The sequence below is a fragment of the Pogona vitticeps genome, chromosome 3 (genome assembly GCF_051106095.1).
Source record: "Pogona vitticeps strain Pit_001003342236 chromosome 3, PviZW2.1, whole genome shotgun sequence".
Classification (NCBI taxonomy): domain Eukaryota; kingdom Metazoa; phylum Chordata; class Lepidosauria; order Squamata; family Agamidae; genus Pogona; species Pogona vitticeps.
The window spans coordinates 217,094,765-217,378,544 of NC_135785.1; the positions used below are offsets into that span (position 1 = coordinate 217,094,765).

Here is a 283,780-nt window from a genome sequence, read left to right on the forward strand (position 1 = left end):
TTGGATAACATCATGTTGGGGGAACATGGATTTAAGATATAGCAAGAGGATAGTTAGGAGCATTTTCAAACTAGCTATTAATCTGTCTGATGACGATGAATTAGATGCAATAGAGACAAAATAGAAGAAACTCAGTGATGATTACTTAGCTAGTAAATAGTTTTTAGGCAGAAGTAGTTAGATTTCATTATTTTATGGAGAAAGCTTTCATGGAACTTATTGAACTATCTGAATATGCACTGCTTATTGCTTTTGCATATATGCATATCCAAAATGCCTATTTTGGAAATGTACAACAACCTTTTTGAACTCTATACTTTTTCATAATTTTAAGAAACCTTTTTATATTTTTACCCAAGTGTGATCCTTGAGGGAAAAGGGGGTTTGAGTGTCTAAAGAAGGTGCCTTGGTCAAGAGGCTACATTTACTACTCTCATTATTTTGCGTGGTATTCCTTGACTGGTTGGTGTGCTGAGTACAAAGTACACAGTCAGGAAAGAGTTCTGTCTTGAATAACAAGACAGGTGAAAACTAGGTTAGAAGCTTGTTCTTAGTGCTAATTCACACATCCTCTGGGTCTCACCCAGCTTGGGGTTCATAGGGTGGTGAGTATAGTTCTACAGAAGCTCCTTTGTCTAGTGGAATGCATTTAGGGGGTTCCTTACATATCCCAGTCTTATAGTCATTTACCCAAAAACAAATCATGCAGACCATAACACTATTAGATGATCTGTACATATGCAGCTAACTGCAGCTAATTGACAAGATGTTGGTTGTGTCCTGGTAACATGACCAGACAACCAACCAACATGCGACTGGCAGCTTGCCAGTTAGACACAACAACTTCCTCTTCTGCTAGTTTGATTTTGGCCATTGAGTTCAGAAATTCTTACTCTCACATGCATTGGATCACAGCCTTAACCTTCATTAATATTGCTATCATTGTAAAATGTTCCAGTAAAATATCCTTGGGGCATTTTTAGAAATGACAGCAAGAGCACATTTTATTCTGCAGTGAGTCATTTCTGAGTATTTTTAATGAGTGACAGATAGTGAAGCATTTTCATTTCTAAATCAGTTGTGTGTGGTGGTCGATGTGGCTTTCCTTTGATTTACAAATGAAGTAAAACAAAATATAGCACTCTTTGTTTCATTCTGAAAAATGCTACAGTTGTGATTTTATATCCATGATAAATTCAGGACCTGACAAACATAGTACCTGATAATTAAATCTTAATTCTGTCCATTTTATCAATTGGAGAGGTTTTTGCTGGTAAGATTTGTCGTGGGCATTTTCAATTGTTGCATTTTAAAAATCATTTGATGTGATTTATAAGCCTCTTTGATTTCTTCTTCTTTTTTAAACTTGCATCCAGGACATTAAAAGTTTGCACTCAATGACGTCTGAGTTATTTTCTGATCCCCACGAGACTTCTGCTTCACTAAAAGCTAGCAAAAAGGTTAGGCTTCAGGTTAGCAGAATGACTGGGATTAAGGTTAGCACTATCTTCAGACAAAACTGTAAGAATGAACTGAGTCATAAGCCCACTATGGGGTGAAGCACAGAGCCCAAAGGCATTAACACAAATGACAGCACATGCACAGATTCTTTGACATAAATCCCCCCATTCACATGTTCATGTTATGGTAGGCAAAGAGAAAGAAAAACATGGGAAGAAGACGAAGAACATGCTTTTTACCCTAGGAATGAACTTTCCTTGCTGTTCCGGCTGCAAAATCATTGATTTAATTATCAGTCTTGTGCATGCAGCACCTGAATTTCAGATGCAGGGAATAGAAAGGCCAAGGGCAAGCAGAATGGGTGGAAAGTGTAGAAGAATCAGTTCCTTGCATTGCCCTTTTAAAAAGGAATTAATTAATTCCCTTAATTAATCCTTTTTCAGATGCTACCTTAGGAAGCTGCCTGGAAAAAAAAGAAAGGGAAAAATAAAACAGAACATCCAGTTCTGCAAATACTACTGCTCTTCTGTTCTGCTTGCATAATTCAATGAATTAGTTGGCCTTCGTTATGTACCATGAAGCCACTTCTGATTTATGACCCCATGAATTAGTGACCTCCAGAAAGTTCCAGCACCATCACCCCTGCTCAGCTATTAGAAACTGAAGGCCATGGCTTCCTGTATTGAGCCAATCCATCTTGGTTTTCAGTTTTCCTATAGCCTTCAATCTTTCCCAGCATTATTTCTTTTCCAGTGAGTCTTGTGTGCCCATCATGTGCCTAAAGTATGGCAGGCTTTATTTTATAATTTTTGCCTTTAAGGAGAGTTCTAGTTTGATTTGATCTAGAATCCACTTACTTGTCTCTCTGGCAGTCCATAGCCGGCCCTATTGTTTCCATTTTCCCACTTGCAGAATGTAGTCTTCAAGGAAAGCAGCATGTAAATAAATACTTTTATAGGCCTGGACAAGGTCTGAAAAAGCAGAGGACCAATAGGCCATAACCTGTGCACCTTTATTGCCAAAAAGGATGACAGACATCACCAGAAAGGAGAATATGAAGGATAAAGAGCATAAAAATGGATATTTTTCCACAAAAAAGAGGGCATGTTTGCTCTAAATTTGCATGTATTAATTTAAACTGATATATGCCAATATCATCACAGACATTATTGGTATAATTTCAGTGGAAATATACAGATAAAGATGGGATACGCATCAAATAAATAAAGAAGGCATGTTAGGTAAATAGAACTAACAAATTACGTCTTATTTTTTGGCTCCAAATTAAATATATCCAAAAGGACCAAGGAATATCTATGGATAAGTTCACTGCACCCATTCCTCTTCAAATGAATAATTTTTAATTGTCTAGAATCCAGATAAGCTCATTTCCACCTCAGGAGAAGTCTTCTGAATATCTTTCATAAATGTTTCATAAATCCACACCTTTTCTGGAAAGAGAATAAATTGAATAACAGGCAAGCTGATGATACTGTATATTTTTCTTTTTTATTATTGACCGAGCTTATATGTTATGTACAGGATAAAAATCATTCCAAGAGTATAATCTTAAAAAAATTCCAAAGATAACCAAGAGTATTACAACTGCATTTATTACTTAGAACATATGTATTCCTTTTTTAGCATAAACTTAGTGTATGATATAAAAATATCACATAAAAATATCACATAAAAGAAATGCAACATACTATAGTATTGTTATAGTATAAAATATCTTTCTCTTATCAAATTATCAAATAGCCAGCCAGTGAGTGAGTGATTGGTGTTGCTCATGACATCATTTCTTCTGTTTCTGAACCTCATCAGCATTTGCCTTATCTGCATTTCCAATGCCTCTTCTGCATTTTCCTCCAGTCATAAAAAAACTGAACTTACCTCTTCTTCAACCAATGGTATCTTACAAATACTTGGATAAGGTTTTATCTACTTGCACCAAACAGTTTCAACAATACATATGAGCTCTTTAGTACTCTCTATATGCAACAATTACCAATTAATTTTTAGTTACATTCTTCTCTAGTCTATCTTCCATTTACCTAAAAAAAGTTCAAAGGATCTTATCTAGTCTCCTTTACTAACTTTAAGTGTCCATCTATGTCCTTGCCAAGTTGATCTTAGCATTCATTGATAGGTGTGATAGTTGTTCTCATTTGTCAAATTTAATTAGCTTTTGACATTTATTTTATCTGTTCCGAGCTTTTTGCCATCTCATTGATACAGGCAGAACCAGTTAATCTTTCCTTTTTACCTGTGGTCTTTAACTGTTTCCATTAGATATGTTTTGTAGTTCGTACTCTGACAAAACTCAACATGGCCTCTTGATAAATTGATCACAAGTTCAAGTAGTCCTCTTCAAAGACTTCTGACAATTTATGGATTAAAATTCCTAGATAATCAAGCCAGGAACAATTTTTATATCATTTTGCTTGGTTGCCAACTGTCTAAGAAACACACTTAACAAGCTTTTGCTAGTTTTGTATCATTGCCAAAAATTCTTGTACAATTGCCAAGAATTCTTTATTAGGTCACCCTGTAATGTTCAAAGTCATTGAGCAATTTTATTCCTCTTTAGCAAAAACATACCTTTTTTTCTTTTGCCAAGGCATATATTCATGACAATTACAGTCAAATTATCAAATAGCTAAGGTTAGGGTTAGGGTTAGGGTTAGGGTTAGGCTTAGGGTTAGGCTTAGGGTTAGGGTTAGGCTTAGGCTTAGGCTTAGGCTTAGGCTTAGGCTTAGGCTATTTCATTCCTTATTTGACAAACCTAGTTTTTAATAACTCTTTGAAACGCTGTGCTCTGTGCTTTGTATGTTCTGCAATTTACTAAAAGGAAAATATATGGGGAGGGGCAGAGATTACTGTAGTTTTATCAAAATGCCTAGCTAGGCAATGATCAGATTTTTTTAAAAAATGGTTCAAATAGTACTTTCAGAATATCTCCTGCTGGATTGAACCTCACATCTGAAATTCATACAGAATTCACATGACATTCCATATCCTTCCTGCTATGCATCAGCAATTACATCAGTATGTGTGGTTTGCTTTTTTCTTACAAAATGAACCCCCCAACTATTTTACTTAAAATATAACAGAGGACTGATTAGACATTTTTGCCAACAAAGCCTCTACTACACACAAATATCTAACTTCATAAATTCAATGTCTGCCTTTTGATTACAAGAGTTAACAGGGCTGTGTGCTATTACTAGAATAGTCATCTGCATTCTCAGTTCTTTGGACAGTGAACATGGCAGTCTGGAACCATAATCCTTCTGGTTTTGACTAAACATTAACAAAAACCACCATGTATTGATAATAGGCTTCCCTGCTTCTGGATTAGTATAGCATTCAAGAGTTCAAACCCATATAGAAGTCAATGGTTGTAGCTCATATGGGCAATGGATTATTTAGTGGCTAATATTCATGGTCCCACTTCATGACCCAAGAAGTCTGAATATACATGGAGCCAAACTTATGAACAGGTCTTGACTTTACTCAGAAGTAAGCAACATTCAGAGATATGGGACCCTTTGCCCACCCAGTCCCCGAATAAAGACTCAAGACAATGATATGGATTAAATACAGGCCACACTTTATTAAATCAGATCAAATTGTATATCGCCAGCATTGTCAAAGGAGAGGCCTGCTGTAGTATGAAAACAGATAAAGGCAGGGTATCTAAATACCCCTTGATCAATCAATGGGCGAGTTCCCAGCCCAAGGTTCCAGTGGTCTTAAAGACAGCAGGAACCTGGCTGGCTGCTAATAAACACCCCAGACCTCAAGACATCTTTAATTGATGACTGTTGGTCCTGAAGTGGCCCAGCGCATCTTCCCACCAACGGCCCTGTAATAGCACAGAGCTGGGACGTCGGATGTGCTGTTGGCTTACCTGAATTACAAATGGGACACACTGAGACTACCTGTTTTTCTGCACTACCCACCACAGCATAGGGACTAACCTGGCTAAGTCCCATGCCCACCACAGAGCACTCCAAGCTGAGAAAGCAGGCCCCCTTTGATGTCTTCTAGAAATATGTCCAAATCTGCACATTAGGTAGAGGTCTAATGTACCTTTGATAGCTAGTTGAAGACCAACGCCCCAACTGCTTAATTTGGATGTTATAACTTAGGGCTGCTGCCATCAATGCTGCTCCTATTCTAAAGGAATGTGTGCCAAATCTGTGAGTAAATAGAATCTTTTATTATTTCTCTTACCAAACTCTGAGTTACTGAGATAGCAAGTGTCAGTTGATAAGGAGAAAAAAATACAATAAGAGATGGTCTACTAAGGGCAGCCTTGATGCTAATTCTTCTCTGTACTTATTCCTCTGTGTAATTAGAGACTTTTTAAGGCACAAATTTCCACACTTTGCCAAGAGAAACATGGGGTAGATTGGAGTTCAGAGGAATTACCAGAGTTTAGAGTCTGCATTTCGTCCATTTGTAACTTCTGAATATACAGAATATATGTGTAGAGTCTTAGAGCAAATAGATCAATGGAGGATGCTGTAGCTACAGTTGTTCATACTGCATTGTCACATGTGGAGCAGCAGGGGAACTATGTACAGCTGCTTTTTGTGGACTTTAGCTTGGCATTTAATACCATCCTTCCCCAGAGGCTGGTGGTTAAACTAAGGGACTTGAGACTTCCATATTCCACTTGTAGACAGTTTTTTTTTTTGTCTGAACACAGTCAGAGGGTTAGGGTAGTCAATATACATCTATGGTTCTCAGCCTTAATATTGGTTCACCAAAAGGCTGTGTGCTGAGTCCCCTGCTCTATACCTTCTATACATATGATTGTATTTCTACTTATAACAGCAATGCCATCGTTAATTTCACAGAATAAACCATAGTAGTGGGGCTCATCTCAGAGGAGAATGAGTCTGCTTATAGGGACAAAGTGGAAAGATTGGTAAAATGGTGTAGTGAGAATAACCTGCTTGTAAATATTTCAAAAATTAAGAAGCTTGTAATAGATTATAGGAAGAAGGGGGTGGATAGTCCACCATTATTCATCAGTGGAGACTGGGTAGAAAGGGTGAGGGTTTTTTGTTTTTTGGGTGTCCATATTGAGGAGAACATGACATGGAACGTAAATACCTCAGAGGTATTGAAAACGGCTCAACAGAGATTGTACTTTCTAAGGATGCTTGGGAAGAATAACATCACTCAGAGACTGTTAGTGTCATTTTATTGATGATAAAGTGTATTGTCATACTGCATGTGCACGTGGTACACGGGTTGTACAGTGTCCCAGAGAAAATCAGTCCAGAGGGTGATTAATACAGCACAGAAGATGGTTGGGTGTCCCCTCTCCCCCTTGGAAGAACTGTACAGATCCCGCTGTCTTATACAAGCACAAAATATTATAAAGGATACTTCCCACCCCGGATACTTTTTGTTTGAACTACTGCCATCAGGAAGACAATATAGATCTATTAAAACAGGGACAAATAGATTTAAAAACAGTTTTTATCTAAGGGCGACAACTTTGCTAAATTCAGTTAAGGTTTAATCTGATCTGGTGGCGCTGTAGTTTAAACCACAGAAGACTCTGTGTTGCAAGGTCAGAAGACCAGCACTCGTAAGATCGAATCCATGTGATGGAGTGAGCTCTCATCATTTGTCCCAGCTCCTGCCAACCTAGCAGTCTGAAAGCATGCAAATACGAGTACATAAATAGGTACCACCACGGTGGGAAGGTAACGCCATTCTGTGTCTAGTTGCACTGGCCACGTGACCACGGAAACTGTTTTCAGACAAATGCTGGCTCTACGGCTTGGAAATGGGGTTGAGCAGTGCCCCCTAGAGTTGGACACAACTGGACTAAATGTCAAGGGGAACCTTCACCTTTACCTTTATTATAGAATTACATGTGAATGTATTTGTTGTCATTTTATTATGTTGGAATTTTATAAGGAGTTTATATGGAGTTTTAGTTGAATGAGTGATGCACTGTCTGGATAGCACTCTGGTGATTTCCTTGCACATGCAGTGACAATAAAGTGTTATTCTATTCTATTATGTTATTCTATTCTATGAAATAGCAGCTTCTTCCTCCCTCCCTTCATATTCTTACTTAACCTTTACTGCTAAGAAGCACACTGTGCTTTTTCATCCCTTTCTCTTCCTTTTTGTTCTCCTACACCTTTTTCCTTCCTGGCCTAAGGTTCTCCTTGTGGTCTGAACTCTGAATGTTACGTTAGGAAGAACAGACAAACAGGTGAGTGTGATGCCTAATCCACTACACCAGTATGAGTACTAAAGCACTGTGAAGTTTTGGTTCAATTAGCAATTTCCCCTCCATGGAATCTGTAAACTGAAATAAAATAGTTGTTGATGATCAAAATAAGCATATAGTTAGAGAGTTTGTGTCAGATTATACAGCACCTGTTTCTTGCATCTGGCTCCAAGAGGAGTGATTTAATCCCTTATTTTAATGAGTACTCCACAAAACTCTTTGTCTTTTTACAATGCATTTAGAAAATGTACCATATTATAAAATAAAGTAAACATCCCATAAAGGCTACTCAATAACCAATCGACCGTAAAAGAATTGTTTTGACAAGTAAAAAGAAATGAAAAATGTATGTTGTAAAAAAAAAATATTTCAGAAATACCCTTTCCTCCTAAAAACAAAGAACACTTAAAAACAGACTCAACTGTTCCTCAGGTGGAGTAGTAAAATTCTGTCAAAAGCCTTGCATATACAATTGAGTATTATTACCACTACCTTCGCATCAAACCTCCCAAAGTATAAATAACCTACTTTAAAATATTAATTTCTCTTCTGTAAGTAATGAATTGAATACTAGGAGAGAAGAGAGAGAAAAGACCACCATTTCCCAAAACAACCCCACACGTTGGAGCTGGGGCAGGGAAAGACAGGCCCAAGGGTAGGAACTGGGACAAATGGGTTTCTCACCTTGATAAGAGAAGAGTCTGAATATTTGAAAATTTTGTTATTTGTAGTTGTATATTTGATGTCCTGAATAATCTCCAAAAGAGTAGGAGCTAGAAACATGACTTTTTAAAAAAAGAATTAGATACAGCTGAAGTCCCACATTAAATAACTGGATGAACTGTATGTCAGTGGGACATGCCGCCCAGGGAATCCTAGAGAATGCAGTCCTGTCACTGAAATGGTATTAAAGTATATCACAGTTTAATACAATTAAAAATCACTATGAAAACCATTCAGAAGCATTAAAACAGCAGATCTGAACATATCCTTGCATAACACAATGCCTGAGTAAATAAGTTTATCTTAATTAGTTGTCTGTTCTGACAGTTGGAAGACACAGGTTGGTACAAGGACTTACAGTGGTAATGCTAAAAGTGACCCTCTATGAACTTTTTAAATGTGTTATGTTGTCAAATGTAATGATAACATGATAAGGTAGCATAGAACTCTTATGTACTGCTAGACAGAAGGTAACTGCCAGATCTATGTCAATATCACTTAAATTTAGACATAACTACACATTGCAATCCTACATATGTTTCCTCAAATTTCAGTCCCACTGAATTCAGTGAAGCTTGCTCCACAGTAAGCTGGTAAAGCAAGGAGGGCAAAGTGCAACCCTTTCCGTATTGTTGTACTTCAGCTCCTGGCCTTCCTCACCATTGGTTATGCTGCAAAGGGCTACCCATGGGAATGTAGTTCAACAAAAAGCTGCATGGCCACACTTTGCTCACCTACAGAATATATTTACAGGCTTCACTATGTTATGATACCATTCTCCTCTTCATTGTTATAGCTAGAAGAGCACAGGAAAATCACCACACTCTCTAAAGATTTTTTTTTCATAGTTGACTGCAAGGATTAGACTGAATCTTCATTGATAATAGAGATCTGTTGGTGAGCAGGGTCAGCTAACCGACAGGTTCTGTTTTATAAACATTAAAATATAGTTGGCATGTTGATAGAAAAAGACACTAGCCTGTATCTTTTTCACTGTGTTCTCCTTCATGAACCATTTTTATTGACTAGTAGCTAGTAATGCTTGTTGTTACTTCTTCCCTGGGATAACTTGCTGAAAATTTAACTTAGTTTGGTTCAGTATAATGTTCTGAAAGAGTAAAAATGTTATTGGAAGAAACTACAGTGTGAAATAACTGAACAAAGAACAGAACAGAATCAGATAGCAAAAGTATCCTGTGCTGAAACACAATTTTTTACTGTTGTTTTGACAATCAGAATTTCATCTGTCAGAGAGAAACCATTTGTAAGGCAGGGATAGATTGTCTGGAAAGACAGAAAAGTAAGATCAGTGATAGAGTCAATAAAATGATGGCCAGAGAATACCAGCTGGATTAGTATTATAGTGGTTTCTGAACTGCAAGGTATGTAAGGAGAAGAAAAATACAATATTTTACAATATCAAAAATAAAATAAAATAAAATAAAAAAGCCCACTAAAGACTAACAAAAATGAAAAAATCAGGAGCCAAAGAGAGATTACTAGCATCAGGCTCTATAATAACAGGCACGTAATAGCTGCCAAATTGAACTCACTTTTTCATGAGTGCATTCATTATACTAGAGTTTTATTACTGTTATTTGTGGGAAAGCAAAGGTGTCATGACAAACCATACTTAAATGGGTTTACAAGATATGCTAGATCAGCTGACCAGAGTAGATGCAGAGGAAAGGCACTCCTAAATGTACAGCATGAGCAAGAGAGCAGGACAGGCCGTCACAGGCAACAGCAGCTGTAGTAAAGGTAGACAGCAAAGGACAGGTGGCAGATAAGAGAATTACATCTGTAACAGCTGCATGGTACTAGGGAAGTATAACATTATCCTCTCCATTCTTGAAGCAGCTGTACTTGCTGGATTTTGTTTATGCAGATGGATGAGAATTTTGTATGGTTTACATATGACAAAAATGTACTAGCAGATTTCTTTACAAATTCAGTGTAAAGAACTTGAGAATGTATTTATTTTTTTAAAGTGGGAGAAATCAGTATTTCATGCCTAAAATAAGCAAAACATATTCATTGTTTCAGTTTCAGTTTTGACTTTAAGATCTGCATGTTTCACAATATAAGAAACAGATAAGTAAATTATGTGAAAATCAAAAGTGCTTCACTAATTTGGTCTGTTTCCTAGATGGTACTTTAATTGTTAAGAGACATTAAAGAGTCTCATGAAATCTAATTTTAGAGTGAATTTCATCTGGGGTTAAAGTCAGAATGGACAACAGACTCAAATTCTTGCATATTACACAGATCCTTTGGATATCTGGAGGCTAATTTATCATGCAGGCTACCATCATTTACTCAGCTAACTGGAATCTTGTCACTTCCTCAACAGTTACAATTTAAAACAGGAGTCAGAGGTTGCTACTGCTTCAGTCAGTTTCAGGCATCAGTCCTTGTCACTATCTCATTACAATAGTGTTTAAACTCTGCACCTTTTCATAGTGCATACTCACTCTCTTTCCATCCAAATATAGCTGCCCATTTTTCCATGCTTATATCACCTTGAAATCCTTCTTTTGGTAGGAAGAATGACTAAGATGTGTCAAGTTTCCTTGTCAATCTGGCATGGCTCATGGACCTGGAGAGGGGAGACATCCCACCCTCAAATGTAGGGAAGATGTACTCTCCTGCACCAGTCAGGAGCTGCCTTCATTGCCAACATGCCTATAGCCATTTCCTGGCAATATTCTCAGGTGGGGGGAACAATATTATGTTTATATTATATATTGTTCCTTAGGACACTTTTGTTGGTCTTGTAATCTTGGACAGACTTCATATGGCTCCTTGTACTTCAGGAGAGTCATTGTTAGGGTCAAAGGTGTGATACTTGAACAAAGCCTCAGAGAACTATAAAATCTTGTACTGTAATATCCCTTGGTAGTTTGGGTTGGCAGTTGTCCATCACAGCTGGCATTTATCCCAAAAGGGTTAATTCCAGTGTAAACCAGATAATCATGGTAATCATATCAAAGCTCATCTGGGTATCAGGGTATAATCTGCTTCATTGTTGGAATGATTCCAGCTCATCTGTTTCTACAGACTTTATTCATCTACATTGCTTCTGACAAAGTTGTTAAAAGATGTCACTTTTTGAGAAGACACAGTCATGTTACAATATCTTACAAATAGCTTACAGCTATGAGAAGACTGAGGCAGAAATGCTTAAAATTATTTGAAGATTGGACTAAAATTGCACGCAAATGCTTAAGTCAGAAAAATAGATTTCATTATAATAGTTTAAGTATAGATGTCACAGACAATAACGTATTTTTCAAAACAAAAATATAGGAGCTTATAGTCTGAAAAGGTGCATCTTGTAAAAAAGAACTCTTAAAAATATAGAAATAAATTTCTTAGCCTTTTAGAATATTCAGACACACAAGAAAAATACTGAACAATGTTCTCAACCATCTATGTGCCACTTTACATCTATGCAGGGAAAGTCATGATGTCTTTATCTGTGCGTGTTGCTAACTTCTGGAAATGGAGCCTGCTGATGTGTCGTTGACTTCTGCTCTTCTATGTTTGGTGCCCAGTACCTGGTATTTGGTGTGTGTATGTGTGACTATGTCTTGCTTCCCCATATTTATATTTTCCTTCAACTGTCAGCAATCACAGGCTATGAAATACATCTTTTGAAATTCCTATGGGAATTTACATTGCATTTGCCAACCCAGTAAACCACTAGGAACTTGGACTGTTTTGGGAGCAAACTGCCAAGAGCTCAAATTGCTAGTGAATAAATTTCATGAGGTGCCAATTTGCTATACTTGCATTACAGTACTCTAAGATTAGTTTCATGGCCTAGGAATTGTTGTATTGTCTTACCATTTGTTTATATGTCCATGCTCAAGTGTTATCTTGCTAGGAGTGGGAAAATGTTATTTTTCATTGACCTTGCTTTCTCTGTGATGGCTTGGGTGGAGAGTTAGCTGATGGGTTTGCAGTGACCTTTGGTATTTTGCTGTGCATATTTCATTGTCCCCTTACCCCAGAACGATGCGAGACTTGAAATTATGGATTAAACACGGGCCAAATTTTATTGAAATAATCAATCTTGCCAATCCTTTGGCAAAAGGGGGGGGGTCATGCCATAGTGTGGAATCAGGTTTAAACACAGAGGTCTGAATGGACCCTTAAACAAATGGACGAGTCTCTGGCCCAAGTTGTTGCAGCCATGAAGATAGTGAGAAACGCAGCCGGCCCAAATTTGACCACCCCTGGACCTCAAGCCGCCCTCTCCTTGTTGACTGTAGGTCCAGGTGTGGCCCCAGCGGATCTTCCCACCCCCCCAAGCACTGTAATTGCATGATCCGCAACACTGAGAGTTCTGATGAGCTATAAATTACCTGATATTGCTATGGGACTCACCAAAAGACCTGTTTAATCCACACTACCTGCCACTGCATAGGGACTAGCCATGCTAAGACCCATGCCCACCATCAAGCTCACCAAGCTCCAACAGGAGCCCCCCCCTGATGTCTTTAAGGAAGACGTCCAAACCTTGTTTGGATAGATGTACACTATGTGAATGAAAAAACTCTGGCCTATCAATGCTGAGTTTTTTTTCCCCTGGGCTTTTTTTGTCTCCTGACCACATGCCCTGGGGGTGGGGCCTAGGGGTGGGACTTCCTGCTTTAAAAGAATGTGTCTCAAATTTTGTATCTGGCCTTAATATGGTAAATAGAAAAGCCAATTAGATTTGCATAAGCCGGGGAGTTAGGAAAGTTTTAAGGATCAGATCATACTTTTGCAGTATTAAAGAGCAGGCCGGGTAGGTGGGTCTCATCAGCCGTGGAAGGCAGCCCATCTAGGAGAAGGAAAACTCCGATTTCAAACCTCCACTGCCTTGTGGCTATATCCACCAATGGAAAAGGCTTTAGGAGTTAACCTCGAGGCAAAATCCGGAGCTGGACTCCCGAAGGCAGCTCGTGTCGTTCTGCCAACTCCTGCGACATTGCTGGAACCAGTCGTATTGGCTCTTGCCTTTCCATTGGACCATTTCAGCAATGTGGAGAGGGGGGATCTGCTGCTTGGGTAACAGCCTATCCTCCATATTACCTTACCCGGGCTTCATGCTCTGGAGAGGACACTCCTCGATTCACAGCATGTTACCATATTCTCTCGAGACTGAAGGATGCCTATGATGGCCTATCAATGTGGATCCTCTGGTAACTAATCACCGATCCAAGGCTGCTGCAAACAGCTCTGCAGACTTCCCTATTAACACTCCTTCAGCAGTATTTACAGGCAAAAAAATCCCTCCATACCAGCCTAGGGACAATGGCTGACCAAACAATATTCATAGATGGGTACATGGCCCTCAATCAAGTGAGGTCACGAATCACTTCAATGATCAAGGCCTTTCCACAGTGCCTGGTCAGATCATTACCACCCAGATGTATTACCAACACCTCTGGGGGAGGGTGACTGAAGGCAGCCGCACAGTAAAGCTGGATCCACAACATTCCCTGGTGCCCTCTCCATTCAATATGGGTCTGCGCTTGGGGGAAGGCGGAGCTTTGTCACAGCATGGCCAGCAACCCCGGGAAAGCTCCCGGGAAAGCTGCAACCACCTGGTCTGGGACCCCTCTAAAAATGGGGGGGGGGTCGAAGGAGAGATCAGGAGAGGTCTCTCTGAAGAGCTGGTGAGCATAAGAAAGAAGGAAAATTGGGCAGCAACCTGGTATTTCTTCCTCTGGAAAGTCACCTGAGCACAGATCAGCACAGGAACTATTTTGGCAGAATAGCTGTGAGCATCTCGATTCACACACACACACACCCCGAGGAAAGGAGAACAAATAACCTGGCATTGGAAACATACAGTAATAAAATAAGTGGAAACCTCTGAACTATGAATAAATACTATTAAGATTAAGAGAAATTAGTGGCCGAAAGAAGAAAAGTAGCAGCGAGCTTTACTTACCAGCTTGCTTTATCGAAAGCGAAACGGTTTCTTAATTAGCAAGCTGGCTTATGGCCAAAAGAGACACTGAGATGAGAAAATCTCGTTTCTGGAAAAAATCCCAAAATGAAATATTACTGGGCAGGCTTTTAGACACGGAAGGTGGTGAATATTGTTTAACCTGGAATTTACTTCTTGGATTGACGGAGACTTTGAGAGTAAAAAACTTTTGGGAGTAAGAAAATGGACAGTGATTTTGCAGTGAGACGAAACAGAGGACTGGAGTCTGAAGGATCATAAGAATATTTATCAGAGAGACTGTTTTTTCTTGTGTTTGCTGTTATATTTGAACTCTTTTCTGGCTGGAATACCCCTTACTCTGTTTCTTAGTTTGAATTTTCAACTTAGGGATGGACAAGACTTGGTAATTGTTGGGGTTTGGCGAAGGAACAATAAGCTTTTGGAAGCAAAAAAAAAAAAAGGACTGTGAGCCATCAACGAGAGACTAAATCAAGACAGAGGAGCTAATAAAATCAGGACTGGAGCTGGACAGATTATAAGGATTCTATTGAAGAGATTGATCCCTCGTGTGTGCTGTTTAATGTGGACTCCTTTTTGTTGGATTGTGAGAGACTCTGACAAGTTTGCCATGGTTATCATTTAAACTGTGGGGCTTAAAATTGATTTATAGACTATAATACCTGTGTAAGGATGGGAGGAAGTATTTAGAGGAAGTTTATGATTGGGGGATCACTTCGTTGATAAAATAGTGGAAATTGAAAGATTGAAATGATTTCTGAAAACTTAAAATATAAAAAGTTGAGGACCTTGTCTGTCCAAACCCAAAATATGGGAACAGGGGAAAAAAAATTCTGATATAGAATGGAAGGTTAACATGCAAAAGATAATAACAGGATTCCAGCAGGTAAATGAACATCTCAGCCAGCTGGAAGATCTGATGAAAGAGGAATCATGTCAGATTTTGGAAAGGGACAGATTTCAGCCAAATAATTGTTTTCCAGTCTGTTTTTAGGTTTAAGGAGGAGTGCATGTGATATGTCTGAAATGTGAACTAACAGATTTTCACCCAAGCCTAGTAGCAACTCAGTGCTAATAGTGACTGTTACATACAGCACTGATGTTACCTGTCTGTCATGGGTTTGGAGGGAAAGTTCCATCCTATGGGGAGTGGAAGGCGGGACATCAGGAGGAGGGGCTGTACTGTATATATATGTGGAGCTTGTGTGAAGAAGTAGCAGAGCTGAGGAGAAGCTGAGAAGAAGAAGCTGGTGTGGGAGTCTGTGTGTCAGACAGGGTACTACTGTGTGTCAGTCAGTACCAACCTGATAGGTTCAGGTGTCTGTATGGGAAGCCAGAACTGATAGGTTCAGGGTCTGTGCTTTATTTGAAAGGTGTTCTGTGTGAACCAAACTGGTGTATGTATGATTGAGACTAAGCCACGTTACTGTATCTTATTCACTTGATCATTTTATTTTCCCTGTGTGTCATTTAAATAAACCTTATTCCTTTGTTTGTTAAAAATCCATTCCTGGTCTGTGTGACTCCTTACAGGGAATGGTTGGTGGCAGCTTAGTGAAACTGTGGCACATCCCAGTAGGTCTGGGGTTGTCACATTGATTGGTGTCCAGCGTGTGGGATACGACTGGTCCAGTTGTCCAGTGGTCCAGCAAAGCCTTGGCAAGTGTGCCCAGAGCAAGGGGGGTCTAGTCAGGGACAATCTGAGAGCGCGTAGGTAATCTTCTAGGCTTACCTCACGGGGAGGTAGGCTAGTGGAAGAACGTGTAACCTCAGATTGGGGACTAGATTAGGGAGCTCTGAGGCAACCTGTTTTGGCGGGAAAAAAGCTGAGGCAAAGCTGAGTGAAGTAGCAGTGATCTAGCCTGTCTGCTGAGAGGCCTAGCAGAGGGGGGTGGACTCTGGCTGGCAACAGTTGCAAGTTAGTGCTGAAAGAACAGCAGCAATCTATAGAAGGCTGGTTCTGAGGCAAAAGAAAAAAAAAGTGGTCGCTTTATTCTGCGGCTTGACTTTTGAAAGCAGCCTGTTCTGGGGGGGGATTATGCCCTTGACTCGAAGCCAAATGGCAGAAATGGGTGAAGTGAAAGACCCACAGGTGGACCAAGGTTCTGAGGAGGAATTTGGCTCAGTGCAGGATGAGAGCACGGGAGAACAGAACCCAGAACTCAGAAAAATGGTCCTAGCCCAACAGCATGAACTGAGGATGAGGCAATTTGAAATGGAGGAAAGAATGCAGGAAAGAGAGAGGCAAAGACAATTTGAATTAGAGAGAGAGAGAATGGAAAGAGAAGAAAGATTGGAGAGAGAGAAAATGGCGTTTGAGTTAAGAAAATTGGAACTGATGAACCAGAACAATAATAACAATAGGGATTCTGAGGGGGGCCAATTGTCTAAAACTGACCTGAAGAAATTCCCTGTATACCACAAGGGAGATTGCCCTGAGGTGTTCTTTTCCCTCGTGGAAAGAGCGTTTGTGGACTTCTCAGTAAGGGAAACTGAGAAGATGACCATTATGCGATCTTTAATCAGTGGCAGCCTGGCAGAAGTCTATGCAGAGATGCCAGAGGAACTGCTAAAAGATTTCGCAGAGTTTAAAAAACTGGTGTTTGCCAGACATGGGATAAATGCGGAACAGCTGAGGCAAAGATTCAGGTCACTCACCAAGAAACCAGAGCAGACTTTTACCCAAGTGGGGGCCCAACTGGTGAGGTTGCTAGAGAAATGGCTATCTCAGGAGGGAACAGAGACCTACCAGCAGCTCAAAGACCTGATAGCGCTGGAACAGTTTTATTCAGTCCTGCATGGGGAACTGAAGTTCCAGGTGAGGGAAAGGAAACCGAAATCTGTGGCAGAAGCGGCCGAGATCGCAGATTTTATTTCCCAAATAAGAAAGCCCTTAGGTGAGGGGAAATCTATAAGCAAACCCAAAGAAACCTACAGCAAGTACTCTCAGGGACCAGGGAGGGACCAGCAAAGGGGAGGGACCCATGGTGAAGGGAAGCCCTCAGACATGAAACCAAGACCTCAGATTTTGGAGGGAAAACCAAAACAAGATGAGAAAGACTCCAAGTACAGCAGAAAATGTTATTTCTGTCAAGGAAAGGGCCATCTAATCTCAGAGTGTGAGAAATTAAAGCAGCTAAAAGGAAATGTGCCTCATGATGTGAGTGGAACCAAGCCAGAAAGAGCAAAGCTCCTTGTCACTGAGGGAGCCGGTTGCCATGGCTACTCAATCTGGAACAGTTACATCTGCTGATCAGGCTGAGGAAAATGGTCCTCTTGTGGAGGTCAAGCGCTGCTTACTAGTGAGAACAGATTCGCAGTTGTTTGAAACCGCAGGGGTGGACGTAGGAATACTTGACCATCAGTATAGGGGGCTAAGGGATACTTGTTCCCAGGTGACCCTGTGCCATCCAGATATTATTCCTAGGGAGTATATAATCCCAAATGAGAGCCTAAAGGTGGCAGGGATTGAGGGACAGGTGATCTCGCTGCCAGTAGCTGAGGTACCTGTGAACTTTCAAGGCTGGAGGGGAGTTTGGCGGCTAGCGATTTCATCAACTCTGCCAGCAGCCGTGCTCGTGGGAAATGACCTGGCTGAACATGTGAAACGGGTGCTAGTGATTACACGTTCACAAGCCACCACGGGGACAGTTCAGGGGGGTACTGTCGAGCCCGAGACGGAAGCAGGTGGGGGGAGTTCCGAGGCTGTGGTGGAAACCTTAACCACAGACAGCCGATTCGGCCAAGAGCAAAAGGCAGACGCCACTCTCCAAAAGTGTTTTGAACAGGTGACAGACGCCCAGCTAACACCTGAAACCCCAGTGAGATTTTGTGAGAAAAAGGGGATTTTATATAGGGAGACCCTGAGGAATATCTCAAAAGGGGGAGATGGGATCAGAAGTCAGCTAGTGGTACCTGGAAAGTATCGCCCCATGATCTTACAAAGGGGTCACTCTGACATGTTTGCTGCACACTTAGGGGTGAACAAAACACAGCAGAGAATCACACAGAATTTTTACTGGCCTGAAATAGGGAAGCAGATCAAGGAGTTCTGTAAACAATGTGATGTGTGTCAGAGGCAGGGGAATAACCGTGACAGGACCAAAGCAAAGTTGTGCCCTTTGCCTGTGATTGACACTCCGTTCAAATGTATAGGGGTGGATATTGTGGGACCTTTGCCCAAGGCCACAAAGAGGGGGAACAGGTTCATTCTCACCATTGTGGACCATGCCACGAGGTACCCTGAAGCCATTCCCTTGACTAACATTGAAACCAACACAGTGGCAGATGCCTTGGTGGGGTATATGTCCAGGATGGGATTTGCCTCAGAAATAATCACAGATTTGGGCGCATCGTTTACATCGAAGCTCATGAAATGGTTATGGCAAATCTGTGGAATTAAGCCCAAGGAAACCACTGCCTATCACCCTGAAAGTAATGGGTTAACGGAGAAGTTCAATGGGACTTTGATGCGCATGATTAGGGCTTACTTGGCGGAGAATCCAAACAATTGGGACCAGAAGCTGCAATCCCTTTTGTTTGCTTATCGATCAGTGCCACAAGCCAGTACCGGGTTCAGTCCGTTTGAACTTTTGTTTGGGAGAAGGGTGAAAGGTCCACTTGATTTAATCAAACAAAATTGGGAGCAGATCACCCAGGATGACCCACAAGACGTTGTGACATATATAGACACCTTGATGAATGACCTAAAGAGAAACCTAGAGCTAGCAGCAGAAAACCTGCAAGCTCAGAAGGTCAGACAGAAAACCTGGTATGACCACAAAGCCAGGGAGAGGCACTTTGACCCAGGGGAGGAAGTGCTTTGGCTTAGGCCCTGCAGAGAGAACAAACTGCAGCTCAAATGGGCAGGACCATACAGGGTCATTTCCAAGATGTCAGACCTGAACTACCTTATAGAGCAGGAGGAGAACCAAGCAAGGAGGGTGGTACATGTGAATGCCCTAAAACCCTACTACAGAGGGGAACAGAGGGTTTTGTTTGCAATAAAAGCAGCTGAGAGTGAGGAAGCTGAATTACCCTTCTGGGAGGGTAGAGGGGAAGTAAAATACAACCCAGATGAGGTAAAGATCAGTCCTGCACTCACCCAAGACCAGCAGCAAGAACTAAAAATGCTGCTCATCAAATATCAAAAGGTGTTTTCCAATAAGCCGGGGATAGTGAAGGGAGTGATGCATCGGATCCACACAGGGGATGCACCCCCGCAAGCAGTATCCCCATACCGAGTAACGGGACCCTATAGGGACAAGGTGCGGAAGGAGCTGGACGAGATGCTTAGGGAAAACATAATCGTCCCCTCTTCTAGTCCTTGGTCCTCTCCGATAGTCCTAGTGGACAAGCCTGATGGGAGCATTAGGTTTTGTGTAGATTACAGGAAATTAAACCGCGTAACCACCCCTGATGCCTACCCAATGCCCAGGCTAGACAACCTGATTGAAACCATAGGGGGTTGTCGGTTCATTTCATCATTGGACCTAGTAAAGGGATATTGGCAATTAAGAATTGATCCCAGGGATCAAGAAAAGACCGCCTTTTGCAGCCCTTTTGGTCTCTATGAGTTTAGAGTCCTGAGTTTTGGTCTCAGAAATGCACCAGCCACATTCCAAAGGCTGATGGACCAGACCTTAGCAGGGCTCAGTGACTTTACTGTGGCCTACATTGACGATATAGGGATCTTCAGCAATACCTGGGAAGATCACCTGAAACACCTGGAGTTAGTGCTGCAGAGGTTAAGTGCAGCAGGGCTAACAGTAAAGGCGAGCAAGTGTCAGCTGGGTAGCCCAGAAATAAAATACTTGGGTCACATAGTAGGGGGAGGAGTGAGAAAACCCCTAGAGGCCAAGATAGAAGCAGTTCGTGATTGGCCTAGACCCAACACCAAGAAAAAAGTCAAATCATTTCTTGGGTTGGTGGGCTACTACAGAAAGTTCATCCCGAGGTTTAGCGAGATGGCGACACCGCTGACCGATCTGACGCGGAAGAAGACTGATGACCGCATCCCGTGGACCAGTGACTGTGAGGAGGCGTTCCAGAGGTTGAAGGAGGCCCTCATCAACTATCCAGTGCTGCGTGCTCCAGACTTCGACCGGGAGTTCATCATCTACACCGATGCGTCTAACAGTGGGGTAGGAGCAGTTCTTTGCCAGGAGGATGAAAATGGTGACCAGCATCCAGTGTCCTACCTGAGTAGGAAACTCCAGAAAGGTGAAAGACATTTGGCAACCGTGGAAAAGGAGTGCCTGGCCATAGTCTACGCGATCCAGAAGGCCAAGCCTTACATCTGGGGAAGACATTTTATTCTGTGCACTGACCATTCACCACTGCAATGGTTAAAGACAATGAAAACCCACAATAGTAAACTTATGAGGTGGGCTTTAAACCTGCAAGACTATGACTTTGAAGTGAAGGTAGTCAGAGGGTCAGTGAACTGTGTTGCTGACGCCTTGTCAAGAAGACCCGAAGAATGAAGACTGCGAAAGAAACATGGACTATGTATATATTTTGGTGACCAAAGGTTAAATGTACTTGTTTATTAAACATGCTTGGTTTGTATGAATAAAAGTAACTTGATGTATTGTAAATGGTAAATGTTTAAATGCCTAATTGATATGTTTATCCTAGAGTAAGTATGGTATTGTATGTTAATGTATAACTGTTTTTGTATGTTTTGGATCCAGGTTGTTTTTTGGAGAAAAGCACTTTAGCTTTCCCCCTACAAAACAACTTATAAAGAGGGGAGGTGTTACATACAGCACTGATGTTACCTGTCTGTCATGGGTTTGGAGGGAAAGTTCCATCCTATGGGGAGTGGAAGGCGGGACATCAGGAGGAGGGGCTGTACTGTATATATATGTGGAGCTTGTGTGAAGAAGTAGCAGAGCTGAGGAGAAGCTGAGAAGAAGAAGCTGGTGTGGGAGTCTGTGTGTCAGACAGGGTACTACTGTGTGTCAGTCAGTACCAACCTGATAGGTTCAGGTGTCTGTATGGGAAGCCAGAACTGATAGGTTCAGGGTCTGTGCTTTATTTGAAAGGTGTTCTGTGTGAACCAAACTGGTGTATGTATGATTGAGACTAAGCCACGTTACTGTATCTTATTCACCTGATCATTTTATTTTCCCTGTGTGTTACTTAAATAAACCTTATTCCTTTGTTTGTTAAAAATCCATTCCTGGTCTGTGTGACTCCTTACAGGGAATGGTTGGTGGCAGCTTAGTGAAAGTGTGACATCCTCCAGTAGGTCTGGGGTTTGTCACAGTGACAACAATATAAATCGTACATCACAGGGCTGGTACGAGGTCCATGAAGTTGGTATGGATAGTGGACAACCTTTCCTGTGTGAACTTTGTCTAAACCTAAGCTTAGTTGTGTTGGAGGAATACATATTATAAGTAATTTATTTATTAATACAATAATAATAATAATGTACCATTAAATCAATTCTAATTTTATGGCAAATTAATTCTAATTTATGGCAGCCTTTTCCAGGATTTCATACAGTACTCAGAAGTGGTTTACTGCTCCCTTCTACAGAGAGTGTTTTGGGACTGAGCAACTTAAACAGGGGAGGCCTTCCTCTAGGTTCCATTTCCCTCACAGGGGCATTTAGTAGGGACATGGGAGAGGGCCTTCTCTGCTCCCCCTCTAAGACTCTGGAACTCCCTCCCACAAGAGGCCAGGGTGGCCCCATCTTTGCTGTTGTTCTGCAAACAGACAAAGACCTTTCTCTTCAGTGACTGGCTGAGATAGTTTTTAAAAATGGATTGTTGTGCCTTATTGCTTTTAAATTTCTTTTTAGTCTTAATTTTATTTACCGGTTTTAATATATTTGTTTAATTATTTTATACTATGTTTTATACTATTGTTTTTAGCTTTTAAATATTATCTTTTATTGATGTCAGCCATTTTGGGTCCTTTTTAAGGAGAAAGATGCAGTAAAATATTTTAAATAAATAATAATCAATGCATGATGCTCTTCCTCCTCACTTTTGGGAAGCAGATCAGGCAGAGATAAAGACTGTCCCAAGGCCTTTTCCTTGAGTTTCATGGCCTTAGCAGAACCTTAAATCTGAATATCCCAGGTCCCAGTTCAACAAGCTTCACAATTACACTGCTCCATTGGTTGTCATGTTACAACAATATCAGAGCCAACTACTTTTTGTACTTTCTTCCAGCTAAATGAGATTTTATAGCATTAGGCTTTTTAGTCTGTACATCATTCTAGTGCACACAGAGAACAAATCTAGGGGAATAGCATTGCTTCTAAAATCAACTGTTTCAGCCATTCCCATGGCAAGCACAATAAAGATGTGTCTTTATGTTACTAAGAAGGTCAGTGTGAAGAGAATATTAAGTTAAAATTGTGTGTCTGTATGAAATCAAATGAAGAAGAAAAAACTGCAGACATAATTATTTCTAAGGAAAATGGAAATACTTCTGCTCAGGAGTTAAAATGAAAGAAAGAAAAAAGGGGGAAACATTTATTTCTTCATTTCCTACCTATTTGAAGTACACTCAATTTAAGAGTCCTTTGTTCTGTCTGTCACAGATTTAATAATAACATCCATTACAGAACACATTTCATACTCAAGTATTCCAGAAGATAAAGACATATAAAAAATCTTCTTCAAAACATACACACAGAAAACTATTTCAGCAAATGTGTTAAGGCCCTGATCCTGATAATTTAAAGAATGTGGAAAGTTCCTTAAAGTGAGAAAGAACAGATAATGAGTTTACACAACAAAAGTTCTTCATGGTCAGATCTCTTTCCCGTGAAATATTAAATTGCACATTGAGTGAAAGAAGGATAATGGTCTAGATTTAGGATCTGCTTTTAATGAATGGAAGAACCCTGCTTAGAGAAGGTGTGTCTGTACAGGAGGAGTGTGTCTTTTCCCTGCACTGTATTTGGCCAATTTCTTCAGATGTCTGTATAGTATTTTCAGGAAGCTGGATGGGCTGCTGTGGGGAAAAGAGGTCAGGAAAATCCTCTTCAGTTAGCTCATTTACATTTGCCAAAATCTGGATCTAAACCATGTTATTAAGTTTGAAGGAAAACAAAAGACCTGTTTTTAGCATTTGCCTTATTAAATTCATAATCACATTGAAAAGAAGATGTCACATTATTGTCAATGCTTTCACCATTGGATGGAAACATCTTCAGAAGAACAAGCTCTACATACATGCAGCATGAACTTGTCTGTATCCCATTCAGTGTGTGGATGGAGGTGGAGCAAAGCTGATGGAGACACACCAGTGAAGGTAGGACCATCAGATGTGGATATACTTTCCCCAAAAGGAACACCTGCACAAGGTGCACTTATATAGCAGAAAGTATACTTAGTCAACTTGGAGCTGAAAACTAGCATTAATTTTCAAAAAATATATATGGAGCATATAATTAAACAGACAGTTTGTTATTACATAGAAAGCAACGCCGTCATGGCTAAAAGTCAACACAGGTTTCCCCAAAACAAGTCATGCCAGATTAATCTGATATCATTTTTTGATAAAGGTTAAAGGCTCGATAGATGAAGGGTACACTGTGGATGTAGCATATCTTGATCTCAGTAAGGCATTTGACAAAGTTACCCATGATATTTTTGCAAGAAAGCTAGTAAAATGTGGGCTAGACAATGATACTGTTTGGTGGATTTGTAACTAGTTGACTGACTGAACCCAAAGGGTGCTCACCAATGGCTTCTCTTCATCCTGGAGAGAGGTAACTAGTAGGGTATCTCAGGGTTTTGTCCTGGGCTCTGTGCTATTCAACATCTTTATCAATGACATGGATGAAGGAATAGAGAGTGTGCTGATTAAATTTGCAGATGATACCAAATTGGGAGGGGTTGCTAATTCCCCAGAGGATAGGATTAAAATTCAAAATGACCTTGACATTCTCAGCCAAAACTAACAAAATGAATTTCAACAGGGAGAAATGTAAGGTCCTACAGCGAGGCAGAAAAAAATGAACTGCACAGATATAGGATGGAAGACACCTGGCTAGACAACAGTACCTATGAAAGGGATCTAGGAGTCTTGGTAGACCACAAACTGAACATGAGTCAGCAGTGTGATGCGGTTGCCAAGAAAGCCAATGCAATTCTTGGTTGCATCAATAGGAGTATAGTGTTTAGATCGAGGGAAGTGATAGTACCACTCTATTCTGCTTTGGTCAGACCTCACCTGGAGTATTGTGTCCAGTTTTGGGCACCTGAATTCAAGAAGGATGTTGACAACCTGGAATGTGTACAGAGGAGGGCAACCAAAATGGTCAAAGGTTTGGAAGCCATGTACTAAGAGAAGTGGCTTAGGGATCTGGGAATCTTTAGCCTTTCAAAAAGAAGGTTAAGAGGGGACATGACAGCCATGTTTAAATATTTGAAGGGATGTCATGTCGAGGAAGGGACAGGTTTGTTTTCCATGGCTCCAGAGACTATGACAAAAGCAATGGTTTCAAATGACAGGAAACGAGATTCCACCTGAATCTCAGGAAGAACTTCCTGACAGTCACAGCTGGTCAGCAGTGGAACATGCTGCCTTGGAGTGTAGTGGAGTCTCCTTCTTTGGAGGTTTTTAAGCAGAGGCTGGATGGCCATCTGTCAGGAGTGCTTTGATGGAGTTCCTGCATGGCAGGGGGTTGGATTTAATGGCCCCTGTGGTCTCTTCGAACTTTGTGATTCTATGATTCTATGATCTCTCCCCTCCATCACATGCATTCATTATAAAAGGAGATAATGCTTTGTGCTTCAACATTGTACCAAACTTAGGTGATTTAAGAATGGATCATTTTTATTGAAACTATCGCATTCTTTTTGAGAACTTTGAGAAATCTGTTATCTACTACCTTACTTGTTTGTTTTCTTTTGTAGATAGACAATGAATTAATTTCTTTCAGTAAATAAGCATCGCGTGGGTTTTAATGGATTTTTCTCTGTAAATGCAAGTAATTATATTGAAATATTTTTTTCCATGGATTTTTACAATGTTTACAATAAGTATGTAGGCATATTGGGGATCTAGTAGGACTTCCAAGATACGTGAGATATTTAAGGAAGTTTTTACCAGTGCCGCTCCCCAGTGAGCATACATGGCTGAGTAGGGATTTGAATCGACGTCTCCTGAGACCCAATCTATCATTCTCTTCACTATACCACACTGCCTATACTAATGTGTTATAACTGCACTTTACATACAACTTATCATCATCTTCATCATCACTGTGTGTTGCCCAGTCAATTTTGACTTGCAGCAACCCTTTTCAGGGTTTTCTAAGCTGTTTTCTGAAGTGGCTTACCACACGTTCTCTTTTTTAATAATAAAACAGTTGTGATTTTCTAGTATTTTGGTTGTGTTTTTTTCTGCTTGTTTTTCTTCCTAGTCACTCAAATAGCCACCTTCTTCCCCCATGCAGAAGTGACAGGCATTCCCCATCACTGATCAAACAGGAGAAAGTAGCAACAAAGGCAGTAGGCTCTGTGCCTACTGGATGAAATAGAAGGGGAGAAGGCAGGCACTGTCACCTCCCCAAGACAGAGATTGAGGATGGGTGGGAGGGAGGAGAAAGTGATGATCAGCCCCCTGGCCAGCAACAACAGTGGCAATAATAACAATGAAGAAACCCTGGAGGGGAAGAGGAGGAAGATGAAAAGAGAGAGGTTCCTTTACAGCATATGCCTCCCAGCAGAACTGGCTATTTCTTAAATCAACACTTAGAAAATTTCCTGCCATAATGCTTTAATTCTGGGCTCCAGAGATTTATACCAACCTCCTCCTCTTCCTCATCTCGTTTTTTCTTGGTGTTGGGCATCATGACTGCTATCATTGTGATACTGCTACAAGGACACTCATCATTGCCATATCCCATCTTTTTCTTAGGTCACAAGAGAGATAGTGCTGGAGACGGTGCTGCCTCCATAGTTGGAGGTAGCAATTGGAGTCCAAGGCAGCGGCCATCATTCTAGGGCAAGTCATGAATGAGAGAAGAGGCAAATTTACTGTGCCCAGTGTTCCACCACCTAAGGCAACTGCCTCACTTAGTTTTATGACAGGGTCAGCTGTATGTAGCAATGGACTCCACAATTTTATCTGCATGCTGTTCAGCAAAGAGTTCGAGCCTTGAAAGTGTCAAGCAGCTGACTCCTTTCAGCCTGAGAGAGACTGGGGTGTGCATAAAAGTGCAGACATTAATACTTTCCTTCCTTTTTAGTATCAAACTTTTACACAATTTAAAATTTTATTTATTTATTTATTTATTTATTTATTTATTTATTTGTTTGTTTGTTTGTTTGTTTGTTTGTTTGTTTGTTTGTTTGTTTGTTTATATCCCTCCTATCTGGTCAGTTACAACCACTCTAGGCGGAATATAAACATATTTAGACATATATGAAATGAAGGTAAAATTACAACAAATTAAAAAGTTGCTATAATTAGATTATTATTATATTTTTACCAAAACACAAGCATTAGCATTATCAATAGCATTATCTTGGCCCTTTGCTATATCTTCTTTTGTACACGTGGTGGAGCATCAATTGCATGCACTTAAGTGCTGCATTGATTTAATTTCTCCACAGTCACAGAAAATTTGCCCTGCATCCAAGTAGTCCAATTTTACTTGATTATTCTTCAGTATTTCTACTTTGCTTTGAAATCTGTGCTGCAGCTAGAGTCCTGTCCTGGTGAGAGGTATGGTTACAAATGTTCTCCTCTGAGGTTTTAATGAGCACTTGGGGACAGATTGCCTCCAGGCCATTGCTTCCTGCACATACTCAGTCACCACACATGTCTTGTCTCATCAGGGGTACAGATCAAGTTCTCCAGCTTGGTCTAATTCTTTCATACCAACTATCTGTTCTCCTTAGTACCCCCCCACACACATACACACACTAATACCTTTCCATCTGCTAAACAACAATGAAAGCCTTCTGAAGTACGGATGGGAGAATGTGTCAAGTGAAATGTTATCTCCTCCTTTGACAAGAGGTATTTATTGCTGCTTTATAGACAGAAATTGTAAAGAGGTATGTGCAGAAAGGGAGGAACCTAGTAATTGTAACTGGTCACAAATTACATCTGTTTGAATTCAAAAGAACTAACACTGCAGCAAAGAAAACGGCAGGCCACTTTTTTTTTTCTCTCGTTCCACTTTTCTTTGATTGCAAAGCTTCAAAAATATACTATTACTTTGGACAGTTAAATGTAGCTCTTGATTACTTGTGGGGCTAAATTGAAGGGTGGGGGTTCAGTTGTTGCCTGGAGTGCATTAAATAAACCTTAGTTTATTTCCTCTAAATGAACTTGATATATTATTAAAGTGACAATCACATTAGGCAGTGTGCATGCATGCCCCCAAGTTCTTTGCGGGAAGAGGGTATCAAAAGGTTCCACTTGCCCAGACATAAAGGCAAAATCTAATGTTATGAACCAAGATAACTTTATTTAACAAACAAGCAACAAATCAGCATAACTCTGTCTTCTAATGGCTGGACTGTGGACCAAAAAAGTAGGAGCAGTTGCTTCATCTTCCCCTGGGTCTATAACGTTAGTCCAGATTCTCAGTTCTGTCCATGTTCTGCCTGCAGCCTACAGCTAGATGTGCAAATCCCTGTATGGCCAAGACATCTGCCCCCAAACAGTGGAGACACTCAAACTTCCTGTGTTTTCTCCAATGGTGCAGCTACATGGATGTTGGAGTTGTACGAGCAGGATGTGGGGAGGTTGTTGCATCTCCTATGGGCCAACTTGTATCCCATCTCAGACAGCCTGAACAGCCTTAGTGATAGTCCCCTGGGTTGCAGGTACTGTTGTTGAATCCCAAGTCAGTGAAAGAACATCAACCATCCAAGACCTGATAATGCATGAATATACTGACCTGGCTGGTATTACAGAGAACTGGCTGGATAAGGTTAGAGGAGTTGATCTTTCTCAGCTCTGCCGACCTGAGTATTCTGTGCAGTATCAAACAACACCTGGAGGCAGGGAGGCAGGATTGCAGTGATCTGCCATGATACAATGCCCCTCACCAAATGCCCTGTCCCAGAGCCTTCTGGGTTTGTGTGTGCATACTTTAAAGTGAGTGTCCAGGGATTCTCTTGGTGTACTATCTACCCTGGTACTCAATAGTCTGCCTTTCCAAGCAAGCTGTGCTGGTCTCAGAGGTGATGATGGAGTACTCTAAGCTCCTTCAACATCCATACCAAAGCCACTTTTTCAGGAGTGGCCCAGGAATGTATGTCCTCCATGATGACCATGTGTCTACTCTGAGTGTGGAGCAGCTTTCTATAGTTCTAATGTCATGGAGAGATCAGTACCTGGTAGGATGTGTGTGTGTGTGTGTGTGTTTTAATTCATTTACACTCTGCCTTTCTCCTTTAAAGGATCCAGACTCACCAGAACTCAAACTTTCCACAGGAGTTGGGGTCTGGTTCAGATGGAATGCTCCCATGGATGATGGCTCATGGGAAGTTTCCTGTCTCATTGGTAAGTGATGCTATTGAAGCCCTGGTTGACTTCTGGAGTGGGGAAATGGCAAGGGCCACAGACACAATTACTTCTAAGATTCCTCTCTCACTAAATGGAGCCAAATAAGCCCCCTGGTTTACTAGAGAGAAGGTGGTGATAAAACTGAGCCTAGAAGAATGTTGTTGAAAATCTCAAAGTTAATCCAACCAAACACAAGCTAGAGCTCATTTAAAGGCCTACTCTGGGCACTGGCTGCTGCCATTGCATTTCGAGGTCACAGGGAGCATATAACTCTCCTGTTGTAGCCCTTTCACTGGCTGCTGTTCTGTTTCCAGGCCCAATTCAGGTGCTGGTTATGACCTGCAAAGCCCTATATGATCTGGATCCAGGCTGAAAGACTGGGTCTCCCTGTATGAGCCTTCTTGGTTCTTAAAATCTTCAGGAGAGCCCTTCTCTTGGTCCCACCACCTCCACAGACTTCTCTGGTGGGAACACAAGAGAGGATTTTCTCTGTAGCTCCTCCCAGGTTGTGGAATGCTGTCCCTCAGGAGGCTAGGTCTCCTTCCTTCTCTCCTTCTTATAACAGGTGAAAACCATCTTGTTTAGACAGGCTTTTAACTAACTGGAAAATTTTTGGTCTTGTGTGTTGGACACTATTTTCATTGTATGCCTTTTTGAGAGGTTTTTAAGAATTTGAACAAATCATTTTAATACTATTACATGTTTAATTGTTTTTAATGTTATAACTGATTATGGTTTTATTTGGTTTGTATTTTAATAACTTATGAGCCACCCTGGGCCCCTTAATAGGAGAAAGATGGTATACAAAAAGAAAACCAATCAATCAATCGGAAACAGGAGGCTTGTAGGGCTTCCTTGGATGGGTCTGGCTGAGGACACCCTGGTGCCAGTGCCCAAACATCACCCTGTTGGACATCTCCTACCTCCTGTTTCTCCAGTCTCTACCACCTTAATCATTATCTCCTGTCAGACACCTACAGTATGCTGCTCCTACCCCCCTCAAGTGCTCCTCTCCTTCTCTCTTTCTACCCTCATCAATTCCTCCTTTCTAAACCCTGCATGTTCCTATGCTTCTTCTGGTCCAGCCCCATCCTGACCCTCCCCTATCCATATTGTTCCTGAAGGTTCTCTGGCTTAGGACTTCCAGGTGCAACATCTTCTATTTTGTGGTTGTTGACCTCTCTTGGCAAGCCTAGAATCTGTGTCCCCAGTGCTATCAGCTCCAAAGGAATCTTCTATGGATAAGGATTAACCCTGAGATGCACTGGTATTGAAGGTACAGGGCTAGGCCGAACCCTAGGGCCCACTGGGACCCATTCTCAGGCAGTTGCCAGTATAACCCATGAGTTCTACATTTTCTGCTACAACATGGAATTTTCATCCAGAGTTGTTCTATAGAGCAGCTAGCTTCATTACGAAATAATGCCTCTTTTGAAGTCTAATGCAGCCTAATCGCCTGTTTTGTCCAGAGATGGGAAACATTGGTAAACTCCCAGTATCCTATAAACAACAAGGTGAGTATCACATTAGCTGGGTGATTCTAGGACTTGAACATTAACATCTCTGATCTTTAATTCTGCCATATCTTTGTAATCTGTAAAATTGTATTCTGATGTTTCATTTATAGTTCCATCCTACATACTACAAAACAGCTCAACATATTACCTTAATGTACTATACCTTGACGTTCACCCAAGACAAGACAGACAATTACATGTTGGCTTGCTTGCTTGCTTTCAAAGCCACTTCACTGTACATTTCCGTTGACCATGTCTGCTCCAGCTGACCTACAGCTAGTCCCTGGTGGCACACACTTTACATTCCAGGAGTTCTTAGTTCCATTTGAATACTTAAGCCACCAACACAAGACAGGGAGGTGAGCATACACACTAAACAATGAAATGTTATGTGAGTCTCCATGGATGCACATTACCTTCCATTCACATCAATATATTCTTAGGATTCTTAGGATGGCTTTATTCAATCTATTTACAAATGACCCTTCCTGCTATATGACCAAGAAAAAGGCACAGTTTGCTTTTAATGGAAGGCCTTCATCTGACTGAACTTTCCTTTCGTCAGGCAAGGATGCTTTTATAACTCAGGAAAAGGTCGGAGGTGTCCCTTTGAAAATTGATTGCATTTCCTCTTTAAGGGTCACTCCACAGCAATACTCTGTACATGCTACCTGAGCATTAGTTTACTTTAACGATGATTTGAAAAAGTCATCATCATGATGAGCTACTCCTGATTTTTCTGAGGACAGGCTCTTTTAGTATTCACAGAGAACAAAAACGCCATGCTCATAACATAGCAACCATTCCTCTGGTGGCCCCACAGACATAAATACAAGATTATTCAAATATAAACCTGCATGCTTGCCTTCAAGAAATAGACAGAGGCAAAAACAGATGGAGTTGCATCATATTGTGAGTCCCTACCTGCTGTGGATCAAAGCAGCAAAATCTTTTTAATTGTGGAAACTAAAATCAGTCATGTATTTACTACATACAGTAATTCTGATTTCAAGATGTTTCCTTGAGCTGCATTCTCTCTGTGCCTAAGAGTTACTATCAACATTAATTCAGTCCTTTATATGCATTTCATTCCTGTTTCTTAGATTCATTAGGAATGCTCATTTATTGTTAACTTAATTACTTTTTATTAATCAAAGCAATAAATCAAAGCAGCCATTTATTTCACAGTTATTTTCATGTCTGATTAACATAAGAGTTTCTTTATGATCTCATCACCATTTCAGAGAATGGGAGAAATAGTAATTTCATTCCATATAATAATAGTCCCATTAAAGGGTATGTAAATAATCTGCTGATGTTCAGACTGTCAGGGCACAACAGCCAAGATGGAGCAAGGCCTGGAGAACAACAAATGCAAAATCTGCAGATACAGCTGTTTAACACCAATAATCACCACTTACCAAAGCGATTATGTGAAAGCAATGCAAACCATTCATTGGGAAGCAAAATCTGCCAAGTGCTGCATCATTATAGTAAGCAAGCAAATCAAGTCCAAACCATACTCATGTCCACTTACTTTATGTTAGTGAAGAGAATAATGATAATAAAACATTCTGACATCTGATATGACCATAGCTCTCTTATGAGTACGACACACTTGACCCTTTAACCTTCCTGTCCTTCAGTCAAACTGCCAGCCACGACTCTGTATTGTTGCTCTCTCCTGAGGCACTCTCAGGTATAATCAACCACTTCGCTATAAATTTCTTCTGGGACATGTTTTAGGTTTGATTTAAATATTATGGAAATTATTTCCCCATAAAGTCTTCCTTGTCTTATATAGTGCTTAAATTTGAAATTTTAGCTCCCAGGATTGATGCATTTCTGTATGTAGGCAAGGGATGTCTTTTCAATAGGTGAGGGTTTTACCAGTCACCATATGGCTTCTTTTAGAGTTTGCATTGGTTTCTATGGATGTCCAGTATGCTTCACACAAACAAAGCCTTGACTAAGGGTATGGCCACACTGGAAATCTGATATACAGCCTGCATTACATTTTAAATTTCAACAGTGCTCACACATGGGCTTTCCATCATTTCTTTCCTTCTTTCCTCTGGTCCCACTTCTGTTGATTCTTCTATGGTTTGCTGTGAAGCAACTTTCTCATTTAAAGCTTCAGACTACTCGTCTTCTAGTCGTTTAGTCGTGTCCAACTCTTACTACATTTCTTAAAAACCTTTCTATAGAAAAATAACATGGAAAAATACTTAACAGTCTAAGAATACAGAATATCAAATATTTGAACTGTAATTAGCAAAATGCATCATAATTCTCATGGCAGAATAATTCCATAACAGGGATCACCATCTTCCCCTTCTCAGCCATTACTCTTTGCTCTTCTCACAGTTTATCATGCCAATCATTTAAAACCAGATTTGAACAGATGAGGTAATTATTGCAATGTGTTATTTGAAAGTAAAGGAAAATAGTAATGGGAGGGAAAGTGAAGGTGATTTTAATAACATTTTCAGACGTCAGTTAAGTAACTAACAGCACTAAGCTTTTGCTTCACAACAAAAGGGCCTTCCCACACGATCTGACAGGGTTCAGGACTAGCACCCACTTCCCCACATAAAAATCACAGTGCTTTGCTTTTGCATGTTCTCCCTCCCTGGGTATAAATATCATGTCCCAACTGTGTACATCAATGAAACACAACCTACGGATATACCTTCCACCTTTACAATAACATATTATAACTAACTGCATGAAAAGCGCCTTCTCATGGTAGGATGTGTAGGTGATGACTAAACCCACAGGTCTTTGTACTAATTCTTTTTTGGGTAACATGTCACGGGGATAGACATCATATAACATCCCTCAGCTTTGAATGCAGGATTCAGGTTATCTGCAAAGTGCCCCAAAATTGATGCCATAATGCTTAAAGTTAAAGGGGCTTTTATTGGAAAGACAATTGAAGTCATTATTATAAACTAGGCCTATAACCATCTGTTGAAGCAGTTGTCTCCAAAACAGGTTCTCCTGATTGATTGCTGACTTGGCTTTCTCTTTGAATACTAAACACTTTCATACACATACAATCCACAGGGTACTTGATATTATAAGTGAGCCGATCTTCATCATGTCCCAGACACAATACAGAGGCCACTCTCACTTTTTTTTTACAAACAGGGAAGCTGATAAGATTTGTCTACCTGCATAGGGTAAACAAATTTTGTTAATTAAGCAGAAAGCATTCTAATTGCACATAACTTTAATTGTCACATCAATCCCATTTCATAACAAGTTTTCTTGAAAAAAAAAAAAAACAGATCAGCATGGAGATGCCCATCAAGTCTACCTTGAAACTTTCAGATGTTAGGGTTGCTTTTTGAATAAAGCCTTGATTGTTCCTCTCCAGATCAGTTGATCAATGTTGTTCAGCTGTATCTTTATAGAACAGCCCTGCAGAGAATTGTGTTGACAGACTGTCTTCACTATAGTTCAGCACAGAATCTATGAAAGCACCATAAGTAGTAATTATTACTCTGGCTAACAAGTCTCCCAGAGTTGCATCTATGTAACTGAGTAAAAAAATAGTAGCTATGGGGTAATTCACCAAACGCACTTCATCCACTCATGTCTCACCTGCAGTCTTGAAGCACACATACAGCATCGTGTTATTTAAATCTGTATAATCCTCACCATTTCACATTAGGAAAAGTTGCAGAGATGCAGAATCTGTTAGGGCTGTGAGGAGTCACACCTAGATAAATAAGGTTCTCTCAATACTCATCTGTGTGAGGCCTATGTGGAACATGTCTAGTTCAGACTTAGTGCATTCTTCAGAGTATGTCTGGACCTGCAAAGCCTTAATCTTGCCCACTCTCCTCTGTGCATGCCTGGGCATGTAAAAGGACCACCTATTTTCAAGATGAAGCCATAAAACCTCTTCCTATTGATCTACATAGCTGTGACCAGACCAATAACTCCAAGGGGCTAATCTGAGGGCTCTTGTGAGGATACAGGATACCTAAAACCTCTGCCAATAGGTCCATGGTGACCTCACAACCTCTTTGAACACAGCAATGCCCACCCTGCCCTCCAATTTTCGCCTGGGGGGACATGAGTCAATAAATAATCCTTGACAGGAGCTACATAAGTTTACTATTCCCACAGTTTTTGAACATGTATTCATACTCTTAGAAATAACAGTCTGATGATATGTCATGCTCCACTGTAAGTATTCCACGTGATCTATTAATATTCTGATCACTTAACCAGAGTCAGGATTTGCTGCTGCTGTTGTTTTCTTTCATTCTGGTATTTTTATTTTTCTACCCTCTTTCCCAAACCATATTCTGGCCTTACATAATTATGCCAGGCACATGCACTTACAGCATGCTTAATAATGAAAAAAAAAAAAAACCTTTACAGCAGTCAGTAATTGACTTGTGTTGTGTGCAATTGCTGTAAGGGTATCTAAAAGCTTCTTTAAATGGGATCCATATTCAATAGGTGAAGCAGCCCAGACTTCAGAATTATAATAGTCTGCACAGCATAGATCCAAATCAATACCAAGCTTGTCATTGAAGGCAGGAAAGGGTAGCTATTCAAACAAACATTTTAGCTCACTTTCCTGTCTTTGAATTATCTGCAAAAGAGCTTTGATTGTTATTTTACAGATTCATTCATCATTCATCATTTGACAGTTGGCTTCTAGAAACCATTTTGCCATATGCAATATTTACCTCTTGTGCAGAGGTCTGGAGTAGCACTTACCTTCCCTGCAACTCCCAGCCATGGCTTTTTTGGAACATAAGTGCTTTATACCCTTTGGGGACTTGTTGCTTCAACAATTTGCTCATAATGCTTTCAGTATAAGAGTTGAAGAAACACAGACAAGAATATTTGTACTTCAGTCATGGTATTCATTTTCCCATGAAGAAGAAGTAGATTTGAAGAAGAAATAGATTTCTGCATAATGTGGTCTACTGTTGTTGGGTTTTGGAGACAGGAATATGGAGCCTATGGGTCAAATGCTTCAGTGGATCTGCCTCCCTGCTGTTTCTGCCTCCAAACACTTCCCCATATCTTCTAGATCAGTGGTTCTTGGACAAACTCCCAGAAGCCTTCACCATCAACTGTGATGGCCTGGGTTTCTGGGAGCTGTAGTCCAAGACCATCTGGGGAACCAACGTTGGGAAGCACTGCTCTGCATAAAGGTAGGTGGATTCAAGTTGTCTGCTGAGGCAGCAAGTGTTTGGAAAGCATGCTTTTTCAAACTCTCTCTCTCTTTCGCTTTATGTGTGTATGTATATACAGTGATGCCCCGCAAGACGGGCGCTCCGTTTGACGACGAAATTACATCACGACGAACTTTTTGCGATCGCAAAATGATGTTCCCTATGGGGGAATTTCGCTTTGCAATGATCGGTTCCCTGCTTCGGGAACCGATCATCGCAAAGCAATTATTTTTTAACAGCTGATCGGCGGTTTCAAAATGGCCACCAGATAAACAAAATGGCCGCCCGCTGTGTTTTCACACGGATTCCTCACTGCACAGGCAGTGAAAATAGCCACACTATGGAGGATCTTCGCTGGACAGTGAGTTTGAAGCCCCTAGGCACGCATTAATCTGGTTTTAATGCATTTCTATGGGCTTTTAAAAATCGCATCACAACGTTTTCGTTCTACAGCGATTTCACTGGAACGACTTAATGTCGTGATGCGAGGCACCACTGTATGTGTGTGTGTGTGTGTGTGTGTGTGTGTGTGTGTGTGTGTGTGTGTGTATGCACATGATGTGCTGTCAAGTTGGAATTGACATAAAGCAAACCTAACAATGTAGTGGAATTAAGGAGCAGTTTTACCAGTTCCATAGCCTACCAAGAAATGGACCCTAGTTTTTCAGAGTCCAAGTCAATCTACTTTATCATGCTGGGTATTCTGGAATACAACACTCCAGATCTCTCAACCATGATGACTACTAGTCAAGCAGCAGTTATGGTGAGGACATCACATTTCCCACTGCCACTTAGAAGAAGAAACAACTAAATGATACATACTGTTAAGAATTCCAAAGGAACCCTGACATGACAACTTAGCCTTCATTTATGGCCCAAGAGTTATAAAAGCAGTGGGGGTATTAAAGTGTCAGGAAGACACAGAAAATAGTTTAGGGAATGATAGCCACAGAAACAGATAGAGGAGCCTTTGGGAAATTAGAGAAGTTGGAGATAAGGACTGGACATTTAGTGAATTTGTCTGGTTATTCAGGGGAAAGAGAATACAGTGGTGCCCTGCATAGCGATGATAATCCGTGCCGAAAAAATCGTCACTATCCGGATTCGTTGCTATGTGGGTGAAAAACCCCACAGGAACGCATTAAAACACGTTTAATGCGTTCCTATGGGGAAAAAACTCACCGCAGAAATCCTCCATCCGGCCGCCATTTTCGCTGCCCAGTAAGTGAGGAAAGGGCATGAAAACACTGTGGGTGGCCATTTTTTTCCAGCGGCCATTTTGGAATAGCTGATCAGCTGTTTTTAAAACATCGCTATGTGAACATTGGTAAGCTAAACACTTACCGATTATCGCAAAGCGATTTTTGGCCATATAAAACATCACAATGCAATCGCTTTTGTGATCGCAAAAACCTCATCGCTATGCGGATTTGTCGTTAAACGGGGCGCTCGTTAAGCAAGGCACCACTGTACATTATTGACCCCATGTTTCCAGAAGATTCATTAAAATTTTTCAATTTGATTGGCCAAAAGAAATCAGCTATGACATTCTTTGCAGCTGTAAAGTTAGTTGTTCCAATAAATAAAGTGTTATCTTTGTTTTAAGAGATTCTTGTTTGAGATGTTTGTTCTCTCCAGCTGTGGGTAAAATCTCTGCACATACTCAGAAACTTTACTAGATTACTTAGTGTTTGTAGTGAACAGCCAGGCCCTCACCTGTCCATCACTGCAGAACCTTGAAGAAGGAGCCAATGAGTGGACGGCAGGTGGAGCCAAGGGGGGAGGGGGCTGGATATATAGACTGGTGTATGGAGTCTGAGTGAGATTCTAGTAGAGAGAGACTGTGTGAAACTTAAAAGTGAACTAAGAGTGACTTAGAGATCTGTAAGACCGATGAAAGGAACAGAGAGTTAAAAGAATTTTAAAGTTATAGCAGAATTGATTCAGATACAAGTGATTAGCAGCCTGTGATTTTTCTCTTGAATATTAATCATATATTAACTTCCTTAATCTAATAAATGACTTAAGTCTTAAAAGCACACATGTCTCCATGATTAAATGGTGTCAAAGCAGTAATACCTGGTGGCAGCGAAGAAGGAAGAAGAGCGAGAACCTCGTGAAGGTCTGGGGAGACAGGGGCTTCAGGGGAGATCGTCACAGTGTTAGGATAGGATAAGATAGCATTCCTATTTTCTAATTTGGGTGATCTTTGTACCAATTTTGCTTTACTTAAATTTGGAGTTTATAAATCAATTCATGTTCACTCTTTTCTAATCTGATTCACTCTTTCTTTTGTTTCTGTTCTTTTTGATGAAATATAAAAACTCCATTTGGTGTGATTCTTGGTTAAGCGGTAAGGAGCTTAGTTCTCAATTCAGTAACCCTTAGATTGAGGAACTAGCTATACTAGTATTTCCAATAATTTTTGTTCTTTGGGTTGATCTATCTTGTATGATTGGCATTTATCTCATATGAACAAAGTTACTGGATTTGTAACCCCTGGAGTAAGGGACACAACTGCTAGTAATCTGCATGGCTTCTGAGTCTCAGTGGAATTGGGCTGGGAGCTCACAGAGCAAGTGAAGGGGCTCAAGAGAAAGGGGCTTTTGATGTGTCTTGGAGCTCCATTCTAGCGGCAGCACACCTGACTCCAGAAACTTGCAGAATTGGGGCTGACCTTTGTCTTGCTGTCCCATCCCCACTTGGGAAATTTATGAAAGATACTGCCTGATTTCTTCTCCATCTCAAGAATGGGAAAAGTTATGCTGTCTGAGGAAGTCTGGAATCTGAGTCATTTCCAAAGTAGTAGCTGTGTTAATCTGTTTTTGCATGTTGGCAAAATTAAAAGGGGGGGGAGGGGGAGAGAGAGAGAGAAAAGGAACCAAAATATAGGGGAAATACCAAATATTATGGCAACTTAATGACTAACAAATATATGGTGGTTGGGGCAAGTAGATATGATCACATCACCCCCCAGTTCCAGCTTGACTCCACTGATTACCCGGGGAGTCCCGGTTCCGATTCAAGGTTTTGACTCTCCTGTACAAAGTTATCCACAGTTTGGGCCTATGTTACTTGTCAGAGTGTTTTGCCCCAATCTTAATTTCCTGATCCACCAGGTCATCACATGAATTCTTTCTTGTGGATTAAGACCCACTTAAAATTCTCATGCTGAGGTGTGGGAGTGAATAAATAGAACAACAAGAAGCAGCAGTAGCCACATTTGGCTTCCACAGGGAAGGGAAACTCAGTCAATTTCAGCTATGTTTTGTTTCTGTCCCCCCCACACACACACACCTTAAATGCATTTTGTCCCATTTCTGCATTTACTTTTATACTGAACAAATATGTTATTGTGCACCTTTCTCCTAAAGTATTGATTTTGGCAAGTGGTTTTCCCTAAGTAGTTTTTAAACATTACTTCACTAAAGTTAATGTTATACAGGTATATAGTTATATAGTTAATGTACACCTTGCTATCTGCAGATATGAATTTTTCTGCACATTTTTCAAATGGAGACCTGCATCATAACATTCGGGAAGGTGTGGCTATGAAATGCAGTTGTGCTTCAGTACACATAATAGTTCAGGAAGTATAGATTTGGGAAGTTCACATTAAAAGGCAACCCAAATACATTTCTCCATCACGCCTAGTGTGGGCTGAATCCTTCTATTGCCCAGAGTTAGAGAACAGAAAGTGAGTAGCTAGTGCTGGTGCTGTTGTACTTTGTGTCTTCCAGCTTTTGGAAACATGTAGAGGGGGAAAGGAGATAAGGAGCATGGGGGGCATGGAGGAGGCAGAACTAGATTTTTTTTAATTTTGTCCACCTACTAAAATTTAATCCACTTTTATTCCACATCTTCTCTTCCCCAACTGCTGAAGAAGCCTGGCTTAAATTACTCCTCTAAGGATTAAAGGTTATAAACTGAGATTGACTTGGACAAGTCACATCTTCGTAACAGTACAGTCACTACATGGCTTCCCCTCCATGACTGAGGAAGCCCAGTGAGAGAGGCATCCATCTTTATGGACATAGGAAGAGCCATTCTGGATCAGACCAAATGTCAATCTAGTCCAGTTTATACAATGGCAAACCAGATGTCACTGGTAAGTCTAAAGCAGGACACAAAGATGCTCTCTCATACCTTGGCATCTAGTATAACAGCATACTACCTCCTTGGTTGATAAGCACTTCAAGGGAAGATGACATGACAGGCAGCTATAGAAATGATGATTTGCTAGTGAGCATGTGTCAACACATAGATCAGGATTTTGTATTTAATTAAAAGAAAAACAGCCAGATTAAACTCGAAGGGGACACCACCTAAGAGAATGAGATATCCCCCAGGACAGGGAAGTTTCACCAATAATTCCCCTTAGAGATTATAAGGAGGAAACAAGGTTAGAAACATTAGTCTCTTTTTGCCTGCCTCATCCCACAGATGGCATTGCTGGGCAAATAACGGCTTCATGGGAAATGAACTTTTATAGGAAAACAACAGAAGACATGGCAGACAAAAAATGTTTGGTAGTACAAAGAGGAGAATTTGGCACTGCACCAAAGTTAGTAAAAGGATTATTAATTTAATCACAGTTTCATGTTACTGACAGGGTTTGATGTTGCTTGTCAAATAGTAGTGGTTGGTTACTTTCTGATATTTTTAATAGTTCAAAGATCCACATCTTTATTCTAGCTTCTGCCTTCTCCTTACCTGCTGCTATAACATCTGTAGCTCTGCACTGTGAGCCTAGAAATCTGACAAGTGGCTCTTTTCCAGAACCTGCTGCCAAAATAAATAAATACATACCATAAGAGGCACATCTAATGATACAAGTGTTAAGTCCTGAGAGAAAATGAAGAAGCAAAGCAGAATCGTTCTGGCTCTCATACAACAAATAAGAAGATGTTCTAATATCACTAACCTTAATTAACTTTCAAATATTCTACTTTTCCACTGACTAACTGTTGTCTGTGGGTCAGTCAGTAACAATGTTTACAGGTAAACTGTAAAAGAATTAACTAGAACAACCTCCCATAACTATTTGATTAGTCAATGGAACTCATATTTAATGCAGTTTATATTAATTTATAATTAGTATAATTTAATATAAAAAATGCCACCACAAGAGCTACATAATCACTGTTACTCCAGACATTCTCAACCCATGATATGAAGTCAATTCATGCATTGTATTTTCATCAACACTTCCATCCTACTATTGAATCTTTCCATGGAAAAATTCAACCTCAATTAAGCTAATAAAAAGAAATACTAAATATGAATTACAAAATCTTTTTCCCCATTTCCACCTTTATATTTTGAATAATAGGAACTGCAGGGGTCCTGGTTTGGGTAGTCTGTGATGTTTATTGTGAGGAAATAGTGTAGTATGCACAAAGAGGAGCTCTTATCCTGCCTATTGAGACCTGAACACCAATGTTTATACTAAGTATTATGAATGGGATTAAGAGCCAGAGTGTTAAACCTGTAGTGTGGAAGCCTCTATTATGTCAACAAGGTAAAAAGTAAAATGAGTCATGCAGGCACTAGCCAAATGTCTATTTGCTGAGCATTCTGTTTCCACTGTGGGACGCTGGCTGACTATGGGAAGCCCAAAAGGACACAGTATCAAGAGAAGGCATATCACAGTTTTCCATGCATAAAATGACACTTTTTCCTTAAATAATGTGAGAAAAAATAAAGGGTTGTTTTATATACGGACGGCAGCTCTTTACCACTGTCTTTTGCGAAGCAAGGGGCTTAGCAAAAAGGAAGGGGAGATTCTCCTTTCCTTTCTGCTAAGCTCCGTGCCTTCTCAAAAGGCATGGAAAAGTGGCAGTCACTTTGACAGCCGCTTTCCTTTCCTTTTGCCAAGGCACAAAGCTTAGCAAAAAAGGAGCCCTTTGATCCCTGCTTTTTCTAATTTGGGGTTAGAAAAGGGAGGGAGTCGTCTTATAGATTGGCTCATCTTATCAACGCATGGAAAAGTATGGTACAGTACTTATTGTTCAGTTGGACAGATTTCAGATGATAGAACATCTTCTAACAGATGCATCAGAAGAACCTGGCATATATTACAGTAGAAACCAACTCAAACCCCACTCTATTAAGACTCAGATATGTGCCTTTCATCTGAGAAACACAAGGTATCTTAGAGACTTCAGGTTATCTGGAAGGACATCCAACTAGATTACAGTCTTGCACCCAAATATTTAGCTGATACTTTGGATCATACAGTTAACATATTTAAAAAACTCTACCTAAATACAAAGATCTCCATAAGGAACAATATCTTTCAAAAGCTGTTTGGAACCATTTAGGATACACAGCCACTCTATGCAAGTCCACAGGAGAATACGTCATCCCCGTGAGGTGTAGTTCAACCCATATAAAACAGGTAGACTCAGCACCCAATGAAAGTTGCAGAATAGATGTCTGAAGTCAACTTTTATTGACCAAATCAATTATCAAGCAGGCATTGCACCCAGTTACAAGACTATCAATGGCTGCTAGACACATTATTGTCAGAAACACTACAGTAAAATTCAAAAATATATGATATAGTATTTGTCCAGTACCAGGCAACATCAAAAGCATTTGGAGCAACTAATTTCAAATCTTCCCTGGCATATGTTGAGGGGCAGAGTACACTGGCATAGGAAGGAACCAGCTAGTAGTGAAACAATCAAAACATCTATATCAAACATTCATTTATTCACCTTTCAGCTACTATCTTATCCTTCTGGATTAAAATCAAGGAGAAATTATTTCATAAACAATGAATCTTGAAGAAACAGCAGAGAATGTCAGAAGTAGGATTATAATGTGAAAAGAAAGAACCAACTGCCTTTTGAAATGGATGGAAGCCTTTAAAAGTCTAGCCTTCAATCGCAAGGTGAACCTAAGAAAACTTTTTTGTTTGTTTGTTTGTTTGTTTGTTTTCCCCTGGCACATTCCTTTGTGAGTGTGGAGGAGAACCTATGCCAGTGTACTCTGCCCTCAACATATGCCATGGAAGATTTGAAATTAATTCCTCCAAATGCTTTTGATGTCATCTGGTACTGGACAAATACTATCACATATATTTTTGAACTGTACTGTAGTGTTTCTGGCATTAATGTATCTAGCAGCCATTGATAGTCTTGTCCTCATAAATCTATCTAATTCCCTTATGGAAAAAAATGATCATGTGGTTCCGATAGTATTATAAGGAATGTATATACTGCATATTCCACAAGTGAGATGGCATTAGATATACTCCCCAAAACTCAGCAGCAGCACCTAAAAGTTCTAAAAACTTCTGAAATTAAGGAAGATTTTCTGTGCAAATTCTTTGATTTATCAGGAGAAGGCAGAAGGGCATTTCAAATATTTGACTTCCTTCAGCTGCTTCTTCCCCTCTGTCTAGCCCCCTGGTTCCACTCATAATTGGCTGTTCACTTTCCTGCTTACCAGAAAGGGACAGCATGTCCCCAAACACAAGGAAAACCAGCTCCATGTCATGTGGAGACTAAGACCAGAAAAAAAAATCAATATTAAGTTGTAGAGGGAGGTTGGTGCGGAAAAGCCCTTCCCTGTAATCATGGGGAAAATAACTACAGCTAATTGTTGAATGGAAAAGGGAAAGCATTCTGCATATGTTAAGAGGTTTTTGTTTGTTTGTTTTATTATCTCTTATTTCCTATCAGGATTTTGGTTATTAAGCCCAGACATAATGCATATGCAGATCCTTGTCTGCATGTATTAACCTGTAAGAATGACATGCTCCAGTTCTTGTGTTTAGAGACCTCTGTAAACATTGGCCCTCAGCCCATAATTTCATATTGAATATTGACATACACAGTCAAATTCAGCTCCAAGTAGATTGGTTAAGCTCTCATAAACTGGACAGCTCTATGCCAAGGCAACGTTCCAAGTGCATGGGCATTAGGTGATGTTAAGGTTTGGGCCCAGGACCACAATAATCATTCACACACAAACATACAGAAAAATCATGCAGGATATTCATATCTAGAGAATGGTGTTCCAAAAAGATTGACAGCAGAATAGAAGATGAATTCAGGAATTAAATCAAGTTTATGTACTTGTCCAGATTTCGGAAAGCTCCTATAGAGGGTATAGAATGCTTACTGAACAGTTTGTCTGAAACTTCCTTTAAGAGGTGAATATTTTAAAGTTTTTCATAATATTAGAAATTGAACAAGAGCCTAAACAGAGTAGAGCTGTTGTCCTTTACAGTGAGATGAGCTTTCCCCTTGGATGTATTTCCAAAATAGACCCCCGATGAGTGTTTTCTAATTTATCATTCATCATACCCTAAGGGAGCATCTGTCAATGATGCCATCCATCTTGAATTCTATTCTATCCGTTACAATTCATTTGATCCAGCAGCATGTGTGATTAGATGTTGTCAACCTGCGGTCATGTTTCCACAATATGATACAGTGTCCCAACTTTTGTCTTCCTCCTGAGCCTGATGGATTTATTGTTTCTGGGTGCTCATTTCAACTCATGTCTCATTATGATAAAGTATTGCTTACAGGCATGATCTGGTTTCCATAAGTGTTTGGGACATCCAACACATGGTTTGGGTGGATCTTAGACAGATGTGCATGGCACATTTTCACTCTGTCATTATTTGAATGAGTTGTCATTGTCATCATCATCATTGTCATCATCATCATCCAGAAAAGAAATAAGTAGTGGGGACTAAAGGTACATGATATGCATACATTTAAGTGAATTATATGTATATTTTTAGCAGACAGCCCTATGGCTCCTCTAAAGACTTAATGGGCATGACACTTCCTCAACTTCTGGAAAGTGGTTAAGGGATATGTATAGTGCTTTGAAAGTGCCCAGTACTGGGTGGCTAAATCTGTCTACATCCAGTCTACATCACACTTTGAGTTCCTTCATAAGTCTGCCTTGTTTTCACTTTCCTGTGAAATTTTTCAAAAAGCAAACTGCAACAATTAATATTAAAATGCACATTTAAATGTGCAATTTGGGCAATATTTTCTCAAAAAATAGGCATTTTAAAATTATTTTCTTCTCTTAAAACAACTTTTTTTTTTTTTAAAAAAAGACTCACTTTTAAAAATAAGAATGACCTTCTAAAATATAGGGACATTCAAGATCTGGAGGATAACTATGTCTCTACAAATTAGGCCTGTATTGGTTCAGCTTCCACTGCAATTCATGAAGACTGCATTGGTACTTGATTTGCATTGCTTCTTGGGGGAAAGAAAAATCTTGTAGAGTTAGGGCTCATCTGTTCATCTGGCACTAACTTTTAGCATAGAGTAATTTTGCGGGGATATTAGACTTAGTTGCAGATGATGTTCAGATTCATTGTACCACTGCAAGCAGCTCTGGGTTGAGGATCATTATTAGTGGATGTTTCAAAGCTTCAACTCCAATTTGGTCTAATTTTGAAATTGCCACATTTCATACCTTCTTTGATTCCTTTTTCCCATTATAATTGCTGTTTATGTAGTGAGTGAATCATTGTCTGTCCGATTCTGGTGTGATAATCAGGCTCTTTTTCAAATAAACAATTCACAATCCACTAGCTCAGACATTTGTTTTGTGAAGGAGATGCTGAAGTTTCTATGGAGAATCACCTAACAATGCAGTTCTGGAGCATAGCCATACTTGCAGTACTTGGATTTAATATCCTTTTCAGTCCACTTGTTATCTGATTCATAGGCTTAATCCCAAACTAATGAGTCAATGAGCATTTTGTGATGGTGTTCAATAGGAAGCAGGATCTGTATGATCTCTGTGGAGTTGAGAAAAGAGCAGTGCATTGAAATAGCATTGATTATCACAGCGTATTTTTATATGCAGATGTCTTATATGGAGAAAAAATGAAGAAACTCAAATTTATTACTCTAAAACAGATAAGCTACAAAGCATGATTATACTGTTCTTTGCAGTGAAAATATATTCCCCACATCCCCACCCTGGCTGCTGACACACAATTAATCTCCTGGTTGATTTGTTGGAAATTTACTTAAAGTACCAAATAAACAAATGTCTTAAAATGCCAAACAAATAAATCGAGCATATAAGCTATTCAGCTATTCCCTTGTTGCCACCCCAAAACAATCTCTACATTGAGGCACAACTGATGCATCAGGATATGTGGACTGTGGCCCACGAAAGCTTACCTGAAAGAAAAAAAACATATTAATCATTTAGATGCCTCAGTCAGGACACCTTTTTTCCTGTAATGGACTTTGGTGGCCCATCCTTCCCTTTTGTCAGGGTGAGGACACCAAACTTTGTACAGCATTAACTGTAGACTCATTTTTACTTCACCTATGCTTGAAATATGTCTAGCCTCAAAATGTTATAATAGTCACTTTCATTGTCAAAATCAATTTTATGTTGTGTTCTGGCACTATATTCTTTGTATATAACAGTGACTGTCACAGAAAAATATAATTTAAAAGTCAGCTTGAAGGTTCAATTCTACAGCCTGGAGAGAAGGAGAGGAATAGGTGCCTATATAGGATACAACACATTGATTTCAACACTTGGGTGCAAAAAGAAATTCAGGCTGTCTCCAGAGTTCTAATATAATATAATTACTCTGGGTATCCATGCTAAGTGGTAGGACTCTCTAACCATTTATTTTTCAAGCTGATGTGTGCTGCATTACAATAAGGCCTCCAGAAACGACAGGCATGTGTATGTGCCCAAACCTGGCAAACGCTGTTTAGATGGGAAAACAACAGTGTCTTGTGGCACTTTGAGTAACTTAATGACAGAATTTCCAGCCTTTAGAATGCCACAAGATTCTTAGGTAATGGTGGTGGGATGTGTGTGCAAAAGATTGTAGGCTAAAACAACTACCATGCTAAAATTGTCTTGAATGAGAAAGGTGGCATTATATTTCACCACTATCAGCACTGATTTATTAAACCCCTTTTCATGTTTGTTGATTTATTTGTCTAGTTTTGCTTTTCTTTTTACCTCCACAAAGACTCTGAATAAAGCAAACAAATAAATGACAAAAGAACCAACACCCATAGTAAAAGTAAACTGGGCAGTGGTGGTGGGGAAACTAATAATGTAGCACAACCAAATATTGGTTTAAATGTCTGAGAAAAAACACAAAAGCAGTCTGTATCTAAAATTTTAGAGTGAAGTGCCAAGCTAGGCTTCCTTTGCACTGTTGTCTCCAGACTGTAGGAAATCCTACTCTTGATTTTATGTCTTGTGAAGAATCTGAAGCAGCAAGGCTCTTCACCAAATTGTGTGTGGATTTGGTTTGCCTTGTAGCAGCAATATTAAGGACTGCTGAGACCACACAGCTCCCTCAGATCTAGAGCTTATGAGGGCAGGGAGTCTTCAAAGCCTACAAAGTAGGGATGTGCCATTTTGGAAAGGGGAACATGCCATCTGCCACAGCCAGTATCTCCTCTGAGAAAGGGGAGGAATAAGAGAGAGCCACTGGGTGGCTGCCATCACCTAAATAATGAAAGTACTGAGCTAAACTTAGAACTTATCCACCTTACAGATGACTATTTGAAAGATAGACAATGTTTTGGCTTCTATTGGTAGCCCTCAGCTAATTGTGAATTGTGGATCCTGCTTTATTTCAGATATAATAGTACCTAGCACTTTAAACTGGCTTCATGGTATGTGAAGCCAGTATATGTAAGTTAATATGCATTTAACTCATTTCATTTATGAAGCCAATTCCTCTTTGGCCAGTTTCTGGAATAACAACATTATTGTATTCTGGACAAGCTTGGAGCTTTTGCATCATTTTCAGGACATGGCTCATGGATAAAACCACATAAAGTGCAAAGTTACATCAGCAAATCAAGATTTTTTTTAAAAAAAATCTATGGATCACTTGAAAAAAAGAGCTATATCTCCATGCCCTGTAGTGGCCACTGAAGGCATGAACTTCTAGAGTACTGGCAGAAATGGAATTACATTATATAGCACAAAAGTATGAAGTTTACCTTGTTTATGAGTGGGAGGTCAAATGAAGAAGCTGACATTCAATCTGATACCATTTTCTTATCAGCTAAAATAACATGAGTACAGTGGTGCCTCGCATAACGATTTTAATTGGTTCCAAAAAAAACGTTATGTGAAACATCGTTATGCGAAACACCATTTTCCATAGGAATGCATTGGAAACCGGTTAATCCGTTCCAATAGGCACGGATTGCCGTCCTTAAGCAAAAAAACCCATAGGAAACATTGTTAAACGATACAATGTTTCCTCCATTGGAATATATTGAAGCTGACTCAATACATTTCAATGGCTTTGCGAAGTCAATTTTTGCAAAATTAAGTGTGTCATAAAAGGGTCAAAAATGGTTTTAAATGCTTGGATTAGCTTCTGCACCCTCTAAAACGGATGCAAAAGTTAATTTGGCTTTGATCTGACTTTTCATTAATTTATGGTGAATTTCCCCCCCCCTAACTTTTGACAGCTCCATTATTTCCTATGGGGGAAGAAAAAATTCACAAAAAATCAATGAAGACTTAGCAACTGTTCTAAATGCTTGGATTCATTAGAGGACCCCCTAAGTCGTGTGCAAACCTGATTTGGCTTTGATCTGAACTTTCGTTAATTTATGGCGAATTGTTTTCTCCCCCATAGGAAAGCATGGAGCTGTCAGATTTTGACAGGTCCATTGGTTCCTATGGGCCGAAAAAAAAAATTAACCATAAATTAACAAAAAGTCAGATCAAAGCCAAATCAGGTTTGCACATGACTTAGGGGGTCCTCTAACGAATCCAAGCATTTAGAACCGTTTTTGACCCTTCTAAGACACTTTTTTAATTGAAAAAAGAAACATCGTTAAGTGAAGCAGGGGACCTAAAATCGCATTCATTATGCAAAGCATGGTCCCAAACTTCGCTAAGCGAAAATCGCCCATAGGAAACATCGTTATACGGTGCATATTATTTTCTAAAAAAACACATCGTTATGCGAATTCATCGCTAAACGAGGCAATCGTTAAGCGAGGCACCACTGTATTCAACAGATTTGACTCTCGGCAGAGGGTTTGACTATTTAGTTCATAAAATTCTGAGATGGAATTTCTATGTGTTCATCTATGTTTGTAGTGCTGAATTTGTGTTGCAAACTCTTTCCAGGACACCTTCCCCCTTTTCAGTAGTCCCACAGCACACTTGTACAACTTGGTCCTAAAATCAACTGTGACTATTAGATCTGGTGATTTTCTAAATAATATTTTACCACAATTCATAAATTTCTTCATAAATGGGAAGGAAAGAAGTTAGGAGACCATACAGCATATGTTCTTCACCTTCCCATTGTATGAAGCAGTGTGAAAAGAGACTATATAGATAGATTCCCAGGATGTTCGGAGGGAAATAGGCTTGAGTTCCTTCTCTCGGATGTTGATGTGCAGATCACCTGTCAGGTTGCGAGGTTCTGTGTAGCAATACTTTGATTGTGGAAGTTAAATAGCAATTAGATTGCAGTTCCCAGTTGTATGTATGTCAACATGTTCTAATGGAATATTGAAAGTTAGAAATTTTAAGGTTTTATAAGGCTTTATACTTATGTGACTGGTCTAAGGACTGTAAATGAACTATTATTGTTGTTATTAAGTCAGGAGTGTTTTTAAAAGCATATGGAAGTAAAAGAAATGGGGGGGATCTCACTGCTTCCTATCTTGTACTATTTTTATGTAAAGTTATTTAACATCTAGAAGTGTGAGGGAGAAACAGACAATGAATCAGCACAATCATTTTATTACAACAGTAGATTTGGATTTATCTGGGAATATCCAGATATAATGCAAGAGATGTAGATAGATTTCTAAGGAAAATATTGGAAATATTAGAAATATGAACTGATGGTTTAAAATTTAAAAGAGGGCTCAGATCTTATGAATGACTTTGATGGCATGGCCTTTATCCTTCAAATCCATTCTTGTCCCTGACCTGCATTACAGTCATGAAGATGTAATTTACACAAAGCTTTTCTAAAGCTCAATTCTATTCAATTGAGATATTCCAAATTTGGAAGATAATTAATCCATTTCAAATACTCACACCTCTCCCTAATCCAATTGAAATAATTTCCCATGAGGAATTAAATTAACCCTCATTATTATGAAGAATTTACTATCTGTAAATTAACCCTTCCATTTGCTAATTACATTCTGCTCATTTAGGAAATGGCTGCATAGATTTTAGCAGTTGCAAAGAATAGCAAAGAGGTGTTTAAGAGTTTGTATTGCTGGTGATTCTGTTGTTGCTGCTGTTGCAGTTGCTGTTGCTGTAATGTACCAAACATTAATACAAGAAATTAAAAGATTATTCGAGCATGATCAGATGATACTCCTTCCTGTACATATTTCAGCAACCAGAGTCTTTCCTGAATCTTTGGTTACTAGTTCGGTTACTAGCTTGGACACATTGTGAGAATGGCTGATGGTTGGATTCTAAAAGATGGCTTGTATGGAGAATTAGTGCAGGGAAATCGCCCCAGAGGGAGACCACAACTGTGACACAAGGATATCTGCAAGGTATGGATCTGAAGGCCTTAGGAATGGACCTCAACAGATGGGAAACCTTGACATCTGAGTATTCAGCCTGGAGGTAGGTGGTCGTCACGGCCTCTCCCATTTTGAAGAGACCCTTGTCCAGCAGGCTGAGGCAAAGAGGCAGTCCCAAAAGCAGCAAAATCAGGGAGCTGGACAGAGGACAGATTGTATTTGCCTTCAGTGTGGAAGGGTCTGTCACTCTCGAATTGGCCTACTCAGCCACACTAGATGCTGTTCCAAGTCCTCCATAGTTACGTTACCATAGTCTCTCAAGACTGAAGGATGCATAATCTGGTTACTAGTTTAAACCAAATGCCAATAGTTACTAATCTGCTTCCTGAAATTCTGAAAAACTGTGATCTTGCAAACATGGCATCTCACCTGCAAATGTTTTGGACTTGATTTTGAATGTTTAGGCTTCATCTTTTGGTCTGCCCCCAAGCACCAGCAATGCTCAGATACATGAAGTACAATGATAATAAAGAGAAGTATTGAGAATTATTTCAGAAAGGATTTAAGTTTGGGCATCAATACAATGAATGAATGAGCAATAGTAAAGGTAAATGTTCCCCATGACATTTATTCCAGTCCTGTCCCACTCTAGGGTGCGGTGCTCATCCCCAATAAGATAAACACAAAATTACTACCAAAGCATGATAGAATTTTTCAAAAACTTAAACAAGTGCTAGAGGAATTCTTACCCAGTCCACATTAAAAGCTAGAAGGTGGAGGGAATGGTTAAGGAAAATGTCTCATTCAATAAACAGATTTCTGTGCAAACATATAGATTGAGAAGACAAAAAATATGTTAGGCTAGATTAGAAAATGAAAAGTATTGAAGTGAAAAATTATATAAACCCTATTCACTCATTAGCTAAACTTGTTGGAACACAATTTCCCATGTGTTGTCACTTTCAACATGTGAAAGCAACAGTCTGAAGAGGTGGAGGTTGCTCTCTTCAGATATCCCAGGGACATAGATTCATCATGACTATCAGCAACCAAAACACTCATTGAAGTCTTTTCAGTGATCTGCTACTAACATCCTCCTGGGGAGGCTCGCCGAGTTGGGGATAGGTGGCCGGGCCTTTGCTTGGCTCCGTTCCTTCTTGGAGGACCGTCCCCAGAGAGTACAGCTTGGGGAGAATGTTTCGGCCCCGTGGTGCCTTAATTGTGGGGTCCCACAGGGGTCGATCATCTCCCCAATGCTGTTTAATATCTACATGAGGCCGCTGGGAGGGGTCATCAGGAGGTGTGGAGCGCAGTGCCATCAATATGCGGATGACACACAGCTCTACATCTCCTTTTTTCCAACTGCAGGAGATGCCGTTCTGTCCCTTCAGCGTTGCCTGGAGGCTGTACAGGAATGGATGCAGGAGAACGGGCTGAGGCTGAACCCGGACAAGACAGAGGTACTGAGGGTGGGTGCCCCCACACCTGGGGACATGGGAAACTCCCTCATTTTTTGGGGGGTGACCCTGCCCGCCAGGGATGGGGTCCGTAGCTTGGGTGTCCATCTTGACCCGGCGCTCACCATGGAGACCCAGGTGGCGTCCGTGGTCCGTTCCGCTTTTTTCCATCTCAGGCGGATAGCCCAGCTGCGGCCCTACCTTGATGTGGGGTCTCTCACCACTCTGGTGCATGCGCTTGTAGTCTCGAGATTAGACCACTGTAATGCGCTCTACGTGGGGCTACCTTTGAGATTGCTGCGGAAACTACAGGTGGTGCAGAATGCGGCGGCCAGACTACTCAGTGGGCTGAGAAGATACCAACATATCTCCCCCACTCTGGCCGCATTGCATTGGCTGCCAATCCGATTCCGCATTGATTTCAAAGTGTTAACGCTTACTTACAAAGCCCTAAACAGTTTAGGACCTCGATACTTGGCGGAACGCCTTCTCCCATCTAGATCTACCCGTGTCACTCGCGCGAGCCAGGAGATAAGGCTGAGGAGCCTAACGCCGAGAGAGGCCCGAAAGGAAAAGACCAGAATCCGGGCCTTCTCGGCGGTGGCTCCTCGCCTTTGGAACAACTTGCCCCCTGAGATTCGCGCGGCTCCCTCGCTGGGCATTTTTAAGAAACAACTAAAAACATTGATGTATATGCGGGCCTTCCCAACAGAAAACCCTTGACGATCTTTTTTCTTATTCTGTTCTTTATTATTATTATTTTTTATTTAAGTTTCTGCTGTAAAGTTTTAAAATTACATTGTTGTTTTTACTGTAAGCCGCCTAGAGTGGTCTAATATGATCAGATAGGCGGGATAGAAATAAAATAAATAAATAAAATAAATAAATAAATAAAACAAACCAAAAGAACTAAGTCTTGCTTGAAAGAATAGAGTGTGTACATTTGGTAACATAACACAGCCACTCCCTGAAAGCACTGTGATTAGGAAGTGCTGATAAAATTCTTGACTGAGATTAAGCCAGAGTATCAAAGAGTAAATTCAATCTCCCCACCCTTTTCCTCCCCATCATACTATCCTTTCTGTATATTGCTCCTTTATGCAATATTTTAAGACACTCTTTATTAATGATTGAATAGTTGAATTAGTCCAAAGTGATTTGGATCAATCTGGATCCAATTTAGATCCAACTGAAATCCAAGTCCAGTTTGCTTCAGATTTGATTCCTTTCAGACTAAATCAACCAAATATAGTTCAGATTTGTTGAATTGGTTATACACCCCTATGTAGCATTAAAATTAAATGGCAAATAATAGCAAAATGCCCCTTATTCACTGTTCTAGGAAAAAGTAATTCTTGAAGTGCATAGGAGAAATAAAATTTAACGAGTGTAATCCTACTCAGAAGTAAATCTGAGTTCAATTGAATATACTCCCAGATTAGTGTGCAGATGTCAACCTGAACTATGTTACCCATCACAGCCATATTATTAAAGATATGAGTCCTGCCTCTCTACCTCTCTAGAAGCAAATTTTACTGAGGTTAGAGGTTTTAAGGCATTGTTAAATTCATTATTTGTCTCAAAATGGAAAGCTTTAATGTAAAAATTAATAGCTATCAATCCCGCAGAGATACTGCTCCTTTTAAAAGATCTGCCACATCAATTCAGGGAATAGTTAAATGTTCAAGCTTATAATTGAACATTTCAGAAACAGAACTTTGAAATGAATTACACTCTTTAAGTACTCCGAGGACATTTCAATAGTACTCGAAGGTACAAACAATATACTTATAGGTTGTTTAATACAGCTTAAGATCATGATGGAAGATTCACGTGGCTTCATTTGTAAAGGAGAACAAAGATGCTTTAATTTTTTTAAAAAAAGATAAATACAGTGTTCAGATTCCATCTGATGTGAGCTATGTGCAAGCAAAGTAAAAGTTACGTTTGGAAAGATCTATTAAAATCCACATAGAGATATTTATTCTATAAAAAATTAAGCAGGTATAAAATACAAGCATAAGAGTTTTCTTCTTACTCATTATTGAATTATCAGCTAGCCCATAACATAGGTCAAAAGAGGGCAAAGGTAGGTGCAGTGATTCCAGAAGCAGGCAAACCTAAATATTAAAGAGGAACAGGACATCAGGTCCTAATCCTGAACAGAAGCAGGTAAATCCAAATATGGAAGATAGTAGAAGTGGAAGATAAGATGTAACTATATGTTATGCCTGAAGTTGTTTAATGAAAATCCATTACGTTTTTTTAATCCATATTGGGCAAAATCTTATTGTGTAACTTTACACCAGCGTTAACTGGCCCAGGGCAATGGAAATAATTAATTTAAATCATCCTATCCTTATGTTTCACCTTCCTAGGCTTCCTAAGACTCTCTTTTGCTTTGGGGAGTCATGGAATGGGGTGGGGTGCTTTTAATATTTTTTAAAAATGCCACTGGTTCACCATCAGCTGTCCTGATCCCCATGACTGTGATCTGGCAGTGATGTTCAAATATTAAAAGCTCCCCTCCCCAACATCATAAAGTTCCCAAAAGTTTCCCAAAGGCAAAAGGGAGGAAGCCTCATAAGCAAAATGGAGGTGGGGGTGGGGAGTGGAAATAGGAAGCTGTAAATTTATTTAATTATTTCCACCACCTCAGTCTATTTTATACTGGCAGAATTGAGCCAACAGGCTTATGCCCATGGGGTCTTAGAAGAGAAAAGACATGCTTCCATAGAAAAATATTGGACAACAATACATAACGGATATGCACCATTGCAATCATGCTGAAATCCTGAAGAAAGACAGTACTGATTTCAAAACATACTGTGAACTGAGTTAAACATATCATCTCCAGAGCCCATGGGGAAAAATAAGACTAGAGTCCAGGGATGTAGAACCGTGCCTATGTGGCGTTTGTCATTCTTTCAGGCTTACTATGCATATGCAACACATATCAAGCAGCAAGAAACAAGAAACTCAAACAAAGGATTCTGAAGAAACTGAAGGGCACTTATTAATCCACCATTGTTTGTGTACCACAGGGTTGTATTCAGTAGGGGTAAAAGAATACAGAAATGTTTGATCAGCATTGACTTATGGTCCTAATACAGTGGCTCTAGTCATCATAAATTTCAAGAGCAATTCCCATGTTTCCCCCCCCACAGAAATAAAATTGTAAGAACTGCACCATTTTCTTCTTTTTACTATGGTATATTATTGAGGCTGCAGTTCTGCCTCTCTATCCTGGCATGTTTTGACAGTCAGAAATGTGTTGTTATAACTTAATGTCCAAGTGTACAACAGTGTTGTGGCTTTCTAACCGTCACTTGTCTTGAGCAGGACTGGTTTTGGTGGAACCTATGTCGTCCTGGAATGCATTTTCTGGAGAAAAACCTTAAGCAGAATATCAACTCCCAGTGGAAGGGTAAGTGTAATGCCTTCCAATATGCAGGACCTGCCTCTTTAAGACACAGACTTAAGTGGAAACTCTCCCCACTTTGTGAGTGATGGTGTGATCACATAGGCTGGACTGGAGTGATTCCCTGAAAGACAGAAGGATCAATTTAAGTGACGTTGCTTCCTGACCATTTCCAGTGTGATCAGACCCACACCTTTCTCACTGTTTGACTGTAGCTTGAGAATGGCTTCCTAAAAAAGCAAGCTAGAATTGGTAGGGAGAAGTTAGTCTGCTTATAAAGTGTTCTATTTCTAATGACTGCTTTCTTTGTTTATTTATATGAATTTTTAATACCCTTTTGCTTATCTTTCCATTAAAGTCAGAATCCCTTTTTCTAGCACCAATGCCTATACATTCCTTCATTTGAAGCACCAGGGGATTTTCTGAAAGAAAAAAAATAAACATTTTTTTCTGAAAGAAAAAAAAGTTTTGTTTTAAAACAAAACATTTAATTAAAGATAAAATCCCAAAGTTAGTAAACTCAAATTACAGGTCACCTTCCACCTTTCTTATTTATTTATTTATTTATTTATTTATTTATTTATTTATTTATTTATTTATTTATTTATTTATTTATTTATTTAATTATTTATTTATTTATTTATTTATTTATTTATTTATTTATTTATTTATTTATATGCTGCCCATCTAGACATAGTCTACTCTGGGCGGTGGCTCACAACAGAAGGCCCAATTTCTTTATTTTCTCCTTGTGGGCCTCCCTCGGCGTCAGATCCCTCAGCTGTCCCTGCTGGCTGTGTCAGGTGATTTGGGTAGATCTGGGTGGGAGGAGACGATCTGCCTATATTGAGGTCCCAAACCGTTTAGGGCTTTATATGTAATCATTAACACTTTGAAGTCAACGCGGAAATGGACTGGCAACCAGTGCAAAGCAGCCAGAGTGGGGGAGATATGTTGGTGTTTTCTCACCCCACTAAGAAGCCTGGCTGCTGCATTCTGGACCATCTGAAGTTTCCGCGTCAGCCTCAGGTAGCCCCACGTAGAGTGTGTTACAATGGTCTAATCTTGAGATTACCAGCACGTGGACTAGAGTAGTGAGGGCCCCCCATCAAGATAGGGTCGCAGCTGGGCAATCAGCCATAGATGGAAATAGGCGGAGCGGGCCACAGATGCCACCTGGAGTTCCATGGTAAGCGCCAGGTCCAGATGTACTCCCAAGCTGCGGACCTCACTCTTTGCGGCAAGGGTCTACCCCCCAAAAGAAAGGGAGTTGCCTATACCACTGGTGGAAGGACACCCACCCTCAAGACTTCTGTCTTGTCCAGGTTCAGCCTCAACCCATTCGACTGCATCCATTCCAATACAGTCTCCAGGCAGCGCTGAAGGGACAGTACGGCATCCACTGAGGTAGATGAAAAGGAGATGTAGAGCTGTGTGTCATCAGCATACTGGTGACACGATGCCCCACACCCCCGATGACCCCACCTAGCGGCCTCATATAGATGTTAAACAGCATTGTAGAGATGATCAACCCCTGTGGAACCCCACAGTTGAGGCTCCACGGGGCTGAGACACTCTCCCCAAGCTGAACTCTCTGGGGCCAGTCCTCCAAGAAGGAACGGAGCCAGGCAAGTGCCAGGCCACCAATTCCCAGCTCAGAGAGCCTCCCCAGGAGGATACTGTGGTTGACGGTATCAAAGGCTGCCGAGATGTCAAGGAGGACCAACAAGGACATATTGCCCCCATCGGCCTCCTCAGCAGGTCATCCATCAGTGTGACCAGTGCCATCTCTGTACCATAGTGCGGCCTGAAGCCCGACTGGAATGGGTCCAGGGCACTGTTTTCATCCAAGAACGCCTGGAGCTGATCTGCCACCACCCTCTCAACCACTTTGCTAAGGAAAGAAACATTGGCAACGGGCCTATTCTTGCTTCTTTTGCCTTAACTTGCACTCTAAGTAAAGACCACAATATGTTCTGACTATTTTCCACCACTCCTTGTGAAGTGTATAACTAATGTTTTGGCAAAGCTGGGGGGGGGGGCAACATATAAACTACAGATCTGTCTACAGTTACATAATCTTTGCTATTCCAGTCCATTTTCTCTGTATTTAGGGAAAGGAAATGTCACTAATGGACTTAGTCCTAGCTAAAGGAATTAAAGAGTGCACTACTTGAGCTTTTTTTAAAAAATTGGGAATTGCTTTTCACACACAGAGGAATAAATGAATGCAGAACTAGTGCTGACCTCATGTCGGATGCCAAAGAATGGAGGAAGTGCACGCTTCTCAGCACTGTTGGAATAATCATCTAGTGTTCTCAGCCAGCTAGTCTATTAACTGAAATTCGCAGGGCAGTACATGTAGCAAGAGAAAGGTTGAAGAGAGAGGCAGGAAAGCAGAAAGTCTTCAGAGTGCATCATAAAAAGAGAGAAATGAACTGGATTAGATTATAGATTTGTCTAGTTCAGCATTCAGTTTTCTACCATAGACTCTGGATGTCCATGAAAAGGACTGAAGGCAATAGCCTTTTCCTGCCATTGTTCCCTTGCAAATGGTATTCAGAGGCATGATTCATCTGGAAATGGAAGTTGTTTCAAGCATTGCTGGAAGAAAAGGTGGAAATCCAGAAACAGCTAGCAAAAGAGTAAGAGCTCTTCATCATGATAAGCCTTTGCAAATGGACTGGCTTTGCTTTAATGTAAATGAATGAGAGGGTTCAATTTATCTGGGTGTGTACCTCATTAAAGTGGCAGCCAAGCACTCAATGTCTTATTATACACAGAGATGGCCCTGCTATACAAAGGTGGCTCAACACAAAGGAATTAAATGCAAAGGGTTTCTGCAACTGTAAGCCATACAGATACCAGCACCAGTGTTCCATATGCTGGGGCGATCATAGTTCCACATCATGCTTCAAAGGTCGCCCAGGGGCTGGCGGCAGTAGGGACAGTGGTGGGCCAAAGAGACCTGCAGCAGGAGCAGCTAACTCTCCAAAACACCCCCAGTCCAATTAATTTAGTGGTACTAGCAGTTTTTTGCTGCAATACCCGGACAAAGAGGTGGCAGTCTATTTGTTGATTGGTTTTAAGGAGGGTTTTAGGATTCCATTTCAGGGTATTAAATGTGCCACTTCAGCATCCAATTTAAAATCTGTCAAGGGTATGAAAGAGGTAGTTAGGAGGAAGATTCAGAAGGAAGTAGCTGAAGGGAGAGTAGACAGACCTTTTGCAGAACTTCCTGTGCCAACTTTGCACATTTCTCCTTTGGGTGTGGTCCCGAAAAAGTCACCAGGGGAATTTTGGCTTATACACCAGCTATCTTACTCTGCTGGTGAATCTGTAAATGACATGATTCCCTAAGAGCTGTGTACAGTTATGTACACTTCTTTTGATGCCGCAATCCGGATGGTAAGATCCTGTGACACTGGGGCTGAGCTGGTGAAGGCTGACATTAAGTCGGCTTTCTGTTTGCTGCCAGTTCACCCAGATGATTTTGAGCTCTTGGGTTTTCAATTTGAAGGTTGTTTCTATATGGACAACGCGATGCCCATGGGGTGCTTGGTGTCCTATGTGACCTTTGAGTGCTTTAGCTCATTTTTGGAATGGGCACTAAAGCGAAGGGCAGAGCATTCCCATGTCATCCATTATTTGGATGATTTTGTGGGAAACCTGGATCTGGACAGTGTCGGTTCATCATTAGAGCATTCCAAACCCTCACGAGGGACCTAGGTGTTCTTTTGACAGAGGAAAAATTGGAGGGCCCATCCACATCTCTCACTTTTCTGGGGATTGAACTGGATACTGTCCAGAAATCCAGTAGGTTGCCAGATAGCAAGCTTTCTGATCTATGGATTTGAATCCAGAACCTGTTGCAGCAGCAATGCATTACATTGAGAGAGATTCAGGAGTTGGTGGGTCATCTCAATGTTGCATGTAAAGTCATTGCCCCAGGCAGGGCTTTTTTGAGAAGGCTTTGTGGAGCCATGAGTGGCTTAAAGAAGCCACATCACTGGAGAAAAATCTCAGCGGACATGAGAGATGATTTGCATGCCTGGTTGCAATTCCTGGACAGGTTCAATGGCATTCCATTTTGGAGAGACAAGCAGTGGCTCGGAGCTGGGCTCCAGGTGCACACTGATGCAGCAGGGTCATTTGGATATGGTATTTATTTCAGAGTCCGATGATGCACTGGTCGATGGCTGGCAGCTTGGTGTGACTCCGAAGTCACCTGAGATCTTATGTCTTTCACATTTTTCCTGATTCTTGGGACATTATGGCTGTGGGCAGACATTTGGGCCAACTCAGCAGTCACCTTTTGGTGTGACAACATGGCTGTGGTCCACGTAGTGAATAACCTCACATCTATATCTGTGCAAGTTATGAGACTCATAAGAGCCTTCCCACTACGCTGTTTGGAATACAATATTGTGTTCCAGGCTTGTCATATTCCTGGTATTGAGAACAAGCTGGTTCACGCCCTGTCCCATCAACAGATCGACAGGTTCAGGGAGCTGGCCCCTGAAGCTTGAGTTCATCCAGACATATTGCCTCAGGAGGTACAGAGCATTGGAGGATTGAAGCCAACAGAGCGATAAGTTTGGCAATTGCTCCTAGTGCCAGGTGCAGCTATGCAACAACGTGTGAAGAATTTTTTGCATTCTGCAAACGTGAAGGCATGGTAGGCCATGGCCTATAACGGTGGACCATGTGCAGCAATTTGCAGTTCACCTTCATTTTAAAGGTTTGCCCCCCCCCCGCACCATTCAAGGTAGATTGTCGGTATCAACATTCTATGCTATGGCAGATCTGGCCATGGGTGCCCAGGTCTGGCTGGCGACTTCCAAGTCAAAAAAAAAAAATGATAGCGGGGTGGAGCAAAGAAAGGGGTAAGCAATCAGATATGCATACCCCTATATCCCCCAGGTTTCTAGCCCAGTTGAGTTAAGTTTGGGAAGCTGTCGGTATTGATCAATATGAGGTTAAGTTATTTAGGGCAGCTACACTTTCTGCATTTTTCAGGGTTTTCTGTATTAGTGAACTGGTTAGAGCATCCAAAAGTGATGATCCTTGGACAGCATTGCAGATGGATGACCTTTTTGTCTCTGAAGACAGGGTTTTGTTTCATCTCCGCAGTTCTAAAACAGATCAGTTAGAGAGGGAGCAGGTTATAAGCTTGGGGACTTGTTCTGTAAAAGAACTCTGCCCGGTAAAAGTCCTGTCTGAGTTTGTGCTGCTGAGAGGGGATGTTGGAGGAGATTTATTTTGCCACAAGGATGGTTTACCCCTTACACAATACCAATTTTGGACAGTAACGTCTCGAGGGCTTAAGAAAGCAGGCATTGTAAGATGGAAATTTGGAACAGGTTCTTTTCATATCGGTGCAGCTTCCACAGTGGTGGCTTTGGGTTATGGTGAGGATCAAATAAAGAAATTAGGAAGGTGGTCATCTTATAGGTTTAAGGCGTATGTTTGTTTGTTCCTTCCCTCAATAGGAGTGATGCTGTTTCTTTCTTTTTCAGAACCCAGGGCTGCTTCTTCGCGGCTGATAGTGGCTGTTTATGGGCACAACTGTATTCACTGGGCAGTGAAACATGCTGTGCAGTCTGGATGGAGGTGTAATTTAGGTTTGCAGGCTTCAGCTGCCCTTGAATGGAAGGTAAAAAGGGGTATGCTGTGGCACAAGCTCTTGGAGCTTGCAGCCCCAGATATTTTTGTTGTTCATTTGGGAGGTAACAATCTGATGAAACGAACAGGCATGTCTTTGATTTTGCAGGTCATCCAGGACTTTCAGGTCTTGAAGGATATGTTTCCTTCAATGAAGCTGGTTTGGTCCAATATAATCCCACGTAGGGCTTGGCGAGCTGACTGTAAATCTGGTAAAATACACAGGGCATGGCGTGGTGTGAATCGAGATGTTTGCTGTGCAATGAGAGCAGGGTTGGGGTTGGTGATCTCACATCCTGAGATTGTGAGTCACCGGCCTGAACTGTATAGGAGCGACGGTGTTCACTTATCGGAGTTGGGCATGGGCCTCTTCCTTAAGGACCTACAAGGGGGCCTTCGAGCCGAAATTTTCAGCTTGGGTGGCGGGCTCGCCCTGCTCTAGGAAGCGTCCGGAGATCTAGGATTATCTGGACATAAAAGGAACTCACACTACAGTAGGCTCCCTTGTACTGTGGGGCCTCTACTTACGAACGGCCCTGGTTACAAACATTTCAAGTTACTAACCCAATCTCATAGAAAAGAGCAGGCCCTACTTACGAACATGTGTCCAAGTTACAAACCCGATCAATAGGAACAGTGGGCCCTACTTACGAACCTGTGGTTCGAGTTATGAACAAAAAAAACAGTGAGGGAGGCGGGGAAAGAGCGAAATTTGAACTTTCAGTTAACCGTTGGCCAGCGAAGAGGGTGGTTGTCTGCTTCCTCGCTCTTCCCAGCATTTACAGACTGGATAGAGAGACAGTCTTCAGACTGCCAGGTACTGCCTGGTACTGGCACAGTGCTGTACAGACAGGATGGGACAGTATTCTAATTTTTTTGGCTTTTTAAAAAAATTTGGATTTTTTATTTTTGACATTCTTTTTTTAAGCAGAGAGATTGCCTGTTCTGGGTGAGTACACTATGTTTTTACTTTACTGTACAGGGTTTTTGTACAGCTAGTTGGTGGGGGGGTAGGGCTAGGTGGGGGGGTTCTGAGCTCTGATGAGTTCTGCTGGATAGATTTTACAGTTTTAAAATAGCTGCATGCTTGCTGGAATCTTTCCTTGCTGTGCGTTTCTGTGGGAGGTGTGTGTGTTCTGAATCTGTCTGGTTAAATGTGGACCCAGAGGGCATTTTTGCAATGGAGGCATGGGTCTTCCTGGGTAGATTTTACAGTTTTGCTTGCTGGAATCTTGCTAGAAGCAGGGTAAAAATGGAGTTCAGAGCCATGTCTCTCTTTGTGCTGAGGAATTCTGCTAGGAAGAAAGCTTGCTTGCAAGCAGGTTAAAAATGGAGTTCAGAGCCATGTGTCTCTCTTTGTGCTGAGGACTGTTTTTCAAGGTGTTCTGTTGTCTGAAAGGTGCTTGTTCCCTTTCTCATTTGCTGTCCCTTCCCCCCCCCAAAAAAAAGGTGCTTGTCTTGACTGAAAATGTGCTTTTCAAGGTGTTCTGTTGAAAAGGTGTCTGTTCTCTTCTTCCCTCCCTCTTTTCTTTCCTTTTTTTAAAAAACCTAAGTCATCTTAGGTTAAAAGGAAAAAAAGAAAAAAATTCTGCCCCTATTGGTAGGAACGGATTAAGCAGCTTTGCATTAGTTCCTATGGGAACTAATGATTCGAGTTACAAACCGCTGCTCGACTTAAGAACCAGAAACAGCCGGAACGGATTAAATGGTTTTCAGTGCATTCCTATGGGAAATGCTAATTTGACCTACAAACTTTTCGATTTACAAACTTCCTTCTGGAACGGATTAAGTTCGTAAGTAGAGGGCCCGCTGTATTTTGGGGGATATAATTTAAATAGTTAATAAAGTTGTGGCCCAAGTTTTAACCCAACACTCTGTGTAGTGCCTCATTATTTCCAGGCTGGGAGGGCAAAGTGACACCAAGCAAGAGAAAAATCCTGAAGCTCACTCCTTTTTTCATCAATTAATCAGTCCTTGCCCAGACACCAAGCAGTTGTCACTGTTGTTTTTCAGCAAATGTGAATGGTAGTGAGCACAAGAGCAGATAGTTCAAGATCTATCCAGAATACCTACTAGTATTTCATCTGACCAATTTGCAGCATTTTTGAATTCTAAAGTGGAAGCCATCTGCCAGGAGCTCTCTCTTTTTTTTGAACACAGTAGATCAAGCAGAGATGTCCAGCGCTCCACCATGCCCGATGGGACTTGATCTCTTTCAGCCTGTGATGCCAGATATGGTGGACAAAGTGCTTGACCTCTGTCATGCCACCAAGTCCTCCCTTGACCCTTGCCCAGCCAGGTTAATCAAAGCAGCTAGGCCTACAACAACCGAATGGGCCACGACAATAATTAATGGGTATCTCCAGGAGACACTCATTAGGCCCATAAGGAAGAAACCAAGTTTGGCAGTGGACAATATTGGCAATTATAGGCCCATCACCAATGTTTCTTTCCTCAGCAAAGTGGTAGAGAGGGGGTGGCTGACCAGCTCCAGGCTCTTTTGGATGAAACCAATGCTCTGGATCCATTCCAGTCAGGATTCAGGGCGCACCACAGTACGGAAACAGCATTGGTCACCCTGATTGGTAACCTGTTGAGGGAGGCAGACAGGGGCAAAATGCCCTTGTTAGTCCTTCTTGATATCTCAGCCACCTTTGATACCGTCGACCACGGTATCCTCCTGGGGAGGCTCTCTGAGCTGGGAATCAGTGGTCTGGCACTTGCCTGGCTCTGATCCTTCTTGGAGGACAGTCCTCAGAGATTACAGCTTGGGGAGTGTGTTTCAGCCCCACGGAGCCTCAATTGTGGGGTTCCGCAGGGCTCGATTTTCTCCCCAATGCCATTTAAAATCTACATGAGGCCACTTGGTGGGTGTGGGGCTTCGTGCCATCAGTACACTTATGACAACCAGCCCTACATCTCCTTTTCTCCAATCACAGTAGGTGCCATTTTGTCCCTTCAGCGCTGCTTGGAGGCTGCAATGGATGCAGGAGAATAGAATGAGGTTGAACCAGGACAAGACAGAGGTCCCGAGGGTGGGTGGCCCCTGCATTGGTGGTTTGGGAAACTCCCTCTCTTTTGGGGAGTGACTCTCCACGAAGAATGAGGTTTGCAGCTTGGGGGTCCATCTGGAACTCACCATGGAAGCCCAGGTGGCGTCAGTGGTCCACTCCGCCTATTTCCATCTCTGGTGGATTGCCCAGCTGTGTCCCTATCTTGATGTTGAGGCACTAACTACTCTGGTCCATGTGCTTGTAGTCTCAAAATTAGACCACTGTAATGCACTTTACGTGGGGCTACCTTTGAGATTGATGCAGAAGATTCAAATAGTACTGAATGCGGCGGCCAGACTTCTCAGTGGGATGAGAAGATATCAGCATATTTCCCCTACTCTGGCTGCCTTGCATTGGCTGCCCGTTTGTTCCCGCATTGATTTCAAAATGTTAATGATGACATATAAAGTCCTGAACTGTTTAGGATCTCGATAGCTAGTGGAACGCCTCCTCCCACCTAAATCTACCCAAATGTGAATTTCGTTGTATGGGTATACTGTGTATATACTTACAATGACAATAAATTATTATTATTAAATCACTCATTCTGGCCAGGAGGGGTGACTGAGGGGCCTAACACCAAGGGAGGCCTAGAGAGAAAGAACAATAAACCGGGCCTTCTCGGCAGTGGCCCCTCTCCTTTGGAACAGTCTGCCCCCAGAGAGCTGTCTGGCTCCCTCGCTGGGTGTTTTTAAGAGCAAACTTAAGACCTGGCTCTTTAGGCAGGCTTTCCCTCCTGTCATCATTTGAATATTTTTCCCCATCTTGAACTATGTTACTATTGTTGTTTTTTATTTTATTATATATTTTATTATATTTTTTATTTTATTTTTTATTGCTAACTGCCCAGAGTAGACTTCAGTCTAGATGGGCGGGGTATAAATTTAATAAATGAAATAAAATAAATAAAATAAATGTGGTGATGATCCAAAGTCCAGTTTCAAAGTTATACATTTTGTTTGGGCTGTCATCATTTTTATGCCTAGAAGAAAGAAAAAGATTATACAAATAGAAGGGCAAATTCTACAGATTGTCTCTAACACATTCCAGTCTCAGTGAAGATGACAATAGTTTGAATAGGATATTGAAGAGGATAAAAAGGTGGTCACTTGCTTCCTTGGCTAAGAACTACTGATAGTGTTACTGAGATCTTTTACCCAGACATAATTGTGGAAAATGAAATAAATGTTTCATTCCCCCAGAAAGACCCTGGGAGAAGCTAAGACCTTATAGCCCATGTATTTAATAAACATTCTTTGACAAAATCAAAGTAAGACTTTGGAAAAATTAGTTCCAATCATTAGAAAACCAATGAGTACCAAATGATCTGTGGTCTAATGTTCTATTGCAGTATCCTTCTGAATCTTTTATTATGGGTCATGATTCTTGAACCTCTGAGGGAATTCCCTCTGTATTTCCAAAAGCATATTTTTCATGTACTCACTCAGATTTCTGCAACCTGAGCAGGACTGAAACTGAAGATTTTCTGTTTAGTCTTCTGAAGACCTGTGAGTCTGAACCAGTTCAATACGAGCTGGTGTACTGAAAGCTATCAGGGGAGCCTATTTAGTGCTAACAAAGCCGAGCAGAATACAGCAGTTATATTTGTATGCAAGATTCAGTGCAAACTCTGCAAAATGGACAGCACAACCAGAAAAAAAAATACAAAGTAGTACAGTAGTTCAGGGCTCACCATTTGTTCTATTGCAAGGTCATTTCTCCCCTTCTTACTTTTAAAACTTTTTTTTACTGTTGTTTGAGCAGATGGTGAATTTTTCCTAACTCATAGCATTTGAGGCATGCAAGGCCAATCCTGTGGAACTGTAGTCTCTGCATAGACAAAAGTGGGAGATCATAATCTTGTGGGTAAAATAAATATGTTTCTCCAAAAGCAAAGAAAACAGACTTTGTAGATGGCTTGTAATTAGAGAAGAAAGCATGAACATGTTTCATGGAGGTGATTAAGGGAGGCTTACCCTGTTTCTAACATCAGACTTCAGTGGTCCCATGCTTAATTCCTGAAGATAATTCACAAAGCAAGCTAATTTGCATAGTCCCAGAATTGGGAAAAAATCCTGTCATGAGATTCAAATTTGTTTCTCAATTTCTTCCTCTAGTCATTGGCTGCATGTCATGCCTGTTTCTGGACTGTGCCACAAGCAGGCTGTTCCCATCCTGGGCACAGAATGCAGCTGCTTCAAGGCCCCGCTGGCCTTCACAGTTTGTATCTAATGGGCAAAGGTAGGAATGGGTAAATGTATTCATTTCAGTTTCATCAGTTTCTCATTTTCTGAACTGTAAGTTTATTTGGGCCGATATTCAGTTATGCCTATGGGTATATTCTAGTGTGATTTATTATGCTAAGCAACAGGATTTTGGCTGCTGAACATATGTTCCATCTCTATTAATAGATGAGTACAGTTTTGTTAGCACCCAATTTTGGTTCCAATTCTCCGGCAGGGAATAACAGATAAAGACAGTGCATCGATTCAGTCTATATGTAAGTCAAATTTTAGTCAAACACATATAGCCGGGCCCCGTCCCTAAAGGCAGATCGGGAGCCCCCATCATACATTGGTAAAGCATTTTACAAGTTTCTTACAAAGGACAATAAAGCACAGCATCCCCTTATTGGTCTCCTGAACCCTATGGGTACCTGTTGGGTTATCGTATTGGCCGTGATAGATGTAAGAAAAATATCCAAATTGTATCCCAGGGTTAGTGGCTGTCAAGTTTGTGAATTTGTGTGAACCATTGTGCAGCTTATCTTTAAATATGTTAATGACGGATTATGGGCCATCTGAGTTATGGTACTGTATGTTACAGTCTTTGCCTGAAGCGCTGTGAGTTGGCCTTGAATGGGGGGGGGGTTTCCTCACAAAGCTGTGTGATAATGTAGGAATGTTTCTGTGAGTGCCAAGCAGGAGGAGTCAGGAGTACCAAGAGAGATTCATGTGATGAAATGAGGATACAAAATACATTGACTATAGAAAATGCATATAAGGTACAGATACAAAAATGCATATAGAATATCATTATAGTAAGGAAATAGTAGGAAATCATATTTCAATTACAGGTACAAGGTATGATTACTTGTGTAAAATGCTGATTATGAATGTTAAGTACATGTGAATCAAATAGCATGTGTTGTCTTAAATTGTAAAGTTCAGAACCTCATCCTTGCCCCCTATCAGTTTGGCCACTATTTATGTCACAATTCATTGAAAAACATTCATACCAGCTGATAATATTTACAGCTGCAAGGCTGATCTGGGCCCAAAAGTGGACAAAACTGGAAAATTTGAAGAAAGAGGAGTTACTTAAAAATTATTAGATATTGCAGAAATGGACAGATTGTCAGAGACATTACGTGAAAACCTGAGAACGTATGTTAAAGAAAGCTGGAAAATGTTTTATGACTGGGCCCAGATATATGTAGATATGAGCAGAGAATATTAGGTTATGGATTTTAGTATTGGAGTCAAGAGTATATTAGATATTGTATGAATGCAAATACTTCCCTGTGTCTATGTTCTGTTTTGTTTTGTGTTACCCCCTTTTTTTCTCCCTGTAGCTGTATCCTTTTGATAGTTGTCTGTGTATTATAAAAAGGAAAAATATTTTTTATTTTTATATAAATTATATAAAATATATTTTATATAGTATATAAAAACAATAACGCCAAAGCAAATGAAGAAAAATGAACAAAAAACTAATTATTATTTTTAAATACAGAGCTGTATCCACCATTCACATTTGTCAAACAACAACAACAACAACAAAACCCAGCTCTCATCATTGCTTTATGTTTCGGTGAGAAGAGTTTAATTGATGACACTTCTAGGATTTTCCATTTCTTCGTGTCACTTTGTGAATGATAGTGAGCACAACAGGGTATCCTGTAGACCAGTGGTCCCTAACCTTGGGTGACCATATGTGCTTGGACTGCAACTCCCAGAAATTCTGGCCAGCAGATGTGGTGGTGAAGGCTTCTGGGAGTTGTAGTCCAAGAACATCTGGAGGCCCAAGTTTGTAGAGTATTTTTTACTGTTGCCATTGGTGTTGTCAACATTGGTGTTGTCAACATTGTCAGCAGAGAAAAGGATGTAAAGTGTGGCATCCTTTCCCTGCCATCAATGTGAGCACAATATTGTGCAGCAATTGGGCCATTTCTGGATGCATTGAATCATGGATACAGAAGCACAATATTGCAAATTCATTAATCAGAAGTGTTTTTTTTTTTAATATTGAATTTAATTAAATGGGGCAACCAGTCTACTGTTTTGATCAGAGGTGTTCAAACTTATAGAACAGAACAGTGTGCACTCACTACTTTAAATATGAGCAAGCCCCTGCCCCCATCATTCCTTGTTTGGTCAACCGTTAACACTGAAATAATGAGGTAATCCATGCTATACTCCACAGAAGCTACAAGGAGACCATATTTGTTTTCTTTTTATGGGGAGATGAGCAATTTTCTTCATTAAGTTGACCAGCTGTGAACACCAGGGAGGATGACCTCCAGGATATTGCTAGATCTAACAATTCTTCGACAGAAATATATCCTGCTACTTTTCCTTGTGAAGCATTTGTACAGTCTACATATGTTTCCTTTGAGCAGATGCATCAGTTGGGACTGGAATTGTGAAGAAAATGATTTTAAAATGTACTCTGCCCATTTGATTATAATTAGCTGGGCACATGTAGAGAATGAAACACAATGCATATGGCTCAGCATCTCTACTCCCACGTGCAAGCCAATGATAGTAGTCAACCTCCACAGAATATTCATGTGATCAAGTAGAGCAGCTGTCAGATGTTCCATAATTTAGTTAACTGCAGTATCGTAAGATCAAGGCAAGGAAGACAGGAATAGTGCAAAACCTCCTAATATTGCATGACTATTCCACTTGAATGCTGACATGCTAATTCTTTACTTGTTGCTGTTCTTTCAGTTCACAAAAACTTATGTCAAACTGTAAGGGAATGGCTTGAGTTAAAAATAATGAGGTGTTTATCGTGGTTGTCTCCCCATCATCATCATCATACTGCATTGCTGGGAGGACCCTGTAGATCATTAAGTCCAGCCCCTGTCAGGGAAGCAGTGTGGGGAATTGAACTTGTACTATTGTGTTTATAGTATACTATAATTTTTTGATGTTGATTTTAATGATGATTTGGTGTGTTGTGAACCACATAATGAGTGTTCACACTAATGGAGAAATAAACAAACAGACAAACAAATCCGTAGGATTTACACTTAAACACCGAAGTACACATTGCCATCCACATCAAATCCACATCCTAGTGAAAACCATCACTTTGAAAATTTTCTATTCAGTTTCTCAAGTTGGAACTATTGTCACTTGAGAAGCTGTCAGCTGGAAGTCCTCCAAATTAGTCATTATTATCATCAGTTTTAATGATCCTTCTTACAATATTTTGATTTGAGCATTTGTCAATCAACTGTGATATTAGTGTTAAGTTTTCTTCAAATCTATTAGTAGAAAAAACATTGACGCTGTGTAATATTAAGTGAAAATACTGTAAGATGTTTAAGTGAAATTTCCAATAGGTTGTTGAGGATTTGATAATAAATGGATAGATAGGTTTGAGGTTACCAGCCACTAAAACAGGCCAAACAAAGTGTCTGATACAAAAGACGATATACAGTAGTGCTCTACAAGCCTATGTACTAGAGGGGGTACAGGCTCTGCTACTTTTCCCTTGGTCACATACATAAATAACTGTAATAGGAAAGGAAATACAACATTGAAGATTCCATTGATTTGGCAACCAAACCTGCCTAGTGCAATTCACTACGTAAAGCAAATAACATTTCACACTGTAGAACTTCTATATTTATGAACACATCAACCATGCTAATAAGGAAAAAAAATAAGGCACACCATTAAAAGAAATCAAGAACTAAATAAATTTGAATTATGTTTTAACAGTATGGGGAAATAGATAATAGTCTATCAGCAAAGGAAAAAAATTAATAGTCAAATCTTTTGAATGTTAAAAATATATAATTCAGCAATAAAAATGGACTTTTGGCAGCTAAATAACATTCCTTTGACAGGGATAAAAAAGCAAGCACACAATAAGGGATATATGTCTTTTATGGTTATTATGCATGTTTCTCCACATATCGTTGGTACAGATATCACAGAATCTGAGTCAAATTAAGTGGAAGTTTAATGTTGGCCAGACACAGCACTAAAACCAACTATAGAGGACCATGATACAGAATATTGCTTTTTCATTATGACTAAACTCTTGGTTAGTTTGATGTTCATACTGAGAAAAAATCCTGAGATCTCCTTTCTGGTTAGGTACAGCCAGATCAGATGCCAGCTATATATAATATAATCTCCAGTCATATAGGTGAGCAGTGATTACAATCTGTGTTTCATCCATTCAAGCTAAATATACTAGCTGCTGCAGAGAGCGTCCTCTGATTCTTTTACTCCACCTTAGATAATGAGAAGGCCATAGTTCAGCTACTCTGGCTGGCTTAACTTTTTAAACAGTAACTTCAAGTGCTCAGCTAGCGTGGATCATAGCCGTATAAACAATTTCAGCAAGGGCAAAACAATTTCAGCAAAGGGTATCAAAGGGCATATCTGTATGCTTTTGATCAGTTATGAAACCCTGGACTGTGGGTACTTTTTAGAAGGCTCACCCTGTAGTAAGTAATTGGAAGAGAGCATTAATTGTAGAGGTGCCACTGGGCTTGTAGATTGGGATCATGGTCTTCAAAGAATAAATGGGCTAAGGATGATTGCCTTTAAGCAAATTATTCCCTGCTGCTTAAAATAGGGTCTATGAGTTTCCTTCTGAATTGGAGGAATTCTAAGTAAACTGCATAAATCACGCAACTTAGTGGAAAAGAGAATCTCTTTCAGCCGAATTAATGCTTTGCTGTTTTCCTGCCCTGAGCACCGTCTTAGCTCTAAATCACGTTGCAGCTGCTTACTCTCCAAATAAATTATTTATCAAAAATTGTTAGGGAAAAGGTTTTGTCAAGTCTCTCAAATTAGCATTTTACTGAAGGTATAAATTTTATCTCAGAACATCTGGATGAAGTCCAACTGAAAGTAGCATCTAACGATGAACAGAAATTATTATTGTCTCACATGAATGGGTGAGTAGAAAAATGCAGGTTTCTGATTTTTTGGTTTAAAAAAACATCAGCTTAGTTTTGTTAGGAAAATAATGCACTTCTGGTAGGGAGCTGTTGAAATTCCCAGCTGTGAGGGATATTGCCTTGTTTTCAAACAGTATTGTTTCCACGCTGGAGACTTTCAAGCAATAGGGGGGGAACTATGGATGATTATAAAAAATTTTGTGGCATATTAAAGATTCATAAGTTTTATTTTGCATCACCTTTTGTAGACTGTTTTCTTTTCCATTACATTTTATAGACTGTGCGATGATGATGATGATGATGATAATGATGACGATGATGGTGGTGGTGGTGGTGGTGGTGAAGTCATAAAGCTGCGATAAGCCTCATCATTTCTGTAGCAATGCTCCATTGGTCATTGGTTGGAGTGGTATTTGCAAAATGAAAATCTATTCTGATTTTTCAAAAACAGGTTGACAAACAGAAGAAGCTAGGACAGAAAAAAATGGAAGTCTATAACTGAACTACACCACTTTAGCCTAAAAGTTCCAGTCTGCTTTTCTAGAAATTCTAACTTGTTTGGTAAGTGATTTTTTTTGTAGAATAGATTAAATTTATACCCACCATTTTACATGCTCATAGGGCATTGAGGAACATGGTAAGCCTAGCTAAATATGAGCTGGGCAGAATGAAGTGAGACAGAACTGGTCCTTCCATGTGTGCTGAGGAAAGTCATACCAAGGTTAGCTAGTGAGGGAAGAGAACAAGTTATTGGCACACAGCATTGCTGCTCTGGATGCTAGGCCTCTTGCTGGGCCCCCAGAGGCTCTGGCTGACTCTCTCATGCTCCTTGAGCTGTCAAATAAAGGCAAACCTGGAAAGCAGGGACCTGGAGATTATGCAGGATGGGTTAACTGTATATTCACAGATTTTTATGACATCTGCTTGGTTTATATTTTTATGCATATGTACTTATGCTCTTGATCACAGCATCCATTATTAATTATGCACCAAATGATCTGACAATTCTGAAGTTATCCACTGCACAAATTGTTTTGCATAGTTCAAGTAGTGCACTTCCATCTCAGTAGAACTACTTAGAAAACAAATAAATGCCCAGGTATCAAACCAATGATGAAGTGCACCTCAGGATGTATGCATTATGCATTATTTCACTGCCAAGTTAGCTAGCTGTAGTGAAGGAGACAACCATAAAGCAAGTGTTGTTTCTTTCTTCCCTCAGGTAAGTTTTTAAAGGTTTTCTCTAATGGTTTTTGGTTCGTATGCTCTTGTAAATATTTCATTAGTATATAGCATATGAATTCCATTTTTGCCATACACTTTAAAATATGATAATGACAAATGCATTGTGAAATTAGAATTGGGGTTTCATACATATCCATTTGTTTTATACACTGCCTTTTTTGTTTTTTTGTTTGTTTGTTTGTTTGTTTGGCCTTAGTCTCTGGGCTTTGTTTTCCAGAATGTAAATGATGTTCATAATACTGACCTTTTTAAAAATCTGGCTGCTGCTGAAACTTTCTTGTTGAACAGGTACAGTAAATGAGGTGAATACCACTATATTGTGATGACCAATTTCCCCTAAAGTTTGCTGACTGCTCTCACAAAACAGGATCATTTGAGAATGCCAGTGTATTCTAGATGCAAATATGTCTGAAGCCATCCATCCTATAATATCAATGGTTTAGGCCAAAACTGCATACATTGATTTTATTTAGTTCTTGTATATTCACTTTAAGGAAGGATTTCTGAACTCTGTGGGTGGGGTGCTCCAAATGTCAAGGAAGAAACATATATCCATGCCCTCAAGTCATGTCTTAACACTGTTGGCATCTTTTAAATAATAGTACCAGGTTTCTGAGCTAATCCAAAAGCCACTGTTTGCCTCTCTGATGCTTAAATCTTGGTTGATACACATTCTGACAGCTGAAGATGGAATAGTGTCCACATAACCATGCCCCTTTATGCAGCTAGGCAGAATAAGGATTCTCTCAGGTCATAGGGTCAAAAATGCATATCTGCATTGCTCTTAGTGGAGTTTCATTTACCTCAAGGCCAGAAGTGCACATATGCATGGATGCAGACATATAAAAAGTGTAGAGTCAACTAGTACTCTGACAATCATGTTGCAGACTTTTTTTTAGTTTCTGCTTTTACAGCAAATAATATCACATGAGCCATATGTGATTGGTTACAGTTGGTTTTCAGATATTGAATATCACATCTTTCTAATCATTTGAATTGACTGAATAAATCTGGTAAGAACTCTTCTATCTAGTCCAAGTCAACTTCAATCAAGAGAATAATCATGTCAAGCCCTTTCTTCAAAATGTAAAAAAAAAAAAAGATTGAAACACAGGATCCTGTTAATGACTTCAGTTGCTCCACTCTAATCAAACTTACCTTGGATACACACATACAGGTTCAGAGGAAGTTGTACACCATCTTCACTCATACAAGTGTGATAATTGATCCAACCAACTGAAGTTGCCATGATCCAAAACAACTGAAGCCATAGAAGGAAATAAGAGAGGACGTATTTAATTATTTTTACGTTTTGAAACAAAATGTAAGGCCATGCAGAATGGAAATTTACCCCTGACTTCTCCATTAATTATTTGGAAGGGGTGCCTGGTCTATAACCTGTGACAGTCAATTCTGGCATACTTCCTATTTACTAAATAAATCATTTTTCTTGACATACCTCCAAAACAAGACATAAACATATAACACCTCTTCTATGCTACATATTTTGAGACACAGCTACGCCCATTCGTGTTCTTCAAACAGCAAACTTTTCTTATCATGGTGGAACTCATTCCTACCTTCATTGTTGCTTTTCTTCTTTGTAAATCTGCAACTTGAAATGTCAGATCTTCTGTAACTCCTGAATAGGAGTAGAGTAGATGGATGTTTACACTGAAATCCAGTAGTATGTTGCAACTAAAGTAGATCCACTAAATCAGTGGTGACTTGACGAGGCACCTGCCTGAATTCCATTGATTCAATGGGCCTACTCAAGTTGTGAATTTCAACCATAGACCCAGAAAGATGCTGTTTAATCTGCTTGCTTCTCCAGTGCTATATTTTTCCCTTCGTAGACAGCTAGAAGCAACATCATGCCCACCATCAGCAAAGTGGACAGAGAAAAGCATCTAGACCTACCTCATTCCTCTTCCATGCAACCAAGGATAAGTCTAAAAGGGAGACATTCCTGATTGCATGTAAGCTCTACATGTGAGGAAAAATCCTGGAAACTCTGGTTCATAGTAGCATGTAAAGTCTATATATGAGCAAGAACCTCTGATTAGACTTGCCTCTGCTTGCATACAGAAAACAAAGAGATGGGACTACCCATTTCTGCATTGATAACATTGGAACACACAAAGACTGAACAGGGCTATTATAAAAAGCAGAGCTAGACGTACAAATATTACAAATATGAGCATAGGTAAAGGTAAAGGTTCCCCTTGAAAATTTGTCCAGTCGTGTCTGACTCTAGGGGGCGGTGCTCATCTCCGTTTCCAACCCACAGAGCTAGCATTTTGTCCAAAGTCAATCTTCTGTGGTCACGTGGCCAGTGCAACTAGACACAGAACGCCGTTACCTTCCCACCGAGGTGGTCCCTATTTATCTACTTGCATTTGCATGCTTTTGAACTGTTAGGTTGGCAGGAGCTGGGACTAGCAACAGGCGCTCACTCCGTCATGTGGATTCAATCTTACGACTGCATGGTCTTCTGACCTTGCAGCACAGAGGCTTCTGCAGTTTAACCCACAGTGCCAGAAAAAATATTTTCATGTTGTTTCAAGAAAATCTCCTCCCCTTATTTTCAGATGTTAGATAACTGCAGTTTTAAACTCACTGTGATGGTAAAGGCATTCTAGGAAACATCTGAAATGGATATGCTGCGAATTGAAAACAAGAGAAGCATTTGCAGAAATATAGGGGCAGGTACAGGAAATTCTGACTTCTTGTAAAAGAAATAGATCCATCCCCGCTTGCAATTTTATTCATAAGACTTCTACAGGCCTTTCACTTGAGTAAAATTATAGTGGAGAAAGCCAGAAAATGTCCCTCTAAGCACCCAATAGTTCATAGAAGGGATGAGTTGATACTGAAGAACTCATGCTTAAAAGTTTAAAAAAGAGAGAGAGAAAGCCTACCTCAGAGTTCATTTTTGCAGAACACTGAATATAAATTTTCAGTCTAGGTTTACCCATGACACTGAGGTTACAATCCTGTCACTTGGGCAGAGCTGGAAATTGCCTTGTTATCTTGAATTACTACCCATGGCTACTTCAGTTCTTTAAGTGTGGATAATACAGACATGTTCCATACTTGAGCGATGACACTGTTTATCAAACAAAAGGCTGCATTTTACGAGAATCTCCGAACTGCCACACTTGTAAATATCCTTACAGATTGCCAGTTTAAAGCATACAGAATGCCATTTTCATTACTTTCACAGGATTGTGATGTCGTCCTAGGTGACTTTAGAAAAATATAAAATAGTTCAGATAACACAGGCAGATAATATAAGTAGTTAAAATAAAATCAGTGCTGTGGGCCTTTGAGGAGAAGTGAAATTGAAAGGGAATTTTAACTTGATAGGATCTGAAGTATTCAAGGCTTAAAATCCAGCAATTCAGGGAAAGTGTTCAGCGGTTTAAGGGACTTAGCACTCAGTGCAAAGCCCAAATTCATGTTTCTCAAGAACAAGCAAAGAATAGAGGTAGTAATATACCCAGTATGGAGCCTGACAAATACAGTTTCTGATCCCCTCTTATTAAGAACTATGGTACTATTTAACACACTAGGATTTAATTTAAAATAGAATCTGCAAAAAGGGATTACTGTCCCACTGTTCCTGCCACAGATTCTTAATGGTAGTTCCAGCTAGCCTTCCAATTTTAGTTCAGAAAAAAGGACCCAAAGAGCAACTTGATGAATATTACAGTCCATTCGGCTGCAGCCTCATGTTTTTCATTTCAAGCTATTTCAATATAAGAACAGATGAAACATTATGGACCACAATATTAATGCAGCTTTGAATGTATGCTTCCAAAATTGCCTTTTTGTTGGCAAGATATGTGAAAAGAATGCTATTACTTCATAGTATATATTTATACATATCCCAGTGGAGGAAATAAGTGGCAAATTTATGTAAAGCTGCCAGAGATATACAAATATCTCTGTCCTGAAAAAGTTAAACTCATAGTATAGTTGTATCATCCAATGAAGGTCACTGCCTATAAGATAATAATCAAATGGAAACAGCAGGAGCTTGATATGTCATTTTTCCATTGGCTACCTTTGCATATGTCAAGATGAAAACATCAAGATTTTTTATTATACAGTATTTCTTATTGAATGGAGAAATATAGTTCAGATACACAAGATACATAATGCATTGTGTTTGACAGTATTCCTGATATGCCTGCTAAAAAGGGGGCATTTTGTTAGATCTTTAGGCAGGTGTGGGATAGTTTGCAACCCTTTATAGGTGCTGCCAAACCATGGCCAAAATCTTCTTGTGTGGCTATGCTATCACAACACTAAAAGTGCAAATTTTTGAGGTGAATTGACTCAGTGCACAACTGAGCATGTTTACAGCAATTTCTTAATTTGGAGCATTTCACCTCCCAAAGTGATGCTGTTATTGTTATGCCAGCCTAACTACACAAGAGTAGTTGTATACTGTACTTGCAAGCAAATGTAAGAAGGCTATTTCCCAAGCGGCTGACAACTATTGTAAAAGAGAACACAGGAGGCAGGAACCAAGAAAGGGGGCACTTTGCAACTACATGGATTACAACTACAGGGGCTGCAGAAGTGATTTCCATGTGAAGGGAAGGAGTGATCTAATCAAACCTCCCAGTTCCAACCCATCCCAAAGCAACCTGAATTAGATCATTCTGTGTCAATAATGTAGCTATACCCTTACTTTCTCTTGAATGCCTCTAGTGTTGGAGAGCTCACCACCTACGATTTATCTGTTCTACATGGCCTGAACTCTACCACACCGGGCTGGTGTATTCACATGCAGAACTGCATAGAACCAAGGGTTCTTACTGCTGGTTCCTGATAGCTTCTAAAGAACACTGTTCCTTGTAGAAACCTTCTATTTTGTGTTTTGGAAGTGTTTTTTTTTTTAATAACCACACTTTTTGTTGACTGTAACAGTCATTGACATCACTTTTGGGGTATGAAGTAAGGATGTAAAAATGCTTCTGTTTAGAATTTATTACTGCATTTTTCTGTGTATGACACTACTTTTTCCTAAAATCATTACACTGAAAACTGAGTGTCTTTTACAAGGAAGTAAACTGAGATAGCTGAGGAGATGACAAAATCACACATACCTTGCTTCTGTACATAGGCGTCCTTCAGTCACAAGGCTTAGGTTCCTACAGTCAGGAAACGTAGCTTCCTCCAATCACGAGCCTTCTGGAATTGACATCAGCTGATGCTGAACAGACCAATTGGAACACAGCTCCTTGGAGGTGGAGTCCGTAGGCTCATTCTTGTAATGTTCGATGTTCTGAGCCCAGAGGCTGAATACTCAAAGCTAAGTTTTCTTAATTTTTGGGTTAGAAATGGGGACATGTTATAAATTGAAAAATACAGTATATTTCTCCAAATTCCAAATACAACTTTTTCTTATCATTTTGTTCTGGGTTACAAGAATTTAAGTTTTTCCCCAGAATACAAATTATTTTGTATCAACTGTATTTGCACATTGTATCTAACATGCAAATTTTATCTATTCAGTAAAATGAATTTGTGCATTGTTTGCATTATATGCATTTTACCCATTCACATTCTGCCAGCACTTTTATGCATACATTATTTCCTGAAATACTTATAAATTGGTTGTTGTGGGTTTTTCAGGCTCTTTGGCCGTGTTCTGAAGGTTGCTCTTCCTAACATTTCACCTGTCTCTGTGGTCGGCTTCTTCATAGGACAACACTCTGTGCTCTGGTACAGTTTGTTTGGGTTGAGTATTTATGGCTGTGAGATCAGCTTTTGTCCTTTTCAGGAGATGGGTGATTAGTATGTCTTGTTGTGATAAGGAGAGATTATCTGTCACTGTGATTGATGGATGTCATTAGCTGGTGTTTTGTGTGTATTTATCCCCGGTCCTTGTGGCTGGGTAGAGTTTGTTGACCTTTTGCATGCTGTATTTTTCAGAGCTGGGAGCCAAGTTTTGTTGAGTTTCAAACTTTCCTCTTTTTTGTTGAAGTTCTCATGGTGCTGGTATGTCAGGGGCCTCCTACCAACTCTGCTCAGACTGAAGAAGCTACTTGAATGAGTAGATAAACGTTTCAGCCTACTAAGAAAGAGATCCACTTGCCATGACTCAACTTCCAGTTAATTGTAACACATTTTTTGTATCTAGAGTGCAGCTGGTCCATTAAAAGAAAAGACTTTTTTTAAAAAAAAAAATCCCAATTTCTTTGCATAATTTTGAAAGGCTCATCTATGAAAATTGGATCATGGACATTAGTATTTTTATTTATTTTTCATTTTAAAGGTAGGCAAATTGCTACTTCTTTGTAAGGTTGGAAAGCATGGCCTGGAAGTCACCTGTAAGGATTGGATATCTGGATTGTTTTTGACTACAAATACCATAATTCCCAATTTTGGGAGTTCTGTCTATGTGCATGGCACCTTACAAACACTTCAGTTTGATGTAGCTGGGACAAAGGCCCAAATTGGAAAGCTTTAAGGCTCACCTAGGTCAAGCTCCATCCAAGTTTCCTGCTCAGAAACAAAGGCTCCAGATAGTGCTGAGGCAGGGACAGAAAGCTTAGCAGAGCTTGGCCTAGCTAAGACTCAGAGCCTTTCAGTTTGGCACTTTCTTCCAGATGCATCATATCCAGGTGTTTGTGAGGTATCTACTGTATAAGATATGTAGAACTCCCAGAATGGATAATGAAGGTTTTTATACTTCTGAAAATCCCATATTTAGTGGTATACTCCTGAACTGCCATTCTTGGGGAATTGTTAGAATCTTGGCCTATAGGATATGTTAGTGGTTCCCAAACTGTGCACCATGGTGCTGCCAGGGGTGCTGTGAGATCTTTGCATCCTTCACTGCCAATTCGCTCTCCCTCTCCTTGGTTAGTGGTGCTCCCATGCCAGGATCCTGCTTAACACTCTGCCTGTGAGCCACACCCCTGTCCCTGAACATTCATTTGCACAGAAGGAGAACAGGCACACGCAGTGGTGGCGGCAGTGTCCTTTTTGTGCCAGGGAGGCTCTGGGACATAGTCTAGAAAGTTGTGGCTCAAACAAGTTTGGGAACCCGTGGGTTGTGTACACCTTTGGTCTTAACCAGGAGCGCTGTTGATACTTTTCTATGCATCCTGCATGTTCAGTCAAAGACACAGGATAGGACCTGAAATGGAATTCATTTGGACATTACTGGGGAAAAATATTAGGCTTCCCAGAGTACTCACTCACAATGACCTTCAGATATATTTTTGCTATGTGCCTTCAAGTCTAAACTGACTTATAGGGCTTTCAAGGTATGTTTGATATTTAAGGAGTGACTTTACCAGCTCCACAACCTCAGTGGGTTTCCATGGCTAACTGGGATTTAAATCAAGGCCTCCTAAGTCCTAGTCCATTACTCTATCCGCTACACCACACTGGATTCTTCAGATGTGGGGCATCATAATGTTACACACACACACACACACACGCACGCACGCACGCACGCACACACACACACACACATCTTATACATTGATCTGAATACTGCAAATGTCATATTTACATACTTATTCTGGAGGACAATGTTCCATGAAATATTATCATAGATATTCTTCAACTCTCATAAAGTTTTTTTTACCACAGCAACTTACCACTTCCTTTGTCCAATGAATGTTAGACAGGGAATGAGCAAAGATTTCTTATTTCGAGCAGAAATGATAGAAAAATGAAGAAATGTCTGGCTTCTTATAAGAGGAACATTTTTTTCTACTTGTAATCTAAAATAGCTTGCTTCTCATGGTACCCTGGATTTTATGCATTGTTGTGTCTGTTAATGCTCTATTCATATTTTTAAGATTAGCATGCAGGCCTGTATATGATGCAAAATAAAAAAACAAAAAAACCAAAAAACCAGCATGATAGAAAATGTTAAATAGGGAGGATGGCTACATAGTCTTTCCCAACAGAGTTAAGAATCTCTGGATGACATTTCTGTCATTTATCTTTCATGGTACATTAATATTTTGATCAAAACCTGCCATATCATGGAGATTTAGTGTTCATAATTCTGTAGGATAATAAAGTTAATGAAAGTGGGACCATCCAGATTGAAAGCTGAATAGATAGCAGAAATTTGACTTAATGATGGGATTAGATGTGACTTTTATTTAGGGATCAAGTTTCATTATAATTTCATGAACAGACTGATAAATATTTCTCACATGGATAAGGTCATAATCATTTTTCGCTTTTGTGTGTGTTCATCTTCAGTTGTTCTCTCCCAAAGATACAGTCGAAATAAAACAGATGTATAGGAAAACAGGAAGCCATTGCTTTGTTTCCTTTCTTTTCCCTTCTGACATATTCTGAAGGTTTTCGTTGAAAAGGGAGAATTGTAAAGTAATTTTTTTAAAAATATAATAGTTATTATTTTAAGGAAATAATTTGACCATTTCTAAATCAGATAGGAAGAAAACTTTCATTCTCTGTGTGAAATGTGAACTATAATATCATAGTCAAAGTTAAAGAAGGGGTTTTGAATCAGAACATACTTTTTTTCAAAGTTCTTAGACACAATGAATCATAAAAGGCAGCAGGACAACATACAGTCAGAGGGTTATTAGAAGATCTAAAGAATCTTGCTGACTAAACTTCCATAGAACTATTAATATAGACATCTCTGTGGGTTAAATGTATGGAAGATTAAAAAAAGATCAATAGAGAAAGGAAAATGTATTCTATTTCCAGATCCTGCAAAGTATATTGTACCAATGTTAACAGAACAACAGTGTTAGAGAATAATACTGTAGCTAATGATTTTAATGACAGAAAATGACGAGTTTGAGCTGGTACAACAAATACAAGCATTCCCAACCAAGGGTGCCCTGGCCATAATAATACATGCTGTCATAAACCCAAGCCTGGAGACTAATAAACCCCTTTATGTTGGTCTTCCTTTGAGATCAATTCAGAAACTGCAGACAATGGGCAATGATGGTAACTTTATGTCATGAATGTATGACACTTGAATTGAATGCTCTGTTCTTGATGCCCTTAAGCTACCAAGCAATGTCCAAAACCCATCGCTGCTCAAGATCACATCATCAAAGAAACTATTTTCTTGCATATAAATGGCCCAAATTTTTATGTTTGTAAGATGAGCCTTGCTTTACTGTGCCGGCAACTATTGATTTTCATTTGGCTAGAATTTAGATGTTGGTTCCCCCCCCTTCAATTTGCTTGGCTTTGCCTAGTTTAGCTGTATTTTCTCATATACAGCTCAGATTAGGCAGAATCCTAGTGGGAAATTCAAGCTGACTGGTTAGCTCAGGGAGTTAGGTGTCTGGTTGCAGAACCAGAGGTTAGGAATTCAATTTCTCACTGTGCATCAGAAAGGAGCCAGACGGTGTGGCCTTGGGCAAGGTGCACAGTCCCAGGATGCCACCAGAAGAAGGGAATGATAAACCACACACACACACACAATGTATCGTATGTATGTATGTATGTATGTATGTATGTATGTATGTATGTATGTATGTATGTATGTATGTATGTATGTATGTATGTATATAAGTATATGTATATATGTGTGTGTGTGTGTATGTATGTATGTACGTATGTATGTATGTATGTATATGTATATATGTTTATACATGTGTGTGTGTATAGATAGATAGAGAGAGAGAGAGAGAGGGAGAGAGAGAGAGAGATTTCATAAATTTAATTAAATAATGTGGCTAATTGCCACAGATTAAGATGCTAGAGTAAGCACTTCCTATTGCACACAATAGAAAATGCCTTCAATGCACACAATAGAAAATGAGTTCTTAACTAATGACACCTCTAACCAACCCCACACGACCCTCTAACTGAACCCAAGCAGAAATGTTTGGAAACAGAACGAAGATGATGGAAGGAGGGCAATCTGCACCAGCCAGCTCCAAAAAGGACCAATGTACATAGTCCATTATAAACCTTATCATAAATAGAGAAAAACAAAATTACTTTCAGTTACACAGGGTTATTATTTCTGCGGTGGCTTGGGCACCTTGATCACAAAGCAGCCAAAACAGAAGATAATGTCCTTCATTTCTTCCAGTGAAGAGTGGCTGGAAGCTTTTTGGCCTTCAAGGTCAAGGCACTCATTACATCTCAGTTCATCTAAGTACACCCAAAGATGCAATGACAAGCTCTCCATGAGAAGCTCACCATCATTGGTAGCTTATTCCACCACTTTTTCTGGCAGATTATTTATTTATTTATTTATTTATTTATTTATTTATTTATTTATTTATTTATTTATTTATTTATTTATTTATTTAATTTATACCCCACCCATCTAGACCGAAGTCTACTCAGAGAAGACTGGCATGTGACTATTTCCATATCTCAGATGCCTTGAAGCTTTGACTGTATGCATTTTCTTACATGATAAACTACCACGCATATTCAAAAAGCAAGTTATATTTTAATTAAACATTTTAATTTTTTTCTTTAAAAAAGCAGAAAAGATATCAGAATGTGTTTGCCTGTCCTCCTCAAATAAGGTCTCAAAAAGAGTAATAATCTGTATAGCCAAGAGATGAAGGAGTTTTAGACAAAGAGATAGAGATAAATATGATAGAGACAGAGTTAATGATAGAGATAAATACAGTAGATAGAGAGAGATGATTATGGGGAAGAGCTCATACTGTATATATGAGATCTTGGGTTTTTTAGTCATTCACTGCTAACAAACTTCATCTGCTGAATTCATTCATATATGAAGCATCCATAATATTGGACATATGGACAATCATGAGAATTAGACATTCTGATTAGTTTTATAACATTTTTCCTTTTATTTATAATTAAATTGATTGACATGCCTTGACTAATTTACAGTTTCAATCAACATCTGATAAATCTTTAATTAGTATCACTAATTTAAAGGGGTTAAATATTTTAAAAACATTTTTCTTTGGCTGAAAGTGGAATAAATCTCCAATTTCTGGAAGATTGCCCTTCAAGATTCAGGCCTACACCTGAAGTTTCAGCAGACAGAGGAGCGAATGAGGGCTGAGATAGGATGGTTTTTTACTTTCATAGTTTTTTCTATGCCTACTCCAAGCATGTTCAAGAAACAAAAATGACAATGAGAGACAGATTGAGACAGAGAAGAAGGCAGTAGGTAAAACAGAAATTTGGTTCCTAATCCAGCTAACTCTGAAAAATCAAATGCCCATAAAGGTACAGTAATAGATTTTAGCACAAATGTATAAAAGGGAATAAATAGTGGCATGCTGAAACTTGAGATCAACTGAAAATATATGCAGCTGAAATTCTGATAAGGGCTAATGCCCACTTTCAAACACACGAGTGAACTGGAATCCAGTTGTCCTTCAATAACATACTGTTTCAGACTTTTGTAATGCAGTTCCCCAAAAATGATCCCTGAGATTAGGGAAGGTGTGAATTAAAGATGTGCAGACACAACACAGCATTGTAGAAAGAATAAATGGTTAGAAAATGGGAGAAAATGCAGAAACCATTGAAAGCTTTAGGTTAAAATTCAAAATGTATTTATTAGGAGAAATAAGCATGCAGATAAATAAAATTCCATGTGGATTTTTGTGTTAAAATCAAAAACTGATGTAGAAACAGGGTGGAATGATCTGAAGATGGAAGAAAACAGAAACAAAAATGGATAAATTTGTCCATCCCTAGCCAGAACTAGTTGATCTTAAAACTAATGTTCATTTTCAGTGTTTTCCTGCTTACAGACAAAACAAACAGAAAATAAACTATGATACACATTTCAAATGATAGAAGGAAAAGACTGTATGCTACCTTTGGAAAATTACTGCAGAAAAGAGGGGAGAAGAACATATAGACATAAAGATTTTGTAACTGCCACATTTTATGCATATTGTTGGACTTAATCTAAATGTGGAACAAAACCGGAGATAGCATTTTGTTTCCAATGCCTGCAACATCACAAGGAAACAGTAACTCAGTTCCCTTCAGCTGCTAAACAACAAACAGGGTTGGTATGATTCTTCTTGGCACAACGTAAATTATGTCTCACTTGTCAGAAGAGACTTCTAATCCCCTCTTCGCTGGCTAACATGAAAATTTACATTTTAATTCCCTCTCTCATTGGATGCAAGTGTCCAAATAAGAATTTCCAATTTACATGCAATGTAGAATGAGGTGGAACTGTAACACAGGACTAACAACAGCAGAGACACCTTTCCAAAGTGTGATGCAAGGCAGTCATCGTTAAAACAATATGTATGGTGCTGTGCGGAAGTGTTTGGAAACAGGGTGGATCCACTGATTTACTTATGGAGATGATGGAAGGTGAACAGTCCTCTTTCTTTTCACAGATAGAATAGCTCTACCTCAGCCTCGAGGCTGTTTCTTATTTTATATTTTGTGTCTGAGTGCTATGTTTGGATCCTGGAATACAAAATGCATGCATATCTCATTAGCTAGGAATGGAGTGGATTTTATTCATTCATGCGTGCTTGCTTGCACAGACACACATATAATTTTTTTTTGTCTCCTGGCAAAATATATGAAAGCAATGGCTTGTTTCTCCACAAGTAAAGCTTTATTTAGTCCTCCCAACATGAAATTTATCGTCTGTTTTACCAATCTCAGTTGATAATAGTAAGCGTCCAGATCTCAGTGATCACATGCATGATAGGCCCACTAAGATTTAAGTCTAACGCCAATTGCTAGCACCAGTAAGAAAAGACCACTGCATCAACGTGATTTACAAATGCTGATTTATTAAATACTTGATTCAATGGGTCTGTTCTAAATGGCATTTAACCTTTTCATTTTTGCCATTTCCCTTGAAATGACTTCAAATACCTGAGTTAGGAATTACTGCCTATTTTGATCATGGGAAGCTGCTGCTCTTCAGGGTAGATGGAGTCAACAATATGAATCCTTTTACTCAGGGGTAGCTTGTAGACTGAGAGAGGGCATTGTTGGCTTTCATTTGAAATATACCTCTACCATCCACAAAATAAGGATATATATGCATTGCTTTTCTACCGGGAAAGGAGGGGTGTTGCCAAAAACCCACTTACACATTAATTCCCTTCAGCAAATTTTGCTCCCTGCCCCAATGTCCAGGGACAGCTAAAAAGCGATGGGAAAATCCTTTGACAATCTAGGGGGTGTTTTGTTAGAGCATCTAAATAGTTCAAAAGGCAATATGTGATGTTTCTTGTTTTGAGAGAACTAGCTCTTCACTTTTGAGTCTATACAAAACAAGTGAAAGGAAACACATACAAAGCTGACAGTGCAACAAAATAAGTTAATGCACAAGTGAGCCATGAAACCCGTTTGCATCATTATTTTAGTTACAGATCCCAGTGATGAGAGTACTATAATTTGGGAAGGGGATTTTGGTAACAATATTCTGTTGGAAGGTTTGAACACTTGAGAAAGCAAGTTGGGGCAAAGTTGTGTTCTTGTTTAAACAGAACTTAGAAGAGGTATTATTCTGCTTTTTGATCTTTTTTGACTTTCATGTATTTTGGAAATATCACAATACTGCAAATCCATGGATAAAACTTTCAGCAGTGTGGCTTTAGTTAAACGAATCCTGCTGGGGAAATAGAACTGGGTGTTGAAGAGGAAAGTAGCAGAAACTGAATATGTCTTTGTTCTAGAAAGTGCCTGAGTTGTGCATTTTCCACCTCTTTTTTCCAGTTAGAGGAAAGAAAGGCTACATTGTCTTAATCGGTCAGGGACCAATCTTCAGAGAGCTGCTTGGTCCCTGATTTGGGATTGGTTATAGATATTTTACATGCTTCTATGTGAGGACTTCCTATACTTTGCCTGGACAGTACCTAATGTGGCCTTGGTTGTTTAGGTTTTCTCTTCCTCCTCCTTTTGCTGCATTGGATGCAATTTCTTTCTTTCCCTTTTTCCCTGCCATCCTTGCACATCCTGGTTGTGACCTCCTTCCATGGACGTTTTAGCTCTGTTTCCATCCAGTGAACTTTTCCCAGTGAATCTGGGACTACAGTGAATAATCATCTGAGTTTCTGGTACTCCTCAAGTTCTTGGTACAGCAGCTGCCTTCCCCAATACCTTCTGTCAGTGTTTTGGTTCACATGAGAGGTATGTGAATACCAGATGTTTTGATTTTGCCTGAATTATTTGTCTTGCAAATCACAACCGATCAGCTTCTTGCTGGTTTGTAGCCCGCTTTCTTTGTACCTGAATATTCTGAAGCATTTGTACTGTATGTACTTGCATATGTCTAGATAATGAAAAACAATGAAAATAGTGGAAATAAAGGGCTCTAAGAGCACAGAGTGCTATCCTCTGAAGATGACGGCCACAGAGACTGGTGAAACATTAGGAAGAACAACCTTCAGAAGAGGCCAAAGAGCCCGAAAAACCCACAACAACCAAAGGGCTCTATCTTGGAAGGAAGTGAAATTTAGTGCCAAAAAAACTGCTGGGCCTTCAGTATGCAAGTGAAGCTCTCACAATCATCTTTCCTTCATCCCCTTCCACTGGAGGCATGCAATATATCTTAGATCCTATTGTCATTCTACTGTGACCTGCTCTGCTCAAATCCTGCATGATGGCAAAATTGCATTTATATCCTGAAGGTGCGAAAACAATATTTAGGGCAGTGATGGTGAACCTTTTTGAGCCCGAGTGCCCAAACTGGAACACAAAATCAACTTATTTATTTCAAAGTGCTAATACTGCAATTAAAACCCGAATGCTGAGGTTTTAGTTTGGAAAAAAAAATGACTGCTCCTGCACTGCAAGGGTTAAAAGCTTGGGGTTTTTTCGTATGGGAGGTATTAGCAAATAAATACTTACTAATCCTCAAATCCCCCAGTAGGCTAGACCGGTAATGGTCGCCACTGCACCCCTCCGCTGGACCACTGCACCAGTATAGGGGAGTCTCAAAATCTGGGATTGGAGGACAGGTAAAGTATTTCCCTATGGCTCATGTGCCCACAGAGAGGGCTCTGTGTGCCAGCTGTGGCACGCGTGCCATAGGTTCGCCATCATTGATTTAGGGCTTCAGAGAACTCTGCTTTGCTTTAAGCACTACTTCAGGTTCCTTTGGTTCACGTCAGATCACTTTGGAAATGGACACATCCCCCTGACTTGGATTGGAATACAAATAAATTATAAACCTGGAGCGCATGTTTAATTCAAATTACTTTCCAAGAAAACCACTGTGAGTTTTTTCCTGATTCCGTTGGCTGAATATGCTCTCTGTGTATCAAACTACTTAGGACAGAGTGACATGTTGCAGTTTCACTGGGAAATGAAAGCATTGCATTGGTGTGTTCAGCCTGAAACATACATTGTATTTGCGAAGGCTTTCACGGCTGGGATCTAATGGTTGTTGTGTGTTTTTTGGGCTCTTCAGAACATGGCCAAAGAGCCCGAAAAACCCACAACAACCATGAAACATGCATTGTCTGAAAGTGGTGGTGCTGTGGGCTAAACCACAGAAGCCTCTGTGCTGCAGGGTCACAAGACCAGCAGTCATAAGATCGAATCCATGCGATGGAGTGAACTTCCGTCGCTTTGTCCCAGCTCCTCACCAACCTAGCAATTTGAAAGCATGCAAATGGAAGTAGATAAATAGGTACCACCACGGTGGGAAGGTAAAATGGCATTCCCTAGTCACACTGACCATGTGACAATGGAAACTGTCTTTGGACAAGCGCTGGCTCTATGGCTTGAAAATGGGATGCACACCACCCCCTAGAGTTGGACACGACTGGGCTAAGAATGTCAAGCAGAGCCTTTACCTTACTAATGCATCTATGTATAGATATGTTAAATGTGGCACAACAGGTTTCCTAGGTGCTATCTGCATTCTTGAGAGATATTTATCTGCCAGCATTAAAACTGATTTCCAACTGCTCTAGGTTAGGAAATAGAAATGCAAAATGGTGGAAAACAGTGCTCTGTTTCACCAGTGTTTGTGATGATATGCTGGCACAGCAGCTTTGCAACCAACCTATTATATTTACTGGCAGGAAAATGAGCTTAGAAGATCAGTTTCACATGGAGCTCTTTTATTTCAAACCTTCTTTTGTCCTATCAAAGGTTTCAGAAGCTATTATCAACTGTAAATACAAGATCCATCTTTCCTGGCAAAATCAATCTTGCCATCAACTTTTGGACTTTAAGTTCTCTACACTGGTACACACCTGATGAAGTGGCCCTGATTCACAAAAGCTTGCATATTATGTGACTATTTTTTTCAGTGGTCTATAACAGTATTGCCTACTCTTGCATTTGTATTTTATACTGACCACACAGCTCCCTTTTAATTCAGTGGAATTATGAGGATATCAAGAAAGAACTGCCATCCTCTGTACAACAAGAAGACTCTCAACAACAGCAGAATAGGACTACAACCACTAGGAAATATTATTTTGATTTTAACTTGACCCCAATTGGGCTAAACCTAGTGAGTTTACTAAGTTCTCACCCCAATTCCCAGGTGGAGGTCTTGGGTTTTCTGTGTCACCCCCCACCCTTTCTAGCGACACAGAGCAGAGACATGCCTGTTTCAAAGAAAGGTCAAGTGGGAAAGGGTGTGTGCGCTTGGCCTATACTTCTTTATCTAAAGAACCGAGGTGTGACATCCAGTCCACAGCTGTCTCAACTGTAACTTAACAACATTTCTAAAGCAGCCTGCATCTTTCCTGACTTACCTCTAAGAAATACTGGCCTGGCAAAATCCATCTTGCCATGAACTTTTGTACTTTAAGTTCTTCACACTGGCACACATCTGACGAAGTGGTCCTGATCATCAAAATATTGTATGATGGCTTTTTTTTATCACCTACTCTTGCATTTGTATTTTGTATTGACCACATAGCTCCCCTTTTTAATCGTATATCAAATATATTTTATATCCAGTGTTTTCTTTGCTGGAAAAGACTTCAGTAATATCTCTCACACACAGTCCAACACTTACGTTGTCGAATATAAACTGTTGAGCATAAGTCTGCTCACTTCAGGTTAAGCAGGGCTCCCCCTCACCTTCTCACTCCCATGAATAAAATATGTTCATTCCCCCCCCCCATTGTAATGGTAAAAGAAAGATGATCAGATTTTGTTTCCTGGGCACACTCCTGGAATGTTCATAACAATTTTGCAAAGCTGAACAATTCCATACAAACATCTAGCCTGAACTATACAAATGCTTCTGAAAATAAAACATATCAGCTTATCCCAGTGCTTTTAAGGCACAAATATTTTGATAAATTGTGAATGTAACAATGGTGGCATACCGTATTTTTCGCTCCATAAGACGCACCTTTCCATAAGACGCACCAAATTTTTAGGAGAAGAAAACAGGAAAAAATTATCTGCTTTCTTCTCCTAAAATTTGGTGAGCCTTATGGAGAGGTCCATCTTATGGAACACACCCTAGGGTCCTAGGGTGTGTTCCAGGACCCTTTGGAGCCTCCCCCTGCCTCCCTCGGGGGCGAGAGGGGGTGAAATCGCCACCTTCTGGGGCTCTTCTGAAGTTTCCCAAGCCTCAGAAGAGCCCCCAAAGGTGGTGATTTCATCCCCTCTGGCCCCCAGGGGAGGCAGGGTCAGTCTCCAAAGAGTCCTAGAACACACCCTAGGACCCTTTGGAGACTCACCCTGCCTCCCCCGGGCGATAGAGGGGGCAAAATAGGCAGCTTCCAGGATCTTTTCTGAGCCTTTCCAGGCTCAGAAAAGGTCCTGGAAGCTCCCGATTTTGCCCCCGCTGTCCCCGTGGGGGTGGGTGGCTGGGAGCCTGGCAAGGGTCCAAGGGAGCCTCCCACCCCCCCATGGGACCAGGGGGGGTAAAATCGCCAGCTCCCGATTTTACCCCCCCTGGCCACGTGGGGGTGGGTGGGGGGAGGGTGGCATGGGTCCAAGGGAGGGTCCCTTGGACCCTTGCCACCCTCCACCCACCCACCCCCACGTGGCCGGGGGGGGGGGGGTAAAATTGCCAGGTTCTGGGAGTGTTTGGAGGCTCCCCAAGCCTCCAAACACTCCCAGAAGCTGGCGATTTTAACCTCCCTAGCCATGTGGGGGTGGGTGGGGGGAGGGTGGCATGGGTCCAAGGGAGGGTCCCTTGGACCCTTGCCACCCTCCACCCACCCACCCCCACGGAGCGGGGGGGTTTTAAAATCGCCAGCTTCTGAGTGTGTTTGGAGGCTTATCAAGCTTCCAAACACTCCCAGAACCTGGCGATTTCGCCAGGGCTGGCCCCGTGGGGGGGGGGAGGGTGGCAAGGGTCCTGGGAGGCTCCCTTGGACCCTTGCCACCCTCCACCCACCCCCCCATGGGACCGGGGGGGGTAAAATCGCCAGGTTCTGGGAGTGTTTTGAGGCTTGCGAAGCCTCAAAACACTCCCAGAACTTGGCGATTTCGCCAGGGCTGGCCCCGCGGGGGGGTGGGGGGCGGGTGGCAAGGGTCCTGGAAGGCTCCCTTGGACCCTTGCCACCCTCCACCCACCCCCCCATGGGACCAGGGTGGGTAAAATCGCCAGGTTCTGGGAGTGTTTTGAGGCTTGGGAAGCCTCAAAACACTCCCAGAACTTGGCGATTTCGCCAGGGCTGGCCCCGCGGGGGGTGGGGTGGGGGGAGGGTGGCAAGGGTCGTGGAAGGCTCCCTTGGACCCTTGCCACCTCCACCCACCCCCCCATGGGACCAGGGGGGGTAAAATCGCCAGGTTCTGGGAGTGTTTTGAGGCTTGGGAAGCCTCAAAACACTCCCAGAAGCTGGCGATTTTGCCAGTCCTGGCCGGTGCGTGGGTGGGAGGAGCGTCGCAAGGATCTGAGTGAGCTCCCAGGACCCTTGCGACGTTCCCCCCACCTGGAAGCTGGCGATTTCGCCGGTGCTGGCCCCGTGGGGGCGTGGGGGAGCCTCGCAAGGGTCCTGGAAGGCTCACCCGGACCCTTGCGACGCTCCCCCCCATGGGGCCAGCAGCGACGAAATTGCTGCATTCACACCATTAGACGCACTGACTTCCCCACCCACATTTTGGAGGGGGGAAAGTGCGTCTTATGGTGCAAAAAATACGGTAGTCCCTCCCCTGTTGGCATGCTTCTCTTGATAATATGGTAATAGCCACTGCTTTACCATGAAATGCTGGGATCCTTCATTCCTTTGCTTTGAAGGTTTAAAGCTATAGTAGCATCATTATACTCACACAGTGCTATCACCAGTGCTGCTATTAGCACTGGTGGAAATATTTTTTAAAATATTTCCACAGTACTAATTACTGATGTACGAGATAGTTGGATTGATTAAAGCCCACACATGTATTAGTAGTATTCCTTTGCTGCCCTTTGGAATGTAATTGTTAATACGGGGACTCAGTGTCAGATTTATCTTAAGTGTGCAACATAAACAAGATGTTTAGCACTCAGCCTTTTACATAATTACACAGGAGTAAGTCCCATTTAATTTAATTTAGTGACACTTATTTTTGAGCAGAATAAACATTGTATAGGATTGCATCGTAAGTTAATATAGATAAAATTAAAAACAAAGATAAATATAAAGACTATTTTTTACCAGAAGTGGACTACTTCAATAGCATTATCTTGACCATTTGCTAGATTTGTTAGTGTACACATGGTGGGGCATAAATTGCATGCATGTAAGAGCTGCATTGGGATGTGGTGGTGCTGCAGGTTAAACCGCAGAAGCGTCTGTGCTGTAAGGTCTATTGATCTGCAGCTGTAAAATCAAATCCACGTGGCGGAGTGAGCACCCATCGCTTGTCCCAGCTCCCGCCAACCTAGCAGTTCAAAAGCATGCAAATGCGAGTAGATAAATAGGGACCACCTCGGTGGGAAGGTAACACCGTTCTGTGTCTAAGTCACACTGGCCATGTGATCACAGAAGATTGTCTTCGGACAAACACTGGCTCTATGGCTTGGAAACGGGGATGAACACCCTAGAGTCAAACACAACTGGACAAATTGTCAAGGGGAACCTTTACCTAAGAGCTGCATTGATTGAATTTCTCCACAGTCACAGAAAAAGGGTCCTGTATTCAAGTAGTCCCATTTTACTTGATTATTCTTTGATCTTCCTACTTCACTTTGGAATCCATAAAGTGTTTTCTAAGTGGTTCAGCTAGAGTCTTAAACTTCTAGAAGTGTTGCACTATAAGTTAGTTGAAGAAGGAGACTATGCTCTTCAAGAATGGATGCCTATGGAATGACAGTTAAGAGTAAATTATTACAGTTTGAAAACTTTATTTTTGGGGGGACTATAGCTCCCATAACATCCTGGATCACATGGACATATGCCAGGGTTTCTAAGGGCTTTATGCCTTTTTAAAATCAAAAGTAATATTCTCAAGTGACAAGACATTTAAAAAGACACCTTTAAAACATTTTCTTTGGAACCAGTGTCAATATTGTGCAACAGTATTGGCAAACAATGTGGGAATTTGATTCCACTCATAAAAGGAAGACCTGGCATTTAGTCTCATTTCATACATTTACTTGCAATTGCCACCCAAATAATAGGGAGGATGTTTACTATTAGCCCCTCCTCTAAGCAAATATCTAATTGGGAGCTGGAGATTCAGTATGGCTGGCAACAAACAATCATAGAACCATTCAGACATTTAAAATGCAAATATTTTAAAAGTGCAACATGTTTGGTTTAAAACTCCACTAATAAATATCACTGCTTGGCTGCCATTTTTAGAGTTTTTTCTTCATTATATTTCTTCAGCTGATCAAAAATTCCATAAGTATATTGTATAAGTATACAGCAGGACAGCTACTCCAAAATGTCCCTCTGCCTACCCCCCCCCAGCTGATATCGCTAGATAATTCTTTTTCTGCCTTTACATATTTTTATATTTAGTAACATTATGTTGACTGGACATAACATATATGCAGGTTTTATATCTCATCTATTTTTCATTTAATTATGTTAGCAAATGTCATTATACACCCACACTCAAATATTCTATGTTCCTGTGGCTTCTGCCCAGGTCATGAATATTCATATGATATCTGCATAGACCAATGGGAGTGCTGGAGGGGTGGAGTCACGAGATATAAGAGATTCAGCAGGAGGAGGGGGAGTTTAGGTAGGGAGTTAGGGGGTTGAAGAGCTCAGTTGAGGAAGTTTAGGAGTTTGGTGTGGTTCTGGAATTTGGGCAGTAGAGTGATGGTTGAGACTAAATAAAGGTGAAAGAGACGTAGTGTGAGCTCTTAGTTTGGCGAAACAAGCAAGGGCCACATGGGGATTGGGCCCTATTTGCCTTTATCCTGTAAACTAGAAGAAGCTGGTAATTATTCACAGGTTAACTCAGTAGACACTGAAGTACAGAAAAACCAGAGGCAGCTTGCCTCAAGAACATATTCACTACATATAATTATCATGCTTTAGTAGATTTCTTTTGGTTCAAGGGCTATTTAAGCATTATGAATCCATAGATAGTTAGCAAGGATATAGGGGAAAGACTTTGTCCCTTGATTTTCAGTTCATTCTCTTTCTTCACATGGAGAGTGACAAGTCTCACAGGAATCCTCCACCATCTGTCTCCACAGAAGTCAGGACCCTGATTTTTTCATATTCATACTCCTCACACTCTATGTTTAGGAGGGTGATGCAGTCAGAAAGAATGAGGTACACAGTTAAAGTATGTCCCAGATTTTTCCTCATTTATGAATATATACACCATGATAAATGTTCATAAATTTGTACTGTGTGTGAACAGACTTTGTGTACAAACCTATTCCTATAGTTGAGCAGCAAGTGTAATGTAGTGGATTGAATATTAAACTAGGACTCCAGAAATTTGGGATGAAATCCCTGCTTGGCCATGGATCTGGCACTGATAAAGCCATTCTTTAAACATCTCTCATAACTTGAAAAGCCATAGAGTTGCCATACGTTGGATACACTTTGAAGGCACATAAAAAAACAAACATTCCTGTAGTTATACCTATGACAGAAAAACATGTGAAGACTTTGAACAAAACTTTATACTGTAAATTAAAGAAAATGGAAGACTATTATTGAATGTCTTTCCAAGTTGGTACCATAACTTTAAATTAACTGATATACACTATACTTCTATTTTTCTCTTTGACAGATAATACAATGAATGTCATTCTTTGGAAGAATGTAGCAACTCTTTAAGATAAAATGACCCCTTTTTCTGGCAACTTAATTTAAGCATCCCAACTTGTTGAAGAAGATTCATTAGAAACAATGTACTAAACCAGCAAACACTGAACAATGTACTGAACAGGGAGGAAGGGGCTCAGGGGTAAATCTTCCATATTCATAGCTGATGCACATCTCTCTCCATGATATTCATCCATGCAGATCCTGCTGAAATGGCTGTGTGACTCATGTAATGCAAAGGTGGATGTTCAACCCTTTTCAGTGCCACCAGTAGTTATTTGTGACAGGTGTTCTGCATGGGAGTTGGACTGTAATGAAGTGTGTGGGGAAATCCAAATATTATTTCTTAGAATACTGTACGTGCCAAAGCCGAACTCTGCCCCTTGTCTCCTGCCACTGTCGATTATAAATACTGAGCTACTGAAATATATCCGCATCTACAAAGCTAGCAGGAACTAGCTCGGAATTTTGTGTGGGGCGGGCCTTTAGACTTATTAAAAATTATGCAAATGTGTCATATTTCATCTTTGTAGCATAACTAGGATTTAAGGCTATCATGATGTTAGTGAGAAACATTTGTTATATATTTACAGAACTTCCAGAGAGGATATAATTAGGCAGTTAAGCTGCTGGAGTCCTGAATCACCTGTGTCAGGTCATTATTTGTGCCACATCAGTGGAGAAAGAGTGGGGGGTGGGGTGGGGAAGGAAGATGCTATTTAGAAAGTCTCCATGGGGGTTGATTAAGAAACAATAACAACATCCTATCCAATTTATAGATGAGTGCTTGAAACTAAGGGCCTCACAGTGTATTTTTCTGTCTGCAAAAGAAACAGGGTGGAGCAAAGAGCCAAAGGGATGCTTATGAAGTAGAATGACACCGCTCACAAAAATTTATGTGAAATCTGACAAGCATCAGGTTATTTTTTTAAAAAACAAAAATAAAAAAGCAACCCAATTAGAAGCAGGGGGGAAATGGAAGTATTGGTACCTTACAGGGAAGACACAGAGACAATGCCAAACAAGGAAGAGAGAGACAGCTTTACCCTCCAGCAAAACTCAAGACATCTACATCATGCTTCAGTAACTGAGGCACTGTAGTTGGTCTGAGAGTGGGGTCACCAGGTGCCGCAGTTACCCTCTGCTTTAAAAAAATAGTTGTCAGGCAAAGACAGAGACTTCTGTCAGTTTTGCATTTTGCCCTGATTTCTCTCTCCCCACCTTTAAAAAAAAAAACTTAGCACAACAAAGACTCTCTCTGTCCTATTTGCATGCTCATGCATGTAGATACATTGCTACATTCTTGTGGTTCAGTGAGAACTTCTCTTTAATTGAAGAGACTTCTGTTAAACTTCTCTCTTTCCTCTTTGGTTTCTCTTTTCTAAATGATATGGTAACCAAAGGTTCTTCATTTTCTTTTATTCTCTGGGCAGGATGTAATCATGCATTGCTCCTTCATTCCTTGCCATAACTAGTTTGCATTTTCCATTCTCTTGTAAGGTTTTTTTCTTGATGTGCATAAATACTGTAAATATTGTGTCAGAGACAAAGTACAGGATTGGGTTGAGGATCTCCAAAAGGCTACAGAGTAAGTCAAACACACTTTTCTGTGTAGCCTTATTTGGGCAAAAACTGGTACATCCATATTTTAAAATAATACTTGTATAATTGAATCAGGGCAATACTTTGCTCACCCAATCCCAGAAATTAGGAAACAAGACATAGGTGATGGGTTTAACTAGGGCCACAACTTTATTAACTCTTAACTTGCAACCTCCCACCTCTCGTAGTGTGGACACCTGGACCAGGAGCCAGGAGTCCCTGCAAACACCAGCACCTGACCCCCAATGGTGAAGTCCCAAATCCTAGGTCCATGCTGTATTAGTAAACAATATCTCAATAAGTATCTTGTTACTCAGGCAAGCCCAGCTATGTTTGTATAGACTCTGGGCATGCCTCCAAAGAGGCAGTTAGAAGAAGAAGAAGAAGAAGAAGAAGAAGAAGAAGAAGAAGAAGAAGAAGAAGAAGAAGAAGAAGAAGAAGAAGAAGAAGAAGAAGAAGAAGAAAGCCCACAGAAATACTTAAGTGTGTTGTTGGAGCCAAATTTGCTCATTTACAATTGTGTTGCCCTAATAAAGGAGCCTGTTTCTGGAAACTCCACGTCATAATGAAGGGCAGTGCTGGTGCCATTCACAGACACCTTAAAGACTAACTGCTAGATGTCACAACATTTTTGTCTTTTTGTCTTTTATTTTTGTTTTATTTTTGCCTGCTATGCTAGCACATGCTAACATAGCTACCTCTTCTAAAACTACCACTAGTTTGGGATGATAGGTGGATGTGGAAATGGCCCTTCAAATATACTCATGCAATCTTTCATAGACCCAGTTCACTACAGAGTGAAACCCATTTGTGCACACTTTGCACCAGCAAAAACAGGATAATGTTTACTGCCTGGTGCTAAACATACATGGTGTCATCCAGAAAACTGCTTTGTTCTCAGAATAAGTATCAAGTATGCAGCCTCTTCTCTTTTAACAGAACAACAGTATGGCACTGTATATAGCAGCCGATTTTGCATTGCCATTACTAAAATGTGTCTCTATAAATGCTCTAACTTGTCAGAAGGAAAATTAATAGATGACTGCTAGTGGTCTTGTTTTAGATCTATTCAGATTCCCCTCAGGCCCAGCCAAAACAATTTGTTCATCTATTTCATGAACAAAGTCACTGTCTCTGCTGCAATTGTATATTTGTTCATTTATTTTCATTCTGAGTAGAGAAATGAATGTATTATGAACACACACAGAATCCACAGAAAAAACAATAGATATTTACACAGAAGTTCTAAAAGAAGCTAAGTTTAGTGATCCGGATTCAGACAGCAAAAAGAGAAATACTTCTCTAACTTTGTAAAGGGTGAAAATAATGTTGGGATAAGAGTATAAACGACAAACTAAATAGTTGGTACTTTTATCTGTGATGAAAATAAGCATCTGTCTAAAATGGAGGGGGCAAGTGTATTAAGACAACACACAACGGTTTTGTAATAAATTGGACAGTTCCATAGAAACACAAAATGCAACATGATGCCAAAAATTAGTGGTGAACAGATTTATATGCACCATAATTCTGTCAAAGTTGGGCACTTTTTAATCCTTTCAGCTTATAACATTCTTACCTTCATACTTTTCAGAGTGCATACTGATAGAACTCCCTGAACTCAGTAACTGTATTTTGTCATCACTCTCCATAGACTACAATTATTTATGCATCTATTATTCAAACATGCATTGTAACTTTTGGTCCATGATGACCCAGATAGATAACAACAGTGAAATACAGTTGTATTTTATAAATATCATAAAATACAACTATGGCCAGAATCCTCTTGCTTAGAGTAAACCAAGTTGTAACCTTCAGTCCATTGCTCTCCTGTAGGGAGAATGGAGACATGTGGCACAGTGGTTAAACTACTGTACTGCAGTGAAAACTCCAGTCACAGCCTGGTTTGATCCCAGCAGATTCAGGTAGCCAACTCAAGGCTGATTCAGCCTTGCATCCTTCCAAGGTCAGTAAATTGAGTACTCAGCTTGCAGAGGAGGCAATGTGCAGCCTGCATAATTAAATTGTAAACCTCCCAGAGAGTGCTTTAAGCACTACGGGGAGGTATATCAGCAGAAAACATTGCTTTGCTGAAAATAAAGTATCCCAGCTGTAATTCTCAGGGTGTTCAAGCACATACACGGAATCTGTAGGGCATGCAGCCCTAAGAATTAAAGCAGGAATGGTTTGTTTTACTACGAAGGAATGAACCAAAAGTTATTGTTTGGCTTAAACTAAACAATAGGATTTCAGTCTGTGCAAAAGTCTATGTTAGATAATACTTTAGTTGGATCCCTGAAAATTTGCAAACAGTGAGCTTTTGGCTGAGTCATGGCTGAGCCCTCAGGCCCAGCCAAAACAATTTATTCATCTATTTCATGAACAAAGTCACTGTCACTACTGCAATTGTATATTTGTTCATTTATTTTCATTATTTTCATCGCGTGACCAATCCAGTGGGAGAAGGTGGAACGTTAAGTTATTTAAAGGCTGTTCCTCCCTCTCATTTTCCTCTTCCTTCACTGGCACAGTGCAGGATAGAGTACAGCTTCTAGACATTGCTCAAGCTGCTTTTCTGATTGGCGGTCTTTGCATTGTGAGTTTGGGATTGGGAGGGTAGCATCGGCTCCCTCCCATTGTTTGAATGACCTTATTCTTTGATTATTTTAAGCTGCTTTAGTTCCTGAATAAATTTAATAGGACTTGTTTTAACTTTAATCAATTCGACTGGGAATCAGCCTGAGAGGAGCTGCCACATGAGCCACGCGGGCCATGCGCCCGTGCAATCAGAATTTTTACTCTTTTATTTTAGTGTCTCTGGATTGGTGCTATTGGATAGAGTGATTGTTATAATTGTTAAATACAAACAAGGGGTTTAATAATAATAATAATATTGAGTAATCAGGTGTTGGGCAATAAACTGAGCCAGTTTAATAATGACCTGTTGATGGGGGCTGTTTCGTTAAGGGGCAGCTTACAACTTAGCTGCTTGGTTTTTCAGCGGCTTGGTGCTTCACTCCCCCCCATTTCTACTTCGGACAGTGGGAGCTTTCAGCTCCAGATGGCAATCAGAATTTTGAATCTCACCACGTGATTGGCCATTAGGGCCAGGACGCATAGATACGGAGGTGTCCATTTTGTATGTCAGCAGCCACTCCCATTAAATTGTTAATATACTGGTTGAACTTTTTAGATTTAAGGCTTCTCTTAATAATTAATTGATAAATTTTGAGTTAATTGGTTATGCTTTCTTCAGATTTGATTGCACATAATTAGAACTCCATTTGATTAAATAATAATTTAATTATTAATTAGTTTGTAGGTATCAGTGCATAAATGAATTTAGTATTACTTATAATCTCATATTAAGTTATTGTGTTTTAGCGGTCTACTGGGAGGATTGCATCATTGTAGTTGCTTGATTAATTAAAGTACTTGCATAAATTAATTCATTTTAATATTAATAAATAAATAATTTTAATATATTTGAATAAATTAGTCCATTGCTACAAATTCCTGTTTTTAGCTTGCATAATCAAGTGTGGTAAGGGTACAACTTGACCAAACTCCGGGAGGCAGTGGAAGACAGGAGGGCCTGGCGAGCTCTGGTCCATGGGATAACAAAGAGTTGGACACGACTTAATGACTAAACAACAGCAAAGGGTACAACAGTGGTTGCTGCTGGAATGGTGGATAGCGTTTCCGCTGCTTTTTCTTATTTAACCAGAGGTGCTTTTTAGGATAAAAAATTGCCTTGAGGAAGGGTCAAGACAATAAAAAGGGGAAACAGCTGGCCAAAAAACGGCCAGCACCTCAGGTGTCACCGCCTCAGTCTTCATCAGACGAAGAATCTTGGCCCATATGGCAACAGTTCCAGGATACAATTGCGGCTTTAGAAGCCGAAAGAGCATCTAGAAAAGTCCCTCAGTCCAGTGGGACTCAACCGTGCCAATCAGCTAGGGAATCTAAGGGGCATTGCAGGGCTAAGCTCAAGGTTGATAATCTCATGTCTCGGTTTGCTGCCCTTGAGGCAGAGCAGCAAGCAGAAGGGATGTCCAGGAAAGATGCAGATGGGGTGGCAGTAATGGCATTGCAGCAAGGAACCGATATAGGGACATCAGCTCTGATTATGGCAGGATCAGCACTTCCACAGTGAGCAGGCAGGATGCAATGGAGGAGGTTGGCCCAAACACCATTTACACAGGGGAGGCAACTGTTGCAACACCTGTGTCTGTTCCCAAAGCCAGGCAGTGGACTGACCACAAATTCAGATACAACTACACTGTTCCCTGCATGGCCTTGGCCAGGCAGTGGACAAGCAACTGCACCTGGTACCTCCTCACAGTTGACTGTGTAGCCTTGGCCAGGTGGTGGGCAATTTAATTTATTACATTATACACCATATAATACTCAGAGCTTCAGAGATCCGAGTTCTTCATGACTTTGTATGAGTGCCCAGTATAGCAGTTGGGCCACGCCATGCACACAAGCTACATTTCCAGCCCTGGTAACTCCAGCTGCTGGTGTAGGCATTTGGCCGTACCCTTCAGTTCCAGATACTGGATATAATACCGTGTTATTGCAAGCATTGCCATTTGGAAATCGTGCAATGCCCCTGGGGGATGACCTAACCCCAGCTATGAAAGAAAAAATATGGAAAGATAATTATGTTGATTTATTTGAGCTAATGAAGAAGGAGCTGGACAAGGGGGAAGAGAAGGATAAAGAGAGGCTCAGAAGGTAGAGACCTGACAGGATTTGGGCTAATTGGCTGCCTGGAGTTTTAATATACATTGGGGTGATGGTAAAGGCCCAACCTTGGCAGGCTCAATCATTATTTCAATACTTGGATCTCATCTATAGGGCATATGTGGACTTTGCAGGGCAAGAATGGCTTTCCTATGATGAATCATTCCATATGAGGAGTGCAATTCACCCAAAGTTACGCTGGGATGAGCCTCTGCCAGGGTTCTGGCTTCAGATTATGACTCCAACCAGACACGATCTAGGCAACAGGACTGATAGTGGGCACCTTATTCAGAAGGCTGCCTTGAATTTGACTCCCCATGTTGGTATGGGGCAGGTGGTTCAACCCCGCTTGATCTGTTGGGAATACAATTCCAGGGGTATGTGCTCCAAGAAACCTTGTAGGTTTAGACACAAGTGTACAGTGGGCAGTGGGCAACACCCCAGTACCACATGCTTCAGGGCTGGTGCCTCGAGACAGAGTAATGGGCCCGGAATTGGGAAGAAGCCCAATGGTGGCAGGGGTACCACTGGTAAAGAGACACAGCCCGATTAAGTTTCAAGTACTAGAAGCATGGTTATGTGATTATCCCTGTAGGGAAGAAGCTGTTTATTTACTGGAAGGTTTCAAGGAAGGCTTTAGGATACCGACGGTTGGAAAATGCACAGCATTCTTTGCCAAAAACCTTAAATCGGTTTATGGAATGGAGGTTATAGTTTGGGAGAAAAAGTACAGGAAGGCAGAGTGTTGGAATCTTTTGCAACAGCTCCTTTGGAGATCTTCTGGGTTTCACCTTTGAAAATAGTACCAAAGAAGGCACAAGGTGAGTTTAGGCTAAACCATCATCTGTCTTACCCCAAGGGGGCCTTGGTGAACAATGCCATCCATCAGGAACTTTGTACCGTGCGATGCACCTTCTTTGATGAGGCAGTTAACATGGTCCGTAGGTGCGGAGTAGGGGCAGAGTTGGAAAAATGTGACATAAAATCAGCATTTTGGATGTTGCCAGTTCACCCACAGGATTTTGGCCTTTTAAGGTTTTACTTTCAATGGTTTTTCTATATAGATAGGGCTCTGCCTATGGGCTGCTCTGTTTCATGCACAGCATTCGAATGTTTTAGTTCATTTTTGGAGTGGAAGCTTAGGAGCAGAGTGGACTGTAAAAATATGGCCCGTTATTTAGATTATTTAGATGATTATCTTTTTTGTGGTGAAAGAAAAATGGGAAGGTGTACGTTTATACTAGTTACCTTTCGTTTAATGGCAGATGAACTAGGTTTACCTTTGGCTGAAGAAAAAATTGAGGGACCAACCACATTCCCGACATTTTTAGGCATTGAATTAGACAACGTATGGCAAACGCCCAGGCTGCCAGCCATCATGCCGGTATCACCAGAGATCTAATGTTCTTGGAATTTTTTCCAATAGTTGTAGCTCTATGGCTTTGGGCTGGTGAATGAGCTAACTCTGTGGTACATTTCTGGTGTGATAATCAGGCGGTGGTTTATATCATAAACAACCTCACATCACATTCAGAACAGGTCATGGCATTGGTTAGGGCATTCACATAACGTGTTCTAAAATTGTATATTTTGGTGCAGGCTAGGCACGTTCCAGGTATAGATAATAGCTTAGCCGATGCATTATCACACCAACAGATTGAGCGGTTCAGAGAGTTAGATCCATGAGCCAATGATCTCCCAGAGACTGGGACCCCAGAGGCCTGGCAAATTGGCGTGACAATGTGGAAAGGGCAATAGGCCTGGCCCTAGCACCAAGGACACAGAAAAGGTACTTGGCAGTCAGTATAGAGTTTCAGGAGTTTAGGAACTTAGTTAACTTCGAACCACAGTGGCCTGCCCCAGTGGAACATCTTCAGCAGTTTATAGTGTATTTAAATAAGAAAGGTTTATCACCAGGATCTATACAGGGTAGGTTATCGGAATTGGCTTTCTATGCAAGAATTAATGAGTATCAGGACTATTCATCAGATTACTGCATTAGGAAAATGATTGAAGGTTGGTCTAAAGAAAGGGGCAGAGTTAAAGACACAAGAGCACCCATATCACTAGAGCTTTTAGGAAGCAATTGTAAACAATGGCAAGCTCTATGAAGGGATGATTATGAAGTAGTTTTGTTTCAAGCAAAACATTTTTTGCTTAACATTCTTTGGCGCCTTCAGGATTAGTGAAGTGGTCGCCTCTGGAAAAGGGAACAAGTCCAAGGTAGCTCTACAGTGGCAGGATGTTAAGGTAGTAGATGAGATGGTGCAGATTCACATTAGGTGATCCAATGCCAATCAGTGGGGCAAACGAGCATGTGTTACTTGGACACACTGTCACATAAAAGCACTTTGCCCAGTAAAGTCCATAGAGACATATTTAAAATGCAGGGGACCTGGAAGAGAGTATTTCTTCATACACGGCAATAGTTCTCCTTTAACGAAGTACCCGTTTTGGAAGCTGACTGATTTAGCACTGCACAGGGTGGGAGTCCAAGGATTGAGATTAGGTACACACTCCTTTAGAATTGGTGCAGTGTCTATGGCAGCAACTCTAGGCTACCGTCCAGAGGATATCAAACGGATAGGACAGTGGGCTTCTACCTATTGTAGGTACATCAGGACACTTCCTAATGTCTAGGCAGGGGCCTAGTTTCTTTTGTCTTGCAGGTGCTATGGTTATGGTGTGGAGAAGACATATCATGATTGTGGGTCACAGCTATGTGTTTTGGGCAGCGAAGTACGCTGCCATGTCCCCATGGGGGAGTAATCTCAGATTTGACACACAGGCGCGTATTGAATGGAGAGGGCGTTGGGGAATGTGTGACGGCCTTCAGTCACCATCCCCCAGATGTATTGGTAGTACACTTGGGCAGTAATGATCTGACCAGGCACTGTGGAAAGGCTTTGATCATTGATGTGATTTGTGACCTCACTTGGTTGAGAGCCACATACCCTACTATGCATGTTGTCTGGTCAGCCATTGTCCCTCAGCTGACACGGAGGGATGTGAGAAATTTTTTTCCCATAAACACTGCCTGGAGGAGTGTTAACAGGGAAGTCTGCAGAGCTGTTTGCAGCGGCCTTGGATCAGTGATGGTCACCAAAGGACCTGCATGGATAGGCCAGAGTTTTTCTGGTCAGATAGCATACATCTTTCTGAACGAGGTTTGGACAACATCAAGGGGGGCCTGCTTATGAAGCTTGGTAAGCTTGATGGCGAGCAGTGCAGAATAAACAGGTCTTTGGTGGGTAGTGCAGTGGTGGGTAGTGCAGAATAAACAGGTCTTTTGGTGAGTCCCATAGCTATTGCAGGTAAGGTATAGCTCATATGAACTCCCAGCGCTGCGGATCGTGTGATTACAGTGCTTGGGAGCAGGAAGATAAATTAGGGCTACACCTGAACCAACAAGGAAAAGGTGGCTTGAGGTCCAGGGGTGGTCATATGTGGGCCGGCTGGGTTTCTTGCAGTCTTCATCGCTGTGAACACTTGGGCCAGGGACTCGCCCAGTAGTTTTTGTTAAAGGGTCCATTCAGACCTATGTATTTAAACCTGATTCCACACTATGGCAGGACCCCCCTTTGCCAAAGGATTGGCAACATTTATTATTCAATAAAGTGTGGCCCGTGTTTAATCCATAATTTTGGGCTCGCATCATTATTCCAGGATAGGAAGGCAATGGGTGAGCCGTAGCTGAGCCTGCTTCAGCAGTCTTTGCCTCCTTCCCCAGAGGCAGTGAGACCTTATAGTCTTGCATGAGCAATCCAGTGGGAGAGGGGGGAATGTTAAGTTATTTAAGGGTCATTTCCCCCTCTCATCTTCTTCTTCCTTCACTGGCACCCACCCACCCTCCCTATATTCTAGTGTGAGTTTATCTGATCACCTTTGGGGCCAGATAGGAATTTTTGGCCCATATCCTGATTGGACTTTGGATATAGGGATTTTATGCCTATAAAACATGCATAGCCATGTTTTATGGTGGAATTTCAGTCACATAGGTGGGTAGTGCAGAAGATGAGTTGGTGCCACACCCGGACCAACAGTCAACAAGGAAAGAGTGGCTTGAGGTCTGGGGGATTTGGGCCGGTCAGATTTCTCGCTGTCTTCATGGCTACGAAGACTTGAGCCAGGGACTCGCCCAGTTGCTTTTGTTAAAGGGTCCATTCAGACCTATGTGTTTAAACCTGATTCCACACTACAGCAGGACATCCCTCCACCAAAGGATTGGCAACATTTATTATTCAATAAAGTGTGGCTCGTGTTTAATCTATAATTCTGGTCTCGCATCATTATTCCGGGGTAGGGGCGCAATGAATCATCTTTTGAATTCTCTAGAACTATTTTTAGGATTTGTGGGTAAGGGAAGGAACAAAAGTTCCCAACATGTAAAAAACCCCATTTGGCTAGATGTAAAAGCTGTTGTCTTGATAGCAGACTGCTAGCAAAACAAAATGTAGACCCAGCACAAAGCAAGATATCAAAGTCATTGCTCTGCCCTAGACTTTCCCCCTTCCCATAGTCAAAAGCCCTTCTAAGCCTCCTGTGGATTTTTTCCATTGCCTTGGCAACCCTTTTTGCTTTAGTGTTGAAGAAATGGGAACAACAGAGTAAGTTTTATATCCACTAAGCAGAAGATTCTGTCTAATTTTCTGACTAACTTAAAAAAATCAATTGGAAGGCAAACTGGCAGTCAGACCTAGTGAATGGCTAGACACCTATGCTGATGTGAAAAAGAGTATAATATAAGAAGAAATAATCTCATGTATTTATTAACGAAAATGTGTAATTCCATAAGAAATTATTTTAGATGAGAGTCTACTGTCTTCATAATTTAGGAATTGATTTTTGTGTTGTGTTCATGTCTCCTTGTATTTAAAGAAAAACTGTCACTTCATAAGAGAGTTTTCTCAAAATCTTGTCTTGAAAGTTTATCCACATGCTACGGATTCACAAATTTGTTCACTGCAGTAAGCATCATTCTCCCACTGCAAGCTCACCTCCTATCAACTTTGAGCTGGTAACAGAGAGAGCAAAGGACTGTCCTTTAAATTATACTGTCTTTGGAAGCATTCTGAACACCTCTGAATCACAGTGAAACAGAGATAAGGTCCTGCTCTACTGAACTTGGAAATGGCAAATTTTCACCCCTGATTTCTCAATGCATGTATGAAATATTTTGAACACCTCTCATTCCCAACGTAAGAGATAAGAAACACTCTTCCCATGAAGGGTGGGCTCAACAAAGCTATAAATTTTGGCTGATCATGGGGACCTGTGAACCTCTAAGAAACTATGAAGCTCTTTCATGAATTCTTTCAAATGTACAACTAAAATGGGGGAAGAAACCCAAAGTAAAAATTGTATAACGTATAGTCAGACTTAGAGGCTACATGGTAAAGAAACATATCTATAAATTAGTACTCAGGTTGTTATTTAATTAATTCTGCCCACATCATTTGATACTTTATGCTAGACTGCAAGCTAGACTCCACTATTCTGGAGCAAGCAGAATTTGGATACAACACTCTTCAGGTTGATCTCTGGGCCATTAAAAATAAATTATTAAGGGCCATCTCTGTTTTCCTTCATGCTGGTTGGTGAACTTCAGGGTTCAAGTAAAAATCAAAATATACTCTGTAACCCCTAGCACCTTCCACCCTGATCCTTTTGGCACAGTGTGACTTTGATATCCATACTGCCTTTGACTTAAATAGTGATATAACACTTGGATGGTACTTGTAAAGCAGCCAATGAGAACACAATAGGATCAGAATATACAATGTAGTGGATGCTTGAAGGCCATTCCTTACTCATGACTTTCAGAGGGAATGGAAAATAAAGATAGCCATGCTGGCCATAAATGGGAATGAAATTGTTAAATCTTTTTCAGGGGAGCATATAAGCGAAAGGTGATGCATAAACTCTTTCTTCCTCCTTAAGTAAACCACTCTCAAACTCTATTCACAATTTTTAACACAGAAACAATACTAGCCTGCATAAATTCATTCATATGTAATGGAGATTGCCTTTGCATGTGACACTTCTGGTTTCAACAGCACTTCTCAATAACATGATTGTAAGATAAACCAATTCAAACTGTAAGATGACATCCATGTGGTAAGATGTGAGGTATACTACTTCTGGGGAATATTCATTGCCCTCTCACCAGAAGAGGAGAGACAAGATGGGGATTATAAAGAGAGTCAAGACATGGTTATAAATAGACACAAATATCCAAAGTTGCCCAACCTGGATCAGGGAGCATTAGTATGGAACCTGTCAAGCAGCATGGGCAGCCTGTTCCTCAGCTCAGCCAAGGAATATGCTTTCAGGATTAACCTTTAAGAGGACCAACACACCATGTTTAAAGGAAAAGTTAAAGCTTTTACTTCAACATGTGCAATCATGTCTCAGAAAGGCCACAAGGAGCCATTCAGCAGTTAAGGCCCATGAATTGTTGACACATCAAAGACACTTTTGCTAATTGTCTCTGATGGTAGATGAGTACACCCTTCATAGATGTGGTGTCCCCATCAATGAACCCTAAAGTACTATTCATCATGCCCCTGGAAATGCCTATTGTGAAATACTTTAAGGGGAAAAAATCTAAAATAACTCAGTCTTAAGTGTGATCCCCAATTGAGCGATAGATAAAAGAGAATATTTAGCAAATGCAGAATGTACCCCCAAATCCTACTCAGCTTCCCCCCCCCCCCACAAATGGCAAACATGTGTCTCTCCTCTGCCAAGGAAAAGCAGTTATCTCTTTGAATGACTCAACTGTGCTACTAATCATGACAGCCAAGGAAAGCCTTGACAGAGTGTGTGGCTGGCCCTTACTGAACAGGAGAAATTGCAAATTAACCTCCATCCTTTCCCAGATACAGAGAGAAGGCCAAAAAAAAAAAAAAAAAAAAAGCCTCCATGGTGTGCTGTGAGGCAGAAGTGAGGGGGATGAATGCCTTTCAAGATGTGGTAGATATATTTCACATGAACAAACATTTAGAATGTTTGGAGCAGAAAATCATGAAATGCTCCTGCAGTGGTTTGTAGTACAGCATTGCTGCTAATCTAGAACAAGTGTGGACAGAGTACAGCCCTGGGGTTGCCTTCCCCACACTTTTTGGTGTAAAAGAAAGTAGGTTCACCTTTGACGTAGGTCACCATCCTCAAGCACAATTTAACACCTCCATTTTACCCACTTTCTAAAACTGGAAATGGATTCATAGCCACTTGAAATTTCTCTTCCTCCTTATTTTTAAGTGTGTAAGTTCCCAGACTCACCAAAGTAGTGCTACACCTCTCACTGCTCACCTTTTGTCTCTAACTTGTCCGTCTTTGAAACATCCTGTGCTGCCTCTCTTTACCTTGATGTTGTTGACAGCTATTCATGTTCATTGCATGGAACCCCCAGACTGAAAATGAGTACTGCTGCAAGTGTGTTTCTTCTCTCTGTGTTTCCCCAGCAATGATAATCCAACAGAGCTTCTTTTTAATAAGTGGCATTCATATCAAAGCTGGATTAATTCCAGAGTCCTTTTTTTTTTGTCAGCAAAACTCAACATTCCTAGTCTTAAAGCCTTTTTCTGCATCTGGCATGCCAGCTTCATAGATTTCCCATGCAGGTGCCACAAGGACATTTTCAAAAAGGTAAGCATTTTAAACCTGAAAACATAAAGCAGCTTGATGTGATTGTGAGTCAGAATCAGATGTAGATTGAATAACTATGTTGCCCTGTCTTCTGCAACAGGAAATGAAGAGAATATGAATGTATTGATTTGAGTGATTTCAGTCCACCTCTCAGTTAAGGTGGCAAAGAACTTTCTGAGGCAGAGAAAGCTCATAAAGAATGAATGGGCACAAGGCAGAGTTGTCCCAAGACATCTTTTCTGTCTGAATCAGAGCAGTAAACGATGTCCTCCACCCTCATTCCACCAAGTCAACATGCACAATATCCCAAGCCAGACAAATTGTTTTGACACACGAGGCAACCTCCTCCCCCAAAAAAACAACACAAGCAAGCACATCTCTGTAGCTTCATAATAGGAAATGCAATAACAAATTAAATAATTAACAATATGATGCCACAATACCTACATGATGCCCCAAATCTACTGCTTGAGACCAAATTAGCTTGCTTGTAATAGAACAGCCCTGATCCAAGGTCATCCATTAAGAATCTGTTGATAAAAGAAACCAGGTGCCCTCAACCTAATCTTGTATTTACCACTATATTACTCTGGTTCTTTATATAAAGTGAGGGCAGAGAAAGAACTTCAGTATCACGGTAAACTAAAAGGTATAAAATAGAAATGGGTAACAGTTAATACAAATATCCCTGTTTAAAACCAAACATTTACTGATTATTCTTTTCAATTCAGCTCTACAAAAGAAAACCCATAACCCAGTAATCTGATACCTGGATACTTACCAGTGCATCATTCAATGTGAAACTTACATTCTGGGACTGAGTTTAACTGCAGACCTTCTGGTAGGGATGCAAATCTTTACAATATTCTGCTTCAAGGATAGCAAGGAATTTCCTGAGTTCTCACTAGAGTTGTCTCTTTGATAAGAAAAAAAATGTGTAGCAGAGAGGAACTACTTTTTTGGCATCGTTGTCTGGGTTTTGTGTAAAGTTGTGTAGTTTCTGCAATTTGAACAGCTGTGTGAATTATGAAAAATGCCCAGAACCAGGCTGGCTATTGATTCATGAAGACTTTAAAAAAACAAAATTAAAAAATAGAAAATAGCCATCTTTCAAATATACTTTGATTTGGATTTTCCATTGTGTGTGTTGGCCTCAATGGCCTTAGAGGCCCCTTTCAATCCCATTGTTCTATGTTTCTGTGCAATGTATTTAGTTATTTTTTAAAAAAGTAGTGGCCACGTGCAGATTTGACATTTGTGTTTTGTTTTCATGGACTTATTTGGTTACTTTTGTTTCTAAAATAGTCTTTGTGCTAGCAGAAGATTCTTTAACAAAGATGTTTTTCTTGTAACTGGATGGTGATAAATGTTCACATTCATTAACTCCATTTAAAGTCTGTGTAAAATCTGAGTTTTCTTTCAGGCTGTTGCCTGCGATCTGCATTGTAAGGACAATGAACCAGCTACCATAGCCATGATTACAGGTGTACTTTTAAAAGCAGAATCCCCACAAAGTTTTCACTAACTTTCTCCACATAATTAAAACTTCTAAATACATGACTCTGTAGATAAATATAGCAATTGTATAGTCTGAGAACAAGAGAGATAGAAGAGAGGAGAATGGGGCCTACAATTGTCATCACAACCACATATGATTGTATGTGTCCTTTCCCTATTTCCTGCCAAATATGAAATGGCTGGAATGCTACAGTGCTGAAAAATACAGCAGTAAATTTCTTATACTTTATGGGGCACCAATTGTATTCCTTGTTACATGTCAGATTTCCAGTAGGATTCAGGTCTGTTAATACCAAAGTGGACAGCATGCTATTATTCTACCTTTACATATACTTATCACACATTCATATCTTTTTCATCATCATCAGACACCTAGTCACAGAGTGTTGTGTTCATTGCTCATGACAGTGCTCCTCAGTGGAGTTGATACCTAATTGTCTGCACTGTAGAGGGATGTATTGGACCGACATCCATTTTAATTCATTTGAATTCATTCTACTTTACATTCTTATTTTTTAGATTTCCTTTTCAACTTGTGTGTTATATGAGCCCCATAGAAGACATATATTGTACAGTGGTGCCTCGCTTAACGATTACCTCATTAAACGACATATCCGCTTGATGATGAGGTTTTTGCAATTGCAAAACGATGTTTTAATGGGCAAAATTTGCTCTCCGGCGATCGGTTCCCTGCTTCAGGAACAAATTCTTCACATTATGATGATCAAAACAGCTGATTGTTGGATTTCAAAATGGCCACCTGCTGTGTAAAATGGCTCCCCACTGTGCTTTAGGACAGATTTTTCACTGCACAGGCATCAGAAAATGGCCGCCCTATGGAGGATCTTCGCTGGACGCTGAGGTATTTAGCCCATTGGAACGTGTTGAGCGGTTTTCAATGCGTTTCAATGGGCTTTTTTTATTTCGCTTGACGAGGATTTCGCTCTACAGCAATTTCACTGGAACGGATTATCCTCGTTAAGCGAGGCACCACTGTAAGTAGATATGGGATCGAATATAAAAACGGATCTTTTTTCTGACAAATATAGTCAATTTGTCATATATTTGTCAATCCGTATTTGTAAAATCATAAATCAGAACGAATATGGCTTGATGAATATTTCCTCGGTTTTATTTGTTGATCCATACATATTCATCTATATTCGTTACCCCTTTGGGGGGCCTCTCTGAGCTTGCTGGTGCCAATTTGAAGCTCTGGCAAATCAGGACAGAGATCCTGGATTGGCATGTCCAGCAGCCAATAGCAATATATAGAAGCGACTGCATTTTTCATTTGAATTCATGTTTGCAATCTTTGTGATAGACAGTGAAAGCAATGGGAAACTTCTCTGCTGTACTCCAAAGGGTAAGTTGGCCTACAGGGCAGATTGTAAGTCCACTGTCACATATTGGTTCTAGATACAAATGAGTTCTTTAGGAATTACTTTGAATTTTACATGGCTGAGGTACAAGCTTACATAACTGGAATAAAAAGTAAAATGATTCATGATTTCTCTCTCTCTCTCCCTCTCTCTCCTTCTCTCTCTCTCTCACACACACAAAAATTACATACAATTTATATCTATTCTTTCTGTTATCAATTGAATGCTAAGGTTGGTTTATGATCTGTAGATAAAAGTAGTGCAACAATGAACAAAGACTACATTAAAATACATTGGAATCATAATACCTAAATTTGCAGCTATGCACACATAGTTTTCATGAGTAAACCGCATTTACCTTAAGGGGATTTTTCCCTCTGTATGATTAGGATTGTGCTGTAAAGTTGCTATCCTGTTCACACTTAGCACTGATGAAGTTGCATTCAAATATTATAGCACTTCTTTTTGAGTGAACATTGAGTATCCACAGACTAAAAGCAGTTAGATTTATTTTGAAATGGACAGTATAATTAGGATACAAAAATAATCAAACAACAGAAAAACCAAATGTTTGTCTAAATACAGACATAATAATAACTTTGGAGCAGAACATTTTTAAAATGGGATAAAGCCATTCTCATTGAGTAGAGAGTAGCTCAGAGAAGTCATTCTCTTGTATTCCTATGAAATGTTCATGTGGCAAAAGAAGCAGAAGATCAACTCCAGCTGTTTTCAGAGTCTCAGAGGTAGAAACCCTGCTGCCAAACCAAAGAAGTCTAGTTGGGCTAGAGTGCATTTCCCCATACATTGTGTGATCACTAGGAAATAGATTACACCAGAGAAGGTCAAATTGCATTCTATTTCCTGTGTGATCACATCCTACTCCCAAGCACATATTCTTACACAAATTGCTTAACTTTTCTCTTGAATAAAAGTGTTCAGAGTGCCCCATTGATATCTAGTGGGCTCTGTATGTCTAAAACAATGGTCAGTTGGAATAGATAAGAGTTTTATTTCAGCATTTGTCGGAGTTTACCAAAATTTGCAAAGTGAGTGAAAGCAGAATCAACAGATCTCCCTGTTCCTTGTTGTAGGTGGATTGGCTTCTATAAAGATGGTGTAGAGAAAAAAAGAAGCTGGTTGGATAGCTCACTCAGTTGGGGACCTGGCTATGAAACCAAGGACTGGGAGTTCCATTCTACAATGTGTCTCTTATGTGAACAATCAGTCTGGGTGGCATTGGGCAAGATACAAGGCCCCAGTGCATCCCAAAAGAGGGGATTGATACACTACGTTTCACTACTTTATACCTAGGAATCTCTAAAAAGGATTTCCAGAAGTCAAAATTGCCCTGAAGGCATTCACTTACTTATTAGAAGAAGAAAAAACCTGGGTGCAATTAAATCAGTGGAAAGTCATCTAGAAAACCCTATTGCCACATGTATGAAAGAGAGGACTGGCTAAAACTCTCAACTTCAGGCAGCTATGAATTTTAATTGAACATGATTCCTATATTTAGCTGTTTCCTAAATATAAACTTGACTTCATGAATATGTAAATATGTCATTTTGTATTTATTATATATCCCAGTTCAGTGGAGGCAGACTTCTTTGTCACCAGACTGCATAGCAGAGTTTATGGAATACTGTCTGAGCTAGGGAAAATAAGAAATCAGAGATAAAAGCATTAAGTCAGTTATGGACAGATGACAAGCAGTAGACCTGGAGGACAATTTTAAAAATAATTCCAGATAAAGAATCACAGTAAGAGGGAGTTATGCCAGTAGTTTCTTTTATTTAAACTCTCTGGCTTATGAATTACCAAGGAGGGTTACAGCATTTGAAACAAAATTATATCGTTTGAAAAATAAAACATTTCATCTTAAAGAGAATGTACCACTGAAAGAGCTCCTCTATCTGACAATCAGTGGAATCCAGTTTATATAATGCAGCTTGTAGGAGAAAAATTAGTTCATTTTGGATGGCAAACTACCTTGTACAGAGAAAGCTTTATAATATTCATAAAATGTGGAGCTATAGGAACTACATAAAAACCTCTAATAATATGCAGGTAATTATCTTGGTGTCTCTCATGGAAATCTTCCAAAAGATCTCATGAAATTTATTCACTAGAACGAGGCACATAGTGCTTTCTAGCTGGATCTTGTGCAGTGCATGAATTTACATCAAAGAGGCTAAGGTAAAGCATTAAGGATAAACATAAAGGCCAAACTATCTGACACATCAGCTTTACGATTAAAAGGTGATAAAATGTTATCTCTTCAAACACCCATTCCTTCAAAGCTGCCATGTCTACACAAACAACCTGCAAATTAGTGATGATTACTAATTTGCAACTTGTGAACAAACAAAAACCTTGTGTTAGAATAAACAAGTGTTCTTTATCTCCTAAGGAAGTTCAACTTCTAATTATGAAGTTGGTGTGCTGCATGGTCTGACATGATATTGTTGCTTTGAGGCATCCATTGTCTAAGGCCTGTGCTTCTAAGTGTTGGAATCTGTGGAAAATGTCATACCCATGGTATAAGAGATGAATTTGACCCTAATCTAAACAGTAGTGGAAAAACAGTCAGAAAGTGGACAGTTAATTTTAAAGAAGTATTCAGTTCAAATTCTAAGATTCTAAGATTCAAATTCTAAGATTCAGAAAGAAAGAAAGAAAGAAAGAAAGAAAGAAAGAAAGAAAGAAAGAAAGAAAGAAAGAAAGAAAGAAAGAAAGAAAGAAAGGGGAAACCTTGCCAGACTCAGCAACAGGAGAGGCATAGGGACTTCCTCTTCCTCCTCCCTTGCAGCAACCTTGGAGGGGGAGTGATGATGAAGTCAGTTCCACACAAGGGAGTCTCTTGGCTTCCCCTCCAGTAACCAGGAGAAAACAGAAGCACAAGGAGGAATGAAAAAGGAGAGACAAAAGTAGCTCCACATTCGGGGGGGGGGGCTTGAGATGCTTGGAAAAAAATTTGACTATGGAATCCCACAGAAACATACAGGGTCATGTAGGATGTAGATGACATTGTTAGCAGAGGACCAGAGTATGTGTTTGGAAGCCTCTATTGACCTCCTGGGATATGAAGGCTTCCGAGTTTCGAAGGATAAAGCACAGGTTACAAGGACAGAGCTGAGTTTTTTGTAATTTTTTTCACTTTGAAAGGACAGAGAAAGTTGACAATGGATAGAAAGAACACAATTTGCCAAGTTCCTGTTAGCACAAGTACAGTACGCAGAAATTTAGCAGAGTGACTTCGGGTCCATGTGGTAAAATGACTCACGCACACACAAGTAGTATATTTACAGGAATATTTACAGAAGTGCAAACTGACAGCATGATACTCATCAAGAAAAGAAGAATACATCATCTATACAGAGTCCACATATATACATTTGTACATCTGGCTGTGTCCAATCATATCAGACATTGCATCATCCAAGAGCCAGTCACTATGACTCAGCATTTGAACATACCTGTTTATTATGGCTGCTCATTAAGACACTTGTACTGCTTACGCCTGTAAATTTACCTTGACAGTTCCCCTCCCAGACACTAAGCGGGTCTGGTGTATTTTCCTAGGCATGGTGGGATTCTGCAAAAATCTGGATTTCACATTTTTCTGTTTTGGCAACCCCCTTTCTATGAGGCACTTAAAGGGCCAGGGGACAGAGTGGAAAATACTCCATGCATGAAAAAAGCTTTTACGCTCATAAAGCAGAAGCTGCTCTTTGTTCCAGCACTTGGGCTGCCTGACCCAGAATGGATATTTGAATTGTTTGTTCATGGATAAGACAGCATGGCACTTGGGGTCCTCACAGAAAAGATCGGCAGCTGGCAGAAGCTGGTGGCCTACCTTTCAAAGTAGTTGGACAGAGTGACGAAGGGCTGGCCCTCATGTTTACAAGCCGTAGCAGCCGCTGTCCTTCTCACAAAGGAGGCGTGCTAATTTTCTTTGGGAGCACTGGTAACAGTACATGTGCCCCACGCAGTAGCAATGGTGCTGGAGCAAAAAGAGTGGGCTCTGGCTTTCAAATGCTCACCTTAGCAAATACCAATAATTGCTTCTGGATAGCCTGGAGCTATGACTCATAATGAGTACGTGCTTGATAGAGGGGATTCAGGACAGTAGAAGCAAAGGATATAAAACATTTGAAGGAGGTCAAGGCTCTGTTGGAAGCTGTGCACTTGCCAGCTATGTTGGTGGTGATGCATGTGAAGGGAAATGGAAAGGAAGATGATTTAAGGATGGGAAAAGGGAATAGATTAGTGGATGAGATAGCACACAGCACTGCTGAGAACGCTCCACCTCCAGACACAGCCTTGGCTGTTATCCTGGATCCGGCCATCCCCCTCCTTGCTCCCCCAAGCTGCAGAAAGTGGAAGAAATGTAAGATACTGGGAAAAAACAAGGGACCCATGGAGCAGGGGGGTTGGTTTCACACCAGGGATGGCCTGCTTGTGCTGCCAGGATTGTTAGTTAGGCACTTTCTGTGGGAACTCCATATATGCACACATGCGGAGGCTGCTGCATTGCTTGATAGTTTGTGTCCTTGGGCATCTGGCCATGGACTCACCTCCTTGACTGAGGCTGTAGCATCTCCTTTGAAGTTTGTTGAAAATAAATAATTTGGTTACAGGGATCTGGAAAGGACCCTTGGGGGGTTGGCCCATCATCCCCACTTGCCAGGGCAGGTTGGAATTGAATCGGACAATGAAATGTTTACAAGAGACATGTTTCCTCAGGCCCTTTTAAGGATAAGGATTTTACCAAGGGGCAAATTGGCCATAAGCCCCTTTGAGCCCCATTACGGTGGCTCTTTTGTTGTAACTAGCTTCAAGACTGAGGAAAGAGGCCTTCCAAAGGGGGGAGGGGAGGACTGGCAGAACTATTTGATTGGAATTTCCAATCTCCTACAGGAAAAGAAGTAAAAGTTGAAGGAATTGCTGCCAGTTGAAGACCTCCCCTGCCCAGTGATGGAAAAGAAAAAGGATAGAGAAAACCACATGGGGGTGTCACTGGATGGTGACTAGGCTGGAGGATCTTCGACTTCTCTTTAGACTACAGGACAAAGAGATTTAGTGAAATTAATAAAAATTATAGGGTTTCTTTTCCTTGCATATCTTGGACTCTGTGGAACACCGACTTGCTCTTGACATGATACTGCTCCAACAAGGAGGATTGTATGCATAATCTTGATGGGGATTGTATTTTTGATTGTTTTAAGTTTCAGCGATAAGGCCAGGTGCTGATTTAAATTGAGCCATTTTATTGTTGTTAGAATTTTAAAAAGGGGGAGTGATACTGGAGCAGAATCAAACTAGATTTTAGTAGAACCCTTAGCAGAGAAAACACAGGCCTCAGAGAAACTGGGCCCAGGAACATTCACACATAGCTCAGGCAAGTAGAGGAACATTCACACATTGTATAGAATGTCATCGTAACATCCTCCTTTTGATCTGGCAGATGGCCTGGTCCTGGAATGCAGGCAGGACGAAACCAGCATGACAGGCCAAAACATTCACACCAGGGAGCCAGAGAGTGAAAGCCATATATCAGGGCCCAGGAAGCGTACACATAAACATACTAAAAGATAAGATTCTTTCCCCAGACATTCAGGTGCATCTTGGGCATAGGCCAAGGATACATGGGCACACAATCTGCATATCTATACGGAACCAATAGATCAGCGTACAGTATTTGGCATCACTACCCAATGAGGGACTGGATCCAAACTTGGGCTACAAATGAGCAATAGAATTGTAGCATTTTATGACTCTTTGTTTGTATCATTATAAAACATATGTACAGTGGGGTCTTGACTTGAGAACTTAATCCATATTGGAAGGCAGTTCTCAAGTCAAAAAGTTCTCAGGTCAAATCTGCATTTCCCATAGGAATGCATTGAAAACCATTTGATCCATATCTGCTCTTTTCCGTCCATAGAAACTAATGGGAAGCTGCTATTCCGCCTTCGACCACTAGAGGGGGATATTTTGTTTCTTTTTTTCTTAGGTCAAGAAAGGTTCAGGGAAGGCAGGGAAAATACAGTCCAGGCAGTACCAGGCAGTCCGAAGACTGTCTCCCAATCTACTCTCTAAACGCTGGGAGAAGTGAGGAAGCAGACAGGCACCCTTTTCACTGGCCAACAGTTAACTGAAAGTTCACATTTTGCACTTTCCCTGCCTCCCACGTGGGTTTTTTTCAGTTCTTAACTCAAATCTAAGTACTTAAGTCAAGTCAATATTTTCCTAGGAGAGCGGTTCTTAAGTCAAAATGTTCTTAACTCGGGCCGTTCTTAAGTCAAGACCCCACTGTACACTGTATTTTCGGGATCTTCTCTGCTTTTAAGAGAAGTCCCAGCTGACCTTTTATTTGCTGCTATTCAAATAAAATTGGGCCTTTGGTTCAGTTGTTGCATCTATGCCCGATTCCTTGCCAGAGAATCTTATAACCCAGATTTGGCCGATAACAGCTCTACTGCACTCAAGGCTACTTAGCTACTTAGCAGTAGCCTTAAGTGCAGTGTTGTCACATTCCTTTTCTGCCACAAGTTGTTGGATGGAATAGGCTTATTTTAGACAACCATGGCCAAATATTGTTTCTCATCATGTAGACAGCAAAGGGGAATCTTCTGCCTTTAGGTGCTGATGAACTTTCAATCTTTTCATGCCTCACCACTAGCTAACCAGACTACAACTGGGAACAAGAAATGAAATATATCAAGTAGGCCAGTTGCTCCTAAGCACTGTACAGTATATATAATGCAAGCTGAATATCAGTCTAAAGACATGAGACTTATGAATTAATTGGATAGTCCAAACCATCCCTCTATCCTGATTGCAGTACTATTTATGTATTGAGTTAGTAATAACAGATAAAAAAAGAACCATAGTATTTTCCACTCTTATAAAGCATTTTGTGAGCATTTTTTGAGTTTATTTTAACGACCAACCTAGCCAGAAAAGAAAGTGTGGGGAATTTAAAAGTTTCAGTATGATTTTATGTATATGTTTTGTTTATAAAATCTTGAAACATTCTCCTGGTTCTCCCAAGTGAGCAGGGAGACAAATTTAAGTAGATAAGTAGCTGTAGTGAGCATTCTGATTCATTTTTATGGAATTATTATTGGACATGTGGGTTTTGCTGCTGCAGAGAAAATAATATCCTAGTTCCTTAACAAGTGACACAGCACATGGAGTATTCGAGTACAAAAGGACAGGAAGTGCTGGTATATGGTCTCTTTGAATGAATGATGCTCATGTTAGTATTGTAGCAGATGACTACATTTTGGTCTTGGAAGATTTGACTATTTCCCTGGGCATTATATAACAGTACAGAGTTTCTGAAGGCTGAACATTTTGAGCCTAAATGTTGAATTTATAGAGAGATACATATTTTATGGGTACAATGTTACCTCTTCATTTTCTTTCTAACTGCTTCGCAACAATACACTGGTTTTACCTCTCACAATACAAAGCACTTGGGAAGCATTTATCTGTTTTATGGGTAGATGCAGACCTCCAACTTTATAATAAGTTGCATTAAGAGTTAGGGAGTGGCAGGAGAAAATGATAGGAAGACAGTCTTGCTAAACTTTAGTAGACTATTTCGAGTCATTGTAATATGGCAGAACTAATGGGTCTCAGCTTCTAGTAGCTGAACATGCCTACGTCCTGATAACCATTAATGTGTCTAGAGTGATAGCTGTTTCTTTGAGAAAACCATCTGTTAAGTATCACAGAAGCAAAATTGAGTGCCTTGGGGCATTTGTAGAAGCACATACATAGCAGGAACAAGAAGCAAATGATAGTTTGAGAAGCAGATAGCATTTCAAAACAACTGAACGGGACTGAGTGGATTGCCTTCTGTGCTTTCCTTATAATATAACTACACGGTTACTGTCCATCCTATCAACTTTTTGTAAAAGAAATGCCTTTATTAAACAGCAGTGGACTTGTCTGGAAACTTTACTCTCTCTTCAAAGAGTTCCCTTCCCTGCACAGCAAGTGAAAAATTGTAAATCAGATACTATCAAGTGACCTGCTCATTTCTGAGTTATGGGTCACTACAAATGAAACAAATCTGATTTATGAGGCATGCCAAAACATGATGGGCTGGGATCCAAATGTGTAGACTAGTCTTTTCAGTTTACTCAGATCTTTAATTACTTTGATTACTCAGATCTTTGATTACTGTTGCAGACAAACTGCTTCTTGTTCTTTCATTGACGAGGATGGGCCGCATAGGGAAATAGATCAGCCATCAAAATCTACAGATGTTTATTTTAGGATTTCTCAGCATATCACCTGGTCATCAACCTTCTTTATTCACAAACAGCTTATTTTTTCTTGGTGCTGGAGACAGAATTACATAAAATCTTTCTTGCATGCCATAATATGGCAAATTCTATGTCCAGTTCATATGTGCAAACGTGTTTGTTCTAGCTACAGGAAACCACAGAACTCATGTTAGCCTCTACTGGTTGGGCTAAAGATACAGCATGACTTAGGGACTCAGGAGGAGGAGGGACAAGAATAGAACCAGTTTTGAGCAGCTGACGTTTATATAGTCCCCACCCTGAAAAAAAATTAAGAACAATTTATTAACTTTTCATTTCTATTTGAGGGATAAAATTTGTGTCATTCAATGTTTTAATCACTCTTCTTTGGAATTAGATGCAATAAATTATCTGCCTTGCAATGTTTAGTGTTATGCTAAATGTCTTTCGCAAACATGGCAAACATGCACATTTGATTTTAATGGGACAAAACCAAGCATATAACTTCATATAAGAAGTTCTCAGAAGGGAGATGCATCTGTTGTCTATGACCATTTAAAAACAAGTCAGTTACACTTAAATTAGTATTCCCATCATTAAATACTAGTGGTCACAATGACTTTGCATATGTAAGCATCATCATCACACCAAATAAAGAACCCAGTTCATTTTCACAGGAAAATGTTTTTTAGGTCTCACACTTCCACTGAAACAGAAAACTATAGTCAGTGGTTGAGGGGTATGTTTGTGTGTGTGTGCACGTGTGCGTCTCTCTCTCTCTCTCTCTGTGTGTGTGTGTGTGTGTGTGTGTGTGTGTGAGAGAGAGAGAGAGAGAGAGAGAGTTCTAGATGGAGTCTTCGGGTTTACTAACAGTATTTCTCAATACAGGTTATTCAGCAAAACAGAGTGAAAAATGCATCATTCTTACTATGTTTATGGGGATTCCTATGATGATCTGGCCTGGGATGATCTATATGGTGCCTATTGGAAACAGTGTGAGGTAGAATGAAAACAAAATGCTGGTCTGCTCTGATGCTCTTACGTTTCTGCACTGCCATGTGTTTTGTGGAATTAGGCAATTCAAAACTGGAAACAGCTTTATTTCCCTTGTGAAATCTAGGTGTTCAAGAGGAAGAATGAAAATGGCTGTTGCAATATTAATACTGACTGCGTCCTTAAAATCACTAGAATATTAACAACACAATCACAATATGAACATGGTCCAAAAACATTTATCAATATTTTAATATGTTGATGATTGAATGTTATGTTCTCTTCAAAAGGACTGAAGTAGTTTGTGTATATGGGGTCAAATTCATATCCAAAATATCTGCTTGTTTTGCACCTCTTTTAAGCTCATGTTTCCAAAAAATTCTATGCAGACTTTCCAGGGTGTTAAAGCATGACCAGAGATGGAGAAAAGAGAGAACTATTCATCTGTCCTTATAAGCAGCTAATAAAATCTTTCTCTTTCTCACAGTGGTTCAGAGATCATTAATTTCTAAGTTCATTCCTTTAAAAAGCACCCTGCAATGACTTCAGTTCTCATTAGAACTATTTCCAGAGGGGCAACTATGTTAGTCTTTTGCAGCAAAACCAGAATCCTATGGCACTAGTTGATGGAAGCTTAGACCATAAAATATGAGTTGATCAAGATTCCCACAAGATTATTTGTTGCTAGTTCTCATTGTGTTAGCTAAAACCTAGCCCTTGTTAACATTGAATTGCATTATTTTTCATCTACCCTGCCTGAAGCAGTTGGTTATGTAGCCCAAGGCTGTTATGACACCATAATCTATAACATTGTTAGAAGGGCCAATCATATATAAAACATATGAGAATTGGGCAACTGAGGGTACAAAGAGGTGAGACAGAAGCTTCAGGATTAGAAGTTTCATTTCGTTTAGTCGTGTCCAGCTCTTTGTGACCCCATGGACCAGAGCACGCCAGGCCCTCCTATCTTCCACTGCCTCCCAGAATTGTGTTAAATTCATGTTGGTTGCTTCAATGACACTGTCCAACCATCTCATCCTCTGTCGTCCCCTTCTCCTCTTGCAGACTTGCCTTAATGTTTGCTTTCCCTACTCTTCCTTTTTCTGCTTCTCCAGAAGGTACAGATTGCTTACTTTTGTTTTCTGATTGGCCATTAGAAGACAAGCACAGGATTTATTTGCAAGTTGACCGCAGAGGCATAAATGCTTTGAACAATGTATGTTTCATATGTTGGAGCCGCAGCTGGGCCATGCTTCAGTGGCGTGGCTCATCTTTGCCTCTGTCCCTGGAAATCATGAGTCCTCTCAAGTCTTGTGACAGCATTTCCTGGGAGAGGGTGGAATGGCAGGTTATTTAAGGGCCATTCCCCCCTCTCCTCTTCCTCTTTCTTCAATGGCAATGGTGGGAGAAGGAGCACAGGTGTCAGTTCATCTCCAAACTGCATCGTTGGCTTGTGTCCAGTTGAGCAGCATTGGATTGGGGGGCTACCATCGGCTCCCTCCCTGAGGTTTGCTGGGAATTTCCTTTTTTCGTTGTTTTGTTCATTGTTTTTGTGATTGTTCATTTCAGTTGAGGAGACTTCTGATTTTGCTTCTGGTCTGCTTCTTACTGGGAAAGGGGTGAGTGTGAAAGTGCGGGTTGCAGCGGCTCATTGGGGCCCTACCTTTTAACATCTTGTTCTCCCTGGGGCAGATTATATAATAAATAAATAAAATAAAAGACATTTGTAGCTGGGCACCTTACTGCTGTGGTTTGTGGTGGCTGCATAGGCCTTTCAGTGGCTCAGCGGATTGGTGCTTCATGCCAACCTACCCACCCACCCTCTGCCACTCTCCCCTTTTTTGCATTAGTTCAGTATATCTGTTGGAGTTTGGGCACTCGATTTTGAATTGGGACACATGCATGGCAGTTGGGCTGAGCATGTTTTGTAGGTCAGCCATTTTCTTTCATCTAGGACTCACAGGTATTTGCTAGGTCGACTCTAGTTATTAGGTGGCTCATAAGAAAATAAAATAAAATAAGATAGAAATTTATTACTTAACTTAGTTCTAGTTTAATTAAATTAGTATTTGATTGCTTTGGAATTGTAGATCATTAATAATAAGTTAGTGTACTAATATTAGAATAATTATAATTAAATAAATTGGCTGGTTAAGTGATTGGATTATAAATTATTAATAAACTTTGATAGTACTTAATTTAATAGGCAGCACTTAAATCACATCTCAGACAGGGTTAATTAATATGATTTTATCATTAATAAATAAACTTGGGCTGTATAATCAGATGCAATAAATAATTTAGGATTCAATAAATAGGTGTTTGCTACAAATTGGTATTTAGGAATTCTAATTACATTGGATGAACAAATACTATAAATATTGATAGTGATTTAATAAGTAGGCATGTGCATACATATCGCTGCATAGGTATTTGCTTACAGTAGCAATATACCAGGTTGCAGTACAGAAAGACATAGCAATTTGCTGGATGACCATGGCACCAAGGCCTGTGTAGTTATTATCTGGCACTGAGCTTTAAAGGTGGCAATGGTTTCAAGGAAGGAGCAGGGTAACAGGAAGGGAAATCAGCCAGCCAAAAAGCAGCCAGTCCCTCAGGTATCACCACCTCGGTCCTCATTGGATGAGGAATCTTGGCCCACTTGGCAGCAAATACAGTAGAAAATATCTGCCTTTGAAGCTGAAAAAGCAGCGAGTCAGGCCCCACAGTCCAGCGAGGCGCAGCCACATTGCTTGGCTAGGGAGGCCAAGAGTCATTGCCGGGCTTAGCTTAAAGCTATGGCAGACAATCTAATGTTTCAATTTGCCATCTTAGAAGCTGAGCAGCAGTTGGCAAGGACAAGCAAGACTCTTTTGGGTCAGTGGTTACACCAATACGCCAGCGGGCTGAGTAAGGCGAAGTGACACTGATTCAGGTGGCAGTGGGTTCAGCGATGGTGGTGCATGGAGTTTTGGAAGCGCAAGACGGAATTCCAGTACGACAGGGAAGAACCAATGGGGATGCTTCTTCTGGCCGGTGAGTCAAACTGTTTCCACTGCACTTGGCTAGGCATGGAGCAGTTTAGTTCCCTCTATTACAATCCATATGAAGGGAAGAGTTTTGTGGCCTCTTCGGCAGCTGGGATGCAGCCTATCCACAGGTTGCATTCCTGTCCCCACTAAATTCAACAGTGGGTGCTGGAATTTGGCCATACCTCATGGTTCCAGACACTGGTTTTAATATGGTGCCTTTGCAAGTTTTACCAGCAGGGGATTACTCAATGCCTCTGGGCAACCACCTCACCTCAGCAACTAAGGAAAAAAATTGAAAGATCGAATATGTAGACTTCTTTGAACTACTAAATAAAAATGTAGAGAAGGAGGATTTGGATAAGGAGGATGAGAAAGATAAGGAGAGGTGTAGGAGGCAGAAGCCTGATAGGACATGATGTAGTTTTATAATTTATGCTGGGGTTGTAGTAAAAGCTCAACCTTGGTGGGCTCAATCTCTCTTTAAATATCTAGATATAATCTATACGTCTTATGTAGATTTCACGGGTCAAGCATGGCTTGCCTATAACAAATCATTCTATATGCGCAGTGTGATTCAACCTAACCTGTGATGAGATGAGCCCCTTCCTGGGCTTTGGCTGCAATCTATGACACCAGCCAGGCCCCATTTTGGAGATAGGTGCAATAGTGGGCATCTCATTAGGAAGACTGTTTTAAATCAAAAACCCAGTGCTTGAGTGGGGCAGGTGGTTCAACCCCATCTGCTCTGCTGAGATTGCAACTACAACAGTGCCTGTTCCAGAAAGCCATGCCATTTTGGAGGCTGGTGTTTGGTGTGTGTGGGGGGACAGAATCCCAGTGCCTCCTGTTTCAGAGCTGGGGCTCAACACCAAAGCAAGGGTCTAGGAGGAGGTAAAAAACCCAATAGCAGCAGGGGTAACCCTGAAAAAGGGCCCCAGCCCAATTAGAGTTATAGTTTTAGAAGTTTGGTTGCATGAGTATCCCATTAGAGAGGATGCTACTTATTTATTGGAAGGTTTTAGATACTGTTTTAGGGTACCAGTGGTTGGTGAGCATAAAGCCTCCTTTGTTCAAAATCTAAAATCCATCTGTGGCATGGAGGGGTTCAGATGAAGATTGCTAAAGAAGTGAAGGAAAGGAGAGTATTAGGACCCTTTATGATGCCCCCTTTGGAGACCTTGAGGGTTTCACCTTTGGGAATATTTCCAGAAAAGTCTCAAGGTGAGTTTCGCTTAAGTCACCACTTGTCCTACCCAGAATGGGTGTTGGTTAATGATGCCATACCTCAGGAGCTTTGTACCATGCACTACACCTCCTTTGTTGAGGCAGTTTGCATGGTACGAAAGTGTGGTATGAGGCACAGCTGGTGAAATGTGATATAAAATTGGCTTTCCAGATTTTACCAGTTCATCCGCTGGATTTTGACCTGTTAGGTTTTCATTTCCAGGGATCCTTTTACATAGATAGAGCACTGCCCATGGGCTGCTCTGTTTCATGAATACCATTTGATATTTCTAGCTCATTCCTTGAGTGGAAGCTCAGGCACAGGGTGGGCTGTAAGTCTACAGCCCATTATTTGGATGTTTACCTTTTTTGTGGTGAGAAGAATTCAGGTAGGTGCAGTTTCATTCTGAACAATTTTCAATCAATGGCGAGTGAGCTTGGGCTACCTTTGGCAGAGGAAAAAACAGAGTGACCAGCCACGTCTCTGACGTTCCTAGGTATTGAGCTGGACACGGTGAAACATCTAGACTGCCTGAGAGTAAATTATCTGACCTTAAGGGTAGGGTAGCAGGGATGTTGCAGAAGAAAAAGGTGTTCCTGAGGGAGCTTCAGGAGATTGTGGGCCATCTAAACTTTGCTTGCAGAGAGGTGGCACCTGGTCATGCCTTTTGCAAAGGTTTTGAAAGGCAATGAAGGGCCTCAGTCATCCCCTGCATAAGACTTGAGTTACACGTGGCATGAGGGAAGGTTTGCAAGTTTGGAATCTGTTCCTATCTGAGTTTAATGGAGTATGCTTCTGGAGAGGGGACGTGGGGCTTAAGGTGGACTTTCAGGTCCAGTTGGACACTGCCGGTTCATTAGGGTCAGATGGTGTGCTGCTCATTGGCCAAAAGAATGGCACCAGGCTGGGATTACCAAGGATTTGACATTCCTGGAATTTTTCCCAATAGTTGGGGCATTGTGGCTCTAGGTAAAAGAATGGGCAAACTCTGTTGTGTGGTTTTGGTGTGACAATCAGGTACTGTAGTGGTTTACATCATAAACAACCTTATGTCACATTCAGAACAGGTTATGACTTTAGTTAGGGCATTTACACTGTCGACTTTGAAATTTAATATTTGGGTTTAGGCCCGACACATGCCAGGGATAAATAACAGCTTAGCTGCCGCATTATCATGCTAACAGATTGAGCGGTTCATGGAGCTAGATCCAGGAGCCAACGAGTTCCCAGAAATTCTTTCCCCAGAGGTCTGGCAAATTGGCGAGAAGATGCTGAAAGGGTAATAGGCTTGGCCTTGGCACCAAGGACACGGAAAGGGTACCTGGATGTGAGTACAGAATTTGAGGAGTTTAGAAAGCTAGTTGAATTGGAGCCAATGTGGCCAGCCCCAGTTGAGCATCTTCAGCAATTCATTGTGGTTTTGAATAGGAAGGGGTTGGCACCAGGATCTATACAGGGCAAATTGTCAGCGCTAGCCTTTTACACTAGGGTCCTAGTTATCAGGATCACTCTTCAGATTACCGCATTAAAAAGATGATTGAAGGTTGGTCTAAGGAAAGAGGTAGGGTTAGAGATATGAGGGCACCTATATCTCTGGAGTTATTGGAAAAATAAGCAATGGGAGGTGCTCTGTAGAGATGATTATGAAACTGTCCTATTTAAGGCGGCATCTTTGCTGACATTTTTTTTGGCGCTCTTAGGATCAGCAAGGTGGTGGCCACTGGGAAGGGATACACATCCAAATTAGTGTTGAAGTGGCAGGATGTTCATTTAGTTGCAGGGTCAATTCAGATTCATATCCACTGATCCAAGCCGGATCAGCATGATAAGGGAGTTTACCTTACTTTAGGGCATTGCCATCTGGAAGATCATTGCCCAGTGAAATCCATAACATCATATTTGAGGATTAGGTGAGCCAGGCAGGAATATTTCTTTATTCATAATGATAGTTCCCCATTGATGAAGTACCAGTTTTGGAGGCAATACTGTTTATTCAATAAAGTGTGGCACATGTATAATCCATAATCTTGGTCTTGCATCTTTATTCTGGGATAGGGGAGCAATGTTGGAGCCACGGCCGAGTCATGCTTGGTGGTGCGGCAAATCTTTGCCTCCATCCCTGGAAATCGCAATACCTCTCAAGTCTCGCAACAGCATTTCCTGGGAGAGGGGAGAATGGCAAGTTATTTAAGGGCCATTCCCCCCTTTCCTCTTCCTCTTCCTTCACTGGCACCCACCCGCCCAACCCATATTCTAGTGTGAGTTTGTCTGGTCGCTTTTCAGGGGGCGGATAGGAATTTTTGACCCGTATCCTGATTGGCCTTTGGATGCGGGGATTTTTTGCCTATCTCACCCTGGAAAGGGTGTGAGGCTAATTTTGAGGTGGAATTTGGGTCACACAGGTGTAGATAAAACAGGTTTTTGGGTGAGTCCTATAGTTGTCTCAGGTAAGGTATAGCTCATCTGAACTCCCAGCATTGTGGATTGTGCGATTACAGTGCTTGGGGGGAAAGATGTGCTGAGGCCACACCCAAACCAACAGCCAACAAGGACAGGGTGGCTTGAGGTCCCAGGCTGGTCAAATTTAGGGTGGCCAAGTTAGCTCTGTCTTTACGGCAGTGAGAACTTGGGGTCAGGTTTGTTAGGGTGTCCAGGGGGACCTCCGTGCTTAAACCTGATTCCGCACTATAGCAAGACCCCCCTTTGCCAAAGGATTGGCAATATTATTTATTCAATAAAGTGTGGCTTGTATTTAATCCATAATCTTGGTCTTGCGTCTTTATTCTGGGGTCGGGGGGCAATGAAAATGTTGCACCACCTTCTGATTGTAAAGCTACCGTCTCCTCTATTTCAGCTTTGACTTAGTGTATGAATACATTAGCGGCAGGAAGTATTGTAATCTGGGCCACTCTGGTTTGGAACAGTGTGGCTTGATTAGATCGCTCCTTTTGTTCACGTGGAAATCACTCCTGCAACCGCTGTAGTTGCGATCTAGTCAACTACATATTAGTTTTCTCCTTTTTGGTTTATTTAATTGCAATGTGCCCCTCCCTTTCTTGCTCCTGCCTCTTAGCTTCTCTTTTGCAATAGCTGTCAGCCAGTTGGGAAATAGCCTGCTTCCATTTACTTGTGTGTGGGAATTAATGCAGGATTTTTATGCATACAAATAGAGGGTACAAAGTGCCATGTTTCATCACTGAAGAACTCTATCTGACCCCATGGCTTTCTTCATTTCCAGAATATCTATCTTTTTTTAAAAAAGGACAGATGTTGAGCAACATCAATTTTGCAAAACTGGCAGGCAATAAATGTGTTTTAAGGTGAAGGTGCACAACCAGGATATCATCTTCAACTCTGTATTTTATAGTGCTTAAGAGCTCATCATCATCTTAGAATTGCAGAGCTGGAAGTGAACCTAGAGATGATAAAGTCCAACCTCTGTCAAGGAGACACAGTGGGGAATTGAATTCCCAACCTCTAACTCTGCAGCCAGATACCTAAATCACTCAACTATCCAGCAGCTTGTGGAAAAGTACATTTAAATATATACATCCCCCACTTCAAAAGGATGGTGGTGCTATCTGCAGTCATAACCAGACCACACCCACTTCTGCATATCACCCATGTAGAAAGAACGCACACACCAAACCCCGCACTGAAGCAAACTACACAACCAGACAGCAAGAAAACTGTCTATTTGAACTGATCCTAATGATTCCACATAAAAATGTTGGCTCCATCCCAGACCAATCTGGGACAGACTGGTTCTCATTAGGGAAGGGTTGGGACACTCCAAAAAATGTTTTTTATAGTTATCACAACCATTCCCACAGGGGGTTACAGAGCAGAATAAACTCCCCTGGAGTCAGCCTCTTATTTTAATGAGTATGTGATAGCACAATCCTAAACCTAGGAAAGAATGGAGACATCCGTCTTCCACCGGAGAAAAGATCTACCACTTGATCCACCAATCTTTTCTGTCAGCCTGATTCCATGCCCTTCTCTTTCATGCATTTCCACCACACACCCTAGGATTTTCTGTGGTGTTGCACCAGTCTGTACTTCTAGTCCCCCCCATAGCATAATATTTTCATATTCAAGCAAGTTTTTGTTTCTTTTATAAGACTATCAAAGCAGGCTCACACATTGTTAAAATTCAAATATGTGCTTTGTTTCTCTTCTAATTTTGTAAAGCCATCACAACGCAATCAGGTGTGACTTCTAAGTTGCTGGGTTTTTGTTTTTGTTTTTTTGCTGCTTTAAAAAATCTGGCTGCTTTAAAACAAAAAAAGAGAAGACTTTAATTAGAACTGAGAATAAGTTAATAAAATGAAATAGGTGTTTGTAACAATGAACAAAATGAACATCTTTAGAGACTGGTGGAGAAACCCTTGTGACCTTTTCAATAGCTCATTGTCCTCTTCAGGAACCACCATCAATTAATCTATTTAAAAATAATTAAACATTAAATAACAGAATGAATAAGCAGTCACTGGTACTCATTCAATCGCATATTAAATATAATCAGTTTATTCTACTCTCTAAAGAAATATTTGAGATTAATTAAAATATATGGTATTACATCATATCATGTGATTTTAGATGTAATCATCTATTTGAAAATTGTTTTTTGGTTCCCATTTTTTCCCTATTTGATAAAACAATGTGATTGTTACCATAATGATCTCCAAAAAAAATCTTGAATTGCCATCGGAATTATTTGACTTAAACCATTGTAACTGACTTTCCCGATTTAGATTTGTCTGCTGGAAGATTGTGAGGTTCTTTACCCTTATACCCTTTTGAGCAGCTGCCTTACCTTGGTGATCCTTAAAAGACTCGCCAAGGTAAGCAGAATGCCTCAGAATATTGAATAAAAGTCCACTGTATTACCTTTCTTAAATGATGCTGTATATCTTACTTTATTTTTTGCATCAGACTCTTGTTTCTTAAATCAAGGACCGTGGCACAAAGAAGGGTTTTGATTTGTTGGACCATAAATTTGGGGCATTCTCATATTGTTAAATATGAAAAATAGATGTTCCAACAAATTTCACCATGGATCCAGTGAAAAACTGCCTTTGTGAGCCACCAGGCTACTTGCAGAGGACACAGGACCAAAGCTGCTTTAACACCTGTAAAAAAAGTTGTGGAGAAGTAAGCATTAAATTAAAGCTCAACCATTATTTTGCTATGACAGTCAGCTTCGTTTCTTACACCGAGGTCAGGTCTGAATCCCAGTCAAATAACTTAATTTCTTAGCAAGACAATGCAATGCATTGGCTCTGATCTTTTGGAAAAAAATAATGCAAACCCAAATTTAATGCAAGCTGTTATATTTTATTGCTCAACAAGATCACATGGAGCTGACCTAAATGAGTCTAACCATTGGTCCTAACACCCTCACATTGTCTATTCTGGCAGCAGCAGTTCTCCAGTGACTCAGGTCCAGGACTTTTGAAAGAGCTCCTACTTTACTCTTTTTAAAAATGGGTGATCCCGGAGGTCAAACATATGATCTTCTACATGCAGAACATAAGCCTTGTTTTTGGACAAAGATCATTGACCTACTGTAAACATATAGAAAGCAGTCATTATACTAGGAAATCCAACTATGATTAGTGGCATTGCAGGTTCAACAGCAATAAATCAACTGGAGACTCTGCTGGGACAGCAAAGGTGCTGGCAGAAAAAGGAAGCAGCACAAAATTCAGACTTGGGAAGGGTGATAGTTCTTCTGTCCTACATTTCTGCAGGATATAGAAATGCACTTTGCAGTGAATGGGACAGGGTACAGTTTTGTATATTTTCATTGAAAATCCCAAAATCTTTATTTGAATACTTGAAAAGCACATGTAGCTATTTATTAAAAGTACACCCTAGGAGAAAAGGCAGATCAGAATGCAAAGGCTTAGCTATAAAACCTAATATAAGTGGATTAACCACCTCAGCAGTTTGGAGTAAATCCTTTTTATTTGAAAATATCTAAATCAAGAGTTCAAATACCACCTGATTTAGATTTACTCTCTTGAAAAAGAGGCTATGGAAAAGCACTTATTAAGATAAAGCTGTGGCAAGTCAGCTTTGGGAGGAAGGTAGTAACACACAGTAGCACTCACTACAAATTCAGTGAATAACTGCACTATAGCAACAAGTGAAAAGTTTGGCAAGAGTTTGTAGACTGTTGCAGTCATGTGACTGTTATGGTCACTGTTTCCAGGAGAGATGTGTGTAGAATTAGTTCTTTACACGTTTCTGTGTGAAATACGATGAACAACACCTCTTAGACTGACATGTAGATTAGAATTTAGCTTATCAACAGATTCCACAGCTCCTAAAGTGCAGTTCCTGGCAGATAAAAAATGATCAAAATATGGATTTAAATACCCTTTAAAGGTACAATACATTTTAAAATGTCGATTTGAGGTGAAAGTCACAATGAAATCTTGATTTATACAAGCATTTCCCTCAAAACTGAATTGCTAGCCCCACCTAGAGTAGACCCATTGAATCTATGGCTGAATAATGAGCATACTTATCTCGATCCCTGTTACTCAGTGGTTCTACCCTAGCTGAGATAACCAGCTGGATTCAGGTCATAAAAAGTTTTTGCAATGTGCAGATGAAACTAAAAATAAATTGAAGTATTAATAAATTGTATTCATCATAGAAGAAAAATTAATGGATCATGGATTCATCATGGAAAAGAAATCAGAAAAAAATTAAATCATTTCCCTCTAGATTTTGTTGAAGCCCTACTCTAAGAGGAACAGAATACACTAGCCCACAGAATACACTAGTCACCCTTTTCCTCATATACAGTGTGATGAGTCATAAACAGGGAACTTCCTTTATGGTTAAAATCCATGAACATGTTTTTAAACCCTAACTTTCTAACATTGTTGCATGCATGTATTTCATACATGTACGACTCATGTAGACAAGATACTGTACACTTTAGACTATGTGGCTGAAATGGTGTTGCAGAACTCCACAAGTGGAACTTGAAGTTAGGTAAGCAGTAGAAAAAGTCACCCCAAAATGGAAATTATATTTATAAAAGACTTCCACAAATAATTCACAATCATGTCATGAATTTTGTGATCAATTGTGCAATCAAACTGTGTGACACAGAAAGCTAGAGCATAATGCCCTGTACAATTCAATAGGAGTAACTTCATGTTACATCAAAGTCAATTGTTTTTCATGTGAACAGAAAGCAATGGTGAAGCCAACACACTTTTTGTTAAATCTAAAGAATAATGTTCTGGGGTTCCAGACTTGAACATAAATAACAGGTCAACATATATAAGTTTTCCTTTACTATGTTAGAGCTCAGTGTTCATTTTATCTTGAGCCTATTGTCATCTTTAACTATGTTAAAGAAATAGCAGTTCATTAAAATGTGTGTGTGTGGGTAACACAAATATTGACTTCTCCAGTCATAGCAGTGCTGTTGTTGTTTTAAATAACTTTGTGTTCACAGTTATCTATGTGTAAAATATAGGTGGCACACGAGTGAGCAGAAGTTGAACTCCCCCAAATATGGAGATGAGATATTTCCCAAATCATACCACAGGGCACACTGATGTCGGTCCTGTCTCCCATAAAAGCTGCAGGGACAATGACTGTGGCATCCCCTTTCACCTCATTTTCCATTTAAAATCTACATTCATGTTTCCTTTGTCCTATTCAGCTACTTTTTCACTGTTCAAAGGAAAGTGTTCCTTGCAATTAGCGGTCAGTTAAGATTTTGTTTGTTTTGCTCCCCCCCCCCCCAATATGGCCAATTTTGCAAGCTTCTTCATGAAAGTGATGGAAATAAAAATTGAGGAAATTTTGAAATGAAGCTGGGAGACAGTGAAACTGGCATTTCACTGGTCTCTCACCCAGCTTCTCAAACCACAGCCTGGGATGTAAGTGGAAGGGATATAATGTGACACCAGTACATATGTATATATAAACATTGGGGGTTGGCTTTTCATGTTTTAATGAAAGACCAAAAACATGAAAAGCTTCTGTTCTTTTTGTGTGTGTCTTTTCACTGATGGCTAAGAATCAAAGGAAAACTCCAATTTCAACCCTCCACTGCCTTGTGGCTATATCCACTCATGGAAAAGGCTTCAGGAGTTAACCTCGAGGCAAAATCTGGAGCTGGAGTCCCGAAGGCAGCATGTGTCATTCTGCCAACTCCTGCGACATTGCTGGAACCAGTTGTATTGGCTCTTGCCTTTCCATTGGACCATTTCAGCAATGTGGAGAGGGGGAATCTGCTGCTTGGGTAACAGCCTATCCTCCATATCACTTTACTCAGGCTTCATGCTCTGGAGAGGACACTCCTCGATTCAGAGCATGTTACCATAGTATCTCGAGACTGAAGGATGCCTATGATGATGATGAAGAGAGAACATCTAGGAATGGGAAACTGAATTTGTGAAAGCACTTGGTTTGGTTGGAACTCAGTGAGAAGTGCTCTTTCTGTGTTTCAATTATTCCTTGTGGGCGTGGGAGCGTCTGGTACCCCCAGAAGACTACTGCCTGCCTGCCTCTGTGCTTCCATCACGGATCCTTTCTTGTCTTTTTTCTTCTTCATTTTTGGTGCCTGTCCCTGTGCCAACATGCTTCCAGAGGATTATTTCCTGGATTCCCCAACATGACATGTTTCTTTGCATTTTTCCCCATTTCCTATCTTGATTTTTTTTTTTTTTTTTTTTTTTTTTTTTTTTTTTTGGCCTGGGTCTGGCTTGGCTGCCACCACCATCACCTCAAAGAAGATAAACAAAGACACAGAGTAGTAGGGGAGAGACAAATCTCCACATTTTATAATGGTTTTGACTGGGAGGATGCTTTGATAGTATTTTTGGCCTTCATTTGCTTGTTTGCCTTCCTTGGTTTTTGGGAAATAGAATTGTGTTGTTGTTGTTTTCTTTATGTTAAGGTTTCCCTCTGTCAGTTGTGCAGGTTGTTTTCTCTAACACCCCTAACAGATTCCGGTCTAAGAAGTACTGTATCTAATGAATATTGTCAATGTAGATAATCAAGACTATTGTTCTGTTCATTTTTTTATAGGAACTTACCATAATTTGCAAATTAGATGGAAAGAACTTGAGTATTTTTTAAAAAAAGAAAGAATGCAAGCAAAAGCAAAAACTATGGATCACTCCATCTATAACTGCAGTCACTTAATGTATGCAAAACTGGTTGGAGGAAGCTTCAGACTGGGGTGCACTCTGTGTTGACGTGAGTCATTGTCATTTTATTTTTGTTTTTATTATGTTTGCTTTCTGAGAGAAAATAATAAGAAATTAGATGAAAACCAAGCAGAGAATACTTTTACCTTCAAAAGTTATATAGAAGAAGGAATTTAAACATGTGAAGTTGTTTTTCCCCCTATATGACAAGCTCCACTTCCGAGATCAAAGCTACTGTTCTCAGTTGTAACCCAGCTGTTAAAGGTACACGACCCCCTCAGTTTAGAGAGACAGAAAAGCTAGGCATATGCAGCGTTTAAAAACATGAACGGCACATGCTACACTTGGAGGTGAAAGGTAGGTCCCAGGTTTATTGAGACTGAAGAGTAAATACTGATATAAAAGAGCACATTATCCACCATAATTTCCACCTAAATGTGGAATGTTTCAAAGAGATGCAGATGTTCTTGAGGGAGCTGATACTGTGGCCAGAATCTGATTTGAGTTCACATAAGATTTGCATAACTTGCCATAACTAATTGCAGCTATTGACTGGATGCCATGGCACATCTCAGTGACATGTCTGGTCTTTCATCCAGTTGTGCAGTTGAGATACACTCCAGCACATGGTCAATTAGCTGCAATTAGTTGCAGAAAATGCATGAATCTTGCACACAGAGAGAGATGATTCCAGACAATACGTTAATAGTAGGGGAGATATCTTACATATTTCTAAGATATTTTGCATCCCTTCAAAAGGCCCAGAGGAGGCTTCAGCTAGATAAAATAGATGAGATAGATCAAATATTTCAGAAAAAATAGGTGCTGAATCTGGTTGATAGAACAAGAGGTAAGTCACATTGTTCTGTTTTAAGGTACTAAGAGCTGAAACTCTGTAGACCTGAATATGGACTTGCTAGCTTTGCTTCAGTTGAGCTCATTCAGAATTCAGTAATGCTTATTATAAATCACTGAAGCCAAAGCATTTCTACTGCTGAGAACTGTGTATGAAAATTTACATCATGTTTTTGTATAGTTACAAAGTTTGCAAATAATTGTGTAAAACTTGTAAATCCTCAAACATAACAGTCCTTTCCATTATATAATAGCTAATCTGTAGTTCAAGGAGGTAGTAATTGAATGCACAATTTAATGCATGACTACTGCACATTCCTGTGATATCTGTTCTCATGACAGCAAATATATGAGGAAGCAATTTAAAATGTGTAACTATCAGCAATAATCAGATAATTCCCTAACATGAACTTAACATGAGCAATTGCTCCAAATCCCACCCAAACAACCCTGTGACCACATGACTACATCAAATGTTTAGAAGAAGCATCAGGTCAGTTGCATCCTGGGTAAGTATGTAAAGTTTTGCAACCTTCCACCATATGTTTCTTCATCAAATCTAGCTTTCAGGATTTTGGAGATCTCATGGGTCTACAGTGGTGCCTCGACTTACAAACGTCCCGGCTTATGACCATTTCAAGTTACAACCCGCTCCGGTCGCAACATTTTGCTTCGACTTGTGGCTTACAAACAGAAAAATGCTGAGGAAAAGGGTGGAAAATTCAAATTGCTAACTGTAGGTGGCAATGAGGCTGCTTCCTTGTAGCTTTTTCCCCAGCAGTTAGAGAGTGTGCGATCGGAGGAGGCTGCCTGGTAAGATAAGGTGCTGTTTTCTGCTTTTTAATAACTGTTCTGGGTGTTTTTGCAGCATGGTTTTGGGCTGGGGGGTTATGTTTCTGTGCTGTGCGTCTTGGGGGATTGGTTTGTTTTTTTGTTCTTCCCTCCATTTCCCGTGAGTCTTGGGGGTTTGGTTGCTTTTTGGAGTGTTTTTTCCCATTTCCGATGGGTCTTGCATGCTGCCCTTGCTTTTTGCTTTGTTTTCTTTGCATTTCCAACCTTTTCCGTTTGTTGTCTTTGCATTTCTGACCTGTTACCTTTGTTCTCTTTGCATTTCCAACCTGCTCCATTTGGTTTCTTTGCATTTCCGACCTGCTCTCTTTGTTATCTGTGCATTTCCAACCTGCTCCATTCTGTGCACTTTTGATGGGTTTTGCACACTTACTTTTCTTCCCCTCCCTTTGCCCAGAAGGGATTAATCGCGTTTCCAATGAGTCTTGCAGTGATTTTTTGGTGATTTTTTTTCCTTTGGCCGGAACAGATTAATTACATTTCAATGCATTCCTATGGGAAATGGTGCTTTGACTTATGACCATTTCAAGTTACATCCATCTTCTGGTTTCATTTGCTACTAAGGCCTACACATGAACAGGACCCCTTTCCTCTTCAAACATACAGTTCTCCATATGAAGTGATGAAGAAGAGGGCACAACAGCTATCTACTTCAGTAAGTTGATAACAGCCAGGAAGATCAGAACTGAACTGGGCTTCAGTTAGCAGCTCTCCCTGAAGAACACCTTGGTAGTCTTTATCTTCTCTTTCACCTTTCTCAACCCATCATTTCAGTTTCAAGGCTGGTGTCCTGGATTGCTGCTGCTACTGCTTTTTTGGGCTCTGTCCTTTTTCTATCTTCTTCAAAAGTGATGCCCAAACTCTTACCATTTGGCAAACCAGTCTTTTCTCCAGACTCTCACCCCTACTTACAGTCACAACTGCTGGGGATCCTTCAGCCAATATACTTCTTATATTGGACAAAAAATATCATTCTTATTGTCAAACATTGCACCTTTATGGTTGTTGTGCCTTTTTATGGTAAGTCACTAAACTGTTTTAAAATTAATAGACATTTTATTACTATTATATGTTAATTGCTTTTAACCTTTTAACTTTGTACAATATTAAAAAGCTTAATGCTTAAAATTATACATGTTTTTAAAAATCATTTGTGAGCTAACCTGGGTCTCATCAGTGTGAGAAAAATGACCCAGAATTGAAATGAATAATAAAAAAAATGATAGCATTCTGTCACATCAACAGATTTAAAATTCAGGGCCAATAAATCTCTGTGGACTATTTTGTTAATCACAAAACTTCACCAATAACGATTCCATATATAAAACTAGAATGTATCTACTCAACCCATTCTAGGGGTTGATAGTACTAGTTAACAGACAATTAACTCAGACATAAACAATGTATCATTACCCTTACCCTTCAAACTAAAGTCCTTATCACCAAGCAATACAGTGGACCCTTGACTTACAGACGGCTTGACTTACAGACTTTTTGAATTACAGACTTCTCTGGCCACAAAATTTAGGTTTGACTTGCAGCCTGAGAATTGACTTACAGACCAGAAAAAAACCAAAATGGAACAAAAACGGCCTGTTACGGGATTAATCGGTTTTCAATGCACTGTAGGTCAATGGAGACTTGACCTACAGACTTTTTGACTTGAGAACCGCCTTCCAATACAGATTAAGTTCTCAAGTCAAGACCCCACTGTACCTATAAGCATTTTAACCTTCCCTCAAAACTGTATAGTTTCTCCACATCATAGATGGATTGCTGATTGATAGTCCAATCCTGTCTAATCCTACCTGTAATTTATCAGCAGTAAATCCCACTGATTTAAATGAGACTTCCAAGTAAGTGTATATATGTACGTCACATTGGATGGAAAAGTGCAGGGTCATATATGGAAGTAAAAGGAAGGGTGATTAATAGAATTTATACAATCCTATGGGTAACCCAAGGAATGCAAAGAAGCCATTAAACTAAACAACACATCCTCTGCTCAGTTTAATTCCCCTTAAAATTGAGATACTTTTCTGTATACTCATAAAATTGTCATGTCATGTGATTTTATTTTATTCTCATAATGAAAGCCCTTCATAATGCTATTATGTGCCGAAGAAGAAGCTCTATAAAAATGTTCAGAATGAAGAATTCTTTATACTGTCTTTGTTTTTTTGTTTTTTAAGAACTAAAGACAATTTCTTTGAGGAATCTCACTATAATTACCATTATCATTGAATTTGCTATTTCTCATGAACTTTAGGCTATTCAACAAGTAGCAGAATTCATACAGGGGTTGTAGAGAATCCAGTCCATTGTTCAGTAGCAGTAGAAAAGTTTGTAATTAAAACCATGTTCTGAGATTTAAAATTCTAGTTTTTATCAGGAAAACAATAGGCTTTTGTTTAGGGTCACCTACGTTTGGTACGGGAAAGGCCATCCTTTGGATGAAAATCAAAAGATGTTTGCCCTGCCTTGTCTTCTGAAACATTTATTCCATGATGGGAAAGATATGGTTTCAGCACACACAGCATAGCTTAAGGGAGATCTTGTGTTTATTTCACCCTCAATTTCAAGTAGTGGTCATAAGAGCAACTGGAAACATGGGAAGAATTTTTCAGATGCTCCTCAATACAATAGTGAAGCAAATAATGCTGCCCCAATTATTTGACTCTTGTGGGAACCAAAGCAATAAGCCTTAGGGAAATTTATGTTCTTTTGTTTCTATTCTTTTGTAACAGAATTCATACTGATGACTCACTTGGGGAGGAATGAGGCTGACTTCCCATTGTATCTTGTAAAATGCTATGTAATTGCAATTTTTAAAAGTAAATAATCCATTAAGAATATGAGGAAAGTGTGAATCTATTTAATTTGCTTTTATTTCTTTATTCCAGCTATGATATCTCTGATGCTAGGTCAGTTGCAGAATTATTAGCAAGAAAATGTCAGAACAATCAACAAACCCAGTGTTTTTTATATTTAATTAAATGCTTTCTAAAATAATTGCATATGAATGAAATCGTGATACATTTGTATTATTCAGTTTCATTTTCCTGACAGAGGAAAAACAAATATGGAGGAAAGGGAACATTGCTTTTGAGGTGACCATGAGTGAATCAAAAAAAGATGTGGTCACACCTGGGGTAGATTAACACACCCATGGGTCCTTCATGTTCCATCCAGCATTGGTGGGATTAAAGGTTTTAAAATAGAGATGGGCATGAACCACTGGTTTGGCAATTCAACACAATTAATTCCCCAGCTGAAGAGCTGATCCTTGGTTCGGCTTCCCATCCCTCCACCAGATGCCCACTCAAAGGCAGCACCAGGAGGAAGGGGATGGTGCACTGCTGGGGAGTTGCCACCTGCTGGAAGATGGGTGTGGGGTGTCAAACTGTCGGTCAGCTGTTCAGTCAGGAAATAAACCCCGCTAAACCAGTGGTTTGTGCCCATCTCTATTTTTAAAGCAATGTCTTGAAGTGAGAAAAGGAGAAACAGTGAGCATTAAATGTGTCAATAGGCTAACTAGCTAGTGCTTAAGGAGCATGTGACAGCTGAATTCACCGATACATTCCCTTACTGGTCACTTTAACTACTGAGACACTATGAAGAGCTCATCATGTATACCATATATTCCTTTGCTGACCTTGTTCCAGCCATTTTACGTAGCTGCAGGGCAGAGGGCACAAGATGACTCACTGTCTAAATTAGACATTCTGGATTTTTAAAAAATATTTTTCCTCAGCTTGTTAAAACACATTTATTTATTTACTTACTAAACTTAGGACTAAGTGTATTTTCTGTGGTTGTGTGAAGAGAATGGGTGCCTTGTTCTTCTCTGAGCTTTCAGTGGAGTTGCTCAAGGTATCAACAACTTTTGAGACACAATTTTGGGAGAAACAATAAGTGCTTCAGGTCACAGGTGATTCATGACCCCGGATGGAAATGTCCCAGAGTTCATTTGCTCCCTGTTTGAGTCAGTGAAAAACATCTACAGCAACTCACAGGAGTTCTGGGCATCTCACAACAACATCTACCCCAGTCTCACTTTGGTTGTGTGGAAAAGTCTTTCTTGTCTCCACCCCCAACAACCTCTTCTGTAAGCACATCTTCTCCATTGTGGTCAACATAGTGACACCCTGCCATGCTTGTTTGAATCCTGCCATTGTGGAGCACTTGGCTTTCCTGGAATTCAACCTCTCTTTACTTGGATACCCCAAAATTAGCATCATCACACACTGACCATGACTGATGCTTTGAGGAGAACCTGCTAAGTGACAGCTTGCTTTCTGGCTCCCAGCTTCAATAATTTCCTGACATTTGACTGCTTGTGGCCCCTACACCCTTGCCATTCAGTTAACTGGTAAACCCCTGCTGCTGCAGATGTAGTTTATGCCTGACATACCAAGCCAATAGGAAATCAAAGGATGAGAACTGGAACAATGTCTACATGCCATCTTTTTTTTGCTGGTGAGTCAGCCTGCCTGCCTGCTTGCTGGCCTCTTCACCAATGTACCTACCTGCCCAACTGCTTGACAGCTTCTGCCTCCTCCTGCTTTGCTCCTTGTTTAACTGGTGCATCCCTGTTGCCTGTGGTTGGTTAAGCTTGACATGGCAGGCTATTATGAAACTAAAGGACAAAAACTGGAACAATCTGCTTTGTGAATCAGCCCACTTGCCAGCATCTTTGTCTACATTTCTGCTCACCTATTTACTTCTGCCTCTCTTTGGCGTTTGTCTTCTGGGCACTGTGCTTTTGTTGTCATAATAGTTGTCAAGGGCCCTTTTTGTGTGTGGTTAGGCACATACAGTTAACTCCAGAAATTTTTTGAATAGGTTCATGTTGTACAAAGGAAACATAAGAAGAGAAGAGCCATTCTGAAAATCTACAGCATAACAAAAGCCATTCTAGTTCACCAGTCTGCTCCTGCAGCAGTAAGCCAGAAGGCCACAGTAAATCACAAACCAGGACACAGTTGAAACAACATACTGCTTTTGAAGTTGCATACCTGGATTCTCTTTACAATATCCTTCAATGCTGCACAGGCTAAGTCCCTGAAAAACCACTATACCATAAGATAGGTGTCACCCCAGTGACTCTTGTGGATGAAGAGAGAGACACCCCAGTGACTCTTGCCGTTAGAAATATACTCAGAAATGTTGGTCAGACAATCCCAGCTAGTAGTCTTCAGTATCTGCCTTCTGGGTATTCAGCCATCAAGTTCTGTTACTCTCACCTTCTTGGATTTTGCATGGGCAAGAAATCTTTCTAGTTAAGGCAACCATAACTTTTCATAACTCATTGGCAGGAGAAGATCACACATACACCATAGTATCTGAAAAGCCATTGCATTTTGAAATGTTGATGGTCATTCCCCTGCCAGTGTTCCCCTAATGATTTCCTACCTGTACCTTGGGGATTATTTACCAACTCAAAGTGATCCCACACAATGCTCTGTCTTTTGTATGGTAGTGACACAGAGCCCTTTATCTCTGAGGCTACATCAGTCTGGGTGCTGTGGCAGCCCCTGGCTTGCCATTCATGTCATGTATGCAACAACCTGTGTATGGGGCAGGATGTGGTAGTATGTTCACCAAGTATTTTTATGTGCCCATGCATCTGGACCCATGTTCAATCATAAAAAGGCAATCGTTTTCCCCCCAGAAAGCCTCCATAGAATGGTCTCTGCATGTGTCTTTCCACCTTCTGGAAGGAAGGCCACTAAGAGGCTAGGTGGTTGGAAAAGCTAGAGAGGCCCGTGCCCTCACAAGCTGGTCTAGATAAACTAGCTTCCTTTGTGTGCTCTTTCCTGTTTTTGGCTTCCTTGAAGTAGTCTTTCCATGTACAGTGGTGCCTCGCATAACGAGCGCACAGTTTAACGATGAATCCACATAGCGATGCGGATTTTGTGATCGCTAATGCGATCGCAAACTGATGTTTCCAATGGCCCCAAAAATCGCTTTGCGATGATCGGTAAGCGTTTTGCTTACCGATTTCCGCATAGCGATTTTTTTAAACAGCTGATCGGCAGTTCCAAAATGGCCACCGGGTAAAGAAAATGGCCACCCACTCCATTTTCGCACCCTGCCCTGGTGGCTGCATGAGGGATCTTCACATAACAGTGAGTTTATTCCCCATAAGAACACATTAAACATGTTTTAATGCATTCTTATGGGGTTTTCTGCCCCGCATAGTGACGAATCCACATAGCAACGTTTTTCCTGGTACGGATTAACGTCGCTATGCAGGGCACCACTGTATACCTATTCTCCCTGCATGGGAAGCTGCTTTGAGGCCTATGTGGGTCTGGGTTGGAGGAAGCTTTGGCAAGGAAGGAATATGACTGCCAAAGACAGAGAGGTCATCTGTAAATGTCTGACTCATGAATTGGCATGCATACATAAGAAAAGTTTGTGGGTGTCACGTTCCCGGGGGTTACAACAGCAGAGTCTGGTAAGCCAGTCCTATGTCAGGAATTCAGGGAATGCAGAGCCCATATCCAAATACCAAAGCCAACTCACAAAACATAGTTCAGGGTCAGAGTCCAAAGCTAAAATGCACAACATAGTCCAGGGTCAGAGTCCAAAGCCAAAACGCACAAGGTTCCAGGTTGTCAGGAGCATGGATGCAAACCAGAGGTTTGACTTGTTGCTTCTACAGATTTTCAGCCACCTGAGAGCTGTTTATATAGTAAAACAGCCCCTTGAACTGCTGGTAGCCTTTTCATCCTGTCAGAACTCAGAGGGCTAGTTGATTGGATGTTTCTGCGGGCAGCCTTCAAGTGATCCTCTGACCTTTTTATCATAAGTCTTCCCCGAAGCTTGGCCCTCAGCCTGCCTACTGGGGGAGAAGAATTTGGAGGCGATTCAGGTGTTTGTATTTCTAATTGCTCAGCATTCTCCTCAGCTACAGTTAATCCTGCAGGTTCCAGATCTTCAGCTGCACTCATGACAGTGGGCTATAACTGAAAGCCAATTGGATCTCTCCTTCTTATCATGTAACCCATGAGCCTGATTGGCTCCACACTTTGTAATATTCTATGTAGGCCCCCTCCTTGTCTCTGGAACCTTGGTGATTCTTGTTACACAAGACAACTTTTCTCATGCAGTTTTGTTGCTCTTCACTTGTCTTTAACAAAAACTCATTAGAGCCATCTGGCAGTAGATAGCATTAAAAAAAATAAAAAGGGGGTAAGGATATGATTAAAAGCAGACAGAAGCCAAATGACCTCAGCATGTTTCAGTTTTCAGATTTAAGAAGTCCATTACTAGCAGTTCACTGAACCACAGCTGACTTTCTTCCTCAACCCAGCTAAAGTGACCATAACCACTTCTTCATAGCATACCAGAAAAGAAGCCAAGTTGCTATAACATCATTAAACCCTTTGTATTTGTCTGGTCACATAGATAAGGCCACACTGTCCTTATCAAAGCAGGTGGATGTCTTCATCCCTCTTCTAGTATTACTCTCAATTTGAATATCACTTTTTATTGATTTTGCTTTTGTTTTCTTCTCCTCTACATGCTAAAAATGTCCACTAGTGTGCCTGTTTACAACATCTTTCTAAACCAGACATGCTAGAACAGCAAGTACCTGTAATCAAGTATGATACAGAGCTATCTAACCCTTCAATGAAACACAAAGAAAAAGCTTATCCATCAAATATCTACACCATATCTACCCAGGCATCTAAACCCACAATGGTGTAGCAGGCTAGTATTGTTTAACATCAGTACATGAGGGGATTGGCCCATTTAGTAATCTGATTTCTCAAAAGCTTTTATTAAAAAGTTTTCACATTTATATTAACTTAATAGAAGGTATGTGTACAAAAATGTTTTACTCTTTGGCTCAGAATATGCATCTTTTTCATTTACTATTGTTATTTTCACATGTTAACAGATTGTACCATTTTCCTTTTTTATTTCTCACTGAAATATTGTGCTTCAAATAGGTTAAACAGCACTTATGGTGCAATCTACAAAAAAAAATAGCTTTGTGGAACTGTCAGTGTTGGATACAGTGTTGTTCTTCAATGCCCTCCTACCTCAGAATAAAGATGGGATACCAGAATTATGGATTAAAGACGGGCCACACTTTATTGAAAACAATCAAAGTTGCCAGCGGCTTAATCATTTGGGATAGGAGAAGCCATGGTGTGTGGGGCCCACAGGCACATCTTCAGCCTTCTTTTGAGGTGTTCAAGTTTCAGCTGCTCCAAAGACTTCCACCATCAATAATGGTGTCAAAGTTGAATTGCGTCAAAGATGACACCCAAAGTTTCAATTGCACTGAAATTAATGGGTGAAGAACTGCCTTCTTGTGAGGTGTGCTATGGCGAAAAATGCTATAATGTTGTGCAGCTATATCTCTGGAGGACCTTCTTACCATCTACTGTAACTTAATTGCAGGGACTGCAGAAAACTGACATTGAGCCAAATATAATTTACAGATCAGAAACATAATCCAAAACTGAATTGTAGGACAGTGAAAAGTTATCTTTCTCCCTCCAGAGGCATTTCCTGGACCCAGTCATTGCTCCCATGCTTGCCTCTGCTGTTTCAAGATTCTGCTGTGGACTCACAACTGTAACTGGTGAAGCCTTTCCCACTCTGCTGACCTATGGTTTCAATTGCTCCTGCTGTACCCTTTGCTAATCACTTTTTTGTAAGTTATATTCTTTTTGTAGAATCCCTTTACAATGAAAGCAATTACATTGTGGCTAAGGAAGTCTGCCAACTAGTGACAGGACAGTAGTATTAGCTACTGACATATCTAAATTGATACATCCCCTGTCTATTGATTAAAGTCATATTGCAGGTTATGAAGAGTTTTATCTTGATTAAAATTAATTACTGCATTTAACTAATAATTGATTTTTAATTAAATGAATAGCTCCAGTCTATTATTGAAAGGGAAAGTGTTTTATTATAGGAGTTGCTCTTTTGGGGGGATGGATTTTGAGAGGGAGTAACAGGAAATATTTAGGGTCCCCCCACCCCTCCCCTTTTTTGGTGATACAATTGAGTTTGGTGGCAAAGTGGGGGGTGAGATCAAAGGTTGCTGTTAAATGAATTAATAAGTAAATAGATAGATACATAAAACATAGGCAAATATAGTATTATTAGACCGTTAACATAGGGACCTTCCATTCTAATTAGGTGGTCGGTTGAGTCCCTAATCAATTGATTGGGGGCTACTTAGTATACGTTACATAAATAAATAAATAAATAGATAGATAGATAGATAGATAGATAGATAGATAGATAGATAGATAGATAGATAGATAGATAGATAGATAGATAGATAGATAGATAGATAGATCCATCCATCCATCCATCCATCCATCCATCCATCCATCCATCCATCCATCCATCCATCCATACATACATACATCCATCCGTACGTACGTACGTACGTACGTACGTACGTACATACCACTTTATAACAATTAAGACCACCCACCTAGAGTGGTCATAATTGACTAGATAGGCGGGATATAATTTAAATAAATAAATAAATAAATAAATAAATAAATAAATAAATAAATAAATAAATAATAATAATAATAATAATAATAATAATAATAATAATAATAATAATAATAATAATAATAATAATAATAATAATAATAATAAACTGTGTCTACATATATGTAAGTTTAGGGATAGATAGTCAATTAGATAAGGGTGTGCTTAAATATTAATACAATTAGGATTAATAAATAGGATCAATGATAGGAGTTAGGTTGTGGTTCTTTTTCATATTATAAATTGTTAACGCTTGTTTAGGGAAAAAAACATTATCTCCACTATGGGGCCTAAAAAGAATCAAGGTGGAAAGAAAGGGAATGGAATCTTGGTGGGCTGAGGCACACAGAGCAATGGGTCTAGCTGTAGCTCCTAGCACAAGGCAGAGTTGTACAGTAGCTTGCACCAAGTTCTTCTCTTTTAGAGAGAAAGAGGGACTTCAGCAGGACTGGCTGCCAATGGATGACCATATGATACAATTTGCAGTGCACCTACACCACAAAGGGTTAATACTTTGGTCAATCCAGGGGCGAATGTCTGTTCTGGCATTTTACGCTAAAGTCCAGGGGTGCAGAGGCTACTCTGTGGATTTTTGCAAATGACAGAAGGTTAGGGTAGGGAGTGAGGAAGTGTGAAGGATGCTCAAACACCATTATCCCCAGCCATCTTAACAATGAAGCCTGCTATGGGACGGGTTCCTCAATGTGGTGCCCCTGGATACCCCACAGGTGGTCCCAGATGTTTTGGTGATCCACCTTGGAGTCAACGACTTGGCTCAGAAGCCAGGCAAGTCTTTGATGCTGCAGATTTTGGCAGACCTTAAGTCCTTGCAGCCAGCTGTCTGGCAACCCATATCTTTTGGTCAGCTATTATTCCTAGGCACATGTGGTAAGCTAGTTGTGACCCCAAGCGTATAGATAAGGCAAGAAAAGGGGTGAACAGAGAAGTTAGTAGAGCCATTAAACAGGGGGGTTAGGGTCAGTTATAAACCACCAGTCTATTAGAGTCTCCAGGCCTGAGTTGTATCAGCCAAAAGGAGTTAGTTTGTCCAACATGGGGTTAGACATTTTCTTGAGGGATCTACAAGGGGGCTTCAGGCTGAAATTTTTGGCATGGTGGGGGCATGGGCATACGTTGTAGTCCCTTTGCCATGGCAGGTAGTGCATAAGGAATAGGTTCAAGTGAATTCTAAAGTGAGCAGTTAGGGGGTGCCAAGCACCCCTCCTCTCAGGTTGGAATTAGAGGAAGTTAGCTGAGGGAAGGGAAGCAGGTTATCCCAGTTATATTATGCCCATGGGCATGCTATAAGGTAGGACAGCACGCTTCCAGAATAGGAATTCACTTAAGCAATGGTCTGGACTGGAACATCAAAAGTGACTCCAGCCACAGACCAAAACTGCACTACAGTAGGCCCCCTTGTGAAAGGGGAACTAAATTTTAATAAAAATTAATAAAATTGTGGCCCAGTTACCCTATGTTACATGTCCCGTCTCTTTATTCCAGGCTGGGCGGGCAAAGCCAAGTAATAAATTTTGGCGCTGTTTAAATAACTAGAGGGGTATGACTCTTGCCTTGGAAAAAATGGTTCAGATTATTTTATTTATTTTTATTTATTTACAATATTTTTAGCCGCACCATTGCCAGTGGCTTCTGGGCGGCGTACATTATTTCCTTGAAAATGTGAAAAATCTGAATATAAAATAGATCTGTAGACATAATGTGCCATAAATATGGACAGAATATAGCAAAATAATCATTGGCTTGAGAAACACTAGATAAGTTTATTTGTAGTTTATCTATTTTATATAGAGGGAGAGTTTCAGTTGGGACAGTTTGGTGTGCAACCAGATCGTGGCTCAATCAATGTTATTTTTATATTATTAAGTATTATATCTGATAAACTTGGCTTAGCTTCTGATATACTTTACAGAAAATATATGTTGTTATCTCAGTTAGCCTTCTTGAATAAGGACAGTGTTAAGTCCTAAGCAAAGCCTAAATACACACTCACTTTTGACCTTGTTAAGGCAGATTGTACAGTTAGAGAGACATTTGGGTGTTAAAAGATAAACTTAGCACTGCCTCATTCATAGTTTTTTCCTGTGTTTAATGTTTCAACTAATTTACCTTTACAAATGAAATAAAAACTTATAAATTAATGGATATTGCATAAAACTACCAGTTGACAAGATCCTCAATATTTCAACAAATTATTACATTTTGTGTTAAAAGCCCTGTTATACACAGTTTTTAATTCATCTCTTTAAAACCATCTACATACAGTATTTTCTTTTCTATATCAATATCATTCTGATGACAGTACGATATGTACTTAGTGTGACAAACCCAGACCTACTGGGATATGTCACACAGTTACACTAAGCTGCCACCAACCATTCCCTTTAAGAAGTCACACAGACCAGGGATGGATTTTTAAACAATAAAAAGAATAAGGTTTATTTTAAATACAAACAGGGTAAATAAAACAATCAGGTGAATAGATAAAGTAACGTGGCTTAGTTTCACTCATACAAGCATACAGTTTGGTTCACACAGAACCTTAACTTAAAGCACAGACCCTGAACCTATCAGTTCTGGCTAACCAACAGACACCTGAACCTATCAGGTTGGTACTCTGACACACAGAAGTACCCTGTCTGACACACAGACTCCCACAACAGCTTCTTCTTCCCAGCTGCTGCTTCGTCACAACCCAGTGTCTCACAGTGTCTCCTTTAGTGTGTCTCTCCACCACACAGGCATCACATATTTATACAGTACAGCCCCTCCTCCTGATGTCCCGCCTTCCACTCCCCATAGGATGGAACTTTCCCTCCAAACCCATGACAGACAGGTAACATCAGTGCTGTATGTAACACCTCCCCTCTTTATAAGTTGTTTTGTAGGGGGAAAGCTAAGGTGCTTTTCACCAAAAAACAACCTGTATAAAACACACAAAACCAGTTATACATACCATATAATACTTACTCATACTTACATTCTAAGTTAAACCATAGCAAATAGGCATTTAAACATTTACCATATACATTACATCAATTTACCTTTATTCATACAAACCAATTCAAAAACAGGTACATTTAACCTTTTGTCATTATTATATACACATATAGTCCATGTTCTTTCGCCGTCTTCATTCTTCAGGTCTTCTTGATAAGGCGTCAGCAACACAGTTCACTGACCCTCTGACCACCTTCACTTCAAAGTCATAGTCCTGTAGGTTTAAAGCCCACCTCATAAGTTTGCTATTGTGGGTTTTCATTGTCTTTAACCATTGCAATGGTGAATGGTCAGTACACAGAATAAAATGTCTTCCCCAGATGTAAGGCTTGGCCTTCTGGATCGCGTAGACTATGGCCAAACACTCCTTCTCCACGGTTGCCAAATGTCTCTCACCTTTTTGAAGTTTCCTACTCAGGTAGGACACTGGATGCTGGTCACCATTCTCATCCTCCTGGCACAGAACTGCTCCTACCCCGCTGTTAGACGCATCGGTGTAGATGATGAACTCCCGGTCGAAGTCTGGAGCACGCAGGACAGGATAGTTGATTAACGCCTCCTTCAACCCCTGGAACGCCGCCTCACAGTCGCTGGTCCACGGGATGCGGTCATCAGCCGTCTTCTTCGTCAGATCGGTCAGCGGAGCCGCAATCTCGCTAAACCTCGGGATGAACTTTCTGTAGTAGCCCACCAACCCAAGAAATGATTTGACCTTTTTCTTGGTGTTCGGTCTAGGCCAATCACGAACTGCTTCTATTTTGGCCTCCAGGGGTTTTATCATTCCTCCCCCTACCATGTGACCCAAGTATTTTATTTCTGGGCTACCCAGCTGACACTTGCTGGCCTTTACTGTTAGCCCTGCTGCACTTAACCTCTGCAGCACTAACTCCAGGTGTATCAGGTGATCTTCCCAGGTATTACTGAAGATCCCTATGTCGTCAATGTAGGCCACTGTAAAGTCACTGAGCCCTGCCAAGGTCTGGTCCATCAGCCTTTGGAATGTGGCTGGTGCATTTCTGAGACCAAAGCTCAGGACTCGAAACTCATAAAGACCAAAAGGGCTGCAAAAGGCAGTCTTTTCTTGATCCCTGGGATCAATTCTTAATTGCCAATATCCCTTTACCAGGTCCAATGATGAGATGAACCGACAACCCCCTATGGTTTCAATCAGGTTGTCTAGCCTGGGCATTGGGTAGGCATCAGGAGTGGTTACACGGTTTAATTTCCTGTAATCGACACAAAACCTAATGCTCCCATCAGGCTTGTCCACAAGGACTATCGGAGAGGACCAAGGACTAGAAGAGGGGACGATTATGTTCTCCCTCAGCATCTCGTCCAGCTCCTTCCGCACCTTGTCCCTATAGGGTCCCGTTACTCGGTATGGGGATACTGCCTGCGGGGGTGCATCCCCTGTGTGGATCCGATGCATCCCTCCCTTCACTATCCCCGGCTTGTTGGAAAACACCTGTTGATATTTACTAAGCAGCATTTTTAGTTCTTGCTGCTGGTCTTGGGTGAGTGCAGGACTGATCTTTACCTCCTCTGGGTTGTATTTTACTTCCCCTCTACCCTCCCAGAAGGGTAATTCAGCTTCCTCACTCTCAGCTGCTTTTATCGCGAATAAAACCCTCTGTTCCCCTCTGTAGTAGGGTTTTAGGGCATTCACATGAACCACCCTCCTTGCTTGGTTCTCCTCCTGCTCTATTAGGTAGTTCAGGTCTGACATCTTGGAAATGACCCTATATGGTCCTGCCCATTTGAGCTGCAGTTTATTCTCTCTGCAGGGCCTAAGCCAAAGCACTTCCTCCCCTGGGTCAAAGTGTCTCTCTCTAGCTTTGTGGTCATACCATGTTTTCTGTCTGACCTTCTGAGCTTGCAGGTTTTCTGCTGCCAGCTCTAGATTTCTCCTTAGGTCATTCATCAAGGTGTCTATGTAAGTCACAACGTCTTGTGGGTCATCCCGGGTGATCTGCTCCCAATTTTGTTTGATCAAATCAAGGGGCCCTTTCACCCTTCTCCCAAATAAAAGTTCAAATGGACTAAACCCAGTGCTGGCTTGTGGCACTGATCGATAAGCAAACAAAAGGGATTGCAGCTTCTGGTCCCAATTGTTTGGATTTTCTGCCAAGTAAGCCCTAATCATGCGCATTAGCGTTCCATTGAACTTCTCAGTTAACCCATTACTTTCCGGATGATAAGCAGTGGTTTCCTTGTGCTTAATTCCACAGATTTGCCATAAGCGTTTCATGAGCTTTGACGTGAACGATGCGCCCAAATCTGTGATTATCTCTGAGGCAAATCCCATCCTGGACATGTACCCCACCAAAGCATCGGCCACTGTGTTAGTTTCAATGTTAGTCAAGGGTATGGCTTCAGGGTATCTTGTGGCATGGTCCACAATTGTTAGAATGAACCTGTTCCCCCTCTTTGTGGCCTTGGGCAAAGGTCCCACAATATCCACCCCTATGCATTTGAACGGAGTGTCAATCACAGGCAAAGGGCACAACTTTGCTTTGGTCCTGTCGCGGTTATTCCCCTGCCTTTGACACACATCACATTGTTTACAGAACTCCCTGATCTGCTTCCCTATGTCAGGCCAGTAGAAATTCTGTGTGATTCTCTGCTGTGTTTTGTTCACTCCTAAGTGTGCAGCAAACATGTCAGAGTGACCCCTCTGTAAGATCATGGGGCGATACTTTTCAGGTACCACCAGCTGACTTCTGATCCCATCTCCCCCTTTTGAGATATTCCTCAGGGTTTCTCTATATAAAATCCCCTTTTTCTCCAGAAATCTCACTGGGGTTTCAGGTGTTAGCTGGGCGTCAGTCACCTGTTCAAAACACTTTTGGAGAGTGGCGTCTGCCTTTTGCTCCTGTCCAAATCTGCTGTCTGTGGTTAAGGTTTCCACCACAGCTTCTGAACTCCCCTCTGCTTCCGTCTCTGGCTCATCATTACCCCCCTGAACTGTCCCTGTGGTGGCTTGTGAACGTGTAATCACTAGCACCCGTTTCACATGTTCAGCCAGGTCATTTCCCACGAGCACGGCTGCTGGCAGAGTCGATGAAATCGCTAGCCGCCAATCTCCCCTCCAGCCTTGAAAGTTGACAGGTACCTCTGCTACTGGCAGAGAGATTACCTGCCCCTCAATCCCTGCCACCTTCATGGTCTCATTTGGGATTATAAACTCCCGAGGAATAATATCTGGATGGCACAGGGTTACCTGGGAACAAGTGTCCCGCAGCCCCCTATACTGACGGTCAAGTATTCCTACGTCCACCCCTGCTGTCTCAAACAACTGAGAATCTGTTTTCACCAGCAAGCAGCGCTTTACCTCCACAAGAGGACCATTTTCCTCAGCCTGATCAGCAGAGGTAGCTGTTCCAGACTGAGTAGCCATAGCAACAGGCTCCCTCTGTGACAATGAGCTTTGCTCTTTCTGGACACAGAACACAGCTTTTGGCTTGGTCCCACTAGACTCCTGAGGCACCATTCCTTTTAGCTGCTTTAATTTCTGACACTCTGAGATTAGATGACCCTTTCCCTGACAGAAATAACATTTTCTGGTGTATTTTGATTCTCTCTCATCTTGTTTTGGTTTTCCCTCCAAAATCTGAGGTCTTAGTTTCATGTCTGAGGGCTTCCCTTCACCATGGGCCCCTCCCCCTTGCTGGCTTTTCCCTGGTCCCTGAGAGTACTTGCTGTAGGTTTCTTTGGGTTTACCTACAGATTTTCCCTCACCCAAGGGCTTTCTTATTTGGGAAATAAAATCTGCGATCTCTGCGGCTGCTGCCACAGATTTCGGTTTCCTTTCCCTCACCTGGAATTTCAATTCCCCATGCAGGACTGAATAGAACTGTTCCAGTGCTATCAAATCTTTAAGCTGTTCATAGGTCTCGGTTCCCTCTTGAGATAGCCATTTCTCAAGCAGCCTCACCAATTGGGCCCCCACTTGGGTAAAAGTCTGTTCTGGTTTCTTGGTGAGGGACCTAAATCTTTGTCTCAGCTGCTCTGCATTTATTCCATGTCTGGCAAACACCAGTTTTTTAAACTCTGCAAAATCTTTCATCAGTTCCTCAGGCATCTCGGCATAAACCTCAGCCAGGCTACCACTGATTAAAGATCGCATGATGGTCATCTTCTCAGTTTCCCTCACTGAGAAGTCCACAAACGCTCTTTCCACTAAGGAAAAGAACACCTCAGGACAATCTCCCTTGTGGTACACAGGGAATTTCTTCAGGTCAGCTTTAGACAATTGGCCTCCCTCAGAATCCCTATTGTTATTATTATTCTGGTTCATCATTTCCAATTTCCTTAACTCATACGCCATCCTTTCTTTTTCCAGAGCAATTTTCTCTCTCTCTAATCTTTCTTCTCTTTCCAATCTCTCTATTTCAAATTGCCTCTGTCTCTCTCTTTCCCTTTCCTCTCTTTCCCTTTCCTCCATTTCAAATTGCCTCATCCTCAGTTCATGCTGTTGGGCTATGAGCAATTTTCTAAGTTCTGGGTTCTGCTCTCCTGTGCTGTCACCTTGCACTGAGCCAAATTCATCCTCAGAACCTTGGTCAATCTGGGGGTCTTTCACTTCACTCATTTCGGCCATCTGGCTTCGAGTCAAGGGCATAATCCCCCCTCAGAACAGGCTGCTTTAAAAAGTCAAGCCTCAAAATAAAACGACCACTTTTTTCCTTCTTGCCTCAGAACCAGCTCTCCCTAGAGATTGCTGCTGTTCTTCAGCACTAACTTGCAACAGTATCGAGTCAGAGCCTACCCCCCTCTGCTGGGCCTCTCAGCTGGCAAGCTAGCTCGCTGTTACTACGCAGTTTTGCCTCAGCTTTTTCCCGCCAAAACTAGGCTGCCTCAGAGCACCTTAATCTAAGTCTCCCCAGTTGGCACGTTCTTCTACTAGCGCACCTCCCCGTGAGGTACACCTAGAAGATTACCTACGCGCCTCAGACTGTCCCTGACTAGACCCCCCTTGCTCTGGGCACACTTGCCAAGGCTTTGCTGGACCACTGGACAACTGGACCAGTCGTATCCCACACGCTGGACACCAATCAATGTGACAAACCCAGACCTACTGGGATATGTCACACAGTTACACTAAGCTGCCACCAACCATTCCCTTTAAGAAGTCACACAGACCAGGGATGGATTTTTAAACAATAAAAAGAATAAGGTTTATTTTAAATACAAACAGGGTAAATAAAACAATCAGGTGAATAGATAAAGTAACGTGGCTTAGTTTCACTCATACAAGCATACAGTTTGGTTCACACAGAACCTTAACTTAAAGCACAGACCCTGAACCTATCAGTTCTGGCTAACCAACAGACACCTGAACCTATCAGGTTGGTACTCTGACACACAGAAGTACCCTGTCTGACACACAGACTCCCACAACAGCTTCTTCTTCCCAGCTGCTGCTTCGTCACAACCCAGTGTCTCACAGTGTCTCCTTTAGTGTGTCTCTCCACCACACAGGCATCACATATTTATACAGTACAGCCCCTCCTCCTGATGTCCCGCCTTCCACTCCCCATAGGATGGAACTTTCCCTCCAAACCCATGACAGACAGGTAACATCAGTGCTGTATGTAACACTTAGTATAAAAACTATTTGTCCAGGTTAAAGTGATCAGTATATTTGTTCACATATAGCTGTTCAATTGTTACCAATATTTCCAAGTTAGTCATCTTATGCTATCTGTCCATTCTCGCTCTCTTTCTCTCTAGTGAATAGCTGAGACACAAATAAGCAGAAGGACATGCTACCCCCTAAAGGCATGGTTTTAAAGAGGCTAGGCATCAGCAGGAAGAAAAATTGATTCATTAAAAATATGGTGCTGGAGGGGACCTTTGTGGATACCATGGACTACCCAAAAGTGGATTCTAGATCAAATCAAGTCAGAACTCTCCCTAGAAGCAAAACATGAGGAAACTAAGATTGTCATACTCCATGTCATGAGAAGCAAGACTCTCTGGAAAAAACAATAACGCTGGGGAAAGTTGAAAGCAGCTGGACAAACAGGAATGGATTGACTCTGTAAAGGAGACCATTGTCTTGAGTTTGCAAGAGCTGATCAAGGCTTTTATTATAGAATATTTTGGAGGTCACCATGGTTCAGAGATGATGTGACAGCAAACAAGTATATCAGAGAGAGAGAAAGGGAGACAGACTGGAATCACCACCTCCTAAAGAAAAGCATTCAATCCTATGAAGCTGTGGCTGCCTGAAGTTCCTGTGGTTGGGTTATGGCTACGTCAGGAACCAGAACATGAGACACCAAAGGCTGCCAATTTATCTTCTTTGCCCTGGTGCCATGGTGGGCTTAAATGTGGCTCCTAGAAAGTTGGCGTTGTGCATTCAGAAATGTTAACATTCAGGTAAATATTCTTGCCATTGATTGTCAGGTGCATGGGACTAAATGTCACATTGGAGAATAACAATGAGATACTTCACTATTTTTGGAAATATTGTTCAGTTCCATAAACAAACATTTTTATCACTGACATTGAAAATATATTGTAACTGAAATGGTTGCATGAAGTCCCACAGATGGTGAATTGTAAATGGCTGCTCTGAAACTGTTCAGGAGGAAGAGAGGAGAATGTAGATTACTACTTTTCTTCTTCTGTACTTTATTCTTTTCCTTAAGAAATCTTTTTTAATTTGTATTTTTTTTCCAAAGGGCCAAAATGCTTCTTCAGTAATTGCATCTGCTTGACATTTGTATTCTACAAAATACTTTTTGTTGATCCCTTCTGACTTTCCTCAATGACAGTGCCACTTCCCAGAATATTGGCATGATATACTATGTCAATAACTGATAAAATTGAATCACCAGAGTATGATGTCATAGGCATTGTGCTTCATTCTAACCATTCCATCATCTATGCAATGACACATTGGCCAAAATCCTGTTAGCGGTATTCACTGGCATAATGCCATTAATGGAAATCTTGGCACATATTACTGCATCTAGAATTAGCATAGGCATTTAATTGTTTTGCACCAAGTTTCAGAACTCAATGAGAAGGAGCAAATGCCTACACTAACTTCTTAATTTATGGCAATTTACCCCTAAGATTTTTAACAGTTGAGTTAATACTATTGGGAATAACTAACAGGATTTCAACTGTTGAATCATGGTTGTGGGAGGCACCGGGTACATGAGCTTTTGCTCCTGCACAATAGACAAAAGAAATACTAGTTTTGTGCTCACTTTGAAAGTCTTAAATCATTCCTGCTGTGCAAGATCACTTCTCTCACTCTAAAAGGACTAAGCCCTGTTAATTAAAGATTACACAGAGGTGGGATCCTCTGGAGTATTCACTGTGTTCACTGGTGTCAGTGATGAGCCTGGATATTAGCATCAATCAAGTTCTGCAATTATATAATTAAAGCTACAATTTGTTCCTTATATTTCCATAGAAAATTACATCATTTTTTTTAAAAAAAGGAACCCAAGGGAATAGGTTATCTCTTTAGAATATTGAATGTGCTGAAATTTTTTTCAAATACAAGAGAACTTAAAGTTAGTGCATACAATTCCAAGGTATTAATAGCAAGCTATAGTTTGTAGTACCGGATGCTTAATGCATATTAATAGAGAAAGATGGTTGCTTGCTACCGGATGCCTCTGAGGTCCAGTTTGGTAAAACATCAAAAGGAGAAATGTTATTAAAATATATGCTGTAATGTTGAGTTTGCTTTCAAATTATTGTGCTCAAACTTGTTTTAATTGATTCTACCTTTCAGTACTGCCTGAAGTTTTGCACTAAAGCCTGGATGAAAAGAAAATTGTGGATTGAGAACCAGAGCTTCTTTGAAATATTGGACTTTTTTGTCTTAAAATACATAAAGCCCTAAGCGTAGTAATAATGGGAAATATATTCTTATCATCACCAGCAGAATATTGAATTCAATAAATAAGAATGTTTAAATTGCACTTCCTTCAATAACAGAAGAGGCAGAGGAGGCTTCCTTTTGCTACCCATGCCAACCTTCACTAGGTAGGTGTTAAATAATATCCACAAAATACATTGGGACAGAACAGAAACCCCATTTTGCACCACAGATGGGGTGGGGTCTGTTGTGGGGTATCTCTTTCTCTCCTTGGAACTGTGGAACTCAATGAAAAAAAACCAAACCTAAAAGCTCCCCATTTATTAACTATGCAAGCCTTAGGTAACTGTAGCTCAGTTGGTTGGAGTGCCTTGTTATGGAGCCAGGCGTTCAAATCCTCATTTTGCCTCCCAGAGAGGGTCCAACAGAGATCACCTCAAACATGTGTGACTGATAGGGCTATGTGTTCTTCCCACCTGTGCTAGCTACATAGTCTTTTTCTACCTAAAAATACTGGTAGAGTAACCATAAGTCATCACTGAGCTGATGGTACATTAGTACTATTATTAATTATTTTAAAACTTAGTAGCCCTGTCTCAGTGAAAGGCAGCAAGATGTTGCAAACCTAATAGTAATTGGATGACATCAAGGCAATTCTGATTTACGGCAATCCTTTCCAGGGTTTCCTAAGTAGAGAGTACTCTCACGTGGTTTATCATTCCCTTCTTCTGGAACTGTGCAACTTGCCAATAACTACACAGCAGGCACAGCGGGGAACAGAACCGCCAACTCCTGGCTCCAGAGCCAGATACCTAAACCACTACAAATTCTGTTCACTCTTGTTCCTTCTCCATTTTTCTCATACCATAGGCCGTATCTCCCCTAGGAGAAAAAGAGGTCTGCTTTTTATTCTCCCCACACACAGAGAGAGAAAGAGAGACCTGTGTTGTTCCAACAATGAACTGTCCAGAAAAAGTAGACCAGCGCGGAGACCCAGCAGAAATCAACTACAAGGACTGGACTTAAATCAAAATGTTTCCGGTTGTAGTGCCCAAACCTCCCTAAAGAGTGTTTAGCACTTGGTCAGAGAGTTCGACAGGCCACTTACCTCTACCACCTTTGCGCTGAGGCAAGTCCCAAGACTTCAGCAGTGCATAGTGTAAGCCCCTTGAACAAGTCTGACCTTAAACGAACACTTTACTTTTACCCAGTACATTGCAAGTACTGACACATGGGCTTTGTGATTCCTTAGAACTCACAACAGCTCAGTTAGGTAGGACTCGTAAAGATAGCTAGTGTGTGGCCCTCTCCATTCCCTGGATTTAGCCAGACCCTGCTGTTGAAGAGACCAGTCCTTTTGTAAGAATTTTTATAATTATTTTTATTTTAAAAAATAGAGTTTCATAGAATCAGTTTATATTGCTCAAGCTATAGCATAAAGAACATATTCAGATTATTACAGTTAAATAAAATAACTAATCCCTAATAAAATAATAAGCACTGCTAAGCTGGGCTAGGGTGGGCTAGCCCCGCCTCCTTCTTTCTCTCCACTTACACTCTTTCTCCTTCAAGCCACATACTCAAACCATCAAGTTCTTTTTCTCTCCCATCATAATGGAATAGAACTTCTGAACTTCTTCCACATAACCCATAGTCCATTTTCTACATTTTCTGACTCCTCCCTTCTTCTTGACACTTCATGGCTGTTAACCAATTAGCCTCGAGGGGCTATAAAATTTTCCTTCTCCCTCAATTCCCATGAAAATCCAGGTGTTTTATCTCTTCTCCAAATAGCTTGGAATGTTGAGTCTTTCACGGGCTCCTTGTCCAACCTTCAGCTTTATCTCGAACCACGCTGTACTGGTCTTCAGAAAAACACTTTCATAGCACTTAGAAAAACACATTCCAATGTCTCTCAAATCATCTTCACACAGAACCTGTCTGACTCCATCTTACATTTCTCTGACTACATATCCCATACTGCTTAAACTACATCACACCTGTTGCTGTGAAGACCCCCAATATTGAGGACACATCTCACATTTGAGGAGGCCTGTTGATTCTGAGGAGACTAGCATGTGCCATCTAGTGATTCAAGGTAGTACTTCTGCATGCAGACACACTTACACTGATAATAAATTAATGTGTTATATTAATCTTTTTTAAAATAACTCTGAGAGGGACACTGGCATCAAATCCTTAGCATCCAGTAGGGGTGTGTCAAAGCCCTCCAACCTGATTTGTACACAAATAAAAGGTATGTAGATCAGGACTGACTCACTCTGTACCCTTTAAGAGATAGTCTGACCTATTGTACCTCAGGTTCATGGTGTTATCTATATGCTTACAGATCTCAGTTTTTTTTTTAAAGTCTATGAGTGGGAGAGAAATGTAAATAGTTATGAGCTGGAGGAGACTAAGCAGTGTCCTAACTGTATGATCTAGCAACTCAAAACAACATTTCCACAATCACACACACACTCAATCCTAATATTGTAATAATAGTAAACCAAGTGGTGTGTGAGAGAGAACAAGGAAAAAGAAGAATAATGTAGCATGCAAAAAGGCTACCTAAACAACAGTGCAAGTCTTTCTCTTTACCCTGCAACTCTGTGAAATGGTCGGTCAAGTGGCTTTAAGAGGATGCGTACAATTCACTGTGACCTTAGTCCAAGCACTCCGTAGTACCTTAGTATAAGGTCAAAGAGCTGGCCATATTTATAACATTATGAATGCTCAACAAAGTATAAAACAGTTGATGTGCTGTTGCACTGCCCAAGGTGTGACCAAGATGTGCTCACATTGTTCCATAGTCACCTAAAATTATACAAATATCCCTTATTTGGTCAGATTTTGCACATGTTAATGAGAACAACCTAACATCTATGATAGGTTTCTAGACTTGGCTATTTAAGAGCTTTTGCATGGATAGGACATAGACTGTACCTCTCTCACAAATATTTTTATTATGATAGAAGATGCACAATGGTTACAGAAAAAAAAACAAGATTATAAGTGCCATGATCAATGTAATAAACTGCTTATGAAATTCCTGAAGTAATAATTTAGTTTCATGTCTTTAACGATATATGCAGTTATGATGTTTGTTGTTATTTTATAATACAAAAGTAGAAGAGTTGATAGCTATTTAGACCAGTAAAAAATCAAATATTCAATGCAAGGTTTTGTGAATAAAATTTGCTTCATCAGGTGTAAGGTAGAAAAAATTATGAATTTCATTCATAATTTTTTTAAACTTTTGCCTGCTGAAGTGAATTTTATTTATGAAAGCCTGCAGGGAATTTTTTATTTGAACAATCTGAATAAAGTTATCACCTCTTCTACTTTTGGATTATGTAAAGTACCACACAGTCATCTCTGTTGTTCTTTTGTAAGTTTCCTGCCAATCTTCTTTATATTTTATGCACGACAGCATTTTATCAAGAGTTTGTGTCAGCCCATTCTACTTGTGGCTTCCAGGTGGCTGCTGTTGACTTCTATGATGAGGACTAGAGATGGGCATGAACCAACAAAACAGCGGTGATTCATGGTTCGTTAAAGTCCATGAACCATGAACTTACTGATGTTTTGGAAAAAAATGAACCACAAATCAAATTTTTTTTTTGTTTGGAGATTCGGGAGCCCTAGAATGCTTCCCCAAGCCACTGAGAGACACTGAAATCAAAGTGAAGTTTCCCTGACTCTCCTCTACACCTCTTCCAAGTAGACTAGGGAGAGCAACACCCCTTCCCCAAGCCCCATGGACAATGCCATGCTGGAGGTCTGAGATGAGGTACAGAGGTTGTTGTGTCATCAGCAGGGCGAGGGGAGAGGCTGCCTGGCAAGGGAAGCAATGTGCCACTGGAGATCTGAGCTAACCTGGTTCCAAGGTAGAAGAGTTTCTCTGACTGGCTCTGAGGTGAAAAGGGCTCCTCTGAATAGGTCTTACAAATACAGTGGACCCTCAACCTATGAAATTAATTAAAAGATCGAAAGCAAGAACAAACAACTTAACCAAATCTTTAATGAACAGCCTCTAATGTCGGAGAGGGAGACTGCCTCAAAGCAGGACAGACAAATCATCGAACAGTCACCGTCAGAGAGAGAGAGAGAGAAGAAAAAGACTCCTCTTTTTCAAAAGAGGCCTAAAAAAGACGAAAGGGGGGGCAGGGAAGGGAGAATGTATATCAAGACTGTTTGGAAAAGAAAGAATGTAAAGGGGCAGAAATGGGCAAAGCTGAGGTCAGAAATTTATGATCAGAGATCCCACACTATATTGCTCCAAAATCAAATTACTGACTACATGGGGATTAAATTAGTCAACCGTACAGAAAATGTCTTAAAGAAATATTATAGATGGCATTTCAAAACTGGAGAAAAAATGAATGAAATAAAGGAGGTAAGAGGCTAATTTTGGTTTGGTAACACTGGAGCTGAATATACAAAGTAATATGACTAATATACTATAAGCAAATTCGGCCAGAGATGAAATTTAACGTTAGACAAGCACATGTAACTCATGAATTTTAGAAATGATGATGAATAACAATAGTGGATACTCTTTGTGAGGCACGCAAATTGAGACATTAAATATGTGTGATTATAATAGTGACAATGTTGACATTAGAGAAGCCAATCCCGGGTTGATGACACTGGAGTTGATAAATAAAAATTAGAAAGGAGGAAGTTACTTGCTGAATAAATAATGGAAATCAATTGGTTTAAGATATATATAACTAACATATAAAGCAACATGACTAACATACTATAAGCAAATTTGGCCAGACATGAAATTTAAGGTTAGACAAGCGTATGTGACTTATGATTTCAGAAATGATGATGAATAATAATATTGGATGTTTTGTTTCTGAGGTATGTATATGGAAATATCAAATATGTGTGAACTATAAAAGTGATTATGCTGACAAGATTAGACATATAGTTTTCTGTTTATAAGAATGGAGATAATCGAGGAATGAACAGGCCTGTGTGGATATTATGGTGGATAAGTAATTTTAAAGAGGAAATGAGGAATGTTTATGATGAGAGTTAGATGGATGGAAATGCAGATGAGAGAATTTACAAAATTTATTATAAATTTAGGATGTTAGATACTTAGTTAGATATATGAAATAGGGATGTGGAATATAACATGTGTAGATACACACGGATATATTATTTCTGTAGTCAGAATTTATATAATAGATAAGCTAGTATGGGAAATACCTACTCGCCTGTATGTTATTTTTAGTCTTTTATGTTTTGTTAGTTTTATGTGTTATTGTTTTGTAGGTATTTCTGTTTTGTTTTGTTTCTGTAGGTATGTATGTTATTAAAAAATAATAAAATGTTTAAAAAACCCCGTGAAATTAATCTGTATTGGAACAGTGTCCTTAGATCAAAAAGTCCGTAGGTCGAATATACATTTCCCATAGGAATGCATTGAAAACCATTTAATCCATAACCGGCATAAGAAAACCCCCCTCACACACACAAAAATGAAAACAAGACACATGAAAACACCTTACCTTTCAAAAGCCTTCCAGGGGTCCCCCGCTGCCACAATCGCTACTGCCCAAGGCCTTCGAGGGCTTCCCCACTGCTGCTGGAGGCCTCTCACCCCTGCCGATGCAGGCTTTCCCAGGGTGGACCAGGCCTACCAGAGGAGGGCTTCCCCTGGTATGACAAGGAGGATGGGGTCTCCCAAACCTCCAATTATGAGGCGGCAGCACTACAATGGTTTAGAGAGTAGATAAGACTGGAAGATGAAAAAAATATTAATACTAGAAAGCAAAGATTTAAAATATGGACTTCATGCATACTTATGGTATGGGAAAAAGAAAGTGAACAAAGCTTTTGATAATAATATAATAAGAAAAGCATTAATAAGAGTATGGGAGAAATATAAAGAGAAATGTTATTGTGGAATTCCAATATGGATGTCCAACCATGAAGCTCTCTCAAAGGAAGTTGACATAAAGAATGATAAATGGTTAACATATAAAGATCTACTCATAGAGGAAGATGATGGACAACTAAGATTAAGAACAAGACAAGAAATGAATCAAGTAGGAATAATATGCCAGTGGTTTCCACACAGACAGCTATCAGAAAGAATGAAAATGGATAATAAATTAATAGGATTGGTTAAATAACCTACGGAACTAGACAAGATAATACGGGGAAAAGAAAATCACCAAATCGCAAAGTTGTATAAACTATTATTGGAAAGAAATATAGAACAGGAAGTAATTAAAGAAAATATGATAAATATTTATTTATTTATTTATTTATTTATTTATTTATTTATTTATTTATTCAATTTATATGCCGCCCAAACTACCCAGGGGTCTCTGGGTGGCTTACAATAATTAAAATTCAATACAGCAAAAGATAAAATAATTAAAATACAATTAAAATACAATTAAAATTGCCATCAGACCCACAGCTAATATTATTTCAATTAAAAGCCTTCTGGAACAGGATGGTTTTGACCTGGCGCCGAAATGTCATCAGCGTCGGCGCCAGACGAATCTCAGTCGGGAGGGCATTCCATAGTCTGGGGGCAGCTGCCGAAAAGGCCCTTTGTCTACAAGCCGTCCCTCTTACCTCCTTAAGGGATGGCTCTTTCAAAAGGGCCCCCTGGCTAGATCTTAACTGCCGGGTAGGTTCATATGGAAGGAGGCGGTCCTTCAGGTATCCAGGGCCCAAGCCGTTTAGGGCTTTATATGTCAAAACAAGCACTTTGAATTGGGCCCGGGCAGCAACTGGTAGCCAATGTAACTTATACAGAATCGGCTTGATATGTTCCGTGGCAGCTGCACCACTCACCAGCCGCGCAGCTCGATTCTGGACCAGTTGCAATCGCCGGACCGTCTTCGAAGGCAGCCCCACGTAAAGCGCATTGCGGTAATCTATGCGGGATGTTACCAGTGCATGTGTGACTGTCATGAGACTCCGCTCGTCCAGGTAGGGCCGTAGCTGGTATAATTTCCGCAGCTGAAGGAAGGCGCCCCTGGCCACCAAGTCCACCTGGGCTTCCAGTGTTAGACTGGGGTCCAGGAGCACCCCCAAGCTGCGGACCCTGTCCCTTAGGGGGAGTGTAACCCCATTCAGGGCGGGGCAATGGCCCTCCAGCCTGTCCGGTGAAGCACCCACTAACAGCACTTCCATCTTGTCTGGATTGAGTTTCAATTTATTAACCCTCATCCAGTCCATTATCAGGTCCAGACACGAGTTCAGCACAGAAACTGCCTCACCTGGATTGGTGGAAAACGAGAGGTAGAGCTGAGTATCGTCAGCATATTGCTGACTCCTCAGCCCAAACCTCCTGATGACCTCTCCCAGCGGTTTCATGTAGGAATTAGAACAATTCAGACAGAGAATTGGTTTAGAGCATGGAATGATAACCAAAAACTATTAATAAGTACAGATTTGAAAGAAAATTATATGAAAATATTATATAGATGGTATATGACACCAGAGAAATTGGCAAAGGTGAAGAAAAATGAGAAAGATAAATGTTGGAGATGTAATACAATAAAAGGAACACTATATCATATGTGGTGGGGTTGTAAATTTATTAGGAAATTTTGGAAAGAAATAGAAAAGATAATCACTGTAGATTTAAAAATAAAAATGGAGATAAAACCTGAAACTTATTTGTTCAATATGGTAAAGTTAAACTCAAGACAAGAGACAAAAAATTGTTTATATATATTAGGTGCAGCCAGAATTCATGTGCCAAACAATGGAAAGACAAGGAGGAAACTTCGGTGGAGGATTGTTTAATAAAATTACAGGAACTAATATTAATGGACAAACTAACAGACTCATTGAAAGGAAAGAGTAGAATGGAGCACAAATCTCAATGGAGGAAAGTAAAGAATTATCTCAGAGAGAAATGGAAGAAAGATTCCAAACCTGTACAGTACCATGTGACTTAGGCTTAAATTAGAAGCAAAACTGCTCTCAACAGACATAAAAAACAAAGTAAAGCAGATTGTTAATATAGATATAAAGTAAGAATTAAGAAAGGTATTATGAAGATCACGAAGAAAATAAATGTCTGGTGGAAAATAAGGAAGTAAAAGTGTTAAAGACTTACTGTTTTGTGAAAGAGATATTGGAAAGTTATTTTGGTTATGTGCTAATATTGTGATAATTAATTACTTATTTTTATAATTTCTTTTTAAAATGCAATAAAGATTAAAAGTTTTAAAAAAAGAACATGAACCAATCCGAACCAACAGACCAGTGATTTTTGACAAATGTCCTGGTTCATTTTTTGGTTCATGCCCATCTCTAATGAGGTCTCAGCAGGGATAAATCTACAGGGAGATGGTCCTACTGTATGATCACACTGCCATGGACTGTTAGTCATTTAACACCAAGCACTGTAACTAAGTGTTAGCATCTATAAGGCACAACATAAATCCAGCTGACACCAGCCCATGATGGCATATGGGATCAGTGTAATGGATGAACTGGTGTTCAGTCTGGGGTGAGAGTAATAACTGAAAGCTGCAGCTTCCACAAGCAGAACTGTCTGTGATAATTGATTGCATCAGTCCATTAGTCCCACAACAATGCTACAGGGGGTTCTTAGGTTGATGTTTTTAGCAGCCCATCCTGAACAATGTCACTTTCAACAAGTCTCCTTTTGAGATTGGAATCATCATTTACAAAGAGATCACAGTTAACTGGTTGAGCACAGTCGTGGCATTTTCAGCTAGCAACATGAGGTGTGGGTATTATGCAAGATTGAAGCCTGTGACTCTAGAAATCTGCTGCCATAAGTGTAGACAATGCTGGGTTAAACAGACAAGAGGTCTAACCTGGTAACTGTTGACTTCCTATATATACTATTCAAAATAATATAGACTTCTCTCAGAGATGAACAGGTATATTCCTGTGTGATATTATGGCTTCAGTTATAGACTTTCCTCAATCTTTCTACTAGAACCAAAACAGAACTAGAAAAAGGAAATTTTCACTGAGAAAATGACAGGGTGGTTCCTGGAATTCAACTGATTATATAGGAATTTTATATGGACACTGTATAATGTTGATATATAATATTATAGCCTATGTTTACCTAACAAAAATTCACAAATTCAGGAAAAAAATCAGAAATGCTGTCTATAAACATACTGTGTTTCCCCGAAAATAAGATAGGGTCTTATACTAATATTTGCTCAAAAAAATGCAGAAGGGCTTAATTTCAGGGGATGTTTTATTTCTTTTCATGTACAACAATCTACATTTAATCAAATACAGTCATGTCATCTTCTGGTTGCTGCACAATGGTGGAGGGTGGGGTTTCACTTAACTAGGGCTGATTTTGGGGGGTAGGGCTTATATTGCAAGCATCCTGAAAAATCATACTAGGGGTTATTTTCAGGTTAGGTCTTACTTTCGGGAAATCAGGGTACATCGTTCTTTCTGACTTATAAAACAATGCTTCTTATGTTTAAAAGATCTAGGATATGTTATTTAAGGTTTTGTAATAAGAATAAATGAAATGATGGATAACTTTTTCAAAATCCTGATGTCTCTTGTTCAAACAAGCTTATCTAGTTGTCATTGGAACCAGATAATAATATATTATATTGTAAAAGCTGATTTCTGTCTGTCCGTAAGGGTCTGCTAATCCCATAATGAATCTCTTTCCCAAATGATCACATTTCTTTAATAGCCAACAGAAATAATCAAATTACTAACCCCTCTAATTAAAAGAGTTTGGAGAACAGCTGAGTAGTGTCCAACTCCATTGAAATCAAGGGGTGGGATATATGTCTGTGTGTGTGAGAGAGAGAGTGAGTGTGAGTGAGAGTGAGGTTGTGTGAGAGAGAATGCACACACAAACACATATGAAGCTAAATTATTATATGCCAGAAAATGAGACCCTGTTTGAGAGCTGTATGGGATATGGGATTGTATTCATCTTTACAATTGCAGAAATATTGTTATTCTGCTGGCAGCTACACAGGTAGCAAAGTTAGTACAACTAACACAACTCATAAAGCTGCGATTAGTTGGTCAAGACCTTTGCAATAACGTATAACATGTTGCAGAATTGTTTGTGAAACAATCTGTGGGAGAGCTGAATGGTTTGGCATGCCGGATCTAAGAATTGGGTTCAACACTTCCATAAGGATGAAAAGTGGATGTCTGCAAGTAAAAGAAGCTTTCTACTAACATGATGATACTAAGAGAGACAACCCAAGGTGCAAGTTTTTTCCTGCTTCCTAAACTGATTCAAAGTACTAAAATGTATTAAATGTATTAAAATGAGGAGGACGTATACTGGTTATGGACTGAAATAATGGTAGCTCATGTTACTTTGAAAGTCCAGCGTACTGATAAGAGTACCTCTAAGAATTTTGTGACATGCTTACTTGATATTTTATATCAGTTCCTGAGAAAATACTAAAATACTAAAATGTACGTACCCTTCAACACTTTGCCCCATTTTTCAGTCTCTGATTTATAGGATACTTGTTTCTCGGGATGTAAGTTTGCAACCAAGTCATTTCAATCTTGTTATATTTTCTGTATTTGTATGTATACACTTCCCCTACATAAATGTTGGTGATCTGAGTCAATAACGTGTCAACATAAGCTCTTTGTGAGTGATTCAAGATAGCAAAGCCTTAAGGTTATGATTTTTAGATAAGAGCAGCCAGAAGCCTCTTAACTGTTCAGTGTTTGCTTCAGTGGATCAACTAAACTGCAGCTCAACATAAATGCCCCATTGAATCATATGCCTGTGTCGCTGTACCTCTATGCCACACAGTTCCTTTCTAACTTGTATCTCCACATCCAGTACTAGCAAGGATACAGGACATGCCTGAAATTTTCAGTTTCTGAGAACAGCCTTCTTGCTAATGTGAAACTGACTTTTTGCCCTAGTAAGCTTAATTGGGTGTCCCTTCAATGGTCCTCTAAATTAATAACACCGTGGCATTTGCGCTCATCTTTTCTTCCTACAGTGCCTACAGTGGCATATTTGTATTCTTGAGCACAATGGGACTCAGTCTTAATTGGATTTTCTAGATGCTATTCTAATACATTCAGTAATAATAATAATACTCATAAATATTGCAGACTTCACTAAATGTAGAGCCACTTGAAGATTTCTAAAGTTTGAGCAACAGGGTAATAATTCTGGCCTAACTAAAACATACTTCAACTATTTGCTACAAGAATATGAAAACTGGGAAAATTTCAGAGGGTCACCTAATCTAAACTTCTGCCCAAAGAGAAAACCATGTGCAATGTTTCACAGGTGATGTACATGCAGAAAGCATGTATCCCACAGGTCTTAAGAAAAGAAGTAGTTCAAGGAACTCCAGTTAGGACACCCTATGGGAACACCAACGCACAAGAAGACACGCAGGCCCTTAATGGTTGTGAAAACATTATTAATTTATAGCTGGAAAGGGATTATCATTATTTAAGGTGAGGTAGCAAAGAGTTTCTTAACTTTTTCCAGCTGCAGGCAATGGTAAAACTCCAGTCAGAGTTCCCAAAATACGGTAGTATTCCCATTTGTCACACAACTGTGGAATAGATATGATTTGCATCATGTCACAGGGTGAAAAACAGGGAGATTCTTGTGGGGGATTGGTATTAGTTGTACATATTGGCTTTCTCCTCCTACCTTCAATGATATCTTGATAATAATGTTTCATCATGATTCAATTCTTGTTCCTGTTGAACCATTTTGCAGAAAATGATACACTTTAGTTGTATCAGAACCAGCTTTATCTAAGTGAAGAGATCACCGTGGGCAGCTGATGTTGTAGAACCAGCAATGGTAGATTTTTGCCTCTTCCTCTAGACCAGTAGTCCCCAACCTTGGGCCTCCAGATCTTCTTGAACGTCAACTCCCAGAAATCCTTGCCAGCAGAGGTGGTGATGAAGGCTTCTAGGAGTTGTAGTCCAAGAACATCTGGAGGCCCAAGGTTGGGTACCACTGCTCTAGACCACTAGAGCTTTTCTCTTCTGCCACACAATTTACCCTGATGGTGCTTCAAGTAGTATTGGTGAATGCTGTCCCATCACTTGTGTTGAAAAAGGTGTTATCTGTAAAATAAGGTGGCTTTGTATTTGGAGTGAAGAGAGGGTGCCACCTTGTCCAACTAAAACTTTGTGCCTGCCCTCTTCTACTGCCATCTGAAGCAGCACTAAAGCTTTCATTCCCACTGAAGAAAGAAAATCTCTTGCTACATATTAAATAATGGTTGAGCTCCCTCCACAACAACAACAACAACAACAACAACAAAATTGTATTCACCCAATCCCAGTAAAATTCTTTGGAAAAAGTTAAAGCTTTCACGAGGAAATAGATGGCAAAAGTTAGGTGAGGTGGTAAGCATTTAGTCTCACACTAAAAATCATACTAGACTGTTCTGGATGAGAATTTTAACCTGGCAATCTTACTGTGCTTTAGAAACACTATTAATTTCTCCTGATTGACTCTACCCTGAAATAGGTGGGATTGAAACAAGTAGCCTATGAACAATTTACTCTCCTAGACAGACACAGTGTCTGGACTAGAAATATAATGATTGGGACAGGGATCAAGGGAAAGTGATGTTTTGCTTTTACCTATAAATCCTAATTTCACATTTTATAGTCATCATGACTCTTGTAGTCCTCATGTGCTAAACAATAATTCTATAAGAAGGGCTTCCCCCAATACCTGTCATTTATGAGTTATTCCAAAGGCTCAACTTGATCAGAGCAGAGAGAGAATTACATTAATTTTTGCTATTTGTCTGACACTCTAATTTTTGTTCATTTGTTTTTATTTCATAACATATTACCCACCTTTCTTTTTGTCCTGTCTGTTATGAGATATATGATGCGAACCGTTTCCAGACTCATTATTTTTCCCTTTGCCTTAGCCACTTCAATTTAAGTAGCAATGGTTATGGATTTCTCTAATGTCAGATCTGATTCAAGCAGTAGGCATTCTCTAATGTGAGGCGTAACTGTTTACAATGAGCTTATCTCAAACCATTTCATCTGCCATGTTTCCCAGCTCATATAACAGCCCATTCTCTTTAAAGTAACTATACTGTTGATTTTTCTGGTGAGATCTGTAGTGTTCATTTGCTATGTTTGCTTTTGGTTCAAACATTGTTATTTTAAAAAAAAGAACAGTGAGAAAAATATATTTATCATCTCTGAGGAGGAAAACATATCATGCATTTAGTACTTGCATTCGAGAGTGTTGCCCCCTCCACCTTTCAGGAAGCTTTGGGTAAATAAATAATGGCAAATAATAAAGCATAGTTCTCAATCTCTGTTTTTCAGACAAACATGGCCAGTGTGATATAATAGCTGTAATGCTGTACTTGAAATCTGATATTCATATTCCTTCTCAGCTCTGATACTGATTGGCCTTAAGCAAGACAAGTGCCTTTCTCAGTTTATGTTTGTCTCAAAGTGTTGCTGTAAGGCTAAACCATTTCTAAAGAAATGACAGATTTCAAATGTAATACGGAAGACCATAGTTCTATTCAACCTGTTAGCCATAATGGGAATACCTACTGGGAGTCAACCCATTGGGCACAAGGAAGCTTACAGGTACAGAAGCATGCACAGGTGAGCACTACTGATTTCAAATGTTAAAAATAATTGGAGAACTGCATGTAGCATGAAATTCAAGTGAAAAACTATTGTAATTAATAAACGTTGCTGACAAGTTTATCATTAGACTATAATAAAGATCCTTTAAAAATAAGGAAAGAGTAATTTACAGCACATAAGTATATTTAAAAACAGATACAGGATTGCAATTTAAATTTTCTCATGTATCGTAATTGCAGACTGTAGAGTGATGCATTTACTTCTTAAACAGATTGGACAGAGAAAGCCAAAGTGTGTCATTTGTTTGGACAAGGGGAGAGCCAGCTGATCCAAAACCAAGTTGAGAACAAGTTGTCATGCACTGTGGCTTCTGTCTCACTATAAAGGATCCTGCCCCCATGCCACCCTTTTTATTCTACAGTGGAGAAAGGGAGCATGCTGAAACCAGAAGACAGTTAAACCACGGAGCCCACTTTCAAAGATCACCATCTGGTTTGATTAATGATAAAGACCCAAAGAAGTCTGTAGGAGTTTGTAATTCAATAACATGTTTTCAAGATAGGCCAATTAATGTGATTAAGTTGACATCTGAGTGATTCAGAGACAGAGGACCATCTTGAAATAGGCATGGAATGACTCATCTTTTTCCAGCTCACATCATCCCATATTCTTCCCTCCATTTCAAATCTTAAATGTTAACTTGAAAAACAGGAAAGTTAATGTGCCCAAGAGATGTGGGCTAGTATGGGGAACAACTAGGCAGGCACACACTATTCCCCTGCCATGTGCCAAACAGTGGACAAATCTATTCAATGAACATTATTGGCACATTAGTGTGGTCATTTGACTTGTACTTTAAGTGTCATTTTGTTATCTTTGAATGATGTTCATTAGGAGTTTCAGGGAAAATGCAACTACCAAGAATGCAGACTTGTGCTTTTTGTCCTTTTATGAACATTGAACATTCCTGTTAATGAACCCTTCTTAAAAGACGTCAAAATTGATATTAATTCCAATTAAGGGAATATTCTTGTGCTGAAGCACTCATTACCATAGTAACTGTAGCACCAATGCAAACTACTGTGGTAATGAAATCTCATGATCATTATGAGACCCTGGAAGATTTTGCTAGACAAATCCATCCTTGTCATCACTGTATTTCAACTAAACTTTCTATGCCAACATAGCATTTTAATTAATATTATGCTGGTTTCCCCTACATCCTTCTTAAAATGGAATCTAATTACACAAACAATAATAAATCACTTAAAATTAGCATCCTGAAGTCTAGAATTTTGAATTTAATAAAAACCACAGCTGTAATTGGAACAAGTGGATACTCTTGACTTTCTAATCATATTTCAAAATATAAATATTCAGTTATCATACTATTTTATTAAATGTGCACTGAAGGACAAAAATGGTATATCCTAGTCAAATTTGTCTTTTCATTGTCCAGTAATATTAAGCTCTAAAACCAGCCATTTACAAAGTTTATAAAGTCTTGCATAACTGTAACAAAAAGTATTCTTTTCCCAATTACTTTCTCTTCTCACTTTCCAGGAAGACATGGTATAAATATTGCAGCATGATGGGGAAATGGCAGAGGAACAATCTGCTTAAACTATTCCTGTGCTCTCCCACGACGATGCTTTTTTTAACTAATGAAAATTAGACTAAAAATGAAAACGTATACAAGTCTGTAAGAGGGAAAAATACATAGCTGGGCAGTATCTTTATTTGGAATGACCAAAATACTATAAAAATGTACAGGCTTTGAAATTCTTCAGAAATCTTCATCAATTTGGTATAAATCTGGAGAACATTTTAAAAAATGGAAACATTTAGGCCACATAGAGATGGAATGAATTAGCCACTGATAGGTGTTGCAGGTCTTGGAATGTCCAGGTCAAATGTATGGCACTTGAATAAAATCCCCAGAGCACTCTTAACACCTCTTGGTGGTTTGAATTTATGGTGATCCATCACAGTAGACATTTATCCCTGAAAGAGTTAATTCCAATGTGAAATCAGATAATCTTTTTAATCATATCAAAGTTCATCTACATATCAATTGTTTCAGTGGTGAAATCATCCCACGCAACACTAGCTTGCCTATTTCTACAAGCTTTATTATAGATGTACTGGTAATGCAGTGATGTTATTGTGCAGCAAAGAAAATCAACATTCCACTAGGTAATTCTGAAATGGGTGCAGCCCAGACAGAATATTTTGAAACTGGACTTTTGATCAGTACCAAATTTGGCACATGTGCAGCAGACAGTATACAAAGGGTTTTAGAGGGGTTTTGTTTTTTAGTTAAACTGTTTTAAACCCCATGCAGAAACATGTGATCCTAAAAGGTCCACAGATTTAAAATAGATCCAATAAACTTGGTATATCAAGCATACCAAGGCTTTTAACTGAAATAATATTAGCTGTGGGTCCGATGGCAATTTTATATATATTTCAATTGTATTTTAATTGTTACATATCTTTTTGTATTTTAAATGCTGTAAGCCGCCCAGAGATCTTTGGGTAGTGTGGGCGGCATATAAATTAAATAAATAAATAAATAAATAAATAAATAAATAAATAAATAAATAAATACATACATACATACATACATACATACATACATACATACATACATACATACATACATACATACATACATACATACATACATACATACAGTAAAGCTGAAATGCTTTGAAAAAGAGTTCAAGAACATGAGAAATTTTACTTTCCTTTTTCTCTTGATTGGGCATAGAAAAAAACAAGGAAAAGTGTGAGCGCACAGAGAGCAAACTATAAGGAAGCCCAATTGAAGGCACTACGCACTATCACTACTAATCACAGACACAACTGTTAAGGCAACGGCCTTAATTTCCATTTCATAGATATGTAAATATTGAATCAACATCAGACAGTCTTCAGTCTTAAACAAAAAAAAATCATGTTTATGTGAAGGTCTAGGAGAAACAGACTGATAGGGAAAAAAATGTTATAAATCTTAAAGCACATCACAATCTATCTGGCAGAAAGTGAGGACAAAATGGCAAAGTACTAATTCAACTATGCAGACACATGTTAATCAGATGCTTGTACATATTGCAAGTCATATTGTTATGCCTTGTTTTTACCACCTGTATTACAGTGACTAGTGGGAAAAGCAATCATCTAGCCTTCCTCTTGTTAAAGAAAGGAAGTTAAGGAAGTTAATTGGATATGAGGAATCTTGTGGGGTATCAAAATGCTGCAGACATTTTGATAGGTAAATTAATATAGTTTTGGCCCGTAGTTCACCTCTCTTTCCAGGAATATGGAGTAATAACACCAGATTTATTCTCCTCACATCACTATGCTATGTTTATTTGGATGGCAAGAGTTGTTCTCACATTTTTTATAGTAACTGTTTATTTCTTCCACCAATATTGATGTGCACAATCCATAGAAAAATTCTGGTCAGAAACAGTCCTTTAGTTTGTTATTCTAATATACCACCAGTGTATACCAGAATAAGACATAATGACCGTAGAAATGCTTGTTCTGTCTATCTGGACATAATTTATGTCATCTATCCAGGCCTCCAAGGACCAAAGTATCTGAAATTTCATATGTTTAAAATGTTGTGCTTCAATGATGTTTCGTTGAGCTAACCAGTAAATTCTAGGGGAAAAAAACATTTGCAGGAACTATGTACAGAGAACCTATTAACAAATAAGGTTTGTGCTCATGCTTCCTACACAGCTTTCAAAAAATTGATCCCTAAGGGGCTAATTAAATATTATGCACTTTTCTTTTCTTTTCTTTTTTTCCAAACAAAAAAGAACACAAAACAAAAATAAACTTTTGTGCTGAAAATAACTGAGAAACCAAAATCTTCCTAAAGTTGCTGTCTTTCTTGTTCTGACGCTCCCCAGAGAATTAAATTCTCCCAAGTGCTCTTTCCTAGATGCTTTTTAAAGAAGAGGAAAGAAATATGGATGAAGAAAGAAGCAACAGTAGATTTATTCTTAATAATAAATACAACAATGCAAAGATCCTGGATGCAACAATATGGTGGAGAGGCTTCAGTGATTCCCTCTGGTTATTTGGTAGTGTCAGTATGTGTCAATAGATCACACCATTATTTCACTGTTCCAAGAATGAATGAATGGTTTTCCTTCAGTCCATTCCTCCATTTTCTTCACCCCTATGTAATCCTTCTTCATTTTAATTTAAAAGGGACAATTCATAAAACTGGTTCAAAATTAAGAGGATGTGTGGCAATTCTACATTTTCTGGCTTCTTTGGTTCATCCCAGTGTTCTCATTCTCCCTTTCCAATGTAAATGTCCTGATCAGGCATTCCAGAAAAAGGAACACGGATATGATGATTCAGCTCATTAGGAATTCAAAGAATGGTCACTACATTTTTCTTTCTGGTCAATTTAGGTAGTCTTATATTGACAAGACAGCTGGATGAGGAATTTTGATACCTCACAAAATTCCTAATATATAGATGAAAGCAAGACAATGAATGCTATTTTTTTCTGATTAATATTTCCAGAATTTGCAGAAATTGTCCCTGCAGAGCTAAACACCCTTCCCTATCAAAAAGCAAATGTCACAAAAACATATAACAAGCCCAGAACATCAGGTGATTCTTAAAAGAGATACAAACACACAATCCAATGCTTCTAACGATTCATAGTCCATGCAACAAAGCTGTAAATATCCTTATGTTGTACACATTAAATTGTTTGCATTAAACATTAGTTGTATTAAAATGTTATTTCACACAGATTTGCTTACCTTTTGCTTAAGAAATAGTTCTTATTATTTTCTCTCCCTTAACAACAAAATACCCCACCCTCTTTGAGAATAATTTTGTAATTCTTTGTCATCTCCCTGAAGATGAGACAAGAAAGGATTTATAACTACATGTGATTACCTCAAAATTTAATGTGATGTTTTCCTCATGTATGTATACGTCAAGCAGGGGGTATACACACTGTATGTCTCCCCGTGACCTGGTCCCTACAGGAATCACTTGAGCTTTTATATGTTTAGCAAGACAAAGTCAACAACATGTTTGTCTTTCATGTGCCACTTAAAAGCATATGACAAGTGGGGTGTGATATGTTTCTGGCCTGGACCTAGTGCTGTTTGATATCTTCATAAATATCTGGATGATGGAGAATAGGGGATGCTCATCAAAGTTGCAGGTGATACCAAACTGGTAGTGGTAGCTAATAAGTAAGAATCAAGATGACTTTAACAAATTAGAGGATTTAGCCAAAACAAAGTGTATTTCAGCTGGGATAAATGTAAAATTCTGTATATAGGCAGATACAGAACAATGATACCAGGCATGGTGGGATTGTGTGTGAAAAGAATGTAGATAAACTAAACACTCATCAACAGTGTGATATGACTGCAATAAAAGCCAAAGCAATTCTAGTCTGCATCAAAAGAAGAGTAGCGTTCAGAAGAAAAATAAATACACTACCCTTTTCTGCATTGGAAAGAACTTATTTGGGGTACTGTGCCCATTTTGGGGCACCATAGTTTAAGAAGTCTGTTGAAAAACTACTGTGTGTCAGAGAAGGGAAGCCAAGGTGGCAAAGCACTGGGAAACTGTTCAAAATGACTGGGTGCAACTCAGTATACACATAGAAAAATGCATGTTTTTGCAAAGACAAAAATAGAGAGAGGACCTCCTTACGTTTCCCAGATTGTCCTTTACTCTCTTTGATTGTACTAAACTTCCTTTAATCTTAGATTGCTATTCTTAGTGTTGCACTCATTTTCCACCCACACCATTCTCAGGTTACTCCAAAGAAGTGAAATCTTGCTTCTCCCACACACACAAACACACTCAATATGAAAAGGGCAACCATGTCCCCTGGCATCTTCAACTTAGTTAGCTAGAAGTGGGAGTTTTATCACCTGTCCTATCACAAGGGCATTCTCTAACAAAGGTAAGGTTTCCAATTGTCTTAGAAAGAAGTGTGGCCCCGGCGGGCTGAAGGGGCGACGCCGGGAGAAACATTCATGTACAAAAACTGAAGTGTGCTAAGGTAATGGAGTTGTACTAGGTAACCCTGGAGGTACTTGCCAACTCAACAGTTCCATAACTCTAGCTCTACATCTGTCCATGAGGTCATATAGGTGGCAGGTGTAGTCATGATAAAAATATTGAGATTGCAACGCAGTTCCTGTTGATTTTCTCTGATACTGCTGACCTGTCTAAAACAAACGCTGATGCCAATCTCAGCCATATTTGACATCCAAAGCTATAACCAAAGATTTTTGAAAGGTTAAAAGCAGATGTCAGCCATCTGTAGTTTCAGCATGAGCTGCCATAGGCTTATGAATATTTGCTCCCTGTTCTAACCCTCTCAGCAGTACTGCTGCTGCCATTTATACTCGGCTCAACAGTTCTTGGTTCCTGCAGGCATCGTCCAGAAAGCAAGAAAGTCAGAAGAATGCCATTTCGAGGTTTCCTTCTTACCCTTTGCTACCCAAACAAGCCAGAAACTATTAAGGACAAGCATGGCAAATGACATGGCAGCTCTTCAGAGAAGATAGAATTGAACGCTGAAAGGCTGCAGCAATTGATTGAACTGGTAGCTGTATCTGCTAGCAAAGGAGGTACCTCTATAGATACATATAGTGTCCTGGATTGTGCTGTTGTGTATTCTTAATTACTTATGCATGTACACTTGTATTTGTATACCCATGTCTGGTGAATTCAGAACTTCAGTCCTTTATCATAGATGTGAAATTGAAGTATTGGATCAGGCATCGTATTTCACCAAAATGGGGAGAACAATTCCTACAAATGCTAAAAGTTTGCTCAACAAAAATGAAGAATGGTTGCCCACTGAATGAGTTTGCTGTGAGTCTTACAGACAGCAACTCATAAGAACTGGCATTGTTTTCTGCCAGCCTTCTGTTACCATGGGGTAAAGTACTGTGCTCACAGTTTGTTGTATGACTGTAACCCTATTTAAACATTTTAACAGATAATTTTAATCTTTTTTATGTTTTCATGTTTTCATCTTTTAATAGTATTTTAAATCATATATTAATTTATCTTTTAGTATTTAACTTACTGTGTTTTTAAATTGTGTGAATTTTAATGTGAGCCGCTTTGGGTCCCTTGTTGGAAGAAATGTGGCATATAAATAAAACTAATAATGAAACTAATAATAATAATTAATGTACCCACTTTTGTCTATACACTTAGAGGGAAATGCTTAGCCCCTCCATCTCTATCATAGCTTACTACACACAATGATTATGAAGCCTGAAGAGGGAGGGCCCCAATCACATACACATATTGCACTCTAACAAGCACCATGCTTTTCAAGGTTTGTACAAAGTGGACTAGGCACTTCCCTCTAAGCATGTAAACAGAAGTGGGTAAGTGACAGTTTGAGGAAGCCTTGTACTATGAATGGAAGGTGTCTAGAGACCCACAGGGGATGCTTCTCTAGGAAATGGACCTTTATTTGAGCCTACCAGGCACCAGGCAGATGTGTGAACAAGACTGCAAGGGGCCGATATTTATTAGACTGATCTGTTACCAAAGGAGAAAACGAGTGACAAATAAGACTCTGTAGGCTCAGCCTTTGTGAACAGCACTTGGCTTCTACACATAACACCTTTCCCATGCAACACAGAAATGAGAAAATTCACCTGTGGTTCTTGACTTGTCCTTAAATTCTGTGCATGCAATATTTCCAGAGTCAGATTTGTAAAGTCTGTTTTTAGTTCATTGGATAACAGCAGATTTCCTTCCTCAGCCCTTTTTAGCTGAAATGACTATAACTTCTTTGTTAGAGCACAGCAGAAAAAGTAGAGATGGGGGTGTTCATATTTGTATACGAATATCCCCACACAGGTGGTGTTAACAAGGGTCCAGCCCCATGGGGCCGGACGGTCCACCCACCAATCCACCACGAATGTGGACCGCGTGATTAGACCAATAGATCTGCAGCACATTATCTGCTCACCACTCTTTGACTTTGCAGTGAAGCTTGTCCTCCCACCTCCTGCCAGGAGTGGCAAGCGGATAGCGCACTGCAGACAGCGCACGCAGTCTGAGTCCACAGAGGATTAGTGAGTGGACCATCCAGCCCCATGTGGCTGGACCCTTGTTAATGCCACCTGTGTGGGGATATTTGTATTCATATACAAATACCCCCATCTCTAGAAAAGAGGCCTAGTTCCTGTAGTATCTCGGGCTATATCAGTTGTCTACTTCACTCCACAAAAGCATATGGGTACCCTCATCTCTTTCCTAGCATTACTCTCTCTTTGACTTCAATTTTATCATTAATGGTTGTTGTGGGTTTTTCGGGCTTCTTGGCCGTGTTCTGAAAGTGGTTCTTCCTAATGTTTCGCCAGTCTCTGTGGCTGGCATCTTCAGAGGACAGCAAACTGTGCTCTGGGTAGGCTTGAGAGTGGGTGGAGTATTTATGGCTGTGAGAAGGCTAGTTTGTGAGGTAGGTTATTGTCCTAATCAGGAGATGGTTGATTAATGTGTTTTGTTGTGGATGTATTGTTTTGATAAGTAGGGGAGCTGTGAAGCTCAGTTTCTCAACACTGAACTCGACCACCTGAATTGGGCCCTACAGGCAAATGGCTACTCCAAAAATGAAATCACAAGAGCCATCAAACCAAGAAAACAACACCGAACTGAAGAAGAAAAACAGCCACCCAAAAACAAAGTATTTTTGCCACACATCAAAGGGGTCACAGACCGCATGGGGAAACTTCTGGAAAAACACAACTTACAAACAGTATTCAAGCCCACCACAAAAATACAACAAATGTTACGGTCAGCAAAGGACAGAAGGGACCCCCTCACCACTGCAGGAGTATACCGGATACCTTGCAGTTGTGGCCAGGTATACATTGGAACCACAAAATGAAGCATCCACACCAGAATCAAAGAACATGAGAGACACTGCAGACTAAAACAACCAGAAAAATCTGCAGTAGCTGAACATGCCATAAAACAAACTGGACATGAAATTCTATTTCAAAATGCTGAAATACTGGACAACACCAGCAATCATTATGTCAGACTGCACAGGGAAGCCATTGAAATCCACAAGCATCAACAAAACTTCAACCGGAAGGAGGAATGTCTGAAACTCAACAAAACCTGGCTCCCAGTTCTCAAAAACACAGAGTACAAAAGGTCAACGAACTCCACCCAGCCACAAAGTCAGGGGATTACTGCACACAAAAGACCAGCTAATGACACCCATCAACCACAGGGACAGATAATCTCCCCTCCTTATCAAAACAACACACCCACAACAAAACACATTAATCAACCATCTCCTGATAAGGACAATAGCCTACCTCACAAACTAGCCTTCTCACAGCCATAAATACTCCACCCACTCTCAAGCCTACCCAGAGCACAGTTTGCTGTCCTCTGAAGATGCCGGCCACAGAGAACGGTGAAAGTTAGGAAGACCCACTTTCAGAACATGGCCAAGAAGCCCGAAAAACCCACAACCATTAGATCCCGGCCGTGAAAGCCTTCGCGCATACATTTATCATTAATGTTTTTGTTTTCGCTGTTTTGATGTTGGTGCTGGTGGTGCTGCTGTTCTTTTCTCTTCCAGAAAGTTTTGCTTTCTGAACCAGATTTTGCAGGGTAGCAAACACCTGATGAAACAAGTATGAGATTAAGTTCTTAATGATTTGCAAATAAAAAGTTTATTCTTCTCCAGTTGCTCCACAGTGTACCCACCCAGAGAAACAAGTCATCCGTGCTCAGTTCCTGACAATCCAAGTCCATCTCCTATGTAGTATCTTGACTTCATATCATGCCCCCCCAAAAATAACCTTCCCTGCAAAGAGAAAAAAACAACATCTAATCCTTATCTACTGAAGCATCCTTTGTGATAATTTTGCACAAACATTATACAAGAGCCCACTTTCCTAAGGAGAAAGAGTTGCATTTAGAGATGGGGGTCTTCATATTTGTATACTAATACAAATACCGCGGCACACCTGGAGTGAATAAAGATCCGACCCCTGGGGCTGGACCATCCACTCACATGCCCGCCTCTGCCACCGGCCCTGCTGTTCCTTCCAATTGCTCTGGAGTGCCCGATTGGCTAGCCACTCATCAGCCTTGCAGGGAGACTCATCTTCCCTCCTTCTGCCTGGAATGGCTAGCTGACCAGGCACTCTGGAGCAATTGGAAGGAAGAGTGGGGCTGGCGGCAGAGACGGATGTGTGAGTGGACGGCCCAGCCCAGGGGGCGAACCCTCATTCACTCCAGCTGTGCAGGGATATTCGTATACAACTATGAAGACCTCCATCTCTAGTTGCATTCTTACTGTACTGGTCCATGTTTTAGAAGGAGTCATATAGTAATGAAAAGGCTAGCTGGGGATAAGGGAAATTGAATGGCTTACTTACAGTGGTTTTCTGAATCCAAGGAGATGTGGTATCAAGGCAGCATGGGAATAGCTCCCTGTAAGGAGAGAAAGGGAAGTAGCCTCACCAGCAGCAAGTAGTTATCTTTTCAAAGATTAGTTGGCAGTAGAATGCCAGGCAAGGTTTGCCAGTCTCACAGGAGGAAACATAAGCAGCTTTCCTTGCAGAGAATATTGCGACAGGTGTGAGCTGTTCATGAGGAGTGGGGAGGACAGGGGAGAGGCCTACCAGTAAGCCCTCCCAAGATCCACGTAAGGCTAGGGGCAAGAGAAATTGGTGGGCTGTAGAACTAGGAATAATTATTATACAGTGTCCCATAAGAGATGGATAAGAGAGGGACATGGCATTTGTAGTCAGCAAGACAGAGGAACTGACCTTAGAAACAGGATTCCTTGCAGAGGACTGAAGAATGGATGGCAGCCTGGCAGAGAGTGCCCAGTTCACAGGATGCTACCTAGGCAACAGTGTTCTGCTTGGTTGTTGTGGGTTTTTCAGGCTCTTTGGCCGTGTTCTGAAGGTTGTTCTTCCTAACATTTTGCCAGTCTCTGTGGCCGGCATCTTCAGAGGACATCACTCTGTGCTCTGGTGTAGTTTGCTTGGGATTCTGCAGTGTTCTGCTTCTAGGCATAAGGACAATGAGGGACTGCAAGTGCAGAACCTGTCTTTTCAGAGGATCCAGTGATGAGTGCCAGTGGGTCACGAATAGGGGGTAGATGATTCATCAAAGAGCAGGGACTGGGCAACACTGATTAGTCCCCAGTGGAGATGGAGTGGTATTCTCAGCACCTTTCCTTACAGAGGAAAGGCACAAATAACATCACAGACAATGATCAGATAGGGATGCCACCAAAATAGCACAGGGGGCACAGGGTTACAGCCTGAGTCAGAAGCATGTGTGCATCCCATCTTCATTTGTCATGTCCTCACACATAAGGATCATTGGTGAATATGTTACAGAATTTCCTAGTTACCTTTAAAGAGTTTTTGCATTGTGCACAATTACCTGTTCTCTGTGCAAAAGTTTAGCTTTGCACAAAATTACACATTTTGAGCAAATACATCAAATTAGTTCCCAAAACTTAGTGTGACAGCTGTTTTGTAAAAGAATTTGAAGCACTGGGTGACTTTTATGCATCTTTGCATCTTTCTTTACAATCAGCCAGTCCTTGTTCTGGGTGTCTGCTTTGTTTTTCAAAGGGTCATTTGACACTCAAGACATTTTGTGTAAATGAAAGATAACAGGAAAAGTGAAAAATGCCCCTGAAAGTGAGGAAACTTGCATGGTTTAAAAGGTTCTTTTTGAAATATCTTTGATGAGGCAGCCTAAACGTACAGTAACGAGGAATTTCATGAGTGTTCTTCACATTCCAGTGGCAATATTCTTCTTATTAATTGTCATGTGGAGATGAGAGCTATTTTAGGAAGGAAATGATGGTGTATGGAAATATTCAACATCCTGTCATCATTCACGGTGGCCAGAACAGGAGCACTCCCACACCCATAATTGGAATAAAAGACATGTACAGAAGAGAGGCAGCTCCATGCTATGAAATTAATATAACGTATCAATTGATCCTTAGAACCTGAATTAACAAAACCTAGTTCTCATTTATTTTTTTCTTTAGAGTCATGAGAAGGTATACACCTCTCAGACCTGGGCTCTACAAGAGGAAATGGAACATAAACTTATTTAATCACAGAGTCATCGCTGTATTTATGGCACTTAGTATGACTGAAAGGTTTCGCCTTTCTTCTGATTCACATAAAGTATAATGAGGACACCTAGCAATTATACAGTTTTCACACTGAAGACCACATGCAATGATAATGAGCACATGTGTGCACGTGTCAGGTAAAACAGAAACGTTGCTAGGTAAATTTATGGAAATGCTCAAGTTTGGAGAAGCTCCATCCCACGTCCTGTGCAAGTAACATATCCAGCATAACATTAAATAATGGATGTGGGACCGATATAGATCTTCCTCGTCTTTGCAAACAAAATAGGATGCTTTTCAGTGGACTCAGACATTGTTCAGACATTCAGCAGGGCATCATTAAATGCTGAGCCACTGATTGATGAGATCAAGTTACGTATATAGGCCTGTAAGCAGTTTTCATATATCTTTGGGGAATAGTTTGTGCTTGCTTTTTTTATGATACCATTCATTCAAAGTTCTTTGAGGGTTTTTTAATCTTTTATATTAGTGCCAGAGGAATGGAAACTCTTAACAAGCTATGAGGACATATCTTGTCCCCTGGGAGGCCTACGTTACCTATCTAAGCCCTCTACTGTTGGTCCTAGGTTTTTTTTGTTTGTTTGTTTGCTATTCAAAGAAAATAGGACTTTATGGCAGACTGGAAAGTTTGACTTGTCCTTTCTGAAAAATGGTGGTTCCTTTCAATGGATTGTTTCCTTGACATTGTTTGAGAGTCTCTCCCCTCCTATTTCTTGCTCTTTTTTCCATTTCTTTGAGGCTTTTAAAGCTACAATTTCTGGACATCGCAGGGTGTCCTACTAAAGCAACACTGCCCTAGGCGAAACAGATCAGGGGTATGACATGCTGCAACCTTGGAGAATGACTTGGTTTGTTAACTGCTTGCAATCATTTAAAAACCTGTGGTTATAATTTGGTACCGGAAAAGTGTCTTTCAAAAGCATTGACTTAGAACTGTGAATACCCTCACCTTCCCTCCTGTTAGCTGTGGCTGGGAAAACAATGGCTGCCTTTGCCCACTACCACAACCATTGCTTAGGGAGTCAGTCTGGGAATGGAATCCCAGCTAGACAACCTGGAAGGACTGCCTTCCATAGCCTTGACAAGTCATGTGAGGAGGCCTCTTTTGTTTTTTTGGTCAAGATAAGTCCATTCTGTGGCTTAAGTAGTGAATGTACTTTCAGTGAGATTTTTTTTTTTAAAAAAATTAACTATTCATTAATTCCCCAGCTCAGTCAGCAGAACCATGGTTAAATTGTATGCTACAAAGAAAAAAGGAATGCCCAAGCAGGTAGGTTTAATAAACAATTTAGATCTATTGCTGGCAAGTTTAAAAGGGAACAAAGAGATGAGGGATAATTTTTTTTAATCCTTTGGCAAAAATCCCTGTACCATGGGGATATGTACAAATACAAATGACATTACAGACACTCAATGTGTCCCTAATATGGGGATGGGGGTATTTTAGTCTTTAAGTTACCATAATATTTTGTATTTTTTCCTCCCCCCCCCCGCTTCCCTTTAATTCTGCCAACAAACTGAAAACAGACTATCACAGATACCTCTGAGGTCTACATCCAAGTGTTAGTCCCAAATAGAGTAGATCCATGAAATCAATTGGATTTGCACATGTTTTTACTCACCATTCAGCATTTGTTTATATACACCTAGAGACTAACAATTTGATTTAGGTCACAGTGTTTTGTTATCCAAATCCAAATCAAAGATTGGTCCATGCTGCACCTTGGCCTCTCCAGGCAGCACCTAGTGCAGCAGGTCAAGGCACATTGACTTATGCCTCCCAAAGGAGTCCGGGCACTCTCTGAGGCCAGGCACACTTCAGGCACACATGATGTATGCTATCAAGTTGCTGACATGAGGGTGGAGAAAGGAAGACATAGAGTATGGAGGCGTATCCACGGAGGAAATGGACACAGCCTGGGCTCCCATAAAGCATAGAACTAGCCAGGGCTAGGCTATCGCCTCCGGTAAGACATAGGGACTTGACAGCTCACTTGGAAAGAAATAAGAGATATCTAAGGAGGAGCCTGCCTCTACCCCTAGTTTTTCAGTATGGAAGGCTCCACTGCAAGAGAGAGTGGTTGTGTTAAATGTTGAATAATGCGTGGCCCTAGTTTAACCCCACCAGTTGTGTCTGGCCTCTTCATTTTGGATGGGTGGGTAATAAGATTATTTACAGTATTTGCAGACTTTCTTCATAGGAATGTAGACAGTTCTTCACATGCACATAGGGGGTAAAAAAGAAAGTCTGTTAATGTCTTGACTGGGAGATATATATGTGACACTTAACTTCAAAGCTAAGGAAGCTGTGAAGATGGGAAAGGTATATTGTTTATCACATTAGCTCAATAAATTAAATCCTGACAAGGTCAAATCAACCAGAAAACAGCACTTTTAGGTGCTGCAGAACCACCTAGTTGTGATATAGAAAAATGAACTGCCCATTCTTAACTTTTCCCTCTCTTTTATTGTGTGCCACTTACCAAAACTGTTCTCTCTTCCTGATAGAGGCCAGCTGTTGCACAACTAAATTGCCATCTTGAAAGGTTCTGTGACTTTGGGTACTTCTAAATGGGGTGATTTATTTTATTCTGTTCTACCACTCTGCTTCTAGAAACTAGAACTGAAATAACATTCTGCATGCAGCTGGACAGTACCCTTTACCCTAGCAATTTTGGGGAGCCATGGTACAATTGTAAATGGTTTAAACAGAAGTAAACAAACCAACTGTTTTGGACTGTATAGACATAATCTCTGACTGTTGGCAACATTGGTTGAGACTAATGGAAGTTGTATTCCAAAATCCATGGGTGTAACTCTCCTTTTCCCTATGTCACAGTCTTGAGCATTTTTATATCCTTACCTGTAGCAGGAAAGTGGAGTGAAAAGTAGAAAGGCAATGCTCTTTGGTAAAGGAAAAGTTGTAACCAACAGACCTAGCTCCTACAGAAGAGGAGCTGACTATAGAGAACAAAATGGATATGGCATCCCATATATAATTCAATTTTTTTTAAAAAAAAATAACCTACAATTTATGAGAGTGTGATATTGTGCTTCTGTACCCAAGACAATTCAAAAAGCTGGAAATGGCCCAATATTGCTGCACAATATTTTGTCCTCATTCCGAGCAGGAAAAAGGATGTGAAGCTTTACCTAGCAAAAGGCAGTCTGAATGTTGACAACACCAAGGGTAGCAGTCAAGATGGTCTATAGAACATCTGCTTCTGTTCACCATTAACAAAGAGATACTGCACAGGGGAAAATCCCAGAAGCTGACTCCATCAGTTAACCATTCCTCATCCAAACTCAAAGCAATTGATAGGAACTGGTTGCAATACCCTGTGATACCTGAAACTTCCATATGAACTTAAGCACAAATTTGCCTTGTAAAAGCTTTCTCTATTGTGTATGGCCAGGTTTTTTTTTCATGATTCCTTATTGTTTGAGTTATATGGTATGTTATATGTGGTCATGTGGGGTTTGAGTTTTAATTTGTAAACCATCCAGATTAGTGTCTGTACTAAAAGGGCAGTATATAAATCAGATAAATAAATAGATAATTCAAGAACTGCCATCTTCAATATTTCACAGTGTTAGGAATATATTCTAGAATAAACCTAATTGAAAAATGCTTTGTGGAACAAGCCATTACTATATTGTTTTTGAAGATGTGCTATATTCAATACTCTTTCATACAATTTCTTTTTTTCACTTTGGAAGATAGAAATAATGGCTGCTTGTTTTATACCTGTTTCCACCTTTATATGATCAGTTCTGTCACCTTGCCTTTGAACTACCTTAAGTTATTTTTTGTTAATTTTATGATGTTCTGTGTATGTGTTTAACTTTGATTTTTCATAGCTATTTTGTTTACTCTTTTTAAATTCCTATCCATTTTGTTATAAATGGCCTTGGCTGCCAGAGTGGCCTTGGCTGCCAGATGGGTAGTATGAAAGTGTAATGAATAAATTAAATAAATAAAATATACATAATCATAACCTTAGTAAAGTAATATATTCCATTCTAAAGGGTGCTGTTGATATTCAAATATTTATACCTATTTTTAACCAGACAGTTTAGTTACATAATAATAATCTGACCTATTTTTGTGAATTTCTGCTACCTTCTTTCACAAACACTAGGAAAATGGTCACATTAACATTTATAAGAATGCTTTGGTGTACTATGAGCAAATAACTGACAGATCTAAAATTAGATAAATGAAATATACAATGATGATACAGAGAGAAACACTTCATCTGTACATAAAAATCAAATATATTCTAGATTAACAGTAACCAGTGAAAGTGAGAGGTTGTAACTCAGTAGTGAGTACCATTGACTTCAGTGTAGCTCATTACTACCAGATTAGTGAGTACAGAATTGCAGCATAAATTAACTGATTTAAATTGAAGCAGTTGGTCTAGCTATGCCAGTGTTGTCTACTGTGACAGGCAGAAGGTCACCAAGTTCTCAAGCTGTTCTTTCTAAGTATATGTACTTGATCTGTTACTGGAGACACCAAGAACGAACTTTGACTCTTATTCACAGAAACATGGATCTTGAATGGATCCAAATGTAGTCATAATTCAGAGTATGTTTAAACCAATCTCCATGCTTCAATAGAAAATCTTAAAAGATAAAAAAGGTGGCACCATAAAACCTGATTACTTGCAGAATCAAATGTCACAGATTAAACTCCATGCTGCATTTTTCTTTACTATCCCAACAAATGCTCTTGATTTCTCATAGAATCAGACAGATATGGCTGCTAGCAGGTAATCACTGGCAATTTTACATGCCTAAATATCTTAGCTTGAACTCACTCATGTCCTACAGAGGTTATGAGAGATTGACCAAATTTACTAACTGCCCCATGGATAGTGGAGAAAAATTGCAGACAAAAGTATGGAAGAGATGATGTACATTCTTTTGTGGCTACTGTCTTAAGCAGCTTTGTAGTCTGGTCGGAATTTTTACATCCCTGTTTTTGAGACCAAAAGGTTGTCAGTTACTCTGTGATTGCTGCACACACTCACCCATGTTAGCCTGTTCTTAAAAAGGCCAATCTTATGAAAGATGATTTAAATAACTATTGTCTTGTCACTAATATGCCGTTTATGGGAAAACTGATCAAGAGGTTGGTAGCTGACCAGTTGCAGGCATTCTTGGGGGACACTGATACTCTGGATCCATTTCAAACAGGGTTCAGACCATACCATGTGACTGAGACAGCTCTGGTTAAGCTGCTAGATGATGTTCTTCAGGAGGTCAACTAAGGAAAGTATGACCCTGTTGATCCTCCTGGATCTCTTAGAGGCCTTTGACACCATCAACCATGTTAGCCTCCTGGATCAGTTGTTGGGGTTGGGGAGCAAAAGTATAGCTTTACACTGGATCCAGTCCTTCCTCAGTGACCGGTACAAGAGAATTCAGCTTGAGGAGATTGTTTTGTTCCTCTGGGTACTGCACTGTGGTGTCCCATAAGAGTAAATCATATCCCCATTGCTGTTTAACATCCATATGAGGCTGCTGGAGATTTGGAGTTCACTGTCATCAGTATTCTGATGACATGCAACTTTATCTCTCTCCTTTTCATCTTCAGCAGTGGAAGCTGTGCAAATCCTGGAACACTGTCTGCCCGCAGTTACAAACTGGATGAGGGCTAACAGGCTGAAATTGAACCCTGACAGGATGGAGATCTTGTTGTTAGGATGGAATCCTGATTGACTAGGAGGCTGCCTACCTGGCTTAGATGTGGTCATACTCCCCCTGAAGGATTAGCTTCACAATTTGACTGTGCTCTTTAACCCAGCCCTCTTAATAAAGAATCAGATCTTGGTGGTGGCCAGGTATGCCTTTTTCCATCTGAGGCAGATTGCATATCTTCGCCCCTATCTGCAGCAAGTACAAAATGATGCAACCAGGCTGGTGCCAGGAATATCAAAAGACAATCATACCTTGCCTGTCCTAGTGCATTTGCATTGGTTGATGGTATGCTTCTGGGACAAATTCAAAGTGTTTATGTTGATATTCAAAGCCCTAAACAGTTTAGGACCTTGGGAGGAAGAAAAGTATCTATGCTTTATTTTCAGCGTTTTTGCTGTTATTTTTTTATAGCACTTTCAGTATTTACTGATCTTTAGTATTAAGTTGTCTTCAACAAAATATTGAGATCTAGAGTGTTCATGTTCAGGTTTCAGCCAGCTAACCAGTCACCAACCATTTTTGTACTGTCTTTCATTCTTCTTTCCCACCCCAAATCAATGTTCCATGCCTAGTGAGAGACCGCTCAGTCTCTTTAATTTTCTAAAATAGCTTGCTTCTGTTTCTGCAAAGCTTGGGAATCCTCAGAGTTAGCTAATGTATCCCTTATGTGTGGATAAGCTATACTAATACCTCAAGGATTGAGATATCTGTCTGTGGAACTGTTGTTGGTTAGGAGCTCAATTCCCCATTGTGCCTCCAAGATAGGGGCTGGACTTGATGATCCATTGGCTCCATTCCAACTCTGCAGTTCTAATATGATGATTATACCCACTTCTGAATTTTGGAAAAAAAATGATAATTTTTTTAAATCCTCAGAACTATAGATGCTAAATAACCTAATAGAGCAAAGGAAAATGTCTTCAAAAATGAATGCATTCTAATATAAATGCCAGCTTCACAGCAGCAGGATCTCCATAAAATACAAAATTGCTGACAAAAGAGTTAAGCAACCCAAATTTACCAATGCTAACTCTTAGCATAATTGTTTAAATGTCACCTGAACCTTAGAGGACTACCTTTCTACATCTTAAAAGTGAATACGATTATTTTTTTTAAAACCCTTAAATATCAATCCCTAACAGCAACAAAATGTTTTAAAATGTCTGTTTGGGAGATAATTAACTAAAGATCCATGTGAAAAAGGTTAGAAGACTCAAACAGTGCAGTCAACATTTTGAATTTTATTAGCTCCAATATGGTAAGTTATTTAAATGTTTTGTGCTCCTTTAAACATTTTCACTGATACTATTTGCAGCAGTAACACGAACACTTCAAACTCCTTTTGACACAATGTAGTTTTCAGCAAAGATTTATTCCAGTAAACACATTTCCAGGGCACATCAGAGTGCATTGTTATTACCTGTACACATATGTTCTTTGAAAAGCTTCTTTGAAGCATCTATAGACTGTGGGCCAATTTAACACATCAGCTTTATTTTTTCTGTTAGGCTTTTCAGACTGTCTGGATGGGATGCCTGGCGGGCAGGCGGGCACTGCACTGTCTGACTAAGTGGGTGGAGGCTGCTGGCCAGAGGACTGACTAAGCTAAAGTAGTTCCTGGAGTGGTGCTGCCAAGCCATGATAGTAAGCAGATAGTGTGTGCATCAGTTAGTGAGGTGAGTCCAACAAACACTTTGGACTGGATAGATCAGAGAGACTTAGACAGAGAACTGGCCATCCTGCCCACACATCCCAGGCAAGATGGTTGAGGATACTAACCCCAAAAAAGGCCCAGAGGGGAAAAAAAGAAAAGAAACTGGGCCTTTTCAGTGGTTGCTCCTTGGCTGTGGCATGAATTACCACCTGCAATCCTCCTGGCCCCTTCACGGGCAATTTTAAAGAAATCACTAAAAACTCTGTTATTCAAGCAAGCTTTTCAAAAGAGCTTATCATCTTTGGAGACTGCTAAATCTACTGGCCTCTAATCTGCTCTAATTACTGCCTACTTTTTAATGTCCTTATGAATTTTAAAATGTACTGTCTATGTTGTGTTTATTTAGAACTTTTAATTATGCTGTGTTGCATTATGATTATTGCTGTTATTTTTATGTTGTCAAGCATCCAGAGTGGCCTTTGACCAGATGGTATAAAAATCAAATCAAATCAAGCAAGCAAGCAAGCAATAGTTGTGTTGCACAAAATTAAGCATACACTGTAAAATTATACATGCATAAAATATGCACAACTGACAAACATGCACATGCACGCTTTAATAATGATGAAAAGGGTATACAAAATGTGCACCTTGATTAAAGTGTACCATGAAAAGCGTTCGCGCGCTGGAGGGGCGAGGCAACGCCCTCGTAAGCGCAGCGTTTTTGCTTCCTCCGGTGCCGGAAGCGCAGGCAACAGGGGCCACGTCACCTTGCTGACGCAGGCCGGCGCTATTTAAGGGAGCGTCGGCCTGCTGCAAGGGGCTTTCGCTTCTGGCACCGGAGGACGAAGGAGTGCGGAGCGAGGCTCTTACCTTCAGGCCAGATTCGGAGGCAGCGTCGGGAACGCGGTTTGGTTGCGCGGGCTGTAAGCCCGATCGTGCGTTCAGTGTGGGAGGAGGAGGAGGCTGCAGGAGTGAGGGAGAGCGGGCTGCGGTGAGGCGGTCGGGCTGCGTTCGCGGCTCCGACCGTCAGCTGAGTGGCGTTTGTTCCTTTCCCTCCTCGCTCCTCCTCGCCCCACCCCCCCCTCCTTCGTTCTTAGGGGATTAATTTTCCTTGCCCTGGCCAGCTGCCGCGGAGATCGGGTGAAGGGCAGGCGCGGCTCCGCGGTGGTGGGCTGGGGACAGGGGGTGTGTGGGTGGTTGGACCGCGTTGGGCGCGAACGCCCAGCGCGGACGGTGAAGGTAGGGACTGGTGGTCCCTTGTACTGAGGCTTGGCTTGGTTGTGGGGTTGGGCTGCCTAGTGGGGCGTTGGGAGCCACTAGGTTTGGCTGGCACCCCCCCCCTTCGTGAAGCTTTGGTATATAAAAAAAAATATATATAGATATATATACATATACTTATTATTGAAATACTGACAATAAATAATAAAAAGGGGGGGAAATTAGTGGGAAAGGGGAGGCCGCGCTCCCTTAACTGTGTAGGGGTTTGGGGCCCCATTTGGTGTAGGGCATTAGCCCAGGGTGGTTGGTCTTTGCTTACCACTGGGAAAGTGAAACTGATTTTGAAGTGGTGTGGGTGACGGCCATTTTGTCAGCTCCTGCCCGGCCGCATGGTCTATTGGCGGCGGCCATTTTACAGTGGGGGTTTTGAATAAAAAAAAAAAAAAAGGAAGAAAGAATAAATAATTGCATAAATAGGTAAATAATTATATATATATATATATTAAAAAAAAAAGGGGGGGTGAGTTTTAGGAGTTGCGGCCCTCTACAGGGAAGGGGCCGGTTGATCATTTGGCTTTAGGTAAGGGTTTGTAATACATATATATATAGGTGATAAACAGAATTATCAAGCATATATATCAATAGATAAGTACAGTTCACGAATAAGGAGCTACAACAGTGAGGTACATTCAGGATGCCGCCCAAGAAAGGAGGTGGTAGGAAGAAAGGGAAGGCGCCAGTGCGGAGTCAGGTGAGGAGCCCGCAGTCGCCCCTGCAGTCATCTTCTGAAGATGAATCTTGGGCCATGCTGAGGGAACTGCATTCTAAGGTTGCACATATGGAAGCTCAGAGACTTGAGAAGCGAGCCCCTGGTGGTGATGAGGTTACACCACGGCGGTCGGCTAGGGAATCAAAGGGAAAACGGAAGGCTGAATTGAAGGCTCTTACTACTGAACTAACACGGCGTTTTGCTGTACTTGAGTCTGAGCAGGGTCATGAGATTGGTGGCCATGATGGAAACGAGGGCACATCACCGGAGCATTTGGACAACAGGGGACGTAAGCGGAGAAAGACGGAGGCAGCACGCAACATGGAAGCTGGGGAAGGAACGTCCTATGGGTATGACCCATATGAGGACCCAGCTACGTACACACCTGAGGCCGCTGATGTGACAAGGGGTGAGAGAAGGGGTGAGTATGACGGACTACACAACACATCAGGGCAAGGGGTGTACTGGCCGTGGTTTGAGGGGCGTCAGCAACCTACAGGATCTTACAACATGGGGATGCCGCCCCCCATGTCGGGGCCTGGGCAGTGTTGGCCACAGATGGCCCCGCAGTGGTTTGGATGGGGTACACCTGGTACGGCATCAGGTAAGGCCGGGACTACATTGGAGGGTAGAGAGGCAAATTTGACACTGCACCCGTCAGTGCCTAATACAGGCTACAATTCGGCTCCGTTTCTCTATACGCCTTACACAGACTACAGTACGCCTCTAGGCGATCATCTGACGCCAGCAATTAAAGAACGGATTTGGAGAGGCGATTATCTGGACTTCTATGACCTCTTGAATAGGGAATATGAGGTGAAGGAGCTGGACAAAGATGATGAGAAAATTAAGGAAAAACACAGAAGGAAGAGACCAGATAGAAATTGGAACAATTGGGTTACGGGTTTCACCATATATGCAGGGGTGTTGGTAAAGATGCAGCCCTGGAAGGCCTCAGCCCTGTTTCAGTATTACGATATAATGCGTAGAGCGAAGGCTGAATTTGAGGGTCAGGCGTGGTTGCGGTATGATGAAGCCTTCAGGATGAGAAGCGCCATCAGGCCGGAACTGCGCTGGGATGAGGTACACCCTGGGCTCTGGCTACAACACATGTCGCCAGCTAAAACAAACCTGGGCGACAGGTTCGATTGTGGACACCTGAACATCAAGTTTACTGGGAACACGGGTACCCGCCAGGGGGCGGGGCAGACGGTTCAACCCCGATTGCCCTGCTACGAATTTAATAATAGGGGGTCATGCAGCAAGTCTCCTTGCAGGTTCAAGCATGAATGCATTACCTGTGGGGGAAAACACCCGAGATCCAATTGTTTCAGGGCTGGAGGACAACGTCAAGGCAAACAAGGTGGTGCCAGTAGGAAGCCCGAAGGGGGTGGCGGCTCTTCTGGAAAGGGGGCCAACGCCAATCAAAATTGATAGATTAGAAGAGGGCTTATGGCATTATCCCAGGTCAGATGATGCAGTGTATTTGCGAGAAGGGTTTAGACACGGATTTCGGATACCAGCGTTGGGTATTCGAAAAGCATTTTTCGCTAGGAATTTGAAATCAGTTAAAGGTATGGAGGAGGTGGTTTTGAAGAAAATTTACAAGGAGGTGAGTGAAGGTAGGGTACTGGGGCCATTTACCAGGCCGCCATTAGTGGACCTAAGGGTTTCACCTTTAGGAATCGTTCCCAAAAAACACCCAGGGGAATTTAGGTTGATACATCACTTGTCTTATCCGGAAGGTGATTCTGTGAATGACGCCATACCGGAGGAGCTGTGTTCTGTTAGATATACGTCATTTGATGAGGCGGTGAGAATGGTTAGATCTTGTGGCATTAATGCAGAGTTGGCCAAGGCTGATGTAAAATCGGCTTTCCGTATTTTACCTGTTCATCCGGATGATTTTAACTTACTGGGTTTTCAGTTTCAAGGCCAGTATTACGTGGATAGGGCTCTCCCTATGGGGTGTTCGATCTCCTGCGCGGCCTTTGAAAAGTTTAGTACATTTGTGGAATGGCTGCTTCGTCAGAGGATTGGCTGTGCATTAACAGCGCATTATCTGGATGATTTTTTGTTTTGTGGACAGGCAAACACTGGTAGATGTTTTAGGTTTCTGGAGGCCTTTCGGGAGTTAGCGGCGGAGTTGGGGTTGCCATTAGCTGAGGAGAAGACGGAGGGGCCGTCTACGACCCTTACCTTTTTGGGTATTGAATTGGACACGATTCAGCAGGCTTCCAGATTGCCGCTGGATAAATTGATGAACATTAGGAAGTTGGTCTGTAGTTTTCGGGATAGGAAGAAGGTAACCTTGAGAGAACTGCAGCAATTGGTGGGGCACTTGAATTTTGCTTGTAAGGTGGTAGCGCCAGGAAGGGCGTTTGTAAGGCGTTTTTCCAGTGCCATGTCAGGGTTGAAGAAGCCTTTTCATAAAACTCGGTTAACGCAGGGAATGAGGGAGGATCTGCTGGTATGGGAACAGTTTTTGGAGCAGTTTAATGGGGTTTCTTTTTGGAGGTCGGAGGTTAACCTTAGGGCGGATGTCCAGGTAAATTCCGATGCCGCCGGGGGTTTAGGATTTGGTATATATTTTCAAGGAAGGTGGTGTGCAGGGATGTGGCCGGAAGAATGGCATCACTTAGGTATTACCAAGGACTTAACCTTTTTGGAATTTTTTCCAATAGTTGGAGCTCTATGGTTATGGGCAGATGAATGGGCCAATACGGTGGTGCGGTTCTGGTGTGACAATCAGGCGGTGGTGCACATCATCAATAATTTGACGTCACGCTCAGAGAGGGTTATGGAGTTGGTTCGGGCATTTACTTTAAAGGCACTCCGGTTTAATGTCATGGTGCATGCACGGCACGTGCCTGGCGTAGATAATCGGATAGCTGACGCTCTTTCACGCCAACAGATCCGGCGTTTCAGGGAATTGGCACCGGAGGCCAGGGATCTGCCAGAAGTGCTTCCGGCAGAGGTCTGGCAGATTGGCGTGAGGAAGCGTCGCGTGCGATAGGTATGGCTTTGGCCCCGAGGACGGGAACAAAATATAGAAGGGTATTGAAGGAGTTTGCAGAATTTCGACACAGGGCACATTTGGAATTGAGGTGGCCGGCACCGGTTGAACACATACAGCAATTTATTGTGGAATTGCATAGGAAAGGTTTGGCCCCGGGTACTATCCAGGGTAAATTAGCAGCCTTAAGATTTTATGTGAAAGCAAATGGATGGGCGGATATGTCAGGCGACTTTAGAATTAAGAAGATGATTGAAGGTTGGTCTCGGGAGAGGGGTCGGTCAAGGGATGACAGGACCCCTATATCACCTGGGATATTGATGAATCTAGTGGATCTATGGGGTACGATATGTAAAGACGGATACGAAAATGTGCTTTTTCGTACGGCGTCGTTGGTAGCATTTTTTGGAGCACTCAGGATTAGTGAATTGGTAGCGTTAAGTAAAACGGATGGTTCCCGTTTGGCTTTACAGAGGGCAGATGTAAAGATTCATAATGATCAGGTCATACTTAGGATCAGGAGATCTAAAACTGATCAGCACGGGAAGGGTGGACAAGTGCAGTTGGGACGATGTAGCATAGTCAAATTGTGCCCAGTGCGAGCGGTCAGTCAGTTTCTGGGAATCCGGGGGACCGCTGGAGGTTATTTCTTCCAACATGCAGATGGCACACCACTGACAAAATATCAATTTTGGAAAATAACTGACATGGCGCTGGAAAGAGTGGGGGTACAGGGCATGCGGTTTGGTACGCATTCATTTAGAATAGGGGCTGCCTCCACTGCGGCAGCTCTGGGTTACAATGCTGAAACAATCAGGCGGTTGGGTCGTTGGTCGTCGGGCTGTTTTAATAAATATATCAGACAATTACCTAACGTGTAGGTAGGGGTGGTTTTTGTCTTTCAGGTGGAGAGATACCGGAGGCGCGATGGACCGTTATGATGGTGGGACATAGTTTCATCTATTGGGCGGCCCGTCACGCTGCTGCTTCCCATTGGGGAAGCGACTTGGGGCTCGGAGCCCAGGCCTCCATTACATGGAGGGGCGTGCGCGGCATGCGATGGATTCAATTTGGACGGCTTACAGCCTTTGGAGGTTCGCCTCCTGACATCTTGGTGGTCCATTTGGGGGGCAATGATTTGCCTCAAGTGCCTGGTAAAGCACTGATATTGGACATATTGCGGGATTTGGATAGGCTTCATGCCTTATATCCCAGAATGAGGATCGTTTGGTCAACGATCATTCCACGCTTAAAGTGGCGTGGTGCTATTAATGTGGACAGGGTAAATAATGCCCGTCGTTTGGTTAATAAGGAAGTTTGCAGAAGTGTATGCAAGCGCGGATTGGGTTCGGTGATTGGCCATCACAGAATCTTAACATCCAAATTGGAGTATTTCCGTGAAGATGGGGTCCACCTGTCCGAGGCAGGTTTGGACATTTTCCTGGATGATTTGAGAGGGGGCCTGCTGGAGGAATTTGGTTTTCTTGGTGGGCTCATGGGACATAGCCGATGCTAGTCCTCATGTGGTGGCGGGTAGTGCAGGAATAACTGGTCGTCACGGTGTTTCCCTTTTGGTAATATTTAAGTAACAGTGCGTCAATGCTGACAGTTCCTGCGGATCGTGCGATTACAGGGCTGAAGGCAACTGAGGCGCTGAAACACTTTCGGACCGAAAAGTCATTAAAGGAGATGGCTGGAGGTCCGGGGTGTTTTAATTAAGCCTTCCAGGTTCCACCGGTCGGTAGTACAGCTGGAACCTGGGGGCTGGGACTCGCCCATTGGCATATAAGGATTTATTTGGTGTTATTTCCCCGCACTACCGCAGGTCCCCTCAATATGGATTTGGTTTTATTCGATTTAAGGAAATCTAATTTGGCTAATAAAGTGTGGCCCATGTTTAATACCAAAATGTATGTTGTCTGCGTCTTCATTTCGGTACTTGGGGAAGCAAGCGTTCGCGCGCTGGAGGGGCGAGGCAACGCCCTCGTAAGCGCAGCGTTTTTGCTTCCTCCGGTGCCGGAAGCGCAGGCAACAGGGGCCACGTCACCTTGCTGACGCAGGCCGGCGCTATTTAAGGGAGCGTCGGCCTGCTGCAAGGGGCTTTTGCTTCTGGCACCCGCCCGCCCAACCCCCTTTTGTTCTAGTGTGTTCTGGGTCGCCTGTTGTGGGGCCGGATAGGAATTTTTGACCTTCATCCTGATTGGCTTATGGATGGGGGGATTTTTCGCCTATCCCACACTGGAACGGAGGGGAGTTTGTTTTTAAGGCAGCAATGGCGGGTGTTCTTCTGTTCCCTATATAATTATGGTCACACTGGCGGGTAGTGCGGGAATAACTGGTCGTCACGGTGTTTCCCTTTTGGTAATATTTAAGTAACAGTGCGTCAATGCTGACAGTTCCTGCGGATCGTGCGATTACAGGGCTGAAGGCAACTGAGGCGCTGAAACACTTTCGGACCGAAAAGTCATTAAAGGAGATGGCTGGAGGTCCGGGGTGTTTTAATTAAGCCTTCCAGGTTCCACCGGTCGGTAGTACAGCTGGAACCTGGGGGCTGGGACTCGCCCATTGGCATATAAGGATTTATTTGGTGTTATTTCCCCGCACTACCGCAGGTCCCCTCAATATGGATTTGGTTTTATTCGATTTAAGGAAATCTAATTTGGCTAATAAAGTGTGGCCCATGTTTAATACCAAAATGTATGTTGTCTGCGTCTTCATTTCGGTACTTGGGGAAGCAAAAGTGTATAAGTAAATCCATACACTAAGTAAAATGTGTACAGAAAATGCAGACAAATTTCTGTCACATGTAGAAACAAGCTCTTGTAACCTGCTATTACCAATTGATGGGACAGGAAAGTGGGGGGGGGAGTTCACAGAAATATATTTGATTTGGAACTGGGGGCTTTTTGCATCTCTAATTGGAGTATGACTTCAGTGCCTCCCCCTTTCAATCGAGTAATGCCTGTGGATCATGCTAGCAATTCCAAAACTGAGAATTTGACATCTAAAAATGAAAACAAACATAGAGTAGATGTAAATGAAGAGTCACTTTGTACTCAATAATTTAAATCTTCAGATGGTATTTGCAAGCAAAATCCATTCTAAGAACATTTCCTTTAACTTCATATGAGCACTTTGCATAAAATTGTCCTGAAATATCACACTGCTGGAAATGTTTTAGCCAGGAAAGAAAATGCATAGACAGTAAGAAATCCATCCGCAGGAAAATTAACTTTTTGGCTGCAGGGAACAGAAAACGATGGATTAAACAGTTCACATCTGCCAAGAAAAGTGACCAATTTGCTATGAAAACCCAAGAATCAATCCATGACTGAAGGAGAGGGAAAAAAAACCTTAACTGAATTAAGACAAGATGTGAAATACATATTTTCGTCTCAAAGAATATCAAGGTAGATGTGTCAAGTCATCACCCAATTATGTTAACATTACTTCTGAGCAAGTGAAGCAAATTGCCTTGATCATCAAAAACTTGAAGGTGAAAAGAATAAAAATGACACTAAAAGAGAGACAGGCTGTATATTAAAGATTTTACTTGTGAACATCTGACGTCTCTAAGGTCTTGCAATCAAAACTAAGATGTGGAGAAAGCACTTGCTGTTCATTTTATGTTTTATTTGCTGAAGATTGTAAATAACAGGTGAAACGGAACTTTTTTTTCCTAGAAAAATTGAGTTCTGCCGAAGATGCAATGAAAGACTCATTCAGTGATTCATACTAAATATCTGCTAAGAAATTTGTGGATGCATCGCCTCATGGAGCTATTTGCAGTATAGACCATGAATAGTGTTAGAGATTTAGCCATTGACTTGAAATGCAGGAAAATATTTTTCTTCACCAATATTTAAGACATGTGTACAATAATGAAGAGAACACAACAGATAGGTTGAGTTAATAGAACATTTTCAGCCTGGCCCCATGCTTCTGGTGTTTATTGTGTCACAGTTCAACCTCTTCTATGTTTGATTCAGTTGCCTTCTGAGGGTGAAGGGCTGTTTTCCATGGTGAATAAGGCTAGAACAACCATGTTTCACACTGATATGTGAAACAATGAAATGTGAGTTTCAATTTAACCCCACTAAATGCAAACTCATTCAACCCTCTAAATTTAAATTTAAAGTTTAGCATTTCTGAATATAAGGAATGAGTGTTGTTTGCCTTCTAGCAATTGTCATGTATACAACTTACAATTTAAGCTCTGTGTTGGTATTCACATGCATACAAGTAGGACTAAAAAGTTAGTGACTACGTAGGGCACATGTAAGGCCTGACCCCTTTTTGTTTCCATGCACACAGAAATGTACTAGATCTTAATACACTGAGAATATATGAATGCACTGAGAATACATGAATGTCTTATGTAGACATGAATGTCTACATAAGAGTTTTTAATCACAACCACTGTTACAAAGTTTGTGTATCTGGTCTTCACCCTACCAGATGGGGCATTTGGGAGTGGAGGTTATGAACCCATTCTTCCCAGCATCCATGTTTGCAAGGGTTTCTTGATCCAGAATGTCTTACATCTGCTACTATAGCAAATCTTACTACATTCCCATTATTTAAATAGGGCACTATGACTGGTAATTACCAAAATTGTTATTTGAAGGTAATATTCATTTAAACAAAAATAATATAATTTCCAATGCACTGATAGAAACATTAAGGAGCATTCCAACTGCTACAACTACCTTGACATGGTAAACATCATGCAAGTTATACAGCCTTAGCATTTATTTGTCTTTGAGAATTGGTGCTAACATCCAGGTCTTAATGAGAAAGTTGTCTTGTGTGACTTGAGCAATGAATGATCACTTCCCTTTCTAAAACAGTTGAAGGGACAATATACACCAGATGAATCACATGTATAATTATGCATGCAGTCATCTCTGGCACACAGAAGGTATCATTTTGTACTAGATATGCACACTCCACTATTGGCTTGCATCATGCCATGGTTCTGCCACAAAGTGTAAGTACAAGTGGAAAATCCTTGCCACATAATGATGTTTTATAATGGTACAGCAGTCACCATAAATTATGCCACAGCACTAATACAACCTTGCAATAACAACTATAATAGCAAAGTAAGAAAGCTGAATAACATTTGGCAGGAATTGGCAAGGAGACTGCATGCCCTTAAAGTGCATGGGAGCATCAGATTGCTTGTGGATTAAACCTCTGTAGATGCTTTCTTTTTCTCATATACATTTTAGGTCTCTGTTGTTTTTTAAATTGTTTTTTTTTTTAAATGGCCAAAACTCAAAGTTGCATGACTTATAAACACATGCACGGGAACTAAAAAGTGACTTCTGGATCTTATTGCACATTTTCCTTGATGCATAACAGATAGTTATGTCTCAGGGTCCCTCCCCCTAACAATAAACACACTGCACACACAACTGGAGGTAAAAAGGCCACAACTTTATTAATTACAGCTACAGTTCCCTGGCTCAGCACTGGGATTGGATCTGGTTCCATTAGGAGACCTGAGTGCCACCCAATGTAGCCGTCAATTCCCAGTTCCCACAGGGTAATGATCCAGAATAGCAGATCCTAGGAGATGACAAGGGTGTACGCAACTCTGTGCCTCCCTGTCACCAAAGCCCCCCAAGTTGGGGCAATCACTGGCCCTTGCCTGCCAAGGAGGGGTTCCACACCAATAGCAACAAGCAGGTCCCCACTCACTATCTTCAACCAGATCCATCCCAAATACTCCAAAACTGCCACCAAAGCAAAGCAAACTTCAGCCCCCAGGTACAACCATCACCCATTTCATGAACTGCAGTTTGATGCCAAGGCTTACCCAGTTTCCCTTATATATGTATATAGACAATGTCCTTTGGGTGAAAGCCAGCAGAATCTAACAGAGGGATTCTACCTTTGTATTCTTAAAATTAGATCCTAATGAGTTGAATAATGTTTGTTGTTGTTGTTCAGTCATTAAATTGTGTCTGACTCTTCATAATCCCATGGACCAGACCATGCCAGGCTCTCGTGTCTTCCGCTGCCTCCCGGAGTTGGGTCAAATTCATGTTGGTAGCTTGTCAAACCATCTCATCCTCTGTTGTCCCCTTCTCCTCTTGCCTTTATATTTTCCCAGCATCAGGGTCTTTTCCAGGGAGTCTTCTCTTCTCATGAGATGGCCAAAGTATTGAAGCTTCAGCTTCAGGATCTGCCCTTTCAGTGAGCACTCAGGGTTGATTTCCTTCAGAATGGATCGGTTTGATCTCCTTGCAGTCCAAGGAGCTCTCAAGAGTCTCCTCCAACACCACAATTCAAAAACATCAATTCTTCGGTGGTCAGCCTTCTTTATGGTCCAGCTCTCATTTCCATACACCACTACAGGGAAAACCATAGCTTTGACTATGTGGACCTTTGTTTGCAAAGTAATGTCTCTGCTTTTTAAGATGCCATCTTGGCTTGTCATCACTTTGCTCCCAAGAAGGAGGCTTTTTTTTTTCATTTCATGGCTGCTGTCACCATCTGGAGTGATCATGGAGCCCAAGAAAGTAAAATCTGTCAACTACCTCTCTATCTTGCCCTTCTATTTGCCAGGATGTAATGGGACCAGTGGCCATGATGTTATTTTTTTTTTAATGTTGGGCTTCAGACCATTTTTTGCACTCTCCTCTTTCACCCTCATTACGAGGTTCTTTAATTCCTCCTCACTTTCTGCCATCAGAGTGGTATCATTTGCATATCTGAAGTTATTGATATTTCTTCCGGCAATCTTAATTCCAGTTTGGGATTCATCCTGTCCAGCCTTTCTCATGATGTATTCTGCATAGAAGTTAAATAAGCAGGGAGGCAATATACAGCCTTGTCTTACTCCTTTTCCAATTTTGAACCAATCATATTTGTTTTTGTTTAGTCGTTAAGTCATGTCTGACTCTTCATGACCCCATGGACCAGAGCATGTCAAGCCCTTCTGTCTTCCACTGCTTCCCAAAGTTTGGTCAAATTCATCTTGGTAGCTTCGATGACACTGTCCAACCATTTCATCTCATAAATCATATTTACTCCTAGGTAAAAATGTATTCTTTCCTTCCTTCCTTGTGATGTTTCAAAGAGATACCAGGAGTGTGAGAGAGTGTATCCAAAATGTTCTGCTGCTTTCCTTTATTTTGATTCAACATTTCAATGGGCCTTGTTAAAATGTTTGCTCAATAATTTTTTAAAAAACATGCCATGGGCCTGTTCCTGTCCATATTGAGCAATACTATCCTTGCCTTAAGTTCACCGATATAATGTCTTAATTTTACTGCTAGCATGCTATCAGCTTCCTCCAACATATCTGGCCATATGTAGCCTGCTGATAGTTCTTTGCCAATTACAGCTCACATCTGCAGGTCTTCTCCAATATCATTTTCCAGATGCATGGCATTTTAGGTTCTATTTCCAGGCAAGCCTCATACTGCTGGTGTAACAAACTAGTGAGCAAGTAACTAAGTGCTGTGACATCCTGCTTGTGCCTTGTGCTCAAACGTTTTCACCCATTTCCCAGCTGCTTATTTGGTGCACTGAGAAAGCTGAAGAACATCCAAATACCTATTCTGATTCAGTAGGGAATAATCCCAGAATGATCAATGAAGAACTAATATGGTGGAGTGTTTTACCAATTATGCTGATGATTGTTAATGATTACCACAATAGATGATTTTTATTCAGGACTTCCCTCCATATGCAGACTGAAGGAAAACAGGCATTTCCCCCAATGCCCTCTCAAAATTCTAACATAACATTCTTTCTCTGTTCCTGCTGTCAGATCATATAATGTCCTTCTGAGGCAGCCAGCTAGGCTGGACCCTTTGCTGTTGCTCTTCTAATATTAAGTCAAGATTCTTTGTATTTACGTGGCCTCTTGGCAATTGACTCATTTCTGAGAGAGGGACAGCTAGTAGGTGGGTATTGCACTGCCCCTAAGTGCTTTTAACTGAGTTCCATTTTCATATTAGAAGTTATTCTACTGAGTATTAATATTATAATTGATGTGCTTTTTGTTTGTTTGTTTTTCTTGGCTAATATGATGAACTGTCTTGAGTCTCAATTTTAGGACAAAGGTGGAATAAAAATCAAGTCAATAGAAGAAGTATAGCATAAAATCTGGAGAGGGCTTTGAGATTTACACAGCTGTACATACACAGGAGATCCTTTCAGATCTTTTGCCTGAATGGATGGAGACTGGAAGCAGGGCCAGCCATTGTGGTAGGCCAGGACAAAGGACAGACAGGCACAATCCTGTTCCTCTTTCCTATTCAGATCAGAGCAGAAGAGAGTGTTTAAGAAGTCAGACTATTCCCAAATTTTGACAGAGCACTAAGCAACACATTTTATGACTTTATGAAGCATTCCCTTCTCCATCCCATCTATCAGTGCCACTAAATTATGTCTATGAATGCTCTTTTTATAACACTGCTGACTACTAGATATAGAGGTACATATAAAGATGGAGCAGGTTTATTACAATGACAGCCCTTATCACCAAAATACATACAGAACAATAAAACATCATTGCAGTCAACAAAGTTCCCATCAATTTGGCAATTCACATGAAGAAGCTTGGGATTTACCTGGGGACCCCCTTGGTTGGAGCAACTTAATTTGTTCTTTATGCCAACTACATCATTGCTAACAAGACCCTAAAGAAGGACGGGCACATACGTATATCTGTGTATTAACTCATTAGTAACATATTCTTAGTGTTCCTCCATTGCAACAGAGGCAATCTTCTTAGCCTGGTATACCCTTGTGTCATTACCTCTGCTGGTGTTTACAGGTCCCCTAAGCCACTGAAACACAAGTGGAGGGTAGTGGGAAATCCCTGAAAATTGCATCATTCCATATTCTGGTGCAGAAGTCTCCCTTGCATTTCATTGACAGAAGGCCATCAACTAGTTCCATCTTATCAACACACTATTTGTGTGCAGGACAGGACGGCAAACCATACCAGAAATTGCCAGCATTTGGCAAAATGTGTTGGTATTGTTGCAATAATAAAAAAGCCTGTTTATTGAGGTAGGAATTTTTGTTTGGACTTCTTAATATTGAATGATTCTATATGGCAGAATTTGGAGAAATGTCCTCATGCACGGAACATTAAGAGATCAGATCACATTATAGGTTATCTTTATATGTAGTCTGAAAACAAACCTATATATAGAAAATATTCTGTAGCTTCAAGATATCTTTTAAATAGTTTTTAGATAATCCAGAAGTTCTCCAGTGAAAAAGTGTGAAACCATTGTATGCTGCTGGCTTGCTTGTATTATTACTTGTTGACAGGTTTGCATATTTTATTCAGTCATTCATCGCTTTACTTATTTGATCCTGAGTGTTTCTGTTGCTGTTTTGATGCCTCCGGCCCCCAAAATAGCTTGCTACTGTCTTGTTGTTACCAACCATAACATTCTATTTCATTACGCTTCCAAAAATTAGACCTTCGCTGTACATGAAAGCAATAGATTGCTGTTTCAACAACAAGGTTGCTCTAGGATTAAAGAGTAATACAGTACAACATTGTTTGCCTAGAGGTTCCCCCCCCCCCCCCCGTTATAAATGATCACTGTTCAGATTGTACTTTATGTCCTATCCTGTTCATCCTTATTCTTTACAAGTTTTGTTCTTGAATTGTTATAATAACACTGTGCAAGGATCTCAAGGATAGGGGGGAAAGGGTACGGATCCCAAAGACTTTCATGGGCTCCAGCTCCCTGAAAGTTGAGTTCCAAAAGAGTAAAATGACAGATACCTCTGGGGGTGCAGTTTGATCTCTAACTGTGATGTTGTCCTCCCTAGGTGGTTTAGTCAAAAAAGAAAAGAAAAGAAATCTGTATTTTGGACACAAGAATTGATATATCCAGGAAGCAGATGTGGGCAGTCAAGAGGGAGAGGGGGAAATGGGGGAAAACATTAGACTGCATTTTGCAGAAGCTAAAACTTTGGAATGACTTGTTCACATTTTCTATTTGAACATGCTTGAAAGGTATGATGTCAATGTGGCAGAATAGTAAACCTTAGCCACTCATTTTCAGTGAGAAAGAGAGGCAATCTCTCTTTTCTCTTTTCAGTGGGATTTATCTCTATGCCCCCCCCCCACCTGGAAATCAAGTGGGAAATCTTGTTGGACTTTTTGGATGTTTCATCATGTTCATCAAGTGCAAGGACATGTCACTTAAGACCAAGGCCATGATAATTAACACTATTATATTTCTAATAGTGTTAACTATCATGGCCTTGTGAAAGCTGGACAGTGAAAGTTAAAAATGATTAATTCAAAATAGAGGAGAGTTTTGTGGATACTCTGATCATTAAAAAGACAAGCTAGTGGGCCCTAGATCATATCAAGCCTGAACTGTCTTTAGAATCAACAATAAGGAAACTGAGGCCGGTGTGCTTTGAATATATCATGAGAAAATAAGACTTCAATGCAAAAGACAATGATGCTAGAAAAATGTAAAGGCAAGAGGAAATAGGAAGATCAAATATGAAATGAATTAATTCCATAAAGGAACCACCGCCTTGTGTTTGCAAAAGCTGAGAAGGACTGTTGATAACAGGACATTTTAGACGTGGCTAATTTGTGGTGTCACCATTGCTCATATACTTGACAGTATATAACAACAACAAAAGGCCTCCTTACATGTTCATTGCCTTATTCAGTCAATCTACCTGTATCAATGATAAGAACCACAGTTCCTTGGAACCCAGTTATATGCAATTCCTGTTACAATGATAAGGTCAGTTAGTTAAAGCCATATCACCATACCTAGTTCACAAGGATTTCAACAAATATGATATAGGAATTTTCAGTCAATTTAATCAATTGTATTCATTTTGTTTAGGCTATACTTTTAAAATTCTTTTCTTATTAAGAATCACACCGATCAAGTTTTAATTAAGAGCACTCTTAACTATTATAGACAAAGAAACAAAATCCAACATGAAATATTTGTGTGCATCTATAGTCCCTTTGGATAATATTCCTTTAAATACTACATCTCTGTGTTTTGGAATGCTTCCAATAATGCACTACATCACATTATTCCACTTGATCCTAGTTGTAAACAATATGAAAATTAATGATTTTAGTTTGCCGATTATAGTGTGATTCTTTATAGTGTAACCAAGAATGTATCTATTCTGATGTAAATATCTCAGACTTTAATGCAATTATTCTTTGGGAAGCACTTATGCACTTCAGCCACAACCCTGTGGAAATCACAAGAAAATGAAAGGGCAGCCATATAAGTGGTGCACACTATTTTGCTGAATGTCTTTTATGTGCTCAGTTGTTTTATGTGCACTTGATTATGTAATCAGTTTCACTCCTGGTCATGCAGCAAAATATGCAAGACAAGAAAGCTACTTATGCTGTTTTTCTTATGCAGGATCCAACAGCATTCTGGCCTCTACCGGTAGGTACTTGAAAAAAACTAGCTGTATGTTCTGGTGCTGCATTTTTCCAACATTGTGCCATTATCTCTGCAATTTTATATTTTATTTCTGGAAAGCAACCACAGTTTAATGATCTGTCAAAGCTCGAGTTCAGAGGTGGATAATTTACTGAGAACTATGTCTCTATTCAGCATAACCAAACAAGACTTTCTATTTTTAATGTGGTTGTTCTCCTTATTACCATGCCATGAACTAGATGAATCACAGCCCAATAATTAAGCTATTGAAAGAAAATATAAATGGATACATCAGAGATCCCTGAAAACTGTCAGTAACACAAATTATCTGTTAAGTAACTGTTGAAAAATTCAAAGATAACATAACAAGCACACCATGGGTCCATCCAAGTTGAATATCGTGATCACATAAACTGCAAAAAGGTAATATTTGCAGAGAATCACTCATAACCATAGTTAAAACCTATTATATTAAATTACCTTATCTTTAGTCTCACATCATAACCATTAAAACAAAATGTATTTGTCAGATGCTTTAGCTGATCAACATGTTATCCAAAAGCCCCAAAATCAAACGAGAATACAGTATTTTGGTCAAAGACCTGCAGCAAGACTGGAAGTAGAAAAATAAAACTATAAGACTTGGCACTGAGTTCCTCTCTTTATATGGGTTTACTGATTCATTTTATGAATTCTCTATTATTCCTTCCTATTCAATACCAAGCAGGCCTCATATAAAGGTATTATTCCTTTTTATTTTTGTCAAGGAAAGGCCTTGATCTATGCTTTTGTCTAAAGTCTTTAGATACATGGATTTCTTCCACCCATTCAATTATATTCAATAAATCCTTTCAGTATTTTAGCATTCTCTCTTGTGCCTTCCTTTTGGTTGATGTTATCCCACACCATAAGTACATTCAGTTGAATTCTATAGGGCATCCTTCATTAAGTTGGATTCTTTGGAATACACTCTTTAGTTACCAAAGAGTGCTCCAAAGCATGTTTCCTCTAGAAAGAAAGAGAAAAGTAATATTTTAAATCATAATTAAATGTATATATTTATATATGTATATATTTATATATGTATATATTTATATATGTATTTATATATGTATATATAACTTTTTTTAAAAAAGAGGGGCAGCTGTGAAGATTTTCTATTGCCTTTAAAACCTTGGTCCATAAATCAAGTCAATATGAATGAAACCCATTTTTATTAGTGAAAAATTTCCATTTATTCTCATACAAGAATCCTCAAGTCACATGCCTCTGGAGTAAATTCACTAGTTTCTGTCAGGTCACCCTGGCACATGTGAAATATAATAGCTCATATTGTTTACAAAGTCAGAACTTGAGCTATGAAAAAAAATGCTCTCTTATAAAATTGCACATCTGTTATAATGTTAAGAAAATATGTGACAACAGCACAGATTTATGGAAAACATTAAGATGAAATGTGAAATGATACTGCTTGCAAAACACAATAGGAGAATAGCAATTATGTTTCAAAGCCACATACTTTAACATAGGAAAATGTCAATATTTATAGCTGGCATTGGCAGCTCTATGTCCATTCAGTACTGCAAGAAACACAGCGAGTGATCTTGTAATTAATAACATCATCTATTGTGTGTCTTTGGTCCTTCCAGTTTCTTGGAAACTGTTCTAACAGCAAAAAATTGTGTTCTGTATGGAGCTTATTATAAAGTGTGACATCTAGATAAGGCCATTTGCACTGGGAAAATACAGTTTTCTTTTTAAAAAAACTTGGATCCATCTACCATTAAGAAGCATATTTTAGTTTTTTGAAGTAAGAAATCAATTTTTCAGACCACCGTATTCCATGGCCATACTCCTATTATCGCATACTCCTATTATGGGTGTTTTTAAGAGCCAAGTAAAAACTTGGCTCTTTTGGCAGGCCTTCCCTCCTGTCAATACATGACTTTATTTTTATTATAATTTTTTGTTTTCCCATCTTGAGCACTACTAAGCATTACTAATTACTATTGTTTTGAGTTGTTTTTAATTATTTTTAACTGTTTTAGTTGATAATGTTTGATGGAACCCGGCCAGAGTAGACTTTGTCTAAAAGGGTGGGATAGAAATCTAGTAAGTAAGTAAGTAAGTAAGTAAGTAAGTAAGTAAGTAAGTAAGTAAGTAAGTAAGGAAAGAAAGAAAGAAAGAAAGAAAGAAAGAAAGAAAGAAAGAAAGAAAGAAAGAAAGAAAGAAAGGTCTCTTGAGGCAGGTAAGTGGTTTATTCAGTAGCCTCTTTTCTGTTCATGATGTAAGCTATCTTCAGGTGTCACATGAATCACCATTTTCATAACAACTCAAACCTATATTTAGGTTACAAAGCAGCCACAGAGCATTTTTATGCTCCCCTTACATATAAACATATCATGCTGCTATGTCCCAAATCCTATTGGATATGTTATCCCTGTATAAGAGTGGTGATATCACCAGCAGGGGGTTGGTTGGTTGGTTGGTTGGTTGGTTGGTTGGTTGGTTGGTTGGTTATTTATTTATTTATTTATTTATTTATTTATTTATTTATTTATTTATTTATTTATTTATTTATTTATTTAATTCATGGATTTTTATACCACTCGATTAGTGCAAGGCACTATTTTGAGCAGTTCACAAATAATAAAATCAGACAGAAATGACAGTAAATAAACAATTACAATAATAAAACAAAAATTGAATCATCACAGCCAAAACATCACTAAACCAGGACAACACAATCATTACCCGTAATGATAAGGTAAGAAGACAAATGTATGTCACTTGGCTGGATAGTCCAGCTTGCATGTAATCAAGTTCCATAGCTTGTGAACTGTGGGAATCCTGAAACAGAAAGAGGAGCTCATTAATTACAAAAAATCTCTCCTGCTTGAAGATGAGAGAGATTTTCAGTAATGAAAGTTCCTCCTTTCATCCCCGGGCTCTTGTGGCTTGCACAAAAGAAAATTTATTACAAGCAAGTTGAACAAATTGCAAGGAATAAGTAGGAACTCTTTCATTGAATAACATTTTCTCCTGTTGCTGATGCCATCACCCTTATGTAGGCATAATGAACATAATATGATTTTGTCCAAAATATTGATAGATATCCATTTATCTAAAGTATTTGTTGTCTATCCCAACTGTGGTAGCCTGGAGCAAAGGTGGACTGGGGTATCCTCCACAGACCTCATGGGCCCAATTCACAGGAGGAGATACTCAAGACTCCACCACTGCAGAACTGGTAGGACAGGCTCACTGGAACTGAACTCTACTCCTGTGTCTGAACCCTCCAAATAAGACATCATCAGTGCAAAAGGCTGTACCCAGGCACAGGGAGGGTAGAGAGGTGGCTGCACTTGGTATGGCTAGCACCTTAAAAGAACTGTGCAAAGAGTTCAACATGGAGAAGAGCAGAAAAGGTGGGAAATGCCTGGACATCTCAAACCACACAGAAGACCTTGAGCCCTGGTCATGCCTACCTAGCTGCCTGGACATGCCTACCTACCTGCTACCTACCTAGCTGCCTGGCCCTAGCTCTGGGATCCACTGCTTGAAAATACTGCCTTGGGTGGGTCAAAGGTTCCATAGCTGCAGACCCACCTCACCCACGGACAGGCCCCAAACCTTTATAAGGCCTTCTTTCTTAACCCACAGTGAGCCAACTCTGGTACAGGTGTGGCAGCACGAGCTTAAGAGATTTCACTGGCTGGAATGGGACCTGCAGTCACAGCAAGAGGCACAGTGAGGAGCTGGGGGCCAGGATACGGGACAAGACTGAGTGGGAGGCTACCCAAGTGTGAACTGTGAAGCAAAATGACCCAAGTAAAGCACTCAGGAACATGAGGAAAGATAAAAAATGAAGGGAAACCACCCTGCCAGGACAGAGTAGCCTAAGTATAATTAGCTTTCAATAAAGGACATATAGTTGCCACTTAAACCACTCTCCTGTGCCATGATGATATCTTTCATGGGGCTCACCTTGCCCATGGAGGGCCTAGGGGCATGCACAATGACCCAAAATTTTAGGGAGAACTATACTTTTCCTAATGTCTAGTGTCATGCTGTTTTCCCTGTTTAAAAGTTCTGTCCCAACTCCTAGGCCCAGCCTCTGAATTCTTTCGAGTATCACTGAACACTTTAAATGTTTTTCTTCTTATCTGCAGTATTACTGTGGGGTTCTGATAATCCCACCTGAAAGAAGCAAGACACGCACAGGATCATACATAAAGCCAACTGTGCTGCTCCTGATTCACCTAATGCTTTGATTGCCAGGATATGGCACAAGGCAAGGAACCTTTAAAGTTCAAACTGATTTGACTATATTTTCTTTATGTCTTTGTCATGGAAAGATGATGAAGCACCTTTCATCCTCTTTAAATCACTAGAACTCCCTATCTTAAACTGCTACAGGGGAGCATTGCACTGAAGGTGGGTACCTTTCATTCCTTGTTCAGCCAAGCAATGAAGATTCAAGTCCTTCAGGAACAGCAGATGAAATCCTAGTACCTGGAAAGTAGAACATAAGGATGTGGTGGCGCTGTGGGTTAAACTACAGAAGCCTTTGTGCTGCAAGATCAGAAGACCAGCAGCCATAAGACCAAATCCACGCAACAGAGTTAGCTCCAGTCACTTGTCCCAGCTCCTGCCAACCCAGCAGTTCAAAAGCATGTAAAATGTGAGTAGATAAATAGGTACCACCTCGGAGGTAGGGTAACGGCGTTCCGTGTGTAGTCGCACTGGCTACGGAAATTGTCTTCGGACAAAACGCTGGCTCTATGGCTTGGAAACGGGGATGAGCACCGCGCCCTAGAGTTGGACACAACTGGACTAAATGTCAAGGGGAACCTTTACCTAGGATCTATTTGGAAGTATGTTCCATTGAACTGCATAAGACTTACTTAGAGCAGATATAACAGAATTACACTGCAAGACATTTAGAGTAATTTCTAATAATTAACTAAACTGTTGCTTTTGTACACAAATAATTTGTATAGTCTCTGTTTTGCTTTGTTTTGTCTGGTTTTTTGTGTGTGCTTTTAAAATAATAAACCCTGTATGCGTACCAGCCCTAGGAAGTCTTTATTTCTCTAATTTCGGGACAGTTTGCTCTGCAGGATTGACTATTTGCACATCCCTGTTCTGCAGCAGCACCCATATGCCAAACAATACAGAGATTAAATGACACAATCTAAAATACAAAGGGCAACATGAAATGAGTGTAGCAAGCACTTTTCAGGACTGTCTGACTGGAAGGTCAATATGTCTCCAGCAATAAAAATAACATATTGCGGGGTATTATAGAAGGTGTGTTGTCATGTCATCCTCTTTTCATGCAGTTGAAGGGTCACTGATCCCACTATGGAAGGAGAGCTAAGTCATCACTGACAATTTTTATATAAGACTGATTGACAGGACACATGCTGCTGGGCATCCCCATCTGGTGTCAAAAGTCCACCAGAAATCCAAACCACTTTTCAACTATCATTTTACAGCTAGGTGGAAAAAGCTAAAGCTGTAGGCAATTTTCATGAAAACTGACATCTAATACACTGTGAAAGATAGTGATGATAACAAAGATAAGAACATTCGCTGCTAATAGCCCATCTCAGGTGATAGGTATGAATCACTTCAGAGGTGCTGTTCTTAAGCATGTTTACACAAGGGAAAACGGCACCAAAATCATGAAATATACCTTAGCAAATATGCAGAAGATCAGTCCTTTGGGAGCTACTGGCCATCATTAACTCCTCAAACCAGCCTTGCTGGTTTTAAATGCTTGAATTGCTGATCCTCTTGGGGGGAAATAAAATTTTAAAAAAACTCAACATGTGCACTTGAGGAAGTATGGATTAATGATCCTGCAGTTTACAAGTTTATATTCTTCAGAGAAGTACATAAAGTCTTATACGTTTTTACGTTTTTCAACAGGATATGTTTATCTTTCCACTAGTGCTGGGTTTTGAAGTTGTATGTATGCAAAACTCTGATTTTATTTTTTTTAAATGTCTCATGTTAAATGTCTATGGGGAAGGGAAACATTCCATCATATTGGATTGTGCTGGAAAGGGTCACTTAAACTAGGTGTGATCTCCTTTAAAGAAGCCTTTGCATGTACAGGTGATCTGATCATCATCATTAAGCCCTATACAAAACAAACAAACAAACAAACAGTCCTGGCATTGGACCAAAAATGGTCTGTAATGGAAGCAGAGCAGGGTTGAGCTTTTTCACAGTTTCTTGTAAATCGTTAGGTTGTCAGAAAATAGTTGCATCTAAAATGTGCCAAAAGTGTTCCAAAGCATTGAGCTATATCACTGTATTGATTGCATCTTATAATGCAAATACTGAAGGCCTAAATCCAATTGATAATCCCAGACTAGAGTAGAAACATAAAATCAATTATAAAACAGTGAATCAACACTTAACATGAATATCAATGATTTAATAGATCTACCCAAGTTAGATTCCAGCTAATATGTGCACTGATGCCCATGGATCTGCCTGCTTGTCCTCCTAAAGTTATCTTTAGACTTCAGAGTCAACAATTATCCCTGACACTTTACATTCTGTTCATTAAATAATGCTTCATTCTTTGGTGGTTCCAGTCCTTCCTTGAGGGCCAATCTCAGATGTTACAGCTTGGGGAGGTGATGCCCACCTATTGATACCTCTGTCATCCTTCAAAGATCAGCCATTTAGCCAATACTTTTTTAGATCTATATGAAGCTGCTGGGAGAGGTCCTATAGAGATTTGGAGTTTGTTATCATCAATATGCAGATGACACAGTTCTATCTCTCTTTTCCCTCATCTACATGTCATAATGTACAGGTCCTTGAGTGCTGCCTAGCATTGATAATGGACTGAACGAGGACCAATAAACTCAAACTGAATCCAGATAAAATTGAGATCTTATGGTTGGGAGGAACATTGGACCTCAACGAGGTTACATTCCCACTGAAGGATTGCGTCCACAGCTTGGAGATACTCCTGGGCCCATTTCTCTCTATGGAAGTGCAATTAACTGTGGCAGTCAAGAACGCATTTCACCAACTTCAGCTAAAGTGGCTCCAATACACCCTTTTAAAAATCACACCATGACTTGTGTCATGTGAAATAATCAAAATTGCTGTGAAAAAAAACTACTGTCCTTTCTGTAGCTGTAGTTGCAGCCCTCTTCCTGTTTGCCCTTTCAAGCCATTATCTGACAGTAAGAACAATGCAAGGGGGGAGAGGACTTTTTTTTTTCATTCTTTTCACTTTTGAGTTTAAATTCCATCTCATTTAAAGGGACCTGCAGCCATGGGGTGGAATATGGTTTGAGCTAAATGAGAAGGAAAGGCAGTAGCATATACGGAAAAAGATGGTTCCATTTGATTAAATTCTAAGGTTTCATATGATAGAATGTTGTGATTAGGTTCATTATTTGCCATGTGCGACACCTGTCTTGGCACCAGAATAAGAGTCGGAGGCTGCTCCTTATTTTTAACACAACTAGATTTATGCGTAAACAAACTCAACTCCATTGGCTCAAACGGATCCATTAAACTAAGTTCTGGCAATGAATGATAATGCCTCACCTTAACACCAGGTGTTAGAATGTCTCTCCTTATAGAGGGGCCAGACCAAATCGCTCCTTGTCGGTCATGGGCCTCAAGGGGGTGCTCCTCACTGCACACACCGTCCCACAGCAAGTGTCAGCTTTCTGAGCGGAAATCACGGTTTAGCAGAGTATTTGGTGGTTCAGGCAGTCCAGAAATAACTCACACGCAGTCCGGCAGCATTTCTTTCAGCAAAGTGTATTCACATCAATATATACAGCAGTCTGGCAGCATAACTGGTAGATGTGATCTTCAAGCAGATGAAGATATAACTAACTGTACAGCCATACATATATACATACACAGGACCAATCAGGTTACACATTACCTCATCACATTACTTCATCTCTGGGTTGCATCAGCCCTGGGTTACATCATCTCTGCTGAGTCATCCTGACTCAGTTTCAGCACACCTGATTTTTATGGCTTCTCATTAAACCACTCCATTCTGTTCAGGCCTGCAATTTTCCTTGACAGCAAGGGTGTCTCACACAGTCTCCCTCTCATTGTGGCTGGAGTAAAGAGGGACTGGGACGGATCACCCTCCTCCGCCCACGCTGGTTGCGCGGATATGCCACTATCGTCCATTCCAATGGTTCAAATCCTTCTTCCTTCGCATGCAGATCTGTAGGGTCAGGTAGGAGTCCGCCGTCAGCTTGTACGTTTGAAAACTCCCTAAGCAGCATGGAAAAGCCCTCCTGTCCGGCACTCCACTCTGTCTGTACTGCCCGGTCCTTCTTGTCAGGATGTGTGCCTGTTAGAATGTTAAAACTTTGTGTGCCTTCTGTCCCTCTTATATCCCCCTCCCATACAATTAAGTCCAGCTCCTCCCCTCTCTCGTCCGCTAAACACACATCCAAACTCTCGCTCTCCTCTACTTGCTCCTGCTCTATGACCACCAGTATTCCTTCTATGCACCCCTGCCCCTCTTCTGCTTTCTGTTGCAGGGAGGATGGTACACCCACTCTCTCTCTCCTTCACAAATGTTCTTCTATGAAAAATAATTAGACTGCAAGTAAGGGCTCATACAGCTGGCTAGAAAGTTTAGTGAGTTAGGTATCTGGATGTGGAGCCATAGTTTTGGAGTTCAATTCCCCACTATGTAATCCAGAAGAGCCAGCCTTTGGTGCCTTGGGCAAGCTACACAGTTCCAGGGCACCTCCAGGAGAAGGAATGGCAAACCACTCCTGAATACTTAATACCTAGGAAACCCTGGAAAGGGTCACCATAAATCAGAATTGATTTGAAGGCAAGAGGGAATAAACAGTAACAGGTCTACAACAATTCAAATCAAAAGGCATCTGTTGAGATTGATATGATGCAAGGAGGGCTACAGCAGAATACAGTCACAAATGATACTTTCAGTAGTTTGGGTTTGCTTGGTCTGATGGTGTTTTATTTACATTGTTCTGGGATCCCTCCATTCTTCAGTTGGCTCTGATTAGTTATTTAATGCAGGGACCTGACCTTGAAAACAATGGTGCTATCTTGATCATTTCCTTTTCAAACATCAGGGCTCTATAGGGCTGGGAGGTTCTTCCTTCATCAACCTCTTTTCATCTCCCTTAGGAACTGATTCTGCTCTGGCATAGCATGGGACTTCCTCAATCTTCTGTGTTTGTTGCCAGCTGAGACCACAAGGTCTTCCCTGGCCCTGCTCTCTACCTACTGAGGCAGATTGTCCTCCATTCTTTGAAGAGTACTCAGATAGGAAATGAATTTCTCCACCTGTAACAGTCTTTGGCTATGGAAGCAGGATTTGAGACAATTCCCAGGAAATGACAAACAAGCGTACTTACAAGGATGCAGGTTTATTGGGTAGCTTGTAACACACAGGTGCACCCAATAGATTGAAACAGATGACAGCATGATTCACAAGCCAACGCTAGACGTTTGAGCACCATTGAGTAAAGCAAACCATCTTTATACAGTTTTGGCTGTTTACACAAATAAGTTGCAGTGGGGTAATACATCAGTACTACATTATGCTTTGAAGAGTGATACTGGCATATGAACTGCTCCTGTACCAGTATCCTGCTAAGATAAGGTCAGTTATGCACAGCAGAAGTAAATAAGCTTCTGAGTGACATATGAAAAGTAACATCTGACCCCATCTCCCTTCATGTTCCTAAAACATAATACAGCTTGGACATCCTTTGTCCATCTCTGAATCATGGGAATATTGGAGCAGCTTTAGCTATACAAAATTGAAGGCATCAAATCAAAATGGAAGACACACAGCTTCTCTAAATAACATCACCTTAAATAGGGATTGAAATCTCAACCCAGCACAGACCATGTATGGAACAGATGGAGTTTCACCATCTTATCTACTGAATGTGAAGACTTAACGTTTATTGCAGAGATGGTAAGAATTACATTTGCCACTTAATGCCACAAATGCCATTGTAACCTCTCTATTCAACACAGCACTGTGAGGGTTTGGCGTTTGTCAGGTGCAATCCTGGTTGAGACTCAAGAAATACAGGTGTGGGTTGCTCATGCAACAAAGGAACATATTTTGTACTGGTCACAAACAAAGTGGTGTCTTTAACTACATCTGTGTCTCTTTCTCCATCTGCCAACAGGGCAATCAGGGGCTTCCAATCTTTAGTAAGAAAAGGATTATTATAACTGGTATTCCAAGGTCCCAGTAGGTCTGTAAGGGGCCATTATCTTAAGGTAGTGGTCGTCTGGTCCGGTATTGAGGGAATGGTCCCTTCTCATAGAACATCATCCCACTGGAGACTCCCCTGCCTATTCAATAGGCCTATCCAATACTGACCATCCCTTCTCTTCTCTATCTTCGTCTCCAGACCTCTCCTTGCATTCCTCCTCTGTTTTTCTTCCTCTACTTTCTCCCTCTCCTCTCTTAGCTTTCTCCTCCACTCTTTAGCCTCTACTTCTCCCCAGTAGGAAGGACGAATGGGAATGGCAGATCTTCTTCAGTAATCGACCTCTACCCTGGGAACCTTGATTCTCTCCCATTTATCAGTCCAAGGTTCCTTCGTCCAGATCCATTCCCATCCCGGGGTTATGGATCTGGACAAAGACCTGTAATCACTCCTGGCCTTGCCTCTCTGATTCTCCCATCCTCCTTCCCTTTTCCCGCCTTTTCTTCATTTTTCTCCTTTATTCCCATCCCCCTTATACATTACAGCAAGTAAAGGTTCTTGTTCTTTCTTTTCTGCCTATATACCTTGCTCCCCCTTTTGGTCTGTTTGGGAAGTGTCCCTTCTGTTCTATCTCTTGGGTCGAGGATAGACAGCGGTCCAGCGTGAGGGACTCCTGCCTTGCCACCTTTCTCACAAGCACAAAATCCTATGAACAAAATGAGGAGATGGTTGTGGGACTTGGATAAAGATATATGCCTCCCTCTTTCTTTTCTTTTTTCAGATTTCCTCTTGAAGAGGACCTCAGATCTTCAACTGAACACATCAAGTGATACATAGGACTTTACAGAGTCAAAACTTTATTAAAAATAACTTACTTACAAGGGGAATGAATGTTTATTTTTAGGGATATACCTTTCCTCACCTGTAACAGTCAGGCTTCCTAAATTCTATTACCAGCCCTGTTGTACATCCTCACTCTGGCTTCTGGACTAACCAAGCTGTTATCACTGCCCTTCACAATGATTCTTTTCAAGGAGCCACCAGTAAATTCAACAACTTTCAAGACTCTGGGGACAATAACGCACAACTTGAGAAGTTGCTCTTAAGAAGTACAATTATATTGACATATTGAAGCCAGCTGTGTCTCAGGGCATCATCGCTCTACTGCTGTTATGGATGGCTTCGGCATATCATTAAATTCATTCTTCTTAGCAGAAATATTCTGAGCCCGTCTATCCCTTAGTGACATTTTCCTCTAAGATCCTTCAGACTGTCTACCTTTGAAGAATTGGAGCATTTTATTTTAGATTATTTTTATACAGATTTATCAATTTTAAAAAATATATTCATATTCCAGATGAAAATAGTTTAGGACATGTTTTGTTTAATGGATGTGGAGGAAACCAGAACAGAAGGATTTATCCATCCAGATGAGGACCTTTTGAGTGCTTAATTTTTTTTTAATTTTTTTTTTACTTCAGCCCAGTAAGTAAAGATGTTGCATGCTCAATAATTTTGGTTGTAAGAGATGGTGAGAAATTCTTAAACATGCCACCTGTGCTGGCAACATGGTACTCAACAAGAATAGCTGCATTTATTGAGTCAAACCTGTGCAAATTGTTGAGAATTGTAATTCAGAAAATATTCTGGAACTATAGCACAGTCCCCAATGAGAAAGAAAGAACTTGAGGCTTGACAAATATGAGTATTAAGAGAAATTGGGACTATTTTTCTCATCCCTTTAACAAGATAAAAATGTTGCATCAAGGAAAGGCCTATCCAGAGAGTTGCCTATAGGGCGCACAAAACCAAAGGAGGGTAAATACAGCCTGTCTCATGTTCTCCAGGAACAGATCTACAGTGGCCACAATTAGCACTTCCCAGCTAGTAATAAAGTCATGCAAACCCTGTTGTGGATCTTCCAGGAACAAATCCAAACATTTCCATCATAGGGAACCTCATCTCCCCTAAATAAGTGGAATGGATTTGTGGTAGTAGGGCTTGAATAAAGGTACGTACCTTCTTTGTTCTCCTCCCTGTGTTTCATACACATAAAACCCAGCTAATAACATAGATACATTGTTGTGTCATCATGGCACTCTGGGTGCTTAAGAAATATATTTCCACCCAGCTCCTATGAAAACAAGAGACAGTATTTGCTTCCACATGCAAATCTTCAAAATTAAAAGAACAATTATTTTTTCAAGGGTTAGAGTGAAAAGGTGCTACAAGGAATTCGAAAATCATAGAAGCATATACTTTATAGGGTTTGGAAAAAAGAAAGATTTCCTCTTAATCAATTGGTGAATACATTGACCCCTCTAGTCAGTTGTATTTGTATCTGCAAAGTGTATTCAGCAGATACTCAAGGAGCTAGTTTGTTTTTGTAATGAATGAATTGTCATTGCATTCTAGTCATGTACTAGGTGTCAGGTGGAGAGTAGAAAAGAATTACATTAATTCAAGAAATCAGAACATTAAAAAGCTTCTGTCATATATGTCATGATTTTCCTTTAAGGAAGAGTTGATTGATTTTATCACACCTTATCTCCTGAAAGTGATTCACCAAGTGTAATGAGCTTCATTTAAAATACATACAAACACACGTTAATGCAACATTTAATCATAAATTGAAACACTGTTGAATTGAAAATCTCTGTACGCACATAGATATTTTAAAAACTCAGTAAGGTCACCTGAAAATTGAGCCTGCTCTAGCCCTGTGCAGGAAAATAGGAAGATCCCTGTACCAAGAGAAAATTGTATCAAAATCAATAGATAATACAACAGAAACTCAGAAATGTAACTCCTCAAATTACCAATTGGTTGAAAAGAAAAGTTTCATACACTTTAGATTAAATGTTGCTACCTGATGACCTTCTTCACTGAGCAAGTGAGTTAATGAAATAAATGGGATAGGGCTTGTTTAATCTAATCCTTTGAGAAAAGGAGGAAAGAAGCAGTACTATACCATTCTGTGAGGTGGGACTGGTAGGGAATGTCATCTCTCAGAGATTATTTTGTATTCCTGGCTTCCACTGCCTGCTGTCCCTCCTGGCTTGATTTACAGTGCAATAATATGCAGCGCTACTGGGTAAGCCCCACTGAGTGCATTGGGTCTTATTCCCAGGCTTGCAGCAAAACAAAAACAATTAATAGTCTTTGAGATAGGCCATGCCCTCCCTGCAAAATGAGAATACCCTTCATAGGTCAGTTTGTTACTTTTTATACGGCAAAGAAAAATAACTTTCTTGGCTGTCAAAAATTTAGAGTTCTCAACAATGCCTGGTTTTGGTATGTTGCATCTTTGCCCCCTCCCCATATAATTAGATATATGAAAGGTCAATGACAATGAAAACATCTGCCATGCAGGATTTGATCCTGGATGAACATTCTGATCTGGCCTGTATTATGGAGACCTAGTTGGGGGAAGCTGGGGGATTTAAGCCTCTCTTAGCTCTACCATGTGGGTTCTCTGCAGTAGCAAACCAGATCATGCAGTTAGGAAGGTGGAGTTTCTATAGTTTACCGTGATTCTATTCCCCTCATAAGGTGCCCTGTCCTACAGTTTGCTGTATATACCTGAAAATGGATACCTGGGACAGAACAGGGACTCTGCTGGTGTACCAACCACACTGTTGCTCAAAAGTCTCCCTTCCTGAACTGGTGGAGTTTGTCTCAGAGGTGATGCTGGAGTCCTCTAGACTTGTAGTACTGGGGGACTTTAGCATGCAAGCTAAGGCCACTTTATTAGGAGTGCCTCAGGACTTCATGTCCTCCACGATGTCTGTGGGTCTCCCCCAAGTAGTATTTGGTTCCACTCATATTGCAGGGATCTTTCTGGACCTAGTCTTCTGAGTTGTGCAGGATGATGGTGATCTGGGTATGGAGAAACTTTATGTAGGTTTGTTGTCCTGAATAGATGACTACCTGCTGGAGTTTAGACTTACTGGAATTCATAACCTTTGCAGGGGTGGCAGACTGATAAGGATGGTCCACCCCCAGGAGACAGATATATCTGAATGGTTTCCTGATGGCTCTGGGATGTTTTCTATCTTCCCAGTCCTGCCAAAGTCCTGGTTGACCTCTAGAATGGGGAAATGGCCAGGGATGTAGACACAAATGCCCAAAGTGTTCTCTCCCACAGAGTAGATCCAGACAAGCCCCCCAGGGAGAGAAATGAATGGGATGGGGACTAAAGTGACAACGGCAAAAAACTCAAAGCTAATCCAATTGAACACAAACTAGAGCTCATCTGAAGGTCCACATTACATAAACCTTTATTGGCATTTGATTACATTTAAAGGAGTAAACAGTGTGACCAAGAAATTAAAGGGAACAAATTAGAACTGAAGTTGGGAAGGATGGAGGTTGTGGTTTCTCATAAGAATGGTTGACAGAAGGTCCATTTTGTAGCAGTGACTGTAGCAAAGAGAGGAGTTTTCTCTGCCACCATTGCATCTACACAGAGTTATCCAAGAAGTTGTTTTGAGTGGTCAGGAGCCTCAAACATGTCCCACCAATAGAACTGGATGCTGTAGTTGATAGAGGTCTTATAGATGTGATGTTGGCTTCTGCTTGTAATGGATATGTTACAATTGGTGTGGCCTGATAATGTGGACAGGATTCTTGGAGAGGTGAAAGTCGCCATATGTATGCTAGACCCTTACCCTTCCTGGCTTATAAAAACATCCAGAGGGGCGGGCAATAGTCAGGTGAGTAAGGGAGTGATGAGTGCCTCCTTGCACTACGGTAGGATCCCAGCATGTCATAAGACCATTATTGAAAACCCTCTCCTTTAATCTCACTTCATCAAACAACAATCAGCCAGCCTCAAATATAAATTTTTGGGTCAAGTACTGGAGAACTAAAATATGATTCCTGGATGAAGCGGGTTAGCTAGACCCATTGCAGTTTGGATTTTTTGAATTTTGGATACAGAAGCAAAATATCCCATATTTATAAACTGGATGGTTTTCAAAGTAGTGAATTATTGATCCTTTATAGGGGGTGAATGTCTTCTATGTCCTTTATTTTACAAGTTATGGCATACTTAATGGAAATCAATTAAAGAATGAGAACACATTCTGTTCTTCTTGCTGTTTATTTCAATTACTCCAAAAAAAAAAAAAAAAAACAACTTCACAATATGCCAGGCAATTAAAAAAATAACCACATAAGTATTTTTTTTCCTCATGCTTCTGGAAGTAGAAGTATAGTATTGTTACCCTAATGCCACATCAAGTTTCAAACCTCTTCTGTGGCACTTTTTTTTTAAAGTGACAATTCCAAAACTTTTTTAGGCTGCACACATTCATTTCTATTAAGTTAATACATGTATTATATCTATCCCTTAAATGTATTATAATTAAACCAATGGTAACTACACTGACTCATTCCAGGACTCATGATACAGAATTATCCAAATAACAAAACAACTGTAAATTATTCTTTACCTGTGAGAAAAGAGACTCCTTTTTAGAATTTATTACATTTTCCAAATTTTCTGTTTGTTATTTACCTTTTCTCATCTTCTGCAAAAATTACTTTGTGTAGTTGATAGTAGATTTTATCATAAAAGATAACATCAGAATGCTGTTTTTATTCTTATTTTTCCATGTTTTTCAGCTGCCAGGAGAAAGCCCCTACCAGTTTTCTGAAGCAATCACAGAGGGAAGACTCAAAGAAGTACTTGTGTGTTCACTGCTTTACATATAAGTATGTGTAGAGTAAAGAAATAATGAATGTTCATACATGTTCACATTTTTGTCATTCAGACACCTAACCAAAAAGAAAAACTTGTTCATGACATCAAGATTTTTTTTCTTGAGTGGTGTTTTTGTTTTTGTTTTGGTTTGGGGTTTTTTGTTTGTTTGCTTGTTTGTTTATTTTTTGCATGCACCCATGAAAACAGCATGTCCACAAACTTTCTGGAAAAAAGTCCAAAAATGTGAGAAATACCAATCAATCAATCAATCAATCAATCAATCAATCAATCAATCAATCAATCAATCAATCAATCAATCAATCAATCAATCAATCAATCAATCAATCAATAACAGACCCAGAAATTTTCTGCAACAGAGAGAAAACATTTGCATTAAGTGAGGAAGATCACATAAAAAGCTGATTTCCCAACCACCACAGGTTTTGTCAAGGAGAAGAAAAATACTGAGACCTGCTAGGTGTGTCTTAAACATAATGTGTGTTTGGCTGTGAGTCATAAGATTAGCCTTTGTTCCTGCTAAGGAACTAAATCATAGGATTATCTAACTAATCCACAAGATCCCCATAGCTCTACTAAGTTATCATTTCTGCAACCCTGTGAGTGTCTCCTGGCTGAGAACTGTTGACATGTAGCATTTTGTAATAGATTACAGACACCTTGCACAGAACAGCTAAAAAAAAGAAAAAAAACTAAAATAAAAAAAAGAAGTAACTGTGTGTCATTTGGTCAACAATACAACGGATAAACTCATAGTTGCAAAATTTTTATTCAAATGTTCCATACATCAAAGTCTAATGTAGTAATAATACCAAAAATAATTAATGGCAAATTACTACAAACATGTTTCACTGCTGAGTTAAAATCTGAACCAATTTCCTGATCTATGCCCATTCAGTCACACTTCAGCAAAAACCGTAGATTTAAGATGGATCCTTCTCAGGACACATGTTTAAAATTCTTGAAATCCTTTCCTCAAAGTAGGGAAAATTTTCAAATGCCATTACCTTATGAATTGATGGATAGCTCAGTGGTTTAGCTATGTGACTGCAAAGCCAGAGGTTGGGAGTTCGATTCCCCACTGTTTTTTTCTTGAGAGGGGCTGGACATGATGATCCACAGGATCCCTTAGAGTTCTAAGATTATTATCATTTTATTATAATAATAAATATCACATTTACCTTCCATTCATTATACTTCCAGTTTGGTCTCAACTGTATTTCAATTCTGCAGTTTCTCTCACAACAGTTAAATTACAACAATAGAGAAATTTTTAGTACTTTTCAAGACAATGACCAAAAAAAACCATTATTAAAAATTTGCCAGCAAAGGGAATAAAGTGTGCAGCAAGAACTGCTGCAGGGTAGTGTGAAGGAGAATCGAACAATTACATTGTAAGCTATTCAAAGGTTATTGAGGTATACCATGTTCTTTAAATAACTTTAAAGACTTTAAATAATGCAAGACTTCACTAAGAAATTATTATACTGAATAGCCTTCATTTTTCATCCTTGCATATGAAAATATTAAGCAAGGTATAACAACTTCAATTTTTTTTCCCTTAAAAAGGTTTCATAGTTTCTGTTGGAATGAAGGAATTAATGAATCAATGAATGAATACTTTATCCAGATGGGATGCTTTTGGTACATCTTAGCAAAACTATGATAGGCACTGAAATGAAGAATGCACAAATTAGAGCTCTATTTCTAATTCATGTTTAAACATTGGGTAAAAAAAAAAAAATCCTCAGAGGAAGCACATGGTTCTTAAAATTGCATCTGTTTAAACAATTTACCAACCAGTTTTCCCCTCCAAAGAAAAAAGAACAGTCACTCAGAGCAAATGACAAAATAAAAAATGAGAAAAAACTAACTAATCATTGAAATACTTGTACAACAGGCCAAAAAAATAAAAATAAAATAAAGAAGTCTGGAAATAAACTGCTCCTTGCAGAAGTCCATGGGTCATATCATAATCCAGTCTCTAGGAGCTGGGGCAGGGTAGATTCCTTAGCTCGTTATTTGATTAGAGACTAATGGAAACATTTGACCGAAGTGTCAAATTCATTCTCTCTATGCATAGAGTTTAGAATGATGCATTTCCTCTGTGATACTTATATAGTGCTATGAATCCTGACTATCTTCATCTTCTAGTTCAGTTGCTGAAATATTATAATCCTTTTCCTCTTCCATCTCCTCACAATCATAATTATTTGATTAATCACTAAAGGATTATGCGTCTTTCTAAAATGTACAGTAATGGGAAATACACTAGATAGCTGAACTGGTCACAACAGTAGCGTTGACTGCTTTTCATGTGTGCTTTTTGTGAATTAGGCAGCCATTTTCAAATTGCTGGGAATGTATGCTTAGCTTCACAAAGGAAAAAAAAAGCAAATGTGTTGTGCAGATATTTTGCACAAATTACAGAAACTACAAAGTTTTTTAAAAAGAAAAGAATACTAGTTGGTGTCTCAGGCTCAGATTGGAGCAGGATCTATCGCAGGCTGCAATACTGGGGTCATGGATTCTACAGTATGTAAAGAAAGAGATTGCATCCTCCACTCATTACAGGGTGAAATTAATGTGCATATTGGCATACAAAAATAAATCAGTCTCAACTAGAACACTAGAAACTTATATTTGTAGACTTAACAATACATCTACATTTCCATAGTTACACACACAACCGACTGTAATCACACATGGACTCAAACAAGCAGATTAAATTACATTTGTAATCTTTCTTCTGCCAAGAGACTCAGGAAGGATTCCCAGCATGAACCTAGCCCTAGTGTGGCTCCATTGCCCCAAGAGCCCTTCTGAATATTAAATAATGTCCAAAGATCAAAGACTCTATTTACAACACCACCGCATGTCGAAGCTTCTAGTGGATTTGTTTCTGGGGCTTATATTTGCATGCATTATTAAGCAGCTGTGTATGTATAGTTCTGGAACAAGCATTGTACATGAACTAGTTAAGCCTAAAACATTAAATTTATATGATCCATAAAAACAAGCAGTACATAATCAGATTAAAATAATTCACCCAATAAACCAAACTGCATCTCCTTTGCCACTTATTCATGATATTTATAAGTGGAGCTCCTCATAAGTGGAATTTTAATTTGGTCATTATTTTCATACCATTTTACAATCCACATGCTTTCATTTCTTTCTTGTTTGATTGTAAAATATATTTCTGCCAAGCACATGAACTAAATCTGTTCATAAACATGTCACCTTTTTAATGCTAGCAGGATAGAATCATACAAATTTTTGTTTACTTTTTTACTTATATATAAAGTTCTGATGTCCTTCTATAATCTATCATAGATTGTATTGTATTAATAACCAAAATGTGTTTTATCCCTTAATCTGAAACAGTATATACTTCTTAAAATAATTTGGCTCTTGTTTATTTCATACCATAAATATTAATGTCACTCTTTACCTAAATGCCATCCTCAGGATGTATATAAAACATTACTGTTCTAGGTAACAGCTGAAGCAAAAACAGTTAGTCAACTGACAATTTTGTAGAGCCATACATATTTGCCAAGTAAATCACAGCTAAATAGCTAAATATTCCCTCTTTCCATTTAGTAACCAAAAGGCCCCTAATATGTAAAGAATCATACAAAAAGCAAAAGGGTGCAGAGCCATAGAAAAAGTGCTGGGGGGGGGGCTTTTTCCCTTTATCAGGTGACATATTAAAAGTAAATAGTAGGGAAGGAATTGGATCATGGGGGAAGCTAATCTTAAATCCTTGTAGTCAACATGTTGTTCCAGGATGTAGTGGAGTAGGGATGTAGCAGACAATGGAGTGGGTCTCATAAAGAAATGCAGTGGTGTTCACTTTCAGCTAGTTACTACTACACATTTTTCTGCCTTGCTGCTTAGTCCATAAAGACCTTACTTCCATATGGAGATCAGAGCTGATTTTTCACAATCATGGCTCTGACTGCTTTACTTTTCCTGTATTGTTTTAGACAAAAGATGTTGTTAATTGAAAAAGTAATTTAACTTGACCAAAGCTATACCCATTTTAAATGTTAAAAACTTATTGCAACGTTGTTGCTAATATTACAAGATGAAATGAATAGCTGTACGATGGTACCTATACTCCTCAAGTAGCCCTTTTTCCAGCTAGGAAGAAAGAGAGAGATAGAGAGAGAGAAGGAGGAGGAGGAGGAGGAGGAGGAGGAGGAGGAGGAGGAGGAGGAGGAGGAGAAGGAGAAGGGGGTCAGGGGAAGATAAGGAATGATACACACACAAAAATATATCCAGACACACCATGGCTGAATGGTGAATCACAACTGATATAGGCCTATTGAATGGTTGCAACTTGCTATTGAATTTCAACCCATGTTATGGCATCAAAGATAGTGTCAAACTGTCCCTCCCTCAAAAGTGGTAGAGTACCATTGATGGGGCAGATCACAACTGGGGGAAGAATTATGGTTAGGTGAAATGCTATAGTTAGGTTTTTGCAGTTTCACTAATTCTGTCAAATGTAGGGCATAGTGCCATATGGTATGGTATTTTTATATCACCCATCAATTTTATTCCTATAGAGAACAACAATACAAATAAATTCAGAATAATAATCAAATTAAAACCATACAATCATAAATAGCATTGCCAGCTTCTGTTGGTAAAAAAGAAAAAGGAATTAAGAGAAAATGAAATCATTTCTATTGTGAAGGGAAGATTAATCAAAATAATCTCACACGTGAAATACTATAATCTATTTACATCTATAGTCAAGATATTTCTATACACAGATCTACTACTGTATGATATTTTAGAAATCATCTTACTTTCCACACTGAACCTGTAACATATCTACAAAATTTTGTCTACTCCTGGCTCCCTAGATTCGTCACTCCACTCCGGACTTATCAGGTTTGGAGAAGGCTGTTACAGTAAGCCAATCTTGGCTGTCAATGCAAAACTAAATCAGGTAGACTTGGTGATGTGTTAGCACAAAGTATATCCTTTTTCTGTCTGTTGGTTTCTCTGTCTATTTACCTGCCAATGGGAAAAAGAGAAATCAAAACATTTGTCTTCCTATTCCATCTTCCAGAACATTTTATCTAGAGGATAAAATAAGCTAGGATTTAAAATCTCTACCCGAACCCAGTAATTCATTAGTAGTATAGAGATAATAGAGTACGTAGCCATGTTAGCCTGCTATAGTGACTTATTTTATATCAGAAATAGTTATGTGGCACCTATAAGTCCAACAATTTTGTTTTCCAAAGCTTTCTGAAGAAATGTCCTTAGACACATAAAACCTATGACAAATAAAAAACAGTCCGTCTTATAAGTACTATGTAACTATTTGCACTAGTGGAATGGCATGCTTATTGGCACAACTCCTTAAATATCTCACTTATCTTGAAAACCCTATTCAGTTCACCATGTGTCACATATGACATCACAGCACCAAACACATATGAAGCTAGATTGGCTTATGTGAGCTCAACTATCTTCCAATCATATGGAGGATGGAGCTTGGTTGGAATGTGCCCATAGCTGTATGTGGATGAAGCAGAGAACTGCCTTGTCCCAAAAACTTCAGGGGAAGTGTCTGTGTTGGTTGGCCCTTAAGGAACTTGTGGTATTACCCAGTACTTCTTTCAGTATCCTAGCAGGATGGCAGAGGAGGAGGCCAAGGTAGAAGGTTGAAATGGACAATCTCCTGCACATAACCATGAGTAAATAATTCAACTTTCTAGGTTTGTCCAGAAACTGTTAAAGGAAGGAAAATATTCTAGAATTACTGAGGTGGATCTACACTCAGTCATGTTTGAGTCTCAATGAAATGAACTGGTCAATTTAGTTATGAAAAGTTCTGGAAAAGATCAGTCTACATCCCAATCCCAAAGAAGGGCAGTGCCAAAGAATGCTCCAACTACCGTACAATTGCACTCATTTCACACACTACAAGGTAGGCTTCAGCAGTATGTGAACCGAGAACTCCCAGAAGGACAAGCTGGATTTCGCAGGGGCAGAGGAGCTAGAGACCAAATTGCTAACATGCGCTGGATTATAGAGAAAGCCAGAGAGTTCTAGAAAAAAATCTACTTCTGCTTCATTGACTATGCGAAAGCCTTTGACTGTGTGGACCACAGCAAACTATGACAATTCCTTAAAGAAATGGGAGTGCCTGACCACCTTATCTACCTCCTGAGCAACCTATATGTGGGACAGGAAGCAACAGTTAGAACTGGATATGGAACAACTGATTGGTTCAAACTTGAGAAAGGAGTACAACAAGGCTGTACATTGTCTCCCTGCTTATTTAACTTATATGCAGAATACATCATGCGAAAGGCTGGACCGGATGAATCCCAAGGCAGAATTAAGATTGCCCAAAGAAATATCAACAACCTCTGATATGCAGATGATACCATGCTGATGGCAGAAAGTGAGGAGGAATTAAGGAACCTTGTAATGAGGGTGAAAGAGGAGAATGCAAAGTACAGTCTGAATCTCAACATAAAAAAAAAAAAATAAGATCATGGCCACTGGTCCCATCACCTCCTGGCAAATAGAAGGGGAAGATCTGGAGGCAGTGACAGACTTCACTTTCTTGGGCTCCATGATCACTGCAGATGTTGCCAGCAGTCATGAAATTAAAAGACGCCTGCTTCTTGGGAGGAAAGCAATGACAAACCTCGACAGCATCTTAAAAAGCAGAGACATCACCTTGCCAACAAAAGTCCGAATAGTCAAAGCTATGGTTTTCCCTGTAGTGATGTACAGAAGCGAGAGCTGGACCACAAAGAAAGCTGACCGCTGAAAAATTGATGCTTTTAAATTCTGGTGCTGGAGTAGGCTCTTGAGAGTCCCCTGGACTGCAGGAGAACAAACCTATCCATTCTAAAGGAAATCAACCCTGAGTGCTCACTGGAAGGACAGATCCTAAAGATAAGGCTCCAATACTTTGGCCATCTCATGAGAAGAGCACACTCCCTGGAAAAGACGCTGATGTTAGGAAAGTGTGAAGGCAGGAGTAGAAGGGGACGACAGAGGATGAGATGGTTGGGCAGTGTCATTGAAGTGACCAACATGAATTTGACCCAGCTCCGGGAGGCAGTGGAAGACAGGAGGGCCTGGCGTGCTCTGGTCCATGGGGTCATGAAGAGTCGGACATGACTAAACGACTAAACAACAACAAAGTTATGTTTTAAACTTCACTGGAGTATGAGAAAATTAATTTGGGTCGAAGCATTCATATACCAAATCAACCCACACTTGCACATTTAATTGAATAGTTGGAATTCTGTTTTACAGCTATTCTTTTTCCCATTCTTTTTCATTACAATTCAACCAATTTGTGGGATTCCAGAGCATATTTCATTAGGGCTCCAACACGTCTGTTTCATGTCTGACCCTCTGATGGTCATGTTGCCCAGCTAAGTATGTTTCTTTTGGGGGTTTGGTATAGTCATTATGTCCAGCATTTTTTAAAGTGTAGTCTGCTGTTTTATTGTGTTGTGAACTGTCCAGAGTGGCCTTGGTAGCCAGACGGGCAGTAGAGAACTTGAATGAATGAATGAATGAATGAATGAATGAATGAATGAATGAATCAATGAATCAATCAATCAATCAATCAATCAATCAATCAATCAATCAGTCAGTCAATCAATCAATCAATCAATCAATCAATCAACTGCCTCTTATAAGTATGCTGGCAGCTTTCCTTGCTGCAAGGAGCCACTTGTCACTTTTTACCCACTTCGTCAGTCACCCGTTGGCTGTTTTTATAAACTGGAAAGGGCAAGTACCCACTACCTTTCATCTCTCCAAGGATTCTATTCACATCCTGAGGTTGCATAGAGTGAAACATACATATTGTTCTAGTCTCTATCCCACTTGTTTCATCACTGATAGCTCCCTAAAAATCCAAGGGGCTATTTGGCTCTAGTCCATGGGAGGGGACTTAGAAGCAATTATGTCCATAGGACTGACCATTTCCTTATTCCAAAGATCAGCCAGGGCTGTAGCAGGAACCTGTCAGGAAATCATCTTGAGAATATATTGGCTGAATAAAGTTGGATATTATTTCAGGAGCAACACATCATTATTCATAGATGCCAAATTCAAAATCAAAATGAGCATGATGATGTTTCTACTGGGTTTAAGGATAATTCCAAATATTCCAAACATCTCAAGTAAATGTCAGAAAAATGTAATAAAAATGGCTGCATATAATGAATTGACAATTAAGGGAAATGTAAATTTCAGATGTATTTTTAAACACTATTTTTTGTTGAACTATTATTTATTTCCATTGTTTTAAAAAATGGTTGGAAGGATTTGGAATTTGGTTCTTCCCTTCTTTTGTGCAGAGAAGAGGTGGAAGAGTGTCTCAGGCTCTCCCATAGAAATGCAAAAATGTTCAGGCTAGATGTTTCCTGGTTAAAGAAACCTCAAAGTTTTTACTTACCGTTCCAGGCTTTTTTCTTTTATGTACATAGTGTGGAGCCACATTTCCTCATACTGCCTTTGAAGAGCAGAAAATGTGTGAAGTGAGGAAAGGCAGCTCATGAAGGAAGAGGCTGTCTCAAGGACTCTGAAAATACTAAGTTTAATAGCAGGTACAGAGCATACTCCCCACAGACACATTGTATTAAAAGAGAAGCATGCGAGGTTGTAATTTGACAACAAATCTCATACATTACTTCTTTGTTTCTCAAAGGGCCATTTGATACTACAGCTAGTGAAAGGTACCCTCGGCATGAAAAGATCATGCTGTCACCCAAGTCACCCTATGTTGAAGCAAGTTTGGTGATTTTCTTAATTGAAACGACATATACTTCAAGAAGAACTTTTAAAATACTTGTCACAAGATAACCTGTAAATATAAATATCAGAAAAAGGGACAGAGGAAAATGGAGCTCTTCATGCTTCATTTCTAATGTGACACATTCATGCATGCTTGCCTGTGTAATGACAGGAAAAAACCAAAAGAATTTATTTGAGTTCTTGTAAAATACACATCTTTCTTGGCTTAAAATAAGCCTGAAATACAAAGCCAATTAAGCAAGCCAGTTTGAGTATGATGAAATGTATGATCTGTCTCCAAGCTCCATCTTTTCTTTAAATATATCCCAGTCCAAGATTGCCTGCCTTCTGTTATCTTGAACAGTCTAGTAAAACATGTATCTCCATCTCCATCCATGCACAACTTAAAATAATTATAATCCAACGATTCATAAAGGTAAAGGTAAAGGTTCCCCTTGACAATTTTTGTCCAGTCGTGTTCGACTCTAGGGGGCAGTGCTCATCCCCGTTTCCAAGCCATAGAGGCAGCGTTTTGTCTGAAGACAATCTTCCGTGGTCACATGGCCAGTGCGACTTAGACACGGAATGCTGTTACCTTCCCACCGAGGTGGTCCCTATTTATCTACTTGCATTTGCATGCTTTTGAACCGCTAGGTTGGCGGGAGCAACGATTCATACCTCTGTGTAATAAAACCTTATATGTAAGAAGTTTTTGCTCATATTGTTTCAAGGCAGATTGTTTTTCATCTTTTTGTAGAATTAAGAATGGAAAGGGTCAAATATTGAGCAAGATGCCTGCCACATATTTAGTGCTAAGTATATAGAACAACCTTTTCTCTACATCCCTCACAGTAACATAACACAATATGAGACATTGTTGGTTTGAAACACCATTGTAATTCACATGTGCAACATCTTTTTGTGTACTTCAAATATCTGAGAACCCTCATGAACCTAGTGTTTCTAAGCCCTCTTTGATCATTGTTTAAGTCCATGGAACCCATATGTGCTTAGGGAGACAAACTACCACCCCTCCCATTGCTGATTTCAGCACATTAGAATGACAAAAAATGAGATCTGTGAAGCAGACTGCCCCCCCCACCCGCCCTGCCTCCATCAGGATTTTGGTTCAAATGGAAGGCTATGAGGAAACTGTAGTTTTCCTTCTCTTAAGACCATCACTTTCACAAGTCAAAAGCTGTGATGGAGTGGGCTGGGTTAGAGCACTCCTCTCAGCATATGTGAGTTCCCCACATGTTATGACTAAAGAAGACTTTCTAGTACAAATTATACATCTAAACAATCAACTAAAACTGAGGTAAACCATTTTCTTTTTTTTTTAAAGAACGATCCTATGTTTTGATAAGCAGCCTCCAAGACTTCTTGTTGCTCATGTCACCCATGTTGCTCTCTGTTGCTCTCTATTACCCTTAATAAAAAAAAAAGTGAGGCATGTACCCAGGCCAATTTTAATTCCACTCAACTTAGAAGCTTGGGTGCACCTTTTTCATGGATATACATTGAGAAATAGCTTAACCTGGGACTGAACTTCAGAAGGCAATAATTTTATCAAATTCTGTTAGGGACATCGTAAACTATGAGAGTAAAATGCTTGTGATTTCATGGCTCTTAAAGGCTGGAAGAGAATTATAGCTTTAATTGAAATGCATTTCAAAGAAGCCTTATTTCAATATGCATAGTAATTGTAATTAATGTCAGGAGTGCTTCGGAAGCCCATTTGACTTTTTAAAGACAATGGTGCACTTTTACAGATTGATATACAACAACAAAAAGGTTATGGGAATTAAACTGCGTCCTCTCATGGCCATGCCCAGATTATAAGTATGTGTCCTCCTGCTAAATCTGCTTTGGACTCATGACTTCCCTAGAGTAATCTGTCCAATGATAAAAATATATAAAATTATGTATGCTCTGGAGAAAGAGGAGAGAGAATATTTCTTTCCCCTGACGAAGTACTAGAACATCCACTGAAACTGAATAAATACTTTTCCACATAGTGTATAGGTAAACTATGGATTTGCTTCTGCAAGATGATTTAGCTCGCTGCTAAGTCTGCAGACTTTGAGCAAGCGAGCGTTGTTTGCCTCCCACCTCAGAAAAGGCAGAGACATACCAGGGACACATGATGATTGTGGGGGGGAGAGGAACCTATTTAGGTCACTCACCCAGTGCACATTGTCCTCTTCTTTCCAGGCACCCACCCGCCCTCCCTAAATCTAGTGTGAGTTTTTCTGGTCGCCATCTGGGGCCGGATAGGAATTTTTGACCTTCATCCTGATTGGCCTTGGATGGGGGGATTTTTCGCCTATCCCACACTGGATGAGGGTTGTTGGCTTTTGGTGGAAACTAATTTGGTCGCACTGGCGGGTAGTGCGGAAATAACCGGTATTTCGGTGTGTCCCAATCTGTAAAATCAGGTAAGCCAACAGCGCATCTGACCTTCCGGTATTGCGGATCGTGCGATTACAGTACCTGTGGGGGGAGGATGCGCCGGGCCACTTCCAGACCAACAGTCATCAGTCAAAGATGTCTTGAGGTCTGGGGGGGTTTATTAGTGGCTAGCCAGGATCCTGTGGTCTCGGGACCGCCGGAGCTTGGGGGCCGGGGACTCGCCCATTTATTGATCAGGGGGCATGGGAATATCCCCAGTTAACCGGCTTTCCACACTACAGCAGGCCCCCATATTCTTTTACTGGCCGAAAGGCAATTTTCCTGAATTCATTATTTAAATAAAGTGTGGCCCGCATTTAATCCAATCTACTGTCTCGTGTCTTTATTCCGGGGTTGGGGTGGCAAGTGGTGATTGCTTCCTGGTATCAGTTTAGAAGGGAATTGCACAGATTCATGGGGAATAATTACTACTAGCTGTAAAGATTACAGCTAGTAGTAATCTCAAAAAAGGGACCTTGCAGATGAAGGAGTCAATAAAAAAGCAAGGCACACACAGAGGATTTAAGTAGGGCCACATTTATTTTCTCTTCGGGCAGGCTTTTCCTTAGTGACTGGCTATCTGAGATGGGTTTTTAAGTGGACGGTTGCGTCTTGTTGCTTTGAATCTGTTTTCGGTTTTAATTTTGTGTACCATTTTAGTGTGACGTTTCTCTGATTCTTTAAAAATATTTGTAAATTTGTATTTGTTTCTAGCTTTTAAATGATATATTTTAATGATGTAAGCTGCCTTTGGTCCATTTTAAGGAGAAAGGTGGTGTTAAAATAGTTTAAATAAAAATAAAATAAATTCAATAAAATTGGAAATGTGCAGGAAACCTACCCTCTAAGCTAGCCTACCAGCCTGCATAAAGCCTCACCAGTAACTCCTCCTCTCCTAGCTTGAGCAACATCCTCAAATCTTTGTACCCTTGGCTGTCACTAATAATGGTATGTAAGTATTTGCCCAAGTTATTCCCATTCAGAGCTCCATGACTCAAAGTTGGCAATTAAAATCTCAAATCCTTATCTTGCTTCCAGATCCCAGAGCTCTGAGCCATGATTTCTCTGCCTATCTACTCAATGGTGTCAAAATGAATGGTGTCCAGCTGAGCTCTGGAACTTATGGAAGCTTCCCTTGTTATGTTATGTTAGGCATCCTTCAGTCTCGAAAGACTATGGTATCGTGCTCTGTATGGAGGACTTGGAGCAGCGTCTAGTGTGGCTGAGGAGGCCGATTCGAGAGTGACAGTCTCTTCCACACTGGAGACAAATCCAATTTGTCCCCTGTCCAGCTCCCTGGTTTTGCTGCTTTTGTGACTTCCTCTTTGCCTCAGCCTGCTGGGCAAGGGTCTCTTCAAATTGGGAGAGGCCGTGATGCAATGCCTGCCTCCAGGCTGAACGCTCAGATGTCAAAGTTTCCCATCTGTTGAGGTCCATTCCTAAGGCCTTCAGATCTCGCTTGCAGATATCCTTGTATCGCAGCTGTGGTCTCCCTCTGGGGCGGTTTCCCTGCACTAATTCTCCATACAGGAGATCCTTTGGAATCCGACCATCAGCCATTCTCACGACGTGCCCAAGCCAACGTAGACGTCGCTGTTTCAGTAATGTGTTCATGCTGAAAATTCCAGCTCGTTCTAGGACTAATCTGTTTGGAACTTTGTCCTGCCAGGTGATACCAAAAATCCGTCGGAGACAACGCATATGGAAGGTGTTTAGCTTCTTCTCCTGCCGTGCACAAATGGTCCAGGACTCACTACAGTACAGGAGTGTGCTTAGGACACAGGCTCTATAGACCTGGATCTTCGTATGTGTTGTCAGCTTCTTATTGAGCCATACTCTCTTTGTGAGTCTAGAGAACATGGTAGCTGCTTTGCCAATGCGTTTGTCCAGCTCAACATCCAGAGACAGGGTGTCAGAGATGGTTGAGCCAAGGTACACAAAGTCATGAACAACCTCCAATTCTTGTGTGGAGATGGTAATAGAAGGAGGTGAGTCCACACCCTGGCCCATGACTTGTGTTTTCTTCAGGCTGATTGTTAGTCCAAAGTCTTGGCAGGCCTTGCTGAATCGATTTATGAGTTGTTGGAGGTCTTCAGCAGAGTGGGCAACAATGGCTGCATCATCTGCGAAGAGGAAGTCCCGCATGCATTTCAGTTGGACTTTGGTCTTTGCTCTCAATCTGGAGAGATTAAAGAGCTTTCCGTCTGATCTAGTCCAGAGATAGAAACCTTCTGTTGCAGTTTCAAAGGCATGCCTCACCATGACAGCAAAAAAGATCCCAAAAAGGGTTGGTGCGAGGACAGAGCCCTTGTAAACTTCCCTTAAACCTGTAACTGGGCCAACAGAAGAGGCACTTGACTTGTTCCCTTCCTTCCCAGTGAGAGGATTAAAGTGGTGGTGGTGAAACAAACAAACAATTTTTTTAAAAAACCAATAAGTAATGACAATCAAATATAACATAATCCAATCCCTTTAATGGGCTGCACATAGAGCTAAAGATTTTGAAAATTGCAGCACCTAAAATATACAGATTGATCTGAAAGCTAAGTGTCAATGTTGTACTGGCAGCCCCAGGTAGAAGTCACATAACCAAATAAAAAAACCAGGTTAGGACCAAGAAGGAGGAATGAAGCACGAAAGCTTATTTATTGATTTATTGATTTATTGATTTATTGATTTATTGATTTATTGATTTATTTAAATGTATATGCCACCCACTCTACCCAAAGGTCTCTGGGTGGCTTACAACAATAAAAATACAATAAAAAGATAAAACAATTAAAATACAATTAAAATAGATACTCTAAAATTGCCATCAGGACCCACGGTTGATATTATTTCAATTAAAAGCTTTCTGGAACAGGAAGGTTTTGACCTGGCGCCAGACAAATCTCCCTCGGGAGGGCATTCCATAGTCTGGGAGCAGCTGCCAAAAAGGCCCTTTGTCTACAAGCCATCCCTCTTACCTCCTTGAGGGATGGCTCTTTCAAAAGGGCCCCCTGGCTAGATCTTAACTGCCGGGTAGGCTCATATGGAAAGTATAAGCCCCTTCAAATATCCAGGGCCCAGGCCATTTAGGGCTTTATATGTCAAAACAAGCACTTTGTATTGGGCCTGGGCAGCAACTGGTAACTGTTACATAACAGCACTGATGTTACCTGTCTGTCATGGGTTTGGAGGGAAAGTTCCATCCTATGGGGAGTGGAAGGCGGGACATCAGGAGGAGGGGCTGTACTGTATAAATATGTGATGCCTGTGTGGTGAAGAGTAGATGCTGAGAGAGACACTGTGAGACACTGGGTTGTGACGAAGCAGCAGCTGGGAAGAAGAAGCTGTTGTGGGAGTCTGTGTGTCAGACAGGGTACTACTGTGTGTCAGAGTACCAACCTGATAGGTTCAGGTGTCTGTTGGTTAGCCAGAACTGATAGGTTCAGGGTCTGTGCTTCAAGTTAAGGGTTCTGTGTGAACCAAACTGTATGCTTGTATGTGTGAGAATAAGCCACGTTACTTTATCCTATTCATCTGATTGTTTATTTTTCCCTGTGTGTATTTAAAATAAACCTTATTCTTTTTATTGTTTAAAAATCCATCCCTGGTCTGGGTGACTTCTTAAAGGGAATGGTTGGTGGCAGCTTAGTAACTGTGTGACATATCCCAGTAGGTCTGGGTTTGTCACATTGATTGGTGTCCAGCGTGTGGGATACGACTGGTCCAGTTGTCCAGTGGTCCAGCAAAGCCTTGGCAGGTGTGCCCAGAGCAAGGGGGGTCCAGTCAGGGACAGTCTGAGGCGCGTAGGTAATCTTCTAGGTGTACCTCACGGGGAGGTGCACTAGTAGAAGAACGTGCCAACTGGGGAGACTTAGATTAAGGTGCTCTGAGGCAGCCTGATTTTGGCGGGAAAACGCTGAGGCAAAACTGCGTAGCAACAGCGAGCTAGCTTGCCAGCTGAGAGGCCCAGCAGAGGGGGGTAGGCTCTGACTCGATACTGTTGCAAGTAGTGCTGAAGAACAGCAGCAATCTCTAGGGAGAGCTGGTTCTGAGGCAAGAAGGAAAAAAGTGGTCGTTTTATTTTGAGGCTTGACTTTTTAAAGCCGCCTGTTCTGAGGGGGGATTATGCCCTTGACTCGAAGCAAGATAGCAGACATGAGTGAAGTGAAAGACCCCCAGATTGACCAAGGTTCTGAGGATGAATTTGGCTCAGTGCAAGGTGACAGCACAGGAGAGCAAGACCCAGAACTCAGAAAAATACTCATAGCCCAACAGCATGAACTGAGGGTGAGGGAAATGGAGGAAAGGGAAAGAGAGAAACAGCGGCAATTTGAATTAGAGAGAGAGAGAATGGCGTTTGAATTAAAGAGATTGGAACTGATGAACCAGAACAATAATAATAATAGGGATTCTGAGGGGGGCCAACTGTCTAAGGCTGACCTGAAGAAATTCCCTGTGTACCACAAGGGAGATTGTCCCGAGGTGTTCTTTTCCTTAGTGGAAAGAGCGTTTGTGGACTTCTCAGTGAGGGAAACTGAGAAGATGACCATCATGCGGTCTTTAATCAGTGGTAGCCTGGCTGAGGTTTATGCCGAGATGCCTGAGGAACGGATGAAAGATTTCGCAGAGTTTAAAAAACTGGTGTTTGCAAGACATGGGATAAATGCAGAGCAGCTGAGACAAAGGTTCAGGTCCCTCACCAAGAAGCCAGAACAGACTTTTACCCAAGTGGGGGCCCAATTGGTGAGGCTGCTTGAGAAATGGCTGTCGCAGGAGGGAACAGAGACCTATGAACAGCTTAAAGACTTGATAGCCCTGGAACAGTTCTATTCAGTTCTGCATGGGGAATTGAAATTCCAGGTGAGGGAAAGGAAACCGAAATCTGTGGCAGCAGCCGCAGAAATCGCGGATTTTATCTCCCAAATAAGAAAGCCCTTGGGTGAGGGGAAATCTGTAGGTAAACCCAAAGAAACCTACAGCAAGTACTCTCAGGGACCAGGGAAAAGCCAGCAAGGGGGAGGGGCCCATGGTGAAGGGAAGCCCTCAGGCATGAAACCAAGCCCTCAGAATTTGGAGGGAAAACCCAAACAAGAGGAGAGAGAATCAAAATACACCAGAAAATGCTATTTCTGTCAGGGAAAGGGTCATCTGATCTCAGAGTGTGAGAAATTGAAGCAGCTAAAAGGAATGGTGCCTCAGAATTCTAGTGGGACCAAGCCAAAAGCTGTGTTCTGTGTCCAGAAAGAGCAAGGCTCAGTGTCACTGAGGGAGCCTGTTGCCATGGCTACTCAGTCTGGAACAGCTACCTCGGTTGATCAGGCTGAGGAAAATGGTCCTCTTGTGGAGGTAAAGCGCTGCTTGCTGATAAAAACAGATTCTCAGTTGTTTGAGACAGCCGGGGTGGACGTAGGAATACTTGACCGTCAGTATAGGGGGCTGCGGGACACTTGTTCCCAGGTAACCCTGTGCCATCCCGATATCATTCCCCGGGAGTTTATAATCCCAAATGAGAGCATAAAGGTAGCAGGTATTGAGGGGCAGGTAATCTCTCTGCCAGTAGCAGAGGTACCTGTCAACTTTCAAGGCTGGAGGGGAGATTGGCGGATAGCGATTTCATCTACTCTGCCAGCAGCCGTGCTCGTGGGAAATGACCTGGCTGAACATGTGAAAAGGGTGCTAGTGATTACACGCTCACAAGCCACCACGGGGACAGTTCAGGGGGGTAATGATGAGCCAGAGGCGGAAGCAGAGGGGAGTTCAGAAGCTGTGGTGGAAACCTTAACCACAGACAGCAGATTTGGACAGGAGCAAAAGGCAGACGCCACTCTCCAAAAGTGTTTTGAACAGGTGACTGACGCCCAGCTAACACCTGAAACCCCAGTGAGATTTCTGGAGAAAAAGGGGATTTTATATAGAGAAACCCTGAGGAACATCTCAAAAGGGGGAGATGGGATCAGAAGTCAACTGGTGGTACCTGAAAAGTATCGCCCCATGATCTTACAAAGGGGGCACTCTGACATGTTTGCTGCACACTTAGGGGTCAACAAAACACAGCAGAGAATCACACAGAATTTCTACTGGCCTGACATAGGGAAGCAGATCAGGGAGTTCTGTAAACAATGCGATGTGTGTCAAAGGCAGGGGAATAACCGCGACAGGACCAAAGCAAAGCTGTGCCCTTTGCCTGTGATTGACACTCCGTTCAAATGCATAGGGGTGGATATTGTGGGACCTTTGCCCAAGGCCACAAAGAGGGGGAACAGGTTCATCCTAACAATTGTGGACCATGCCACAAGGTATCCTGAAGCCATACCCTTGACTAATATTGAAACTAACACAGTGGCAGATGCTTTGGTGGGGTACATGTCCAGGATGGGATTTGCCTCAGAGATAATCACAGATTTGGGCGCATCGTTCACGTCAAAGCTCATGAAACGCTTATGGCAAATCTGTGGAATAAAGCACAAGGAAACCACTGCTTATCATCCGGAAAGTAATGGGTTAACTGAGAAGTTCAATGGGACTCTAATGCGCATGATTAGGGCTTACTTGGCAGAGAATCCAAACAATTGGGACCAGAAGCTGCAATCCCTTTTGTTTGCTTATCGATCAGTGCCACAAGCCAGTACCGGGTTCAGTCCATTCGAACTTTTATTTGGGAGGAGGGTGAAAGGGCCCCTTGATTTGATCAAACAAAATTGGGAGCAGATCACCCAGGATGACCCACAAGACGTTGTGACTTACATAGACACCTTGATGAATGACCTAAGGAGAAATCTAGAGCTGGCAGCAGAAAACCTGCAAGCTCAGAAGGTCAGACAGAAAACATGGTATGACCACAAAGCTAGAGAGAGGCACTTTGACCCAGGGGAGGAAGTGCTTTGGCTTAAGCCCTGCAGAGAGAATAAACTGCAGCTCAAATGGGCAGGACCATATAGGGTCATTTCCAAGATGTCAGACCTGAACTACCTAATAGAGCAGGAGGAGAACCAAGCAAGGAGGGTGGTTCATGTGAATGCACTAAAACCCTACTACAGAGGGGAACAGAGGGTTTTATTCGCGATAAAAGCAGCTGAGAGTGAGGAAGCGGAATTACCCTTCTGGGAGGGTAGAGGGGAAGTAAAATACAACCCAGAGGAGGTAAAGATCAGTCCTGCACTCACCCAAGACCAGCAGCAAGAACTAAAAATGCTGCTTAGTAAATATCAGCAGGTGTTTTCCAACAAGCCGGGGATAGTGAAGGGAGTGATGCATCGGATCCACACAGGGGATGCACCCCCGCAGGCAGTATCCCCATACCGAGTAATGGGACCCTATAGGGACAAGGTGCGGAAGGAGCTGGACGAGATGCTGAGGGAGAACATAATCGTCCCCTCTTCTAGCCCTTGGTCCTCTCCGATAGTCCTTGTGGACAAGCCTGATGGGAGCATTAGGTTTTGTGTTGATTACAGGAAATTAAACCGTGTAACCACTCCTGATGCCTACCCAATGCCCAGGCTAGACAACCTGATTGAAACCATAGGGGGTTGTCGGTTCATCTCATCATTGGACCTGGTAAAGGGATATTGGCAATTAAGAATTGATCCCAGGGATCAAGAAAAGACTGCCTTTTGCAGCCCTTTTGGTCTCTATGAGTTTCGAGTCCTGAGCTTTGGTCTCAGAAATGCACCAGCCACATTCCAAAGGCTGATGGACCAGACCTTGGCAGGGCTCAGTGACTTTACAGTGGCCTACATTGACGACATAGGGATCTTCAGTAATACCTGGGAAGATCACCTGATACACCTGGAGTTAGTGCTGCAGAGGTTAAGTGCAGCAGGGCTAACAGTAAAGGCCAGCAAGTGTCAGCTGGGTAGCCCAGAAATCAAATACTTGGGTCACATGGTAGGGGGAGGAATGATAAAACCCCTGGAGGCCAAAATAGAAGCTGTTCGTGATTGGCCTAGACCCAACACCAAGAAAAAAGTCAAATCATTTCTTGGGTTGGTGGGCTACTACAGAAAGTTCATCCCGAGGTTTAGCGAGATTGCGGCTCCGCTGACCGATCTGACGAGGAAGAAGACTGATGACCGCATCCCGTGGACCAGCGACTGTGAGGCGGCGTTCCAGAGGTTGAAGGAGGCGTTAATCAACTATCCTGTCCTGCGTGCTCCAGACTTCGACCGGGAGTTCATCATCTACACCGATGCGTCTAACAGCGGGGTAGGAGCAGTTCTGTGCCAGGAGGATGAGAATGGTGGCCAGCATCCAGTGTCCTACCTGAGTAGGAAACTTCAAAAAGGTGAGAGACATTTGGCAACCGTGGAGAAGGAGTGTTTGGCCATAGTCTACGCGATCCAGAAGGCCAAGCCTTACATCTGGGGAAGACATTTTATTCTGTGTACTGACCATTCACCATTGCAATGGTTAAAGACAATGAAAACCCACAATAGCAAACTTATGAGGTGGGCTTTAAACCTACAGGACTATGACTTTGAAGTGAAGGTGGTCAGAGGGTCAGTGAACTGTGTTGCTGACGCCTTATCAAGAAGACCTGAAGACTGAAGACGGCGAAAGAACATGGACTATATGTATATAATGAAGACAAAAAGTTAAAATGTACCTGGTTTTAAATTGGTTTGTATTAATAAAGGTAAATTGATGGAATGTATATGGTAAATGTTTAAATGCCTATTTGATATGGTTAACTTAGAGTGTAAGTATATGTAAGTATTATATGGTATGTATAAATGTTGTTGTGTATTTTATACAGGTTGTTTTTTGGTGAAAAGCACTTTTAGCTTTCCCCCTACAAAACAACTTTTAAAGAGGGGAGGTGTTACATAACAGCACTGATGTTACCTGTCTGTCATGGGTTTGGAGGGAAAGTTCCATCCTATGGGGAGTGGAAGGCGGGACATCAGGAGGAGGGGCTGTACTGTATAAATATGTGATGCCTGTGTGGTGAAGAGTAGATGCTGAGAGAGACACTGTGAGACACTGGGTTGTGACGAAGCAGCAGCTGGGAAGAAGAAGCTGTTGTGGGAGTCTGTGTGTCAGACAGGGTACTACTGTGTGTCAGAGTACCAACCTGATAGGTTCAGGTGTCTGTTGGTTAGCCAGAACTGATAGGTTCAGGGTCTGTGCTTCAAGTTAAGGGTTCTGTGTGAACCAAACTGTATGCTTGTATGTGTGAGAATAAGCCACGTTACTTTATCCTATTCATCTGATTGTTTATTTTTCCCTGTGTGTATTTAAAATAAACCTTATTCTTTTTATTGTTTAAAAATCCATCCCTGGTCTGGGTGACTTCTTAAAGGGAATGGTTGGTGGCAGCTTAGTAACTGTGTGACATATCCCAGTAGGTCTGGGTTTGTCACAGTAACCAATGTAATTTAATCAGAATTGGCTTGATATGTCCCTTAGCGGCCCCACCACTCACCAGCTGCACAGCTCAGTTCTGGGCCAGTTGCAGTCAACAGAGCCTCTTTAAAGGCAGCCCCACATAGAGCGCATTGCAATAATCTATACGAGATGTTACCAGTTCGTCTGTATCTGTCATGAGACTCCGCTCGTCCAGGTAGGGCCGTAGCTGGTACAATTTCTGCAGCTGAAGGAAGGTGCCCCTGGTCACCGAGTCCACCTGGGCTTCCAGAGTTAGACTGGGGTCCAAGAGTGTAACCCCATTCAGGGCAGGGAAATGGCCCTCCAGCCTGTCCAGCGAAGCACCCACTAATAGCACTTCTGTCTTGTCTGGATTGAGTTTCAATTTATTAACCCTCATCCACTCCATTATCAGGTCCAGACATGAGTTCAGCACAGAAACCGCCTCACCTGGATTGGTGAAAATGAGAGGTAGAGCTGAGTGTCGTCAGCATATTGCTGACTCCTCAGCCCAAACCTCCTAATGACCTGTCCCAGGAGTTCCATGTAGATGTTAAACAGAATGGGGGACAGTATCGAGCCCTGAGGAACCCCATGACAGAGCAACTGTCTCCCAGCACCACCCTCTGGACACGGTCAGCCAGGAAGGAGCAGAACCACCACAAAGCAGTGCCCCCAAATCCCAACCCAGCCAGTCTATCCAGAAGGACACCATGGTCAATGGTGTTGAAAGCCGCTGAGAGGTCCAGGAGTATCAACAGGGTTACACTCCCCTGTTTCTCTCCCAGCAAAGGTCACTGTACAGGGTGACCAAGGCAGTCTCCATGCCAAAACCCGGCCTGAAACCGGGTTTTGAAATGGATCCAGAAAATTCGTTTCATACAGCAGCACCTGGAGTTGCCCGGCCACAACCCACTCCAACACTTTGCCCAAGTAAGGGAGGTTCTCCACTGGTCAGTAGTCAACCACCAGCCTTGGGTCCAGGTTAGACTTTTTAAGGAGTGGCCAAATTACCATCTCTTTCAAGGTGGTAGGTACCACTCTCTCTCTCAAAGAGGCATTCATGGCCTCCTGGACCCAGGTGTGAACCCGCTGGCAGATCTTCCAATTAGCCAAGATGGACAAGGGTCCAGTGGAGTGGTGGTAGAATGGACAGATCCAAGCACCCTGTCCACATCCTCAGGTCTCAACAACTGAAACTCATCCAGTAATATTTGACCTAAGCACGGCACACTGGACACATCCTCTGATTTTGCAGTAATGGTGGAGTCCAACCCACTGCAAATCTGAGTGATTTTCCCTCAAAATTAATGGCAAACTCATCACAGCAAGCTGATGAGCAGTCCGGGACCTCCACCAGATTTTCCAGTTGAAGCAGAACCCAAACCACCCGAAACAGCTCTGCTGGACGACATTCTGAGGAAGCAATACAGCTGGAGAAATATTACAGTTTCACCAGCCATATTGCCATGAAATAGTCCCGATAATGAGCTCTAAGTCGTGTTCGATTGGACTCCTAGTGGGACTTCCTCCACCTGCGTTCCAGCTGTCTCCCCTCTCGCTCCATCGTCCGCAGCTCAGAAGTATACCAAGGAGCTGTCTGGGCTTCTGCATGCAGGGAGAGTGCACTTAGGCACAATCGTGTCAACCGCCCGGGTCATCTCCCTATTCCATAGGGTGACCTGAGCTTCGACAGGAGTGCCGACCATATGAGACGGATAATCTCCCAGAGCGTTCAGGAAACCATCCGGATCCATTAGTCTCCGAGGGCGGATCATCTTAATAGATCCCCCACCCTTGCAGAGAGAAGAATTGATTGATTGATTGATTGATTGATTGATTGATTGATTGATTGATTGATTGATTGATTTGATTTGATTTGATTTGATTTGTATCCCACCCATCTGGTCTATACAACCACTCTAGGTGGCTAGAGTGAAGAAGCTAATAGACTAAACATGACCAGGAAGTGGTCTGACCATGACAATTGGGTCACAACCAGCACCTCCACATCCAAACCACCAGCTTCCAGTACCGCTGAAAAAGCCAGGTCCAAGGCATGAGTTGGGCCGATGACATATTGAGACAGCCCCATGGTTGTCATGGCAGCTATGAAGTCCTGAGCCACCCCAGTCAAGGCAGACTCAGCATGGATGTTGAGGTCCCCCAGCACCAACAGCTTGGGAGTCCTCAACACCAGGCCCGAGACTACCTCTGTCAACTCAGGCAGGGAGACTGTTGGTACGCAGCAGGGTGGGTGGTACACCAACAGAATCCCTAATCTGTCTTGCAAGCCCAACACATAATACAGGCCATCAAGACCTCCTCTCAAAGGGATAGGAAGCCTGGTCAAGGAGATAGAACTCCTATAGACTATAGCAACTCCCCCTCCCCGACCCTCTGAGCAACATTGGTGCTGGACCAAGTACCCAGGCAGACACAGCTGGCAGAGGGGGACACCACCTTCCTCTCCCACCCAGGTCTCAGTAATGCATGCCTACTTAATGGTAGATTATTCCACAGACTGTAGGTAGGAGCAAATAAAACAAAGAATCCCCTTTACTTCTGATCTCTCTTGGAACTTTGAAGACACAGCCGGATACTATTCTCCTGAACCTCCTTTGATAAGTCCATCTTTCAAGCACCAAGCAGTTCAGAAATCCCAAAAGTCTCCAAAAATGCTGCTAAGGCAGCTTAATAGAACATTATAATGAGGCAACAGCACACACTTCATCCTTCTCACCTGATACCTCAGCTGCGCTCTGCAGAAGGCAGAAGCTCAACTGTCTATTCTTCTGAATACACATCATTGGAAAACAACAATAGGATAGGGCTATCATCTTCAGACTATTGTCTATGGCTCTTCCCATGGAATCTAACCACCCACTCTTGAAAACAGTATGCTGGACTAAATGTGGCAGAACTCTTCTTATGTTCTGATTTTGGTCAGAGATACCTCTAGCATAACACTCATTGAGCTTCTTGTCTCAGATCAGGTGACAGAATTAAAAATAAAATGGATATGTTACAACCTCTGCCACCTCATTGAGCCTTTGCTGCTTCAACTAGTAATCATCTCTAAGACCAGGAAAACACATGGCCCCACTAGAGGAGCCCTGAGCCCTGCTGCCAGTCTTGCACTCTGAGATCAGTCTAGCCACTTCTTCCATCACTGGAGATTTGCAAATGGCCAGGTATATTATGTGTAGAGCAGCCATGGAGAATGCTTCTGTTGAACCACCACTGAGTCACCTCCCTGCCATGTCACTGAAATCCTGCTCCGGCCACTAAGTAAGTATCTGTTGACAGAAGTACAACAAGGGGAAGGAAGAATGTTTGGGATTCTGCTCATCTCTGCTTGACTCCTTCTCTATGAAATTCTATGCAATCTGACTCTTTTAGATAGCCGCTTTCGAAACATGTCAAATATTGGGATTCAGGAGAGAAGACCTTGCAACTGTAAAACAGAAAGAAAAAGTACCCTAAGTTTGAAATAGTCAGGACTTAGAATAAGATCTATGACATGTTGGGAAACTTATAGTAGAAGACAGCAAATTAGTAACATATAGTATTGTTACTGACTTTAAGAAAGAGACATGTGCACTGCCAGTTTTTTTCCCTCACAGGTAATGCAAGATTCTCCATACTCCCTGAGTGTATAAGGACTGAAGAATCCCCTTGTGTAACAATTTCCTTTTCAAGATAAACTTCACAAAAGGTTTCATTAATTATTTGGGGTTCTTACAGCCTTTTTCATGGAGAATCTGGAAAAGAGAAGCAGCCTCCAGTCTCTTATGAAAATTGTGTTGATCTACTGAGTACTATTGCTTTGCACTTCTGGAAAATTTGGAATGAATGAATAAAACATATGCTGGACATAAATATTTTAAAACTGGAGGTATTTTCTGCAAAGGTATGCTGAGAGAAAATGTCTTTCAAAATGTGTCATAGCAGAATGCAAAGGGAGGGAGGGAATATCCTTTCTCCTCTGTATGAGGTCAAGGTTGTAAGATATTATCTTAAGACACAGATGGCTGATAACAGCTCCTTTTGGTACAAGGTGCAACCAGGGAACAAGGCTAGTGTACAACAATGCTACATTCAAAGATCAGCCAACTGCTAGAGGGGGCTAAATCAAGTGTTTCCAGCAGAAGCTTTATTTGCACCACTATGCAAATATGGGCTTTAAAAAAAAAAAGATATCCCTTCTCCTTTCAAAACTGCCTTTCTTTGTTCTCCACTATTCATCCTCTGTAACCAATCTTTTAATCTATGAATTCATTTCTTCTTTAATAAATTCTTCAAACATCTGCAGAGTGTTCTACTCTGGAAAATGACAAACTCAGAAGAAACTGAGTACCTCTAATACTGAGACAAGATGTAGTACAGTGATATCTTGACTTACGAACTTAATCCGTAATGGAATGGTGTCCGTAAGTCAAAATGTTTGTGAGTAAAAGCAGCATTTCCCATAGGAATGCATTGAAACCCAATTAATTGGTTCCAGCTGTTTTTTGTTCTTATGTCAAGGCACAGTTTGTAAGTCAAAGCATTCATTCCCATAGGAACTAATGCAAAATCAGTTAATCCACGCTCTACCACTAGGGGGAGAATATTTTTTTAACCTAAAACGACTTAGGTTTAAAAAGGGCAGGAAAGGAGGGAGACAGAGAGAGAGAAGACAATGGGAGAGGGAAAGAGTTTGGAGTCTAAAACACATGCTAAACCAACACATTTTAAACCCACACATTTTACACCAACACATTTTAAAACAAGCCAGCACAGACCCTTGCAAAAACTTTTCTGATTTGCAAGGGAAGCATGCATGAACCATTGCAAAAGCACAGAAAACAAATGGAGCAGGTTAGAAATGCAAAGAGAACGAAGCTAAAAAGCAAGAGAAGCATGCACAAACCATTGCAAAAACAAACGGAGGAGATCAGAAATGCAAAGAGAACAAAGCAAAAAGCATGCAAGACACATCAAAAATAGGGGAAAACACCCAAAAAGCAACCAAACCCCCCAAGACCCATCAGAAATGGGGGGAAACAAAAAAACAAATTCCTCAAGACCCATTAGAAATGGGTAAAAAAACACTCCAAAAAGGAACTAACCCCCTATTTGAAATGGAGGAACCCCCCCAAAAAAACCCAAATATCCCCCAAAACCCATCACAGCATGGAAACATAATGCCCCCAGCCGAAAATCACGCAGCAAAAATACCCAGAACAGTTTTTAAAAAGTATAAAGTGGCACCTTACCTTAACAGTCAGCCTTCTTGGATTGCACATTTTCTAACTGTCAGGGTGAAAGAGCTACAAAGAAGCAGCTGATCACCACCTACAGTTAGAAATTTGAATTTATCATCCTTTTCCCCTGCCTTTTTTCTGTTCGTAAGTCAAAGCTCCGTTCGCAAGTCAAAGCAAAATGTTGTGAATGGAGATGTTAGTAACTCAAAATGTTTGTAGGTCAAGGCGTTTGTAAGTCAAGGCACCACTGTACAGGCATTTAGGGGCTATAATGTGAAGCTGGATCAAATAATGTCAATCAGACATCAAGGAAAACCTATCAACATAAACATCTTTCAAGTCTATGCTCCAACTATAGATGCTAAAGAAGATGAAATTAAAAGCTTTTATACAAGCATCTAGGTGGATAAAACAAAACAAGTTTTGCTTATAATCACAGAAAAGTAGGAAACAAAGCAAAACCAAATGTTCTTGGAAAGTTCTGCAGAGTCAACAATCTATTTATTACAAATTCATGTTTCAACCAATTGACAAAGGGCTGTATACATGGGCATCACCAGATGGCCAATACAGATATCAAATAGACTACCTAATTGGATGCAGGAGATGGAGAAGTTGTATTCTCTCTACCAAAATAAAACAAGAAGCATAAAAAATAATTAATAGAATCCTAAAGGTAAAGGTAAAGGTTCCCCTTGACAATTTTTGTCCAGTCGTGTCCGACTCTAGGGGGCGGCGCTCATCCCGCTCTTCAAGCCATAGAGCCAGCGTTTGTCCGAAGACAATCTTTCCGTGGTCACATGGCCAGTGTGATTTAGACACGGAACACTGTTTACCTTCCCACCGAGATGGTACCTATTTATCTACTCGCATTTGCATGCTTTCGAACCGCTAGGTTGGCGGGAGCTGGGACAAGCAACGGGCGCTCACTCCGTCGCGTGGATTCGATCTTACGACTGCTTGGTCTTCTGACCCTGCAGCACAGGCTTCTGCGGTTTAGCCCACAGCGCCACTAGAGCCAACAAATAATTAAAACAATATTCCTAATGAATTTGAAATCCACAAAAGGAACATATTTGCATTACTAAACTCAATTGAATGTGAAACAGAAAGATTATGAATTGAAATCAGAGATATTATTAGGGAAGAATGTACAAATTATATTTCTGTAGTAAAATAAATCAAATCTAGATGGATGATGGAAGAAACATTTAAAATTGTAAAGGACAAGTATGAAGCAAAAAGTGTGAGAAATAAGATGAGAATCCTGCATCCAGCTTTTCGGTGACAATTGCACAGAGACAAAGTTAGGTATTATAATAACTAGAGATGGGCACAATTTTTTTTAAAAAAAGGAGTCACCAAATTCATTCAAAAATCACAAATTCATCAATTTATATTCATATGACTCAATTCCCCTGATGAAGGTGAATCAATTATTTTTTAGTAATTTTTTATTCATTAATTTGTTTGGCTATAAAATGGTCCCTCAGGCACCATGAGATACCAAAATTGCATGGAAGCTTCCTCTGACTCTCCTCTACAATTGTTCCAAGTTTGGTGAAGATTGGATTTCATATGTCCAAGTCATGTACCCACAAAGATTAATTTTTGCACCCTCCAGGAAAGGCCCCCCAGAGAAACCAAAATCACAGAGATGCTTCTACTGACTCTCCTCAACGATACCTCCACATTTGGTGAAGATTGGCTTTCCCCAAGCCAGCTGCTAAAAGGCAATTTCCTGTGGGGACCCACTTCATGGGTTTATATCTTGGGTGCCTGAAACTTAGTCTTCACCAAACTTGGAGGAATTGTAAAGGAGAGTCAGTAGAAGCTTCTCTGTGATTTTGGTTTCTCTAGGATCCTTTCTTGGTGGGGGCTACTTGGTGGATGTATAACTCAGATGTTCAAAACTCAAACTTCACTAAACTTGCAGGGTTTATAATGGAGTGTCAGAGGAAGCTTGCAAATTTGGTGTCTCTATGTGCCTTGGGGGCTGTTTTATACGGATTTGAAGTAAAAAAATGAATTGACAAATCGATTAATCAATTCATAAAAAAACATAAATTCATAATTCATGATTCAGCCTTGAGAAATCAGGAATCAAAATGAATCACAATTTTTCTGATCTGTGCCCATCTCTACTAATAACCATTGCAAAGGAATAGAAGAGAATGTCAATGAGGAAAAAACAAGAGATCTCTTCTGAAGAGCCAACAAATCAAAAACCTAGATTAGGAATACTGGATGACCAAAAGGGAAGCACACTATTTGACAAAGAGAAAATAAAAAGAAGGTGGAAAGTGAGTACTGAAGACCTGTACAGAGGAGATAAAAAGTTGACTGACTCCACTGAAGAGGAATCCTATGATGAAGATCCTGCAATTCTAAAAAATGAAGTAAAGGCTGCTCTGAAAGCACTAGAGAGAAAGAAATAACCAGGGATAGGTGGAATACTAATAGAACTATTTCAAGCTACAGAGACTGAATCTGTCAAAATTTTAACAAGAATATACCATGGAAAACAAATCAATGGCCCACAGACCGTAAATATTCAATATACATTCCAATCTCTCAGAAAGGATTTGCCAAGAAATGCAGTAATTATCAGACCATTGCTTTAATTCCCCATGTAAAGTGATGCTCAAGTATTGCAACAAAGACTTTTACCTTATGTGGAACAAGAACAGCCTGTTGTTCATTCTGGATTCCAAAAAAAGAAGATGTGCTCAAGAACATATTCCAAATATCTGCTGGCCACTGGAGCACACCAAAGCATTTCAGAAGACTAAAGCAAAGCTTTTGACTGTGTGAATCATGAGAAACTTTGGGTTGTTCTGTAAGAAATGGATGTGCCTCAGCACTTGATTGTCTTGCTGCATAACCTGTCTTGGGGGTAAGAAGCTGCTGTTAGGACAGAATATGGGGAGACAGAACAGTTTCTCATAAGCAAAGAGAGACGTGGGTGCATTTTATCCCTTTACCTGTTCAAACTATATGCAGAACATATCATCCAGGAAGCCAGACTACATTCAGATGAAGGAGAAATGAAAGTTTATGGAAGAAGCATCAATAATTTAAAATATGCAGATGACACCATCTTACTGGCAGAAAGCAGCAATGACTTGAAATGACTTTTAGTTAAAGTGAAAGAAGAAAGTGCCAAAGCAAGACTGCAGCTGAAAATTGAAAAGACAAAAATTATGGCTACAGAAGAACTATGCAACCTACCCATTCTGAGTTTGTGGTGGCAATGTTATTGAATCTCTGGAAAAAACAGTTCCTGTGAGTATAGAAGCATAAGTGGATATAACCTGGGGGACAGGGGCTAAACAGTGCCATCAGAATTATTTCTGGAAAAAATTATTTGCCCACCCCCCAATTTAGAGAACACCAAAAAAGGAGAAATAATAGAATGCTATTATGAGAGAACAGAAACACTAAGCATTTTCCTTTAAAGGCACCAGTATGAATAATACAAAACATAACATTCATTATATGTTTAGGTCTTGTTATTCAACTAATTGTGGCACATGAACTACCCAATTTTAATTTTATTGTGCATCAACAAAGATCCAGAAGTATGATAAGTACAGAAAAAGAAGGAGCAATAAAATGCCAAGCAGCCTTTCCTCATTTTTTTAGATAGTGCTGACTGTGCTTTGAAGCAGCTCCGTTCATTATCACTCACGAGTGCATAATTTTTAATCTTGCAAATTTTGTTTTTTCAAGTGCTTAATGAATGTTGACCCCTGAGAACGAGAACCATCGATAAAACAACATACCAATGGCATGTATGCCGCAGGAAGCCAGAGTTATTAAAGATCAAGAAGGTCATTGCTCTTAACTCTTATTCCATAGGACTGCAGTGGCATTCTCGTCATCTCATAAAGACTGATGAAAGCTGAGTGATAGCAGCAGGTAAGAGAAGCTGCATGTTCCATCCTCTGCCGATAGCTAGCAAGAGAAAAGATTGCCATCTTTAAAACCTCTAATCTTGCCCACCAAGATAAATAAAATGGGGGCCAATGTGAAATAACATTTTCCAGGATACCCTTCATTCTCTACATGAACGGTGGTCAAATTGCCTGTTCAACAGATTATATTTGAACGACATCTAGACATTTTGATCCTTTAACAGTTTCTGAAAAGAGTGTGACAGACGCCTGTAGTTGTTCTAAGCAAGAGAAATCAGAGTGAAACATTTTGCGCTTATTTGAATTTATCAGTTGACTTTTCGTTTTCTGTCAGTCAGGGCGTAGGAACGATACACTGAAAAACCCACTGACAAGCTGTGCATAGAAACCTGAGATAGAATGCAAAGATAAAGGCTAAAATCCTGCACACATCTGGGTGGAAAGAAGACTCACTGATCCCAACAAAGCCAAGATGCAGGATTTGCACTGAGCTGCAAAACATTTCAGAAATGATTATCTTGTCTGAGGAAATGGTATTTCAGAATACTCAAGGCTACTGATAATGAACAACTATCTCTACTGTGTGAATGAAAAGAACATTTAAAGAGATGCATTCATTAAGTTCTGTCAAATTACTTATTACTCAGCCACCTCCCTTTGCCTTTGAATTTCTTTCCCCAGTGAGGAGATCAATGTAGTGGGAAGGAAGTTTTAAATGCCTTTACAGCTCATGGAGCAATCACATGCCAGAAATCACTGGCGTGTGTATGCTTCATGTGTTTAGATTATTATAATGAGAAATAAGTGTGTTGTGGTTTCTCCAGAAGAGGTGACTGGGAGGTGATGTAACTGATTTACTATTAAAAAAGAGAGTAGATTAGGTTACAACAACTAATACAATCGATCACTTCTACAGCACTTTATTCTTTGAACCTCTGATTCTATTAGCCTCATGGCACAACAGTTAAACTGCCATACTGCAGCCACAACCCTGGTTCAATCCCAGGTAGCTGACTTGAGGTTGACTCAGCTTTCAGTCCTTCCAAGGTCAGTAAGTAAACAGCTTACTTGGGGGGGGGGGATTTGTAGCCTACATAATTAAATTGTAAATTGCTAAAGAGTGCTTTAAGCTCAGTGGGGCATTATATAAGCAGCACACTTTTTTTCTTTTATTACTGTAGAAAAGCAGGGATTTAGCATATATGAAAATCTGGACTCTGCTTATATCAGTGCACATATTATTCCTAAAGGTCTTTTTTAAAAAAAATTGGGGGCATGACTTTATATCTCATCATCTCTGCTTCAAACCTTACACATTGTTTTAGAAGTACAGTATTACTTAGCTAGGGATAGTTAATGTGGCTATTTTGTAAACATTTTACTATGCCACTTGTATGGAATGTGTTTAAAATTGATTTGGTTTTTTAAAAAAGATTTTTTTTTAAAGAGAATGGTTATGACTGTATTGTGAGTCATCTGGATTATTTTTAGGTAAGGTGGGGTGAAAAGGAATAGATAAATATTTCATATTACATTGTAAGGGGATTGCATTCCCCTGTGACTATATTAAAATAAAAATAAATGTGCCAGAGATCCAGTAACAAATTTTTCAATAAAATGTAGTTTAATCCAAGGAAGAGGCTATGATATATCACAATATGTATGGGTAAAGAACTAAGAGAGACACAAGTTGATTTAGAATATTAAGTACATGCAGAATTCATGTTAACTGATAGAGACACTATTTGGGATAAAGACTTACTTCTTGATATATGTGACTACAGTGATGTTTCGTTGTGAATTATGATACCTGTGTATAACCCTGCTGCTAAACAGTATTGCTTGTATTTGCCATTGCCTCTGTTCAGTTCCACTCAGAATGTTTCAGCCAATGGGAGAGAGGAAGCAATCCTAGATGACTAACCCTTCTCCTTTAACACCAATGTCATCTCCCCCATTGTTTAAGAAGGTTCTGCAACCCTCCAAAGGAGAAGAATGAGGAAGACAAAGACAACTGGGAAACCAAAACCAGGAAATATTGGCTGCTTCCCTGTTCTGCATTTCTGTGAATAGAAACACTCTGCTGGATCAGAATTCTCCCATGGATGGAGGAAGATGGATCCTGGATTTAATACACAATAAAGCTGTGGCAGTTCAATGATCCATAGGGTCCCTTTCAGCTCTGCAGCTCTAAGATGATGATGTATCTACATTTTTTTCTTCATAGGAAGGTCCCAGATATACTAATTTTTAAATGAATACAGATGCAATTCTCTCAGGAATCATGAATCCTATAGATTCCAAAATATATTGTTGAAAAAGATATGTAATGTGCATGCACATTCACAAAGGGTGACAACCATTTAAGTACACAGAGTGGCTGTGCAATGCCAAGAAACCCAGGTTAGTTCCATCTGCTGAGTAAAAATAAAAGAAAATCTGTATACCACCTGAAGAGTTTCATACAATACAGGCTTGATAAGGGGAATAGTTTCTGTAAAAATCCAGATAAGACATCCATTCGTTTAAAATCATTTTTGGGGTTTGTGCTTCATTTGGAATACCAGTAGCATGCAAACACACAGTATGAAGAATATGAGATGGAAGAAGAGGAGTTACAAATTTTACAGACAATTTGATTTTATAAGTGTGCTTTAAAGAAATGCAATGCTTTGTGCCATTCATTATAATTAATGTCCAAAGCTAAAACCCAGCACTCTGTATTTTCAGAACACAGATTCATTGCTAAAAAAAAAAATTACTTACCGACATTATGCAGAAATATTTGTAGGCTGAAAGAGTAACCCCTACCCATTTTCTGGGTGGCTGCCAGGCTGCCACCAAATGACTTGTCCCATGAGAATGTGTCAGAGCCTCCTGAACCCAACATGGATGTAGGGTTGCCAGATCCAACAAATCCTCAACCGTTTGAAGTTCAGAAGATCCATTCTCCAGATGACAAAGGGCTATTGGTGAACCAGGAGCCTGAACCCCCAGATGAAGTCAGCAGTGGGTCAGAGATAGAGGGAGTTGTGCCCTCTTCCAGACCAATCAAATGCTGCATAGCAAAAGCCTATACAGATCCACAAGAAGAAGTGCTTGGCTGTAGCGAAACTCTCATTTGGGGAAGGGGTTTCCTCAGGATCTCGTTGTCACCTTGAGGGTAAGCTTTTCCTCATAGGGAAGACAGTAGACCAAATCCTATGGCTGTGCTCTCCTACCAGCTGACCAAATGCTGAGCTCTGGGAGGAGCTCAGGTATTCCAGCTGAATGAATGAATGAATGAATGAATGAATGAATGAATAAGCAAGCAGCTAAGTGGTATGTATACTGTACATTTCTTGTCTTTCACTGTACAGTATATAGTCTACTGTGTGGCTGCTGGCAGTCTGTTCTCTCCCTCCTGCCACCAACTCCTACAGGGGAAAAATCTCATCAGGTTACTCCTTCTATAGTGTGTTTTCAGATCACAAAGCATGGTCAGTCAGAAAAGCTGCAAAATGAGGAAGCGATATGGAACAGAAAGAATCAAACAGAAGCTGCCTTGGAATCTTACCGTAAGCTCAAAAACTATAACCAAAAGATATTCAGAATGGGTCAGAGAATGAGACAAAACTGTTGAAGCCACTTTTGTGGAGAGATAAAAGCTTGGGGGAGTTCAGATGGTCGATTATGCCATAACAGTAGCCTCAATTTTTTTTTTCCTGGAGCTGTTGCAATATTGCCCTTCCTCCTATTTCCTGGATGTCTAATGCAAAAGGTACTTATAGAGACAATGTATTTCAGCCTAGACCAATTCAAATGTGGAAAGTCTGGGGAAGTCCTGAGTTCAAACGAATGACAAAGTTGACCCAAAATTTCTTTTGCAAGCCCCTAGAAGTAGAAGGCCACTTCAAATAATTTCTTCCAAAATTTATTGAACCCACTGTTTCCTGGCTTTTTTTGTGTGTGTCTGCCTCCCCACCACCTGACACCAGTAAGCCCAAGAACAACAAGGAGAAAGGATGGCAGAATGTACAGTAATGTTGGCTAGGCTGCTATTTTTATTTTCACTTTTTGGCAAGTGCTGTGGCAGTGCAAAAAAGAAACATTCTTAGGGGAAAACAGGAAAGCTCTGCTACATCCATGGCTTTGAGAATTTGTTGAGGAGTTTCTTCTTCTTCTAGGAAAAAAAAATCCAGTGTAATTACCTCCCCAGTTTCTCTGCACACAAATAAGAGGAGAATTTTGAAAGGCCATTTGTGCATAGGCTATAACAAATAGCCTCCAGTGGCAACAGCTTAAAGATATAGCTGAAAGATAAGAAGTCTGCCACTACTGAAGTCCTGTAGAACACTGTAGAACAGTGTTTTAATACCCATTCCTTCATTATGGTAAGTTTCAGAAAATGGGTGAACCAGAAGGAAAGTGTGAGAACGAAATGTACTGCCTTCCAGTTTATTGAAGAAGTCCATTATAAAATCTTCAAAGGAATACTATGAGATATGCAAAACTGGGATCACCTATAAATGCACATGATCTATTCTCTGGAACAGATAAACACAGAACACAAGCTGATTCCAGTATAGCATAACACTGTAATTGTTGTGTTCATGTTAACAATGCTGGTTTACTATTGCTGGATAACTGCCAAAACTCAAGACTCAATATATGAGAGGTGATTCACAGGAATCATGGAAGGATATAAAAATAGAGGGGCAAAAATTAGAAGCCAAAGTATGTTTCTTGAACTTTTATGCATCAGTGTGTAACAGCTCTTGGAATAAGCTCTAAATAAGACCATATGCTCCTGGACTGTACATAGTCAACATCTGTTGAGTATGATGAAAATCTTGTCCTTTGGATTTGTTAAATAGCAGAGCTGAAGTACATTTTGTGTAATGAACACTTCAGCTCTTAGCAAGTTCAGAAACCTTCAGTATCATCAGCCACCGGTTCTTTGAAGGAAATGTTGACTTTTTCAGTTTCTCTCTGAGAAGTGCTTGTTCACTGTGCTAACTTAGAAGAGTGCTGTGTGGAGTGCTCATTCTATCGTGCTTGCTAATGAAGGAGGTGGAGAAAAATGCCATTGCGTCTGTTAGTTGGTGTGCAAATGTCATCCTCAAATGAGTGACGCCTTGACCTGTGAAAGGAAGATGTTCGTGTTGCCTTTGCAAGTGATTTCAAAAATCTTGCTCATATGCATTTATCTCTGTTAAATATCCTGATTATTCTGAAGTCCCCTCTCCAGGTAGCTTGAAGGCCATTGAGCAATGAGTCTTCCTAATACATCATAATTAGAGAAACACCTGTGCGAACTGATAGGTTCCAAACCCTTGTGGAATATCCCAGAGTGGCCAGCAACCCTCAAACATTCCTCATCACAATATTGCAAACTGAGAACCAATTATAGATTTATTAACACAGGGAACCAATTCTTTTCCAGTATGATTAAAAGGTTTTTAGGACCTAATATATCCAAATAATAAAACATATTTTTAAAACACATCCATTTCATCCTTCCTTAAATGCCAATAGGCTTATTTCTCCCCAACTGAAGAATAATTCAAGGCTATTTTCTTAGAATATATAATTGGGCAACACAATATGTGCATATAAGAATGATTGAGACATGTTATTTATATAATAGAACATTGTAACCAGTCAGATTCTGTCTCATGCTAGCCAAAGGGTGTTTTAAGGAGTTTACCAGATAGAAGAAATGACAGTTAGGATGAGGCTTTTTCTGCTTGTTCTGTTTGTCTGTTAGCATCAAGCTTTTCTGTTGAAAAGTTGTGGTTTTTTTTTCACTTATTCTGATTGCTGTTAGTATGTTATTAAGGAAGATGTTGTGAAAGTATTACAAGTCTGTCAAGCCCAAATCTATGCTAAGTAAAATGTTCAAGTACTGTTAGTTTATTTTTCAACATGTTATACAGCAACCATTCTTAAAGTTCCATGATGACTAAATGAATATTATTTCAACTGCTGGTACCGACAAGCTCATATATGTATGCCAAGGGAGAATCTATTCATGTTTTTTTTAATACTCACACTTGATTCACACACACACTCTCTCTCTTTATGTGTGCAAACTCTCATAAATGTCAACATTTTTAGCTCCCATCCTGCCCCCTCTTGGCCATTTATGTGGGGCCAGTATGTTCTAGATCATTAAGAAAAATTAACCTGGCTGCATAAGGATATTCCATACTCTGTAAGAAAGAGTGTGCAGTAATTCCAATTGCTTAATTTCCTTCTCATTCTCCTCCTACCACTGCTTGAAACGGTGTGGACGTTTCTGCTATTTCTGTCATTTTCATTCACATTCAAGTATATGTGTGGAAAGCCTGAAGGCCACCAAACCTGCTGCCTGTGGCTAATGAGCAGAAGGAATAATTATTCCTTTTGACTCAATCAGTATGATATCTAGGAAGCATGGAACAATTAATGCATCCGCGTGGAAAGGAACTGCTTTTACCAGAAATCAGTCTTAACAATGGCATATCAGGTATGCAGTCTGCAATCTTATTTTACTGCATTTATTTTATTTCCATGGCTGCATCTCATTAGAATTCCATCTTTAGTTTACACTGCCATATGTTCGCTCTTACTTCAATGACAATTGTGTGCGCTTTCCTAAAGAATGTTTTGCAGACAGCTCTTTATATATTTCCCATTATGAATGCTACATTGTTATTTCCTCCCCTTGTCTTTCAATCCATGATCTCAATTGGTCATTAATGTTAGTATCCTTTCACATCTAACATTATCTTTAATTTTTATATATGTTCTATTCCCGATCATTATCTGAAATGTTGTATAAAACAGAGTCCAACACTAGCCCTGTTAGCATCCCTGCAGCCACCACTCACTACATTCTTGTTTACACTCCATTTGACAGTGCTGTTATTCTGACTTTCCCCCAATTATAATTCAAATACGATTTTATGAAGCAATGCCCTGATGAATGTTAAATACATCATGCATTGTGTGCTGCTTGTTTTTTATCCACTAATTAAGAAATGTGAATATGTTCTTGAATTGTATGGCCTACTTTATTGCTTCCTTCTGTTTCATTTATTTATTGGATGTATATCCCACCTCTCTTCCAAAGGATGGATGGATGGATGGATGGATGGATGGATGGATGGATGGATGGATGGATGGATGGATGGATGGATGGATGGATGGATGGATGGATAGATAGATAGATAGATAGATAGATAGATAGATAGATAGATAGATAGATAGATAGATAGATAGATAGATAGATAGATAGATAGATAGATAAATAGATAGATAGATAGAAACAAACAGACAGACAGACAGACAGACAGACAGACCCACATTAAGGCTTATTTTCAGGGGATTTTTTTCATGTACAACAATCTACATTTATTCCAATACAATCATGTCATCTTCTTCTGGTGGGAGTGGGGCTTATTTTTGGGGTAGGGATTATATTACGGGCATCCTGAAAAATCATACTAGGGCTTATTTTCAGGTTGGTCTTATTTTCGGGGAAACAGGGTAGGTAGGTAAGTAGGCAGGCAGGCAGGCAGGCAGGCAGGCAGGTAGGTAGTTAGGTAGATAATTCCACAAATGCACAAATTCTCTCTAAAACCAGTTTTTTAAAAAGCAGTTTTTGCACTTTCTTGTTTTGCACAGGAAAATGTGACAAATGACTATTTACTTACACCCCTAAGAATGAAGAAAAAACACTGCAACTTCAGCTTTCCTCACTCCAGGCCTTACCTTCTGCTGTTCTGTGAACCTAGGCAGGTAAAGCTAGACCCATCACCGATTCCAATATCTCACTCACAAAAGTCCTGAACATACAGACCTCATATTTAAAATGGAACACACCTGTTCCAGATCACATCTTGGGCAGCAGTTTTTGTTTTATTTTATTCACCCAACTGGCATTCAGCAACAGATTTTGTCAGCTGAGGGTCTATCATCAAGGCTATCCAGTTTCATTAGATGTGCCATCATTCTGTTATAGATTCTCACAATATTCTTTACAAAATTATTAAATCTGCCACCTTCAGGAGGAAGAAATGAAAGATTTACAGACTCTGGCTATGCAACATTGCTCTTCTTTTCCCTCAGTGAAACCTACTCATAATTTCATTTTTTTCCCTGACCAGTGCATATGGAAAAGAAACCTACAGCTAAACCAATTTTTCTTTTTAGTATTTTTGGGCCTCACCTACAGTCCAGGAATGCTATTATATCATCTATATCTGTATCTATATCCATATCCATATATTTGCTATACTTTTTATTTTTTAAAAAAGCCTGTATATCTCTTTTTACACTCTTTTAATGAAATGTTCTTCATTTCCTAATTGCCCACATTCCATTTATTTTTAATACAAAAGATTCCCTGTTAAAAGGCATTTGGTAACTTGTAGAATCATCATTTATTTCATTTCCTTTCTCATTTATTGATGAAGCTTCTGTCTCTTTTTTCCTGGCATATTAAATGCTTCCTTAATCCTTTTGATTCATTTTGCCCATATGTTCACTCTCCCTATTCCTTTCTGAACATCTTTGGGCATGCCTTTATAAAGGCTCTACTCAGTAAGAAAAGGCCACATCACTGAGGCCCAAGGTCTTTAATTTCTCACATGAGGAATGATAGAGCTTCAGCTCAGTGGGAAGCTACACCCTTTCCCACTAGCCCTTTCATTCTTCTAAGCTTGGACATGGTTTGTGGTTTCTCATTGCTACCACAAAGAATCTCAAATCACCATTCAAAAAGGCAAAATAAGTCAGAGAGAGATGGAGGGATGAAAGATTTTAATTTGCTGTTTTTTGCCTGACTATTTTGGATGTGTGTTTTCAAGCAACATATAATATGTAACTCAGGCATTTTAAAAGATATGGCTGTAGCTATTCTAATTACTCTTTGGAAAACACTGGCAAGAGGCTGTGGAAATGATAGTGAAACGATCTCTAAATTTCTTGGTCTTCTGATCTGGCGTCTCTTCAGTGGGAGGACGGTGGCCTAAAAATGAAATTAAATAAATAAATAAATAAATAAATAAATAAATAAACTATGCTGTCTCAACAAGACATGATGCCTCGATGTGGAATCACAGGATTTTATTTTTTATTTTTTGCCTTCACTGAAGAGCATGACAAAATGGTCTCTCTAAACTGTGCAAAATTTCTCTGGTTGTCCTTTCCCTTTGAGAAGCAAAGTGCAGTTACAAAGCAAGCACATACATGCTGGCCACGTATTAAGAAACATGCAAACAACCATCAAGTGCTTCATATTCTTAAAGCTCTAGTCATCATTCTTTGAGATAATAAATGCCTTTGTGTAGTTTTGTGTAAGACATACAATGATGAATGGGGATGGAGTTGGAAGGGCCTACAAGGCCATCAAGACCAGTCCCCTGATCAGTGCAAGAATCCAAATCAAAGTATATCTGACAGATGGTAATCTAATTTTCTCTGGAATGCCTCCAGCACTGGAAAGCTCACCACCTTCCAAGATAACTGATTCCATTCCCACACTGGTGTAACAATCAAGATGTTTCTATTGATATTCAACTGGAATATGGCTTCCTGTAATTTCAACCCATTAAGTCCTGCACTTTAGGATGACTGAAAACAGATTCTGACCCTCCTATTTCAAATATTTGAAATGCTCTCATATCTCAGCATCAGTTTTCTTTTTTCAAGGCTAAACAAGCCCAGTTGTTTTCATCTTTCTTCATACAGTTTGGTTTCCAGTTCTCAATCATCTTTGTTATCCTCCTTGGAACTTGTTCTGGTTTGTCTGAATCCTTCTGAAATTACGGTGTCCAGAACTGGTTAACAGTATTCCAGATGAAATCTAACCAGTGCTAAATATAGGGGAACTAGTACTTAATGGGATTTGGAGACTATACATTAGTTAATGTGTCCTAAAATAGCATTTGCCTTTCTTGCAGCCACATCATACTGTTGGCCACATCATACAACTTCATTTTCTGGTTTACAATAATTGCAAGATCCTTCTTACATGCAATATTACTGAGCAGAGTATGGTCCATATTGTAACTGTGTGTTTGAATTATTTTTTCTGTGTGTAGAACTTTTCATTAATTCCTGCTAAATTTCATTCTGTTTGAAACTATCAAGGTTGTTCTGAATTTTGTTTTCAGTCTTGAGAGCCATACCATCAAGTTTCAGTTATCCCTGTCAAGTCATATTTATCCTCCTGAACTAAGATTTCAAGTTCCTGTTTATTTCCCATACTCCTGGGTTCCTATATAGGCACTGGAGATTGTGTAAATTGTAACCTGCTTTCTTTTTAACATTTTTATTAAGACTATCATTAGGCCGCATTAGAGGTTTTTATTCTGTTCCTCTTAATATGTATAAGCCTTCATCTGTCTGTACCTTTGAGTTTGTGTCTTTTTCCTCTTTCCAATTTAGATTAAAGTCCTTCTGATAAAGTTCTTCATGTTGTGGCCAAACACATTCTTCCCAGTCTGTGAGAGTTGCAACCTTTCACTTTCCAGCAGCCCATCTTCCAGGAAGTGAAGGCCGTGGTCCCAGAATCCAAATTCCTCATGCCAGCACCACCTTCATAGCCAGATGTTCATCTGGAATATTTTCCTTTTCCTTTCTGTTCCTTTCTAGAGTATTGAAAGAATCGCCAAGAAGACTATCTGGGCCACAAAATCCTTGAGCTTCCTTCCCAGATCTTCAAAGTCTCATGAGATTTTTTCATTGTTCCTCTTGGCTGTGTCATTTGTACCCACATGGATGAGAAGAAAGGTATATGCATCCATGGGTTTTATGAGTGATGGCAATCCTTCCATCACATCCCTGATCCAAGGAGATAGCACACCTAGTGGATCTATGGATCTTCATGGCATATTTCAGTTTTAATCTCACACGGTAGGGAGTTTCCGTCTCCTGCAACTCTCCTCTTCTTTTTGTCAGGTGTGGATTTAATGATTCCGCTTGGATCAGCATCACCCTCTATCACCCTCTCTTCTGAAGACCCTGTTTTCCTCTTCATGTTGTCTGCCAGACTCCTCTTCAAGAATTTTGCACTTCCACTGATAAAAATGTCTTTTCCTTTCTTTGCTCCTAAATGTGACCCTTTTCCATGGTGCTTCCTCCACTATATTTATTCTCTCCTCACTATTCTCATCTTCTGCTTTGTCTTGCTGTTCTTACATCTCCAGTGCCTCTCTTAACTGCTGTTGCTTGAGAGTTCTGTCTATGCATTCTTATAGCCTTCAGTACAAAAACTCTGCCAAGAACACCAGCAAAGGGAAGCATGCTGTAGTTCCTCTTTGCACAGTATGAACAATGACCACCACACCCTTTGGAACACATTGCATTTTGTCTGAGTTTTGAAGCAGGGGCAGACCTAGTTTGTACATTGATCAGAAACTTCAGACCATACTGGGGATCTTCAGTAAGAATCATTCCAGAGACCCTGGAGTGTTCCTGCTAATAAGTATTTTCAATACTAAATATCTCATTTGGTATAAGGCAGCTTTCTATGCTCTCATGTTCCTTGCCATCTTCACATGCATGGATAACCCGAGTGAGCATATACATCATTACAGTATACTGTATATTAAACAATGGCCCAAGTAACATATTATGTGCTAATCAAGACTCCATATGTTTTACATATATATGCATTTTTAGTTATGCACATGCATTATGCATTTTTTTTACAAAAATCTGATGCTTGCTGTTTCCTCCCAGCAATAGGAAACTACATATATTAATAGTCTTGCAAACCACAAATTGGATACATTCATAAGAAAAAAGGGAGGGTTAATTAGAATGTCTTTTCTTCTCTAGCTGGCCATAGAGGGGGCATGGGTCACTATCTGGGCTGTTCTTCACATAGCACAATGACTAGAATCAGTATGCTGATGAGTTATGTGGTTTCAGAAGGGCGAGCACTTAAACATGCCCTTGACTCTGGCAAGTTCCCCTTATCGTAGGCGGTTTCATACTAGTTGTGAGGTTACAACCAGTTTGGGTGATCAGTTACATAATAAAGAGCGAGCTGGAGCAGGGTAGCACTTACACAATTATAATTCCACTCTGAAACGATACTGGCCTAGCCTTAATAATGTCAGCTATAACTATAACCTGACAGATATCACCTGGACTCCAAGTCATAGCGACACACAGAAGATGAAAGTACATTCATCTCAGAGATGCAGAAGTTGGTAGAATGTTTATTATACATTCTTCTCTCCTTTGCATCATCCCTGCTGCAATTCCTATGAGTCACCAAGCATTTTTATTCACCTGTAACCTCTTACCCACAATAATATTCTTTCTAGCCTTGTGTTAACAAGGGAAACTATTCATTTTCTTTTAAAGGTCTATCTATTTATCAGCAATACTTTAATAACCTATGCCAGGAATATCTATGTGGGCACTCCACTCTGATGTTACCTTACCACAAACAATAAAAATCGGGGGTGGTGTTAACATGTTATTTCTTTTGGAGGACACAGCATAGCATTGTTGTAGAGACATTCTATTTCTTTGTGACAGTAGACATTGCAGAATCAACAGGGAGACTGAAAAGTCTAGCCCTATTGGAGTGTGATAGCCTGAATTCATGCAGGGCTCTTAGCATGGTGGAGATTGGAAAGTGTGTATGCCATTCACCCAACATACACATCCCACCAGGAAATTACACAGGTCTGATGAGTGCAAGCACCTGAAAAGGCACCTTTAAAATGGGTTCAACTGGCCACAGTTCTGGACTGGGTGAGGAAGAACAGGATGAAGCTGAAGGATGGAGTTCATGTTATTGGGGGGGTCTGTCTACCTGTCTGGGGTTATCTCCCCTAAACTTGGGGGGGGGGTGTTACCCTCCTTATAAAGGACCAGGTGCACAGTCTAGGCATGATTCCATACCCAGTGTTGACCATGGAGAAACAGGTCTCCACTGTGGTGCATTCTGCCTTTTTCCAACTTCAGCAAATTGTCCAGCTCCATTGCTGCCTAGATGTGAGGTACCTGCAACATTTGTATACACACTGGCAGTCTCAACATTGACTACTGTAATGCACTCTACATGGGGCTTCCCTTGAAGCTGGTATGGAAGCTTCAAGAGATCCAGAATGTGGTGGCCAGACTGATTGTTGGGGTGAGGAATTTAAGTCATATCACCCCAACTCTGGTTCACTTGCACTGGTTATCAGTCTGCTTCATTGCCAGGTTCAAGGTTCTGGTTCTAATATATAAAGCCCTAAACAGTTCAGGACCTTCTTACTTGTCTGAACGTCTTCTGCCTAGTTCAGCTGCCCATCTGACTCAGTCCTCACAGACCTCACAGCTGGAGGTACTGACAGCTCATGAAGCCCAGAAGGTGTCACCTAGAAAGTGTATTTTCTCAGCAGTGGTACCCCACTTGTGGAATCCTCTGCCACAGAATTTACAGCAGGCACTCTCCTTCTGCATCTTTAAAAAGCGACTAAAACGAGTTGTATATGGAAGCTTTTGGAAAGGTTCTCCCCCATTAATTGGGACAATGGAGGAAGGAAGAGAGGACTATTGCACTGTGTGTTCTGAAATTTGTATTTGCCAACATCTTGGTTTGTGTGTTTATTTTTGGGATAGTCAAATGTTTTAGAGCAATTTCATAATTTATCTTTCTTTTCTTTGTAGTACACTGCTCAGGGTAGTGATTTGCTAGATGGGCAGTATGTAAAATGAATAATTAACAAATAAATAAATTCACCTGAAAATCTTTATTGTGCTTGCATGATCAGGAGTTTGGTTGTCAAGGCTGCTGATTTGCAAGTGCTCTAAGCTTAATCAAGTAAATGTTGTGAAAAACCACCCCTTCAGACCTTTATACTGAGCCCAAGAAGGTCTGTATGGCTTCCAGATGGCTGGGGAAAGGTTAAGGTGGGCTATACTTCCATCCTCATGTCTCCACTTTGCTTAAAGTCTTATACAGTTTCAGACTGTAACAACTGGATAGGCCTTCTGTGTTTCACAGTTCTGTGTTATTATAATGCTTCAGTGGCTCTTTCTGCAATCCATTTCACCCATCATGTATGAAAATCAAAACTCTTTCTGATTGCTTAAGCATAGCATTCCCAAGCTCTAAATCTGATGATCTTTAAAAAGATGGGTTACTTACCTGTAACCATGGTTTTTCAAGTGGTCATCTGTGAATTCACACAATCCTGCCCAGCCTCCCCACTATCCGTCACTGATTATATTAAGCTCATGCACAGATACTTGTGGCGGATAAATGGAACTGAGGCTAGGGCGGGCAGACCATGAGCAATGCAGGCAACCTTAAACTTTGTTTCTTTTCTATTCAAGCTCTAGAATATTCCGAGAGGACCAGCGCTGGTGCTGATTTAACCCTTTTTGTGTGCATTCACAGAGACCACGCTGAAGAACCACATGTATTCTGATGTGATCACTCAAAAAATTGTAAGGTATCCAAATTAGCCTTCCTTTTAACCAGCACATTTGTTGAAAATAATTAGATTAGCAAATAAGGCTTAGCTTTTGGCCATCTAGCCTTTGAACTTTATATATTAGCACAAAGTATTAATTATATTTTTATAACATGTATTCATAAAAATACTTTTAAGAAGATTGCAGCCTGAAAGACACTTCGCTGGGAATAAATTTTGTTGAATATAGTGTGACTTCTCCGTAAATATTAATTATGATTAACAGTATTTAATATTTATTTCTTTTTATATGTAGGTCCTAAGCATAAACTTCTCTGCCTTTCAAGTAAGTTTACATCATTCTGCCAATTAGCCACTCTCACTGATTATACCAGGCCTAAACATCTTTGCCCCAGACATACAATACCATCTTAGTCAAGCTTCAACACCTTAGAGAGGTAAGTACTGTGAAATCTTTGAATAAATTCAGTAGAGAGCTACACTTGTCAGAAAGTAACATTGAACAGTCCCTTGTCTGTGCAAATGGAGTATTTATTTATTTATTTATTTATTTATCTATTTATTTATTTATTTATTTATTTATTTATTTATTTATTTATTTATTTATTCATTTATTTATTCATTTATTTTCATTTATACCCCACCTATCTGGTCGATTATGACCACTCTAGGTGGCTTACAACACACACTATAAAAACAATTAGGCATATAACATAACACATAACATAACATAACATAACATAATTTGCATAAATGAAAAGAAATAATTTTTTTCCCAAAGATGGCAAGAAACAGTTTATATTGTAACGGAATAAGAAAGAAAGAATAATTAGGAGTGAACTGGAAGGGGGGAAGGCCTGCCTAAACATCCATGTTTTCAGCTGTTTTTTGAAAATACCCAGTGAGGGAGCTGCGTGAATCTCAGAAGGTAAGTTGATCCAGAGGCGAGGAGCCACCGCCGAGAAGGCCCGGTTTCTTGTTTTTTCCTTCCGGGCCTCCCTCGGTGTCAGGCTCCTCAACCTCACCTCCTGACTTGTGTGAGTGACACGGGTAGAACTGGGTGGGAGTAAGCGTTCTGCCAAGTATTGAGGCCCTAAACCGTTTATGTCGTTAAATGTAAGCATCAAAACTTTGAAGTCAGCGCGGAACCGAATGGGCAGCCAATGCAACGTGGCCAGAATAGGAGAAATGTGATGGTATCTTCTTGCTCCACTCAGGAGTTTGGCCGCTGCATTCTGCACCACTTGGAGTTTCCGCATCAGCCTCAAAGGTAGCCCCACGTAGAGCGTGTTACAGTGGTCTAATCTTGAGATAACGAGTGCATGGACCAAGTTGGTGAGCGCCCCCACATCAAGATAGGGTCGCAGCTGGGTTATCCGCCAAGATGAAAAGAGGCGGTGCGGACCACCGATGCCACCTGGGTCTCCATGGAGAGCGCAGGGTCCAGATGGATCCCCAGACTGCGGACCCCACTCTTTGCGGCAAGGGTCACCCCCCAAATGAGAGGGAGTCACCCAAGCTGCCAACAGTGGGGGCACCCACCCTCAGGACTTCCATCTTGTCTGGGTTCAGCTTCAGCCCATTCTCCTGCATCCATTCCAGTACAGTCCCCAGGCAGCGCTGAAGGGACAGGACAGCATCACCTGCAGTTGGTGAAAAGGAGATGTAGAGCTGGGTGTCATCTGCATACTGATGACACAATGACCCACATCCCCTGATGACCCCACCCAGCGGCCTCATGAAGATATTAAACAGTATTGGGGAGATAATCGACCCCTGTGGAACCCCACAATTGAGACTCCACGGGGCCAAGACATGCTCCCCAAGCTGTACTCTCCTGGGATGGTCCTTCAAGAAGGAACGGAGCCAGGCAAGCGCCAATTCCCGGCTCAGAGAGCCTCCCCAGGAGGATACCGTGGTCGACGGTATCAAAGGCTGCCGAGATGTCAAGAAGGACTAACAGAGAAGTTTTTCCCCTATCAGCCTCTCTCAGTAGGTCATCGTACAGGGTGACCAATACCGTCTCTGTACCATGGCGTGGCCTGAAGTGACTGAAATGGATCCAGGGCGTCCACTTCCTCCAAGAGAGCCTGAAGCCGATCGGCCACCACCCTCTCCACCACTTTGCTCATGAAAGAAACATTAGCGACGGGCTTATAATTGCCAATTTCGTCCGCCGCCAAATTAGGTTTCTTTCTTATGGGCCTAATGAGTGTCTCCTTGAGGGCAAAAGGAAACCTGCCCTCAAGGATGTCGTGGTATGGTTAAACCGGCATTTGTTCCCTGAGATTCTGGAAAGACTTACTAAAAGAACAGCTGCAAGACATCACAGCTGTAGCTGATAAGAGACATTGTATATAAGGCAAAAACGCCAGTACTTGGTGTGGGTTAATGTTGGTGAAGAGTTACGTGTGTAGGAGTGTTCGTTTGCTGTTAACTGCTGTATATCTACTGTTATTTTCTACTACTACTGCTTATCATCTCAAGTAAAATACCTCTAAAGAAGGACTGACTTCGTTCATTGTGCTTCTTTCTGCTGGACATCTGCTAAATTCTTCAAACAAAACACAACAGGTTATGGGATCCAGCCTGCGCTTCTGAGAGCAGCAAAGCTTGAGAGCAGTGAGTAGCATTGAAGATAAAACAGCGACAGAGAATGTCGGACTCAGATGAAGGACCAGGAATGTCTGGAGGAGCGGCAGCTATAACTCAACAGATAACTCCCTATCCTATATGTCGTTTAACTGAGACAAATTATGCAGCATGGTCTCATAAGATGCAACTGCTACTGAAAAGGGAGTCATTATGGTCCGTAGTAGAAGCAACACCCACCCCCTTGACTGGAGAAATTCTACAAAAGGATGAGAGGGCACAAGCTCATATTGGCTTGAGCGTGGACGATGAATTGCTTGTGCACATACGAGGCTTGAACACAGCTAAACAATGTTGGGATGCACTTAAAGAAATCTACACACGCCAGTCTGTGGCCTCGAAAATAAGCCTGTCCAGACGCTTATACAATACAAAATTGGAGCCTGGAGGTGATTTACGAGCTCATCTTCGTCTCATGAAGAAAACGTTCAAAGATTTAGAGGACGTAGGAGTGAACATTCCAGAGCTACAGAAAGTACTAATTGTGCTAGGCTCATTAGATAGCAGCTGGGACGTATTTGCTCTGACCTTGGAGGCGATTCCGGAGAGCACATTAACCCTTCCATATATCACCAGCCGACTGCTGGAAGAGGAGGAGAAACGGCGAGAGCACACACAGGAAAGGAGGAGGGAAAGAACCCATCCATCTACAGCAAAGACAACAGAGAAGGAAGAGGCACCACACGTGTATGCAGCACGAAGATGCTACTGTTGTGGTTCAACATCTCACATTCAGCGCTACTGCAAGTCAAAAGAGTCAAGACGACGTGGGAAGACTGCAGGACAAGGCAAAGTAGCTGTGGTGAGAACACAAGATCCAGAGGAAGGACAATGGCTGATCGATAGTGGCGCCAGCTGTCACATTTGCTGTGACCCAACAAGGTACAAGAACTTGAAACCCTCCAAAAGGACTCAAGTAAGCTTAGCCAATGGAGCATCTGCAAAAGTTGAAGGGACTGGTAAAGTATATGTACCTGGGTTGCATGATGTAATATCTAACGTTTTATGTGTACCCTCACTCAAACAAAGCTTGTTAAGCGTATCATGCTTATTGCTAGAGGGATTCACAGTACAATTTAAAGGAAAAACATGCAATATTACAAAAGGGGTCAAGTGTATAAAGGTGCCAATGAGAGATAATCTCTTTATCCTAGAAGCCACTCCTAAGGCTGAGGTGGCAAGAGCATTGTGCACAAACAAAGAAACCCATAAAGCATGTGCACATCTATGGCATAATCGCCTAGCTCACATAAATTACAAATATATACAAAAAAACAGCTGAATTGGCTCGTGGTATAAACGTGCAAGAATGTAATAAATATGTGGATTGTCACACCTGTAAGCAAGTAAAATCACAAAAAGCCCCTGTAAACAAGAAGAGTGACAGACAATCACAAAAACCTTTTGAATTGGTTCATGCAGATATAGTAGGACCATTCAAAGCCACGGTGGGAGGAGCAAAATATTTTCTACTAATAGTTGATGATTACTCTCGATTTACATTCTGTTACCTACTGAAAGAAAAGAGGGAAGCATTTCAAAAATTTAGAGATTGGGTTCATATGATAGAGCGCAGATTCAACCACAAGGTGGCGCAATTATAAACAGACAGAGGGGGAGAATTCATGAGCAATGCCATGAAATCCTGGCTTGAAAAGACAGGAATCCAACATAGGACTACTAACCCGTACTCACCAGCTGAAAATTCAGTTGCAGAAAGAAAGGCAGGAGTACTACAGATCATGAAAGATGCTTTACTAAATCAATCAAAGCTAAGTCAAGTATTCTGGGGGGAAGCACTACAATGTGCTACACATTTGGTTAATAGGGTATATAGTAGATCTGTAGATAACATTCCATATAACTTGCTGTATGGGAAGGCACCAGATCTATCCTATATCAGAAGTTTTGGTGCTTATGCTTTTGTACATCTGCCAAAATCCCAAAGAAAGAAGGGAGCCTCTAAAACTCAAAAACTCATATGTGTTGGATATTCACCTTTCACAAAAGGGTATAGATTTCTAACTAAAGATAAGCGAAATATAGTGATTTCCAGATCAGCTAATTTCTGTGAACAGGAACTATTACCCCAAAGTGAGGAGAATTATTTTCCTACATCAGACATACCCCTCATATTGCAGGAAAGAGAAAATGAGTTGACAAAGCAACATATACCAGCAAAAACAGATAGTGAGGATGAGGAGCATAAACCTTTAACTCCTTCCATAACTCCAAAAGCTATAAAACAAGAAACAACACCGCCTATAGAGCGCAGCCCTATAGTACAGAGAAGAGAACTTCCACCAAGAACAACAAGGGGAGTACCACCCCAAAGGTTCGTTGTAGGAGAAGCTGTAGCATATAATGTACAACTTGAACCCCAAAAATATGAGGACATTCTCGAATTACCAACAAGTGAAAGGAAAAAGTGGTTTGAAGCAATGCATCAAGAGATGCAAGCCATGAAAACACTCGGTGTCTTCACCACTTGTAATTTACCACCAGGAAAGCAAGCTATAGGTTGCAGGTGGGTATATAGAATCAAACCCCAGGAGGGAGCAGATCCCATATATAGGGCATGTTTAGTAGCAAAAGGATTCTCACAAAAGAAAGATATAGATTATGGGGAAATATTTTCACCTACGGTAGCAGCTCAGACCATTAGATATGTCTTAGCACTAGCAGCTCAAAGACAGTGGCATGTGCATCACTATGATGTACAGACAGCTTATCTGAATGCCACACTTGAGGAAACATTGTATATGGAACAAGCACCAGGTTTCGAGCTACCAGAAATAGGCATAGAGCAAAAGGTATACCAATTAAATCGCTCTATATACGGCCTAAAACAATCTGCTAGAAGATGGGCTCTACATCTAAAGGAAAAATTGGAAAGCTTGGGCTTTAAAGCCACAAAAGCTGATGCATGTTTATTCATAAAAGGTACAGGTACTAAACAAATAATAGTGATATGTTATGTTGATGACCTACTGATAATGAGTGCTGATATGAAGCAAATAGAACACACAGCAATAAACCTAAAGAAAGAATTTACTCTAAAAGCACTAGGACCAGTAAAGCAATACCTAGGAGTAGAAATAGAAATAATACCAAAGGGTTTTGCACTGCATCAAAATCAGAAAATTAAACAACTCCTAGAAACATGGAGGATGTCAGATTGTAAACCGGCTAGAACTCCTATGACTGTAGGAAGCCAAATTGCAGAAGAAAATACTGAACAATATCCTCATGTAGAACAATACAAATCATTGTTAGGAAGTTTGCAACACATAGCCTTATGGACAAGGCCTGACATATGTAATGCAATTAACATTCTAAGTAGATATTCAAATAATCCAAGCCACAAAAACTGGACAGATCTAAAGAGAGTGTTAAGATATCTAAAAGGCACAACAGATCTGAAACTTAACATTACACCAGTGGGTGAACTAACAATTAAATGTTATGTGGATAGTGACTGGGCAAATGATGCAGAAGATAGAAAGTCCACATCAGGTAATGCCATAATATTTGGAAACACTTTGGTAGATTGGTCAGTAAAGAAACAAGCATACCTAGCATTATCAACCTGCGAATCAGAATTTGCATCAATTTCACAACTATGTACAAGTCTGGTATGGATTAAACAATTGATGAAAGATTTGGGAATAGACCAAAATGATCCAATTACTGTATATGAAGATAATATGGCATGTATAAAATTAGCCAACTCTGAAAAGGTTAAAACAAGAAGCAAACATGTGGACATCAGATATCACAATGTGAGGCAAGCGGTACAAGAAGGGATAATTACCCTAAATTATTGCCCAACAGAAGAAAATCTGGCAGATATACTGACGAAGCCTCTGTCAGAACCAAAATTCATTAAAGGTGTACAAATGATGGGAATGAAATGAATATGTAATATATATATGCCTAACAAATATGTAAAATGTACACTGTATAAATGAAATGTATATGTACAGTATACAATAACCAAATGAAGGTCTGTATACATGTAAAATTAAACTGTAAAACAATATATATATAAATAAGAACCAGAAACTCAGAGACAAATGGGAGGAGTGTCGTGGTATGGTTAAACCGGCATTTGTTCCCTGAGATTCTGGAAAGACTTACTAAAAGAACAGCTGCAAGACATCACAGCTGTAGCTGATAAGAGACATTGTATATAAGGCAAAAACGCCAGTACTTGGTGTGGGTTAATGTTGGTGAAGAGTTACGTGTGTAGGAGTGTTCGTTTGCTGTTAACTGCTGTATATCTACTGTTATTTTCTACTACTACTGCTTATCATCTCAAGTAAAATACCTCTAAAGAAGGACTGACTTCGTTCATTGTGCTTCTTTCTGCTGGACATCTGCTAAATTCTTCAAACAAAACACAACAAAGGAAAGACCCATTTATTATTGCAGTAGCCCATTCTGTTGTTTTCGGCTTGGCTGCTTTGATTAGCCAGGCCAGGCAAGGGTCAAGGGAGGAGGTGGTGGCTCGACAGCAGTCAAGCACCTTGGCCACAGAATCAGATGTGGCCGGCTGAAAGGTGTCGAAAGTTACCGGGCAAGACGGAGCGCTGGACATCTCTGCTCGATTCACTGTGTTCAAAAAAGAAGAGAGGTCCCGGCGGATGGCCTCCACTTTAGATTTTAAAAAGGCTGCAAACTGGTCAGGTGAGAAACTAGGGGGAGGCCTATCACCAGGGCCAGTTCCGGCTAGGTCGCGCACTATACGGAATAACTCCGCCTGCTGGTTGGACGCTTTGCTTATCCAGTTAGTGAAGTAAGTTCGACAAGCAGCCTTTACCTTAGACAGGTAAAGGTTAGTTGTGACCCTGACAGCTATCCTATTATAATCTATCGGGTCTTTCCTCCACCTACGCTCTAGCCTTCTCCTATGTTGCTTCAGAGCTCGGAGCTCCTGGTTAAACCAGGGCGCCGGGTGGGTTCTGCGACGGAGAGGGCGTTTAGGCATGATCATGTCTATGGCCCTGGATGATTGGATAGCTGTATTTTCCCCTGAAAGTAAATTAAACGACACCATTTGATTCCTTATTTCATGATTTTACTGTAGGCATTTGTTTCACAATGGAATGGAAATGCATTATTTTGTGGTAAGATGCAATTCAGTTATTCCAGTATTTTTCTCCTACTAGTAATAATTCAGGTAGCTACTCTTGGGAAATCTTTTGTCTCCCCAGACAATTTATAAAATCTCTGTTGTAAAACTCACCTTTCAAAGTAGGGCTAGTCTTCTTTTACTTTAATTCTTAAAACCTGGTTATTTGGGCAGGGTTTCCCTCCTGCCATGTCTTAATTTCTTATACTTTGTCATCTTGGACCTATAATATGTTTTTGTTTTTATTGTTTTTAAATTTTTAAACTGCCCAGAGTAGACCTTTGGTCTAGATGGGCAGGATAGAAATCCAAGAAATAAATAAATAAATTCTTTTCTAGTTATTTTCCTCATACTCTTAGAAAATAACATATGTTTTGGGGGTTCTGCACAAGGAATTTACAGCATGTGGCTTCATACATCCAGGGTGCCCAAATGTTTCCCTTCAGAGTCCCTCAGGTCCCTAATCTAAACCCAGAAAATGGTTTTTCCTTCAAATTGGCTCAAAATACCCTTTGTGCTCTCTAGGGGTTAGGAAGGACAATATTTCCATATTTTGAGTGCCCACGGCATCTCTGGGGTCCAATATACAAACACCAAAATCTTTTGAATATTTAAAATATGTACATAGGGTACAGAACGGTTTGTTCCGTTATGAAAATGCATTCTTGTAAAAAAAATTTAATGATGGATTTGTTAGAGAGGGTGTGGCCCTCTAAGTTCCAGGAATGGTATGTGTGATCACCAGACATCTTGAGGTTGCTTATCCCAAATTATAGCATTTTAATCAATTGTGCACCATATTTAGATCAATAAGTAATAATAACAACTTGTGGTGACCCTTCCAGGGTTTTCTAGGTATGAAGTATTTAAGTCACCCAGAGTAGATTCATTGAATCTAGACGGGCGGGGTAAAAGCCAGAAAAATAAATAAATAAAATTAGAAAGTGATTTACCAGACTCTCCTTCTGGTACCACTCTGGGACTGTGCAGCTCATCTAAGTCTACAGAAGTGTCAGGACATATAATCCCATCAGCCACATATTTCCAGATTATTTTGGCTGAGCCCTTTTCCAGAAAGCACCATAGGATGCTTCAAAATTTTAAACCCTGTCTCTGGAGCCACGTATTCCAACTTACTAAGCTAGCTAATGAAGAATTGCTTCAACTCTGTAGTCTTCTAAAATCATCACAGATAACTGCTTGCTAGTGGTTCAGAAGCATGGTGAGTGGCAATACACTGGAGTATTTTTTGTTAGCGGTTCTATATAAATAGAAACCGCAAGAGGTTAGGTTGTCTTTCTTTTTTCCTGTGTTCTGCCATAAGTGAAAATATTTCTCTTGCAATGAGCTTTGGCTCTATAGTTGCTTGATTTTATCCACTGGCTGTTTGGGTTTGCGGGCTTTTGGGTTGTATTTTAATGATTGGTATTTGTTTTTAATGCCTTATGTTTTGTTAACCACTTCGAGAGACTCTTTTTTTATAAGCAGGGATAAACATACATTAAATTTATTGATTAAATACTTTAAAGTTATGCTATTTACAGATAAATATTCTCAGGTAACAGCTAGTCAGTGTTCCCTTTATTAGATAAATAGTGTTTGTCTACAATGACTTCATCTCCTTTACACACTTTAAGCTCATATTGGTGCATCTCTCTGCAAAACAGGATATTGCTTTGTGATACCAATGCATTTTTGAACAAAATGACACCAAATGCCATGGTTTTAACTGCCATCAGGGATGTTTAATTTTACAATTACTGTTCATTATCATGGGCTTAACAAAAAGATAATTATCAAAATATACTTTTTTTCTGTCATTGAGATAAATGGCTCACTAACAAATTTACATATAAATGACTAAATGAGGAGCAGGGTTGTCTCATGTTTATAGCAGGGGATTTGGAGTCAGGACCTTGAGTTGTTTTCATAGCTTGCTGTGAATTCATTGCGCCTGCAAAGTAGTAACCTTTGGGTGGCTTGTTATCCATAGGAAGAATTGCAATTACACAACAAGGTAGTTTAGATGCATAATTTGTGTTTTAGAAAGCACTTGACAGGCCTGGAATAATTGCTAAAAGCATCACTTGATCATCAATATAATAAAGAATTCAAAACTCAGAATGAATACACACACACACACACACACACACACACACAGAGAGAGAGAGAGAGAGAGAGAGAGAGAGAGAATGTATGTATATAAGAAATGGCATTGTATTTGTGGATTTCTGTAACAATGATGTGTTAGGTGTAGCCATGCAGATGTCTGTCTCCCAACATCACTGTTCAGGATAGCCAGAGGTGAAGGAATGGTTAGAGTCATTCCAGTTAAAAACCAGGAAGGTCACTCTTTGCCCATCCCTGTCCTTGGAAAAAAGATTGGCTATGGATGACTTACACTGTAGATCTCCTTACTTTGTTTGTGTAGTATTTTTCATTGAGATTAATATAATGTGATTTTAAATGATTTCTTCATTCATATTTCCCTAACATTCTGCTTGTCATTGTGTTAAAGTGAATACATTGCACAGCTCTAACTCCCCTTCATGCTAATAGTCATTTACACAGGTAAAGTGTGCTTTGTAAATCTGCACTGTTGAAATTGTCTTCAAGATCTCTACTGTTATCTGGTCAAGGGTAAATTCATGGGCTCTTTTAACAATGTTTTCTGTCTTCACCATCTTACTAATAACTGCCTTTAATCCCAAGAAGTGCCTGGATCAATCCACTGTGTTATGTATTCAGTTAACCTTAAATGTTCAAGAAGAATGCAAGAAACAAAACAAATAAAATCCTCCTTTTAAATACTTAGCCTTTCCCTCACATTTCTTGTTTAAAAATAGCACACAGTGTATGGCTATTCATTCAGATTTTATGGGAAATATAAATTAGACTTCGGCCAAAATCCTCTTGCTTAGTGTAATACGTGGCAACTAGAACAGACCCACTGAATCAATGGAGATTTGGTGAGTCAACTTCTCCATATGTTGACTCTCCTGCATGGAGATTTCCTGTTTTCACTTTGCAGAATACAAAATATACTGGTGACAAAAGACTGATTGCATTAGCCCTGATGTTGTGAGTTACATTGTTAATGATACCACCAGTGTAGCTGTGGAGACAGAGTTGGCCTTTGGTTTGGAGGAGGGTCTTATATCTGTGTTGATTGGTCCACTGTGTGTCAATAGTTATTTAAGAATGAAATCTGTTTGTAAGTGATTATGGGCTTGCCACCCAGAGCCTGAGACAGAAACCTATTCATGTCCAGAGGGGTCTGCAGATATTTCACGGTAAATTTGAATAGTCTCAATTGAAAGCTGTAAGTGACTATCAATGGTATTTGGTAATTTTCCTTTTGGGTCTGTCTTAGGTTGTTTCTGGTTACCTTGCTTGTCCTGTCAGTATGCTTATTTCAGCTGATTAGCTGGACTCCTCTTCTGCAACTTCAAGCTCATAAATGCTGGTGATAACATCAGCCATGGATGCAAATCTTTAATTTAAAGTTTCCCATCACTACCAGTAGTTCCAATCCCAGCAGGGGGGCTGGTAGTGATGATATTCAGATATTAAGTTCCTTCCATCCACCCCCAAGGCCTCGAGGCTCCCAAAGGCTTCCGAGGTCAAAAGGGATCCCTAGGGATCTTTGGAATCTGAGGGGGGAGTAGGAAACATTAAATTAAAAATGATCATCCATGGTCAAGGGTACAGTCAGCATTTACAACTGTGGAGTTGTGCAAGAGAATTCTAGCCACTGAGTGGTATTGTAGTTTAAGAAATATGGGACAAAAATCCATGTCTTTTGATTTTGGGTCTTCTGGATCCAGGCAGTTATGAAGGAGCCTCATGGCGCAGTGGTTAAACTGCAGTCTGCAACCAAAACTCTGCTCAAAACCCAGGTTCAGAGCCAGATACCCAGCTTGAGGCTCACTCAGTCTTTGAAGTGTGCTGCTTAGAGACCACACCATAGTGCTTTATGCACTCTCTGGGTGGTTTACAATTAATCATGCAGGCTGGGCACTCAATTTACCAACTTTGGAAGCATGCACTTATGTATAATAATCAATGGGTTTTTAATTCAGTGTTGGGCTCAAATAAATGCTCATTGTGCAGCTACACAGTGATGGTCAGAAAGTGTCCCTATTTATTACATATTCTTGGAAGAGCAATACTTGGCAGAATTGCCTCCCAACAGGTATCAGGATAATTAAAATCTCTCATCACTACTATACTGTGTCTCTCTGAAATCTTTACAATTTGTTTTTCAAAAGTTTAGTCTGTATTCTCTCCTTGACTAGGCAGTTGGTAGTACACTCCAGCTACCATGTCCCTTTTATTCTTCACCTTGGTTACATTGATCCAGATGCTCTTAATGGGACAGCCAATCTCCTCCTCCTGTATTTCTGTGCAGTAATGGTTTTTTTTTTTTTACCATACTGCAACTCCACCTCTCTTTCTATGCTTTCTGTTCTTTTTGAACAATTTATATCCTTTAATTTCTGTATTCCAGTCATGGGACTCATCCCACCAAGTTTCATTTATTCCTATTAAGTCACATGTACCCTCCTGAACTAAGATTTCTAGTTCTTTTTGTTTGCTTCCCACACTCCTGGCATTTATATATCTTGCCTTTCTCCCAGTGATGGAACTCCAGGTGGTAGATGATTGTATAGGCTACTCTAGACTCGTCAATGGGGAATGAAAGTTACTGACATCCTGGAAGAATTTTTCAAGCAGTTCTTTCCCATATGTCCTGGTGATAAAGATCTCATCCATTTTTCTCAGATAGAGGCAAGGCTTTAGAGCACAGGAGAAAGGAGTTGAGAAAGCATTTTTCCAGATCAGACCTGAACATGTTCAGCTGGAGACCTGTGTCCATAGTTATGCTATTGATTTAGACATACTGCCAAAGATGAAGCAGTTGTGTGTGAGTATAGAGTGACAGAGTTTGGTGCCTAGGTATGCTATGGCTTAATTCAGAATGGCATTCTTGAGACCTTATCCTTGTGTGTGTTAATTTAAAGTGCCTGAACATCCATGGTGGCCAAGATGGTGTCATCTGGGAGGTTGTAAGAGATCCTGAAGAGTCATCTGTGTCCCTAAACATAGTTAGGTACATTTGGCAACATATTATTTGGTGACTAAGTTCATAATCAGACAGCTCCACAGTGGAAGGGTGCATTTCATATATTTTGACTGGACCATTGGCCATGCTGACAGTGTGATGTGAATTGTAGTCCAAAACATCCAGAGGACAGCAATCTGGAGTAGGCTGCACTATGATGAACCGACTTGTTGGGATCATGACCTTTGTGAGGCCATTAAACTTGACAGGGCTTCATTCTGAGTAGAACTTCATAAGATTGCAGGGCAAGCCATGTAAGAGCAGTGCCCAGAGGTCCCCTTAGAACACTTTATGAGATCATTTCTCATTTCATAAGGAGATTTTGAAAATAACGTCTCATGTGATCTTTAAACAATCTGTTTCTCTTTTAGCATCCTTCAGATTGTTCTTCACTCATGGTAGTTTTTTTGTTTCCCCTGGCTAATTTCAAGAGACCTTGACTTGTACTGTCACTTCTGAAAAAAGAGTCAGGGCTCTCTGGAGGTTATAAAAATATTCTGCAGCATCACATTATTGCAGTTATATTTTCTCAATTTCTTTCACTATCTAGTTTCTAAACCATGGTGATTTATTTAACATTTTAATATTACTGCCCTTGAAAATGGCCTCCAGTGCTAGCTAATTATAAAATCAGCTGGTGGTACATATTTTTGAGGCAAAATTTGATTTTAGAAGAACAGTAAACAAGAAGGCACGGCCCATTTCAAAGAAGGAACTCTTCATACAAATATGTTGTTGTTTTAGGAAGGAAGGGTTTTTGGTGTAAAATTATCAGAACTGATTGCAGATATGTACATTTCCAGGATATTTTAATCCCTAATTAACAGCTTTCATGCTTTTGCAATTTTAATGAGATTGAAATACCTAAGACATTATCATACTTTATTTAGTGGGGAAACCCAATTAATAGAAACCATTAGGAAAAATAGTTATATCATTTCTTTTCAGAGAGCACTCTAAATACACTTTTCTTCAGAGTATCTGTGGAAGTTACTGTAGATCATTCAGCGTGCCTGTGCATTCTTTCTGATCCTTGCTTATTTTGAGGAGTTTTATGTTGATGTACAGGATAGGTTCATATACACATAATATTAAGTTTGTGTTAAATCTGTTGCATGTTTTTTACATTACTGTTTTTATTGGAATGCACTCTGCTGTAGAGTGCAATATGTTTTGTTCTTATAAAATACTAGGCACAATTAAAATTATAAAAACATTGACTGGTATTGTATTCGCGAAGGCTTGGTATTATTTAATAGATTGACTGGTATTATTTAATAGATATATGATGATGATGATGATGATGATGATGATGATGATGATGATGATGATGATGATGATGACGACGACAACGACAACAACATTAAAGCTGGTTGGTCAGAGCACTAGTGATATACAGTAAAAAAATCTAGCCCTGTTAACTGACTCTGCACAGATACATACAGGAACAAGTCACACACACACTGAGTGAAAGTATAAAAGTAAATCAATAATTGGTTGGCTAACTATTTATCTGACCAAATGGAGTCCTGTTGTCACCAGAAAATTGAGAGCAGGATGTATTTGATGGAAGCCTCACATGAATTAACAGCTAATTTAAGCAAATTCTAGGCTACATCTCTCCACTTACATTATGTGTCTACCTAAGTTGGGTAGCAAAGTTCCTGCAGACCAGATCTGAGAAAGGATTGGATCATTTCTTAAGAAGGTACTCTGTCAGAAAAGGGGAAAAATTAGTGAAAAGGCACAAGACTGTTCCAAAATATTTCATTGCCGGAGGCAAATGATAAGAGCCCCCTCCCTTCAATATATGTGGTGGTTAAATCTTTTTTCCCCCCACTATTGGTGATAGCATTATGCCCTCTACTAAGCTAAGGGCAGTAGGACAGCTGAGACAGCCCAACACAAAACATTTGACTCATACAACTGAATCCATTCTATGCCCTGCTGACAACTGCCACTTGAAGCTGGTGCCCCATTCTGCCTACAGCATGGCTCAAAAAGTTCTGTTTAGGTCTCGGAAAGAAAAAGCATTTTCTTTGAACTTCAAATAATGCATTATATTTTTGCCTATAGAACTTTTAGTCTGAGAAAGGGGACAGGGCAATAAACAGCAAAATATAGTCAAATTAGGGTATAGCACAGTGGTTCTTAACGTGGGCGATAATGCCCCCCAGGGGGCGATTTCATTTTTCAGGGGGGCGGTAGAACGAAAAGGGGCGGCGTGGGGGCGCTGAAGCAGAAGGGGGGCGGTAGGGGGGCAGTGGAGCAAGCCAAACCTGCGAAGATGGCTGCAGCCTTTTTACAGTGTGCATGAATATATATTTGCCTCCAATCTTAATTTAGTTTCAGAGTTTTTGTCTTGAAATTTTTAGTTCCTGTATTGTGGTTTGTTTTTATGCCCTTTTTATATTTCTTTTTGCATCTTAAAATTCGCTTGCAACTAAATCATTAAATGTTACTTTTTGGGGGCATTTCATTTTCTTGAAATTGAATTTTGTTTTCAAGGGTCATTGGATTTAAGTGTCATAAACAAACAAACAAACAAACAAACAAATAAGAAAGATATCATCACCGCGGGGAGGGGGGCGATGATAACTTCCTCAGTGGCTCAAGGGGGCGTTTCTTTCAAAAAGGTTAAGAACCACTGGTATAGCATATACATTGTTTCACTTAATATTTTTTTGCTTTCTCAAAAGTACTGTCATATCAAACAGGAAGTCCAGTACATCATGGCATCCTACCTATGTGACAGAAGCAAAAAAAAAAAGTAACATTTGTGCAGAACATTTGACAGACTGTTTGTTTTGTTTTGTTTTTGTTTGTTTTTGAGGGGTATATGTTTGTGTGTATGTGAAAGCACTCCAAATGCAATTGCTGGATGTAAAAGCACCTACTGGAGCCCTTCTGGTATGTAATGATTGATAAATGAAAGTAATTCGTATTAATATTGACCTATAACCTCAAAGCAATCCAATCCCAGAATGCTTTCCTTTTGCTGCTTTCCACACAAAACTCCAGCAAGGTTCAGCCATGGTACTCAGGCTGATCAAGGGAGTACTTGCATAGTTGGCCTCCTGCTTCCTAGGCAGATTTTCATCCATGGAGAGGGAGGCAGTTTTCTACGGCCCCATGAATTGCCCCCAATGGAACATAACACCATGTCCTAAATACATGTGTGTAGTGCAGCCACAGTTTGCAGAGACAAAGGTCTTGAATTTTCTGAGTAGTAGAAACTATAAAATCTTTCTACAGAATCCACTTAGGCTTCCTCTTTCCTCTGATCTTAGCTATGGTCCTCATTAGATGTGGGAACACAATTAGACATGAGTGTTTTGTATTCATTTTCCAGATGAAGTGCCGCACCACAGGTGACGCTGATTCCTTTTACCTACCCCACCCCTGAACAACTGAGCCACTAGCTGGGCTCCACACATCTCTGGTTCCTTCTTCAGTGGTAGTGCACCAATCAGCCTAGCCCCACCTAGCTGACGACTCTGGCAACGATAATGGCACTTTTGCCTCTCCTTTGGATTGAGTGCATGAATGTCATCCTATCTACCAATTAACTGCTGAGCAGTGACAACATTGTGAATCAGTTTAAAAGTCTGAGATGGGATATGCAAAGAAAAACAGTTACATGACACATCATCAGGGCTACTTGATTTCTAAAACAGTTCTTAACCTGTTGCTTCAATGCTTCAGTTTGAATAAGGAAATACTATTTAATCGGAGTGTGCTAAATTCTGCATTAAGTGAAATGATTTTTTTTGTCCCTATACAGTCAGTGTTTGAATTCTATGGTATATAATTGAAAATTCCAGGTAGATGGGGCTCATCAGCCTTGGAAAGCAGCTCATCTAGGAGAAGGAAAACTCCTATTTCAAATCTCCACTGCCTTGTGGCTATATCCACTGATGGAAAAGGCTTCAGGAGTTAAAATCGAAGCAAAATCCAGAGCCAGAGTCCCAGAGGCAGTTTGTGCCATTCTGGCAACTCCTGCGACATTGCTGGAACCAGTTGTATTGACTCTTGCCTTTCCATTGGACTACTTCAGTGACGTGGAGAGAGGGGATTTTCTGCTTGGGTAACAGCCTATCTTCCATATTATTTTACCCAGGCTTTGTGCTCTGGAGAGGACACTCCAGCTTCGCATACTGCATCGAAATAACATGGGAAGTAGCAGTTACCAGTTATAAGTCTTTGTTCAATTGGTGTAGAGCATGATGCCAGGGGCTACTTCTGATGGTGGGAGAGTGTATTGCGCCTCACTAGGTAGCAAACAATGCCTTAAGCTGGGCAGCCCCCAGCCAGTAAGGTGCTGCCTCACCATGGTCTGTTAACCTCATGGGGTGCGTAGGGTTTAGGGTGAAAGCTAACAAGTAGATAGATAACCCTGCACCATGCAACAATCATAAGAAAGCTTCTGCCATAAAGTGGGCACCTGGAATGTTCGGACAATATCTCCTGGTTTTTGTGACGATCTGCAGGAAATGGATGATGTGCGCAAGACAAATGTCATTGACATGGAACTGAGTAGGCTGCAGATGGACATTGTTGCCCTGGAAGAGATGAGATTGCCAGATATGGGATCTATCAAAGAGAAAACCTTCTCATTTTTCTGGAAGAAAAAACCATTGAATGAGACCAGGGAATATGGTTTTGGCTTTGCAGTCAGAAAGAAAGTATGGCTTAATAAGAAGCTGATGACATATACCAAGTTCCAGGTCTATAGAGCCTGTGTCCTGAGTACACTCCTGTACTGCATTGAGTCCTGAACCCTTTGTGCATGGCAGGAGAGGGAGCTGAACACATTTCATATGCGTTGCCTCTGACACATTTTTGATATTGCCTGGCAAGACAAAGTTCCAAATAGAGTACTCCTAGAACGAGCTGGAATTTTTAGCATGTATACTTTACTGAAACAGCGAGGTCTACGTTGGCTTGGGCATGTCGTGAGAATGGCAGATGGTCGGATTCCAAAAGATCTCTTTTATGGAGAATTAGTGCAGGGAAATCGCCCCAGAGGGAGGCCACAGCTGCGATACAAGGATATCTGCAAGTGGGATCTGAAAGCCTTAGGAATGGACCTCAACAGATTGTAAACCATGACATATGAGTGTTCAGCCTGGA

General features: G+C 40.5%; 1 protein-coding gene across 2 annotated transcripts; it reads left to right on the forward strand.

Annotated features, from left to right (window-relative positions):
- Nucleotides 1–45,240: 45,240 nt before the first annotated feature.
- Nucleotides 45,241–242,103, forward strand: LOC144588212 (uncharacterized). Of its 2 annotated transcripts, XM_078390555.1 has the most exons (3): nt 45,241–45,257; nt 236,087–241,074; nt 241,257–241,378. In XM_078390555.1, the coding sequence occupies exons 2-3, from the start codon at nt 236,919–236,921 to the stop codon at nt 241,262–241,264; spliced, it is 4,164 nt and encodes a 1,387-aa protein (XP_078246681.1). In that variant the 5' UTR covers nt 45,241–45,257; nt 236,087–236,918; the 3' UTR covers nt 241,265–241,378. The 2 variants fall into 2 exon arrangements, with proteins under 2 accessions (XP_078246681.1, XP_078246680.1); XM_078390554.1 differs by having other exon boundaries at nt 236,087–242,103.
- Nucleotides 242,104–283,780: the final 41,677 nt, after the last annotated feature.

What these genes read in the sequence shown, in the direction of transcription:
- LOC144588212 (XM_078390554.1), top strand. Translation starts at nt 236,919, where the DNA reads ATGCCCTTGACTCGAAGCAAGATAGCAGACATGAGTGAAGTGAAAGAC.